Source organism: Giraffa tippelskirchi, chromosome 9, assembly GCF_054371585.1.
Source record: "Giraffa tippelskirchi isolate mGirTip1 chromosome 9, T2T-mGirTip1v1.2.pri, whole genome shotgun sequence".
NCBI classification, from domain to species: domain Eukaryota; kingdom Metazoa; phylum Chordata; class Mammalia; order Artiodactyla; family Giraffidae; genus Giraffa; species Giraffa tippelskirchi.
Window position 1 is genome coordinate 7,500,368 of NC_137283.1, and position 276,336 is coordinate 7,776,703.

Below are 276,336 nucleotides of genomic sequence, written 5' to 3' on the forward strand. Positions count from 1 at the left end.
AACTATGCGTTCTTTACATGCTCTAAGTAACATCAGTGCTATTTATCATCAATACCTCTAGATCAGTGCTTCTCATATATTAACATGCATATGAACCACAAACCATTAACACACCTGTGAGTTACCTGGGAGCTTGTTAAAAAGGATGCAGAATGCAGAATGCAGATTCTGATTCTGTAGGTCTGAGGTGAGGCCTGGGCTTCTGCACTGATGAATTTCTACTACAAATATACTGGAATATTGGGATTGACATATTCACAATAATAAAATGATCCAACAAAACATAGTCCTCTGTCCTAATCTCCCTTCTCATGAGGTTGCCACTTTCCAAAGCACACTTTCAACCTTCAGCAATGTCTCCTGATACATAGTTCTAGACACTATTCACTTGCAAGGGAAGGTGAGGTTTCAATAGTCTATATACCTCCCACCCAATCACAGTTAACGCAGCTTTTTGGTGAAGTTAGCAGTTATCATTACCATCATTATGTGTAGTAGTAGCAGTAGTAGTAGTAGTCGTTGCTCAGTTGTGTCCAACTCTTTGCAACTCGGAGGACTGGAGCCTGTCAGGCTCCTCTGTCCATGGAATTCTCCAGGTAAGAACGCTGGAGCTACCTGGGAAGACCTCATTATGTGTAAATATTCAAAATTAAGGATATAGTATATTATGATACATACTTCACTTTTCATTTGCTTGTCAAATTACCTACATCCACTCCCACACTGTGAGAAAATTTCTTCCCAATATATTCATTCTTTACGTGAATCCCCCCCTTTCTCTTCCCTCTCTCCCTCCTCTTCTTGGAGACATTCCCCTACTACACCTGTAGGAGCCTACTCTACCTGTATTCCAGTCTGGGCTGGCTGTCCCTCCTTAGGGCTACTGTATGGCTTCCTGAGTCATCTCTCACCAGCCAGGCTTGAAGACAGGCAAGCAAAGGGAGGAAGGGCAGGAGGAAAGGATGATGAAATCACAAGTATTAGTCTCAGTGAGATGTTAGGTAGGGCTGGAGCCGGCTGCCCTGCCTAGCCATACTGGCTTACCAAGCATGTCCAAGACAAATGTTTGGGGTGAAATTTTCTTTTTTGGTCGCACCACAGAGCTTGTGGAATCTTAGTTCCCCATCAGGGATCAAACCCAGGCCCTCAGCACTGGAAGCATACAGCCCTAAACACTGGACTGCCAGGGAATTTCCTGTTTGGGTTGAATCATAAGGCCTCATTTTATCGATGCTTCCAGTACGACAGAGGATATGGAAATTGCATCCTCTTCTTTAATGACTATGGGTATTATTTTTTACTTATTTTGAGAACTTCTGTACTTCCATAGGTGAGATGTGTGCATTTTTAGAAACTTTTTATGCACCAGTTATACAAACTATATAAGGAGTACTTTTGAAATGCATAGATGGTTATTGATTTTAAGATCTTAAAGGGCACCAATATTCACAAAATTGGGAGGGGACCTTACAAGTGTTCATGTACAATAACTAGAGTATTTATAGCACAGAGATTAAGTTTTCTATCTCTGGCCTTAGTCTGGGTTTAAAACACAGCTTGAGCTACACAACTTGGGCAAATCAATTAACTTCCCTAAGTCTTAGTCTCTATTCTGTAAATTGGGGATGAAGATGATAATACTGGTTGTATAGGACTGGAACAAAAAGTTAATGCATTTAAAGTACTCAGCATAAAACGTGACACATGTGAAAGAACAATTAGTATTATACATTTTCATGCTAAAATATAGAGCAGCTAGTCAAAATGTGAAAACACATAGAATAATTTTACTGTTTTTATGAGATTTAGATATTCTAAAGACTCATTGAATTAATTTACTTATGTATTCACTTATAAAACAAATATTAAGACTTCCTATGTTCAAGTGTTGTAGACAGTGTTACAAATGGTTTTTTAAATAAAAGGGCCTATGCAGCATTTCAAAAGCCAAGTTTGCACTGATAGATGAATGGATAAAGAAATGTAGATACACACAATGGAATATTATTCAGCCTTAAAAAGAAGGAAATCCTGGTCTATGCCACAACGCTGATGAACCTTGGAGATATTATGCTAAGTGTTTAATAAGTCAGTCCCCAAAGGACAAATACTGTATGATTCCACTCCTATGGAAACACCTAAAGTTGTCAGAATCATAGAAACAAAAAGTAGATGGATGGGTGCCAAGGGCTAGGGGGAAGGGAGTTAGTGTTTACTGGGAACAGAATTTCAGTTTTGCAAGATGAAGTTCTAGAGATCTGTTATACAACAATGTGAATGCACCTAACTCGACTGAACTGTATACTTAAAAATGGCTACAATGGCAAATTTAATGTTACATGCTTTCTTTTTTTTACTACAATTAAACAGAAAACAAAACAAAACTTTTTAAAGCCCTGCAATTAGCAAATGAAATGCTGAGTCTATGAAGGTTCAGGTGGAGAAGCTCAGATCCAAGGAGGGGAAATGACTCAGCATGAAGGAAGACGGCGACAGCCCAGGGTGGCAGCTGGATCACTGTGCCCGCCTGCAGCTGTAAGGGCTCTCGCTTGTGGAGTTTCCGGCTATGTCCAAGAAACAGGCATTATTTCATTTAGTCTCACAGTATCCTTATGCGCTAAGTGTTACTGTTTTTTCTGTTCTGCGGATGAGGAATTGGGGAAGTTCTGAGAGACGCAGTTGTCCGAATGTTGGAAATAGTGACTCTGCACTTTAGCAGCGGCTCCACTGTAAAACGTGTCCTCTGCTACTATCCTCTTTTGGGAAGATGAGGAAATCTGGGACAGATGCCAAGTAGCTAACGCAACAGCAGAAGGTGAGAGTGGTGACGAGAGGCAGAGGGTGGCAGATCTACTTATGGTATGAACTTTAAGGAAGGTAGGACTTAAGACAAAGTGGGTCTGAGTCCATATGCCGAATTTATAAAAACACATCAGCACTGAAGTCAGAATCACTGAAGTCAGTGTGTGAACAGAGTGAGTAGAGAGTGCAAGAGAGGAAGCCATGATTGAATTCTTGCAATCTCTGTGGCAAAACATGTCAATATGCAACTTTTGAAAGAGTTGCTCCATACAACAGGTAACTCATGAGAACCTAGTGTACAGCACAGGAAACTACTCAGTGCTCTGTGGTGACCTACATGGGAAGGAAATTCAAAAAAGAGGGGCTATACGTATATATATATAGCTGATTCACTTTACTGTGCAGCAGAAACTATCACACCACGGTAAAGCAACTATACTCCAATAAAAATTAAAACTAAGTCACTTTAACCTGCTTAGTCTGTTCTTTGATATTACTCCGATACACCACGGGTATCATCTGATGTATTATTTACCTAAACATCTTTACATAGAGTCATTTACGGTAATCAGGTTGTGAATAAAGTTCTTAATCACTTTTGTACTTTGACCCTGTCTTAATGATCATTATTTTTATATGTGGTAAAATGCATATAACATAAAATTTACTATCTTAATAATTTTAAAATGTTTGGTTCAGTGTTATTAAGCATATTCAGTTTTGCAACAATCACCGACATCCATGTCCAGAACTCTTCATCAATGCAACATGTAATCCTGTGCCTTCATTTAACAGTGACTCCCTCATCCCTCCTCCCTGAAACCCCTGACAAACACCACTGTATTAAAATTTTCTGTCTCCAGGTAGCTCATACAGGTGGAGTTATACAATATTTGAATATTGTTTTTAATACGTTTCAACAAACCTCAAGGCCATTCTTCTGAGTCTCCTCGGTTATTGACACTGTTGTACACCTAGAGAAAACCTCACTGTATGGAAATTCTCTGACCTCAAGAGCTAGAAATCAGTTCTTAGAAATAAAAATCACCATTTCTGTTACAAGAACAAAATGCGAAGGACTACCCTAGCACCCAAGCATTAGACTGAGACTTCAGAATGGAGTAGGTGGCAGGAGAAAAGGAACAGAAAATAGTTTGGATAGAGTTGGGGATCAACGATTTGTGTTGAATGTTTGGCATGTGACCTCATATGTATTAAAACGGGAAAATTTATCCTAAAATTCAGCTGGAAATGAGTTCTGGATTCTTCACTTTCTATTCAACATTAGTGTAAAAAATTGATACAGCGTTTTTAAACTGGGCTGTATTGCCAGCACAGCTATCTATGGAAACTCCTTTGGTTTGATGCAAGGTTTCCTGGGCATTACTGACATCTGGGGCTGCATACTTGTTTTGTTGAGGGGGGGATTGCTGGAGGGGGCAGTCCTGTGTACGTAAGAAGCTTAGTAGCATCTTTGACTTGCACCCACTACATGTCAGTAGCACTTCCTTACCAAGTTCTGACAACCAAAAAAGCCTCGACACTGCCAGATGTCTTCCAGTGGGCATAATCATCCCAGAGAACCATGGTTTTAGGAGGATGGAGAAGAAAAAGCACATTTCTTGCTTTGTTGAAGTAACTCAACTGTAAGTCTCTACAGTTTGTAAGTTCAGTTTGACCTGAACTTTGATAAAAATTAAAGTTATAAATCTGGTTATAGACTAAAACCAGCAAGCACTCTCTTTTTGCACTGATTTCCAATAAAACAGTAGCTCAGATGGTAAAGAATTTGCCTGCAATGAGGGAGACCTGGGTTCAATCCCTGGATCAGGAAGATCCCTTGTAGGAGGGAATGGCTACCCACTCAAGTATTCTTGCCTGGAGAATCCCATGGACAGGGGAGCCTGGCGGGCTACAGTGCACGGGGTGGCAGAAAGTCTGACATGACTGAATGAGTTTCAGTCACTCCAAAAATATAAGATTCCCTTTCTTTGTGCATGCTCAGTCATGTCCGACTCTTTGTGACCCCACGGACTGTAGCCCACCAGATTCCTCTGTGCATGGGATTCTCCAGGCAAGAATACTCTAGTGGGTAGCCATTTCCTCTTACAGGGCATCTTTCCATCCCAGGGATCAAATCTGCGTCTCCTGCATTGCAGGCGGATTCTTCACCACCATGCTACCTGGGAAGCCCTCACACATTCTTAAGGAAAAAAATACTGGGAGACTGTGGCTGCACTCAGGCCTAGCTGGTCTGGATGGTTTGCAAAAAGCAGCACGTCTGGGCACTTTCTACCCCGAGTTACAGGCTGACTCCTACTATACCAATCACATTTCTGAAAGCCTATTAATGCATTTCTCCCATTACCAGATCCACAGCTACATATTAACAGCAGATAGATTTTAGGTGTCAGATACACAGCTTCCCTGGTGGCTCAGCTGGTAAAGAATCCACCTACAATGCAGGAGACCTGGATTCAATCCCTGGGTTGGGAAGATCCCCTGGGGAGGGGTAAGGCTACCCACTCCAGTATTCTGGCCTAGAGAATTCCATGGACTCTATAGTCCATGGGGTCGAAAAGAGTTGGACACGACTGAGCGACTTTCACTTTCACTTTCAGATGCACAGCAGGTGTGCTCAAATATTTACTAGGTAAATAAGGATAATCAGAGCCAGATTCATAGAGACCAATCTGGAAAAAAAAATTGTAACCTAAAAACCAACTGACTTCTGAAGTTTCCGGAGTATGTAAAATTGAGGTGTTTGTGATGTTAATTCTATAATCATGCTGGTTTTTAGCTTGTCTTCAGTGAACTCCTTCGTTCAGTGAGATGAGTACTAGTACTCAGTCAGGTGCCCTTCTCCACTGGCATCCCATCCAGCTAAACCAAGCTGTGTAGTGATGGCCAGCTGGGGAGATACAAATGGTATGTTCAGTCTGGAAAGCAGATGCAATATTATAACTCTGTAAGAAAAGGAAAACTTTTGAACTAAAACCACTGAAAGAAAAGTTATATCTAAGTTGTTATTTTATTTTTTTTTGATTGTGAGAATGCACAGATTTTGGGGGAGAAGATCTTTTATGGGACTTTTGAAAATGAATTTTTTTTGTTTTACATTTATGAAACAAACCATGGTTTAAAAAGTTCTAGTGATACACTCTAATGCTACTTACTTCACATATAGCCCTAGCATTGCCTTGCTCTTCGGCTTCCCTCTGCTGTTCCGGTCCTGTAGCCCCAATGAGTCTCAGACCCATTTAGCTCTAGACAAAGTTTAAGCATCACCTCTTCTAGGAAGCCTTCTGTGATTACACCTTATGTGCACCATCACCTCCATTCATTCCCTACCTCCCATCAACATCTTCTGTGTTATTCTCTACAAGAGCACTAACCACACTGCATCGTGGTTATCTGCTCTACTTTGCGTCACTGAAGGCAAATACTCAAATATCTTTTGCATGAATGAATGTAGATAAATCTGAGATACTGAAATTCTTACAAAGATTTCTTGTATTTTCTTGTTCTACTTTTGATTACTATTACAAGAATAATTTAAACCCAGCTAGAATAATTTAGACACAGCTATTTAAGTAACTAGTAAATCTTTAAATAAGCGATGTCTTTCTACATTTGGCAATTTCATAGTAAAGACATCTATAAAGTTACCTAGTATGAAATAATTAAGAGATGTGCCATAGATGTAGCTATTTGTTACAGGAATATTCAGCAAATGTCTACAACCCAGGATTATGCTGCACACATACCAAGGAATATTTCGCTGCCATGAGACGTCATCCTATAGAAAAACAAATAGAGAATATATTCAAAATGTAATGTTAAAATACATGCACAGAACAGATGCATTCAAAACCTTAGTTTTGAATTCTAAACTTTTCATTCTCTGGTTAATAAAACTTAATGTTCCTTTTTGGAGAAGGAAATGGCAACCCACTCCAGTATTGTTGCCTGGAGAATCCCATGGACAGAGGAGCCTGGTGGGTCACAGTCCACGGGGTCACAAAGAGTCGGACACGACTGAGTGACTAACACAACAACAATGTTCCTTCATAGTTTTCAGCATTAAGTCAAACTGATTATCTTAGCACAAAACAGCAACACAGGTCATCTCAAGTGGTGCTATAAAGAGGTAATTTCTTTTACAAATTTTCCAAATATTCCACAATAGCAATGGACAACTTTTTAACTGACAAGGTTTTTTAAAGCTTAACTCTGGACCTTGCATTTGCATGGCTATAAAACTATACTGATTAACTACAATAAAATGAACTAAAACAATACAGGAAGCAAAGATGTTAAAGGTTAAGAAAAAAAAACCCAACCCTTATGGGGGGAGGGATAAATTAGGAGTTTTGGATTAGCAGATAAAAACTATTATTTATAAAATATTATATATATATATATATATACCATATAGCACAGGGAACTATATTCAATATCTTGTAATAACTTATAATGAAACAGAATATGGTAAAGAATATATAACTTAACACTTTGCTGTATACCAGAATCTTACACAACACTGTAAATCATCTATACTTCAATAAAAAAATGTTTCAGAAAAAAAAAACCCTCATATATTATGGAGTAATATTACCAATTCTCGTCTCTATTTACTATTATTCTTCTAATGTTATTCTAAATTAACAATAATAAGAAACACCTGAATTTACAAACAGATCTGGCCTGAAGATTTTAGTTTTTTACTGTTAGACATAACTTAGTGAAAAGTTGTTTTGACCTAAGTTTATAATAAAATATGAAGGAACAGAGTGAATTTACTCCAAATTTGAAATCTCAGATTCAGCCATATCTTACTTGAAAATGTCAGAAGTCTATTAAAGATTTTGAAAACCCACAAGAAACAAACATGTTTTAAAACACGGAATTACATGCTTTTTTAATTGGTTTTCAGCAGCGTGGGTAAATGAATGACACTGATGCTTAGGGGAGAAAAGTAGAAAGAAAAAAAAAAAAATTAACCAGTAGCTTTTTATCACCATTCTTTAATAGCTGACATCTTAATATGTTTCTGAAATGAACAAATTAAAGGTATTGTAAATAGCAATCTGAATAGTCAACAGTAACTTTCTCATAGTCTTATCAACTGAAATAACAGAACTTTAAACATGACTTAGCTTTCACCTTGTCACATTAAACCATAATCTTCTGTTACCCATTCATTTCTTGAGTGCCTGCCTTTACGCGCCAGGTGTTTGATCTAAGTTCTCAAGTAGAGTTACTATTCAGGTTATGTCACTCTATTTAGTTGTCAACAGTAGTTAGAGCAGGACCTTAAAGAGGTCAAAATTAAATTAATATTTCGATCCAAAATGATTATAAGACATACCAAGGTCATAAAACATAAAACATTACTGAGACAAGTTCAACGCTTAAAATACCTTTTCTTTTTAAGGATAAGCTATAATATATACATGCATTTAGAGCTATATACATTGGATTGTGGTTGCTACTCCTGACAAATCTTTTCTCTTCAGATGCACTTACAAATTCATGAGAACACCACTGATATAGGACTTTCTAAAAGTTTTTAAAAACCTAGTTAGGAGATAAGTGACTTGTCACACAGTAAGACAGAAAAACAACTGATATACATTGTTAATTTTTTCAATTAATGTTATGTACAGTTTTATTGCCAGTATATGCACAACAGTAAGCATAGAACTATAAATACACAATGTAATTAACAGTAAGTAGAAAACAAAATTGTTACAGGTAAGGGGGTGGGTGATGTAGAGAAACTATTTTCCTGCTGCTAGAACAAAAACAAAGGAAGGTAAAAGCCTATGACAAATCATCCATTCAGTACTCTTGTCTTAAATTCTTTACATACATTTCTACATTTTTTTTTTCAATTAAACAACGAAAGTACAGATAACTCTGTTAACAATAGCAAATTGCTTCTCTAATAGCCATTTGCCTTTCCAGTCAAATTCACTTTTATGTTAAAATTAAAAAAAAAAAAAAGTCAAGGTAAGAAATAATTAGTATCCTGGTTCCATATGATCTAATCTGCCTTTCACCAAAACCGGTAATTTTTGAAAGTTGGCTGCACATGAAAATAAGAGGTGTAGCAAAAGGTGATTAAAAAATTTGTTAAAAAGTAACAGAAGATCACCTTTTAGTAGTTTTCCAAAAGATGCTATATAGGCAGCAGCTCAGTTAAAAGTATTAGCCCTGAAGAGGTAGAGAATTTGAGCCCATTACATGAAGATAGCAATAGCCTTGGCACCATCTTCTCTCTCATCAGGATCAATGTTTTCAAGTAAGACAACTTCATGGCAAAAGGAAACCAGGTTCCACCACATAAAGAAAAGGTGCTGGTCGACTCCCATGTCACAATATTGGTTTGTTCATTAAGTGAGAAACAGAAGGCGGTCAAGGACACACATGCACTTGCTTTCTTTTTGTCTGTTTCCATTATCAAGTTTATTCATAAGTGAATTTGATATTAATAAATAAAAAAGCATCATTCATAACCAAGATAAACAAACCAAAAAACCCTGCAATGAAACCTTCTACTTGAATAAGTAACAAGAAAAACACAGGCTGATGATTTGGTGCAGCTTTCTTAAGGGATCAGAGAGGGGACATGGTTTTAAATAAACGTGGCAAGATCAATAACCAACGAACGATACCAGCTCTACAGAACTGGCTGATTCTGTAACGTTTCTTTGAGGTCTTGGTTTTAAACTATAGATCACCCCAAAGAAGTTGCAACTAATGACATGTATTACCATCACACCAACAGAGTCCAGCTGGAGTTCGAATCAGTCCTGCTTTGTTTCACATCATTTCAATATTTCTAGCATAGGACATGATACAGAACAAAACTCAAAGTAGCAATAAAAATATTATTCTGCATTTGAATAAAGGCCAAAAAAAAAATGTTTTAGACTGTTAAACTTTAAAGCTTTAAGCATTCCTGTTTAACCAGCATTTAAAAAAAAAAATTTATACAATCGTAACACTGGCAAAGGTTAATGGGAAGACAAAGAAGTACAAACGTGTGAAATGATGAATTAGATTAAAAATTACTTTGTATTGATCAACTGATGTTAATACTGCTTCTTCTTGAATTTGGAATAACTATTGTAAAAGTTACATGCAGACTGAGGATAGTCCTCTGTTACAGAAAATACAAAACAAAACAAAAAACTAAAACTGGGAAACAGTGGTAAGTTTCAAAAGATGTGTTTGAAAATTTCCTTTCATTGATGAGGGTGGTCTGTCTGTCCTTTCTTTGAGAGACCTGGTTCACTTCTGTCAGCTTCACTAACTTTGTCCGGAAACATCAGTAGTGGGGTCAACTCCTCCAGAACCTGTCTGTGCACGTTTGATGTAAAGATTCAGTAGCTTCATCTGCAGATTCAAGCCAAACACATGTCATTTGAGCAAGCTGCTCTAAATTATCCTGAGATGCTCATTAAAAAAATTATACACATATGCGAGCTTCAAAAGGTATTTTAGACTGAGGGGTTATTATAATACACCAGTTATTGTTGATAATTAAGAATTTAAAAAAAATTAAGTCTTAGTTTTGTTCATGACTGAGTATTCTAGCATGCCTTTTCAAAAACTGTTAGAGTGATTAACATATAAAACTTAAAGAAGTCACCATTAGGACAAAAATGCTAAATATTTGAGCATTATGTGCTATACAATATGCTGCCTTACATTGTATCTTTTTATCTTCACAACATTTTAGACATGAGGAAATTGAGATTCAGGATGTACCATCCCTGCCTAAGGTCAAAAGGGTAGAGAGAAGTGGGCCAGGAGACGAAATTAGGCTCTTGAGTTCCAGCACCCAAGATCACAGACAACTATGTCACTACTCTCCTAACAGGAATGTTTTTGATTTCTCTGTCATTTTGCAGTCTGTACTGTATGAGATCATATTTTTATAGTTTGGAATCAAAGCACATACAATTCTGTTTTCTACTTTTTTTTTTAACCTAATGTCATTCTCCAGTATTTTTCCCACCTTCTTATTGTCTTCACATGCAACATTACTACTGGCTGCCTAGTATGCTGATGAAGTGATGAATTTTAATTCTTCTACAGATAACTCTGGCTTATCAGGACCTAACTTTTCACAAAACTCAGAAAACTTTTTCCTCTAAAAACCACGCAGTTGTTCAAAATTTGCTTTTCTTAACATTTACTCTTTGACCAATGGTTTAACCCAGCATCCATGGCATTCAGCGGCTCACTGAACTCTCTGAAACTAGGTGTAAAATTTTCTGTGCAAGTTTATTTTTCTTGAGATGAGATTATACCCGAAGCTCAAAGTGGTCTGTAATACAAAAAAGGTTAGGAATCACTGCTTTAATCTATCTATAACTTGTATAGGTTTTAATGTAAGGTATATATTTGAGTTCTTTTTCCTTTATATGTATTTCTTATTCCCTTTTGATACTTAAAAAATAATTTTGATTATAGTAATGACAATTGTTAGGATTTGTGGAAACTTTTTAAATGAAGGTGAGTGTCCTGCTAACTGGTTCATAAACCATAATTCAACAATCATAGTTTACCCTCACCCTTTAGAGCAAATTTAAGGTTTTGATGATACCAAAGAAGTGAAGAAAACAAGACTGATTTTTTTTCACATCTTAAGGACTAATTGTAAAATTTAAGATATCAAATAAAAATTAAACATTTATGGTGATCATAATAAGAGCAGAAAGAGAATGAGAACAAATGTTTGATTATCATAATTCATAGGGGAGAATTTTTAAAATGTTCTAGTGTTCCCTAATTTGGTACATATAAGTCCATGAATATATAACCACAATTTATTCTTTTTCCCCTTTTTTCGGCTGCACTATGTGGCATGTGGGATCTTAGCCCCCCAGCCAGGGATAGAACCTGTGTCCCCCTACAGTGGAGGCCCAGAACCTTAACCATAGGACAACCAGGGAATTCCCAACTTCTGTTTATTCTTTTCTCTTTTTTCTGTTTATTTTTAAACAGTCATAGGGGTAAGAATTGAGTGTGAGAGTGGGAAAAGTGAGTTGGTGATCATGAACAACCAGAAGCAGTAGACATTTTTTTCACAGCAATCTACCAAGTGTCCTACTAAACCGCTGACTTCACTTGAGTGACAGATGTGAAAGTACAAATAGCTAAACTGCTTAATTCCTGTAAGAGGAATTAAGCTGGACGCTTAAAGCCTAATTAAGTCAAGTAACAAATTACCCTTCGACACACACAAAGCAGTATATTTTGAAGAACGACCCATGGCCACCATCTTCAGGAGAGAGCAGCCCTACTTACTTTACTGCCAGTGAGCTGACTGAGATGTGGTTTTAGTTCATCACCAATTACTGCGTGAACAGCCACCAGGCAGAAGACACAAGCTTTCCGAACACTGCTCTCCGAATTATCATAACCCTGGGAAGAAATCCTTGTTAGTACTCCTGCAGAATCTGAGAAAAGTACCATTGCACAGAAACAGAAGTGGAACTCAGAGAGGAGATGTCAAGTGTGCTGACAAGAGAGAGTTTTACTGACTGGATAAAGTTAATTTCTCACCTTTTCAGGCAGAGACGTCCCTTTCCCTCCTCCCTTTCCCCTTGAGCACCCCCACTCCACTGTCAGCCTTTTTTATCAGGGTCTTTCTTATTTAGCCTGGTAAGCTACAATCTCTGGCTCTGAGGCCACCCCAGTGCCTGTAAAAGTCTCTGAATTAACCTTTCTAAAGCATTCAGCTTTAGGGTATTTAGCAGCTCCTCAAGAATGAATAAAACCTAACCTCCCTGGCCTGGCAGTGAGGGTACTCCTCTAATCCAGGCTGAATTAACATCTGGCCCATCCCTACCATTACTCGAAGTTATTTATCCAATAAACATTTATTCATGTCCACTACTATATGTATGATACACATCTCTTATGTATATTCTGTTCTTAGCACCAAAGCACAGATAAAGAAAGAAGACATTTGGATCTTATCTTCAAGGACCTCACAACTTAGTAGTTGCAGCTTAGAAAAGAGTCACAAAGCTAATACTATAGATGCACAAAGAAATGAATGATGGCATCTTACACACACACTAGTTAATATTAGTCATTAAAATTATGCTATTCCATATTATTTATTAGAATGGAATAGGAAAAGGTTCCATTCTATGGAAAAGGTTCATAGTCTTTGATTAACTTAAGCAAAGCATGTCATAAAATAAGATCCCATTTGTGTTAAAGAGTTTTTTATATGTATAGGTTTGTATGCATAGACAAAACCACATTAAATGCTCAGTTACCCCACTAAACAGAAAGTTTTGTCCTGCGCGCGCGCACACACACACACACACACACACACACACACACACACACACACACACACACACACACACACACACACACACACACACACAGGAAGGCTTGGTCATGACACTGGTGTTGCCTGGCAAGTGCCTAAAATAACTGAATCCCACAGCTTCTTTCTCCAAGTTTACTGCTTACCTGTATTAGGCCTGGCATGATCTCTGGCAAAAGCAGGTTAAGGGTGTCCTTGGACACTCTCTCGATCACTTTTGTCTGCATTTTGATGGCAGCCAGGTTGATGGGGTAGTCTGCGGTCTGGATGATGGGACACAGCACTTTGATGCACTGCTCTGGGCTGATAGAAGTGGCCAACACCGACGCGGCCTCCTCGGCAGATCTCACCACCTAGGACAGAGGGCAGTGCTGAGCGGGGAAATGACTCTGTGTGCGGTGTCCTGGATGTGCACATTTCATGAAATACATAATACAACATGGGATCTGGAGTTTTCTTTGAAAACATGAAAGTAAATAAACGGACACATGGGGCTTTATTATACCTTTCTTCCTTCTTCTGTGTTCTCTCTCTTTTTTAAAAATAATCAGCATGTATTTATTGGGTAACATTTTTGCTCGGTGCTGTAATATAGAATGTTTGGGGATACCAAAAAACAATTTCTGTGCCTGCAATCAAAAGGTTTCTATATATAAAATCTATATGAATTTTGGGACTTTGGGGACTATGTCTTTATTTTTCTGTACTCTCGTAATGCTGGCTTGGTTTAACAATTAAAGCAGTTTGAACACGATACTGTGGTCGAGTTCTGCAGGGGACCGGAGGCTCTGTCCACCTAGACTATCCTGTCACTGGGGTCCTCAGCATCAGCCATGCTGAGACCCTGCTCACTATTAGTACTCTCAACTCCAGCATGGCTTGTGCCCCTTTTATCACATTATTACAAAATAAGATAAAAGTCATTTCATTAATATGTTATCAAGTTAACAATCTATTTCCCCTACTGTTTGTAATGATTTTCTTTCCTTCTATACTGGACTTGGGGAGGTAAGATGCTGATTTTGCAAGAAGAAAAAGTTATCTATATTTTTAGTGGAATCTGTAATTTCTAAAGATGCTCTTGAAAAGATGTAAAAATTACTGCTTCTGTGGCTATTTTTGGTGTCGTCTCACTTATGCTCTCAACCTGAGAGGTTTAGAAAGGAACAGTGGAAAATACACTGGAAATCAGAAGCTGTTGTTGTTTACTTGCTAAGTTGTGTCTGACTCTTGCGACTCCATGGACTGTAGCCCACTAGGTTCTTCTGTCCATGGGATTTCCCAGGCAAGAATACTATAGTGGGTTGCCATTTCCTACTCCAGGGGATCTTCCTAACCCAAGGATCACACCCATGTTTCCTGCATTGGCAGGCAGGTTCTTTACCACTGAGCCACCTGGGAAGCCCCTGGGAAGTCAGAAGACCAAGGGCTAATTTTGGCTGTAATAGCTTAAGGATATCAATTTTATCTTTTGTAAAAACTGGTATGCTGCTGGCCTTATTTGGCTCAGAAGGTGGATTACTAAACTACAAATGTTACATAGTTTTTTTTTTTTTTTTTAAGGCTTCAGTAAGATGCTACAGATGTACCACTCAAACACCAGCTGGATTTTTTAGAACTGGATTCAAAATCCAGGTAGATTTAAAAGTTATGGCTCATAATACCATAAGATTCAGTCATAGCTTCTGAAAGGTGAATAACCCAGATGGTTTTGATTTCTTCATAGCATCACCAAGATTTTCTTACTGTCATGTATGTGAAATGTGGTGTTTCACTGTGGTTTTAGCTGCATTTCCCTAAAGATGAATGAGGCTGAGAATCTTTTCATGTGCTTATTGGCAATTTGTTTGTCTTCTTTTAAGAAGTGTCAACTGATCCTCTGCTCACTTAAAAATTGAGTTATTTATCTTTTGATTGTTGAGGTATAAGAGTTCTTCATATATTATGGTTGTTATCAGACATGATTTGCAAAAATGTTCTCCTATGCTGTGGGCTGTCTTTTCACTTTCTTGAGAGTGTCCTTTGAAGCACAAAGGTTTTTAATTTTGATAAAAGTTCAAGTTACACTTTTTCCCTTATTATCTCTGCTTTTGGCAATATATCTAAGAAACTACTGCCTAATCTAAGGTAACAAAGTTTGATACCTATGCTTTCTTCTGAGAGTTTTACAGTTTTGGTTCTTATACTGAGCTTTAATCTATTCTGTCTCATTGCTGTTTTAACTCTTTTTTTGACTTGTCTTTTGCTTAAGTCTTAGAGACACCTAATGCTTTCTCTTAGAATTGCAGTCCCTATTTGAAACTTGCTTTTCTAATTATTTCTAAGATTTTAATAAACACCCTTATGATTGTCTCATCAATGCCATTGGTTATGGTGAGGATATCCTAACAATGAAGTAATGAGACGGGTTTACAGGACTTTTTCAGGAAAGCTGTCCTGAGTATTTTATTGAATAAACTCTTAACAGATACCTAGCTCTTAAAGGCAATTTACCACTTTAAAATAACAATGATTCTTATTTCCATTAGTTATTAAAACAAAAACAAATCCTATTGGTAAATGGAAAGTGAAGTTATGATTGGTAAACTCTTAAGTGGAAATCTAAAAGTGAATGAAAGGAGAAAATGAAATCAGATAAATTATATCCTGGAGTTGGCCTATTTTGGATAAAATGCCATGATATCAACATAACTAATTTAACAGAAAAGAACATATTTTTGCCTTTCAATCAGATACTACCTTGAACATGAAGTGCTCATTAAGAAAACACTTGCCAAGGGCACTTTCCAAACACATTTATATGCTTCATACAATAATATCAAAAGTACTGAGAAAATAATAATTTAACTGTTAGATAACTCACCTCTTTATGAGGGTCTTTATGTGCTTCCAGTGTTTTCATGACAGTCAATTCTGCATAGTTTTTAAATCTTGCTGGTTGATGCCTTAGGATTTCTCTTAAAACCTTCAATGCCAAAGCCCTGATTGTAGGCTAAAAAGAAACATTTTAATGTTGTAATGCAAGAAAAGTTATGACCAACCTAGACAGCATATTAAAAAGCAGAGACATTACTTTGCCCACAAAGATCCGTCTAGTCAAAGCTATGGTTTTTCCAGTGGTCATGGATGGATGTGAGAGTGGCACTATAAAGAAAGCTGAGTGCCGAAGAATTGATATTTTTGACCTGTGGTGTTGGAGAAGACTCTTGAGAGTCCCTTGGATTTCAAGGAGATCCAACCAGTCCATCCTAAAGGAAATCAGTCCTGAATATTCATTGGAAGGACTGATGCTGAAGCTGAAACTCCAATACTTTGGCCACCTTATGTGAAGAACTGACTCATTGGAAAAGACCCTGATGCTGGGGAAGATTGAAGGTGGGAGAAGAAGGGGATGACAGAGGATGAGATGGTTGAAAGGCATCACCAACTCAACGGACATGAGTTGGAGTGGACTCCGGCAGTTGGTGATGAACAGGGAGGCCTGGCGTGCTGCAGTCCATGGGGTCGCAAAGAGTCGCACATGACTGAGTGACTGAACCGAACTGAACTGAATATAGGTTGAAGGAACTGTAGAGAACTGCATAAAATATGTGGTATATTACATAATCAAGCTTTCACATCTCCAGCTGAAAACTTACACTTCTCAAAGAAACGAAGAACCACTAGTTCTATTAAAAAAAATTTTTTACTTCTGAACAACTGATTCAAATATGCAAAAAAAGTTGCATATTTGAATAAAAATTTATGTCAGCAACATTTTATTTTTCCTCAGGTCAACTGCTTAAAATCACTGACCTACTTGGTTGAGAAGAAAAAGTATTTTATGGTGAAAATTTCATGCAGACTGAAGCAGCAGCAAAGACTCATTTCCCCAAATGCCAAATATGTGTAGTGTTTGATTAATAGGCAATGACAGGCAACCCAAGACACAAAAATAGGCTATTGTTTATATGTTCTGCCACTTACCTCTTTATCCCCAAGGGTTTCAAGCAATAAAAGTAATATTGTTTTGAAGTGTTCATCCCAAACACTGAAAGATTCTTCCTGTGTCAGTTTCATGAGTTCATACAGGGCGATTTTTCTTTCTTCTACGCGTTCATTATGGTTAGACAACTCCTTTAACAACTCTGCAACCAGGTCAGAATGGTCTAGGGAAAGATCTGTCATAAGGACATGATGTTAATTCTGTGACTTTAGAGGTCAACTTTCACAAGGATGGGGATGATAACTTTATAACATCACGAAACACAGAAAGTTGGTTATAAAAAAAAGCAAAGAAAAATGACTAAGATTCTTCTCCATTTGTCATCCCCCGAACCTCAATGCTAGCTTAAAACTGTTTATGATAAAAATTCATGAGAGAGAGAACTGTATAATGAACCTCCATGTGTAATGAAACCCCATCACCCAGACTTAAAAATTAAGATTTTACCATTTTTACATCATCTTTGCCCCCACCCCCACTTATTTTTATCAAATATTTCTAGCAAATCCCAAATGTATCATTCCCTCCTTACTCACTTCACCATGCATTTCTATGTTGTCATGCCAAGAGGCTCACAGGGTCTGGGTACTCCATTTTTAGTGATACCAATAGTAAGCACTGTATTTAACCAGTAACAACTTGATCCCACCACAGTTAAGTTCTCTGTCAATCTCTGAACTAAAGATTCCACTCACTGATGGGGCTGAATTAATTACTTTATTAGGAATTAAAAAAACGTGTTGGAATTTTTCTGAGAGTTTGTCAACTAGTGCTATTTTGATTCCCCTGAAAAGGAGTTTAATATTTCCCCTTAAATTTCAGAGTCAAGAGTTTGGGCCCAGTGGTTATCAAGGAGTTTTCACTTGTTTCTGCTTTGTTTTTTAAAAGTGTAATTATGAACTCATTAATTTTATGAATGTTAAAGGACACGCTGCTTATTTTTCAACAGTCATCAGATTATGCTTTGAGTCATCTTTGTAGGAAAGACGATTCAATCCAAAAGTTCACTTCAGAACATTACAAAACACCAAAGTTCTTCCTAAATTCTTTTGATGATAAAATATATGATAAATTCAGGTTTTAAGGGACTTGGGCAGGCATTTGTGTGAGCAGAGCTTGTGCCATAGATTCCTTTCCCTTCTAACCCCATCTCTGCAATAAAATAACCAGACTGTGGTGCCTGAGCCTAGAAGGTCCACCTGGGGTTCACTGCCTCTCCAGGAAAGACGGCTGACACTGTAGAGCCGTAGGCTCTGCGGCTCTGCTTGGGATGAGCATTCTTGTCTTCTGGAGAGGGTCATAGCCAACAAAAGGAAAGGTTCAAGAGGAAATTGCACGTTTCCCAAAAGCGAACCTGGAGGTTGTAGTTTGCCAGATGGCTCACTACTGGTCCATAAAAATAGACACTACTGTGCACATGTTGCTGGCTGGTTAGCCACGGACCTAGAGATACCAATGACTTGACATTACAGATCTCAGGGAATCTACAACTACGGAAAGAAAAGTTATATTTCACTTAAGAGGATTCAGAAATCTGAAGACAGAAAACCAAGCTGAACCACCAGAACAGATGAATTTTTTCCCCCTTTTGGCTGCACCCCATGGCATGGAAATCTTAGTTCCTCAACCAGGCGTTGAACCCATGGCTCCACCCAGCATTGGAAGCGCTGAGTCTTAACCACTGAACCTCCACAGAAGTTCCCAGATGACTTCTACTGGAATAAAACTAACAATGATAGGGAAGGGAAACTGAACCAAATAAAATGACAACACTCACTGACTATAAAAAAGGAAATGTGTTAGGACAACTTTTGTGAACTATAATAAGAGCACTAAGAACCTCTGATCCCCAAACACTCATACATGACAGCACAAAATGTGACAACTGAAATTAAAAACTTGAGGTAATCTGGAAAGAATGGGCACTGAGGAGAACCAAATTGGGATTCTGGAAAATTAAGAAGAATTTTTAAGAAATGCAGAGCAAAATCATGAAAAATAAGAAATTTCAGTTCAAAGATCTTAATTTGGAGAATAAAAATAAACTTATAATAATTTCATCTGTTATAGACCAACATTAGAACAATGTTGCTGACTTAACAAGAACTACTGCAGCAGGATAAATACATCTCTATAAACTCAAGAATCACTCCTGAGAAGGTACATTATCAGACTTTCAAAGATGTCGGAAAATCATTCTGATTAAGTGTGTTTTATTTCAGCTGAATAAAGGGAAATCTCAAGAAAATGCTTTGTTTCAAAGGAACTCAGTTCTCTTCTTCATGAACATAGGCTTTGTAATTACTCTAGAAGATAATTAGAAATGACTTGTCATATATAATGGTCTGGACAGATGACTGACAGGAAAATAATTTCTGCCAGAGAAGCACAAATTATTTGTTAATAAAGCATAATCAACTGTATTTCCTCTTCTAACACAGACAGGCATTGTGTTTCTGTGAAGAGAACAGAGGCTCAGGAGTCTCACCACGCCTCCATCTCTCAGCCTTTGTGGGACAGGAGCACACTCTTAATTACTGCAGAGGCTGGGTTTTCTTATCAGTAAAACAGGAAAACGGCACCCACCTCCTAGGGTCAGAATGAGAATCTGGGTCTAAAATATGAGTTTCTCTTGAATAACAGCATTATCCTCACCAGAGATAGTATATATTCTGGAATATTATAGTCCCTGGTGAACTTTACAAAGGTCATAATTAGAAGTGGCTATTAGTGTGTTTGACTTGTTATTTTGATAAATTTATCACTAATGTATGTATCTGTCTGTGATATGTACAGAAACATCTGAGTAAGAGAGATACTTAATAAGATTATCTCAGAATTTTAAAACAAATTTTCTTTCGTAGAAACTCCCACTTGAAGAAAATAGTTATCTCCTAAGAAAAACTTTAGATTGTAAAAACAAAAAGAAGAGGAGAAATTTTACTTGGGGCCAGGATATGAAAGAAAAATCAAAACAGCAAAATTGAGGTCAATACATTAAAAAGGATAATGTCAGCAACATTCACAACAATGTCAAACAAAGTCTTCACCTCAGATTTTAGAAAGAAAACAGACAATAAATGAAAATAATTGCTGCACAAAGCCTGGAGCAACTACTATTTTGGTTTAGTAGGAGGCTTATCCATCTTTGAAGAGTGTTTACTTAACATAAAAGGTCTGGCTTATGTTTCAGAAGTCAATCAAGTATTAAGCTGTGAATAATGTTCTCAAGTTCAGAACTATTCAATCCAGTTTAGGTTTCAGCTAATTTCCAAAGATATTTGCCTTTAACAAATAGGAAATAGATGATCTTTAGTAAAGGAGAAGAAAATTAGAGGAGGGGGTGATCTTGCTACGTTGTCACAATTTTGGCTTTGTGATGTGGTATTTGTGATATATCGAGTCTCTTTTAATATGAGAAGTTGGTAAAAACACAATTCCTCAATCTCAAAAAATGAAGATATTTTTTCATTCATCAAAATTACAGGCCTGGGGACACATTCATGGGCAGAGTAAGGAGGGTTTCCACTTGTGAGAATGGGAAAGGTAGGGTTTCAGAGTTCAGCCAGAATAAAAAGTGTGTCCACATGTAGTGGCAACCAGGTGTGATCTGTCAAGAGCCCAAGCAGAAGGGCACTGGGTATCAGTGTCCATGTGGAAGGGGAGAGCCCAAACAGGGTGAGGCATGCATGTGTGCAAGTGAGGAAGTGGTGGTAGAGATGGAGAACTGATTGCACACAGGAGGGTTGATCAAAGAAGTAAATATACTAAAGATAATGGAAGTCAGGTTTCTCACAGGCGTTATCAATATGTAAAGGGAGAAACTAAAATTAATCTCATGGTGCTAGACTGGAATTGGAGTTATTGGTACAAACATACCGCTTTTGACAGATACAGAAATAGATACATATCGATGCATACATACTCCTTAGCTCTAGTCACTTAGAGGAAGTATACCAAGTGCCCAAACTTTAGTCTTAAAAGATCATTTCCTATTAAAAGAAACCAAGGATTGATCCTTGGAGAAATGGTTGGTTCCAGTGTAAGATTATGCTGTGTCAGAATGTAAGGATGGGGACATGTTAAAAGGACACAAAGCCAGCTTAAATGGGATCCTGGTGGTCAAATCAAGGACAACTTGATCAAAATATCAAAATAAATATCAAAATAAATGATGATAATTAAACATTATAACCCATTGAATACAATAGGAAATTATGTGTCTATACATAAATTATATGTCTATACTTATAACTTATAGTTATAAGAAGGTCATGTTGCATTTAGTCTTCATGTTTCCTTCAGTGTTCAGTCTTTTCTTGGGTTTCATGACAGTGGCACTTTTAAAAATTAAAGGCCAGTTATTTTGTAGCATTTCCCTCAATTTAGGTTTGTTTGATGTTTTCTTATGATCGTGTGCTCTTGGCATCAGTATCACAGGGGTGATAGTGCATCTGTTGACTAATACACGATTTCACTTTGCCCCAAGGTTGGTGATATAACTTTGATCACTTATATGGTGCTGCTCCTAGGCTCCTCCACTATGAAGTTACCCATTTGGTAATTAGCAGATTTTTTTTTTTTTGGAAAGGTACTTTAAAACTGTAAACATCCTGTTTCTGATTTGTTGTTGTTCATTCATTCAGTGGTGTCCAACTCTCTGCAACCCCATGGACTGCAGCACACCAGGCTTCCCTGTCCTTCACCATCTCCCAGAGTTTGCTCAAACTCATCTCCATTGAGTCGATGTTGCCATCCAACTCTTTCATCCTCTGCTATACCCTTCTCCTCCTGCCCTCAATCTTTCCCAGCATCAGGATCTTTTCCAGTGAGCTGGCTCTTCACATCAGGTGGCCAAAATACTGGAGCTTCAGCATCAGTCCTTCCAATGAATATTCAGGGTTGATTTTCTTTAGGGTTGACGGGGTTTGATCCTTCTCAAGAAGAAGGAACTGTATTTGCAACTTTTAAGCTTTTGCCTGTTTTGAAATAATACTTAAAAAAAAAAAACAAAAACCTACACATAGACACACACATAGATGGCAGACAAAGCAAGTCATGTCAGTTGTGACCACTGTGCATAAATAATATAACAACAATTAAAGTTGTTAAAGCTAGGTCTCAATCACCAGGCTGTTGGTATGACTCAGGGATCCAAGGACACTTTACTGCTACGTCCAGTTTATTCACACACTCCTGTTATGCTGCTATTGTGACTAAACCTCAACAGCATAGTCAACTACATATAATAGATTAAAACACACCAAAGTGCATAACTGTCACAATTTTATAGATTCTCATGTAATTTAGAGTATTTGGCATATTGTCATAATTTTACCTTTGTGATATTTGTGATATATTAAGTCATTTAATATGACCATGTTGGTAAAAATATGATTCATTGACTGCATTAGTAAAGAAATACAGAAGTGAAGAGATTTTTCTACTCTTCAAAACTCACAAAAATTAAAAAAACAATTGAGAGCTAATTTTTCAGTCTTCCTAACAATTAAAGAAATGCTCATTAGGATAATCTATTTTATACCTATCACAATGACAAAACATAAAAACACTTAAACATTCCGGGTTGCTGAGGAAATGAGTACTACTTAAACTGGGCACGTGTTTTGAGTTGGTAACTGGTAGTAACTCTGAAAACTTAAGACTTACATATCATTTAATTGAGCAATTCTATCTCTAGAACTCTCTTAAAATCATCTGTGTATGTGCACAAAAGTTTATACAAAAATAAGTTCACTGACAACAACACTGAGGGAATAAAGGAATATCAGAAACTATTAATACCTAAGTATGAAATCATGAGGCAGTGTTGAGGGGGAGACTTTCAAGTTTATCTACATGTAGTTATATATTACTAAAGATTACTTAAGCCTTTAGTTCAAAAAAGTAGTAATGAATCACGTAATTTACATAAGAAATATGCAATTCCTTACTATTAAAAACAAAGAAAATACTATTTGCAATGTTTTACACTTTATAATCAGTTTCTATATATCTTATCCAAACCTTACGGCATACTATGATCAGAAGGGCAGGTAAGATGGCATCTCCAACCGTGACAAGTGAAGTTCAGGAAGGTCAACCAACCTCCCAGGTGATGTAGCTTATTTAGTAAGTGTTAGAGCTTAGACCCAGACTTCCCTGGTGGCTCAGATGGTAAAGAATCTGCCTGCAATGCAGGAGACCTGGGTTCAATCCCTGGGTTGGGAAGATCCCCTGGAGAAGGAAATGACAACCCACTCCAGTATTCTTGCCTGGAGAATTCCATGGACAGAGGAGCCTGGTGGGCTATAGTCCACAGGGTCGCAAAGAGTCAGACACGACTTAGCAACTAACACACACACACACACACACACACACACACACACACACACACACACACACACACGGCTTAGACCTAAGCCAACACACACACACACACACACACATGGCTTAGACCTAATCCAATTCCAAACCTTAATTGTAGCACACACGCGCACACACGCGCACACACACACACACACACACGGCTTAGACCTAATCCAACTCCAAACCTTAATTGTAGCTTTTTCCATATTCAATCCTTGAATTAAAGAGTTTATAACTTCACACTAAAGAATGAGTATCCCTTTAAAGGGTTTTGTAACTCTGTATAAAAATTAATAACTAAATGAAAATGTAACTGGTTTCAGTTGTTTCTCGGAAAACTAAAGTTTTCTTGATTTCAAGGATGATCTTAGGATGATTAATCTGTCTTTTATTCTGGAGAAGAAAACTACTAAACCGATAGAAATGAGCTCCTAGAAGATGGCAGAGAACATTCCCACTCTCAAAGATCCTTACATTTAGGGAATTACAAAAAAAGAACATGTATATTCTTTCGCGTCATTGATTACCAGTCCTCCGAACACAGCCAGGACATACCATCAGGAAACTGGTCAGCATCATCATCAAACATGGCTTCCTTGAGGGCAGACTTGTTGAAAGGACTGATGCTATCTGAATAGTTATACGGATTATAGTCTCGGGAGCGTGGGGAGGAGTGAGCAGGCATCGAATGGAGCAGTGAAGCCTTATTATCAAGGGCTGTTTGGCTTGAGTCAGTAGCATCACCTCCTGCTCTTGGGTCAGACATCCCAGGACCACCACACATCTATTAATGGGAAGAGGAAGGCACAGCAAATTAAATCATTTCAAAAATCTGTTTGAAAGTCTAAAAAAGGTATTTCCCTACTGCTTGAAAGGCTATTTTGAAAAGATAACAAAAACCAGCTGAAAAAAATTAAGTAATGGAAATCCACATGATGATGAGCTAAAACTTACATTCAAAATGTCAAAGTTTACTAGAAAAGATGTAAAGAAACCATAGCCGTAAGGGCAAATAAGAATCATGAAAGAATGCTGTCTCTAATGATTCCTACAGTTTCCTTATCAAGGGTGGGATCAAATATATACAATGTGATTAGCAAGTTTCTCTATGCCAGTAAAAGATACAAAACAACTTTCATTAGAAACACACAACTAAAAGCTCCCAGATTTCATTATTAAGGTTGTAAATTCTATAATGACAGTATGTTAATAAACTATAAGAAAACCAAATTTGAAAAGGCCTACTTAAGGAAAAACAGGCCACAAAGGACAGCATGACTTTTAGAAGGCTGCATGATGGAGTTTGGGCACATTAACATAACTTATCAAAATACCAATTACCACCATCAGTATCACTATTACTACCATCTACTGAGCAACCATGTGCTATGCCAGTAGCAAGGTGTTTTACAAATATTCTTTAAATATTTACTGTACACGTATTCCATGCCAGGCATCATTACTGGGCATTAAGGATATATTAGTTAACAAATGAGAGAATGCTGTCTATCCTCATGAAGCTGACATTCTAGTTGAGGGACAGAGACATTAGGAAAATGTAATGAGTGAGTTACGTATGTGGTACAGTAGGAGGTGAATCTCATATGGCAGGCAAGTGCAATATTAAAGGGATCTGAGCGCCAAGGCTGCAGATCAATCAGTGTGGTTAGAGTAAGATTCACTGGGAAGCCACTGCAGCAAAGATTTGGAGGAAACGAGGAAACTGGCCATGGCTATCTGGAGTAAGAATGTTTAAGGCAGAGGGGGCAGCCAAGACAAAGGCACTGAGGCAAAAAGCATGCCCTGTACGTTCAAGGAACAGCGAGGAGGCATGTGGCTAGAGCAGAAGAGAGTAGCAGGGAATGAGGTTGGAGAGGTAACAAGGGAAAAAATTCTACTGTGTAGACTGCGGCTTGTATTTGAAGACAGACTAAACAGATTTCCAGAGGGACTGAGTAGGGAGGATGAGAAACAGAGACAAGATGAGGACAACTGTTCTGTCCAAGGTTTTTGGCTGAGCAACTAGCATTGTATCAACTGAGACAGAAGAGAACAGTTTGGGGGAAAGATCTGGAGTTCAAACAGGAAGCTAGAAGTATGAATCCGGAACTCAGAAGAGAGGTCTGGGCTGGATGGAATCACATGATTTATTATATGCATAATAATTTTTTAAGGTATGTGGTAACATCCCTAGTTTCCTTAGGCAGATATGGAGGTTTACAAATGATAATCTGACTAGTGAGTAAATGGCAAACTCACTCCTGCCAGAACCCACTACTTGACACTGCCCCTGCTGCTCTAGGAGGGAAGTCTCAATCATGCAGTGATGCTTCCTAACCTCTTAATGCTACCACACTCAACTTGTGAGGCAGGGAACCTCAAATACGCCTAGTAAGCAGGGTTCTGGCATCCAGTTTACTAGGCCCATCGGCCATGTAGGCACGGGGAGAAAAACAATAGCAGCAAAGAAGTCAGGAGGCAGAGGAGGGAGCCCTTTAGAGATCTGCTCAAGTAATGCAGGGTTCTACAATTGTGCAAACACTGAGAAACCACAGATTTCACAGGAAATGGTGGGATAGCTTGTTCTTAGAAAAGTCTAAGATGTCAGAGAAGTCGAAGAAAAAGTAGAGTAAAAAAATCAACAGCTCTTTATATAGTGGCAGAAATAACAAACTGAACAATAATATTCACAAATGTTAGAAAGATGGGTCATAACATTCTTAACTGGAACCATATAAACTGATGAAAATACCACCACACTGAACAGGAATTTTAAGAAGTCTGCTGCTGCTGCTGCTGCTGCTGCTGCTGCTGCTAAGTCGCTTCAGTCATGTCTGACTCTGTGCGGCCCCATAGACGGCAGCCCACCAGGCTCCCCCGTCCCTGGGATTCTCCAGGCAAGAACACTGGAGTGGGTTGCCATTTCCTTCTCCAGGGCATGAAAGTGAAAAGTGAAAGTGAAGTCGCTCAGTCGTGTCCGACTCTTCGCGACCCCACGGGCTGCAGCCCAACAGGCTCCTCCGTCCATGGGATTTTCCAGGCAAGAGTACTGGAGTGGGGTGCCAGTGCCTTCTGCATTAAGAAGTCTAAACACTTTATTTTGTCCTACAAGAGCCATGGGATCTGGCTGATGTTCTAGTCCTCCGCTCTTTCATAATGCATATGCTGTCATAACTATACTGGCTTTTGTCCTGGTTCTCAGCTGGACAAAGCCTGCTCCCATCTAAATGTCTCTGTGCCTGCTATTTCCTTAATGGAATTCTCCTCTCCTAGATCTTGTATGGCTCTCTTTGGGTCTCAAAGCAAATGCTATCTTTCCTACAGCACTAATCTCTATCCAAAACTCCATAAGGAACTTGAGGGCAGCATCTATACCTTGTAAATCTAAGACTCAGAACAAAGCCTGAAGTATGGTAGGTACTCAGTAAATACTGAGTAATTGACTCCTGGAAGTTTATATCTGAAAGTGACAGAAAGCAAAGTTTAAAAACAAAATTAAAAACTCTTAATGAAAACGTGTGCTATGTAAGAATATTCAAATACTCACTGAATCACCATCATCTTTTTTAGAATCTCTTTTCAGTGGTTCATTCATATCTTCTTGACTACGGAAGCTGAAATTCTGAATTGCTTCAGTGACACCTCTAAGAGAGCTATAAATATCTTCAGAGTTCATATTTTCTGTGTCATAATCAAAAGCACTATGAAAAAGACAACAATTAATTTTTGTTTATGTGTAGTTTTAAAATACAAATACATCTGAGGAAAGGGCACAAGATATTTATAAAGACAGAGTTAGAGAATGTATATGTTCTAAAGCATAATTAGCAAAACAAAGCCTTACAGATACAAATGGCTAAAGAGCATGTTCCCCTGTTTGCTCATCAAGGGCAGTTTATAGTGACTCTTAGAAGACACAGCCCTTGACAACTGGTTTTTCTTTTCACTTTAAGAACTTTACATTTTTCAATAGCTGAGAAAAAAATCAAAACACATTTCATGACACATGAAAATTATATAAAACTCAAATTGTGTGTGTGTGCGTGCGTGCTCAGTTGTGCCCAACTCTTTGCGATCCCATGGACTGTAGCTCGCCAGGCTCCTCCGTCCATGGAATTTCCCAGGCAAGAATACTGGAGTGGATTGCCATTTCCTCCTCCAGGGGATCTTCCCGAAATTGTTTTGGAACATAGTAATGCTGATTTATTTAGCTTTTGTCTATGGCTATTTCACACTACAACAGCAGAGTTGAATAGACCTGACAATGACTACCCTGCCTGCAAAGCCTCAAATATTTACCATATGACTCTTTACAGAGTTTGCTAACCCCTGTGGGTTAAGTCACAATAATAGTACTGCTGGAAGAGGAGATAAATACATTTTACACAAATATGTACAACGATTGAGAATTTTTAACACAGAGTATAAGTGTCACATCATGAGGCATGCAGGATCTTCCTTCCCTGACCCCAGGGATAGAACCAATGCCCCTTGCAGGGGAAGCACAGAGCCGCAAGCACCTGGCTGCCAGGGAAGTCCCACTGAAATATGAGTTCTATAATCAGATTCTAAAATCAACTCGGTCTGGAATTCAGCCATCATAACTATCACATATGCATAAGCATGGAAAAAATACGATGGTAAGTTTGCAATATAATGAAGCATCTTATGTAATTGTAATGAATATGATGAAGAATATGCTATATGGCTAATAACAAAAGTCAAGCTGATAAGGACAATAATGGCTACTAAGCCATTTTTTTAAAGACCAGGAGAAGGCGAAAAAATGTTAATTCATTAATGAATTAATTAATAACTTCTTCTGAAATACAGCTCACGTGGGAATTGCTCAAGTGTGTGAAAATTTCACATGTCTCATGAAGGATCAATCTCAAGATCACATTTTTTCTTAAGAAGTATACATATTGCCATTTTATATTTAACCCTTCCCTATTTGTTTTTCTTTATTTATATATTTTTTTGTCTATAAACTTAATTTTGTTTTCTATTTTTAAGAGGTGGTTAGCCAATATTAGATCTAAATTTTCATTATAACTTGATCTCATCATTTATATCAACTATTATAACTGAAAGATACAACTGGAAATTAATGGATTTATACAGCTTATCTGAGAAACAGTAACTATGTTATTTAATGTTTAATTACTGCTTGCTTTTTTCCAAAAGCTGTGTCTATAAGTTTTCCTGTTACTTACAAGAAAAAGAATTCCATATCCTATATATTATTATCATCTAAAGGGTTCATTTTGGAATAAACCTAACATTGTTTTAATTTGCTAAGTTCCTATGTGTCCAAGACATTTTAGTTAAGTAGTAATCAATTGGATTTATATTAATGTCAGTTTTTCTAAGAATGGGAATCTGCAAATACAAACCATGATGGAAAACAATCCTTTTCTTACCTTGGAGATAAAGTATTCTGTGATGTATTGGTAGGAGAGGTAAGAGGACTGGACCAGTTGGCTGGTGACCGTGGTGCTGGTCTTGTCAAAGGACTTCCCATGGAACCCTGATGGACCAGAATCAGACAAGCACTAACGTATGACAGGCTCTTAGGGAAGCCATACAGTCAAGATACTGAACACACGAAAGAGCCAGATATATATTAACAGGTCATTATTTTATGTATTTTAAAAAATTAAAAAAAAAATTTGTCTACGTGGTGAGACATGTGGGATCTTAATTCCCCAACCAGGATCAAATCCATGCCCCTGCACTGGAAGCACAAAATTTTAACCAATGGACTACCAGGGGAGTTCCCAGGTCATTATTTTACTGTTCTCTTTCTTTTTTTAAATTTATTATTAAAATTTATTTAGCTGCATTGGGCCTTAATTGTGGCATGCAGACTCAGTTCCTCTATGTCATGTGGGATCCCAGGTTCCCTGACCAGGGATTGAATCCATGTCCCCTGCATTGCAAGGCGCATTATTAACCACTGGACCACCAAGGAAGTCCCCGCTAGGCCGTTATTTTAAAATATTCATGTACTTATCTCTAGTTTCTGTGGGGAAAGACTTTCTTCCCATTCAGCAATCTAGTTCTTTAAGTTTTTTTGTTGTTCTCCTCACCTATTTGCTTCTCCTAAGTCTCACCACAACAATCTTTTTTCCTCAATAATTAAACAAAATTCCAAATTAACAATCTTAAATTAGCTTCCTGCCCTAAGCCAATTCCTTCCTCCAATCATTACAATCACTTAAATTTTGTTCCTCCTTCAGTTTGATTTACAAATGATTTTTACAAAGACATCAAAGAAGTAAAATCTGGTCATGTTAGCAATCTGTCTATCTTCTCTTAAGATAATAAGAAAACAATATCTTCTCCTTTTATTTTTTTAAATTTTAGTTTTTATCCCATGTAGCTTGTAGAATCTTAGTTTCCTGACCAGAGAGTCAACCCACAGCCCTGGCAGTGGAAATGCAGAATCCTAACCACTGCACCACCAGGGAACTCCCCCTTTCCATTTAAAAAAAATTACTGACTTTGGTCCCAAGAAATGGTTCTCACATTGTTTTCCCCTTACACTTTACCCTACTCCTGCCACAAATGCATCCACTTTCTCCTTTATGCATTATCAAAGGTATTGCCCTCTTTGTCTTTTTAAAACCCAAGTTCAATTCTTTGGCACATTATGCAAATAGTTCAATACCATTTAGATATAACACTAACGCTTCATTTACTCAGATCTTACTTCTCCAAAACAAACTCTTGTATTATTCAAGCACCTATAGACTGACAAGCCTGTAATTATTAAATGTGAACACATCCTTTAAAGAACTACCCTCCTTGAGCCTGTTATTCCTGGAATAAGTCATCTTTTCTGGTCCTCCAATAAGGACTGGTTCATCTAAAGAGCACATTCTAATTCTCATGGCTTGCAAGGCTGATGCTCTCATCTAAGTTCTGCTATATTTCCCTTTCCTTGTTCGTACCGTGGTCACCATTCACCACCCCCCAAATGCACACCAAATAATAATAGAAAAATTATAGACCTAAAGACTATTCTTTCCAGGATAGTATTTAATTCTGCTCAGGAAACGCTGCCTAATGCAGATGCAAAAATTACATGTTAGGATCAAAGTGTACTTAACGTAAAAAAGACAGCAATTACTGTTGTTAACCATCCATCACATTAAACAATGGCCAAAAAAAATAAAACAAGGGAATAAAGACCTGGGTTCCATTGCCAGTGTTTCGAAGGTGATTATGAAGAAGTTTGGTAGCACCATCCTGAAAAGTTTTTGGTAAAGCTCCTAATAACATTGTAAACTCTGGGGTATTGAGTTCAAATAAGGAAATCAGGACTGACTGTGCTGCCTAGAAAACAAAGACATACAAGAAGCAGATGAATATATTTTGGTTACTCAAAGGAGACCATTTTCTTCATTCAACATTTTTGTTCAAGAGTGCCAGACCACCTATCCCAGGGAAAAAACGTTTCTATATGCTTTCAAATTTCTTTGCTGAAACAATAAAAACATTTTTTTTTTGACTTACCATTTATTTTTTGAAAGTAAGAAGGGATTATGAAAAGTATAACAAATATGACCTACCAAGGGCAATGGTCTTGGGTGGTTGAAAATCAGTTGGCCATAGACATGGGTTTCCTTCTGGACTCTCAATTCTATTTCACTGGTCTTTATGTCTATCCTTAAGCCAGTACCACACTGCCTTGATTACCATCACTTTGTATTAGGTTTTGAAGTCAGCAAGTGTAAAGTCCTCCTACTTGGTTTTTTTTCCTAAGGCTATTCTGGCTATTATGGGGCCCCAGGAATTCCACTATGAATTTTGGAATCAGCTTCTCATTTCTATAAAGACAGCTAGGATATGGTAGCGATTACATTGAATTCGTAGATTACTTTGGGGAGTACTGACATCTTAACAATAATAAGTCTTCTGATCCAAAAAGTCCTGATCTTCTCATCCAAGAACATGGGATGATTTTCCATCCTAAATTTCTTTCAATATTGTTTTATAGTTTCTACTATAAACTCTGTGCTTCCTTTGTTAAATTTATCACTTTTTAGTTTTCTCAGTGCTATTTTAAATGGAACTGTTATCTTAATTTCATTTTTGGATTGTTCGTTTAGAATACAATTGATCTTCGTATATTAATTTTGCATCCTGCAATCCTGCTGAATGGATTTATTAGTTCTAATAATTTTTTAGTGATTCTAAAGAATTTTCTATACATAAAATTATATCATTTGCAAATAGAAATAGTTTTTCTTTTCTTCTTTCTTTTTTGTCTCTTTCATTTTCTCACCTTTTTTTTGGGGTTTGTTTTTTCCAGCTTAACTGTCCTGGCTAGAACCCTATTACGTGTTGAACAGAAATGGTGAGAACAGACATCTATGTCTTGTTCCTGATTTTACAGAGAAAGCATCCAATCTTTCACCATTAAGTAGCTATAGATATTTGGAGGTGCCCTGTATTGGGCTTGGAAAGCTCCCTTCCCTTGTTAGTTTGCTTGCTATTTAGTCTTAATCATGAAAGATGTCAGATCTTGCCAGATGCCTTTTCTGATGAGATAATTATGTGGCTTTTGTCTTTTTAGTATTCATATGGAGTACTAGAATAGACTTTCAGATGTTAACTCAACCTTGTATTCCTGCGATAAATTCCACTTGGTCTTGGTATGTAAGTCTCTTTTTATGTTACAGAATTTGGTTTGCCAGTATTTTGTTGAGGATTAAAAGTGTCCATATTTGTAAGAATCTGTAGTTTTCTTTTTGTGTGTGATGTCTTGGCCTGGGTTTGTTAACCAAGATAAAACTGCCCTCATAGAATGAGTTGGAAAGTGTTCCTACCTCTTATGGCTTTTAAAGAAGAGTTTGAGAAGAATTGATATTAATGTTTGGTAGAACTCACCAGTTAAACCACCTGAGCCTGGCTTTTCTTTGTGGGTGGTTTTTTGATTACTAAATTAATCTCTTAACTTGTTCTACTGACTTTTCCAGTTAGTTTTGTTAGTTTGTGTCTATCGAGGGATTTGCCCATTTCATCCAAGTTTACTACTTTCTGGCATACAATATTGTAGCATTCCTTTATAATCATCTTTATTTCTGTAAGGTTAGTAATAAAATTCTTTCATTTCTAATTCTAGTAATTTCTGCCTTCTCTTATTTTTTTCTATCAATCTAGCTACAAGTTTGTCAATTTTGTTGATCTTTCCAAAAACCACAACTTTTGGTTTCACTATCACTTTTCTACTCTCTATTTTATTAATTTATGCTTAATCTTTTTTGCTTGCTTGTTTGGCCTGACTTTTAAAATTGAAGTACAGTTGCTATAACAATGTAAGTTACAGGTGTACACTATAGTGACTCAGACATTATAACTCATTTATACTTATTATTTCCCTTGTACAATATATCATTGTGACTGATTTTATACTTAAATGCTTGTACCTCATCATTTTCCACTCCCATATTATCCCTCTCCTGCTGGTAACCACTAGATTGTTCTCTATATCTGTGAATATGGTTCTTTCTTATTTTATTCACTAGTTTGTTAAATTTTTTAGGTTCCACACATAAGTGATATCATACAGTATTTGTCATTGTCTGATTTATTTCACTTAGCATAAAGTTCAACCATGTTGCTGCAAATGGCAAAACTCTGCTCATTTTTACAGCGTAGTAGTATTCCACAGGGTGTGCATGTGTGTTTATCACCTCCTCTTTACTCATTCATCTGTTGATGGACACATGTTGCTACCATCCGTGTCTTGGCAATTGTAAATAATGATGCCATGAACATCACTGGGGTGCGTGTATCTTTTCAAATTAATGTTCTTGCTTTTTTTTTTTAAGATATACACCCAGGAATGGAATTGCTGGGTCATATGGGAGTTCTATTTTTAGTTCTTTGAAACCAAGGACCTGTTTTCACAGTGACTGCACCAATTTACATTTCCAACACCAGCGTATGAGGGTTCCCTTTTCTCCACATCCTTGCCAACACTTGTTATCTGTGTTCTTTTTGATGATAGCCATTCTGATCAGTGCGAGGTAATATCTCTTTGTGGTTTTGATTTGTATTCCCTTGATGATTAGTGATTTTCGGCATCTTTTCATGTGCCTGTTGGCCATCTGCATTTTCTCTTTGAAAAATAGTCTATTCAGTTTTTCTATTTTTCAATTAAGCTGTTTCTTTTTTTGATGTTGTTGCACGAGTTGTTTATATACGCTGGATATTTACCCTTTATCAGTCATTTGCAAATATTTTCTCCCATTCAATAGGCTGTCCTTTTGTTTTGTTTATGGCTTTCTTTGCTCTGCAAAAGCTTTTGAGTTTAATTAGGTCCCATTTGTTCATTTTTGCTTTTATTTCCTTTGCTTTGGGATATGGAACCAAAAAACACTACTGCAAGTTATGTCAGAGAGTGTTCTGCCTATGTTCTCCTCTAGGATACTAACAGTATTCAGTCTTACATTTAAGTCTTCAATCCATTTTGAGTTTATTTTTGTATACGGTGTTAGATAATGTTCTAATTTCATTCTTTTACAGGTAGCTGTCCAGTTTTCCCAGCACCAGTTATTGAAGAGATTAATTTTTCCTCATTGTATATTCCTGGTTACTTTATCATAGGTTAATTGACCATTTGTGCATGGGTTTATTTCTGGGCTCTCAGAATTTTGTTCCATTGATCTGTGTGTCTATTTTTGTGTCCGTACCATATTGTTTTGATTACTCTGGTTCTGTCAGTAGAGCCAGATACAGGATGCAAGAAATGAATGACTAGGGTTGAAGAGGAATCTCAGGAAGATGGTGAAGAGAACAGAGGGTCTAGAAAGGAACACCCCAGAAAAGAAAGAACCAATGTTTTTGAGCATATGGAAAATCTCAGCCATGAGCAAGTGGCAGAGATGTTGAACCTATTAACACTGAAAAAATATGTTGGGGGGAGAAACAGGACAATGAAAAACAAGGCAAATTATTAACACTAGGACAAATAAAGTTTCCATAAGGAGGGAGGCAGTAATTAACCACTTGGTGAAGGAATTAATACTTCCACAGTCAAAATTAAATCTTTTCTACTGATTACCAACAATTGATTCATAAGTATTTTGAAAGTTATGGGAAAAGACATAGGCTAGGATACTGTAAAGTGAAATCTTCATTTACAAAGGCAGACAGAGAGATACCCAATGACTGAATCTATCAACAGGTCAGTAAATAATGCCTAAAATTAATACATCAAGAAACAGTACAAACTCTTATTTGAAATACATAGGTAAATGCAAGGGAAAAAAATTTTGAATGGCTATAAGAGTAGAGGTTAGGAGAACTGTAGCAAAGACAGCTATTTTTTATTCTAAGTTTGAAAATTATAGTCACATTAATTGGATAAAATTTAAAAGAGAGGATTTTTTTTTTTTAAAGGTCTTTATATCACCAGGTAAATAACTCTATGCTAACTGGTAACATCCTGAAAATATTAGCTTCCTTAACTGGCAATCTAAAATGACTGATTTGATTTTCTAGTTTATATTCTGAATCTTAAACTAAAACATACCTTCCGAACATCAGAACTTTTGGGTTCTGTTGTCCAAGTGATGACCCGAGACACTGCCAGGCGAGTTTCACTAGAATTTACAAAATCTCCTGGATCCATCTGTTTGGCCAGAGTTTCTATGTATTTGAGGATAGCAACCTTCACCTACACAGGGATGCACAAAGAGAGAGGACAATCAGCTGGGCATCGTCAGGCAATAAGAATACTTGAGAAACAGGTGATAAACATTTTTTTTTACAAATACAAAATGAAAAAGCATCAATAGCAAAAGAAAAGTTATACATACAACCACCTACCTATCAGAGGTACAAGTATGATAATGTGGCTTTTTTCCCACACATAGCAGAATTTATAAATTTCATTACCCGTCTTTGAACAACTGTTTAAGACTCTCTTGATAAGATTAGACACTTCTCTTTTAGTCTGCCTTCAGAGCTTATAGCTGACTCTTGTCTAGATTTCCCCGGGAACCAGTCTTTATACACTGAAGGATAATTTGCCTCTTGGGGAAATGAACCAAAGAGTTTTGGAAATAAGGTATTATACATCCAGTGGGTAATCAAGTGGATAATCAAAGTGGGCAATACAGGGTTTTGATAAATATACATTAAGGCTCCAATGAGACCAGGTTCCTTAACAGGTCCATCAACTGCTAGAACCACTTCTCAAAATAAATGTTGACAAAAAAGCTTTACAGAAGGACCACTGGGGAAGAGACAACACTGATTTGCATAAAAGAAGTATAATATATGAGGTTTTTTTTTTTTGTCTGATCCTCTGTGACCCCATGAACTGTAGCCCACCAGGCTCCTCCATCCATGGAATTCTCCAGGCAAGAATATTGGAGTGGGTTGCCATTTCCTTCTCCATAATATATGAGTTTTAAAAGTCTTACTATTCTCCTAGAAATTCCTGGTATGTGGGTGGCATGGTAGGTAGGAGTGTGGTAGGATGCAGGCTTCAAAATCAGCAAGAGGTGGGGCAAGGCACACATGCTTCTCTCTTAGATGCAGCCTTCTTTATTCTTAAAGTAAGCCATTATTAAATAATCTCCTCTTTCTTGGTATGGCAGGGTAGAAAAAGTTAGAGAACCACTGTTTTTAAAGTCACGTCTAACATTCTAGATTTCTAAATATTGATTCGCTAAGACTTTATCAGTGCACTTTAGAAATGGCACCTGGCATAGTGCACAGTCTTTGCGTACAGCAGACTCTAAACACATACTAAAGCTGATTTGCAGACTTAGAAAAAGGAAGGTTTAAATGTATGATTAAAATAGCAACTTTGAAAAAATACTGTCAAAGATTAAGGCAATCAGGTATTCTGTACTCCTTCATCCCCTATTATTGATCTTATTGATCCTTTCTCTCACTCAATCCAAATAAGGTCTCTGGGAAGTACTATGTCAAGTTAATATACAGAAGTAATAAGTTAAGCTTCTGACTCTTGAACATTTTCCCCTCTCAGCTTCCAGTTTAAAGAAGACAGAAGGCATCAACTTATTGTCTTCATTTGATAATAAATTATTTTAAGAAGAAACTAAAACTTTAAGAAATGTTTTTTTTTTTTTTTAAAGTTAACCCATCATCATTCTGAGTAAATCATACAGTGAAGAGGTATGGCTAATTTTGAGTAGCAGGCCCAACTAAATATGGCAGCACATAACATTCTGGATTTTTAAGCCACATCACCTTCTATTGGTGAGACCAGCTGAAAGAAAGCTAAAGTAAATCAAAGAATAAACATCAATGCATTTTGTTTTTTGAATATATTTATTTGCACTATGTGAGATTTAATTAGTACCATGTCTTGGCAATTTATAGAGGCATGTAAAGTTTCTAAAGAGTTTCATAGAATAGGTGTGTTTACTATACAAATAAGCAAAACAACCATAATACATATATAATCATTTGAAAATTTATATTTTGGTAGTATATTTCAAAAGGTTATAAACATAGTCTGTATTTTTAATAACATAAACATGCTTTCTTCTTCAGAGAGGGAAAACAATATAGTTGCTAACGTATATATAATTCTAAACATATTTCTGAAACTCAGGGAAAAAAAGTCAAAAAGTCCCAGTTATTTAAAAAATATTACTCAAATAAAATCACTCTGTATGCCATCTTTGTTTATTTTATTGCTTCCTTTTTGACATTTGGCTACATGACAGTCTGTGAGAAATATAAAATCTCATCTGAAAGATCCAGCACTTTTAAATAAACAATTTTGATAAATCTCATACTGAAGTTATTTGTGTTTTTCTATAATCTGTTAAGCTTTTAATTCTTAATCCTGTCAACCATCTGAAAGTTACTTTTATTTTCAGCATAAGGTACAGCTCCAATAGAATTCCTTTTTGCTATCCTAAGACATCAAATTGTGGGTTGAAGAGTGATTTTCCCCTACAGCTTTATGTGTATATGTGTGTATAATATATAAAAGCCATACATATGCCCATATAATAGATTATAATATATACATATATATATATAATACATAGACTGTTCCTCTAAAAGTCTTATACACATACACATACATAGTCCCTCATAAATATGAGGTAATATGAGGTAAATATTCTTTACCTCAGTCAGTAAAGAATCTGCCTGCAATGCAGGAGACCCAGGTTTAATTCCTGGGTTGGGAAAATCCCCCTGGAGAAGGAAACGGCAACTCACTCCAGTATTCTTGCCTGGGAAACCCCATGGACAGAAGAGCCTGGTGGGCTATAGTTCATGGGGTCCCAGAGTCGGACTCAACTTAGCAACTAAACCATCACCACGTACATATGTGTACGTGTATGTATGTATGACTTTCAGAGAAACAGTCTGTGATTCCAGTCTTTAGTATGACATTTCCTAATAGGGAAATTAATTTTATACTTCCCATTGTCTTTCTCTTCAGGCCTTTAGCAACCATTATTTTGAAAACTAATGATTCAGACTTCCATTTCTACTGGCCCATGGAACAACTCTATATATGCTTTCAATAGCATTTGAATACCTACCACCAGTACCTAAATCATAATTCTTTCCACAGTTTACAGTTCATCACATATTATAAATATTGATGACGGAAAATTATAAGGAATACCTAGCACAACGGCTTGGACAAATAACAAGTTTAAACAATATCTATCAATAATATCAAGTAAATTATTCTCCTTCTGCAGGTCACTTTAAAAATCAAAACAGATGGAACCTCTTTCACAAAGCAGCTCTGAGAAAATAACATATGTTGAGTACATGTCAACCCTGGTAAGAAACATAATTGTGACTTTAAGGCAAAATCATATTCAGAAACTTAAAAGGAAAATCAATCCAAGGCAATAATGCTTATAGAAACATTTCGTGCAGAACAGAGCAGAAAATACAAGGCTTGTAAATGTACATATGCTTGTTATTTCCCTGACGTTAATCTCATTTAAGAAAACTTAATAAAACCATTTTTAGTAAAGAATTCAGGGGTACATATTATATTTTCTTCTATGTTAAATAATTATTTTTAACAAAAAATTGGTATCTACCTAGTTTCCACATAAATTATTACAAAATGTGTGCGAATAACAACTGAGAAAGCTAATCCTAAATCTAAAGCTTATGCACACATCAGAAATATCACATTGTAAGAAGAAAAAAAAAAGCTACTGTTTCAATTAAGAAGAACTGGAGAACAGCTCTGAGATTAAACTTAAAATTTTTTGTTAATTGAAATACATAGGCAAAACTGATATTCTGCCCAGAATACCTATTCAAACTCCTAAACTTTGAAGACAAAAAAAAAGGATTGGGAAATCACAAACATAAAATGAGAAAGACTTTATAGAGAGAGTTTGCACAACAGCTTAGGGTTAGACGGCCATACTTGTGCTGCTTTCTAACTATGAGTCCCCAGTAAGCTTCTCCGGAAGATCTGGCACCGAATAACATTTGAAATCAAATCCGTGCATGCTTTAGAGGCTTATAATGGTTAGTAGTTGAACATATAGAAGCATACAAACATTATCGGAAACACTGCAGAGTTTGTAAAGAGAGTTAAGAAAAGAAATAATGCAGATTAAAACAAAACAATAAAACCTTGGAGCTCCAAAAAGAGTGAAGCTGGTCCCGAAGTGCTGGCTTGACTGTCTGAAAGTTTATAAAAACAAAATCCACTGATTGAACAGCTTCTCATGTGACAGAAATACAAATATTAACTTAATGAATAAAATACTTCAATTCCTTACAAAGTCTTCAAAAGACCTCAAATTTTTACCTTTAAGCTTGGTGTTTGGGTCTGATCAACTGTAAATCGCATTAGAATATTGAACTGAAGATCATTTGGAAAAGATTCTCTGAAATAAGGAAAGAACAAAGCAAAAAAAAATCTAAAAATTAAGTCAGCAAGTAAGCTTTTAGCAAACTTAACAGATTATGTTTAATACCAAAACGTAATGTCATTTAGAAAGCATGCATGGAGCAGTATCTATATGTGGTAATAGTCTATGTGGTAAAGAATACAATAAAAGCTACTCCCAGAAGAACCAGAACGTTTGAATTTATACCCTGCAAGTATAAATTTAACCCCCTTTAGGGGGTTAAAAAGCAACACTAGAGCAAATAATGATCTCTTGCCTCAGTTACAGATTTAATCAGAAAATGTATTCAGGGAAAAGTTCAACAGTATCAGAGATGTTTCCATACCTAATATCTGAATTCTAGACTCACCTCAACTTAGTAAATGGATATTTGAAATAAGTCATTTCAACAATCTACACAAGAAAGTAGAAATGTATCATTGGTTCAAAATCTTCTGAAAAAAGAATGCATAATAAAACATTCTTTTTAAATTTAGCAAATATTTTTATCTTTATATTAGATTGAATAAAATCCTTAACTCTACTTTGCAGTTACATCTTAATTACAATAAATTACTACCTTGAATTACTCAACCGATGTTAATGAAATATTTTAGATCAAATGCAATGTTTGACCTAAGAATCTATGTTGCATCAAATTATACCATGTAAATGGACATCGTTAACAATTTTCAAATGGAGCTCATGCAGTCTTGATGGTTTGAAAGGACTCAGAAATCTGAACTTTCAACACAAAAACTAAATATTCTTAATTGCTGCTGCTAAATCGCTTCAGTCGTGTCCGACTCTGTGCGACCCCATAGACGGCAGCCCACCAGGCTCCCCCGTCCCTGGGATTCTCCAGGCAAGAATACTGGAGTGGGTTGCCATTTCCTTCTCCAGTGCATGAAAGGGAAAAGTGAAAGTGAAGTCGCTCAGTCGTGTCCGACTCTTAGCGACCCCATGGACTGTAGCCTACCAGGCTCCTCCATCCATGGGATTTTCCAGGCAAGAGTACTGGAGTGGGGTGCCATTGCCTTCTCCTATTCTTAATTACTACTGGGTAAACTTGAGATATATGAAGAAAAATCTTACCTTGTAACATCGAGGGCTTTCTGAACTTTTGCTTGAACAGACCCAAGCAAATCAGCACCCATTTTTTTAAGTAGTTGTGTCAGCAGTACAAACAACCAATCTTGAAGATCGTCTTTGTGGACTTGTATGAAGTCCACTAGAGTCTCCAAAAACATGCTGAATACCTACAGAGGGTAAATGGGGGAAGGAGAAGAAAAAGGAGGAAATATTGACCTCTATGATCAATTCAAAACTGAAATAGAAAGGAATATAGGAATCAGAGGCACAGCGATTGGCAGCCAAGCGGAAAAAACAATCTCTCTCGCTTTTCATTGGACTCTGTGATACAAGAGTACATTTGAACTGTTATCCAACTTCTGCTGAAGTTCGACAATTAGCTATTCCATGCAGCATCACTTGGTAAAGAAACTTTGGCCATGATGGCTGGCACACCTAAGGTTGTCAATGATGCCATAGCTTAAACTGAAATTCATTTTATCTGAATTTAGGGCAAGAAACTACCTATAGTCTCACCAGCCCCCAGCTCTCTGAAGTGTCAGTGAGTTAATCAGAGGAAGACTATGCTGACAGCTTTAACATAATGGGCTAATTGGAGACTTCTTAGTTCTCACAATGTTAGTGGTCACAAAATTCTTTGGTATAAGAGGTATTATTCATTAAAACTGCCCCAAAAGTAATCTTAAATGACCTCTGTGCTAAGTTGCTCAGTCATGTCTGACTCTGCGACCTTATGGACTGTAGCCCTCCAGGCTCCTCTGTCCATGGGATTCTTTAGGCAAGCATACTGGAATGCGTCGCCATTTCCTTCTCCAGGGGATCGTCCCAACTCAGGGACAGAACCTACGTCTCCTGCATCAGGCAGGCGGGTTCTTTACCACTAGTGCCACCTGGGAAGCCTGTGCCTAAAACAAGTAAAATCAGGACACAAATCTACATCTACATTTTAATGATTTCTACAAAGAACCAGATGGCATGCTATTAGTCTCCATTTCTACTGAGGGGTTTTATACTTGTTTCCAATATTAATCTACTAGTTTTAAACTTCTCATAAGATTCAAGAAAAATTAAAGGGGAGGGAAGCTAAAATTCATAAGTGATTTATCTCATTAAAAATACTTACAACAAGTGACATACAATAAGGTTATATCTCTTCAATAAATTCAATATCATACCGGACAATTTATTTCTACATAAAGAGGGAAAAGCTCTTAAGACAATGTCAGCCATGTTGTGTTATGAGACAATTTATAATCCCAATGGATTATAAAATCTATGGTTTAAAAAAGTTAAGTCCAAAGTAACTTCGCTAATTTAAAATTAAGAGTTTTGCTCTCAATATATATTTTATTTCTTGACTTTGCTTTATGTAGTTATACAGGAATTCCTGTTTTTTCTCTTATGTTAGAAATGAAGGACTTTTTATCTATCAGAATTATAACTAAGCTTTTTTTTAAAATTAGTTTATTTATCTATTTTTTAACTTTACAATATTGTATTTGTTTTGCCAAACACTGACATACAACCACCATGGGTGTACATGTTTTCCCCTTATAACTAAGCTTTTTAACATCTGAATTTTGAGTTAGAAAAAGATGTGCTGGTGTGTATGCACTCAGTCATGTCTGATTCTTTGCAACCTCATGGAATGAATACAGCGCGCCAGGCCTGTATGTCTATGGAATTTTCCAGGTAAGAATACTGGAGTGGGTTGCCATTTCCTACTCAACTGGATCTTTCTGACCCAGGGATCAAACCTGCATCTCTTGTATCTTCTGCACTGGTGGGCAGATTCTTTACCACTGTGCCACCTGGGAAGCCCTAGAAAAAATACACTTTGCTCAAGATGCTATTTGTAAAAGCAGAAAGTATGACTACCTAAAATTTCTGTTACCTCTGATCTCAAGGCAGTAAGTACCTGCGCCTCAACACTGTTCTTAATCACAATGCAGATTCATTAACTCCAGTCCTACCCCCTACCAGAACCACTTGGGACCACAGCTTCGCTGAACTGTCTCTGGCTCCCTTCTCAGGGCCTGAGGAACTTCAATAGACCTATTCAATGGCAAACACATGTATCTAACTTAGTACTCACTCTGACTAGCAAATCTGTCCAGTGACGTCCTGGAGTTAGTCAGTAACCTGCCTAGAAAGTCAAACGTTAAATATTCAGGAATTTTGTGAGATGGTTGGTGGCTTGACATCAGCCATTTGGGACTATTTACACCTCAGGAATTACAACAGACATGACAAATCAGGGCTTCCGGCTACTCCCTTAAACCTGGTGTACCAGCACAACACTCTCCAATTCTCCGGGTCACTTTCACTCTTACTGTTTCAACTACTGCCTATTTCCCTTAAGATTCCAACTTTAAGCTTTCACTATACCAAAAGCCATCTTGAAAATCAAAGGCATCAGAATGCCTAAGTCAACTCTCTCATTTTATCTGATTCTCAGAAAATTGAGAACTAGAAAATTAAGGGACTTACTTGCTCAGGTTTCCACAGCTCATCAATGGCTAAGTCACTTGGCTTTTAGTTGTGTTCCATGCACTCTATTACTGGACAACTTCCTCATCTACTTGACTGCCATTCATGATAAAATTCTCCACTGACTTTCCCCTCATTTTGATTTCTTCTATAGCTATCCTTTTAATAACTCTTTCTCCAAGGAAGAGCCAATTTTATTTCTAAGACTAGTCTTTCTATCTGTATTCCTGATGTCTAAAGTATGGTCTCCTCTATCTTTACTCTTCTATTCTCAACCTGAATTATTTGTTTACTGATGCAGAAGACACTGTCTCAAGAATTTCGCCTTCAATTTCCATCCTATTGCACTCATCAGTTATCTTCCAATTGAGAAATGTCATAGCTTTTTCATGAGCTTAGTACGCCTGGCCATTCCACAGTTTGACACTGTTTTTCCTCATCTCCCTTTTTTCATTGCTACCAGGCATTTTCCTTTTGTATCCTGAATGTGGGGAGATCTCTTAAATCTCCATCTTGATTCTCTTTTCATCGAAATTAAGACTTCCTTAACAGAGCATCTCTGATCTAGCCTTCTAGGCCCTACAACATTCTCTGTAATAGCTCTCACTTTTGGCCTTACTCAAATCTATTGATCACAACATCACTGTAGGCACCAGGCCTTTCTGACCTCAGGTCTGGATTTCTCTAACAGGCCAGAAAGCAAATATTCTAGGCTTTGCAGGCCATATGTGGGTCGCACTCTTCAACTCTGTCATCACGGCATAGCCACAGACACTATGCAGACAAGTGAACACAGTTCTGTTTCAATAAAACTTCATTTACAAAACGGCAGACCAACTCAGACTTCATTCTGTCACACAGTGACATCACTCTTTTGACAGAAACAAAATTCTTTAATGTCCCTTCACTGTCTATAGAATAATGTCTCAAATGCTTAGACGAGGCTCTAACTCTTCAGACTGATATTGGACTATTTGGCAACATAAAGTCTTCATCCCTAAACATATGTCACACACACTCCTGATTTCCTACCACACTCTCTAATCCCTCTGTTTACACAAAGTACATGAATCCCTACAAAGCTTACCACTCAAGTCCCAGCCAAAGAGCTTCTTGGATATCTTTAGATAATAGCCACTGTCCATCCCTGTTTGAAACTGGTACTTGGGCTACCTTTACAGTGCTCTTTAACTTTTTCTTTATTTATGTTATCTTCCTATCTAGAATATATAGCATTCGAGAACAATGGCTCTATCTTATGTCACCAGTTAGAAACAAATCTAAAGTTATCAGAGGTTGAGGATGCAATTAAAAAGTTGTCTGATGAAACTGTAGGAAGAGTTCCCTTAAAAGTAAGAATTTTCTTCTAGTTGAGTAAAATTTACCTTGGTAACCAACCCCTTTTCTCAATGCAAGGGAAGATATGGATGACCTTCCTTTCACTACAGCCAAGGTTTTCTTTACTATAAACTTTCTGACATCTCCCACTTCTCTGGACTCAGGGTAGTCATTTGTAGGAGGCCTTTTCTTCTCATCTTGATATAATGCAAAGTTTATGTTCCTGTCAAGATCTGACCTGCTATTTTCTTCAGGAAGACATGTCTGAGTCTAAGTAGAAATTTCTTTTGATTAGATAAAATGTGAGTATAGCTGAATAAAACTGTAAATGTGTACTTGTAGTACTTTACATATAGAATTATACTATTATTTTTCAAAATGTTTATAGTCTATCAACAGTACTTCCTAAATGATAAACATATGCACATATATACACATACATATACATATATATATATATATATATATATATCTCCATCCAAAATATACATTGGAAGTTTGCATAAAATTTCATGTGATTGCTGTATCACAAAGAGTTCACTGTCAGATAGATGTTGATATTCTCCCATTTCCTGATCTATGATTAAAGGAGAAAGAGAAAAGTGGATATACTAACAAAACATTGGGCTAAAAATCTGATTTCAAGAAGGGAAAGCTGAGATCACTGCTCCTTAAGCTGCTGTTTCCTTTTATGGGATACCATTAACAGAAGAGTAGAAAGTGCATATGAGGAGTAGAACTCAATTCAAAAAAACTGACTGTGAAACTTGGGAATTATTTTTTTTAATAATTCAGTGAAATCAACCTTCAACAGACTCAATGTATAATCCTATATATTTCACAACTGTAGTTCACTGGGAAAAGAACTGAAATATCTGTGTTATTACAATTGAGGCAGCCTTTTCTTCACCTTTTTATATCAGGTGTGTGTCAGTTGCTTAGTCATGTCTACTCTTTGTGACCTCATGGACTGTAACGCTCCAGGCTCCAGGCTCCCCTTTCCATGGGATTCTCCAGGCAAGAATACTGAAGTGGGTTGCCATTCCCTTCTCCAGGGGATCTTCCCAACCCAGGAATCAAATCTGGGTCTCCTGCGTTGTCAGCAGGTTCTTTACCAATGAGCCCCAGGGAAGCCCCCATATCTTAGGTGTGCCAGTCATCAAATATAGAACAGAAGAACATAATCAAATTAGATTAATTAGTAGATTAAAAAGCACATCTCCAAACAGAATGACAGTTTGCGTAACTGCAAATAGCATTTCGTGGATTGCAAAGATTCCAACACTGCATGAACTCTTTGGGAGAGAAAATAGAGAAAAAGGGTTAATTTCACAGTCATGCAGTAAAGTTAGGTTTCCAACAAATATTGAACCAACTTACTCTCTATTGAGAGTTCCAACACAGGGGACAGCATGCAAAAGGAAAAAAAGAAAAAAAAGAAAAACACACAAATTAGTCGCCATCAATGCCAAGTTCCTGTATGGAAGAAAAACACTTAGAAAATAAAAATGACATATGTTTTCCAAAGTTTTATGATAAACTCAAAATAGGTTTTAACACAAGAGTTAAATGAATGGTATGGGAGAAGAGTATGTGGTTTTCCTGTATTTCTCTCTCATTTTCTTGCCAAGAAAATTTACACACACAAAAAAAAAAAACTCCCTTTTTTTCAGACCTTACTATCCTTGAGGTTCAACTTCTGGAAAGAATCTAAGACTAACAGACACCTGCCAACATTTCTGAACAGGGCCAACATTTGCTTCCAAAGCACAGTATCTAAGAATTTTTCATTTATTTTTTCCCCCTCTTGAGAAGCAATGTATTCACAAGTTAAATTATTTCTGTGAAGGACTGGAACAATTACTATTGTATGGAGGTAAAAAGATACTACAACTTTTAACTTTCCCCAGGTAAGAGGCATGTTTTGGTCTCTTGATTCTAAGACCTGTAGGCAGATAGGACTACACAGACCATAATAGGTCAAATCAAAGCATGTTCTTCAGTAAAGGTGGCTCTCCTCAAGTAGTTCTTTCTGAGCTGACTGTCAGAATCACAGGGGGATAAGCTTTCCGACACACCTTACATTTGGAGGAAAAAGTATGTCTAGAGCAATCAAAATAAAAATCTGCCCTGAATTCCTTTTCAAACTTATTTTTTAAAAAAACATATATAGTGCTTATTGTGTTGTAAGGACTTTATATATATTAACTCATTTAATCATCATTGCAATCTTATTAACTCTGTTTTACAGATTAAGAAACCAACGCACACCCTGCTAAAGAGTGATGGAGGTAGGATTTGAACCAAAGCAATCTAGATCCACTACTCATATTTGTTATCACTGTGCTGTACTGTTTCTCTCAGGAAAATATTAAGAGGCTTTAAAGGACACATCTGCAGCTTTATAATCTAAATTACTGTCATACAGATACCACGACTGAATCAGTAGTATCTGAAAGTTAAAAAAGTTTATCAAGTTATGGACATCAAATAATTCCAGCTTGTACACTGTAAATGCCAACCACATTACTCATGTCACAGAAAAAAAATCCAGCATCTATTTCAACTGTACTCAAAAAGAGCTCTTTTACACCCCTTCCTTTCTGGGATGTCTTTACTGTACAGTGGAGTTCACCTGATATTTCAGTTGGACTCAGATACTTACTAACACAAATAAGAGAAACATTCTAGCGGTTGGAGGTGATCCTAGATGAAAGGAGATGGGGCTGCTGCTCACACCCTGGTTCTCTAAGTCTCCTGTTCCTGCTGGGGACAGCAGCTGGTCTACTGCTACTTTTCAGACGCTGTTAAAATAGACTGAAATGTTGACTTCAACTTAAAAGGACACGGGAAAGTCCACCCAACCAACCTCATGATAGGAAGTGTCTCTGAAACCCTAGGGCCCATTCTGGGGGCAAGGCTTCAGATGGTTTCTGCCCTGTGAGCTCTCAGGATGGTTGAGGTTACAGATAAGTGATTCCAATTCAGAGTGGAGAGCATATTTGAGGAAAGAAAGAGAAGTGACTTTGATGATCTGTTTCGAGGCTATGAGGAAAAGTGCAGGGCACATTTGGGGAAATGAACATAGTTTTCAGGCTGGGTTGAGAGTGAAAAGGGAATAACAAGCAAAAATGACAGGCTGTGTTTGAATATTTTCTTGAGGGTAATGAGTAGTCACTGAAGAGTTTTAAGTCAGGAGAGATGATTTACCTTTTAGAAAGATTATTCAAGGATGCAGAGTGAAAGAGAATTTAGGGATAAGAGGTGGGGAAGAGGTACAGTAGGCCAAAGACAATTGTGCCAGGAATGAGTAGTGAGAATGGAAATATTTAGAAGGTTGCATCAATTAGGACTGAGTAAATTTCTAGAATGATGCCCAGTGAGGGGATGGTGGCTTCATCTAATGAGATAACGTGACACAAGAGGAAAAGTAGTTTTAAGGTTTAAGACAAGCCAACGGCATGTAACTAGGTAAGTGAAGGAGAAAAATATGGGCTGGAAGTACCATTTAAGAGTCATCAGGATAAAGTGGTGACAAGCTTCAAATAAGGTACAGAGTGAAAAAGGCGGGCCTAGGGCAATGCTCTAAGCTACAGCAACACTAATAAAACAGGCAGAGACAGGTGTCTGAAAAGAGAGGCTGTCTGCTGTGAGGAAGACTGGATCAGACACAACAGAAAACAACCCTTCTCTTTCTCTCCCACACCATAGTCCTTAGAGTATCAGAAAAGATAAACTGAATACACTTACAACAAAGCTGAAAAATAAAAAGGGATGTCAAAGAGCAAGTTGAAATTTATGAAAAATTCCTGGAAGACCAAGCAGATGAGAGTATATTAGCAAAAAAATAGAGTACATGTTTATGTGGCTGCCAACAGCTTCAACGTAAGACCTCCTGCCATTTCCATAGGAGAAAAGGTAGAAAGAATGGGCTTATGTGCAATTAATTTTGCTGGTTTGGAGGCAGGAAATGGAGTTTCTGTTGGATGGCTTCTATTTTTTTGGTAAGCTAAGAGGCCAGGGCAAATGCTCAGGGCACGAGATGAGAGGTGAACAGGGCTGGAGTTAAATTTAAGGAGAAACTATTTGACACAGTGTCTATGGAGGACAGAAAAGCGAGAGGTACAGGAAAGGCAGGACTGAGCTTTTAGATCCAAATCACAGATCAGAAATGGACAGCATATATAGGAATAAAGGTTGATTTAACCCACCAGGGACCGGTACACTGTTTCCCCTCAACAGTCTTGACCTTCAACCAGTGGCATGACCATGAGCAGAGGTTCTTGAACATGTTTTTATTTTAGTGTCAATGTGTCAATCATTAGAGTTGATTGTACACAACAGGGGCTGGGAAACTACAGTCTGCAAGCTAAGAATGGTTTTACATTTTAAAATAGCTTTTTTTTAAAATCAAAAGAAAGGGCTATTTAGTGACACATGATAATTTTATGAAAATTAATATTTCAATGTTCATAAGTAAAGTTTTATGGACACCTAGCCATGGTCACTTATTTAGTTACTGTTGATAGATGCCTTTGTGCTATAATGGCAGAGTTGTAACAGAGATCATTATGGCCACAAAGCTGAAAACATATACTGTCTGGCCCTTTATAGGGAAGGGGAAAGAAAAAAAACAACTCTTGATAGACAGCAGTTGGGAAACTAAAACTAAAATTTTACTTGGAAGGAAAAGAAAGCACCAAGAACAGCTACTTGATTCAAATGACTGGACTATTAGTACTTTATAAAATTAAAAAGGAGGGATATCTACTACTTGAACAAAATAAAGGTATGCAAAAACTCAAATCAAACCCTGATATTTTTAAATCTCCACTGTATGGTGATACAGCCAGCTTATTCTTAATTAATTACATTACTGGCAGTCTCTGATGAACAATCACCAAATAAAAGCTGAGCAAAACGAGTTAACAAAAATCTTCCCTTTATATCTGTATTCAGTGAAATAACTAAAAAAAAACCCAAAACCAAACAAAGCCAGATGGATCAATAAGAATTGTATGCTGTTATAAAACCCCATAGGAAAAAGAAACAGAACGTCCCCTTCCACACCTCTAGGGAGGATCGTAGCTGGTTCTCCATATTTACTAAGCGAGGCCAAACACCTGTGCTTTCACCAACATCAAACTTGGCTTTCCTATTTGATCTTCAAGAGACTTAAATTTTAAAATTAACTGCATTTAAAATATTTTTTCTTCAAGAAACTTTTTTTAAAAAGTCTCTTTATTACTGTTAAATCCTAGGCTCCAACTAAACTGCATTACTGTCCTAACAAAAAATAAAAAACTATGACTTCAAGAAATAATAAGAGCCTCACTCTCATACCTTCCAGTACAGATGAATTATATTACTTATTGAAGATGTTTTAAAACTCTATTTTTAAAAGTTGTATAGATTATTAACAAAATATTATTTAATAAAACAAGTCCACCCAGATCATAACTGTCTTGTCCTTTGACTCATACTGCTAACAAAAAAAAAAAAAAGTCAACAGTTAATTTGTTTAGGATTTATAGAAATTCTTCCATTATAACAATTCCTACAGTAATTAGTGGTAGTAATATCAGTATAAAACGGTATAGTTATCTACATGCTCAGTTTGAAAATTATAAACTTAGTGTGCTTTCTGTCTTTAATGGGATCTTGCATTCTTGGATAAAATAAATATACCTTCAGATAAAAGGATAATCTTTGGAAATTATTGCTTTAAAGTTAAAACAGTTTATAACCCTTAGCCAGATTTTAGTTTATGTAAAGAGTGGGATTTTAGTATCTTTAAGTAGTGTCACAAGTAATGAAAATACTGAAAATAGAAAAAAATGAGGAGGAATGAAATGTGCAACAATAAAGCGAAGACAATAAAAAAATGAAGCAAAATTCATTAATATTTTTCCTATGATTTCCCTTCCACATCTCCCTCTCACTTAGGTTAGAAATTCTCATGTAGACACCTCGTGTCCTAAAGGAAGATATTGAATAAAATTTCACCACTGTCAAACACACTGCTGAAAATAGAACAAATGAGTACATTTTACGGCAAAACTTTAGATTTTAAAACAAAAATTTCACAGTACACATGCAGCCTATACATAAGTACTTACAATTTTAATCAGCATTAAAAGCTGAACAAAGTTCTGAAGATTTTTATGAATTCTTTCAACATATGAAATGTTTCTCTTTCATTACTCACAAACTATAGGTGAAACCGTATTTTGTGCTTTTTGTTTTTTAATGGCAGTTCTTGTCTACAAAATTGTTCTTTTAAGAATATATTTATGTTAATAGAGAAGAAAACCAAATACAACGAAACTTTTTTCAACTTATCCCAATTATTTCCTTTACAAACAGTAAAATGTTTTTAGTAATACAAATACTCACCCTGACTAATTGCAGAAGAGTTGTGCATGTGATTATATATTCTTCAGTTTATAGCCTTAGATAATCTCTCTTTGGAGAAGCTTAAATAGTTATCAGAGAGCAACTTCTAAATTATGTATGATATCAAATACTCAATTTCAATTATGTTGAAAAGATCATTGCCATTTTAGGGCAATAAATAAATAAAAATGGCTTATAGTTTTTTGTTATTATTTACTTCTTTTTTGGGGCAATATAATAATGACACCTTACAGGAGTAATCTTAAATACTAAAACATACCTTGCCATGAGGATCAGCAAACATTCTTGTGAAAATTTCACATAATCGTTTCAGTTCAACTCGACTGTCAAAATAATAAAGTGGCTAATTAATACACTGCTGTAGGAAGAAGTCATTTAAAAGTGACTTACATATATATTTGGGCTTCTTTTTTTTTTTTAAGCCAAAAAAAACAGCTCTCAAAATTGAGAAATTTGTAGGATTTACTAGTCAGGGCTAAACACAATTTATCAAATGCAACAATAATTCTGTAGTAACACACACAATATTTTAAAGGTTGAAAGTTATATGAAAAGCAATACAACTATACTTTATTAATGTTGCACAGCAGAGTAAACTATACAGATGACATTTCCAGCACATGAATCTTACCCTTTTAAATGCTTTTATGTTTTCTTAAATTTTGCCACCTGAGGGCTAAAATCTTTCTAAACTACGACTACTTCCTTGCCATTTAAAATGATACACTGAACCTAACACTAATGTAATCTTGGTGGGGTTGGAAACAACATTATGATGATTTATTGTAGTGATTCATGAACTGTAATATGTAATATTCATGAACTATAATAATATGTAATATGTAATTAAAATATATTAGGAAGTACATAGACAAACACTTATCGTAAATTATATAGTTCTAACACCTAAAATCAAACCTTAATTTCAGGTATTAAGGCAGGAAGTAGCCCTCTATTTTCCATCATACTGAAACTTACAAATTTTCTGAAACTAGGTTCTTAAAGGGATAGACTGTAGAGATTTAAAACACTACACGGATAAAAACGATAAAGATTTTAGAGGGCAAAAGCAAACAAAAGCCAGTAGGACAGGAAACTGAATCAAACCCAACTAAAAATCAATATAAACTTAAAAAAAAATTTATTTTATTTATTTATTTATTGGTGACATCTCATGACATGCAGGATATTAGTTCCTTAACTAGGGATCAAACCCAGGACCCCTGTAGAGGAAGGATGGAATCTTAACCACTGGACCATCAGGGAAGTCTCTAAACTTCTGTTCTTAGAGAAATTCACTCCAAATCCATTTCATATTATACCAAGATTCAAATATCACATGAACACCAGGAATATACCTTCATTTTCAAGTGAGCACAAATATTCTTTCATCTCACTGGAAAACTTACCAGGAATGAATTTTAATAAATGAGTCAACTTTAATATTATGTGTACTTTATTATTTATTTTCATTTAATTAATAACATTTTAATTTAATAACTATTTATGAATAAAAAGTTTCCTTTAATAATGTTTCTTTAAATAGAGCAAGATAATTATAATTAAAAAAAAATAACAGTAGTATAGATGGTCCTAAAGGATTAAGGCTTGGGATAATATTCTGATGCCACTTTTTGAATTCAGGACACGTATGAGCCCATACTACTATCTTTAAGGTGTTATGAAACAGTCAAGTCAGAAAGTGCTAACCAGGGCCCTCCCTGGTGGCTCAGTGGTAAAGAATCTGCCTGCTCATGCAGGAGAGATGATCCCCAGTCCAGAAAGACCCCACGTGCCATGGAGCAACTAAGCTCCTGCACCACAACTACTGAGCCTGTGTTTGAGAGCCTGGAAACCACAACTCCTGAGCCCACGAACCACCGCCACTGAAGCCTGAGGGCCCTGGAGCCCATGCTCTGCAACAAGAGAAGCCAGTGCAGTGAGAAGCCTGCGCGCTGCAACTAGAGAGCAGCCATGCTCGCCACAACTGGAGAAAAGCCTGTGCAGCAATGAAGACCCAGCACGGTCCCCCCCGCCACCCAAAAAGAAAAAGCGCTAAACAGACAGGATAACTATTTTGAAGACAATATAACTCACCTTAGCGTTCTCTGATTTTTCAATAAGTTCTGCAGACCCAGGAGGCCTTCTTTCCTTTCTGACCAGTTGGAGCTAGCACATCTGTTGAGGACTTCTGCCACATCTTCTGTCTGCCTCATGTATGTAGGAATACTACCATTTCGAGAGCTGTAGGAGCGTTCTGAACAAGCACTGGATGCATCGCTGTTGGCATCATCATCTGAATGCATCCCATATGATTCGTATCTTCTTCGAGCAGGTTTTTTCTGTTATACATAAAGACTCTCATTAGTGGTAGCTAAAATAACATGCCGGTATTTCACGATTTCTACTGACCAGAAAAGGACTGGCTTTTGTTTAAAAATCAGTGTAAAGCATGCTGCTAATCATTGTAATAATAAAATGTCGAATTTTAGTTTTTTTCAGAAAACATGTTTTAGGAGTTAGTAGGAGATGAAATATTCTTTAACTATGGGGCGTGGTAGAAGCAGAATAAGACTACTATATGGAAGTCAGATATGTAAAGTGGGGAGTGTTAAAAACATGAGGTTCTTCTTTTTCTTTTTTCTTTTTGTGGAAAACCAAGAACTACTACTAGAGTGTAAACGAACAGACTCTGTACTAAAACTCTTGAGTTGTTACGAAGAAATTATAACCTTTTTAAAGGATGAGAATGGATCAGAAAAACATGTTTCCTGTGTAAAGTTCTATTTTTTCTGTCTCTCTACCTCCCTTTCCTCTATTCTTCTTTCATTTCCATCAATACTTCTGTGCCACTCTTCCTTCACTTGTACCCACCCCTGATGTTTCTTCGAGAAGAAAATCACAAAGAATGATGACAGCCCATTTAGCTTACTCTTACTTTTAGGAAGCAAGCTCCTGAAGGGTTCTCCATGCTTTCCGCAATGTGTCTAAACTATCTATTTCAATATATATAAGAAAGTATTACTTTGATTTCTTCACATCTGAAGTTATTATTTAATAAATAAAATTGCTAATTTTACCTGGAATATTAAAAGTGAAATGAGACAGAAGAGATTATTTGAGATTTCCCTGAAAGAATTAGAAATAAATCTTTATGTAATCTGATACTTAAATTCAGGCTGATGAGAGGTGAAGATGTTTCTATGAAACAGTGAAGAACAATAATTTTACATAGCTTCAGGTGACTTAAATTGTTCAAGTTTAAAATCTAACAGAAATATAACCTGAACTTAATTAAAAATAGTTTTTCAATGACTTTCCATCACTAAATTGACTTGATTTTGAGGCACAACTTAATTTAGAATGGCAAAAACATGATACTTTTTGTATTAGGCTCCAAGTTTTGTTACAGATATATGTCAATGACATTGTCGCATTTGTACAAAGTAGTCAGGCTAAAAGGATGAGAACCCCCACAGGATACTATTTAAGCACTATCTCCCTAGTGATAATCATATAATCACATGTACAGAAAAGTGATGTATGTCTAAGGGTTTTATTACTTCCACCTGAATTTTTTATAGAAGACTATCATCTGTTAAACTGATGAAGGAAAGAAAAAAACGTTATGGTACCATAAGATGTCAGAAAATAGCAATGTCTATACCTTAGTCCGTATGTCTCCTAAGAGCTGAGAGCAGTAGATTTTTAAAGAGAAAAATTGAAAATAATGAAGAACATTTTGCTAAACAGCACAGTGAAGTAGGCATAAACAATGCCCATAATCAGAACCATTAAGCTTTCAAATATATAGATACATAAGAACTGCTTATTAGCAGGGTATATCTTTAATCTTGTTAATATCCTTTAGTTCAAAGAAAAATATGTAAGTTACAGAAATATTCACATAACCAATTCTCCCAAAGAAACTCAAGTCTTCTTCCTATTTGGATCCTTTTGTCATTCCTAAAGTTAATTTTATTTCTATGATTTTCCCTAGGTCCAACTAGGCTTAATAGTTGGATAATCTTTTCCTAAAAATTGATAGTTATAATTGGAATATGTATGCTATGTAAATAATGGAAGTAGACATAATCAAATTATTGGGATTCAGCTTTTAGCACTGGTGGCTGAATATTCCTCATATAGACCAAATACATCTTATTATAAATATTAGGATAAAGATTATTCAAGAGTAATCCAATCAATTCATAAAATTTGTATTAATAGAATTTAACTAGTAAATCCTTCAAATAAAGGAAACTAGAAAATGTGATTTGAGAAATACACTGATCAGGAAGAATAAATTTAAAACATATCACTAATTTAACACCATCAGAACAAAATGTGATCAATATATCCCAAGCTCAAGAAAACAAAGTTCTTATTCAGTAAGTACATTGATTTATGAAAAAAATCAGATGGCTGAGGTAAAGAGAAAAATTCAGCACACACAGACTGTCAGAGTGGAACTACACATGTGATTACATTTAACATGTTATAGCTATGACCAATGAATATTTTTAAAAACTTGCTTTTCAAATATATGTGGCAAAAAGCGTATCGACAATGATTCAGAGGTGGCATGCAGGTTTAAAAGGCACAGTGTATTTTCTTATTTAAAAACAAACATGACGCCTTAGTAAGTTCTGTGTAGGAAAATGAGTAGATGCTTCTCAAAAATAGGATTAATATCATAATTTGAGAGAAACTGTCATACTGAATTGACGTGGGAAAAAGGCAAAAGCCAATCATAATCACTGTCTCAAATACTTCCTTCATAATTTTAAGGGAGAAAAATTACAGTGATGTCTTTACAGCACTCTTCTGACAAAACCATCACGGATCTGTGGATTTATTTTCAAGCCTCACTCTTTAATGTTTCAGGTTTAAAGAGTTAGAAAGATATCTTAAATATAATTTGTTTTGAAATTGTACTTTCTCTCAGCTCAGAAAATACAAATAAGTAAAAAGACTATACAAACTTTTACTCCAAACTAAAACAACCCCTAAATGCTCGAGGTTAAGCTAGCTTTGAAATTATATACTTGCTGTGTATATATTTATATACTAATCTATCTGCCTTTATTCTCAGTGTACTACAGTGCATAAAAACACCATATTAACAATATCAGTATTTATATTCCTGACATTCCATCATGGGCCTTGGCTTAAAAATCTGACCAATTAATAAAGATCAGCAATAAATTATACTGTTTTGCTTTTTATACTGCCACATTTGATCTTCCTAGATTTAATCCACAAGAATCTTCCATCTCCTTTCCCACACTTGTGGACTGGCTCACTCATACATGAATTTCATTAACTAGAACATCTATAGTGATAAGGAAATGGACAAGAGTACCAAGGCATCTGCCACTGCCTCCTCCACGTCGGAACCTGTGTTCAGGACTCGCATGGCGCTGACCGAGGATGACAGTCGGCCGGATTGGCTGATCCCATACCCCGGACCTAATTCATCAGAAGAAGGAAAACAGCTTTGAGAGAGCCATAAACGTAACACGGTCAGGCTGGAAAGTTTGAGATCCTTGAGGAGGGGGAAAGAAAAAAAACCAATGGGGCAAAGCATTTTAAAAGCAATATTGTATTCTCTGGGTACATTTAGTTTTGGTCAAATAAAATCGTAAAAGCAATTAAAATCACTGACAATGTGCGGCAAGTGAATTTAAGAAATAGTCACTATGATACATTTATCACCAGAAGATAGAAGAAAGTATGGCTGGTCGACTAAGGGCTTGGAAGTCGGTAGCCCTGTAATTAATCCAGTTCTATCAGTCAGGCAAATTTCATCCATGTGGGTGAGCCACAGGGTGGCCTGGAACAAAGGTCAATCCTCAAGCCAGTAATGATTAGGGAGCTCAGTGAAGCCATGCCAAGAATTTACAAGGAAAAACTTCTCCAATGATTCTCTCTTTTCCTTCAAGATAGGCTGATTCATTCCATAACTAAAAGACATATCATTTGATATTTGTTAAGCACCTACTATTGCCTGACACTCTGAGGTATGTAAAGACAAACCATAGTTGGGTTCTTCTCAACTACTTTTTACAATATATCATCATTTACAATTAAAACACTTTATCCAAATATATCATCATTTACAATTAAAACACTTCATCCACCATTTTGGTTTTTTTTTTTTTTTTAACATATATACAAAAGATGAAGTACATAACAGAGAACATAAAACTATTCTATTTTAAAATGACATAACTTAGGTTATACAAAAGAAAAATGTCCATCTCCAGTGAGAAAAATGCTCAAGTAAGATTGCTGAAAGGAAAAAAGTTACTTGGGGGAAAATTAATAACAACAACAACAAAAAAACAGACAAATGACTTATTCTTCAACAAATTAAATAAAAACAAATCAATTTTAAAACATGATTACTCAATGGGAACTGAAAAGGACAAAAAACTGAGATGAACACACAGATGATAGTGAAAATGTACTCATCCTTCACCTGAGACCCCATACACATCGGGGGCGCAGAGGGCACCAGTAGATCTGGAATGGTGTCTGGAGGCTGGAATAACAGGACCATACAAACCTCATCTATTACCACAGAAACAAGGAACAGTGGCAGCACTACAGTCAGGCAAGGAGAGTTAGTTAGCAATGGTATTACACTATTTAATACTTAAGGATCAGAATATTGCCTTAGATAAGGGCAACTGAACACTGCAATATCATCCTTGACACACAACAGATCTTACACCTAAGGGGACAGACATAAGCCCACACGAGACAAAGAAGCAAGTATTCAAATGGAAGGAAATGTCAGAAGTACAAGCATGAAACAGAAAAATGAACACTGTAATTTAAAAAAAAAAAACCACTATGGTAAATAGTAACCAATAATAATCTTATCTCCTCTAATCCTCAACTCAGGGAGGTAGTTGTTACTATTCAATTTGACAAATGGCTAAATTAAAGCACAGAGAAAGGTTCATTAATTTGATCAAGGCCACACTCAGTAACTGTAGTCTTTCAGGGTCTTTGCTCTTGAACAGTACACATACCATCTTCACACTGTTCAAAAGATAACATACCTCATTTATATTAACATAAACATTTTTTATAATGGTTTACACAACCTAAGTTCTGAATTCAGTAGATTTAAATATCAAAGCACATTTGAACACCAAAAGGGGAATATTAATAATTTAATAAAAAGATCGAGAAATATGTGACTTTTCCCTATATTTATGACATCTCTCTAAATCTAAATTTAGTATATTTTAAAATTTTAGATCTTAAAATCCTTATTTTCATACTGTTATAAAGTCAGTCTTATTCTTAAATACATAAATAAGGGAGGAAAAATTCATTTTATTATTTAATGAAACATATTATCCTTATTTTAAAAGTTGCTCTGCTTCAGATATATTAGAACAGTTGAAGTACTTTTATTATATGAATTACTCTTCTCTTTGTCACAGGAATGGATAAGAAAATGACCAAAAGATTGAAAGACAGGATTAAAGACAGAATGTTGCATAAAATGTTTAATCAGACCCTGAAAGGTGATCTGTATCATTAGTAAAACTTACTAATATATAGTTGGTTTTAATTTTACCCAACAGAATAATTAATAAAATGATAAGGAAGAGTTGAACCAATATGGAAATGGTTTAATAGATAAAAAACCTTTTGAAATCAACAGTTATCTGTGGCTGAAGATAACACTCACATGCTTGTAATAACGTAGCCTTTTTTTTTCAATCTTAGCTCCAGAAACAGATGGAAACTAAGAGTGCAAGTTCCAGAGTTATGCCTAGCTCTGATTTATTTCTGGTGTATCAGAGCCCTGACGCTGGCTTTGTGCTACAACTGAATAAATGGCCAACTATGGGGTTCATGTGTTGAATGGCCATATTCAAGTCAGAGGTGACAGAAGGTTTCACCAAATAAAGGAAGACAGCAAAATGCAGGCAAATATACCAGAAAATCCTGATCTCTGGGAATGGTATTTTTATCCCTGTTTAATAAATAGAGTTAATCTCCTATCTTTGCTATGCAACATCCATATGTAAGCAAAAGTCTATAAAATTTAATTTTTCTAAAACTGTATGAAAAAAAGGTCTAACCACCTCTAAACCAAACAGGATAGTTCATCACAATTGAGAAAACTGCCTCCTTTAATGACAACATTTAAATGATCTCAACTGCCAAAGGGAGACTGAGATAAATCTAGAAGATTAATGAGTAAACAATATCTTCCCTCCTGGTTCAGCCTGTAAAGTATCTGCCTGCAATGTGGGAGACCTGGGATCAACCCCCGGGCTGGGGAGATCCCCTGGAGAAGGAATGGCAACCCACTCCAGGATTTTTGCCTGAAGAATCCCATGGACAGAGGAGCCTGGAGGACTACAGTCCATGGGGGACACAACTGAGTGACTAACATTTTCACTTTCTCTTTAAAAATAGGCATATTAACATGTTTATAATTAGAAGTTGGTTATAAATTTCTTCTAATCTCTATTGTACAGGTTTAAAACGGTCTAGAAACATATTTTGTTTCTTCTTGCTATCTCATGCTTTCTACTAATTCTACATTATACAAGGTATTATACCATTAAAAAAAAATCGAAGATCCTTGCCACTAACATATAACACAACTAACTGTAGGTGAGCAAGCACTGTTCAGGGGCAAGAGGAGGAAGAGCGATGGTGGCAGAGATGGCAGTCCTGATAACCACACAGTCACTGTGTGCAAGCACTGCTTGGAGGGATCGTTTCCGTGGAATCTCTGCTTTAAAGTGTCTTCAAATCAATGCTAAGAACTACATGCTGTTATTATCCTCATTTTACAGATAAGGAAGCCCTGGTACACAACAGCTACAGAGCTGGGATACCAACCAGACCATCCGACCCCAGGACAGAGGCTCTTAAACTACCACATGCCCACTGCAACTCTTAAGGTGACATGCTTATTTTATGCAAATAAAGGATTTATTTCATTTTTAAACAGATGTGCATGAGGATTAACCAATATATATGTACATGTATGTGTGTCTGCACGTATACACACACATACACAGACACTCTACAACCTACTGTATTATCATACCTGAACTAAACCTATCTCTGGCAAAGCACAGAAGGAAACTCTTGGGCACGGAACTGGAACACAAACAAGAGTTGAGGATAGCCCTCTCTGGGTTCCTAGCTCACAGGGTCAGTAGAGGATAGTTTAGTAGTGATAGAGTTGAACCAAATGGCCCAAAAGAAACTTAATTTCTGAGAAGTTCTATACCAAAGGGTCTAGTGAAGGAAATGATAACCATGTTCTATTTCAGCGCCACAAAATCTGAAGTGCAACTCTCTTAAGTGTTACAATAAGCTACACTCTATGGGATTAAAAGAAAAAAATATGAAATGACTTAAGGTAAGTGCATAAAAATAAAGTACTAGTTGAAATGCTGAGGACCACACAGAAATTCTAAAGATTTTCAACATAAAAAATTCTGCCTAATTATTCTAAAATACTAAAAGTTTTAAAAGATTATTTAACATTTTATAATTGAGTTAAATATAGTATTACAGTCAAGGTTACAGCACAATCTCTATAATAAGGAACAGACAGGTTGCACAGCAATGACATGATAAAAGCTAATGCATCGGAAATGCTGTTAAACGGTAAAATAAATAAAAATATTAATCCCTTCCATTTTAATAAGTAGTTCATATATTATTTTGCAGCCTTCTTTCCAGCAATCTAAACTTAAATATCTAAGGTGAAGAGTGACTATTTCTGCTGAAAAGCATAAATGTCTTTATTCTTATCAAGCTAAATAGTCCATATTTCACTTGAGTAATTACTTAAATATTATCTTTAAATTTTATAGGGATATTTATTAAGAAAAAATCTTGAATTCAATATTATGTCATCTAAATCTGCATGATATTTACTTGACTGTGAAGGCAACCTGTTTATCTAATGTCTAATTTGCTTATTTAAGACAAGTAAATGTCAAAGGAACTTCCCAAACATGTAACTCCCCTCTGACTGTCCTTAAAAAGACAGAAAAGAGAGGCAAAGACACAGCTGACAAGGCTAACTCCGGGGTCTGCTGAGGTTACCAGATGGTGCGAACACAACAGGGAAGCCCAGACACTCACCGAGGGGCTGGAAAGAGCGCACAGGACTCGTATCCCTGCTGCTCTCCCGGCTCGCTTCCCGGCTGCACCCTTGACTCACGCTTGGCCGAGGAATCCGACTGCTTCGGGCTGGTATGAAGCAACGGCAGCACAGAAGTGGAGTAAACAGGAGAAGGGTTTGTATTTTTGATATTTTGGTTTTATTCCTTTCTTTCTTATAAAGCTAATAAATAACAAGTTCTGCTAAGGATGAGAAGAAATGCTTCTTGATGAAGCACTACCAGGAATACCGTTAAAATTCTTGCTTAAACTCTTCTAGCTTACACGTGATTAGAAGAGCAAACTGTATTTTACTAAAATTAAACTGCTGCAAAGAAAAAAATGGATATAAAATAGAAATAATACTTCTAAGATAAGATATCTAATTTCATTTTTAAACCTATATTTCAATTCTCCTTGACTTTGAAGTTGTTTTCCTCAAACTTAGAAGTACCTAAATGAGGTCATCAATGCTACCAAGGCCTAAAGTACAAAAGAAATACAAGGTCCCAAGTTTGACACAACAATCTTACCCACTGACAGCCGAGATGGACTGGCCTCTCTGCTACAGCCCTGGCTTCGGGGTATCTTGCTTCTCTTCTGTGCAGAGGCTGAATTAACCAGGACTCTCTGAACACCAGAGCTCACAGTTGAGAGGGCTGTTGTGGTCAGAACTCTTCCTGGAGACCCAGACCGGCTGCCAGCTGAACACCAAACACACATATAAATGTTAACCTGTGAACTCCAAGAGATCTTTGTTGAAAGGATAAAAATTCAAGAAGTACATCTGAGAAGCCTGTGATACAATGGCAAGTTCTAAGGTCCAAGGAAATAGATTGAGGAAGCTTTATATATACTGAAAACCTGGAATAAAAAGATATACTATATATATATATATATATATATATATATATACACACACACATATATATATGTATACACACATACTAGGATTGAATGGTAAATCATGTAAATATATTTTCAGTTTTGGGGAATATAAGATGTTATGTTTAATAAGGAAAATACTATTATGATTTTCAGAACATATATAGTAGAAAAGGTTTCCAAAGAAATAACTCATCTAACAATACATTTCATGTAACTAGAGCTATATGTTAAAAAGCTATCTATTAAAGCTATACATTTAAAAGGAAAAAATAATTCGGTTATTGATAACATTCTTGTTAAGAATATAATAATGAAAATTTGCTTCCTGTTACAACAGTTTGCCTGTTGAGATGCCTCGAAATGGGCATAACAAAGTTGTCTATCTTGCTACCTAGATATATTTTAAAATTTTTACAAGATTAAATGTTATTTATTCATTTATTTTGGCCGCCCTGAGTGGCATACAGGATCTTCACTCTCCAACCAGGGGTCAAACTCGTGCCCCCTGCATGGAAGTGTGGAGTCTTAGCCATCAGAAAGCCAGCAAAGTCCCAAGATTAAATTTTAAATGTTTATAAAGTTGGGCCAGCTAAAAAACAAACTTGGGTTTTGCTATTTGGCTTCAAATAAAAATGGGGTCTTGGGTGGCCAAAGTCTGGTATGTAGATGTGTACTGAGGGTAGAACAAGATTAACGGGCAAATAAATATCAAAGAAAGTAGATTGTTTCAAAACTAGTAATTTTAGGTCTTGGAAGAGAAAAGATGTGGTCAGGTAGAGAGAGGGAGCTGGACAAAATCTCAGAGGTGGGGGCAAGACTTTTAAAAAAAGAAACATACTTTAAACTAGAACTGCATAATTAGTTTTTAAAGGGGTAAGCTCCTTGTCAATCAGAGCATTTTGTGTTTGCATTGAAAAGGAAAATAAACTAGGTAAGTCCAAGGTATAATTTAACTCTAGATTCTGGATAGTAGCATTATAAAAGTTAAACCTGCACTTAAATAAAACTTGATGAAAGCACCGTTTCCTCTTTGTTGGGCACTTCCCCACTGCTGCTGCTCACCTTGGATCATCTTACTCGTCACACCTCACTTCCACAGAGCAAAGATTCAAGACTCAAAGTCAATGGGGAGAAGCAGGGAACATCACTGAGGGGGGAGTGCTGAGTCTAAGGGAGGGAGTGGTAACTTTTAGTTCAAGCCAGCCCTGTCTTGAGGTAATACTGGCCACATTTTTGGATTTTTTTTTTTAATGAAAGCTCTGACATTTTCTGGTTTTTATACATGAATAGAGGCAGACTGGATAGGATCCATGGGTTGCTGATCTGTGACCCTTGTTATTGTTTTCTTGGCATGGTGTTCCTGAATACAATTTAAATTCATGCTTAATTCCTAAACTTTACCAGTATACAATATGAAACTCATCTTCCGCTGTTTATAGCAATACTGTAAAACAAAGCAATGTTTACGATGAAATTGACAATTTATTACTTGTGTAGAAAAAACTCTAAATTATTGCAGGGAAATTATACAAGTGTACTTTAAAATGATGGTTCATTTGAACTGTTTCATGACATTTCAGGTGAAGAATCTTTAGATGAGGTTTCTTTCAGTCATAACCTTAGGGATACTCACAAGGCACCTATTTTCTCCATGCAGCATCTAAACTAAACATACACACCAAAAACACCCAAACACCCAACATGCCACAAACTCACAATGCAGGTAAGCTGATGGAATATTTTATGGGAATGTGACAATATAAAAAGTATAATGAACTGACCACATACAACATGTTACTCTGTTAAAACCAATGTAAGTTTAGGAGGTGACGGTGTTGGTAGGAAACTGGAGAATTCCTTGAGATGTGGATCTATTCAGCAGAGAATACACATGCAGCATAGAAGCAGAGTAACCACTCCATCTATTCTCGACTTGTCGAACTTATCAAACTGTGCAAGCTCCCTCTCTATATATTTGAATTCATCCATGCCCTGTCCTAGGAAATGCAATTGGCAATGTTAATCATTTCATGCTCTTCTCCACTACCCGCCATGAACAGCATGATAATCCAGTGCCTACAACCCATTTTGCAATCATTCATACTTAGAAGAAGAAAATATCACAGCTCTTTCCCCAGCAAAAGAACTACTAAGGTTAATTATTTCTTCGAGGAAAACTACAGAAGATAAAAAAGAGTATGATGCACCTAGCAATATCATGTTACTAGAAAATACTCTAATTTGCAAAATTTGAAATTGAGTAACTAATTTCTCTTGTGCTGCCTAAAGTTTTCAAATCACCATTTTGTACTATTTATGAGATACTTTCAAGGCATTACTAAAGCTCCCTTGCTTTGGGATGTTTACACTTGTGGGATCAACATGGATAATTTTTAAAAACCAGGGTTTTGGAAACAAGGACAGGTCACAGGAAAATCATAATTGGGAAATTTTATCCCAATAATGGCTATAAAATGACAGAATATTAAATGTTAAGAACTTCTGCTGAATAGAACCCATTCTTGATAATGAAAATAGATGATCAAACAACTGATGCACATATAAAGTCTATAGATTCTTACCACCAATGGTATTAGCAGATTGTGATCCTGAACAAGTGTAAAGGCAGAATTAGGGTAAGGGTTATAATCCATGAAGAGGGAAGGAGCAGATTTAAAATGCATGGCAGATGGAAACAAGAAAGCTTTAGTCAGTTTTGAAAATTAAAAATCCTAAAGCAAAAAAAGCAAACTTTAACAAAAGCAGAACACTGAGTAGTTTTTACAGCTGGTAACTGAAATCAGACACTAATGTACAAAGCAGATGAAATGATGGTGTAGAAGTGCAGATTTTTCAGCTTTTCTTCTGATAGGCCTATAATCTAAATAATTAAATGTTTAAATTTCTATTATTTAAACATTTAATTTAAAAACTACAGGTAAGGAAGAATTACAGCATCTTCTAGCTGAAGAAAAATTACATGAAAAAGCTACAGATTTTATCTTTCTTAAGACACTGAGGGAAAAAAAACTGAACAGTAGCAGGGTGGGTGGGAAGACAAAATTTCTGACAGGCTGTACAATCATCTGTACATCATCAGTCACTACCGACAACAAAAGACACAATCTTTAAGTAAATAATTAAGTCTGGAAGTCTCTCCATTAGGTCTGCTTTCAATTTATTTTTGGTTAGCCATTAAAACATACCTGTTTTGACTCAAGAGACTTTTTTGCCCCCTAAATGGTGATATAAAAATATGGAAAGACCATGCAAACCCTAGTGAATTACTTCACAACAAAGTGAAGATGGAGATCACAGTAATATTTCTGTGTAAATGTGTGTAAAGAGACTTGCATCAAATTATATAAAGCTGCAATATCTTTTTTCAAAAAAATTTGAAATGAAACAGCCATTCAAATAAATATATAAGCAAGCAAATAAAAACCTCACCAGTATGATTTAAAACCTAAGTGATTTTACTGTGGGAAAGTTATCTGATCTTAAAATCTTACTGGGTCTAAAAGCCTATTATGTTCTCACACTCTAGGAGAGGATTTGAAGTTCTGTGCATAGGGTTTCAATATCAAAAACCAAATATAAAAAAATTATTGTATATTCTCCATAGGATCAGTAGTTATTATACACTTAAAATGGAGGTCCTTAAGTAATACATTAAAAAAATCATACACAAGGCACTCTGAATCTCTGCCATGAGTTCAGTCTTAGTATTACTTTAGAAGAAAACTCAGTAAAATATCTCACATGAAATTGAGTTTTATCCTTAAGATACTAGATACAGTCTCTGGTTGCTATCTTTACTTTCCCTTATGCTTTAAATTTCCTTCACCATTATTTTTGTTTCCTGAAGGCCATTAGACTAACAAGGTATAGAAAAGTGCACAACAGGAGTATAAAATTCAGTTGACATTACATTAAGAAAAACGAGATCAATTTTATCAGCTAAAATATAGAGCATGTACTTTGTGCTCAGGCAAATATACTAATTTAATCCTCACAACAATCCTGTAAGATTATCCTCTTCATTTTACTGGTTATATTAGAAGTACACAGAAATATAACAACTTTAAATAACCTGGAATAGCCATGATCAACTCTGGGAAGTATGGCTCTAGGTACCATGATCTAAATCAATACTTCTCAGACTTGATTCTAACAGAAATCACTTAATGATCTTGTTAAAGACTGAATTCAGTACACCTGTGGTGAATTTCCCAGGTGATGCTGATGCTGGTATGGGCATCACATTCGGAATAGCAAGGCTCTAAACTTCTGTGTTATACTGCTACAGATTAAGTCACTTTAAACAATTACTCTAAAAATACACAAGATGAGGGAAGAATGTGATGTGATCTACTCCTAATTTGGTTGGGAAAAGAGCCCTTACCCAGAGGGCTTTTGCCATTTTTTCCTATTTGTAAATAATCTTCAATTTGAAGACCAATTTTACTGGAGCATTTCTGCTTCTTTTTAGGACTCTTGTTGAGTGCTCCAATCTTTACCCTGCCTGGATTTTTTGACTTTGGAAAGAGGAGAATCTGCTAGGCTGGACTTGTCTAATCATCTCCTGGCACCCTCTAAACCCAGCTCCTTTCTCTAATTCCAAGATTCAAGAATCAAGTTAAAAAACAGACGAACTGGGCATCTGTATCCTGAAATATTATCTAAAGAACAGTGGAAGATTGCTACATTTATTTCTTTCCAAAATAGCCAAGTATTGATACAAAGAAGAACCCCAGAATTACCTCCCTAGAAAAAATTCCTGTTCTAACAGGCATGTACTAAGGAAAATTTCTTGATAAAAAAGGAAAGAGATTTCTTTTAAATTAATTATGCCCTAAGTGTATATATTACTACTCTGGAACATAGAGGAATGGATCATTCATTTTACCTAGAATTCAAAATTGTGCTTTTTAATAACTGCGTTTATGAGAAACTCAACTTCCAATGAAACTGCAAAAATATAAATCTTAAATTTTACAAGGAATATTAACAAAACTGGTCATTTCAATTTGCTTCCTCTTTATGAATCAGTATATACCTGCCCAAAATGCTGACTGTATTCTAATGGATTTTAGGGAAAGTACAAAGATACTGTCCTTGAATAATAATAGCTAAATGCAACCAGATTTGATGCTAACATACAGCAATTATTTTGCCCCTAAAAAGCACAATTTTCCACATTTACAAGTTTCTGAGTAGACTGTGAAAACCTTAATGCTAAAAGATTTGTGTTATATAAAATATCTCCATGCAAAAGTCTGTATAACAGATGAAGTTTCTCTTTCTAAGTGGCAGGTATCAATGATGCAGCCCTAGTAACACATCAAAGACAAGACAACACCCACTCCAAAAGTTCGAAAACATGCACAACAACTGACCCAAAACATTGAAAAAAAAAAATACCTTCATTTTTGTCAGGTGATGATGAACCTAAAGTACAGAACAAGAACTCAGTATGTGGCTTGTCTTTTTGGGAATTAGTTTTGTCTTTTTCCACTGGTCAATCTCCTAATACAGTAACATACAAAGAACACGCTTATCCTAACACAGTAGAAACACGAGACAATTAATAGGTAATACATACGCTGTGACTGAGACACCATCTTTGTTCGACTTCTTCCTCTGGAATCTGTCTTGGCATTTCCCATACTAGCAAGTGGTGCTGAAAGCTTTGCTCTCACCCGGCCTAAAGAATAAAATGATTCATATAATTACAGACATTTTTCGATAATATTTAGTAAAGAGGGGAAAAAAAAAATCTCACTATAATTTTCTAATTGGGTGCGCTACTCAAGTATTGTTAAATTCTGTAACACTGTAAACTTCAAAGATTAGAGTTCCCTTGAAATTTTAAAAATATATCCTGCTTTTTATGTGTTGCACCATAAACTAACTTTCCTTTAAGGGTAAGCGTACAGTCAAGCTAAAAGATCTCCATTCCTAGTTTGATATTATTAGTCCAGTAGAGTTATAATTAAGATAATTATCACAGGCATGCACATATTCAGCTTCCATGAAATTTAATTTATTCTCAAATTCAGCCTATAGTTTAAAATACAAGCCTAAGCTTAGAAACAAAAACCCAGTCTTTTTGACTGAAAATGTACTTCTGAAGGGATTTGCAAGAAGATACAATACTAGCTAAAATATCTTTTTATATACTGTGCTAAACATCAGAGTACTACAGGTGTACATGGACACGTTTACTATTCTCTTCCCCAACCAACCAATTTCCATTCATAAAATTATTTGAGGAAACACCAATCACAGAGGAGTTCACCCTTTTCTTTACACATTTCCTTCTCTACCTCCAGTCAGTATCCCTTCCTTCTCTATTACTCTTTCATCCCCCTCCACGAAACCAAGGAGCAGAAATGTTTCTAGAGCTCTTGAACCAAAGGAGAGAATGCTTATTTATTGAAGTGCTTAAGTAAACTGTCGTTAGAAAAAACAAAAATATATTACTAGTAGGCACTTTGGTGTTCTCAAGCAACAGCCTCAATCACTATCACATTGGAACCAACACCAACATGATCATGAAGAAGGGCTCAGAATCCTTTTCACTTAAAAGGCACAACTTGGAGGGCAATCGCGATCTACGGGCTAGCCTGATATGGCAATATTGCTTAAGAAAACATATCTAAAGGTAAGGAAAATTACAAAATTATGAAATGAGTGAGGGGAGAGAAGAGAATAACTAAGAACAAGGAATAAAGTGAAGCAAAATGAGAAGTACAGGTGGTAGATCCTCTCATTCTATCAACTTCTTCAAGGCCCCTAGAAAGCTCATGATTCAGGACTTTCACCCTTTTACAGAGTCTGCTTAGAACAGGTCATGATGTTCTCCTGACTAAGAAGTAAAATAGAAAGAAAATTCATTATTTTTGAAATGCAAAATTTATCCATCACAATAAAGAAATTAGGATAAATTATTTTGATATTACCACCTAAATTATAATGACACAGTGCCAGAAACCATTTCTATAAACTATTCTAAAACTTAAAATACGAAAATATTTCAAATATGTCAGAGTAAACATGAGACCATCAAAATGTCAAATCTACTTGGTTGTGTTACAAGAAAATGCCACTTGTAAAATTTAGGAAAAAATTGTTTCATATTAGAGGCTTAATTAATAAGATAGCCTTCAAGTAGGATAAATAAAAACACTGAAGTTTTTCCTTTCTCCAAATTGAAAAGTAATAAATATTTTTAAAAAGGTAAATTGGTTCAGTAAAATAAAGTTTTATATCTAGCAAGGTTTTTGTATTTCCAAATTCAAATCATATGCAATTCCCCAGGCACTGATTCAAAATCAAAGATACATTTAAAAGTTGACAAAATAAATGCAATTTAAATGGGATGATATTTAAACTCCAATGATAAAGCAACGGTGCGTGCACTCACAAAGTATAAATGAACTGGCAAAAATTAAAAAACAAAAACACAAAAGAAAAGCATTAATGTCACTACAGAAAAAAATGAAACTATGTAATTTTATACTAGGTATTATTAAATATGTGAAGCAATTATGTCTTTTCCAGCATGAGATAATGCAAGATACACAGCAAAACTCCAGGATGAAGGATTAAAAAAAAAAAAAATCTACATGAATAACTAACACAACCAAACACAAAATGTAGACACTAGCACAGCTGGCAAATTATAGATTTGCAAACAAAGTAGCCTATTTTAGTTTTTAATATTTAATTCCTACTAATGAAAATATTAATGTAGAGGTATTTGTGTTACTAACAAAATGTTTAATTCTTACCATCTTCAGATGCTGTTCCTAAATAAGAGAAATAAAACAATAACGTTTCAACAAAGTCTGCCAACGTTGATATTAAGACTTTCCTTGTGCCTCCCACCCAAGACAAAAACAAAAGGGCAAAAGAAAAAAATATCTTCTAGTTTGATAGCCTTAAATCAGCTTTTAAAAGGTTTTGAGATAAAACAAAATTTGAGGTAACCTAAAGACTCACTGCACAAAAAAGTTAAAACTAGACAACTGAAAATAGCAAAATTCTGTAATAAACCAGTTTGTCTGCTGTATTTCATACTGAGAAGAGAAAAGTAACAAAACTAATTACTCAAGAATGATACGACTCTGTCACTGATGTCTTCCAAACAAATGTTTTAATCTATCTTTCCAGTGTAAGAATACTTTCTGAGCATTTTCAAAAGGGAGTCCAAGAAAGAACTAGAAAACTAACTGACAAACATGGGAATCAAATCCATGACCCAGGCCATATTATTTCCTATTTTCGTATTATTTTCAAAGCATTACCTATGAATCTATCAGCTATTCATTCAAGCTTTTTTGTACTTCCTAAGATGTTGTAAAAGCTAGCAAAAAAATTATCAAGAGGACTTCCTGACAGTCCACTTGTTAGGACTCCACATTTTTACTGCTAAGGTCTGGGGGTTCAATCCCTGGTTGGGGAACTGAGATCCCACAAGTTGCACAGCACGGTCAAAAAATATCAAGGATGAATATCAGAATTCACTACTATTATAGAGCAATAACAGATGTTTCTCTCTGTGTGTGTATACAGATTTTTTTTTTAAACGCAGGACTAAACATCAGTTAGAGTATCACATTATATAACACAGGTGATTTCTCAAATAGGCTGACGTTTCTGACCCAAACAAGAAAAATTTTGATCTAGAAAGTGAGAATAATTTGTTTTCCAAGGATCCAGACTCTCAGTGATAGAAGTGATATCACATGGTCTGAAATACAGAAATTACCTCTTGGTGGGTTTTCTTTCATTTAATAATTTCTTAAATTTATGAAATACATTAAACATAAAGAGAAGCACAGAGACCAATTATAAATAACACTCATGTACCCAAGCCAAGATTAAATAAATCATCAGAGTGGAAAATATACCAGTTTCAGAGTTTATGTAATAATTGATAGAAAAACACACAGTTTTCCATTTTTCTTAGATCTCATACTGTGACTTACAGATTCATGATCTTCTTACAAATTCTTACAAAAAAGCTCAAGTTCCTAGATGACACTGTAGTATCTAATGACGTGAAGGGAAAGTATGGATAACACAGTCTAGTACTAGACAAAAATATCATACAGATAAAAATTATCATACTGGATCAAGCAACTAAAGATGAACTAAATAATGAAATTTAAAAGGTACAGCTCAAAATAAGTTCAATTTTGATTAAATGTTCATTTGAAACACACTCTTAAAAAGACAGCATCTGTACCTAGCATTTCATTTTCATAAATGACCACTGTTATTATTGTTTAATCGCTAAGGTTTGTAACCCCATGGACCATAGTCTGCCAGGCTCCTCTGTCCCATGGAATTTCCCAGGCAAGAATACTGGAATGGGTTGTCATTTCCTTCTCCAGGGGATCTTCCCAACCCAGGGATCAAACCTGAGTCTCATGTGTCTCCTGCACTGGCAACAGATTCTTTACCACTGAGCCACCAGAGGAGACATATGAATCTGTAAAATATGTCATCTGTCTCTCTCTATAGCAGAGTTAGTAAACTAAAGAATTGAATTATGTGACTTATGAGATTCCTTTCTCCTGAATCTGGTATTTCTGAGAAAGACTTGAGAAATAAAGAATATTCTAAGGGCTCAGGTTAAAAAAAGTTAAGAAAATTGATTTAACTTATAACAAACAGTAATCTAGTATTTGAATGAACTGAGAAACCCAAAATGGATATGTCTAGCCCCAAATTCAATCAGAGAATTACAGAACCATTCTCGCATTAAGACTACTGCTAAATAAGCAGCCTATTTTCAGAAATTAAGAGAACAAAGATATTACATAGAATCCAAGAACCATAAAATTTTTTAGTAGAATTAGAAAAGGAAGTTCTTACCATCCATCTTGTCAGAAGTATCCTCTTTGATGAAAGAGCAAGCAAAGAACAGAGGAAAACTTGGTATATTAGAAAAAGATTTTTATAACCCCTGGAAAATATTATTTTTAAGAAAACAGAATTCATAGCACAGACATGAAGCTTTTTTTCAATTACAACATACTAGATTAAATAAGATGAGTTTCCTCTGTGAGACAAAGATACCAAAAAAAAAAAAAAAAGAATGAACTGAATTGATAGTAAGTCTAATTTTTATTTGCCTAGAGAAGTTAGAGAAGCCCATGTGCCAACCTTGGACACCTCCACCATAAGACAAACCTCCTACTTGGGTCTGCTGAGCTTCTCATAATCTAAGTCACTTAGCCTTGCTTTCTTTCTTCCTCTATAGGCTAGAGCACACCCTCAAATTCCACTCTAAATTTAGCTCTTTCGTCATTACTTCCGTCTACTGCCTTGCTGCTTCCTCACCCCATCCTTTGCTAGTACTTTCGGTCCTGTAAGCCCTGAAATACAGATAAATCAAACAACTCTAATTTTCTACCCTGCTACACTGAGGAGCCCCAACAGAGACAATTATAAAACCACAAAGTCATGCATAAAGGCACTGCTAGGAACTAGGGTAATCAATAGGCTTGGCCTTGAGTGACTGTGCAGAAAATGATTAACATACCAGGCCTGATACTCTTCAGAAGAGCCTAGTTCCAGGGCTGGCCCTTAGCAGGCCGTTGGGAAGTTAGTTCTAGGTCCTGATGTTTCAGTGTTGGGGACAAGGTATCGAACTCCTGTTCAAGGAACTTGCCTGAACTGTTTTTGCAGATAATGTGATTTATGGGGAATACCTGCTTTCTTTTTGGGAGAACAGAATGCTGGTAATTGTGGCTGGGTGTATGGCAGTGCCTACCTAACTACTCACCTCTTACCCTCACCCTGGGCTGAGTCTTAAGTGAGTCTCTCTGGGCAGAAACACTATGCACATGTTCTACAGTCATTGCTGGAGGAAGGAGCATATTTCATACAGCCCATCATTTTGCCTCTGGGAAGGATAACTCTGAAAGCCTGTGCCTCAATGCCTCCAGAATACCCAATGGGTTGTTTTCCCTTGCTGATCCTGCTGTGTGTCCTTTTGCTCTAATAAACTTCAGCCATGAGTACAGCTAAGTCATGTGAGTTCTTCCAGCAAGTCTCTTAATTGTGTGGGCAGTTGTAGGAAGGCCAGAAGAGTACCCCACCTCTTGTGACCCCTCAACAAGCTGCTCCACACCTTAAGTCACCTCTCAGACATCCTGCTTTTTATTGTTAGCACAGTGTCCTGACTCTGTTTCCTCAAACATGAAAACAGTCACAACAAGCTCCTGATGACATGGTTCTCAACGCCCAGCTGCCCCAAAGACACGTGAATCTACCTCCTTCTTCCTTTCCTTTCCTCTACCTCAGTGACGCTGATGATCCTTCAACATGCAAGGCTAACTCCCTAGCGCTATACGTCCTATTCTTTATGCCTCTCATAAGGATTCTGGCCATAAGCGATTTCCTCTCATTCTTGCATTTTAACTTTTTCTTCTCTACTGATTCTACCAACTTAGTATACAAACATATGTAACTCCCTCAATTTAAAAAAAAAAACAAAAAGTTCATTAACCTTTAACTATGGATAATTCCTACAAAATTTTCTCATCTCTTCTCAACCATTAAGCATAGGAATAATTTACGCAGATTCTCCTTCCAACTTCTTCCTCAATCAACAGAAGTCTGACTTCTGTCACATGACACCATTGAAACCATTTACTTTCTTTCTCATTTAGGCAATCTCACAAACCTAGCCATTGAGAACATATATTCATAAATTTGGTATATCAAGGTTTCCTTAACAGAAATTCCTGTCTCCCATTCTACCAAACTTCTTCTTCAGGATAAAGTTAAAGGGTAAACTTCAAAACACTCATCATATCCCACTGTCAAAGGATTCAGTACTTTAGTGGTGGAAAAACCCAGTGGCAACTCCTTTAAGTAGTTAACTGAGTTTAATATTGAAAGATTACAATAAGAACAATCTGCAATCATTTCCGAATCTAATCTCAAGCACAGATCTCTCTCCTGAGTTTTCTGCCATTGTATGTAATTCTTTCTCATATACTACTGTGCCTCCAAAACAGTTCCAGGTTGATGTCTCAGCGATGTCAAACTCAAAATGCATAAAACTCAACAAGCTTTTAGCGGCTCATTCTTTGGCAACCTACTGATAGACTGAGAGACTGTTTCAATACAGAAGCATTTTATCTCTGGATCCATAAATGTTCAGCCATAATAAACAAGAATCAAAGTGAAGAAAACAAAGAAAACACAAGTCACATCCGTGTAAGAAAGGTGAGAAAGAGGGGAGGAGGGCATCTAGGGAGGAAGAACAGAGGAAAGGAGGGAGGGAAGGAAGGAAAGAAGACAGTAAGGAGGAGAAAAAGACACAGAAATAGAAAGAATGAGAAAACCTATTCTCTACGCCCTGGAAAGAGCCACAGGCGAGTATCTTATTGTCCCTGAGTGTGAGCCTGGGTCAGAATGAAAAAAACGAGGACAGAGGGCGCCTTTCCCTCCTGTAGGATAGCAAGCATGCCCTTCAAACCTAAGGAACCAAAGAAACAAATTAAGGAATCTCATGGCACTGTTAACAACTTTCTTATGAAAAAAACATTGCAGCAAATGGCTTTCAAATTCACATTAAAGCATTTCAAATCCAGTATTTTTTTCCTACTACTAAAAAATAAAAGCTATTAAATGTTTTTATTGTTAAGACTCACAATGAGTAAATTTTATTATCTGTTTTCCATTTTTCCCCACTTAAAAAGTTAATAATTCATGTACCAGAACATTCACTTTTATTGTACACAATTCAGTGCTTTTAATATACTCACAAGACTGCACAACCCTCATAAATATCCAATTCCAGAACACCTTCATCACCTCAAAAAGAAATCTTACACCCACTGATGTCACCCCCTATTTTTCCCAATTCCCATATCTTAGCAACAACGAATTTATGTTTCTGTGGATTCACCTATTCCAGGCATTTCATGTAAATGGAATCACCCAAAATATGTGCCAGTTTGTACCTAACTTTATAGTGCTTTCAAGTTCCACCCATTTTAGAGGATGCGCTAGTATTTCATTTTATGTAATATGATCCTTTTTATGGCTGAGTAATATTCTGTGTCATTGTATGTACACACCTGCTTAACCATTTACCAGCTGGTGAACATTTGACTTGTTTCCACTTTAGGGCTGTTATAAATAATGTTGCTTGAACATTTATTAATGTATATATTTTAATGAGAACATATGTTTCATATGTCTTGAGTAGACAGCTAGGAGTAGAACTGCTGGGTCACATCATAACTCTATGTTTCACTTTTTGAGAAATGCCCGAGCTGTTCCCAGGGTGGCTCTGCTTACATTCCATGAGCAGTATGTGATGTTTCAGCTTCTCCGTATCTTCACCAGCCATCCTAGTGAGTGTGAAGAGGTGCTTTTCAATTTCATTTCCCTAATGTCTAATGATGCTGAGCATCTTTTTATGTGCTTTCATTGGTAATTTGTATATTGTCTTTAGAGAAATGCATATTCAAATCCTTTGCCTATTTTTTAAACAGAATTGTCTTTTTGTTTCTGAGTTATAAAAATTCTTTATATATTTGAGATCTAAGTCTTTAATCAGATACATGATTTGCACATTTTCACTATTTTGTGTTGTCTCTTCACTTTCTTGATGGTGTCCTTTGAAACAAAATTTTTAATTTTTATGAAGTCCAAGCTTTATCCAGCTTCTCTTCAGTTGTGTGTTTGGTCAAGTATCTAAGAAAACATCGCATCATTTAAGGTCATGAAGATTTATACATGTGTTTCCTTCTGAGAGCTTTATAACCATAGCTCTTACATTTGGGTCTTTAATCTATTTTGAGCTAATATTTTGGATACAGTATGAGGTAGGGGTCCAAATTCATTTCTTGGCATGTGGCTATCCACTTGTTCCAGCACCATTTGTTGAAAACAACTCTTCTCTACTGCATGGTCTTGGCACCCTTGTTTAAGATCAACTGATCATGGATAAATGGGTTTATTTCTGGACTCTCTCAATTCTTTGCATTGGTGTATATGTCTATCTTTATGCCAGTACCACATAGACTGGATTACTGTAGCTTTGAAGTAAGTTCTGAAATTGGAAAGTGTGAGTATACCAAGTTTGCTCTTTTTTCCCCAAGATCATTTCATATATTCTGGATCCTTTGCATTTTCATATGAATTTTAGGAGCAGTTTGTCAATTTCTGTAAAAAGGCAGCTGGACTTTTGAGAGGGATTACATTGAATCCATAGGTCAATTCCCTATCTTAACAATGAATATCTTTCCATTTATTTAGATCTTTAAATTCTCTTAACAATGTGTTGTAGTTTTCAGTGTACAAATGTGAAAGAAAACATATATATGGCCCTAATTCCTGGCACAGAGCTCCTAAATCCCTTTTAATTTCTTACGTGGTAGGATGGAGTACCTTTTGTTCTAGTATTTGCTGATGACCTCGTACCTGACAGAGCTCCTAAATTCCTTGGAATTTCCTGGGTGACAGGAGTGTCTTTTGTTCTAATGAGGCATTTCCTGGTGGGCTCCTGGGTAGCTTCAGGATGCCGGACGGTCCCGGAAAGATGAAACCATGGTTTGAAGCTTGGAATTTTCAGCCCCATCCTCCAACCTCTGGGAAGGGACGTGGAGTTGGAGACCAAGCACATGATCAATTATGACTGTGTGATGAAGCCTCCATAAAGGTACCAAAAGCACAAGATTCAGAGGTTCTGGTTGGTGAACACACCTATATGCTGGGAGAGCGGCACACTCCAACTCCACAGGGAAAGCAGCTCTGGGCTTCAGACTTTTCCAGACCTCGTCCCCTATCTTCATATCCTTTAACACCCTCTGTAAAGGGAGCAAGGGCACCTCTGACTTACAGCCAGTTGGTCAGAGGCACAGGTATAGATAGCATAGGTATAGTTGTGACATATAGATTATGTCACAACTGAACTGCATTGAAAGATACCCAGCTGTTGTCTGAGAATTGCTTGGTGTGAAATACCACACATTGGTGTCAGCAGTCTGAGTGTGAGAGTAAAGGAGAAACACAGGAGTGGTTATTCCTAGAGAAGTCTTACACTTCTTTTGTTACATAGATTCCTAAGTATTTTTTCTTTTTGAGGTTATTGTCACTGGAATTGCTTTCTTACTTTATTTTCAGATTGTTCACTGCTACCATTTAGAAATCCAACTGATTTTTGCATACTGATCTTATCTTCTATAACTTTTGCTAAACTCATTAATAAGCTCTAATAGTTTTTTGTGAATTTCTTAGGATTTTCTATATATAAGATCATGTTTTTTATATGTAAGATCAAGTTTTACTTCTTTTCAATCTCGCTATTTTTTATTTCTTTTTCTAGCCTAACTGACCTGGCTAGAATTTTCACGGCAATGCTCTTGGGAAGGGCAAGAGTGGACATCCTTATCTTGTTCTTGATTTTCAGGGAAGCATCCAGTCTTTCATCACGTCATATAGATAGCTGTACATTTTTCACAGATATCTTTATCAGGCTCAGAAAGTTTCCTTCTATACCAGTTTGTTGAGTATTTTTATCATGAAAGGGTGACAGAATTTGTCAAATGCCTTTTCTGCATCTAGTGATCATGTGATTTTTGTCTTTTGTTCTACTACAAGGTATATTATACTGATTGATTTTCATATACTGAAATAATTATGCGTTTCCAGCAAGGTAATGTTTCAAATACAGAAAAGTTTTATGAAAATTAAAAGCAGTGATCAACCCACTGCTGACATCTTTGTCAACATTTTTGTCCAGTCCTATAAATAAAAATGTTCATAAGTATTATTCATAATAACAAAAAAAACCAGGAAACAACCCAGATGGCCACCAACAGAAAACTAAATTGTGATCTATTCATATAATAGAACATTGTATGTAGAAATCTAAAGGAACTTTAGCTACATGCAATGATATAGATGAATCTTACAAAAAACCGTATTTGCCCAGTCCTTCATCTATGTGTAATTTTATACAAAATGATGAAATTATCATACATTTTTTGGTAGGCTATATCACTTGATCTTTATTAAAAATATGATTTGTCAGTGGCTGCATGGCATATATAAGGGTATACCATAACTTAAACATTTCCCCTTTTAACATATCAAACTTGAATCTAATACATTATTAAAAACCTAATAAATGTTCTTTTTATTTCTTGGCATAGTTATCTGAAAACATTGGACTACAGGCTCAAAACACTGAACATTTAAAAAAGTTTCATTGGTATCATGAAAACGCCACTCAGATAAAAGTGCTCCATGATTATTTCACATCTGTACTTTTAACCGCATTCTTTATGACTAGCAGTTACTAACTTAAACTTTCTTGTTTTATTTATAGGTCAATTTGCATCTGTTTGATTACAACTGAGGTTTAATATCTGTCCTGGTGTTTTGGTGGCAATTCTGAAATATGCTTTTCTTGATATATATAAAATTTTTTTTCTATAAAAATAAGCTCATCTGTTTTCCCGAGATGTATAAAACTTGGAGACATTTTAGCTTTTTATGTAGTATGTGGCAAAACCTTTTTCCCTTTCTGTTTTCAGCCACTTGTTTTATATTTTTACACTTAGATTTCAATCTGAGGGACTTTTCCCTCATGCTTTTTGGCTTTTATGCTTAGAAATGTCTTCTCCAACCTGAGATTAGATGAATAATCAACTATTACGTTTTCATCAAGTTGCTTTATATTTTTGTTCAACTTTTTAGTCACCTGGAATAAACTGTTATACAGTGTAAAACGTGATTCTAACTTAGTTTTGTACCAGATTGCAAGCCATGTGTCTAAACACCATTTAATGAATAATATATGCTTTCCTCACTGGATGCAGCTATGCCACCTTTACCATGTACTACATACACACCAACTCTCTGCACTTCCTGTGGACTGCCAATCGTCTGGCTGCCCAGTGTTCTATCACTACTACTCAAGAGAAAGAAAAATGAAGTACAAGAGTAAGACAAATAATACGGCTAGCCAACCTGAAACTTTTAAGGTTGATGGATATAAAAAACAAACTCTGAATGGCTTTGGGGATGTATGTTTAAGCTTTGATTATGATTAAGCTCTGCAGTTTTCCCGGATTCCCAAAAGCCTTTACCTTCTTGGGAAGGGAAAAGAGATAGGAGAAAGGGAATGGAGAAGCTGGGTACAAGGCCAAACGTCCTCAGTAACCAGCAGCTGGATATGGCAGTAGTGCAGAACTGTGAAAATTCTACAGGCAAATCAAGGAATCAAGAACTGTTCCTTTGATCAAGATAATTAGGAAGAGAAGGAGAAGTAAAGCATTTTAGATATCTCAGAACTATATTCCAAGGACAGAATCATATAAAATGTACAGACTATTCATAATTAGAAAGAATGAAATAGAGATGATAAAGCTATCACCATGATCAGTTACTGAAATTGATGACGGTTCACCAGTTTCCTGAGACCAGGGAGAAAATATAGTACAATTTCCTATAGTGAGCTATCTTACCTAGTGATGCATAGGAACCTGGATTCAGGGCCCCTGCACCTAACCGTCCACTTCGCACAGCCTGTCCAGCAGCGTGATGTGCCTTGGCACCAGCAGCAGCATTCACATCGATGTCACTTCGTGAACGCTGCAGGCTTCCAGGAAGAGAACTGGCTTTGCTGCTGCCTGCTGATACTATGAAAAACAAAGGAAAAGTAACCTGTATTATTTTCATCACTGCAAATGGCATGAAAATTATATAAACTTGAAATCACCACAAGATAATGATGATCCAAAAAGGAAATAGTGGCCAAATGGATACTAGAAAAGGGAAGCCCCACTTTAAAATCAGGATACCTCAGTTTCAATGTTGTTGCAAGTAAATCTTCTTGGACAATTTTCTCAATGTTTCTCTGCGTCATTTCCCCCTTCCAAATAAATGGGAAAAATAACTCTACTTTGTAAAACTTCATAGGATTGTTTTCTAAATGAAAAGATGATATTTACAACTGATTCATGAAACTGAAGTGCTACACAAGATAAACAGATGACAGCAGAGCTACTGTTTGACCATAAAAATAATGCAAGTAGAACCAGTCCGGGGATAAGATAATTCAGAAAATAATTCAGGTTCTGCCACTCGCAGGCAATGCAAATTAAGTCAATAATTTCTGGTGTTTAGTTTTTCAGTTTTAATAAGGAGTTTTATAAACTCTGAGTTATGACCCATTAATAAGGCTGTGAAATTAACTGAGTGAGTCAGGATGGCACTTTAAAGCAATGAAACAAAATAGAAAAACAGAGTGTGTCACAAGTAAAGGTAAGTAGACTTCTTGCAACTTCTGATTATACTATACACATATATAATATACTGTGTTACATGTATTTTGTAGGTATATAATTACACACAATACATCGTATGTAGTATATGTACATGGTATACAAACACAGGTAGTAAAGTGTATATGTGTGGTATTTACTATGTAAAATGATTTTCTCCTTGTAGGTCACATTAAAACAGTTTAAAAGCTATTGTTTTTAACTGTTTAGCTTTTAAACAGTTCTAATGTGCTTCAAAAACTTTTAAGGAAAACTTTATAAATGTTTTAAACTTTTAAATTCTTGATGACACTCTGAGTGAGAAAACCTTTTTACATAGTAACTTTTATTTATAAAGTCACTTTTACTTTATTAAGTAAAATATGCTATGACTCTTAAAATATGCTATGACTCTATAAAAAGGCAATTTACCTCTTCCAGCCACAGCAGATGGGTTTGCTGTAGACCATTTTGCAGAAAAAGGGCGACTGAAAGGTAAAAAGAAATACTTTTAATAATTTATCACTCCTCTGACAACACTTAATGAAATACCACTGAGATTTCTGAAGAGTTGAGAAGCACTTGATTTCAATTTTTCTTTCACAAATCACTTCAGAACAGTTGTTGTCATGTATCAATGGTATCTAAATTGGTTGTTAAGCAAAAATGAAATAACTAGCACTGAATAAAGATTGTAAGCTCTATAGAAACAGGGACCAGGTGGCTGCTATTCACTCTTGTCCTTGGCACACATATAATAACAGGAAACTCAATAATGGCACTCTCCAACACTTTTATTCTGAGATATTTTACTTAGAAGGAGAGAGAGGGAGTATTATTACCAGTACTCAGGGAATTCAGTGAAACCAAAGCCTCCATCACCTAAGTCATAACAGTTGTGGCCACTGGCATGTCAAGCAATTACTCTGTAGACAATAATGCCATCTACAGTGGTGCTGTTAAGTGTTACTCTGTGGGGCAAGAGAAACAAAGCTACAAACTACTGCTGAGGGTAACTTGTATTAATAGGATTAGAAAGCAAAACAGCTAGAATCATTTCAAAAGAATCCACTGCCTCCTTTAATATCTTTTGTGACTACTTACCTTTAACTACAGTGGTACTCTTCTGCCCAAAATAAACATATCTAAGTATGTAGGAGGGTCTGGAAAGTATATCTATGAATTTTACTTTATTATATTATTTGTTTGTTCACTTGCTTGTCATGCTATGTGGCTCGTGGGATTTCTTTAAATTGCATTATTTATCTTTGGCTGCGCTGGATCGTCGTTGCTGTGCAGGCTTCCTCTAGCTGTGGTTCAAGGCATTCTCGCTGCGGAGGCTTCTCTTACAGAGTTCGGGCTCTGGAGCACGCGGCTTCAGGAGCTGTGGCTCTCGGGCTGCAGAGCACAGGCTCGGCAGCTGTGGCCCACGGGCTTAGCTGCCCTGTGGCACGTGCAATCTTCCCAGACTAGGGATTGAATCTGTACTCTCTGCTTTGGCAGGGGGATTCTTAAACCACTGGACCACCAGAGAAGTAGGCTTGTGGGATTTTTAGTTCCCAGACCAGGGACCGAACCTGGGTCCGTGAGAGTGAGAGCATAGAGTCCTAACCACTGGACTGCCAGGGAATTCCCTATCTACAAATTTTAGAGGTGAGGGGAAGAGAGATTAATGTCAGACTACTGAAAATATTCTTAAGTTATTATTGTGTGTAAGGCGCTCAGTCGTGTCTGACTCGGTGACCCCCTGGACTGCAGCCCACAAGGCTCCTCTGTCCATGGAATTCTCCAGGCAAGAATAATGGAGTGGCTTGCCATTCCCTTCTCCAAGGGATTTTCCTGGCCCAGGGATCAAACCCGGGTCTCCCACATTGCAGGCTGATTTTTCACCATCTGAGTCACCAGGGAAGCCCTAAGTTATTATTATTAAATGGTAAATTTGGCATTTGGTTATTAAACCCAATATTATATTATTTTTATAACTGTCTCCTAAAACTATTATGTTGTGGCAGATTGATTCAAGTCCACAGATTTCAAAGTTGTTTATGTTTAAAGATGTTCTACTAGAGTAAGATAAAATATCTTATTTAGATCCTTGCTACTCAAAGAATGGTCCATAGACAAAAAGCAATGACATCACCTAGGAATGTATAAAAAATGCAAAATGTCAGGTCGCATCCCAGATTTACTGAATCAGATTCTGCATTTTAACAATGATCTTCAGCCGACTCATATATAAAGTTTGAGTACAGCAAGTAAAAGTAAAGGGAAAAAAAAGCAACAAAGCTCATTCGAGGTGAAGGATTTATCACAAATTTAAATGGAAGTTTAGGTACAATTATTCCTACAATAATTATCTTTTTAAATCAAATCGTATCTTCTTTTACTCTGAAAACTTGTAAGTCACTGAACTCTTATTTAGTACAGTACTCATAAGACCCTATGAGTGCTTCCTGCAACTGTGCCCCAGATACCTCTCCTGCCCACCCTGGTACCTGTCCTGGACCAGGAAGTTGCCAACGCAACTAGCAGTCTTTGTGGGGGTAAAGACCCTAAAGACACAGCAACTACAGCGAGGGAGACTGATATTCTGTGAGCTGCTCTTCCCTGGAGAAATCTGCAGATATTTGTGGCCACTGCTAGGGATCTTAGCCACCTTATAGGGCTAGAGAAACAGAAAATGGGGTATAACTGCCAAGGCAGCAAGGGTTTGAGGTGGCCAGCATAATGATGAGAGTGGAGTTACAGAGAAGTCAGTCAGACACTAGATAACTGTCCCCTGGAGGGAGTGGCTGAAATCTCAAACTATGCCAGAGGCGAGGAAAGAAAGCAATGCTGTTTTTACCAGTCACACAGTGCTGTGTAAAAGTTCTAAAGACGATTTCTGAATCTTCATTATAATTCCTCCACAACAATGCCCTAGAAATGGGCTACTTACTATATGGACTATTCTGGGTGTATTAAAAAAAGTATACAAATTAGTGCTTTCCAATCTTTCTTAAAGATATGAACATATTCAAACAAAACATGTTCGCACAAACTTTGAATCCCTAAACTCAACCCAATGAGAAGTTATGCAAGCATGTAATCCAACCCCTGAGGCAACAGACCAAAGGAAATAAGCACATTCAGTCATCATTCTTCCAAGGCTTTAAGAAGAAAGCAATCAGATACTCAACCATCCAACTTAAGGAACTCTGGAACTGGAAAGAGGAAGTAATCAGTAATGATCCTTTTTATGACCTTACTTGAGGCTTTCTTGGGAGCTAGATGAGGACCTGTCTGATTGTGGAAGAGATGCTACACTGCCAGAACTCTTTAAGTAAGTCTGAAGACTCTTCTGATAAGACGGCTCGAGGGAATTATACAGTGTTTCAGCTTCACCGGGGAAGTGGTTTCTAAGACCCATATATGTCCTGTAAAACAAACAACAAAATTTAAGGGTTTTTTGTAAGAAAACAAGAACACCTTAAAAAAATAACTTTGCATGATTACACATTAACTGTAAAATGTGTACATTCAAGAAGAGCAAAAGTTTTTAACATCAAAGGTTTTTAATACAGCCACAACGTGCCAAGTGAATACTTTCTAAATTAAATAAGTTTTTGGAGGAAGACAACAGGCTTTTGAGAAAAGGAGATCTCAGTTCAAAACCTGACTGTAATCCTTACAATTTGGGTGGCCTTGTGCAAACTTCCAGATCTCCAAACTTCAGTTGCCAAAGGAGATAGCACCTTCGTTGGATCATTTTAAGGATTAGAAAAGAACATATACTACTGCTCTAGAAAGTATCAGGTACATAACAAATGTTCAGTAAATTAGTTATTTTTATTCACAACAAAAATGAATATGTTATGATGTAATATGAATACTGATGGATATACAAACAACAAGGCTAAGTGAACTGTTAAGACAACCAGTACAGGTTTAATGGAGAAAAATCAGTCTCCATTTGACTAAAGAGCTGATCAAATACAATACTTGGGACACTTTCAATATTTTCATTTTCCCAGTATAATTTCTGTCGAAGAAAAGACAAAAGTATGTTTAAACCACCACAAAAATACCTTATAGACTTACTTTCTTGCCTCCACTCTGGCCTCAGCATCAGCATCATGAATTCCCTTCTTAATAGTTTCAACCAAGACAGCTGCATGTCTATAAAATAAAGTACCTTTAGGTTCGTGTATAAAACTATCTATTTCACCACAAATGATACTGCCTATATACTATGTATTACACATCAATCACAAATGGGCAAGGGAGAGAAAAAAGGTAACTAGTATATAATAATGGATCTAAGATAGCAAGATTTCCTAATAATCCGCCCGACACATTTTGCTCATGTATGAGCAAATACTTTCCTTCTGACAAGTCAAACATTATAAACCTGAACATAATTATTTTTATATGGAGTCCAGATAAAGAGTACTAACATTTTAAATTTTTCATGAATTAAAGAAAATCTTTTGTGGGGTTCCTCACTAACCTTCCAGTGTAGAAATGTGCTAATAGTACAATCAGTTACAATCTAACCAAACTGAATAGCAGCTGCCACAAAAGAACCTAAAGAAAACTTGGAATTATATCATGCCTGGAGTAAACAACATATTCGATTTTTTAAAAATGGGTTGTAAATAGAGTTAAAGCTTTCCATAAGAATGGAAAATCAGCAATGTATTCAACATAAATACATGTATATCCCAAGCTTCAAATGTGAAACAAATGAGAAATACAGCCATACAAATAGCCAGTGACCAACTAGCTGCCCATATTTTCCTTTTTCACTGCAGGGCTTCATCAAACATTGCCCAGTATACACATGGCCAATGACACCTGACAGCTGTTGTGGAGAAACTTGCCAACAAATCGCTCTCACGTTTTTGATCTCCTTCCTCTGAAAAGAAGTGCCTTTCTTCTATCCTAAATCATTCATTACTTGATTAATTGCACCTTGGGAAACCTATCTTACATGACTAGAGATACATTTTAAAATACTTGCCCAATTTAACCTAGAATTTCTTATATAACCTGGAATTTCTTGCCCAATTTAACCTGGAATTTCTTATATAACCTGCAATTTCTTGCCCATTTACCTACGAGACCCTCATTCACCCCACAAAGAAGAAAATCATAGCTGCAATGAGTAAGAGGAGCACCTCAGCTTTAAAGGAAAATCAGTACAAATAACTTTTAAAGGGAAATGAGAAATAATGCAAAACGAATACCATCAATTTCTAAAGAACTGATGACAAAGGGCAGGGGAGAGTGGTGGAAGAGGAAGAGTTGACGCATACCTTTCCAGTGAGTGAGTCTGCCACTCCTGTAACAATAAATCTAAAAATTCAAATGAACGTCTGAAAAAATAAAAATTAACTATTAACTAAATGTTGCAACATTAATACTCAGTTATATAATTTTACAACTAAATGTTAATTAATACTTTCTTCTATAATACCGTATTTTGTCTTCTGAATTAAAGTATAAGACATATTTTTAGATATTTTTACTCAAATACTTAACTTTTTTTAAGACTCCAACTATTCCTAGTTCAAAAATACCTTAATTTTAACTTGAAAATGTTTGTCAGATATAAAATTCAACTTAATTTAAAAGATACTTATCAAACACCTACTATGCACTAGAAACTGAAGACCCAGCATGGTGGCCAAGAAAGCTGTGATGTCAACTCAAACACCACACACAAAACAGCAAGTTAATCCTCACCCTCTCAGTCTACTCGTGGAGTCCACATGGTACAGATCAGGAAATAACATGGAGATTAATAATTTGCCCATAGTGACAGAGCTGCGACTTAAACCTGGACATTTTAACTCTAGCGATCACAGCTTGAAACAGTTGACATCACCTCCCTCATCCACACCCAATAATCACGTCTCAATTCTGTCTGAAATCTCTTGAATTTACTGAATAAAATCTCCTTCAGTCAATTATCAAAATACAGCTTCAGTTTTGCACCCTGTCTCTTACATGAGATGTAAGAAGTCCTACTTAATTAAACCAATGCTTCTCATAGTCCCTTTTTAATTACTGTTCACAGCTGGAATAAAAACTAGGATGGATGACATTACTTCTCACCAAAAACTGCTTATGAAACAATATCGGAATTTCCCTTCCAGTCATTCAAAGCCCTCTATACCCTGACTTCTACCTACCCTCCTCTTCCCCGCAGTCAGCCTCTTTTCCTACTGAAACCTCCCATTTATGACATCTTCTGGCCTCAGTGGCCTGTCCAATGGCTCTGCAGCCTGCAGCACAGCTTTCCATCTCTGCCTACACCCCACTCACTTCCCTTACAGGTATTGAAATGCTCCCCATTTTCAGGATAATTCTATGATGCATTTCCTGACTTCCTCTTCTCTGTCATATTCCTAATTTTCCAATTAGCGTTTTATTCAGTGTAAGACAGTGACTGGTAAATCTTTTCTGTAAAGGGCCTGAGAGTAAATATTCCAGGCAGTAAATATTTTAGGCTTTGAGAACAAGTCTCTATCTCATTTTTTTTTCCACCTTTTTAACCACCTTTCAGAAATGTTAAGATACAGTCTTAGCTTGTGCCTGTACAAAACTAGACTGTTGGACAGATCTGCCTGATGGACTGTTATTTGCTGACCCTGATATAAGAGAGAGGTAATTAAACAACTGTCCCCAAATTCCAAATCACTTACAGGTAACAATGATGTCTTATTTTTCTGAACATTCAAAGTACTCAAATAAACGTATTTATCAAACAAAAAAGGGGAAAGAGATTTTTACAGTTTCCCTAAATATCCAATACACAAATCTTGTTTTTTGTCTTTAATACTAATGGTGCTAGTGGTGATACCAGTGATATCAAAGATTGTAGAAATAATGAGACAGATACTGACAGACTGACATTATGACTGTATACTCTGTGCCAAACACTCTGTTCATGTCTTCTAGTGTTCTCTCATTTAGCCCTCACAACTCTATGGGGTCCACATTATTAGACCCACTAACATACATAGACACTGAAGTTTAGGGCAGTTAAATGACTGCCCAAGGCAGGACAGTCAATCAAAGTTGTAGGATTCTAGGTGAGGGCTGACTCTAGACTCCATAGTCTCTGAAAACCAAAGAAATAGTGGCCCAAATAAACCAAAATGTGGGAGATCTGGATTTGATCCCTGGGTTCGGAAGGTTCCCGGGCGAAGGGAACGGCTACCCACTCCAGTATTCTGGCCTGGAGAATTCCATGGACTGCATAGTCCATGGGGTCGCAAAGAGTCAGACACGACTGAGCGACTTTCACAGACACACTTTTATACAAAAGGCCAAGAAATGTGGATAGTCATAATAAGCACTTTGTTCCTTTTTTCCTTACATAAGATAAAAAACTTTAATAAGGTTTCTAGAAGGCAAGAAATTGATGACAACTAATTTTTGTACCCAACTAAGAATCAGACATAATGCAATATTCAACATAAAGCTATACTAAGTTTTTTTAAAACTTACCTCCTTACAGGAACTGATTTCGATGTGCAATTGCTTGTTATTAAAGGTATAAGTCTGGGTACATGAGTATGCTGAAAAAGACAGTTTAGAAGAGGTTGAGAAATACCATGTGCCTTACATAATCTCTTCCTCTACTTGCTTTGCATTCAAGTATTTAGCTATATTAGAAAAGAACAAAAATAACCATAAGATCAGATTTTGAAAGAAATTAAGACCAGTCAAAAGGTTTTCCCAAATTAAAGTAACAATACAATTTCAGAGGGGCAGATGTGGCTGTAATATTAAATAATAAGGACACGTTAATTGCTAACTACAGAGAACTGTCAGGACAGTGTACTTTGGGGGGAACCAGACACATACTGGTCTTATTTTGTGATGTGCCATGGCTACTGCTGGAGAGCACAGTAACTGCTATGTCATCAAAGCAGGTTATCAGAATGAGTCTGCATAATTATCAGGAATGCACTTTGAAATGGTGATTTTAACTGAACTTTCATCCTGGCTGAACCACAGCTCTCTAGAACTCAAGTATATAATCTTCTGATTTCTATTAGTAATTCTTACTAATAAGAATTAGTGTTTGTGTGTTAGCCGCTCAGTTGTGTCTGACTCTTTGCGACCCCATGGACTGTAGCCCACCAGGCTCCTCTGTTACTGGGATTCTTCAGGCAAGAATACTGGAGTGGGCTGCCATTCCCTTCTCCAGGGGATCTTCCTGACCCAGGGATCGAACCTGGGTCTTCTGTATTACAGGCAGGTTCTTTACCACCTGAGCCACCTCTTCTTCAGTAAAGCAAACATTAAAAAGTTCACAAGAGACATTAAAATAAAACAGTAACCTAAGGATACATATTTGATACTTTAAATCTCCTATTTTTTCTTCTGAGCTGATGGTACAGGCTGGGTTACCTAGGAAGCAGGCTGTGAGATGGAGTTCAGCCTTTTTAATATTAAGCAGTGCTTTTGGGATCAACACTGGTGGAAGTGAGAAGGAAGCAGGAATAGGCAAAGGAAGAAATCAATCTGTGATACAGCCCAAGGACCTCTTTACCCAAAGTCACTGGGGAGCTCTGGAAGATAGTCTCAAAATGGCCTAAGAAAACTCTATACTCTTCCACATCAATCAGTTTACTGGATACGGGTCATAACCAGGAAGGGGCAAGACTTCAGGAAAGGCAGATCTCTGCAAGCTGAGGCAGGCCTTGAAGAGGCTGCAGCTGAAGACTGTCAGCCCACAGTGCTTCCGTACTTGTGAGGAAACAAGTCTTCGAGTGAAGGAAAGAGTGGCCACAACTAACTCAACCAACACAGAGGGAAAACTTTTTTCACCTCTGACAGAGGGAAGCCACCCACAGACCTGAAGTTGTTCAAGATGAGTATAATGCAACACAGTGCTGATCTGCATATTATTCAACTGCTACATCCAGTATGGAAGGGCTCTTATGGACTTGCTCCCCTAGCACCAGGGACGGGTTTTGTGGATGACAATTTTCCCAAGAACAGGTTGGGGGGTGTGGGGGGGAGGGCAAGGGTGGGGTGATGGTTTTAGAATGATTCGAGTGCATTACATTTATCATGTACTTTATTTCTATTAGAGCATCCAGAAGAACTCATCCCCAAACATTACTGAGGAGTTAACGAAAGCCCAAGGGGACTCCCTAGCCACAATATATCACATAGCAGGTCTCACCTACCTTCTTCCTCCTCTCTCTCATGATCTCAAAATCTTACTGCTGCTGATTAACTCTTAAACAACACAGTGGCAGAGATGGGGCTAGAGACTAACCTATTGCTACACCATATTCAGGGGAGCTATTCCAAAGGAAAATAAGTGATCTTCACAATTACAGATGATGCATTCAACCAAATACTAAATCAGAACAACTTAGAAGCAGTCTCCTGGGAAACAAAAAAAACATAGAAAACAGGAAATAATGTAAAACAACAACTTGATTTGTATTTTCTGTGAGACGATGGAACGTGTTATTGTCTCAATAACGAGACAAGCTCATGAAAAACTGGCAATTTGAAAACAAGACATAAAGTATAAACAAACCTAAAAATGGCAAATTGGGTACTGTCAAGTAAGTAGAATTTAAAGGGTTTTTCCTGAGAACATATACAACTGTAAGACAGGAAACAAACAGAAGCAATAAATAAATGATATATGAAAACTAACATAAATTTGAAGAAACTTCATTTTAGTCAGAAATCTTGCTCCTCTGTGTAAAGACAGTACAAATGAAAGATGATCAACTCCTAGACTTGCGGTGAGGGAGGTCACTCCTAACAGAGACTCTACTACAAAGCTTCCTAAGGTGGTGGTGGTGCTGTTTTTAAATAAAAGAATCAAACAATATCTCATTAAAAAACAATAAAGAGTTAAGAAAACAAGTCTTTGTGAAAAGGAGATAATTCTGAGAGAAAAGAAATGTGAACCCGAAGTCCAATTTTTGAATTCTTGTATAATGGCAAAGTAAAGCCATTTAGAAATATGAAAAGATAAATATCTATGAAAACTGAGAATACACTAAGATCAAGCAAATATTTTTAATGGGAAGAGTCCTAATAAAGACTGGGCAGGAATAAAAGCAGAAAAAAAACCCCCACCATAGTCAACTTTAGTTGCTGGAAATTAATTTAGTGGTTAAGGGGAAAAAAATGACACGAATGAGATAAAAATATACTTTTTATTTTTAAAAAAAAATATACTTTTTAAAAGGCTGGGGAAGTAAAAGAGAATTTATTCCTGACATTGACAAAGAACAAGAAACTTCTAAGAAAATAAGACTTAAAAAAAAAAATGAGACCATAAAGAGCTGGAATAATATGAACAAACTAGATTTAGCAATGAATAAAGCACTCTATAAATGAATTCCATATTTCGCAAATACTATAAGACTATCTAAATATATGATGTACTCGGATACTAACAAAATTCAGGTATTCAATGAAGAATAAATTGTACTACCAAATTCTCTGATCAGAATGTCATGAAATTACAAAATGATAAGAACAACAAAAGAATCATCTGAAAATGCAAACAATACCCTTATGTAATTCAATGAGAAAGTTGAAATGGAAATTACAAATGACTGAGAAATATAAAATAGAGTGTGGTAAATCTAAATCGCTGGATGCTGCTAATGCCAAACTCAGAACAAAACATTATGATGAAGTCTTATGCTATTAAACAATAAAAACTATGACAAACTGAGAATATACCACAAAAATCTAGGGGTAAAAAAGAAGCCACAGCAAGTCGAATAAAGGAATTAAGAAGCATAAATATAGAAATTAAACAACTAGAAAAAAATCAAAGAACCCCACTGGTACCAATGTAACAAATTTGAACCTTATAAAAAAATCTCTTAACAATACCTCTAGCAAGTATTTTCTTTTTTTTAAAAAAAAAAGAACATATAATAATATAATACAAAATGGTAATATAACCATGTTAAAAGAAACTTTTCTTAAATTAACAGTATACAACCTCATGGCAAAGAGTCTTCTTAATTAAAGTATTAGCCAACTGCATCTAGCAGTATCATACTGTAAAATGGCCAAGCAGAATTCATTTCATGAATGTACAATGGATAAATGAAGAGAGACAATCATTTCTAAAGGGATATCTGACAAGATTCCACATCTACTACTGACCAAAATTTAGCAAAATATAAATAGGAAATTCTCAGACCTAATACTGAATATCCAAAAACTCATCCCAGAGGTCATATTTAAAGCACTCCTATTAAACTCAGAGGAAAAAAAAAAAATTCAATCATTTCCACTAGTTTTGAACACTGTTATGAAGGTGTCAGATTTAGTGAAGCTTACAAAAATATTAAAACAGAAAGAAAAGGGACATTCTCAGAGATAAGACTCATAGATTTCTTTATAGGCACTAGATTTTACCGCTGAAAAACACCTGGTACAGTAGTATTAGAAAGAAATATCATTTAACAGGAGAGGACAGACTGATCAAAGAAACTGAAAAGGCATTTAAAAAACAGACCCATATATTTATGGAAATTTAGTACAAGAAAACAGTGGTAGTTTAAGAAAAGACTGAACTATAATTTACTACACACCACTGGGTCAACTGGTATTGTATTTGGGGGAAAACGAAGTCAGATATCCATATTTTACACAAAAATAAAATTAACTTAGATCTCAACCTAAGAAACAAAATCATAAAAGGTTTAAAAACTGAGTATTTTTATAACTGAGAAATAGGGAAGGTTGTTTTACCCATAACAAAATCCATAAAATAGCACTGTCTCAAAACAAAAAAAATTCAAATTTCTCTCTCTCTCTATATATATATATCAAATGATAGCTTAAACAATATAAGAAGAAATGACAAACTGGTAGAAAATATTTACAAATAAAATTAACATACAGTTGTCCTTCAGTGTCCACCGGGCTGGTTCTGGGACCTTTTGAGTATACCAAAATTCGGGGATATGCAAATCCCTTACATAAAATGGTACAGTATTTGCATAAAACCTACACTTTTTTTTCCTGTACACTTTGTCATCTCTAGATTACTTAATTAATTAGTTAATATAATGTAAATGATACACACATAGTTGTAATTACTATAAATGTTGTAGAAACAGATGCCAGCAGAAGGCAATTCAAGTTTTGCTTCTTGAAACGCAGAATTCTTTCCCCCCTCCCAAATATTTCTGATTTGAGGTTGGTTGAATTCACAGATGCAGAACCCATGGATAAGGAGGACCAATTGTTCTTATAACATAGAAAAAAGGCCTTAGAAAAAAATCGAGGAAAAAAATGCACAGAATATAAACTGGCAATCCTTAGAAAAACTATTAATGGAAAAAAATACCTAGTGTTTTCTAATAATCCAAGAAATGCAAAGTAGAATACGAAATCATACTTCAATTATTAAATTTTAAAACCTTTAAGATACTAATAATACACAGTGTTGGTAAAGGATGGAGAAAAAGAATTTCATAGACTTCATGGAGAAAAATGGTGAGGACAGCTTAATATCATGCCCTTTAACTAAGAACTGACTTAGACATTAAAAAGAATTAAACAAGGGAAGCTGCCTAACTACATGAAGTTTAAAAAGCAAGAGTAAAAAAACATTATTTTTACATATATATAAAATATAAATGCTATACTTACATTTTGTAGTAAATATAGTTTGTATAGGCACAAAACAGAGGTTTGGAAAAGTATATACTGAATGGCTAGAGTGGTGAGTTGTAGAAGAGCAAAATTTAAAAATTTCAGCGGGGAAGTTTTATGTTTTTAACTCTTCTTCTGGTACCTTCAAGAGGTGGATTATGAGAAATATTAAGAATTTGCTGTCATCTTTTACCACTGCTTGTAACATTTTTACTGTTTAACATTTGCCTGTTACCACCTGGTAACATGATTCACACATACACACTCACACATGCACATGCATATTGTGCCTATTGTATTCTGTATACAAGCATCTTTACTTTGTAATCCTCTTTACTATTTAAATTTCATTAATATCTGTGTATTACTTTTATTATCAGAAAAATTATTCAAAAGTAATTTTTTTTCTTGGGGTTTAAAAAAATTCCAATGATTTATTTAAGTACATTGAAAGAGAGAGACAGAGACAGACAAATGGACAGGCAGACACACAGAGAAAGACAAAAAAAAAAAAAGAAAGGAAAAGAACCTACCCGAATTATGAATCTGATTGCTGCACATCCAGAAGTTGCCATGACTTTTGCACTATTGGGGACGAGATTAAAAAGAGTAGGTACAATGGCTTCAGCGCCATGATCAAACTTGTTTCCCAAAACTGTTGAAAGATGGCTATAAAGGAAGACAAAAAAATGTTGTTTTAGAAAACTAGTTTAACATTAAATATAGGTAGGACCATATAATTTTTAAATATTCCTTTACTGAATTAACTTAAAATCTTTACTTTAACCAGTTCTAAATGGCAGAAAAACAAAAGAGAGAAAGGGAAGTGCAGGTATTACATATTTCTTTCTTTTCCCTGTCTAGCCCAAAGTTGAATGTTGGCATTTTAAGCACCTCTCTGCAATAGAAAAACCATCTGATCTCAGAATTTAAGCATTAACATGACAGGTAAAACACTCAGCTCTGACTGTCCTGATGTTTAGTCTTTATCCATCAGATATTTTCATTCTGATGCCCCAGTATCAATCTTATATTCAACATATTGTACAAACAAGCAACATCTTACCCAATTCAGTATTCCACTATTTGTATTAATGGTACCACTACTATTTCAGTCACAAATACTTCCTCACATCTTTGGTGTAGGATTTCAGAATTCTTGACTGAAAATAGAACTCTACCATACATTGGTTATCAGCTTCCCTGGTAAACAGACGGTAAAGAATGGTGGTTCAGACGGTAAAGAATCTGCCTGCAATGCAGGATACCGGGTTCAGTCCCTGGGTTGGGAAGTTCCTCTGAAGAAGGAAATGGCAACCCATTCCAGTATTCTTGCCTGGGGAAATTCCATGAACAGAGGAGCCTAGTGAGCTACAGTCCAGGGGGTTGCAAAGAGTTGGACACAACTGAGCAACACACAGATGTTGACTGGAGCTTCCCAGGTGGTGCTAGTGGTGAAGAACCTGCCTGCCAATGCAGGAGACATGAGACAGAGGTTTGATCCCTGGGTAGGGAAAGTCCTCTGGAGGAGAGCATGGCAACCCACTCCAGTATTCTTGCCTGAAGAATCCCATAGACAGAGGAGCCTGGCGGGCCACAGTCCACAGGATCGCACAGAGTTAGGTATGACTGAAGCGACTTAGCACACACTTGCACTGGTTAGCTGGGTGACTCTGGACAAATGTGTCTTCTCTTTCCAAATCAGCAGTTAAACAACTAATCCAGCCTAATTAATTTAATATGGCTTAGTATGGTTTTGGGTAAAACACTTAGGAAGAATGCTGTAAATACTCATATTTCTGACAAGGTGCAGAATTGGTTAATTTCTATATAGTTATACCTTATTTAGAATACAGTTAGCTCCAAAATATCAGACTCCTGATTCAAAGCAGTACTCAGACCTACTTACTAGTGTTCAGTTATACATTCAGTTTTCCCTTATGAAACTCAGTGAGAATATCTTGCTTGGCCTAGGTTCTCCCTCCCCCACCGTGGTTCAGAAATGCATCCAGGTCAACACCGTGCTGATGGTGCTGGTTCAGCTGATTTGTTTCAAGAATTACACTCCTGCTCTGCCTGCCATCCATTATCTGTTCACAGTCGTCTTATACATTTTCTCCAGTTTTCTGCAAGAGCGCTAATCCTATACCAGTTATTGCATCATGGCAAGAAGCGGAATTCTCATCATGAAGTATTTTTCAAGGTGACAATTTGCAAATTTTGTTTTGTTTTGCTATCAAGAGATACTCAATTATTTTGGCATATTGACTTATATCTAGCAATCATGCTATATAGTCCCTTAATTATAATCATTTACTAATTCTTGTCATTTTTTGCATGGATAATTGTATCATCTGTTAATAAGGGCAGTTTTGTTCCTTTTTTTGCAATCCTCATAGTTTTTATTTCCTGAGTTTTTTAGTTTATTTTTTTCGGTTCTGACTAGGACATCTAATATGATCCGGACTATAAATACTAATAGTATGTATCTACGTGTTCCCTCTCTCCAAAGGAAGGTTTATACAACAAATTTTTTTTTTGGGTCGGGAGCAGTGGTAAAAGAAGTTCAAGTGTTCTACCATCCTTAAATTGTAGAAAAAGAGAAACATACTGAATAGGTTTAGACTTTGACAAGTTAATGATATATGTTACAATTCAAGGACAATTGCTAAAATGTCAAAAATAAAAAGCTTAATATCCAAATTAGCAAAGAGAACGTTACATAAGAAGAGCCAGTTCTTGGACCCATTCATTTTTTTCTTACACTCACAGAGTTCGTGACCAAAAATTTACCAGTAGACTTTTGACATATAAACACATTTCAAAGTTGGTATAAAGTACTATTAAGAAAGATTTTTTTTTTTCAAATCACACAAATTTAATCCTCATGCATATGCTTTTTGGATCATGCTTTAGGGGGGTTATCCTACTAGTGCTTTACTGAATGAGCAACTCAATCAATGAGCACAAAATTAATTCATTAAAAATACTTATCACAAAAAGAATATACTTACGCTACAGTAATGCAAGCTTCTCTAACCACTTGGGATCTAAGATCCTTAGCTGAAAGTTTAAGCGCTCCATCCAACAAGCGTAAATGCTGGAAAAAGCAATCATATTGTGCAGCTCCAGCAACAAGCAATGATCGAATTTTCTTTAGCTGAAATAAAGAAAATTTTCATTACTGACATTAAAAAGTAAAGCAGTATAAAAAAACAAACAACTGCCTAAACATTATTTGAACAAAATTTTTTAAGTTTTCATTAGATTTTATAACTATAGTCATACATTTTAACAGCATTAAACATAAATAAACATGTTAAGAAACAAACAAAACAGCTTTCTGGAAAAGAACATTACAGATTTAGTTATATGTATAATAGACATATATAATGTTTAAGTATATAAATAAATCTTAAAGTTTTAAGGGAGTCTATTTAAAATTGTGACAAAAGACACACTCAGGTGCACGTCTATGCTCACACACAGAAATTAAGTTTACCTATAATAATGCCCATTATTTTGCAGAATCTCATTTTAATTTCTGAGGTTTTCTAAATTTTTAAAGATATCTTTAAAAGTTAAAAAAGATGAACTAAAGATGGAAAATATAAAAATAAAATATTGTGGATATTAAAAAAATAGTTGAAAGAATATTATATAACCTTAAGTGTATATAAGGAAGGGAAACTTGTAAGCAGAAATCAGGAGGCATCTAAATGAGATTAACGAAAAAAATCACAATATGGTAGGAAAAAATTATCTGCAACACAACAGCACAATACACAAGGAATGGCAATAAAGAACAAGACAACCAAATATTACATTGGCTAAAATAAATACAAGAAAATGTGTTCAACCTTACTAGTGATAAGCAAATGCAAATTACAACAAAGACATACCCCTTTCCTTCATCAGATTGGCAAAAGTTAAGACTCAATAACACCCAGTACCAGACAGAAAACAGATATTCTTACTGTTAAGTAGTTCATGAATGACTAATATCTTTGTTCAAAATGCTTTGGCAATGTCTACTGAAACAAAACTGTATCTATTCTTTACCCGTCAACCTCATTTATAAAAATTTAACCTACAAAAAAAAAACCACCACTGTTATAAATACATGCAAGGATGTTTACTGCAATATTGTTACTATAGCACAAAACAGAACAAGTCCATCCTAGCTGCTAGAAACATATAGCCCACCAAAACCGAATGAAGAATTAATAGGTAATCTGAACAACCTGATCATTGATCATGAAAAATTTACAGAATCTGCAATTAAAAAAAGCTCCCTGCAAATGGAAGTCCGTGACCAGATGGTTTCACTGAGGAATTCTACCAAACATACAAAAAGAACTTACACCAAAACTTCTCAAACTCTTCCAAAAAGAGGGACTTCGCTAGTGGAATGGCTAAGATGCTGCACTCCCAATGCAGGGGGCTTGAGTTCAATCCCTGGTCAGGCAACTAGATCCCACATGCCACAATTAAGACTTGGTGCAGTCAAAGAAATAAATAAAACAAAAAGAAAAATTCTTCCAAAAGACTAAAGTAGAGGGAACCCTCCCAAAGTAATTCTATGACGCCACCATCACCCTAATACCAACACCAAAGATGCTACCAATAAAGAAAATTACAGGCCAATATCTTTGATGAATACAAATGAAAAAATCCTCAACAAAATATTAGCAAACTGAATCCAATCACATATAAAAAGGATCATACACCTTGATCAAACTGGATTCATCCCAGGGTCACAAGGATGGTTCAACATATGCAAATCAGTGTGATATAGCATATCAATGAAAGAAACCACAAGATCATCTCAACAGATGCAGAAAAAAATATGATGAAAGTCAACAACCATTTATGATAAAAACTCTTACCAAAGTGGGTATAAAAGAAACATATCTCAACATATCTCAATAAAAGCTATTTATGACAAACACAGCCAATGGTTTATGACAAACCCAAACCCAACACTCAATGGTAAAAAGCAGAAAACACTGCCATTAAAATCTGAAACAAGACAAGGATGTCCACTCTACCACTTCTATTCAACACAGTATTTATTAGAACTCTTAGTAATAGGAATCAGACAAGAAAAAGAAATAAAGGGTATCCAAATTGGAAGGGAAGAGGTAAAATTGCCATCACATGCAGGTAACATGATTTTATAGAAAACCCTAGAGATGCCACACTAAAACAATTAGAACTACTAAATGGATTCAGCAAAACAGCAGGATACAAGATTGACATACAGAAACCTGTTGCATTTCTTTATACTAACAATGAAATACCAGAAATTAAAAAAAAAAAAAAAAAGATCTTTTAAAATCACATCCATGTAGCTCAGACAGGAAAGGATCTGCCTGTGTTTGATCCCTGGGTCGGGAAGATCCCCTGGAGAAGGAAATGGCAACCCACTCCAGTACTCTTGCCGGAAGAATTTCACGGACAGAGGAACCTTGCAGGCTACAGGCCATGGGGTCACAAAGAATTGGATGCAACTGAGGGACTAACACTTTTATTACACATGTATATATTACACACACACACACCTAGGAATAAACCTGACCAAGGAGGTAAAAGACATTCTCTGAGAACCATAACACACTGATAAAGGAAACTGTAGATGAATCAAAGAAATGAAAAGCTATCCCATGCTCTTGGACTGGAAGAATGAATAATGTTAAATGGCCACACTACAAAAGCAATCTACAGATTTAATGCCATCCCTACCAATTTAGATTCCTACCAACAGTGCCCAAGGGTTCCCTTTACTCTACTACTATGTAACCCAAAGGAAAGCCATGGCACTGGGGCATCAGTGAAGCTCAACAAGTAACACAAGTGGAGACACCAACAAATGGATGAGATAGACTCGACCTGAAGAGCAAAACAGAAAAAAATGCACCCTGAAAAAGGCCTATTATCTCAATTTATTTTCCAGAGTGAAATACTACTTATCAGACTCTATTTCACAAGTAAACATCAGACAGTACTACTACTAAATTTCCAAGTTTTTGAAAAAGAACATCGGGGGGAAAAAAAGAGAGAGAGAAGAAAATAAAAAATAGAACACTTACTGCATTGGCACGCTGATCCCAGTCGTGTTTGTCATCTGACAAAATTTCCCTGATTTTATTTAATGTTTCTTCAAGTTCTCGACTAGAATAGATCTTAAAGAAAAGATGCAAAATGATAACATTAATATTTCTTGCCACAACAAAATGATGCCCTGATGTTTAAAATAATCATTTAAGTAACAGTATTTTTCCCATTTTAGCACCATTTTTAAAATGAAGAATGGAAATACATTACAAACAATAATAAAATAAAATGCTTTGTCTTCCTTACCAGTTACGTAGGCAAGGGTATTTTCTCCACTCATAAGTAACTTCAAATATACTCTTAAAATGCTTTGTCATTTAAAAACAAAATGCAAATATCCTACAGATGAGTAAAAATAGGAATGATTCCTCAAAATGACTTCAGGTATATAACAAATCTATTGCATTCATAGAGAGTGAAAAAGTTGGCTTAAAACTCAATATTCAGAAAACTAAGATCATGGCATCCAGTCCCATCACTTCATGGCAAATAGATGTGGAAACAGTGACAGACTTTATTTTGGGGGACTCCAAAATAACTGTAGATGGTGATTGCAGCCATGAAATTAAAAGACACTTATTCCTTGAAAGAAAAGTTATGACCAACCTAGACAGCATATTAAAAAGCAGAGACATTACTTTGCCAACAAAGGTCCATCTAGTCAAGGCTATGGTTTTTCCAGTAGTCATGGATGGATGTGAGAGCTGGACTATCAAGAAAGCTCAGCGCCAAAAAATTGATGCTTTTGAACTGTGGTGTTGGAGAAGAGTCCCTTGGACTGCAAGGAGATCAAACCAGTCAATCCTAAAGGAGATCAGTCCTGAATATTTATTGGAAGGACTGATGCTGAAGCTCGAATACTTTGGTCACCTGATGCGAACAACTGACTCATTGGAAAAGACTCTGATGCTGGGAAAGATTGAAGGAAGGAGGAGAAGGGGATGACAGAGGATGAAATGGTCAGATGGTATCACCGACTCAATGGACCTGAGTTTGAGTAAACTCCGGGACTTGGTGATGGACAGGGAGGCCTGGCGTGCTGTGGTCCATGGGGTTGCAAAGAGTCAGACATGACTGAGTAATGAACTGAACTAAGTTGCATTCATATATTGATATGTATTTGTTTCAGGTTAATACCTCCTCCACCCCTGTCCATGCTAGACAGCAGCCAGGAGACATGCTCACTTTTCCCCACCCTGGAGCTAACTGCAAAACACCTTTTACTCACTTAACAACTGTTCACATAGCAAGGATGCAATATTCTAGGCATAAAGGACACTATGGTTAGCAAAAAATAGGCATGGTTTGTGCCTCAGGAGCATATAATCTAGTCAAGAGAGAAAAGAATTAACAAAATGATATAAAATATGAAATTACAAATAGAAAGTACCACCAAGGAGAATTACACACTGTCATGAAAGTGTACATATTAGAGGGAAATGAACTAGTGAGGAAAGTCAAACTTGAACTGAGGCAGATATCATCAGACAAAACAGAGATTGGTGAACAGCATGTGCAGAAGCCCTGAAAGAAACTGAAAGAAGGCCAAGTACAGTAGTAAAGAGTGCAAAGGGAACCAGGCAAAGATCCAGTGACCCAGGCCTAAGTCAGCCAGTACACAGGATTTCTCTACACCACAGTCAAGGTTCAGAGGTGGGCATATGACCCAAATCAGTTCAATTAGAGTGAAATACAAGTTTTACATGGTCAACCAAGAAAAGAGACAGAGTGTAGTGAGGGTGTGAGGCTCGAACAGCTGTAGCCATATTGCTGACCACAAGGAAAGACAATGTAGAAGGATCCACCTAACAAAGAACAGGGTTCTGGATACCATTTGAGTGGTATACACGGATACCTCAAAATGGCCCTGCTTATGTTTTTCACTTTTAGCAGCCATTAAATTCCCCTTTTACTTAAAACAAAACAAAAACTTGCCAGAAACAAGAGTACAAAGGGGAGCAAGGCATGAGACAAGGTGGAAGAGATCAGAGGTTGACCAGGTAACATTCTGTTAGAAAGGATCACTGGAATGTCTAAGCCTTTCCTGCCTCCTGCTTTCCCTGCTAAGTTAGGAATCAGTAGGAATAATTTCTAGGTGTCTGACTCTTGTAACTGATTAAGTAATGGTTTCCACATCAAACACTGAAAGAGTACATTTGAAAGGAGAAGATCGTGAATCCAGCTGTGCACAGGTTGAATCTGAGATGCCTCAGAGACATCTAAAAGGAGATGGCAAAGAAACAATAGGTGGAAAAATTACTTTCACAATAGAGAGACCTCTGGCTTAGAGATAAAAACCTAAGCATTATCTATGTAAAGGCAGGAACTAAAGCCATAGATTTGAAGGAAGTGACTTAGTAAGAAAATGGAGAGTTAGAAGAGAGGCCTAAAACTAACCCTTAAGAAATCTCAAATAGTCAACAGTCAAATAACAAAGGATGTAGCTCTAAAGGAGAAACTGATGAAGCAGACAAAAAGATGCGGGGGGGGGGGGGGGGGGCGCAGTGATGCTGTTCACAATCACCTTTAAAAAAAAAGCAGTGGATATACTGAGACACTGTAATGTAATATGACTCAACGATATGGATTTAATTTTATCTCAGCCTCACTGAAAAATCACTTGAACATTCAACTGTACCAATAAATAATAATTTGGTAACAGTAAGTCAAGTATTTTATTTATGCAGTCAATTCAGGAAAAAAAGGACTTAAAAAAAGGGACCAAAACAAGTGATTGTAATAGGGAATGTGCATGGGGAATGCCACATTACTGGTACCCTTACCTGAACAGAAGGGACATCTGTAAAAGCTTTTACAAAATCATCTTCATCAACTGCTCCAGCACCTCCTTCCTTAGAAGCACCTGATAATTAAAAAGAATAAAAAAAGTCCTTAAGTTTACTTTTAAGCATTTTAGCACCATGAACACCATGAAAAAATTCACTCTTTTGATATGAAAAAGGCATGATTTTGAGACATTCCATTTTATAAGAAGACATTAAAAACTCTTCAACTTCTCAGAAAAGAGAAGGTACTCAGTAGTAGTTCATTAAGCCTCTATAACGTACTAGACAAGGCCGGTAATAGAATCCAAACTACATGAACAGAGCCCTCTCACCCTTCATTCAGTGAAACAGCAAAGACACAAGAAATACAGGTAAAAGGATAAGTATTAAAAAGAGGAACAGTTTAAGTGACAATGTCACTATCGATGGCAAATAAGGGGGGGAGGGGATCCATGTGTGCTGCAGTGGTCAGGAAAGCAACTGTGAAAAAAGTGAGGGTCTTCAAAATTAACTTCAAACATACATAGAGATCTCTTATTGTACATACACAATCAAAAAGTAAACTCAATAGCCAGTACTTATTTAAAAGCCACTAATTAACCTAAAAAGAAATGAAAAAAAGCAAAATGGTTGTCTGAGGAGGCCTTACAAATAGCTGAGAAAAGAAGAGAAGCTAAACGCAAAGAAATACCCACTAGGATGCAGAGTTCCAAAGAACGGAAAGGAAAGATAAGAAAGCCTTCCTCAGTTATCAATACAAAGAAATAGAGGAAAACAACAGAATGGGAAAGACTAGAGATCTCTTCAAGTTCAGAGATAACAATGGAACATTTCATGCAAAGATGGACACAATAAGGAACAGAAATGGTATGGACCTAACAGAAGCAGAGATACCAAGAAGAGGTGGCAACAATACACAGAAGAACTGTACAAAAAAGATGTTCAAGACCCAGGTAACCACAATGGTGTGATCACTCACCCATAGTCAGACATCCTGGAATGTGAAGTCAAGTGGGCCTTAGGAAGCATCACTATGAACAAAGCTAGTGGAGGTGAGGGAATTCCAGCTGAACTATTTTGAAACCTAAAAGATGATGCTGTGAAAGTGCTGCACTCAATATGCCAGCAAATTTGGAAAACTCAGCAGTGGCCACAGGACTGGAAAAGGTCAGTTTTCATTCCAACCCCAAAGAAAGGCAATGCCGAAGAATGTTCAAACTACCGCACAATTGCACTCATCTCACAAGCTACTAAAGTAATGCTCCAAGCCAGACTTCAACAGTACATGAACCATGAACTTCCAGATGTTCAGGCTGGATTTAGAAAAGGCAGAGAATCAGAGATCAGATTGCCAACATCCGCTGGATCACAGAAAAAGCAAGAGAATTCCAGAAAAACATAAACTTCTGCTTTATTCACTAGGCCAAAGCCATTGACTGTGTGGATCACAACAAACTGTGGAAAATTCTTCCAGAGATGGGAATACCAGACCACCTTACCTGCCTTCTGAGAAATCTGTATGCAGGTCAAGAAGCAACAGTTAGAACTGGACATGGAACAACAGACTGGTTCCAAACTGGGAAAGGAGTATGTCAAGGCTGTATATTGTCACCCTGCTTATTTAACTTCTATGCAGAGTACATCATGCAAAATGCCGGGCTGCACGTAGCACGAGCTGTAATCAAGATTGCTGGGAGAAGTAGCAATAACCTCAGATATGCAGATGACACCACCCTTATGGCAGAAAGCAAAGAACTAAAGAGCCTCTTGATGAAAGTGAAAGAGGAGAATGAAACAGCTGGCTTAAAACTCAGCATTCAGAAAACTAAGATCATGGCATCCAGTCCCACCACTCCATGGCCAATAGATGGGGAAACAATGGAAACAGTGACAGACTTTATTTTCTTGGGCTCCAAAATCACTGCAGATGGTGATTACAGCCATGAAATTAAAAGATGCTTGGTCCTTGGAAGAAAAGCTATAACCAACCTAGACAGCATGTTAAAAACCATACAGATTACTTTGCCAACAAAAGTCTATCTAGTCAAAGCTATGGTTTTTCCAGTAGTCGTGTATGGATGTGAGAGTTGGACCATAAGGAAAGCTGAGCATCGAAGAATTGATGCGTTTGAATTGTGGTGTTGGAGAAGATTCTTGAGAGTCCCTTGGACTGCAAGGAGATCCAACCAGTCAATCCTAAAGGAAATCAGTCCTGAATATTCATTGGAAGGACTGATGCTGAAGCTGAAACTCCAATCCTTTGGCCACCTGATGCGAAGAACTGACTCATTGGAAAAGACCCTGATGCTGGGAAAGATTGAGGGCAGGACAAGGGGACAACATAGGATGAGATGCTTGGATGGCATCACCCACTCGATAGACATGCATTTAAACAAGCTCCGAGAGTTAGTGATAGACAGGGAAGCCTGGCGTGCTGCAGTCCATGAGGTTGCAAAGATTCGGACACGACTGAGCAAGTGAACGACTGAACTGAACTGAATTAAACTATTGTCTTATAGCTCTTTTATATTCTGTGATACTGGGCCTAGAATCAAGCAAAACACTTTTTTCTGCTAATTCTAATGGTTTAGAATGGTTTCTTGCTAAACTGTGTCAATGCAGGTGTTGAAAGACCAGAAGCTGAAGAGAGAAGGAACACCTAAGTATTTCCTATTCTTGTCAGTAAAACCCTAGCAACCCTGGTGGGACACTCATTTCAGTAGCAGTTACAGACTGCAGTCTGTCTAACGTTCACTGAACCAGTTCATCATGCCTCTCAGAGACACAGGAGGGCTACACCTGCCCCTCAGCAGTCTGAGTCACAGCTCTGCAGTGCCTCTCCTCCAAGCCTCTACAGTTTAATAATTTTTACCTCCTCATTTTATTCTTCCAGCTTCAGGGGTAGGAGCTATTTACTGTGATTAGCTACCTCCATGATACTTTAGTGTTTTCTTTGTGCATTCTTAATTCATCGATATTCATTTAACAAATTATATTAAATTCTCTCTGTAAAAATAACTTGTGGATTCTGTCTTCTGACTGAACCCTGGCTGGCAACTCTATTTATTATTTATTTCTTCATGGTAAAAACTCAACACATGAAATGACTTTCAAATACGTAAGGTATATATTCCAATGGAAAATTATCTAAAAATCTCTCTGATTAAAAAATTAAATAGAAAATATCTCTCCAATGAAGTTTATCATCTACCAAAGGAAATATTAGTATTCCAAAACTGCATTTTAAAAAATAATATCATTAAAATTAAAAAAAACACTCAGGATTTCCAAAGGTATGTAAAAAGTGCCTTATCTTAAAAAAAAACTCTGAAGGTTTTTATGAGTTTTAACAGCAACAAGAGATGGACCACAGAACAGGATAACATAAAGTTTAAGGCAATATAAAACTGCAAATTAAAAGTGATGACAACTGAATAAACTAAAAGAGAAATAAATGCATGCTTACCATTGGAAATTCAATTACAAGAGGAAATAAACTATATAATTTCCTAGATATTAAAAAGTTCAAGAAAATAAAATTCTCAATGCATGCCCATAATTAGTACAATTAACAAACTGATTACCTGAAAATAATCAACAAAAGCAAAGAAACAAAAAGTATGATACCAACCATATTATTTTAATATCTTACAACATGCATTCATTTATAAATCTCTTAATATGGCAGGGTTTATTGTTTCTGACAATGGATCCCTTGATAGTAGTGCACAGACATGAGCTTTTACAAATTGTTCTAAAAAAATTGTTTTGGCCACGCCAAAAGGCATGAAAGATCTTACTTTCCCAAACAGAAACTGAACCCATGTCCTCTGCAGTGGAAGCACAGAGCTCTAACCAAAGAACTGCCAGGGAATTCCCTGCCAATCTAACACAGTTGTCTGTCTAAGTCACTGGACAGAAATTTCTTTAGGGACTTGTCCTTGTTCAGTGATAGATATTCAAGATGGTGGAGTAGAAGGATGTGTAAACAGGAAAGTTTAACCTTAGAGTACAAAATGAAGCAAGGCAAAGGCTAACAGAGTTTTACCAAGAGAATGAGCTGATCATAGGAAACACCCTCTTCCAACAACACAAGAGATGACTCTACACATGGACATCATCAGATGGTCAATACCGAAATCAGATTGATATATTCTTTGCAGCCAAAAATGAAGAATCTATATACAGTGGGCAAAAACAAGACTGGGAGCTGACTGCTGCTCAGATTATGAATTCTTTATTACCAAATTCAGGTTTAAGTTGAAGAAAGTAGGGAAAACCACAAGGCCATTCAGGTATGACCTAAATCAAATCCCTTACAATTATACAGTGGAAGTAAGAAATAGATTCAAGGGATTATGTCTGACAGAGTGCCTGAAGAACTATGGACGGAGGGTTCCTAACATTGTACAGGAGTCAGCGATCAAAACCAATCCCAAGAAAAAGAAATGCAAAAAGGCAAAATGGTTGTCTGAGGAGGCCTAAAAATATCTGAGAAAAGAAGAGAGGCTAAAGGCAAAGGAGAAAAGGAAAGACATATCCATCAGAATGCAGAGTTCCAAAGGGCAGCAAGGAGAGGTAAGAAAGTCTTCCTCAGTGATCAATGCAAAGAAATAGAGGAAAACAACAGAATAGGAAAGCCTACAGATCTCTTCAAGAAAATTAGAGATACTAAGGGAACAAATGGACAAAATAAAGGACAGAAATGGTATGGACCAAACAAAAGCAGAAGATATTAAGAAGAGTTGGCAAGAATACACAGAAGAACCATACAAAAAAGATCTTAATGCCGTGGATAACCAAGGTGGTGTGATAAGTCACATATAGCCAGACATCTTGGAGTGTGAAGTCAAGTGGGCCTTAGGAAGCGTCACAACGACCAAAGCTAGTGGATATTATGGTATTATAGCTGAGCTATTTGAAATCCTAAAAGATGTTGCTGTTAAAGTGCTGTACTCAGTATGCCAGCAAATTTAGAAAACTCAGCAGTGGCCACAGGACTGGAAAAGGTCAGTTTTCACGCCAGTCCCAAAGAAGGGCAGGGCTGAAGAGTGCTCAGACTACCATTCAAATGCACTCGCTTCACACGCAGCAACGTAACGCTCAAAATCCTTCAAGCCAGGCTCCAACAGTATGTGAGCCGAGAACTTCCAGATATCCAAACTGGACTTAGAAAAGACAGAAGAACCAAAGTTCAAATTGTCAGCATCCACTGGATCACAGAAAAAGCAAGAGAACTCCAGAAAAACATCTACTTCTGCTTCCTTGACTATACTAGACAGTGTGGATCACAACAAACTGTGGAAAATTCTTCCAGAGATGGGAATACCAGACCACCTTACCTGCCTCCTGAGAAATCTGTATGCAGGTCAAGAAGCAACAGTTAGAACTGGACATGGAACAACAGACTGGTTCCAAATTGGGAATGGAGTACGTCAAGGCTGTATATTGTAACCCTGCTCATTTAACTTCTATGCAGAGTACATCATGCAAAATGCCAGGCTGGATGAATCACAAGCTGGAATCAAGATTGCTGGGAGAAGTATCAATAACTCCAGATATGGAGATGATACCATCTTAATGGCAGAAAGTGAAGGGGAACTAAAGAGCCTCTTGATGAAGATGAAAGAGGAGAGTGAAAAAGCTGGCTTAAAAGTCAACATTCAAAAAATGAAGATTATAGCATCTAGTCCCATCACTTCACGGAAAATAGATGGGGAAACAATGGAAACAGTGATAGACTTTATTTTCTTGGGCTCCAAAATCACTGCAGACAGTGATTGCAGCCATGAAATTAAAAGATGTTTGTTCCTTGGAAGAAAAGCTATGACAAACCTAAACAGTGTATTAAAAAGCAGACATTAGTTTGCAGACAAAAGTCCATATAGTCAAAGCTATCATTTTTCCAGTAGTCATGAATGGATGTGAGAGGTGGACCATAAAGAAGGCTGAGCACTCAAGAATTGATGCTTTTGAATTGTGGTATTGGAGAAGACTCTTGAGAGTCCCCTGGACTGCAAGGAGATCAAACCAGTCCATCCTAAAGGAAATCAGTCCTGAATATTCATCGGAAGGACTGATGCTGAAGCTGAAACTCCAATCCTTTGGCCACCTGATGCCAACAGCCAACTCATTAGAAAAGACCCTGCTGGGAAAGATAGACGGCAGGAGGAGAAGGGGACGACAGAGGACGAGATGGTTTGATGGTATCACCAACTCAATGGACATGAGTTTCAGCAAACTGCAGGAGATGGTGAAAGAAAGAGAAGCCTGCCGTGCTGCAGTCCACGGGACTGCAAAGAGTCGCAACTGAGCAACCTTATCCAGTAGTTCTTAAACATTCAATACAGTTTTCATAACAACTTTCTTTCCGCAATTATTAATATATTTTGTTTCTTTATATATTAATACCATTTCTTGCAAAATACTTTGTTACAATATTAAAAGCAACCGAGCAACCATTAGGGAAGTCTGAGAACCAACATCTGATTCCTGGAAAGTATACATCTCAACTGGTACAGGAGACCTGCACAGAAATACCACAGCGGAGCCCGTTATCCTTAGTGTGCTCAAGAATAGAAAACAGAAAGCTCTACAGACAAATGGAGATGTGAAGGGGGCGCTCAGTATGAAGAGTGTCACTACGGTGTATATGCAATTTACTCAAGTGTCATATGTACAACAGAATGCTAATGCCCATACATCAGCCCGCCAGCCACAACACAGTGCCAAAGGCCTCTAGGGAATGCAGAGAATCTGACTAAACCCCGGTAAGGCCAGTGCCAACGACTAAAGACATACATAGGAAAGTCTAAGTTTGAAAGTCACAATTTACTCCAATCATAATGTCTTGATTATGCAGTAAAATCTGTCTTATTATGAGTAGGGTCAAATAAGCTAGTGGACAATAGAGGGGGAGCAGAAATTAAATGGCTTTTAGAAGTCCTACAGAAGAGGGACTCCCCTGGTGGTCCAGTGGGTAAGTCTCTGTGCTCCCAAGGCAGGGGGCCCAAGTTCGATACCTGGTCAGGGAACTAGATCCCACATGCTATAAGGAAGAGTTCACATGCTACAGCCAGAAGATCCCATGTGCCACAATTAAGACCCGGTGCAGCCAAATAAATAAATTTTTTAAAAAGAAGCCCTACAGAGATACAGAGACAAATCAGCCTTAGGACTATCTCAGATATGACAGTTAGGTCTCTAAACCTGGACCTGAATATTACCAAATTTGGTAAGGACTTGCATTGTTTGAATAGCTGACCCTAATCTACCTTACTCTTACTTCTGAGAATCACTGTGGTTAAGCAGAAGTGCTCCTAACAGTGCAAAGATAGAGGCCATGCTGATCTCTGCATTCTAACCTGTCTTATACCTCACATGTCCTACAAGGACACCTTTTTATAAACTTAGTTTGCCTAATGTTTTTCCTCACCATCATTTTGACTGTTTGGCCTACAAAGTATTATAGGAAAAGAATCTCTGCATAGGAATAAACTGTTGAATCCATTGTTTCATTTCACATTCATCATTCCATTTTCTGATACAACTTTAAAAAGTTCACCTAAACATACTACAAAATCCCTTTAGCACCAGCAAGGAAATGAACTACACAGAAGAAAGTAAAAAAGGGTAATGGGCTTTTATGTCAAATATTACTGCAAGAAAAGGAGAATGGGCATGCACACCAAGAGGAGACGTATTTAGACAAATGAAGTTTGAAAGCAGGAGCACAGGTAGAGGCTGGGCTGAAGGGACAAGCAAAGCTGGCTTCCAACTTGACTAAAGCTTTTTCAAATATAACTGGGTTAACAATCACACCAGAAGATGTTAATGAGCTGAAACAGAACAGAAGAGCTTTGCCCAGTTGTCTGGTGGTGGTGGTGGTGGTGGTGGTTTGCTCGCTCAGTCGTGTCTGAGCCCGCCTGGCTCCTCTGTCCATGGGGTTCTCCAGGCAAGAATACTGGAGTGGGCTGCCATTTCCTTCTCCAGGGGACCCGGGAATCGAACCCAGGTCTCCTGCATTGTAGGCAGATTCTTTACCAACTGACCTACAAGGTAGCCCGCACAGTTGTCTAACCACTTTAGAGCAGAGGTCAGTAATTTTTTTCTGTAAAGGACCAGGGAGTAAATATTTTAGACTCTGTGGGCCATGTGGTTTCTGTTGCAATTTCTCCACTCTGCCATTATAGCCTAAAAGCAGCCACAGACAATATGCAAATAATGAATAAGGCTGTATTCCAATAAAGCTCTACTGTGGACACTGCTATTTGAATTTGATATAGTTTTCACATGTCATACAATATTCTTCTTCTTTTGAATATTAGTTATTTAAAGATGTAGAAAACATTCTTGGCTCATGGGTGAAATAAAAACAGACAGTTGGCTGGACTTGGCCTGTGTACCCCAGTTTGCTGATCCCTGCTCCAGAGTCCATGCGAAGCTGGCAATCACTCCCACTGGGAGGCAGAGGGAGGGGAGGATTAGGGGCACCGTCACTCAAGGGCAGCACGGCTGCTAGTGTGCCGGACCAGCTAGAGCAGGCGCTCTCAGAAACCCTCAGATACTACTCTTGGAGGTTCAAGGATAAAGAGAAAACTCCATTTTTGCCAGTCGTTAACTACTAAGGATACAAAGGTGAATGAAGCCAAGGGTAAAGTAGTATGTTTTAGATACGGGAGCAAGGAGAGCAAAGTCTTAGAGGTGGAAAGAGGCAGATTCTTCCCATGCTAGAATGAAGCGACTAGCACTGAAGAGAAAGATAAATGTGGGGAAAACAACATGGAAGGAAATATGGCATGAACCTTGATAAAATTCATAAAACAACCATAATTTTTCAAGAGAATTATGCTAATGAAACAACCATTGGTGCTTTTGAAGAGTGCTATGAAAAGACAGAAGAGCTTTCTGGATCCTCAACTTTCTAAGGGAAGCAGGCTGAAAAAGATACTCAGCTGAAAACACAAGACACTTCTAGGCAAAAGAAGAAAAGATTTTGGGGGGCAGACCCTAGGGTCCAGGGCGCAACCAACAAGAGAGGAAAACAATAGTTTAGAGAAGCACACCCAAAGAGAGAATGAAACCTTCTTGACGGAACATTCATGACACCTGAAGTAAGGGAACCTTACTTCAGCAGATTCCTGCAGGATTTCAAAATGCTATACACATCAGTGACTATTACGAAGTTCTTGTTCCTCCCCTTTTTAAATGAGAGTGTCTATTATGGTTTTTCCATGGTACCATATACCATGGTATCACCATTATATGTTGACTATGTGGGGTGTAAGTAGATGTCTTTTTAGTTCAGAGGCCTTAGGATGGAGAGGAGCCATCCAGAGGCTCACATGCATCTGGACCTGATGCAGATCACAAGATGATGGACTTTAAGCCTGATGGTATAATCAGAATGAGACTTTTGGGAAATGTCCATGAGTACATTTTGTATGAGGGAGACATGTGAATTACTGCGGTCAGAGGGCAAGCTGCAGGAGACCGCACAGAGAGTTATAAAAGCTGCTTTCATTGCTGACAACTGCTCACTTTACAATACAATTTTGCAGCTTTTCCTATTGAAAACTGAACTTCCTAGGAAAGAGGTGGAGAGGAGTAACTGAGAATTCTAGTTGAGACAAGACCTGGGATAGGCTGAAGGGGACTGGTGATTCTCTAGTGTGTAGCATAAATAAATTTCCTCTGAGGAAAGCTTCTGGAACCTCCAATTTGGACCTGAAGGACCAATTCAATTGAAGGACCAAGTTCAACCAATGAACTGACAAAGTTCAAATACGCTGAATCCCTGAACAAAACAGAATTGAGCTGCACGGGTCCACTTACATATGGCTTTTTAGAATTTATTTCTTTTTTTAAAAACACTGAATTCTACACTGTTTTATTTACTTATTTTTTTGGCTGCATGGCATCCAGGATCTTAGTTTCCCAACCAGGGATTGAACTTGGACCCCTGGCAGTGAAAGCATAAAGTCCTAACCACTGAACCACGAAGGAATTACTCTAGGATTTTTTAAGATAAATAATGCAGTACTACAAAATGCATGGTTTGCTGAATCCATGGGTGTAGAATTGCAAATAGGGAGGACTGACTAGGGGACCTAAGCATCCGAGGACTTGGGTATTTGCGGTGGGTCCTGGAACCAACGCTCATAGATACTGGGGGATAACTGTACACGAGAGGGGAAACCATTATGAACTAAGTCACAGGGAACAAAGAACAGAATTTTAGAAGTGTAGATATGAGAACTGTCTAGTTACAGACTACAGAATATTAATAGATGGGGATATAATGTTTAAAGAAATAATATGGATAGAATCACAAAGATGCCAATCAACAGAAGATAACAGGAATAAACAGATAATTTGGGGGGAGGAGAATGCAGTAATACAACTATTTAAATTAAAACAAAACAAAACCACCTTTGACTGAAAGATTAAACAAAAGAAATATTTAGAGAACTAGAAGATACACCTGAATAAACTACTCAGAATGTCCCAGAGAGAAATAGGGAAACGGAAGTATAAGAAAAGACATGGAGGACAGCATGAGAAGTTCTAATCTCTATCTAATCGGAGTGCCTCAGAGAGAGAGAGAACGGAAATGTTCACAAAAAGACAATGGCTGTGAACTTTCAAGATTCATGAAAACTAGGAATCTGTAGACTCAGGATGCACAACATAACCCAAACAAGATAATTAAAAAGAAACCCACACCTAGAACTCGGTGGTGTAACTGCATAACAGCAAAGAGTCAGTCACCAGAGAAAGAAGAGATCACCTACAACGGGACAAAAAACTTCTCCAAAGCAACAGTGGGAGCCAGAGAATACATTCATATCCTCAAAGTTTTAAAAGAAAAAACTGTAAATCTAATTGTGTACTTAGGAAAATTAATCTTTAAGAATACAAGTGGAAAAAAGTCAATGCACTGAAAATGAAGACAACAAAACATTACCTAAAGATGGCCTGATTATCTAAATCAGAGGTTGGCAAACATTTTCTGAAAAGGGCCAGATAAAAAATATTTTAGGCCTCAAGGTCTGGTGCAATTACTCAACTCTTCACAAATGAATGAGTGTGGCTACATTTCAATAAACCTTTATTTCTTAAATCAGATAGCAAGGACATACTTGGCTGTTGGCTATAATTTGCCAAACTCTGGGATAGATAAAAAGCTCAAAACAATATATAGCAAAATCATTGAAAAATTAAACTTTACCTAGGTGACCTGTAAAATCAAAATATAATTAATTTAATTTCCATGCTTCAAGCAACAAAGTTAGAAATTTTAAATTAAAAAATACTATGCTGAGGAACCTTGAGGGCAATTACACTGAGTGACCAATACAGTATGATCTCACTATGTGTGAACTAAAGAAAAGAAACAAGAAAAAGGACAGATACAGAGACCAGACTGGTGGTTGCTAGAGGCAAGGGGTAGATGAAATAGGTGAAGGGAGTAAAAAGATACAAACTTCCAATTATAAAGTAAATTAAGTCATGGTATGTAAAGTACAGTATGGTGACTACAGTTAATATTATATTGCATATTTGAAAGTTGTGGGACTTCCCTGGTGGTCTAGTGGCTAAGACTCTGAGCTCCCAAGGCAAGGGGCCCGGGTTCGATCCCTGGTCAGGGAACTAGACCCCACATGCTGCAAATAAGACCCAGTGCAGCAAAATAAATAAATAAAACTAAGTTAAAAAAAAAAAAAAAAGTTGCTGACGGAGTAAATATCAAAAGTTCTTATCACAAGAAAAAAACACTGTGCAATTATGGATGGTAAAGGATGGTAACTCGACTTATTATGGTGATCATTTTGCAATATACACAAATTTTGAATCATTATGTTGTACAACTAAAACTAATCTTATATGTCAATTACACCTCTATTTTAAAAAAAAGAAAATGCATTGACTCTGTAGATAAATCTGGGGAGAACTTAACATCTTTGTAATACTGTTTTCCTATCCAGGAATGTAGCATGTCCATTTATTCATGCCTTTTAAAGTTTCTTTCAATAAAGTTTTATAATTTAACAAAATATTATGTTTTTACCATAAAAGAAAAACATTTTCAGGTATCTAGAAAAAAACCAAACCAAACAAACAAACAAAAAAAATTGAAAAACTTTGAGGGGAAGAAAGATTAAATTTTAATGAGACATTAAAGAATCCTAAAATTAGCGGAGAGATACTCTGTGTTCATGCAGGAAGTCTCAGTATCATAAAGATGTCCAGTCCTCCCAAAGTACTGTCATAATCAAGCCTCAAACAGGATTTTTTGTGGAAATTGTCAAGCTGATTCTAAAATCTATTTGGAAGACCAATGGGCCAAGAACTGTTGAAACAACCCTTATAAGTAAAAGGTAGAAGTACCAACCAGAAATCAAGACTTACAAAACTAAGATGAAGATGACAATTAGGTTTTAGTGCAGGGAAAGACCAACTAATCAAACGAACAAAATACAAACCTCAAAAACAGATCCACAATGTATAAAAAACTGAAAGATGACAAAGAAATGATTCAGATTAACAGGGAAAGCAATTCAATAATAATGTCCTAAAATTCAACAAAAGACTGAGATACTGGATTATCTATTTTAAAAAAGTCATTTCCTTTTGAAGGGAAATTTTAAAACTTTTTAAAAAGCAATCTTAAAACTTAATAGTAGACATTCTGATTTGCATGGTAAAATGGTAGTCATCCAATTTCAAATCAAATGTTCTATGAAGTACTCCAAAATGCAGAGACCAAAAAGAAAAACAAATAAAACTGCCCAGAGCATATAACTCGTTATACACGTTCTCAATTCAAACTTTAATTGTTCCATTATAGATAAATGGGTAATATAAACATCCTAAAACCAGCAATGTCAACTACAGAGCCCTTGCTGGAGAGAAAATTCTGAGGAATTTGTATGGAAGAGGAGGTTCCTGGCAGTGGAGCATGCAGGTATCAAGTACAGTTCCTTGTAGAACCAGGGATAAGTAGGGAGGTAAGACGAGGGAGGTGTCCCTTCAAAGCCTGGTGGATAAAGGAAGAGAAGATAAGGGTTCTCCTGAAACAAGATGGTGTCACAGAATCAGAAGTATAATAGAAACCCCCCTTGTATTAACTAGAAAAGAAGTTGCATTTCACTATACCAACAGAAGAGGGCATTCCTGAACTAAGAAACAGTATATTTTTCTTTCAGGCCCCACAGAATCACTTGTTATTTGAAAATATTCTTAGGATATTTGAAGAAATTTGAGTATAGAATGGAAGTGCTTAAAAGGAGGTGTATAATTTAAAAGAATAAATTTACAGAAAAGAAAAGGGCTTAAAGGAACAAGTTAAACATCACCACAAAGAAATCAGACAAATCCACAACATGGGAAAATCTTAAAAGACAACTGGCTTAGACTTTTTTTTTTTTAAAGTCAGTGTTGTGGAATAAAAATTGGTAACAGAAGTGTTTTATACATAATACTATGAAATATTCTGGCATATGATAATGGTATTATGGTTATAATGAAGACATTTTTAAGAATTAGAAGTTTCATATTAAACACTTATGGCTGAAATGTTGTGATGTCGACAATTTACTTTCCAACTGTTAAGTTTTGGAAAAAGTATGCATGGGGATATATCTATATGGAGATGATTAAAACAAGCATGGCAAAATACTAGTTGTTAGATCTGGGTGATGATTATTTGCTGTATGCCAACTTTGCTATATGCTAAAAATTTTTCATAATAAAAGCTACATAAATTCTAGCTCACTAAAAAGCTACAATAAGTATGGATTAACATCAGGGAAAAAGGAAAGAAATGACAGGAATCAAATTCCACACAGTTAGTAGTTATCGCAATTCAATGGAGTAAAGAATGATTCATCTAATTACAAAGACAATAACTTGTCCATGCTCAAGGAAAAAATTAACATGAATATGCTGTCACCTCATACAAAAGAATTTCAGATATACTGAACAAACTAAATGTAAAATAATTTTGTGTTTTAGAATAAATTAGACTATTTGTATAAACTTTTGGGACTGGTCAAAATAGTCCTTATACAAGATAGGAAATTTGGAAGTAAAAAAAAAGGACAGCTATTTTACCGACCAAAACAAAATTTTAAAATTTTGATATAAAAATGCCATAGACAAAAGAGAGACTGAGGAAATATTTGTGACTTATAATAAGAGCATGAAAGGCCTAATATTTTACAAATTGTAACATTGTTGAGAAGATAAAACAGTCCAATTTTTTAAAATGGGAAAACAATAAATTATAACTCATACAAGAGGATATGCTAATTCCTACTAATAAATTCAAATATTCCCAATTTAACTGGAATATAAACTCTAGGAAAACAGTTCTTGGTTCCGGTCCCTGATATTTCCTAGAGATTACAAACGTAGCAGCACACTGACAAAGCTTTCAGTGAACATTTGCTCATTGCTGCCTGGCTGGACAGGTGGATGCAAATTAAAAGAAAGAGGTACCAAGTGACATTCACCAAATGTCATTCACCAAAATGACAATTAATAAAGCTGTTATATTCAGTGCTGGAGAAGGTAAAATAATGTCTTTATTAAAATGAAAAACAAGCAACCTCATTTAAAGGAGTCTACTCTACAGATTTCCTTCTAGAGAAGGAAATGGTAACCTAGAGTATTGTCTTCATAAGAGACTGGCAGGCTACAGTCCATGGGGTCGCAAAAGGGTTGGACACGACTTAGTGACTAAACAACAACAGAACAATTCTACAGATCAGAAGCACCAGAAGGTCCAAATATATAAGTACATGGAGACTTGCATTCTTAGTAACGGCATTAAGTTGTGAACAACCTGAACGACACTGACACTGAAATGGTTTATTAAATCATGGCACATCAGTAATGTGGGATACTCTACAGTTATTAAAAAATGTGATAGCTCTCATTCTTGATGTTAAAAAAATGGAAACGTGTTTTGTGGGGGGAAAAAAAGCAAGTTGCAAAGTGTTTACCAGCACGTTTAATGTGAGCAAAAATAAAATATAATCTGAATACCTACAGAAATAAACATGGAATAAGATATGGAAAGAATATCATACATAACACTGGCTACTTACGGCAAACAGATTAGAGAGGCAAGATATTATGAATTTTTTTTTCTAAACATTTCTCTAATGTTAGATTTGTTAACAGTCATTATACCTTTCATGGGCATCCTAGGAGGCTAAGCAGTAAAGAATCTGCCTTTAATGCAGGAGATGCAGGTTCAATCCCTGGGTTGGGAAGATCCCCTAGAGAAGGAAATGCAACCCACTCCAGTACTCTTGCCTAGGAAATTCCATGGACAGAGGAGCCTAGCAGGCTACCTTCCATGGGGTGGCAAAGAGTCGGACATGACTTGGCAACCAAACAACAACACCATGACTTTTACGTTAAAAAAAAAAAAAAAAATCAAACTATGCATTGCATTACTAAGAAATTACAAAAACTGATTCTAAAAAGGAAAAATGTCTGTGTACAAAATACAGAACTCATCAGAACCTACTGTATAGCACAGGGAAATTTACTCAATATTCTGTGTGACCTAAATGGGAAGAGAATCCAAAAAAGAGGAGATACACATATACGTATGGCTGAGTCACCTTGCTATAAGTAGAAATCAACACAACATTGTAAAGCAACCATACTCCAATAAAAATTAATTCTAAAAAAAGAAATTTAAAATTTTAATTAAAAAATTAAATGTACAACATGGTCATCATAGAAATAATATCTATCAATTCAATAATATAATGTGATAAATATAAGCTTGGAATTATAAACTATTAATATTAAAAACTTCTACTTTATATGGACCAAGTATAACAAGTCTAATTAATGGAAAAAGTCCCTCCCATGTGTGATCTATGTTAATGATATTTCACTCTTTTCTGAGACAAACTTTGAAATCAATTTGCCTACCTATATGACACTACAGTTTTCTAACACTTAAATCTCAAGTCAAAAAGTATAGGCAAATGAAGCATGGAAAGGCCAAAACACTAACAAGCACTAATACTAGTTGGTGGGATAATGAGCATGGACAGATATTGTCATTTCTGTTCCACTTTTTTTTTTTCTTGAGCATTCTGATGGTCTGCTCAGTGGCTGATGTGAAGCCCTACACATAGTAGGCTCTACACAAAGATGCAGATAAGAGCAATAACTTATCTGTGAAGAGAGTGGGTTTTCAATATGCCTACTAATTTCAATCAAAATAGTCTGGTTGTTTATACTACTTCCTCCTTTCTCTTAAACATTTTGAATGCTTCATAAAATAAACTTTGCACAATGAAATTTTTTTCAAGTTTTGCACGATAGGTAAAACGACACTGAGGTCAAAGAAAATAACTGTAGCAAAACACATATATTTTTAGGCATACCAGGCAATTAGGCAGCTTACTGATTTATATTTAACTACTTACCAGTTAATTATTCAAATCATATTTATCTTAAAACCAAAGTTAAGAGAGATAGCACCAGGGCATCTTATGAATAAATGAGAGGGGATTCACAGTAATGTAAGACAGAACCAATCCCTAAATTCCAAATGTAATAGTGTTTTGCTACATGGGATAAAAATAAGAAATATGTATCTCATGTAGTATGAGGGAGGAGATGACCCAGAGATGATCCAAAAAGCCCTTGACATTGGGCCAAACACTGGGCTCTTGTCTCGTCTCTGCTAATAACTAACTGGTCTTGGATATATCATTTACTTTCTGAGTCTCTTCATCTGAACTGGGGTTGTATCATCTTTTATGATAACTTCAGGGCTAAAATCTTCTGGGTAGTATCATTCCCAGTCATTAGGGGGAGACAAGAGGAAGAAAGCAAGCAAAACAAATACACAAACAGAAAAGTTACTTGGTTTTATATAATTTCAAAAATAAGAAACTAAGGTTTACAAATTAAAAATTCAGATGTCAAGATTAAACAAATACTATGAGATTTGTTTTATTAATTATATACCAATTTTCATAATCTTGATTTTGTTTAAAAGGGAAAACAACTTTGCTGTTTGCAAGACAGGAATAAATGGGAATGATTAGCATAATCTGTGGAAAATAGATATCTGGACATAAATAATAAAACAGGTAAGACAAGTAAGACAGGTAATACTCAGTGACAAATCACTAACCTCAAAATCTGGTATGAATTATAAACAAAATCACTAACTGCAAAATCTGGTATGAATTATAAATAAAAGCAATTATATCATCATCTAACTCAATTTTTATTTTTAAAAAAGAATAGCAGCTAAAATAATTGGTACAGGAATAGGGACATTATAACTCAGAAGATAAGCTTTAAAAAGGTAATTGTAAAGAGGAAAACACTAAAAAAAGCATTTCCATTTATAATGAAAAATTACTAGTTTGCTTATTTCCAAATATTCTACTTTGTTGGGAATCACACTAGTTGAGGCTTAAAATGACTGATTTGTGGATGTTGAAAATAGTGATGATTCTTATAGATTTTAACTTCAGAGCTTTAGGATCTAAAGTTTAGTGAGTTTAGGACTGGTGGCAATATAACAAAATGATTTTTGTGCTTCACCCACTTATTAAAAGCATGACCAGTTCAAGTTGCTTAAATTCTCCAAACTACAGTTTGCTCATCAGTAAAACTGAGATAATAAAGTACCTAACTCACAGTTTTAATAAAACTTGAGTTTTATTAAATTCAAGGTTTAAATGAAAACATACATAAAACAGCCCCTAGTTTTTTTGAAAAAAATTATCGACTAAAATACTATAGAAATGTAAATATTTGAAATAATCAAGTATATTCGCCAATTGTATTGAAGCCATTAAGCCAAAAGAAGAGAAAATGTGTTTATCTAAATTCCTACTATGAAATCACAAATGTTATTCAGAAAATGGGCTGTTAAAGGAATTCAATTTATCCTTATTCTAATTTGCAAAGCATAAAGATACTTATGATATTCACATAATATGGATTTTCATAGCAATGGTATATCAATATGGAGCAACCCATAATCTTTTAAAAAAATTCTCCTTGGTTTAGAGGCCACACCGTACGAGAACAGGTTGGTACATCGAGCCAAAGAACAAAACAAAACAAACACTAAAGATTAAACACGGGTCCTACCAACTTTAATTAACTAGACAGGATACTTTGCTAAAAATAGCATACATCTCTTTAATCTCGACATATGTCTCTGGGAGAAGAAAATTAAACTCCAAAACTTCAAAGTAGATTCAATCAGGGTTCTAAAGAAGCTCACTTTATTTTTATTTTGGAAATCTTATCTGAAAAGAAATTTGTTAAACACAGTGAACTGTGATTAGGCTTGTACCACTATTATATACTTCTACCTACTACACTCTTTCAATTAGGAACTAATCATACCTATTTATTACATATCACAGAGTAGCAAACAAAATGCTTGGATTGAATCACCATTATTCCATATAAAGTTATGAGAAATAAAATGTACAGTCTAGAAAACACAATAGTTATAATAGAGGCAGGACAACCCTCAAGTATCTGAAAGTATTGTGTTAACAAATAATCCACCTTCTCTGCATAAGTTACAAGGAGCAGATTTGTAAGCAATATAAAGCAAGAATTAAATTATCCAGATTTGAAATGGCTTATAATTTTTATGAAGGATACTATGCCAAACGGAAAGAGCATGAGCAATCCATGTACCTTTTGATTCAGTACTTTAAAAAAGTTATTCCAAGAAATGGCTGGAGATGTGCTGAAATGTATACATAGGAGAATGATGGCATATGACAGCAGAAAACATGAAAGCAAACCTAGATATTATTTAGCCATGAATAGTTTTAAATTAATAATTTAAGACAATGAGAAAGTGGTCAGGGTTAAGTATTAATATAAAGAAAAAAGGTATACAAAACTATACAATGAAGGATGCCAATCCTGCCCTCCTAAGAAAATATCTGTATGTGTAAAAATAATTGGAAAAGTAACTATAAAAATAACTGGAACAAAGTACAGTTGATTATGTCTTGTGTAGTGGTACTGCAGATGGTTTTTGTTCCAAATGTAATCCATGAATATATACTTAATCAGATGCTGAATAATCAACCAAGTATCAGGACTACTGTGAAAGGGACTGCTATACCTAAATAGTAAACTTAACTATATGACTCCCAATGTCCCTTCTAACTCAAAGATTCTACAACTCTAAGAAAACTATCTGCGACTGATTTAAAAATCAGTAAGCCTCTGCCAAGGACAAAAAAGTTGAAAGTTGTATTTTCAAAGAAGGACTGACAGCCAAGAATAGCATTAATTTCTGAAGCAATATCAGTATCTTCTGGCTAAGAGCTTTTTTCTTAGATAGAAAAATGGGCAGTGAACCTAAATGAGCTGTGGTAAACAAAAGAAACAAACAAACAAAAAACTGCAGAATGAATATGCTATCGCCAAAATAATGAGGAGGAAGAGAGGAATGAAGAAAAAACGAAGGCATACCTCTTGTTTTTATCAAAAGGGCTGCCACAAAAATAGACAGCATACTATGTATGAGTGAGTAATCACGGCAATCCTGCAAGCCACCTACCTTCTTCTCTCTGGGTAGGATTACAAGTCAGAGAAGGGAGTATGGTGTTTAGAAAATCTCTGCTTCTTTAAAAAGAAATCTGATTTTATCAATTTGATTAACATCAGAATTAAGTGACTTTTAGTAGGTAAACTACAGTCTCAACTTTCAAAAGAAAAGAAAAGAAAATATGAAAATCACAGCTAATTATAAACCAATGGCTCAGAGTCACAAAAATGTTAAATGTTTTCACCATGCATTTTAAATATTAACCCATTTTAAGTCAAGATAATTTCATAAAATAATTATAATAATATCACAGATTGGAAACTTGTAAGTCAAAATAAAGAAAACATATTCCCCTTGTAATTAGCAAAGGTAGCCATTTGTTACAAAAGTAAGCCACCATAGAATGTCATTAACTTTATACCAGAGATAAGAATCCATAATAGACATCATGTAATAGGATATAATGACTACAGAATGAGAATATACTCCTAAAATTGCAAAACAAAAAGAAAATAATCAAAATACTAAAGTATAAATTACTCAAAATATCCAGAGAAATTATTTATATGCATGCAAATATACATGTATATACCATACCATACCATCTTTCTTGCTAGTATTAAAGATATTTAAAAGATAAAATATTTATAATAGTTTTACCATGTTTAGAATATCCTATGACGTAGCAAATAACATTTGGTTGTATAGGAAAGATCAAGAAAACACAACTTATAGAACCTAGTCAAACTACAGTTTATTTTTCTTTCCTTTTTGTTTTTAATAAAAGAACTGTAGACAAAAGAGAAAAAACAAAATCCTGAAGACCATGCCTTTCCCACTAGCTATCATAAACAAGGAAAAATCTGTTTTCCCAAATGATAACACATAAATTTATCAATAGAAAAAGAGAAAGAAACTACTGTCTTTTTAGAATTAAACATATATTCTTTTTCTTATAGAATTCATTTTACTGTAAAACTTGGCAAAACTAGCACCTTAAAAATACAGCTTTGTAATTAGTGGATGAAAAAAATACTCATAAAAAATTCAAAGATAAACAATATGCTAAAAAGTTTAATATGATCAAAGAATATACTATATGTTGTATAACTGCCATAAAACCTGGTTTTTCCTATTTATTATTATCTAATCCAGAAAACATTTTTGAAGTAATTTTACTTGACCACCACCCATTTCCTATTGTGAAAAATTATTCAATACCCAGTATCTTTAACCATTTCTCCAATGTTAGAGTATTTAAGACTCATGCCCTAGATGAATGTATATGAACATTATATGAATCAGTACTTCTTTAACAACTAAAGCACCTGAAAATAGCCAAATTCTGAAAAACCTATTTTCTCCTTGAAAACAAAAAGACCCAAACCCCTAACACTCCCTTAAATATCTTTTTATGGCATCTGAATAATAAATAATCTCAAGAAAACACAAATTCACAGATGTTCTGACAGAAAGTATCAATATGCAATATTGTCAGTGTTTTCGGAAAGGCAGCACATTCTTCTGATGCCGCAACAGATTCTCTAGCTCTGCAATCCTGCTGCAGCCATGAATAAACATATTCCTCTGAAGTTCTAAGTATGTGTGGCCATATCAAGGGCACGAGGCACGAACATCAGATTTGAAATGGATTTACATTACCTCCAACCTTAGGGCCACCTGCTGAACCAGGCTTCCTTGCACTGTTGACAGGATTTCCGGATGTTTTAGGTGCAGGAACCTTGAAGGCCGAAGCAGCTGATGATGGCCTATTTCCATCCACTGATTCTTCATCGTCAAAGCTTTTATCTGCACAAAGTGTTAGAAAAATGTATTTTAAGAGAACCAAGCTTTGCTCAATTTTCCATAAGACTCAAAAATCAAAAAAGGTATGTATAAAATCATTACTTTCTAAGATAGATAATACAAAATAAAGCTCCTCTGAATAAGCATTTATATACCGACTAACACTATATAAAATAACCCAGTGTAATTTAAAATCAGTTTACAATATTATCTTAGTTCTTACCTAGATATATTAAGTCAAAACATAAAACCAAACACATTAACGCTAAGAGTAGTAAGAAGCATTTTTCATTTCTCTGCTACTCTTACAAGCATTTTCTGCCAGCTCCTCCCATAGTGCATCTTCCAGCACACCCTGCCTTATTTCTTATACCCAGATTCTGCAACTTACAATCACAGATCCGTTTGCAAATCAGTCGCCTCATTCCTCTGAAAGCTCTTAATTTCCCTCACCCTAGGATGCGCTGGATAGTTCACATGGCCAAATACAATAGATTTGATACTAATCAAAGATTCTATCAAAAACAGACAGCAACAACCACAGAACCACCACTGAGGTTTGTGCCGGCATTTTTCTTTCTCTTCCCTGCCCTAGGTGCTGTAACAGCCAATCAGCTACAAGGTGACATCATCTTATGGCAGCTACTGCCAGATGAAAGGTAAAAATTCTCCATGTATTTAAAAAAATTCTCCATGGAGCTGCAATCCTTAAGTCTATAACAAAAATTTCAAGGGTGTTCAATACTAAAGGTTTATAAACCTAAATATGTTTCCTTCTCTTTAATCCACATGAAAATTTATACAAAGAGAAAATAACATTTTCTGCAATGCTTGTTCTGCTGGAGTGCTTATTATTGCATCAGTAAAACACAGAGTATCACAGTGCTCATTACTGTGCATAATTAACTCTGTAATCTTACAATTTGCTGTTTCTTTAGGCTACAGAAACCAAACTGAACAATTTGTTCTCATCAATGATTCAAAAATATTCTACAAAGCTCCTTTTGGACTATTTATGAATAACTACACTAGTATAACCTCCTCGCATAAAATGAACCCTCCCACCCCCACTCCAAATCACAAGATGCATGCATTTTACTCCTCTGAGAAGATGGTTTTCTCTAGGACCCTGCACAAACCAACCACGACAAACAAGATGGGCGAGGCACAGAAGCAGCTTTACCACAGGCTTCAGATCAATATGCCAGAATCTCTTCCTTTCAGTCTGCATCCCTTACCTACGCAAACACCCAACTCAGGTAAAACAGAATCATCCCTACAAACCACGGCAAACCAACTACTAAATGTATTTTAAAAAATATCAGACAAGTGTTAAGACCGTTTTATTTACTGGAAAAACAACAACAACAACAACAACACAAATAGATACCCTAATACAAACCACATTACATTTCAGTGTTTTTCTTAAACAGCACAACTTGTAGGAAAACGTATCTTTTAGTTAAAAAATATATACACATTTTAGCAATACGCTACTGGGAGCCAGTTTGGATCAATTAAATCTATGGAGAGTGCTCTGTTAAGAAACATTAATATAATCTCAAATAAACCTTTTTTTATTTTGGACCACACCCTATTTTAAAAAAATGCAGCTAAGAGGGACAGAGTACATACACAAATCTACAGAGCGAGAGGTACTAAAACACTGAGCAGCCAGAAGTTCCCATGGAAACAGTGCTCTCTGTTCCTACACACACACAAGAATTGAAATGAGTAAATACTTCTACCACTTAAAAATAATTAACTCTTAACATTCTAAAACTATTAGGAAATTAATTTTTCCCTTTTTATCAACACAAGGCAGAGAAAAGTATATAAATTAAAGCATGCAGCTCAATTAATTTTCACAAAATGAATATGCTAGTGTAACCAGTCTCCAGACCAGTAGATCATTATCAACATTCTGTAAGCACCCTCACTGAATTGCTCTAAAGTCATTATTTTCTACCAAAGCTAACTAGTCTAGTCAGTTTTGCCCATTTTTGAACTTTTATACAAAAGGAATCAAATGATAGGTACTCTAGTACCTAGTTTCTTTTCACTCAATAAAATGTTTGGAAGACAAATTTTCATTGCTTCAAGTGTTTTAGTGTATGAAATGTGCCACGAGTTATTAATATCCATTCTACTGTTGATAGACATTTGAGTTGTTGCCCAAGGTCAGGGGCGGCGGCCGAGAGCGCCAGGTTGCGACAGCGCAGGAGCACGGCCGAGGGGAGCTACCCCACGTCCGAGGTCAGGGGCAGCGGCTGAGGGGAGCAACCTCGCATCTAAGGAGCAGCAGCTGCCCGGGCGCAGGAGGGCCAAGAGGAGCTCCTCCATGTTAAAGGTCAGGAGGGGCGACCGTGAGGAGATACCCCTCGTCCAAGGTAAGGAGCCGTGGCTACGCGTTGCTGGAGCAGCCATGAAGAGATATCCCACGTCCAAGGTAAGAGAAACCCGAAGGTAGGTGTTGCGAGAGGGCATCAGAAGGCAGACACACTGAAACCATAATCACAGAAAACTAGCCAATCTGATCACATGGACCACAGCCTTCTCTAACTCAGTGAAACTAAGCCATGCCCTGTGGGGCCACCTAAGAGGGACAGGTCATGGTGGAGAGGTCTGACAGAATATGGTCCACTGGAGAAGGGAATGGCAAACCACTTCAGTATTCTTGCCTTAAGAACCCCATGCACAGTATGAAAAGGGAAAAATGATAGGATACTGAAACAGAACTCCCCAGGTCGGTAGGTGCCCAATATGCTACTGGAGATCAGTGGAGAAATAACTCCAGAAAGAATGAAAAGATGGAGCCAAAGCAAAAACAATACCCAGTTGTGGATGTGACTGGTGACAGAAGCAAGGTCCGATGCTGTAAAGAGCAATATTGCATAGGAACCTGGAATGTTAGGTCCATCAATCAAGGCAAATTGGAAGTAGTCAAACAGGAGATGGAAAGAGCGAATGTCCACATTCTAGGAATCAGTGAACTAAAATGGACTGGAATGGGTGAATTTAACTCAAATGACCATCATATCTACTACTGTGGGCAGGAATCCCTTAGAAGAAATGGAGTAGCTCTCATGGTCAACAAAAGAGTTCGAAATGCAGTACTTGGATGCAATCTCAAAAACAACAGAATGATCTCTGTTCATTTCCAAGGCAAACCATTCAACATCACAGTAATCAAAGCTTATGCCCCAACCAGAAATACTGAAGAAGCAGAAGTTGAACGGTTCTATGAGGACCTACAAGACCTTTTAGAACTAACACCCAAAAGAGATAGATTTTTCATTATAGGGGACTGGAATGCAAAAATAGGAAGTCAAGAAACACCTGGAGTAACAGGCAAATTTGCCCTTGGAGTACAGAATGAAGCAGGGCAAAGGCTAATAGAGTTTTTCCAAGAGAATGCACTGGTCATAGCAAACACCCTCTTCCAACAACACAAGAGAAGATTCTACATATGGACATCACCAGATGGTCAACACTGAAATCAGACTGATTATATTCTTTGCAGCCAAAGATGGAGAAGCTCTATACCGTCAGCAAAAACAAGACTGGCAGCGGACTGTGGCTCAGAACATGAACTCCTTATGGCCAAATTCAGACTGAAAATGAAGAAAGTAGGGAAAACCACTAGACCATTCAGGTATGACCTAAATCAAATCCCTTATGACTACACAGTGGAAGTGAGAAATAGATTTAAGGGACTGGATCTGATAGACAGAGTGCCTGATGAACTATGGATGGACGTTTGTGACATTGTACAGGAGACAGGGATCAAGACCATGCCCATGGAAAAGAAATGCAAAAAAAGAAAAATGGCTGTCTGAGGAGTCCTTACAAATAGCTGGGAAAAGAAGAGAAGTGAAAAGCAAAGGAGAAAAGGAAAGACATTCTCATTTGAACGCAGAGTTCCAAAGAATAGCAAGGAGAGATAAGAAAGCCTTCCTCAGCGATCAATGCAAAGAAATAGAAGAAAAAAACAGAATGGGAAAGACTAGACATCTCTTCAAGAAAATTAGAGATACCAAGGGAACATTTCATGCAAAGATGGGCTCAGTAAACGACAGAAATGGTAGGGACCTAACAGAAGCAGAAGATATTAAGAAGAGGTGGCAAGAATATACAGAAGAACTGTACAGAAAAGATCTTCAAGACCCAGAAAACCAGAATAGTGTGACCACTCACCTAGAGCCAGACATCCTGGAACGTGAAGTCAAGTGGGCCTTAGAAAGCATCACTACGAACAAAACTAGTGGAGGTGATGGAATTCCAGTTGAGCTATTTCAAATCCTGAAAGATGATGCTGTGAAAGTGCTGCACTCAATGTGCCAGCAAATTTGGAAAACTCAGCAGTGGCCAAAGGACTGGAAAAGGTCAGTTTTCATTCCAATCCTAAAGAAAGGTAATGCCAAAGAATGCTCAAACTACCACACAATTGCATTCATCTCATGTGCTACTAAAGTAATGCTCAAAATTCTCCAAGCTAGGCTTCAGCAATTGGTGAATCGTGAACTTCCAGATGTTCAAACTGGTTTTAGAAAAGGCAGAGGAACCAGAGATCAAATTGCCAACATCCGCTGGATCATCGAAAAAGCAAGAGAGTTCCAGAAAAACATCTATTTCTGCTTTATTGACTATGCCAAAGCCTTTGAGTGTGTGGATCACAATAAACTGTGGAAAATTCTGAAGGAGGCGGGAATACCAGACCACCTGACCTGCCTCTTGAGAAATCTGTATGCAGGTCAGGAAGCAACAGTTAGAACTGGACATGGAACAAGAGACTGGTTCCAAATAGGAAAAGGAGTACGTCAAGGCTGTATATTGTCACATTGCTTATTTAACTTATATGTAGAGTACATCATGAGAAACGCTGGTCTAGAAGAAGCACTAGCTGGAATCAAGATTGATGGGACAAATATCAGTAACCTCAGATATGCAGATGACAGCACCCTTATGGCAGAAAGTGAAGAGGAATTAAGAGCCTCTTGATGAACGTGAAAGAGGCAAGTGAAAAAGTTGGCTTAAAGCTCAACATTCAGAAAACTAAGATCATGGCATCCAGTCTCATCACTTCACGGGAAATGGATGGGGAAACAGTGGAAACAGTGTCAGACTTTATTTTGGGGGGGCTCCAAAATCACTGCAGATGGTGACTGCAGCCATGAAATTAAAAGACCCTTACTCCTTGGAAGGAAAGTTATGACCAACCTAGACAGCATATTTAAAAGCAGAGACATTACTTTGCCAACAAAGGTCCGTCTAGTCAAGGCTATGGTTTTTCCAGTAGTCATGTATGGATGTGAGAGTTGGACGGTGAAGAAAGCTGAGAGCCAAAGAATTGATGCTTTTGAACTGTGGTGTTGGAGAAGACTCTTAAGAATCCCTTGGACTGCAACAAGATCCAATCAGCCCATCCTAAAGGAGATCAGTCCTGGGTATTCATGGTTAGGACTGATGTTGAAGCTGAAACTCCAATACTTTGGCCACCTGATGCGAAGAGCTGACTCATTGGAAAAGACCCTGATGCTGGGAAGGATTGGGGGCAGGAGGAGAAGGGGACGACAGAGGATGAGATGGCTGGATGGCATCACCGACTCGATGGACATGAGTTTGGGTAAACTCCGGGAGTTGGTGATGGACAGGGAGGCCTGGCGTGCTGCGATTCATGGGGTCACAAAGAGTCGGACACGACTGAGCGACTGAACTGAACTGAACTGAAGATTGTTATAAAATAGTGCTAAGAGGTAAGCAAAGTTAAAGGGTTCTAAAGCTTTCAGTATAAATGTGGAAGTAGTAAACACAGTGATTTATTTTAGGTTGCAGTAAGTCAAAGATGCAACTTTGCAAGAGGTTACAAAGATTGTAACCTCTAAGGCAGTGGTACTCAAAATGTTGTCCCAGGTGAGCAGCTGACCATCATTTGGCAATTTGTTAGAAATGCAAATTATGAGGCCCCAATTGAAATCTAATGAATCAGAAACTCTGGATTGACAAACCCTCCTGGCGATTCTCATACAAGATCAAGGTAAAGAACCACAGCACTATGGTAGAAACAGGCAAACTTTTTCTAAACGGCCATATAGGAAACATTATAGGCTTTGCAAACATTACATATATGTAGTCTCTCTGTGCAACGATTCAGTTATGCCACTGTTAGTGTTAAAGCAATGATAACACGATATGTAAGCAAATGAGTGTGGCTGTGTTTCAATAAAATTTTATGTATAAAAACAGGAGGATGACTGGATTTGGCCCGCAAGCAACAGTTTCCCTACCCTTGCTTGAGGGTAACCACTGAAATAAGAGTAAACACACAAATAAAAAAACAAATCGAAGAAAAAATAAAATAACAAGAAACAGTTAATTAATTGAAAAGAACCAGCAAATGACAAAAGATAAAACAAGACGATAAAAATAGAAATAAAAGAAGAACTGGGAAAAATAAAATCAAATATATCAGTAACAACTTTAAAAGTAAATGAACTAAATAGTCCAAGTAAAAAACCAAGACTGGACCTGTTTTTAAAAACAGGTTGCTTAAATGAGAGATATATTTTACATATAAGGGTCACAAAAAAGTTACAAGTAAAATGAAGAAACAGACCATGATAAACACTAACCAAAAGGTTTGTGTAGCTATACTAATTTCAAACAAAGCAATTTGAAGAAGCATTACTAGAGACTTTTTCATGATGATGAAGAAGCCCAACCCAATAGGGGTAAAAAATCAGAATCCTACATTTTTATGCACTCATATACATTTCTCTTCAAGAAAATTAGAGATAACAAGGGAACACTTCATGCAAAGATGGGCTCAATAAAGGACAGAAATGGTATGGACATGACAGAAGCAGAAGATATTAAGAAGAGGTGGCAAGAATACACAGAAGAACTGTACAAAAAAGATCTTCACTACTCAAACTCATGTCCATTGAGTCGGTGATGCCATCCAACCATCTCCCCCTGTCGTCCCCTTCTCCTCCCGCCTTCCATCTTTTCCAGCATCAGGGTCTTTTCAAATGAGTCAGCTCTTCGCACCAAGTGGCCTAAGTATTGGAGCTTCAGCTTCAGTATCAGTCCTTCCAATGAATATTCAGGACTGATTTTCTTTAGGATGGACTGGTTGATCTCCTTGCAGTCCAAGGGACTCTCAAGAGTCTTCTCCAACACCATAGTTCAAAAGTATCAATTCTTTGGCACTCAGCTTTCTTTATAGTCCAACTCTCACATCCACACATGACTACTGGAAGAACCATAGCCTTGACTAGACGGACCTTTGTTGGCAAAGTAACGTCTATCTGCTTTCTAACATGCTGTCTAGGTTGGTCATAACTTTCCTACCAAGGAGTAAGCGTCTTTTAATTTCATGGCTGCAATTGCCATCTGCAGTGATTTTGGAGCCCCCAAAAGATCAAAGTCTCTCACTGTTTCCATTCTTTCCCCATCTATTTGCCATGAAGTGATGGGACCGGATGCCATGGTCTTAGTTTTCTGAATGTTGAGTTTTACGCCAACTTTTTCACTCTCCTCTTTCACTTTCATCAAGAGGCTCTTTAGTTCTTCTTTGCTTTCTGCCATAAGGGTGCTCTCATCTGCATATTTGAGGTTATTGATATTTCTCCCCACAATCTTGATTCCAGCTTCTGCTTCACCCAGCCTGGCATTTCACATGATGTACTCTGCATATAAGTTAAATAAGCTAGGTGACAATATACAGCCTTGATGTACTCCTTTCCCAATTTGGAACCAGTCTGTTGTTCCACGTCCAGTTCTAACTATTGCTTCTTGACCTGCATACAGATTTCTCAAGAGGCACGTCAGGTGGTCTGGTATTCCCATCTCTTGAAAAATTTTCCACAGTTTGTTGTGATCCACACAGTCGAAGGCTTTGGCATAGTCAATAAAGCAGAAATAGATGTTTCTCTGGAACTCTCTTGCTTTTTCGATGATCCAGCGGATGTTGGCAATTTGATCTCTGGTTCCTCTGCCTTTTCCACATCCAGCTTGAACATCTGGAAGATCATGGTTCATGAACTGTTGAAGCCTGGCTTGGAGAATTTTGAGCATTACCTTGCTAGCGTGTGAGATGAGTGCAACTGTGCGGTAGTTTGAACATTCTTTGGCATTGCCTTTCTTTGGGATTGGAATGAAAACTGAACTTTCCCAGTCCTGTGGCCACTGCTGAGTTTTCCAAATTTGCTGGTATATTGAGTGCAGCACTTTCGCAGCATCATCTTTTAGGAATTCCATCACCTCCACTAGCTCTGTTCATAGTGATGCTTGCTAAGGCCCACTTGACTTCGCATTCTAGGATGTCTGGTTCTAGGTGAGTGATCACACCATTGTGGTTATCTGGGTCATGAAGATCCTTTTTGTATAGTTCTTCTTTGTATTCTTGCCACCTCTTCTTGATATTCTCTGCTTCTGTTAGGTCCATGGCATTTCTGTCCTTTATTGTGCCCATCTTTGCATGAAATGTTCCCTTGGTATCTCTGATTTTCTTGAAAAGATCTCTCGTCTTTCCCATTCTGTTGTTCTCCTCTATTTCTTTGCAATGATTACTGCAAAAGGCTTTCATATCTCTCTTTGCTATTCTTTGGAATTCTTCATTCAAATGGGTGTATCTTTCCTTTTCTCCTTTATCTTTCGCTTCTCTTCTTTTCTCAGGTATTTGTAAGGCCTCCTCAGACTACCATTTTGCCTTTTTGTATTTCTTTTTCTTGGGGAGAGTCTTGATCACTGCATCCTGTACAATGTCACAAACTTCCGCCCATAGTTCTTCAGATAATCTGACGGTTTGAATTAGGATTCAAGCAAGGTTCACCATTGCAGTTATTAATAGATCTCTTAATCCTCTGTTCACATTTTTCTTTTTTTCCACTTGCCATTTATTTGTTGAAGAAAAAACATTTGAGAGTTGCCAGCAAATACAGAAGATTTTTAAAACTATTGAGAATGGAAGAAACTACTCATGAAGTGTATTATCTGGAGAAGAGGATATTCACCCTTTAGAGGCTGAGTGGAGGAGAAAGACACTGAGCTACAGGGAATTGTGAGGTCAGAGGGAAGAGAAGGAGAGTATCTTGTAACAGCTGAGTGGAGAGTGGACAACCAAAATGTTTTGGATTATTGTTTCCTAATCTCAGTTGCTAATGTAGCTATGACCGTGGTCATAACTGGTATGCAAGAGTATAAAACAGTTTAGCAATCCAAAGTCCTTTTACTCCTTGTTTTAATTAGAATAAGGAAGGATATAGCTTCAAGTGAAAAGAGGAACTGTGGTGTAAGAAACTACTTAATTTGCAACAGTGTATTTTGTGCATGAAAATCCGTGATGTGGGTTCTTAACTGAACTGGTTGGTTTACTGAAGAAAATCCACACCCAGTTAATTCCTTTTTTTGAGAAATGGTATAAGTTTTGGCTCGCTCTTTTGTTTGACATGTAAAATAGAGAAGTTTTCAATCATATTTTATATGGATTCAGAAGCAGAAATTTCAGATTTTGGAATATATGTACCCATAAACATGAAGTAGAATGTTTAAATAGCCATATAAAATATATGACTTTCATTGGAAGGAAAAAGGGAAGGGACTTATGGTAATATGAACTTATCAGAAACCTTGTAGACCAGTTGTGTTTTGGAATTCAGAATATGTCAGAGTATAGAAAAATAATATGGTCATACACCATGCATCTCCTGTTCGATCATGCATATTACCACTGCAGCCTACTCACTTTATTAGTTTCTGTCTCCTAGTTCTTTTTAATATTTTCATCCTCTTCAGTTTCTGCACCAAACCACAGTATTGTCATTTTGAAACACTGAAGTGAGAACAGAAGTGTCGACATAATTATGATTTATAGGTTGCTTTTTGTATTTGATCCTTTTTATGTTTATTCAGTAAATATTAAAGTACCTACTATATGTATCCTAGGTGATTTTATTTTCCTAATTTTTCTTTTAGTTCACTAATGATCCCTTGAGCTGTGTCTAGTCTACTATTACGCCTGCCTACTGAATTTAAGTTTCAGTTATTGCATTTTTATTTTTAGAAGTTCTACTTTTTTTAATCTGTGTCCACTGTATAAAATATTTTTCTGACCCCTGAAGTTATTTTCAAGCTTGCCTAGTAAAAACTTCCAAATGTAGATACTTCATAGTCTATGCTTAATAATTCTCAGGGTTGAATTTGGAATGCTAGGTAGGATCTTGATAATTCTGGGATCTATTCCTGTTGTCTCTTTCTTTCTGTTTATTCTTTCTCATGGTGTCTTGTTTCCTGTCATGCCAAGTGACCTGTGGAAATTTATTTGTGCAAATAATATGAGGCCAGAGACTTTTTAAAAATTTTTTATTTATTTTTAATTGGAGAATAATTGCTTTACAATGTTGTGTTGGTTTCTGCGATACATCAGCATGAATCAGCCATTGATATAAATTTGTGGGCCAGAGACTTTCTTCCAGGAAAATTCTGCATTTGCTTTGGGTGTTGCTTGGGAGTACTACTAGTATGAGCCTACTGAGTTTAAGGGCCTTGGGTGTCTTAGCTGTCCAAGCAGTTGACCTTAATGAAGACCTCCTGATTTTTTCTCTATCGCTCTCTTTTGAGAAAAGTTTGAAAAGAATAAAAAACTATGAGAGAGTAACGGTTTATTTTTGGTTCACGTTAACCTTGCAAGTGTAGTCATTTGGTACACCAATTTTTGATGGAAAAAGTCTATTAACATTTTATATCTTATGTGAGTCTTAAATTCTGCTTCCTTTGCCCTATAGACCTTCAAAAGTACAAGTACAAGTTCTGTCTTTATATTTCTTACTGTTTGTCAGGTTATTAAGACTTTTTCATCTAATTTTTTAATAACTATTTATTTTTATTTGCTTTGTTTTTGGTTGTGTTGGTGCTTAGTTGTGGCACATGGGATCTTTCCTAGCAGCTCGAGGACTCTCTAATTCTGGTGCCCAGGCTCAGTAGTTGACCCAAGGGCTTAGCTGCCCCAAGGCACATAGGATCTTTGTTCCCTGACCAGGGATCGAACCCATGTCCCCTGCATTGGAAAGTGGTTCTTAACCACAGGACCATGAGAGAAAGTCCCAAGAAAACTTTTTTAAATGTACATTTTATCCAGTGTTTATAGTTGTTTGCCTTTAGTGTTTCATTTTAGATAACCTAGTAACACTCAGATGACCATTATATCTACTACTATGGGCAAGAATCCCTTAGAAGAAATGGAGTAGCCCTCATGGTCAACAAAAGAGTCTGAAATGAAGTACTTGAGTGCAGTCTCAAAAACAACAGAAGGATCTCTATTCGTTTCCAAGGCAAACCATTCAATATCACAGTAATCCAAGTCTATCCCCCAACCAGTAATGCTGAAGAAACCTAAGTTGAATGCTTCTACAAAGACCTACAAGACCTTCTAGAACTAACACCCCCAAAAGATGTCCTTTTCATTTTAGGGGACTGGAATGCAAAGGTAGGAACTCAAGAGATACCTGGAGTTACAGGCAAATTTGGCCTTGGAGTGCAAAATGAAGCAGGGCAAAGACTAACAGAGTTTTGTCAAGAGAATGCACGGAACATAGCAAACACCCTCTTCCAACAACACAACAGATGATTCTACACATGGATATCACCAGATGGTCAATACCAAAATCAGATTGATTATATTCTTTGCCGCTGAAGATGGAGAAGCTCTATACAGTCAGCAAAAACAAGACCTGGAGCTGACTGTGGCTCAGATCATGAACTCCTTATTGCCAAATTCAGACTTAAATTGAAGAAAGTAGGGAAAACCACTAGACAATTCAGGTATGACCTAAATCAAATCCCTTATGGTTATACAGTGGAAGTGACAAATAGATTCAAGGGATTAGATCTGATAGACTGAGTGCCTGAAAAACTATGGGTGGAGTTTCATGACATCCTATAGGAGGCAGTGATCAAACCATCCCCAAGAAGAAGGAATAAAAAAGGCAAAAGGGCTTTCTGAGGAGGCCTTAAAAATAGCTGTGAAAGGAAGAGAAGGGAAAGGCAAAGGAGAAAAGGAACGATATACCCAGTTGAATGCAGAGTTCCAAAGAATAGCAAGGAGAGATAAGAAAGTCTTTGTCAGCAATCAATGCAAAGATATAGAGGAAAACAATAGAATGGGAAACACTAGAGATCTCTTCAAGAAACTTAGAGATACCAACGGAACATTTCATGCAAAGATGGGCACAATAATCCAAGTCTAGGCCCCAACCAGTAATGCTGAAGAAGCTGAACGTATAGAAATGGTATGGACCTAACAGAAGCAGAAGATATTAAGAAGAGGTAGCAAGAATACACAGAAGAACTATACAAAAAAAAAGATCTTCCTGGCCCAGATAAGCACGATGTGTGATCACTCACCTAGAACCAGACATCCTGGAATGCAAAGTCAAGTGGGCCTTAGAAAGCATCACTACGAACAAAACTAGTGGAGGTGATGGAATTCCAATTGAGCTATTTAGAATCCTAAAAGATGGTGCTGCTAAACTGCTGCACTCAATATGCCAGCAAATTTGGAAAACTCAGCAGTGGCCACAGGACTGGGAAAGTTCAGTTTTCATTCCAATCCCAAAGAAAGGCAATGCCAAAGAATGTTTGAACTACCACACAGCTGCACTCATCTCACTCACTAGCAAAGTAATGTTCAAAATTCTCCAAGCCAGGCTTCAACAGTTCATGAACCGTGATCTTCCAGATGTTCAAGCTGGATGTGGAAAAGGCAGAGGAACCAGAGATCAAATTGCCAACATCCGCTGGATCATCGAAAAAGCAAGAGAGTTCCAGAGAAACATCTATTTCTGCTTTATTGACTATGCCAAAGCCTTCGACTGTGTGGATCACAACAAACTGTGGAAAATTTTTCAAGAGATGGGAATACCAGACCACCTGACCTGCCTCTTGAGAAATCTGTATGCAGGTCAAGAAGCAATAGTTAGAACTGGACACGAAACAACAGACTGGTTCCAAATTGAGAAAGAAGTACATCAAGGCTATATATTGTCACCTAGCTTATTTAACTTATATGCAGAGTACATCATGCGAAATTCCAGGCTGGATGAAGCACAAGCTGGAATCAAAATTTCCAGGAGAAATACCAATAACCTCAGGTATGCAGACCACCCTTATGGCAGAAAGTGAGGAACAACTAAAGAGCCTCTTGATGAAAGTGAAAGAGGAGAGTGAAAAGGTTGGCTTAAAACTCAACATTCAGAAAACTAAGATCATGGCATCCAGTTCCATCACTTCACGGCAAACAGACGGGGAAACAATGGAAACAGTGAGAGACTTGATTTTGGCAGGCTCAAAAATCAATGCAGATGGTAACTGCAACTATGAAATTAAAAGATGCCTGCTCCTTGGAAGAAAAGCTATGATCAACCTAGACAGTATATTAAAAAGCAGAGGCATTACTTTGCCAACAAACATCTGTCTAGTCAAAACCATAGTTTTTCCAGTGGTCATGTATGGTTGTGAGAGTTGGACTATAAAGAAAGCTGAGTGCCGAAGAATTGATGCTTTTGAACTGTGGTGTTGGAGAAGACTCTTGAGAGTTCCGTGGCCTGCAAGGAGATCAAACCAGTCAATCCTAAAGGAAATGAGTCCTGAATATTCATTGGAAGGACTGATGCTGAAGCTGAAGCTCTAATACTTTGGCCACCTGATGTGAAGAACTGACTCACTGGAAAAAACCCTGATGCTGGGAAAGATTGAAGGCAGGAGGAGAAGAGGATTAATAGATGAGATGGTTGGATGGCATCACCGACTGGATGGACATGTGTTTGAGTAAGCTCCAGGAGTTGGTGATGTACAGGGAAGCCTGGCGTGCTGCAGTCCATTGGGTTGCAAAGAATCGGACACGACTGAGTAACTGAACCATCAAAAGGTATGTATGGAACAATCACAGAAACGTGAACACTGAGTATTTGATACTGCGGGTTAATTTTTTTAGATGTGGAAATGGTCTTATAATTGTTGTATAAAAAGATGTTTACTTTATTTTGCATATGTGAAGGAGTGTGTGTGCCTACGTGCAAACAAACACATCCCAGCCCAGCAGGAGAATAAGGCTGCAGCAGACAGGTAGGGATACAGATGAATAAAGATCAGCTATGTATCGATAATTTCTTGAAGCTGGGTAATGGGTGGTAAGGGAGGTTTGTTATAATATATTCTCTATTTCTGGGTATGTTTGAAATTTTTCCTTAAAATAATTGTGGTAATTTGAATCATTTTACTCTCTTGCTCAAGACCCTACAATGGAACCCCAATAAAATGATAAGTAACATCATAAGAGCAAAGAAAATGAAGCAGAGCAGAAAGCATGTGAAATCAGCACCTATAGATAGTAACATTTTCCTGTAAGGTGCAAATAAAAAGGATGGAAGGCTTTTGAAGAATAGTATAACAGAAAAGCTGCAACTCAGAATTGTATGAAACAGCATGAAACAGTAGAGAGAACTGATCTACCTTTCAGAATGACAGAGAAGCAACAATTTCTAAGCTAGCAAGTACAGGGCTGATTAGCAAGGAACAACTGGAAGCCCATGGAATGATTTCATCATTAAGCTCATCCCACCCTCAACTCAGGGAGTTCAACATTTTGCATACAGGTACACAAGTGCATTCTGTAAAAATGGAACCATCAGAAAATGAAAAAGTCAGTTTTTTGGACCATTTAAACTTCTGTTTGCCAAAATTAAAATTTAATAGAAGAACTAGATGAGAAAGTTAAGGAAATCTCCCAGAACAGAGAATAAAAGGAAAAAACATAAAACTTATGACAAAACATAAAAGACACAGTGAATCAATCTAGAAGGTTCAATATCTGACTATAAGCAATTCCACAAAGTGAGACTAAAACTAATGAAGGGGAGAAACTTCTTATTATTAAAAAAATAACAAAACAAAATAAGAAGACTTCCTAGGGCTAAAGAAAACCATGAGCTTACAGAAGTAAAATAATCAAGCAATCACACTCTAATGAAATTTTTAAAAAAATAAGTAAAATAATCCAACAGTAACAATAAAGAATGCCTTCAATTTAAACGAAAATAAAAAATTTTAGTAAAATGATTAGAAATTGAAAATCAAGGTGCTTCAAAATAAAATAATCACCATATTTCAATATTCACAGGAAGATACCATGTTCAACAGCACAGTTAATCTTAAATAGTTAACTCTTAGTTATTAAAAATAAAGTCTATTCCATACAAAGTTTAAGAGAAACCAAGAAACTTGGTAGTCTCTTAAAATTTCTAGGTAGATATTAACTCACTAGAGTTAGCTGCTCAGTTGTGCCCGACTCTTTTTTTGACTCCATGGACTGTAGCCCACCAGGCTCCCCTGTCCATGGAATTCTTCAGGCAAGAATACTGGATTGGGTTGCCATTCCTTTCTCCAGGGGATATTCCCAACCAGGAATTGAGCCCGGGTCTCCTGCATTGCAGGCAGATTCTTTATCATCTAAACCACCAGGGAAGCTCTAGTAAATAACTAGTTACAAGATATTTGAAGACTCTTATCCTCTTCATCAAAGGGATCTTTAAAAATTCAAGACCTTCTACTGACACAAAAACAGAAATATAGACCCAAGGAACCAGACAGAAAGCCCAGAGATAAACCCACACACCTATGGACACCTTATTTTTGACAAAGAAGGCAAGAATATACAATGGAGCAAAGATAGTCTCTTCAATAAGTGTTGTTGGGAAAACTGGACAGCTATATGTAAAAGAATGAAATTAGAACACTTCCTAACACCGTACACAAAGATAAACTCAAAATGGATTAAAGACCTAAATACATGACCAGAAACTATAAAACTCCTAGAGGAAAACACAGGCAAAACACTCTATGACATAAATCACAGCAAAATCCTCTATGACCCACCCCCTAGAGTAAATGGAAGGGAACATGGGTAAACCTATGGCTGATTCATGTTGATATTTGGTAGAAACCAATGCAATACTGTAAAACAATTATCCTTCAATTAAAAATAAAAATAAACAAGTAGGACCTAACTAAACTTAAAAGCTTTTGTACAGCAAATGAAACTATAAACTATTCACATATAAAGGTGAAAAGACAACCAATCCTCAGAATGGGAAAAAATAACAGCAAATGAAACTCACAAAGGATTAATTTCAAAAATATATGAGCAGCTCATACAAGTCAACACCAGAAAAACAACCCAATCAAAAAATAGGCAAAAGACCTAAGCTGACATTTCTCCAAAGAAGACATACAGATGGCTAATAAACACAGGAAAAGATGCTTAACATCACACATTATTAGAGAAATGCAAATAAAAACTACAATGAGATATCATCCCACACCAGTCAGAAAGCTAATCATCAAAAAATCTACAAACAATAAATGCTGGAGAGGTTGTAGAGAAAAGGGAACCCTCTTGCACTGTTGGTGGGAATGCAAGTTGATACAGTCACTGTGGAGAACAGTATGGACAGTCCTTAAAAACTAGGAATAAAGCCAGGAATATGACCCAGCAATTCTACTAATTCTGAGGAAACCAAAACTGCAAAGGACACATGTAACACAATGTTCGTTGCAGTTCTATTTGCAATAGCTAGGACATGGAAGCAACCTAGATGCCCAAAGGCAGATGAATGGATAAAGAAGCTGTGCTACATACATACAATGGACTATTACTCAGCCATAAAAAGGAACGCATTTGAGACAGTCCTAATAAGGTGGATGAACCTAGAGCCTATTATACAGAATGAAGTTAAGTTAGAAAGAGAAGAACAATTATCATATACTAACACATATATATGGAATCTAGGAAGATAGTACTGAAGAACCTATTTGCAAGTGGCAATGGAGACACAGCCATTGAGAACAGACTTACGGACACGGTTCAGCAGGGGGAAGAAGGAGAGGGTGGGAGGTACGGAGAGAGTGACATGGAAACATACATTACCATATGTAAAACAGATAGCCAATAGGAATTTGCTGTATGACTCAGGGAACTCAAACTGAGGCTCAATAAGAACCTAGAGGGGATGGGGAGGGAGATAGGTGGGATGTTCAAATGGGAGGGAACATGGGTAAACCTATGGTTGACTCATGTTGATATTTGGTAGAAATCAATGCAATACTGTAAAACAGTTATCTTTCAATTAAAAATAAACAAATTTAAAAAATTCAAGACCTTCAGTAATTCAGTCAAGTAAAAGGACAAACACAATTTAAATCACTATTTGGTATTAATAAAATTAAATAACAACATATTTCATAATAACCATAACATCAAACTAAACAATACATGAGGCTCATAGTAAGGATTATTTAAAACCTTTAAAATGTCATCATTTTAGGTAGTTATAATTTCACCCCAGTTATGGGTTGGTTACAACAGCTGTCAAGAACATCAACTATACATTCTACATGTACAAAGAAAAGATGCAGACCTTTTCATGAAGATTCAGGTTCATGAGCAACATCACGTTTGTGGATATGTTGCTATTGATGTCCAACACTTTGCACCCAGATGGGTAAATGGGTCTGTTTCAAGAAGATTTTCAATCTTAGCAACTATTACTTTCCTGCCTTTATTGCTGTTGAATGCCCAATTTTTTTTCTCCCTTCTAATTTTCTTCCTCTCCTCATAGGCTTTTTTTCCCCTTATTGCTCCTAGAAGAAAAGTTTGCCCTTTTGGCCAGTAAGTTAAAGGGCTGCTTCTTTCAGTGCCTTAAATTATTGACTCCTAGGGTATCACATACAACAGTCAAGGGTTTGGAAGAAGACAAATCTTCAGCATTAATTTCTTGCTATTGTTCTCGATCCCCCAAACCAGTAGCTACATGTCAGATTAGAATGGTCCCAAAAGGCTAAGGGAAAGCCAAGGTTATACCATCACCTGTTTGTCTTTTTTAAAAGATTCATGTTTGGAAGAATAGACTGTTTTGAATTGTTTAAAGTTTAGAAACAATCTATTTGAAACAAAACCTTATTTCTTTCCAGTCACTCTGTAGCATAACAACAAAAGGCCAAATTCCTCTCGTGAGCTTTTGAGGCAGATTTCAGGGCTTAGCGCCACATAATAATCCTACAGGTTTTTAACTCTATCTGGTTTAACTGCCCAGAGCTACTTCACAATCATCTGACTGCTTTGTTTTATATACTTGGGTGAGGATAAAGACAACTAAACAAAAAGGCATCTGAAAGCCACCCCAACAACTCTTCAATTGATAGTCATTACAGTGCTTCTCAAATCTGAGTTTGCCTAGAAATGAAACTGTTAATGAAATCTTTCATATATCCATGAGGTTAAGCCTACATAACATTTTTAACAGATAACAGACTAATAACCAGAACATAGAAAGAGAAACTATAAATGAAGAAGTCAAAAGCAAAAAGCTGGAGCACAGGGAACTCTATCCAATACTCTGTAACGACCTATATGGGAAAATAATCTTAAAAAAGAGTGGGTATAAGTATATGTATAACTGATTCACTCTGTTGTACAACAGAAACTAACACAACATTGTAAATCAACTCTACTCCAATAAAAATTAATTTAAAAAATAAACTTTAAAAAATTATTCTCAAATATCTCTAAAAGATGCACCCAACCCAGGGATCAAACCCAGGTCTCCCACATTGCAGGCAGCTTCTTTACCAGCTGAGCCACTGGGGAAGCCCAAGAATACTGGAGTGGGTACCCTATCCCTTCTCCAGGGGATCCTCCCAACCCAGGAATTGAACCAGGGTCTCCTGCATTACAGGCAGATTCTTTACCAGCTGAGCTACCAGGGAAGCCCAAAAAATGCACAGGGGAAAAAAAAGTCACCTAAAGATGCCGCAAAGCAATTCACAGTAAAGAAAATATAAATATTCAAACATATGAAAGTGATCAACATCATCAGAAAGAAGACAGGAGATTTTTTTTAAAGGGTGAGTTTTTTTTACCTATCTGATATGCAAATTTTTAGAAGATTAATAATAATGAGAACCAAAATGAATGTAAGATAGAAGGCACTGTTGGTGAGAAGTGGTAAAGCCTTTTTTGGAAGAAATTTGCAAGAACTAAAACAACTTGAAGTGACTAAAAACTTTAATCCAGAAATTCTACTTCTAGATTGTTTTTAAAAATGTGTGTGCAAAAATATATGTGCACATACACACATGATTTGTACAAAGGTGTTCATTTCAGAATCATTTAGAAAAGTTATATGAGATTAAGCAATCTGAAATTCCATAGACAAAGAGATATTTATGACACACATCCATACTACGGAGTACTATGCAACAGTGCAAACAAATGAGAACAGTTATACATGATGACATTTTTAGAAAAATCCACCACTGTGCACTATTAAGCAGACACAGTAAATGGCAAAAATATGTTGAGAATGATACCATTCATGTAAACAAAGTCAAAACAAAACTATTTTGATACTAAATATGAATGTAAGGCAGAGTAAAAGGTATGAAAAAAACAAACTCCATACTAATAAAAGTGTTCCTCTCTGCTTATCTCTAAGCTTAGGGTTTGGAGGTGGTTGAGAGGTGGTTCTTTATTTACATTATTTGATTTTTGAAAAAGAGAAGATACTAGTGTATTAAGGAATAAAAAACAAAATACGTAAGGAATAGCATAATCCAGTGTTGTATGTATTCTCAAGATACTAGTATGATGCATGTATATTACATGTGAGAGAGACTAATATACAGAGGAGTACATATGAAACTCTTAACAACCATAAACCCCAAGATGACCTGTTACTGTTTAGATTTTTAATTTTTTAATAAACATGTATTACTTTATCACTAAAATCCAATAAAAGTATTTTCATTTTAAAGAAGAAGAGAATATGTGGGAAGGTTATTCTCTGAGCTTTATAAGAGGTTGTTACTCTGATTTTTTAAAAAAAATCAACACATTCCTAAACAGTCTGAATGTATTTAGTATTATTGAAAAAAGAAAAAGTAAGTAAATATACACTGATAGCTACTAAACCTACAATGTTTAAGAAAGAAATAAAATCTGGATACAGTCCAAATCAAATGCAACATTTAGAGCTGCTTAGAAAATAAGGTTTAAAAATAACAATCAAATAAATTTGGCAATGCCCTTAAGTATATGAGAACTTAATTCATTAATTTTGATGGCTTTTGCCTTAAAAACTGGAAGTTAAAATTACCTTGTTGTTTATTTCTATAAGGACATATAAAAGTTACATAAATTCTTGAAATACACTATAACAATATGCAAAATCAGATTTACTATCATATTTCCATTAACATATATATAATTATTTAAATGACTGTTTACCAATATGATTTTTGTAAGTTTGCACCCTATTCCTCAGCATCCCAAGGGGACAAACTCCTTAGAGAGAAGTCATTAAACAGTCATAAAAGAAGGCTGAAACTGTTAAAAACTTCCAAATACAGACCAACTTTCCTTAAGAATGTAGCGAAAAATACATGAAACACTTCTGAAGTAACCTCAATTCCCCTTTGTACACATCTCTGGTATTGATGCGATTATAAAGTATATATACCTCTAAGCATCTTAACAAAAGGTTTAATAATGAAGAAAAAAAAAAACTGAAGTACTAAACGTTATGAACGACAACACCAAAGGCACATTTGAGGCTCAAGATTTGATTCTGGTTTGCTCTGTGCCTGAATCTGGGATTTATAATCTCAAGAAGGCTTAGTTTCCTAATCTGTGAAATGGAAATACCAAAATCCTCTGTACACTTCATTTATTTGTACCTTAGGAGTTAATGGACAATAAGTACACTTATGTGCTTTGGAAAACTAGACAGCACTATAAAAATACATTTTAAAAATTATTCTTATCATAATAAAACACTGGCAAAATCAATTTTTTTATCGAACTATACCTGTTTAGAATTTGTAAAGGACTAAATATTTTCTAGAGAACTACTTACTAGAGATACTGACAAATAACAAGCACATCAATTAAAACAGTGTCTATGGCAAGCCATTTTGCCTCTTTATCTACTTAATCACCACAGAATTCTACTTGTTGTCAGATACAACAGGAATTTTGTCAAGCCAGGTAACTCTGTCAAATCTGTCATTCTTCCAAAGCCATGTTCTCTCTTCAAAGCTTCTGCATATTTTCCGTGTTTCTTTCAATATCCCTTTATATCCACCACCGAAGACTGAGGGTTTGGTTGGTAAGATAGATGCAAGGTAAACTGTCATATTTGCCAGATTCCATACAGACATATCAAGTAGAAAAAGATACCAATGACAAGTACACACACACGTGTATATATGAACATACAAGTGGTGTGTACACACACATACACAAAGTGTCCTTCATTCTTTAGGGAGAAATACATTTCTTATACAGCAAATGACCGTCACTTTAAAAGGAAGTGTACAGCACAAGCAAAAGAAGAAAAATAAATCTTACTCACCATCTCCCATAGCCATTCAGATGGTCCAGGGAGCTCTCTCAAACCAAGAGGTCAAACAGCACAACAAATAAATGCAGCTCGGTGCCTGCGCCACTGGGCTCGGCCTGCAGCCTGCAGACACCCTGCAGACACCCGGAGCACTGTGTGACCCAGGCCGCGCTGCAGCTCTGCACCGCAATAGCCAACAGCTGCTACTCCACTTCAAAATAAAAGTCTGGGGTCTTGCTGAAAACCCTCATCTCTTTAGCAGAGCTTCACCGAGCTTGATCAAGATTATTCTTTAACTGCATGTAAGAGGTTAGATACAGGTCGTGGTATTTCTCCTTGTGCTGCCTGCCTGAAATTTAATGTAAGAAAAGCTCTGGGAGCCAATAAATGCCACCCCACTGAGGGACTTTTAATGCAGTCATCAAAACACAAGGCATGTGTTCAACAATCATTTTCTGCTTCCCTAAAGATATCCATGTAATCAGTAGCAATCACATGATCTGATGGATTAACTGATTTGTGCCTTTTTTGGAGGTTTTCATCCTTTTGTCATTACCTTTTAATGTTTACAACGGAAGACTGCTAGAAGCACACAAACAGGAATAGCCCAGTTTCCATGATTAACTGCTCTCATTATGCAGGAAGCATTTCTGGCTGCCGTAAACAAATCACGTCAAAGGCAGCCCATCAAAGGCTGCTCTGTGTGTGGACAGCAGGGCCACACGGAACAAAGCTTGCTTCTGGTGGAGACAGAACCTAGCCAGTGCGCAGCTGCGGGGACCTGGAGCACCCTCCATCCACACTGCACAGCCATCGGCACATTGTCAAGCTCCGAGAAGGCCCTGGGGCTCCTGGTCACAAACAGACACGTTTTTCACTCAACCTAAGGAAAGGGTTGCTTTGCTTTTCACCAAAGGGTATGTTATAAAGTAGACCGCCAGTTACCTTATTGCCTCATATAGCCAAATATCAAGGTAATTTCAAAGCCTCGTTTCTATGCTTTATTTTATTGCCAACCTTCTAAAACAATTCTTTTCCTAGCAACTGTTTTCAAACAGAGAAGCTGGGAGATATTTTACAATGATTACACGTCAAGACTACATTCGGTCCTACACACACACTTGACAAATCAGAATTATGAGGAGTTTTTCCAGTGAAAAAAGAAAAAGACTTGCAGTCACAGCCACCAACACGTCCGTGTTTACACCTCGGTTAGCATCGGAGCCTGTCTAGAAAGCTCCATGATGACACAGACCCAGCCATAATCACAGGGCGCCTGCAAGCTTCAGTCTCTTCCTTCCTTCTTTCAGCCATGATTTGATTAATTTTAAATCCCGTTTCCTTCTAATAGCAGAGTTAATTCCACTGCACTTAAGGATTCTGCCTAACTTACTCTATAATGAGAATTAAGGTCAGACTTGAAATACCCTCAAGGCAAAAAAAAATACCATGCATTTCTCACTATTTCCAAATTATACAACACATTCAAATCTCTGATAATAGAATTTATTTTGTGTTCTTGAGTGTGCTGAACTAATAATCTAGAAAATCAAGTCAAAGAGTTCAAACAAAACTTAAAAGGGTACAGATATGGCAAGCATGAAAGAAATCAGAGCCAAAAGCACGAGATGTACGGTTATGTATTAGGACGTGCATAAGGAGAGAAGAGGTAGATAGAAGAGGAAATAAAAAAAACATGATTTTCCCAAACAATAAACATATACAAGGTAGTTTAGAGGTCATATCACTACCACTTACCACAAGCTCCTCCAGCCTAAAATCCTTCTTATTCCCAGAAGTCTCTCAAGATTCCTCCTAAGGCCTACAAGACCCTCATACGGTGGTTCCTGCTTACATTTCCAGTTAGCTCTCACAGATGCCCTCGCTTCCCACCTAGCCCGCGCCGCACTAGGTTCTCATCAGCCCTGGCCTCCTCCACTCCTTTCTTCATATATATGAAGATCTTTTCTACCTCTCGGCTTTTACAGCCACATTTTCTCTGCCCAAAGCATTTTTTACCACCAGGTATCCAATGACCAATTCATTCTCCTTTATTAGGTCTCAATTCAAATATGTCAATGCTCAGAGAGGCTTGCCGACCCTTCTGTCTAATGTGGCATCACTGAGTTAACATCTCCATATCCTATTTACTTCACTTAATGACTGTGTAGATGACAGAATTTAAACTACAGTGGCTCTTAGACACTTATACCACTTTTACAACAAATCCTCTCGGTTGGTTTTTGTTTGTTTGTATTTAGTAAGATGACTTTTTCATCCCCAAACAATCTAAATCAATATAAGAAGTATGGTATTTCATTATTATAGTTTCAGGCAAAGACACACTAAAAGTTTTTACTTCTCATAACAGTTTTCTAGTCACAGAACATCAGATGAAACAAATCCAAATTAAATACCAGGTTTGGCTGAACTCACAATAATTTGTTTCGCATATGTACACCAAGTGAGAAAGAGAAGAGGTGGTATCTTTAATAGCTCTTCATAAAAAAAAAAAAAAAAAGCTCTTCATTCTGTTGTATGCATGAACTACTTCTACAAGTTTCCATGTTGAGCCTTTATTCTAACCTAAATGTTTTCCTGTCTATACCTTTATTTTCAAGTTTTAGTTTGAGTGAACAGTAACAATGAGCCAACAAAGGACTGAAAATTACGTGGGGAAAAATTGTGCAGAAATAAAAAGTAGAGTCAAATAAACCTTCCTCACATTATTTTCGGTATAATCTTATTTGCTGTTGTTGGTTAGTCACTAAGTCTCGTCTGATTCCTTTGCCACCCCATGGACTGTAGCCTGCCAGGTTCCTCTATCCATTGGATTCTCTGTAGGCAAGAATACTGGAATGGGTTGCCATTTCCTTCTTCAACTTTCTAGTTATAAAAATTGGTTTTCAGTGCTCAATTGACATATTTTTCTACCTGTGAAAATTATTCAAGCATCTTGGGTTGGGGTGAAATATACTATAATGTTAGGAAAAATTAGGAAATTATCCATTTAATGGCTTTTTTACTTAGCAGCAAGGATTTTAAGGAATAATTTAAATTAATTTCAGTAAATTCATTAGACAAGGAGTAGTTGTATTTTCTTTCATTACCAACTGCAATCACTTTGGATATCCATGTGTTGACTTATTTATGATCTCTCTCTCCCTAGAACGTAGTTTGTCTAGGCTGAAACTTTAACTGTCTTCTTCACTCTTGTGACAAAATCCATTTACATTTTAAGAAGACCATTCTCCATTCTGGTAGAAAGCAGATTTCAGGAGTCAAACACAGAACTGAAACCTATTGCAGTTGGTTGCAGGTAAAAGCTAAAGGAGATTTACAGTAGGGTTTCAGCAGTGGAGATGTGAAAAAAAATAAGCAAACTTGACACATATTAGGATTTCAGAGGTAGAAATGACTAGTTAGAATGGGAGATCAATGCTAATTATTAATAATTCTAATCAGGAAAGTTTCTGGCTCGAGTTGATGGTGGTGCCATTGACTGAAATGGGTAAACTGGGGAAAGAACAGATTTGAGGGAAAGGAAGAGAACAGGCTTTAACTTTTGGACCTTTAAGCCTGAGATACCTATCAGGCATCCAAAGGGAAAGGGCACATCAAGGCGACAGGCTCTGAGATGTAGAACACAGAGAGATAAATGAGGGCTAAAACTGCACATTAAGGAGTCATCAGCAAATGGTTACCATGCAAAGCCACTGGGCTGGATTAGATCACTGAGAGAGAATAAAGACAAGGGAAGAGAGAGGCTTGGGCCCTGGGACCTGCCAACATGATAAATGGGCTTTCCTCTTTTAGCCTCTTAATAACAAAGCTGTTACAGTATTTTTCAATGATAGTACAATACTGTCATCAAAATCATCTTGACCAATTTTTACACACCAATATATATATATATTATGGATTTTTAACATTCACATTTGACTATACTTTCAATATTCAGATTATAATCTCCAAAACAAAAGGATTCCTGAAGATTTCTCTCCAAGAGATATAAATGCCAGGTACTAACTCTAAATCTCCCTGTTTATGGAGAGATAATCAAAAGAAAAAGAAATGAGAGCTAAAAGAATAGGAAACAAAAAACCTTCTATCTTTTAAAGGTAAAAAAAATAACCTCACAAAATACAAGAAGGGCAATACTTTCAAAATAAATCACAGTCAAATAATAAATATCTTAAATTTATAGTATGCATTGTATTTTTCTTAAGAGTTGTGACTACATAGTCTGGAATACACAAATGAGAATGCACTGTAAATGGTACAAAAACACAATTCCTGAACTCAAGGAATTCTGACAATTCGTCATCTTTTTGCTCTTTCTGGTTTCTATGGAAATGGACAGAGGTAACTGCTGGAAAAATAAGAACAATTACTTAAAACACCTTCTATTCAGGGAGGAAGAGTGAGAAACAGCTGGCAATCAGGGTGAGGAGTGGTAGTGCTGAAGTCAATTTATGCTCCTGTAACTAAGTTTAGATTGGGGTAGACAATCTTTTTAACACTAAATTCTTACTATATCTGCCTTAATGCAATACAACAAGGCTTAGTCTTGGTTTAATCTGGAGAAAAATAATTAAATTATATTAGTAACTGGTCTTCCTATCACCTGACTATAACAATTCATACAACAAATTTTTTCTCCAACATCATATACATTATTAAGCTAAGTACACTATCTTTATAAAATCTATTTTCCCAGGTGCAAAAACTACCTATACTATCTTTGGAAATAGAATACATTATTCACATATACAGTTAGTTAACACTTAAGGACTGAAGGTAAATGCTACCCAGTAAAGTGAAGTGAAGTTGCTCAGTCGTGTCCGACTCTTTGCGACCCCATGGACTGTAGCCTACCAGGCTCCTCTGTCCATGGGATTTTCCAGGCAAGGGTACCAGAGTGGGTTGCCATTTCCTTCTCCAGGGGATCTTCCCAACCCAGGGATCGAACCTGGGTCTCCTGCATTGCAGGCAGACACTTTACCCTCTGAGCCACCAGGGAAGCTACCCAGTAAGACGAAACACAATTTAGCAACCTCACAAAAAAGAAGAGCAACCACAAAATCAAATAAAAACTAGATACCAACACCAAGCCTCCTTGAATTCCACGGAGGTCTCATTCTAATTAAGAAGCCAAAAATGATTATACTGGTGAAGTTCCTATGTCTGTGTTTCTTCACTGGTATCATCACTGATAGTCTAAACACAGGTTTAACAGAGTAATCAACCCTACAATTTCTACTAAAAGTCAGTAAGTAAAACAACTACTCTGCTATCATAGGCAAAACATTCTCTAACATAAATCATACCAATGTTTTCTTAGGTCAGTCTCTCAAGGCAATAGAAATAAAAACAAAAATAAACAAATGGGACCTATTCAAACTTACAAGCTTTTGCACAGGAAAGGAACCCATTAAAAAAAAAAAAAAAAACCCAAAAGACAACCTGTGGAATGGGAGAAGATATCTGTAAACGATTCAACTGACATGGGATTGATTTCCAAAATATATAAACAGCTCATACAACTCAACAACAACAAAAAAAACCCAACAACCTAATTGAAAAGTGGGCAGAGACCTAATTATATAATACTCCAAAGAAGACACACAGATGGCCAATAGGCACAAGAAAAGGTGTCTAACATCACTAATTATTAGAGAAATGCAAATTGTAACTATAATGAGGTACCACCTCACACCAGTCAGAATGGCAATCATTAAAAAGTCTACAATGGAAACAACCTAAATGTCCACTGACAGACAAATGGATAAAGAAGACGTGGTACAGATATACAATGGAGTATGACTCAGCCATAAAAAGAATGAAAGAATGCCATTTGTGGTAATACGGATAAACTAGAGATGATCATACTAAGTGAAGTTAAGTTAGAAAGAGAAAGACAAATGCCACATGACATCACTTACATGTGGAATCTAAAATATAAAACAAATGAAGCAATCTATGAAACAGAAATGGACCCACAGACAGAGAACAGACTTGTGGTTGCCAAGGGGAAGGGAAAACAGGGGAGAATGAACTGGGAATTTGGGGTTAGTAGCTGAGAACTATTATATATAGAATGGATAAACAACAAGGTCCTACTGTATAGCATAGGGAACTATATTCAATATCCTGAGACAAGCCATAATGGAAAAGAATATAAAGAAGAACGTATATATGTGTATAACTGAGTAACTGCAGAAATCAACACAGCACTGTACATCAACTATACTTCAATTACAAAATAAGTTGAAAAAAAATTACTCGAGTAAAAAACACATTTATGCATAGAAGGACACAGAGGACAAGGGGATCATCATATCTTCAACACAGAGGATACCAAAAATAAGGTTGAAGAATAATATCATTTTACACAATTAACCCATTATTACATTTTCACTTATTCCAAAAGAGTCAGAGGAGAGGTAATGATCAGGAGAATATAAACACTTTGTTACTATATCCTAACCAAGTTTTAACCCACAAAGTCAAATCTGCTCAATCAGTGATATAATAGTTGACTTGAAGGCATATTTTAGTATCTAAAACTCTGCTACCTAATCTCAGAAATGTTTGAGATCCGGATTAACTTAATTATTCTTACCTTTGCAGGCACTCAAAATCATACCGCCTGAATTTTGCACTTCATCAAATTTGGCAAGTATCATTTCTAATCTGGGAATAAAAAATAAATTGTTTATTTTACATACACTTTTAATTAGAAACAATTTCCTTCACCATTTCCCTGAGAAAAAACAACCCCAGGGATTCAGTTAGTTGTATACAACTCTCTTTTATAATGAACTCACTTACTGGAAGCAGACACAAAACCCATCTATTGGGTAGAGAGGAGGAGTCAAATACAGGTGGCACTCTACACATTCACAGGGATATTTGTAAAAAGGTAACTTTCAAAGGAAGGGGATTACAATGTATACAATAAATAAGTTACAGGGATATATCGTACAACACAGGGAATAGAATAAGCATAAATGGAATATAAAAATTAATTGAATATAAAAATTAATTGCTATGTTGTACACCCAGAACTTATATGATATTGTACATCTACTATAATTCCACATTTTAAAAAAAGATAACTTTTACACAGGGCAGTTTCATAGTTTCATCACAAAATTATTTCTCCAAACCCATCAAAAATACTTTAGTTCAAACCTTGCAATGAATCTACTCAGTCACCAAGACATTTTTTTAAAGTACACAAAAATCGTACTAAGGAAACTTAAAGCAAACATAAAAACAATGAAATACAAAATGTCAGAAACTAAAGTAATGCTGATGTGACTGATAATCTCATGTTGAATTTTAATTCAATACCAACTCTATTAACTCTTTTACATTTAGAATAATTACTTTCTACATTTCTGCTATCACTTTTAATTAAAAATGTGTTTTTTATTAGAAAAGCAATATATACTCATTACAAAAGAAAATTAGGAAACATAAATAAAAACAAAGAAAAAACCCACAATCCCACCACCCAGAGAATTTATTCAACTGCCTGCTTTCCAATTCTTTATTATTTATATATAAATTTTCATCAGGTCAAAATGGGATCATACTGACAGCACTATTTTTTAATTTTCCAGTATTATATCATGCTACAATTTATTTGTAAATTTATGACTTAGAGATCTAGGTAAGTCTTTAACTGCCAAATGTTTTTCTCACATCAATGTTTCCTGTCATAATTTCACTTCTAAAACTTTAGTTAAGCCTTAGTCCACATTCTGTCATCTTTTACTTGTAAACTGAGGATGAAGATACTGTTTGGTTTAGAAATTTTTTTTCAATTGAAAACCTTCTAGGAATTTATTATAACAGGATTTCTAAACCTTAAACTCATCTCATAGTCACACATCTGAAACCATTAAATTCAACAAATATTCATACATCTGAAAGTACTTCAGTCAAAAGACACCAAGTCCCTTCAGCCTACAGAGCAGTTATCTTCCAGAGAATTGAGCAGACACTAAACAGGCTGCCCAGACAACATGTGGACAAGATGAGCCACGGGAGGGAAAATTGGAACTGGAAGATAGGAGTTCAGAATGAAGACCAGACAGGCCACAAAGCTCTTTGGGAAAAAGTCAGAACAAGAGGGTAAGAAGCAGGAAATTAGCACTCAACTATTCAGTAGCAAAATGGGAGTCGGAAACTAAAGGCTGAAAGCTCTGAGAGAAAAGATGGTTGGTAAGGAATTGAGGTGGGACAGATAAAACAGCAAGAAGTGAAGATACAGGCAGCTTCAATGGGAAGAGGAGTCAACTTTAATGGGAAGAGGAAATACTAGCAAATATAACAGTAACAGGGAGAAGGACAGGAATCAATAATAAAAGGCTGTTATAAAATAATAATATAGCTATTTAGAAAAACAACCTTATTCAAAATGGAGGCTACATAATCTGATGAAAAATGAGGAAAGAACGTAAGAGTAGAAAGAAGAAACTAAGATCTTTAAAGTAATTCAAGAAGAAAAAAAAATTAGGCAATTTAATGGAAGGCAAATACAATAGAGGCTGGAGTATCCAAAAGCAACTGAGAAGGCCAAAGGATAGAGGTGTGTAAAGCTCTGGAAGGTTCTGATTCAGGGTAAGGATAGAGACCAATAAAGCATTAGGATGGAACTGGAAAAGAAACTCTATCTGAAGTCCATATATAAGTTTAGAGTCGTAACAATAAATCACAAATTCAACAAGAAAGAGAGAATTAGGTATCTCAGAACATAATTTTTTTTGTGTATCAGCCAATTACTGAGAAAATATTCATACCACACAATTCACCCCTTTAAAGTGTACAATTCAATGGCTTTTAATATAAAGCTAAGAGATGTACACAATCAATTTTAGAATGTCATTATTATCCCAAAAATTAACCCAATACTCATTAGCAGTCACTCTCCCCAATTTTCTCAGTACTATGCAACCATTAATCTAACTTCCTTTCTATAGATTTGCCATATCTAGCCATTTCATATAAATGAAATCATCCAATATGGCTGGCTTTTTTCACTAACAATGTTTTCAAGGCTCATCTATGTTATAATACGTATCAGTCATTCCTGTTCATGGCCAAGTAGTAGTTCATTGTTTTGTTTATCCATCAGCTTACTGACATGTGGGGATGTTAGACATTTTGACTTTTTAGCTATTATGAATGTTTGCAATATTGTTATGAACATCTGTGCAGAGGCTTTTGCTTAGATGTATGTTTTCACATCTCTTGGGTATACAGCTGGGGGTAGAACTGCTGGATCACATGGAAATTCTGTTTAACATTTTGAGGAACTACAAACTGTTTTCCGAAGTGGCTATACCATTTTACATTCCCACCAACAATGCCTTCTAATTGCCATACATCCTCAACACTTGTTATTGTCTGTCTTTTAATTGTAGCCATCCTAGTGGTATCCTCTTGTATTTCTCTGATGGCTAATGATGCTGAATCTTTTCACGTGCTCACTGGCCACTTCTGTATTTTCTTTGACAAAATGTCTATTCAAATCCCTTGCCTGTTTTTAAAATTGGGTCATCTGTCCTTTTACTATGGAGCTGCAAGAGTTCTTTATTATGTACTCTTTATATACTTGGGACGTATGTTTTTTATGAGATGTATTGCTTGTAAATATTTCTCCCATTATGGGAGTCTTTTTTTCGATTTCTTGATGATGTCCCTTGAAGCACATATTTAATTTTGACGAAATGCAGCTTGTTTTCCCTTTGGTTGCTTATCCTTTAGGTGTGACATATAAGAGACCATCGCCCAGCACTCTCTGTAAGTTTTATCATTTTACACTTAGTTCTGTGATACATTTTGAGTTAATTTTGGGATGTGGTATGAGGAAGAAGTTAAACTTTATTCTACTACATGTGGAAATCCCAGTTTCACATCACTACTTATTGAAAAGCGAGCTATTTCAAATCCTGAAGGATGCTGCTGCAAAACTGCTGCACTCACTATGTCAGCAAATTTGGAAAACTCAGCAGTGGCCACGGGACTGGAAAAGGTCAGTTTTCATTTCAATCCCTAAGAAAAGCAATGCCAAAGAATGCTCAAACTACAACACAATTGCACTCATCTCACACGCTAGCAAAGTAATGCTCAAAATTCTACAAGCCAGGCTTCAGCAATACGTGAACCATGAGCCTCCAGATGTTCAAGCTGGTTTTAGAAAAGGCAGAGGAACCAGAGATCAAACTGCCAACATCCGTTGGATCATCGAAAAAGCAAGAGAGTTCCAGAAAAACATCTCTCTCTGCTTTATTGACTATGCCAAAGCCTTTGACTGTATGGATCACAATAAACCAGAAAATTCTGAAAGAGATGGGAATACCAGACCACCTGACCGACCTCTTGAGACATCTGTATGCATGTCAGGAAGCAACAGTTAGAACTGGACATGGAACAACAGAAAAGGAGTACAAATTGGAAAAGGAGTACATCAAGGCTGTATATTGTCACCCTGCTTATTTAACTTATATGCAGAGTACATCATGAGAAACGCTGGGCTGGTTGAAGCATAAGCTGGAATCAAGACTGCTGGGAGAAATGCAGATGACTTCACCCTTATGGCAGAAAGTGAAGAACTGAAGAGCCTCTTGATGAAAGTGAAAGAGGAGAGTGAAAAAGTTGGCTTAAAGCTCAACATTCAGAAAACTAAGATCATGGCATCTGGCCCCATCACATCATGGGAAATAGATGGAGAAACAGTGGAAACAGTGGCGGACTTTATCTTTGGGGCTTGAAAATCACTGCAGATGGTGACTGCAGCCATGAAATTAAAAGACGCTTACTCCTTGGAAGGAAAGTTATGACCAACCTAGACAGCATGTTAAAAAGCAGAGACATTACTTTACCAAGAAAGGTCCATATAGTCAAGGCTATGGTTTTTCCAGTAGTCATGTATGGATGTGAGAGTTGGACTATAAAGAAAGCTGAGTGCCGAAGAATTGATGCTTTTGAACTGTGGTGTTGGAGAAGACTCTTAGGAGTCCGTTGGACTGCAAGAAGAGCCAACCAGTCCATTCTAAAGGAGATCAGTCCTGAGTGTTTACTGGAAGAACTGATGTTGAAGCTGAAAGTCCAATACTTTGGCCAACAAAGAGCTGACTCATTTGAAAAGACCCTAATGCTGGAAAAGATTGAAGGCGGGAGGAGAAGGGGATGACAGAGGATGAGATGGTTGGATGGCTTCACCGACTCAATGGACATGAGTTTGGGTAAACTCCGGGAGTTGGTGATGGACAGAAAGGCCTGGTGTGCTGCGGTTCATGGGGTCACAAAGAGTCGGACACGACTGAGGGACTGAACTGAACTGAATAACCTATGTATCTTTTTATATATTTTGAATATGATGACAGTCTAGAAAATTAAACCTATTTTAAATAAGCAAATTAAATTAAAACCTTTAAAACTGGTGACAAAAAAATAAATTTAGTAATACTTACCTAGCAGGGGGAATTCCTCTCTTATAAAGGTCCACTCTCACTTTTTCTCCCACATGTCTATAAATCTCCACCATAGCCAATATTGCAGCATCTCTAACCTGCCAAATAATTCAGAACTTTAAAAAAAAAAATACAAGATACAATAAAATACTTTACCTCAAGATAACATTACATTCATGGACCAACTTGAAGCTCCAAGTTGGTTTTAATGCCTTTAAACCCCTGGGAGATTACTTTAGGTCATTAATAAAAACAAAGAAGACCTACCTAGAAACTTCTAGAGAAACCTTGTAAAAGTTTTACAGAAATCTAAGAAGCATCTGAATAAATATGACTTTTAGAAAAGCTTCTATTTGTAATAAGACTGTGTAAAGAACTGATAATACAAATCATTATTACAGTTAACATATTTTCCTGGAATAAAACTGCCTTTTAGAAATGTGGCCTGAACTCAAACAGATAATTATACACCAATGTTCACAGCATTAATATTGACAATAGCCAAAAGGGGGAAACAACCCAAATATCTATCCATGGATGAACAGATAAACAAGATGTGGTGTATATTATTCAGCCTTAAAAAGCAAAAGAAGGAAATTCTGACACATGCTACAACATGGATGAACCTTGAACACATTATGCTAAGTGAAATATTCCAGATACAAAAGGCTAAATATCATATGGTTCCATATTATGACTGGTCAAATTCACATGGAGAGAAAGTAAAACATGGCTGCCAGGAGCTGAAGGACTGGGGGAAATGAGGAGTCATTGTTTGATGGGTACAGAGTTTCAGCTGGGAAGATGAAAAATCTCTGAAGATGGCTGGTGGTGATGGCTGCACAACAATGTCAGTGTATTTACTGCCAATGAACTAACTCTACACTTGAGAATGGTTGAAATGGTAAATTTTATGTTTTGAATATTCTACCACAAGGAAAAGAAAAAATAAATGCGGCCTAAACACAGGAATGTGGAAGACAGCTTTTAGTTCCTCTGCACAGCTCACTGCTGAAGGGGAAATAAAGAGACAGCAGAATCCTCTACAAAGCTCTGCAGGAAGAGCAAGGGCCTAAACGCAGGGAGACCTAACTCAGGGTCATTCTAAATGCCCCAGCTGTGCTAAAAGAGTTACAGTCAGGATTCAACTCCACCACAAGGGACAGGTTCCAGAGCACATTCCTGTATTATGTCTATAGTGTTTGCAGCTCAGGGGATGAAATCTCCAACAAGTGATATACCACTGGCACAAACAGGGTTACGACTGCTGCAAAAATTACTGTTACGCAGGAATGAAAAGGAAGCTGACAATCTGTCCTCACAATTACCTTGCTGCTAAGTCACTTCAGAGTCATGTCCGACTCTGTGCGACCCCATAGACGGCAGCCCACCAGGCTCCCCCATCCCTGGGATTCTCCAGGCAAGAACACTGGAGTGGGTTGCCATTTCCTTCTCCAATGCATGAAAGCGAAAAGTGAAAGTGAGTCACTCAGTCGTGTCTGACTCTTAGCGACCCCATGGACGGAAAATCCTCCATCCATGGGATTTTCCAGGCAAGAGTACTGGAGTGGGGTGCCATTGCCTTCTCTGCACAATTACCTTACAGGAGGACTACAGAAGGGAATCCAGGTTCTTTGTTACTCAATCTTCCCAACTTAAGAATTATCCTTTAAGTCGCATCTATCCTTAATACTAGCCAAACAGCTAACAAACTTAAGCGACATTGTGAATAAAATGTGTTCTTAAAAACTAAATGTGGTGGATTTTGAAAGAAAAAAAGTAAAAGTGGCATCTTGATTTTACCCCCCCCACCCTCTCTCTTCTTTGTTAAACATGGAATAAGAGCACTAGAAAACAAGAGGTGGCGAAAAACTGAATGTAAATTTAGTGCTTGAATATAAATAAAATTTTACCTGACTGTTGGAATCTCCAAACAGGATACACAAATGTGGTACCAACTTGCTGAGGACTAGTGGCTGAGCCCCAAAACTAAATATAATTTGAAAAAAAAAAGTAAAGAGAATGTGGTTTTAATTAAACAGTACACAAAATCCTGTTATACTTTCTTCTTATCTGTCTCAATAAGACAAATATGGTGGAGAGCATGAGCTTACATCATTAAAACATAAAAGGTATGAGACACAAGCAAAAACGAACTCTAAACAATGTGAGATATGTAAAGCTGAATAATCATGACTGACAATGAAAACTGTCAACGGAGCAAAATGTGCAACCAATGGCACTCTTAAACCTAGCAACCTATCAGTCACTCAGAAAATTTGAACTTTTGTATTGAAATACTGATTTTTTCTTTTTTAGACTCTGGGTTTCACATAAATTTGCATTCCACTGAAATAAGTAAATTAAAAGGTATTTATTTATGCTCACTAATATTTCGATGTGGTCATGGGTTGAAAGCAAACGACAAGGGAGACTGAATGCACTCATAGAGGAGTAACAGGGAATAGAACACAGGAAGTGACACTACAGAGACAATCGAAAGCCCCTATATATTACCTATCTTGCTGCACAGAACTTGAAAAAAATAATCCAGAAAGAGAACAAATGCTTTAGTTTACAGTTTCTTCAGAACAGAGCTCTGTGGCCTCTGTGCTGTCAGATCTCCGCACACTGCTGCCAGCTTCACGGTGTGTAACCACCTGCACTGCTCTGGAAAGCTGGGGAAATGGCTACAACAGCTAAAATACCACGGAGTTAAAGGAAACTCCACACTGGGTCCAGAACAGAAGTGGATTCTAAGTTATACCAGCATATTTGTTACATGGCCATGTATTTTGGGTGGCAACTATTAACATACTAAAGAGAAAAAGAGAAATTTATCAGTGACTAAAAATTTTTAATTAACAATATGAGAGAGAACTTACACACAAAAAAATTAGCAGATAAAGCTATCAAATAAGATAAAAATTCTGATGCCAGAGATCAATTAACAACTATTTAAAATCTGTTATTGCTACAGCTTTCCTTGAGCTTTGTGAAATCGATAGTTTTTTCCAGAAAAATAAAAAACATATTCCAATAATCATAAAACTTACATGTTTAATGTTTCAATAAGACACAGACACACGCCTTCTCGAGATCGAAAATTCTTGTGCTTAAAACCAGAAGCCAACTGTTCCCAAATGTACTATTTGAAAGAAAAGTAAACATGTATAACAAAAAATTAAATTACTCATGTTATAATCTTTTATCTATTCTCGACCTTATTACCAGCCTTACTGATAACTAAACTTTCCCATGGACTGTTCACTTCTCTAAAAGCTTTTCTAAGCCAAATTTGCACTGATGCTGCTCTCACCCATTTTTAATTTTTTTTTCCATTTTTAATATCTTAATCACATTTTTAATTTTGACTTTTTATCTTTCACTTTAGAATTTCAATTATTCTTGGAAAAACTGTGTCTAATACCTAAAAACCTTAGCACTTCCAAGGACACATAAATTCTTCTAAGCTTCAGAAACCTTCAGTAACAATGCTACCATTATAAGCCTCGGAGTACTGTCAGCATTTAAAAGGTCCAATGTTGCCTAGCAACTAGAACAGACTATCACAAGGCACAGGCTTTTTCAACATTTTATAATTCAGGCTGTTTTCCTTTTAACACTGGATCCAAATACAGAAACACATTTGGGCAAATCATTCTATTGTTACCCACCCAGTAATCTTTTTTTTTTTGAAAAAGCATAGATAAACCTTTACAAACAATCTAAAACAATTACATGGGTTTGTTATAAGAAGGAATTGAGCTTTGTTTTTCCAAACATATAGCCAATTGTCCCAATCAGTCTTTTCTCCACATTTAAGAAACACCACCCTTACCATTTACTAATGTGTACATACACACATATACACAAACTCTCACACATAAATACATACAAACGCCTCTTCCTGGACTCTATTCTCCCTGGACTCTGTATTTAATTTTTACTATTATTATTTCTCTCTGCCAAATTTTCTGGAGAGTAACTTACAAGTTTACCAAAAAAAAAAAAAAATCTTAAATGTGAATAACCTGACCTATTAACACCATGTCTGGAACACTTCTCTATACTTACGTTTACGTCCAAAGACATAAGGATGCCCTTTATAGCACTCATTATAACAATAGCATGTCAAAAACAAGTTAAAATTCTCATTGCTAAGCAAGCATCAAAGGATACTCACCAAGTTATAAATAAGGACTTATATACATATTTATATATATATATCTTTATATTCTAGGGTATAAAAAAAACCGAGGAAGTCTACTTTTACAACTCAATACTCCAGATTTTTTAAATAAAATATGCATAATACAATTTTTATACTGTATTTTAAATAATACAATATCATCATGTATTTTGTAAACTGAGTTTTTTCCCACTAAAAGTGAGCTACTCTTTAAATATTTGTTTACATGTCAATTTATTCTTTATTCCTCTTTCAAAATACATCCGTAAGACCAATTTTTTTCTATCATATTCATAAAACACAGGTACTGTCATCTAATATATGCCTTATATAACTAGCAACCACTTGTTACAATAAAAATTTTCTCCCTGTCTCAGTAAGGGTTGCAGAAGCTCATATAACACTCACTGAACACCAATATAATTTGCAGATAGCAAAAACCAGAAAATCCTAACAAATAATATAATCAGTACACTGTCAAATCACTGAAATCTATGAGTTAGCTTTTTGAAAAAGCATTAAAGAATAGAAAATAAGAAAAAGAAAAGCAAAAAATCAAGCAGTTAAATACTGACAACTTTTCTTAAATTTCAATTTCTTTAAAGCATTAGCAATAATTCACTGTTTAAAACTCTAAGTTCACATCCCTGGGGCTTTACTGACTTGCTGTGATTACCACCTATCTTTACTGTTAGTTAATCATCAATTAGCAAACTCTGAACTTTAAAATGTAGGCCTACCATAGGTGGTGCTACTTGATCCATTAACTTCAGTATCAGAGTCTGAGCTTCATCTCGAACCTTGTCTTTGGCATCTCCCATTCTGTCTACTAAAGCTACAATAACTAGAGAAATGAAGAAAGAAAAGAATAAATATTTATAATTCATCTCCATTTATAAACTGTACTTTACAAAATTACAGACATCAATTATTTCCATAATGAAAAGTTATGAAGCAAACTGTTTCAAGTTCTCTATCCATGAGTCCAATCAAAAATAACTGAGAAGCAAAGTTTCATAACAATACATACGTATGATATCCACTTAATAATGTTCAAAATACAGGCAAAACTTACTATTATTCTGTCTAGAGATTCATACAGATGGTTAAGCTCTACAGAGCAGCAAGGGAATGATTATCCCAAGGTCATGACAATAGTCACCACTGGTAGATAGTGGGAGGTGTCAACAGGAAATGCAGAGAGCTCTTATAAGGAACTGGTACAGTTCTAGTTTTTTGACCTGGGCATAGGCAGGTGTTGGTTTTACAATTATTCCTTAAATTGTACATGCTTGATATGCATTCTTATATATGTACAATGTATTACTCAAACGACAAAAACAAAGTCTGGTCCATGAGACTGCTGAGGTCCTTCTCTACTATGTCCAAGCTTCTGGCACTATTCCATGAAAGAAGGCTGCAAAGGCAGGTTAGAGTCCATTCCTGGAGAGTTTTCATGGAACAGGCTTCCATAACCATAAATCAACAAAGCACCGTGAAGAAATCATACCTCTTGCGGGGGGGGGGGGGGGAGCAAATGGGAGGGTGGCTAGAACGGAAGTTATGGGTTGTAAAGTCAGCCCATAGGGTAAAAACACCTCCTAGTTAAAATTATCTTTTTGTAATCCTTTAAGTTACCACTCCCTGGTGGCTCAGAGGTTAAAGCATCTGCCTCCAATGCGGGAGACCCAGGTTTAATCCCTGGGTCGGGAAGATCCCCCAGAGAAGGAAATGGCAGCCCACTCCAGTATTCTTGCCTGGAAAATCCCATGGACGGAGGAGCCTGGGGTCGCCAAGAGTCGGACACGACTGAGCGACTTCATTTTATCACTTCGTGTGGTGATATCAGATGTGTGACCAAACTACTTAATCTTTTTGTCTTTACCTCCTCAACCCATAAATGTCTGTAGCAGTACTCACCTCAGATTAGTGAAATACACCTAAACAACTCAGAAAGTGAAGGACACTGGGTAAACATTAAATGGGTCACCTACTACTCCCATCAGCCTACAGGTTCAAAAGCATAGATACTAACTTCTTTTGTTTTTCCTTTGATCTTACAGCTACAGCCTTCCTTTATCTGAGGCAATAGAGGCTGAGGCCTAATTACTCTAGTTACTTACAGACATACAATTAAATGTGGAGGTAAAGTGATGCCAACATATTCTACAATGTAACACTGTCTACACTGTAACAATCAGAACTGATACAATAATGATCAACATTTAAGGGAAGCAGAAACATATCCTTTTTGAAAGAAAATGAAAAGCCAACCATGAAAAATGGAATGATCATCCAAAAATCTAAGCTTAATCAAGGAAATGATTATTTAAGAAACAAAATCTTTGCCATAAAAAAAATCATAAGCCTTATGAGGCAACTGAAGTATCTGTCAGTTGAAACAATATAAATCCTTCTCATCTTTTGATTTTTTTTATTTACTTATTTGTCTGTGCTGGGTCTTAACTGTGGCATGCAGGATATTTAGTTGCTGCATATAGCATCTAGTTCCCTGACCAGGGATCGAACCTGGGTCCCCTGTATTCGGAGAGCAGAGTCCTAGCCAATGGGCCACTAGCAAAGTCCTAATCCTTCTCATCTTGCTTAGACGTATATTGTTAACACTAGAGAAGTTCCCCCACATGTATAGAATTGGCTATTGTGGGACTCCGGTTCTGACAGCTTCGGACAGACAGAGACAAAACAAAACATTTAAAAAATGTTAGATATTATTATGTACTATAGCAAGGAGAGAGAAGAAAGCCTTCCTCAGCGATCAATGCAAAGAAATAGAGGAAAACAATAGAATGGGAAAGACTAGATATCTCTTCTAGAAAATTGGAGATACCAAGGGAACATTTCATGCAAAGATGGGCTCAATAAAGGACAGAAATGGTATGGACCTAACAGAAGCAGAAGATATTAAGAAGAGGTGGCAAGAATACACAGAAGAATTGTACAAAAGAGATCTTCACGACCCAGATAATCACGATGGTGTGATCACTCACCTAGAGCCAGACATCCTGGAATGTGAAGTCAAGTGGGTCTTAGGAGCATCACTACAAACAAAGCTAGTGGAGGTGATGGAATTTCACTTGAGCTATTTCAAATCCTAAAAGATGATGCTATGAAAGTGCTGCACTCTATATGCCAGCAAATTTGAAAAACTCAGCAGTGGCCACAGGACTGGAAAAGGTCAGTTTTCATTCCAATCTCAAAGAAAGGCAATGCCAAAGAATGCTCAAACTGCCACACAATTGCACTCATCTCACACGCTAGTAAAGTAATGCTCAAAATTCTCCAAGCTAGGCTTCAGCAGCATGTGAACCATGAACTTCCAGATATTCAAGCTGGTTTTAGAAAAGGCAGAGGAAGCAGAGATCAAACTGCCAACATCCGCTGGATCATCAAAAAAGTAAGAGAGTTCCAGAAAAACATCTATTTCTGTTTTATTGACTATGCCAAAGTCTTTGACTGTGTGGATCACAATAAACTGGAAAATTCTTAAAGAGATGGGAATGCCAGACCACCTGACCTGCCTCTTGAGAAATCTGTATGCAGGTCAGGAAGCAACAGTTAGAACTGAACATGGAACAACAGATTGGTTCCAAATAGGAAAAGGAGTACATCAAGGCTGTATATTGTCACCCTGCTTATCTAACTTATATGCAGAGTACATTATGAGAAACGCTGGGCTGGAAGAAGCACAAGCTGGAATCAAGATTGATGGGACAAATATCAGTAACCTCAGATATGCAGATGACACCACCCCTATGGCACTAAGTGAAGAAGAACTAAAGAGTCTCTTGATGAAAGTGAAAGAGGAGAGTGAAAAAGTTGCCTTAAAGTTCAACATTCAGAAAACTAAGATCATGGCATCCAGTCCCATCACTTCATGGCAAATAGATAGAGAAACAGTGGCTGACTTTTATTTTTTGGGGCTCCAAAATCACTGCAGATGGTGACTGCAGCCATGAAATTAAAAGACGCTTACTCCTTGGAAGGAAAGTTATGACCAACCTAGACAGCACAGTAAAAAGCAAAGACATTACTTTGCCAACAAAGTCTGTCTAGTCAAGGCTATGGTTTTTCCAGTAGTCATGTATGGATATGAGAGTTGGACCATAAAGAAAGCTGAGTGCCAAAGAACTGATGCTTTTGAAGTGTGGTATTGGAGAAGACTCTTGAGAGTCCCTTGGACTGCAAGGAGATCCAACCAGTCCATCCTAAAGGAGATCAGTCCTGGGTGTTCATTGGAAGGACTAATGTTGAAGCTGAAACTCCAGTACTTCGGCCACCTGATGGGAAGAGCTAACTCATTCGAAAAGACTCTGATGCTGGGAAAGATTGAGGGCAGGAGGAGGAGACGACAGAGGATGAGATGGTTGGATGGCATCACCGACACAACGGACACGAGTTTGGGTAGACTCTGGGAGATGGTGATGGACAGGGAGGCCTGGTGTGCTGCAGTTCATGGAGTCGCAAAGAGTCTGGCACGACTGAGCACCTGAACTGAACTGAAGCACTGAATTATCTCATTTAATCCCCATAACAACCCTATGAAAAGAGTAGGTCCATTGGATTAATAAGGTCCAGAGGCATTTTAAATACCCGGATCAAGGTCACACAAGTAGCAAGTAGTGAAAACCAGGATTTAAGTAATCTCCTAGGCCATGGTCATAATTAATTCCATTTATTTGCACCTGAGGTGGTGTGTGTGTGTGTATGTGTGTGTATGTGTGTGTGTGTGTATTAACAACCACATAACAATAATGGGAAAATAAAAGTAAACACTTCATTCCTGAGCGGCAGAGTTTAACTCCAAAAAGAAAACAAAGGGACTTTCCTGGTGGTCCAGTGGTTAAGACTACTTGCTTCCACTGCAGGGTTCTATCCTTGGTGGGAGAACTGAGATCTCCTAAACTGCAGTCAAAAAAAAAAAAAAAAAAACTTTTGACCCAAACAGGAGCTCACTTCAATTTAAAAACTAAAATTTATAAAATATACACAACAAAATCAAAAAACTTCACACTACATAAACTTCAGACTTACAGCTATTAACAAAATTTCATCAATTTTTTGCACTAGAATCTCTTTTTAATATATATATATATATACTCTTAGAGTCAAATAGAACAAGATTTATTTCTAGCTCTACTGGTTATTTAATTACATAAGATAGTAAACTCTTAGTTCAAAGATTTTCTTGTCTGTAAAATAAGGAGGGATCCAGGTCTATGCCTTACACAGCAAGTGAGAGCATAAGCAAAACTGGTAAAAAGCACCTGTGCCAAGACCATAATACACATTCAGAAGTGTTAGCACTCTTCCCTACAGATCTCTATACAATGATCACCAAATTATTTATTACCAGCATGATGAGCATGCGATCAATAATCACTGGGAATCCAAAACAGAGCTTTTCACTGTGTAAACTCTCAAAAAGAACTTGTTAAACAAATAAATACATCTATCAGAGACTGGAATTTGGACAGTGAAACATGGAAGGAGTTAGTATATTTTATTAGTTAGTATAAACACGGAAGCATAGCTGTTGGTATATTTTATTCTCTTAGCATTGTATAAGATGCAAACCATTTACAAGATGCAAAGCTGAGGGCCATGTACCCTGACTGTTCTAATACTTTCTACAATAGCATTTTGGATTAAAACTTGTCTATTTAAGATTTGTAAATATCTTTAAATATCTATACCGGATTTTGTTTTCATAAAGTTCCCTGGCAGTCCAGTGGTTAGGACTCCCTGCTTTCACTGCCAAGGAGCCAGGTTCAATCCCTGGTCGGGAAACTAAGATTCTGCAACCTGCATGGCCAAGGGTGGGAGTGGTGGGTAGGGGATAGACAAAAAACAACCAAGGTTGGTGATCAGTGTTAAATTAAATTGTGTTTTGGGGAGGTTTGAACATTTAATTTTTCCATAAAACATCTAGTCACAAAAGAAAATGTAAATATATTAATGAATTACATTAATAGAGTCCATACTCTTTTTGGTACTAAAACTGACCATGGATCCCAATTTTCTTAAAACTTCACTACTAATATAAAAAGATTAAAAATATCTGTAACAACAGTTTATAACCTAAGTGTATCAAAAGAAAAACAGTATCACTCATATCAAGTTACATATACCTAAGGTTACATTATCAAAAAAAACCTCCAGCACATAATTTAATTCAATTTCCTTTCAAGGAAAGGCTTCTAAAATGGTTTGGCTAAGATTTAAGACAGAGTAGAACAAGAAAGTGCTAGTTGCTTAGTCATGTTCGACGTGGAATTCTCCAGGCAAGAACAGTGGAGTGGGTAGCCATTCTCTTCTTGAGGGGCTCTTCCCAACCCGGGGATCAAACCCGGGTCTCCTGCATTGCAGGCAGATTCTTTAAGTCAACTCTGGGATTCTTAGTCTAGTACTATGTCTCTTTAAGAGCACAAAGATACACTGCAGCCTATCTTGTAGAGGTAATTTGTCACACAAATTAGAAATAATTATTTGAGGATAATCTTTCATTTATGTAAAGCAGAGAAGCCCAGTAAATGGATAAAAAGTGGGCATTCAATAAATGGTAGCAAAACGGTGATGAAATATTCCTATTATATCACACTGACTCTCAAGTAATAACAAGCTCAAGTTTCACTAAGAACAATAATGAACACTTAGGGTTTAAAGTGAAAACAACACTAACAGTAAATGCACAGGGGTAAACAAAAAGAATAAGAGATTAACAGATAAAAAGCTACACACACATAAGACCGTGTAGCTATGTAGGAAATATATACAAAACACACTAACCAACAAAAACAACTTAATCTAATTAATTAATTTTTAAGGGTATAGAATCATGAAGTAAAGAAAAATTCAGTACTGGGTGAGATTAATCTGAAAAGCTCTCAGATACTGAAATCAGAAGCAAACCATTAAAAGAGAAAGGAAGGACCCTGGAGAAAAGAAATTTGAAAAAGAAAGAACAGCATAGCAGAGGCATAAACAAGTTAAGCCAGAACCAACAAGAGTGAGCAAGTTTCTGATTAACAAAAGTGGAGAGCATTTACTGACGATCACAAATAAATAAGGCTGCTGAGGTGGAGAAGAGTCATATGGGCTGAGAAGGCTGAAACTCCAAGGACAGCAAAATCAGAAATAGGTTTTGAAAACAGGATAGTCCTGGGAGGCAGCAAATGAGGATTCTGGTCCTAATACTTCCACAGTACCTAAATTCAAGCAGTCAGTACATATATCAAACTCCATCTGGTTATGTGTGAGAAATAAGTGTGATACGGAATACCTAGAATTACTCTGAAGTCTGAAATATTGTCTGCAACAACTGATAGGGCAGGGGTCACAAATTCAGATGCCTACAGTCAAGGAGGTAACAGAGACACCAAAAATGAACCAGATCTGAGAACTGCCATATTCCAACCTCTGTGTATTGTAACCAAAATTCCAGTTCTGAGGAGACAAGAGGAGAAGGGAGGAACTTAAGGATTAGAAAGCTCATGACCCAGACAAAGAGGAAGCTACAGCAGAGCTTCTGCCAATATTCTTATGTGGGAATGGAAAGAAGATCAGGGTTGCCGCACTGGCCAATTTTTCAAGAAAAGCTGCAAATATGAATTATGTAAAATTTCCTAAATGTTAATCAAAATACTTTAAGATAATACATAAGCAAGTAACACATGTTAATATCATCACAGGATTTTAACCAGGAGACTGACAGTTTCAAAAATCATCTTTTCAGAAGCTATTCATACAAAGACTGAATTGGAACCAGGTACTGATTAAAAAGGAAATAATACAGATAGGGGCAGTCACTAAGAAACTTCCACTGAAAGAAGAGGCAATCAAAATAAAGGCATAAATTGGCAGAATTGAGTGGCATACTGAACATGAACCTGACAAAAGATAATTTGAAAATAAGGGTGATGATACACTGTGAGGCATTAACTGAATCCATAAAAGAAATCACCAACATCTGAGGTTACCCTTAGATACATTTCTATATAATAGGACCAAACCCACTCATTGAAGCACTCCAAAAGGCACACAAAGGTCACTTAGGTTGGGAAGGTAAGTCAAAGCCCACTCTGCCATCCAACTACTATACAAAAGCGTGATACCAGCACAGCATTCTGGACTGCAGACACACCAGAAGTGCTGTTCAGAGTATGGCCAGCAGCCCGGGACCAGTCTACAAACATCTTGTGGTCAAGACAGTGAGTTTTTCTAAAACAAGGCTTGGGAACAATGTGACCAAAGTAAATTTTACATTTGTTGATTCTCACAATAAAAAATTGAGCCTTGTATTTTTTTTTTCATTTCGTTTTGCTATAATTTATTTGTATATTTTATAAAATACTGGTCTGCAATAGACTAGCAATGAAAAAACTGACCCTTCACCAAAGATAAGGCTGAAAAGTGGTGCTGCAAATTATGTTATAAATTATTAATGTTACAAAAAAGTAAAAGATACAGTGAAGTAATCTGAAATACGAAGTAAAAATCTATTAGGATATATATTCGGTAATTTTTTTGCTTTTGTTTTTGTCTTAAAGGAAACATGTTTATTTAAATAGGTTTAAAATCTTTCATGTCTCAGCAAACTAAAATGCTAAGTAGTGGATCTCTGAGTTGTATACACTTACATTTGTGTATTTACAGAGAACTAATTCTGTTAAATAAAAACTGTGAAAAAGTCAGTATGCCAAACACTACAATAATTTGTAAATAAAATTAACTTACCCATTGCTACATAGGACTTAAATCGTGTTGACAATCTGTCCACAAAGGCACTTAAAATTTCCAATCCCATTAATGACACCTACAGATAGAAAGAAATTTTAATGAATACAAATTACAGATGCACATTATAATAACAGTATGTAACTGTGACATAAAGATCTTCATCTATTACCAAGTTAAACAAAAAGACACTGAAATATTCAGGGTGAACAGTCATGAGCTTAGGGCACACTATTCTTAAATGGCCAATAACAATAATAATATGCAAATACAGGAAGAGTGATACAGCCTATTTGGCAAAATATTAATAACTGGTGAATTAGGTAAAGGGTACACAGGAGTTCATGGACTATACCTGAAACTTTCCTGTAATGTTGAAATGTTTCTTAAATGAAACATTTAAGCAAAAACAGCACATTTAATTACAGAGGAATTCCAGCTTCTGGAATGAAGAAACCGGAAAAAAATTATCACTCCCACTGTAAACAAGAAAAAGCCAAATAATCAACAAAACCCTAATTATTTTTGAATCCATTTAGAAAGCTATGGTTGTAGAATAATCATCTAGCTTGAAATCTTAAGGAAAGACAGATGCCAAGGAGAGATGAGACATAAGCAGTAGGTCACACGTGGAAGAGGACAGAAGCAAGATGAAGCCACAATACAAGTGGGTAAAAAGAATTCAGGTATATTCAACTCCTTGTTATTACTGGAGTGTGGGTTAGCATGAAAATACAGAAACCTATTAGCTGCGACACAAGGAGAGTTCACATCTGCTTTCAGGTTTTCTCCACAAACCTCCACTAGACACTCATAATTAAGACTGAGAACAGGGGGGGAGATCAGAGAAAATCTCTTGGTAGTTACAGGTCTTGGTAGGAAGGAGTAGCTACCTCTGCAAGCAAATCACAAACCTTTTCCAGTTCCTTGTCCCATAAGAAACAAAAGTCTGAAGCTACAGATGGAAAGAGAAACACTGTTATCCTCCTGGACAGAGGTAAAAACTAACAACTACCAAGTAGAGAGAAAAGGGAAAAAAAAAAAAAAGCCTTCTACTTCAAGGGTAGGAGCAGAAAACCATGCTGGGCTCTCATGATTAAAGCTTTCCAGTTGAGGAGGGGCAGGATTTCTGATAAAGCTTTACCTTAAGGATCAGGGACAGAGGGTTCCTAAGACCAAAGCTGGACCAGGAAAACAGAATAGCCCTACTACTCATAAACGAGTCAGCAAGATAAGAAGAAGCAACCACAATTTACCACTGGGGAAAGGAGAAAACCCCTCTATGAAGTACAAGAGAAAAGAGAAAGCCTCAAGTGTATGGCTAGGTGATTTACAAGCTGGAATCAAGATTGCAGAAGTATCAACAGCCTCAGATATGCAGATGATACCACTCTAACAGCAAAAAAATGAAGAACTAAAAGAGCCTCTTGATGAGGGTGATAGACAAGAACGAAAAATCTGTCTTCAAACTCAACATTCAAAAAACTAAGATCATGGCATCTAGTCCCATCACTTCATGGCAAATAGAAGAGGAAAAAGTGGAAGCAGTGACAGATTTTGTGTTCTTGGGCTCCAAAAATCACTGTGGATAGTGACAGCAGCCCTGAAATTAAAAGATGCTTGCTCCTTGGAAGAAAAGCTATGACAAACCTAGACAGCATATTAAAAAGCAGAGACACCACTTTGCCAACAAAGGTCCATATAGTCAAAGCTATGGTTTTTCCAGTAGTCATGTACAGATGTGAGAGTTGGACCATAAAGAAGGCTGAGTGCTGAAGAATGGAGGCTTTCGAATTGCGGTGCTGGAGGAGACTCTTGAGAGTCCCCTGGACTGCAAGGAGATCAAACCAAGCAATCCTAAAGGAAATCAACCCTGAATATCCACTGGAAGAACAGATGCTGAAGCTGAAGCTCTAGTACTTTGGCCACCTGATGTGAAGAGTCAACTCGTTGGAAAAGACCCTGGTGCTGGGAAAGACTGAAGGCAAAAGAAGGGGGCAGAAGAGGATGAGATGGTTAGATAGCATCATTGACTTAATGTACATGAATGTGAACAAACTCCGGGAGATGGTGGAGGACAGAGAAACCTGGCATGCTGCAGTCTATGGGGTCACAAAGAGTCAAAGATGACTTAGCGACTGAACAACAACAACAAAGTTGGGCAGGGGTGGGGGGGGAGCGGTGCAGAAACAATGAGGACTCACCAGTTCCACTCCTAGGTATGTACCCAAAGGAATTAAAGCAGGACATAGATGCTTGCGTGCCAATGTCAGTACACATCATTCATTACAGACCAAAGGCAGAAAAGCCCAAATGGCCATCAGATGGATAAACAAACAAAATGTGCTCTATGCATGCAATCAAATACAATTTGGCCATAAATAGTAATGACTGATGGGCTTCATGGTGACTCAGACAGTAAAGAATCCGCCTGCAATGCAGGAGATGTGGGCTGGGAAGATCCCCTGGAGGGCATGGCAACCTACTCCAGTATTCTTGCCTGGAGAATCCCTAGGGACAGGGGAGCCTGGCGAGCTACAGTCCATGGAGTTGCAGAGTCGGACATGACTGAGCGACTAAGCACACAGCACGGTAATGACGAATACAAGCTACAACACAGATAAACCTTGAAAACATTCTGACAAGTGAAAAAGCCAGACACAAATGGTTACATGTTGTGTGATTCAATTTATTAGAAATGTCCAGAACAAACAAATCCATACAGAGAGAAAGTAGATTAGTAGTGCTTAGGACTAGTGGATGTAGGGGGATAGGAAGGTAACAGCTAAATGGTACAGGGTTTTTTTTTTGAAGTAATGAAAATGCTCTAAGACTGACTGTGCTGGTGGTCATGCATACCTGCAAATACACTAAAAAACAATGAGGTGTGCACCTGGAATGAGTGAACCATATAACATGTGAATTACATCAGTGAAGCTATTAAAAACTTAACTGGAAGTGCACAGACACACTCATACACAAAATTTAATAGATGATGAAAGCAGTATCTGAAATCAGCAGGAAAAACATGCACTCTTAGTAAGATCTCACTTAGGAATCTATCCTGAAGATATACCAGTGAAATTAAGATAAGACACAAAAAGATTATTGCAAGAGACTGGAAACTACCCAAACATTTATCAGTATGAGACAGATTCAAAATATTATGGTACATCCACACTACTGACTACTCCTGCTGCTGCTGCTAAGTCGTTTCAGTCGTGTCCGACTCTGTGTGACCCCACAGACGGAAGCCCACCAGGCTCCCTGTCCCTGGGATTCTCCAGGCAAGAACACTGGAGTGGGTTGCCACTGCCTTCTCCAATGCATGAAAGTGAAAAGTGAAAGTGAAGTCGCTCAGTCGCATCCGACTCTTCGAGACCCCATGGACTGCAGCCTACCAGGCTCCTCCATCCATGAGATTTTCCAGGCAACAGTACTGGAGTGGGGTGCCATTGCCTTCTCCATACTGACTACTATGACACTTTAAAAATAAAATTGAGGGCTACCCTACTTTTGCTTTGCAATGAACTCCTAGATACATTAAGCAAAAAAAGCAAGTTGGAGAAACGCATATTTAATATATATTTAAAAAGGGGACTACTGGTCGGAGGTGGAAGGGAGGCTCAACAGCAAGGGAATATATGTATACTTATAGCTGATTCACATTGTTATACAGCAGAAAGTAACACAATGTTGTAAAGCAACTTTCCTCCAATTAAAAATTTTTAATTAAAAGAAATTTTTAAAAGAGGGCTACAAATATTAAGGGATATAGTTATGAATGTTTAAAAAATAACAACAATGGAAAGATAATCAGAAAAAAATTTTTACGGCTGGGAATAGGATATAAGTCACAGACAAAGAAATTAGACTATTTTGAATATACCTTCTTTGCAGCAATAACTTATTTCATTGAAAATGAAATAAAATAAGTAAACATAATGCTGGTGTTAGTCACTCAGTTGTGTCCAACTCTCTGAGACCCCATGAACTCTGTAGCCCACCCAGGCTCCTCTGTCCATGGAATTCTCCAGCCAAGAATACTGGAGTGGGTTGCCATTGCCTTCTCTAAGGATCTTCCCAACCCAGGATCAACCCCAGGTCTCCCACACTGCAGGCTGATTCTTAACCATCTGAGCCACCAGGAAAGCCCAAGTAAACTGAAATGTATACTCAATTAACACATAATCACACAGAAGACTATTCCAAGTGACTTTAAAATAAAGCAATTTGACTGTCCCTCTCTAGTGGGATATACCCTAAAGACAAAAACAAAACTCTGCAAAAGAGAAACTGTCAATGTTATTTAGAATTTCTGTTGATAAAAGGAGATATAGATGGAAGATATATAAAAATAGCAAAAACTACAGTCTTGAATCTGAATATCAGTATGAACTCAAGAAATATTATTCTTTAAAATTAAACTAAACCTAGCCCTCTTCATTGAAAAAAAATCTAGAAACAAAGATCAAATGAGTAACAGTAAGTTCTGTCAGCACCCACGTTGTAGTTTCCACATACCATTTCCCACAAGAAGGAATCAAGTAGCTGATTCCAGGGCAGGGGCAGGAATATGATCTCATGATACCAGAGAGCAAAGACTATCAAAGATTCTTAGGGTCATGTGACAGAACAGTTTGGATATTAATAAGAATAATAACTGGGAACTTCCCTGAAGATTCAGTGGTTAAGACTCCACCCTTCCACTGTAGGGGGCATGGGTTCAATCCCTGGTTAAGGAACTTGAAATGTATTAGACATATTTAAATGCAAGACTTCGTATGATAACAAAAACTATCTGGCCAACACTGGAGCATGCTGGTTATTTTTACCTCATTATTCTGACAATTAGTAAATAAAGAATTATACAAACTATGCAAAAGGAATGAAACAAGGGTCAGAATTTACAGTTCCAGAATATCACAATCACTGACAGTAATGCCACTTGTAAAGTCTGAACCACCAGCAACCACACACCTGTAGTGGTCCGAATTGGCAGTGGTAACATTTACAGCAATATGTACTGGGGCAGCCATCTGACTAGCATTATGTCTTCCTGGGTAATCAAGCTGGCACATTTATATACTGAAACATTTTATCTCATTGTAACTATATGTAATTTTCCTCGATAGTACAGTGAGGACTTATTGGGATTTTTTGAAATGATGTGAATTGAGTATTATCTATAAACTTTATTTTAGGATTGTAAGGGGGAGCATGAAAAGAGGGTACTGGCAACTTTCCTGGCAGTCCAGTGGTGAAGACACCATACTTTCTTTGTAGGAGGCATGCGTTTGATCCCCGGCCAGGGAACTAAGATCTCACATGCCATGTGGTGCAGCCAAAAAATAAAAAAAAGCGGGGGGGGGGCACTAAATTGGACAGGGTTCATAATCACCACCCTACAGAACTCCCACGCACACATACAAGGTGACAATCCAAAAGAACAATGTGAGCAGTAGAAAGTTAAAAACCTGGATGTTCTTCCTATGTGGCAGGTAAGAGAAAAAGACAAGATCCATATATACAGACAGACTGCAAACAAAAATAATAGTACACTGTAAGAAATTGATGGTTTATAAGATATACAATCAAGGTTTTGCTAACATTGGAAGGTAGTAGCATCATCCTTCAAGTGGTAAAAGAGCTGTGATTTTGGATTCCAAGAAAAGACTGGAAATCCTAGCATGTTACTAGCCCAGCACTACACAGTTATAAATGCTATTTAGTGTTTTTTCCATTTTGAGAGTCAACTTATTATTACATTTACAGATAGACAAAATAAAAAAGTGAGAGAAGAGATGACAAATGATAGGATGCTGAAGAGGTTTACCAAAGCACAGAAAAGGAAAGGAAAATTCTGACGTCCCTTGGTTCAAGTACTCTACAAATTTACCAGGTCTAGGACTAAGCCAAGATACTTACACCTTTTCTACACAATGAGGAAACAGTACTGGCTTTCTAAGGCCATCTTAAAGATTAAATGAGATAATGGAAATAAAGTGTCTGAGACAATGCCTGGTACTCACTAAGGACTCTTTAAATGGTGGTTATCATATTTAACTGCATTTTACAAGGAACATTTTTATTGCTATAATATCATTTTTAAATTTGAGGACTCCTAAAATCACAGGACTTACCAAAATCAAATGCCAGAACATATATATTTTATATAATATACATACGTATTCACACATTTTTCAACCTTCAATTAATGATTTCTCCACTCAGCTGAAGATCCCAACTGTCTGTTTAACATCTCAACTTGGATGTCAAACAACCTTCTCAAACCTAACTTTTTACTTCCTTCACCTGACTTGTTTTCTCAGTCTTCCCCATTTCAGTAAATAGTACCCTCTAGTAGTGCTTAAGCAATGCAGTGATCCCCAATTCCTCTCTGTCAACCCTCATACTCAATGCTGTTGGCTCTACCACTAAATCACACCCCAATCTCTCACTTCTCAAGTTCTGCCACTGTAACCAAACCAGTCTGAGCCACCAACTCTCCGATTCTTTTGCTGAACTGTCCACTCCTCACAAAGGAGCCAAACCTCCAAGTAAAAACCCTCCAATGATTTAGAATAAAATCCTATACAGCTCTTTCTACCTGCCTCCTCAGTTTCACCTCTTTGAACACCTCAACTCACTTGGAAACTCTAGCCACACCGGCCTACTTTATGTTCCTCAGCAGAACTAAGTTCTCTGCATCTGTGGTTTCCTCTGCCCAAAGGCATTCTTCACTCCAGTATCTTTCCTAAATGTACTCAAATTTCACCTCACTTCCTTTACATCCCAAACAGTCTCATCTTCACCTCATTCTTTCACATCAGTTGATTCATAAGCACTTGTTGCATGGAACTAATCTGTATACCCATCTGCCTTCCTCTTTCTAACAGGATCTCCATGACAGCAGCAATCTCACTCCCCCGCTTTAAATCACTCCGTCAGTGAGGTCTTCAGCGACAATTTAAAATTCACACATCTGCATCCTACCCAATGCTCCTATTCCCTTCACTGTTTTTCTCCAAAGCATTTATCATCATCTAACACAGAAGAGACACCAGTTATTTATCTTGTTTATTCCTCCGCCCCCACGAGAATCCAAGCACACAAAGGCAAGGACTTCTGTCGTTTTTTCACTCTTATATCCCAGTGCCAAGAAGAATGTCCGTACATGATAGGTCCTCATGTAATAATGTTAGTCGCTCAGTTGTGTCCAACTCTGTGATCCCATGAACTATATATACAGCCCACCAGGCTCCTCTGTCCATGGGTCTCCAGGCAAGAATAATGGAATGGGTTGCCATTCCCTTCTGTATCTCAAGTGCCCAGAAGTGTCTGCACATTGTAGGTCCTTAATTAACGCCCAAATGAAGCTGAGTGAATAAGCCTTTCTAGTCTTGTTCATAGGTGGGTCCTCAATATCTGGAATAATACTTAGCATTAAGTATATTCACTCAAATTCACTGAAGCAATGACTGTTATTAAAGACACTCAAATTGTGAAGTACTAACGAATCCGAAGAAAAACTTTATTTTGTTCAGCATAATCTGAAGTTCAAGTACACTTCTATTTGTGTGTATATTCAAAAAACTGTTACACTTTTTTCAAAAGATTTCAATAGTCATTGTACCTTCAGTAAAAAATGATGACTTAGCTTGGTAACTCAGTATATAAATTTCAAATAAACTAATTAGAATGCCTTCTCCCGAACAATGTCAGAAAAGGTCTTATACTATAGAATTCAGTAGAAAGGAGAGGAATAATGATTCAGGCAGGAGAGGTCCAAATTGATGAATTCACGTCCTTAGGAAGAGACAGGAGGGCATGGATACACATGCCTTCAATACCCATGTGGAGGGATTGGTAGAAGTGAGAAAGGCAATTTGTTCACTGTAACAGAAAAGGCAGAGTGACAGGGGCACAAAAGGAAGTCTGTAGGTGAGGTTATGGGAGTTCTCTTCTGATTTCTAAAATTGTCTCAGGCTACAGTATCTACCCAGGAGCATGGAGAGAATGTGCAGTAAAGAGATAAGAACTTGAGTCAGGTCCCTGATGAAGTCTCACTCTGAAGGACCAGTTAAAGGAAAAACAAAGCGATGAGTAGAAGTTCTGCGCAGAGACATCGAAGAAAAAGCAGGATACTGTGGAATCACAGAAGCTAAGAATATGTTTCAAGAGATGGGACCGCTCAACTGCTATTCACTGATGGTACCTCTGAGGAGTGAAATGGCCCAAATGCCAATTCTACTACAGGCAGCATAGGGGTGACACAAGGACCTTCAGGTGGCAATAGGAGTAAGTGTTACCAAAGAGCCAACTTTCTACAACAGCCTAGGCTACAACACAAAATCAACTATCTTAAGTGCGTATGCCCTTCTTAGAGTGCAAGTAAATTTAGGTCGTTTCTTCCAAAGTAATAAGACTAATCCTCTAAACAGTAATGGTGTATTCTTAAACACTAACTTTTCCCAAAGTTTTTAAAAATAATACAGAAGCAGTATATAATGGAACACTGAGGTGGTTAATTCTCAAGCTGCTTATTATCCTTGTAAAAAGTCAAACCCTTCCAAAACTCTTACGTTTCATCATTAAATCTGCACAATAATTTTAGAGTTTCCCTTTCTTCTCTACGATGATGATGCTTTCAAAGTACAGCCTATTCGCTGTTATAAGTATCTGTTACTAAGAAGAATCACTTCAACCACACGATGCTTGGACCAGCATTTTAAACCAACACTGCCACCAGAAGACTAGAAAGCAAAGTTACTGCTAAAAACCACAGTACAGGCTGATTACAGAAAATTTACCTGGTCTCCCAACGTGGCTACATTACAACCTGCCTAATACCGGCTCTTCTGAAACACTCATTCCTTCTCGTACCTCATCTTTTTATTTTTTGCCAGTATCAGCTAACCTGCCACGGCACGGTTTCAAATCCGAGTCAGTCCTCAACTGCGGCAAAACAAAATGACACAGAGCGTTCAATTGTTTTACGTCGACTGTAAACGAAAAGCAAATAAATAATGCCATGAAGTCAGAATCTTTTCACTAGATTTAACGGTAACCTTAATCAGGCACCTTATTACGCTCTAAAGATGCTTTAGACACGAAAAGCACAACCTTTCAGAAACAGAAAAAATTATATAAGAAAAAAGAAACCAGGCGATTAAGTAGGATAAAAATGCTAATTCAAAAGGATTAACTTGACATCTCTTTTGAACTTAAAACCTGAATCTTCCTGTCCTACGTCTCGCCCTGGGTAGTGTTACACAGGTACGAACGAATGTATAATAAAGGGTCTGCTACACTTTTACGTATGTAAATGATCACTGATTTTTTAAAATAGGTGTTGAAACATAATGTCCTAATGCCAAGGAACTCCGCACGGTGTCACGGAATCGCTGAATCTGCCGCTGCTCACAACCGTGGAAAAAGTTGGTCTTGGTGGGAAGGTGGACTCCCGCTCGCTTTCGGAGAGGCAGGCTCGCCGGAGCGGGCAAGTCGGGGGACCCAGGGTCCGCGGGGCGGTTCGGAGGTGCCCGGGGGCCCACCCGGCGGCCCAAGCACGTCCGGGATTAAAGGGCCGGCGGGAGAGGGCGTGCCCCGCCAGGCCGCGCAGCCGCCGCTTACCCGGTAGTTGCTCGAGCCCACCCAGCCGGTGAGCGCGTCGACCGTCTTGCTCAGACGGGCCAGGTCCTCCTCCAGATCCGGGATGGCGCCGGGGGCGCCGAGGTAGAGCAGCAGCTCCTGGCCGGCCTGCAGGCGGCCGCCGACGTCCTTCTGCTGCACCTGGGCGCTGAAGTACTCCATGCCGCGGGGCTCCATGGCCGCGGCCGCCCGCCCGCCCGCTCGTGAGGGGCCAACTTTCGCCGAGCGCCGCCCAGCCGCCAGAGCGGGGCCCCGCGGGAACGGGCGGGACGCGCTCGGTCCGGCCGAGGCGCGGCTCGCGGGGCGCGGCGGGCGGCGGGAGCAGCGCCAGGCGCCCAGCGGCCCCCCAAACTAGTCAAACTCGGCGCCCCCCGCGCCCCAACCCGCTTCAGAGGCCGCGGCCGCCGGCGACGTCAGCGCGCGCGTGACGTCAGCGCGACGCCGGTGAGCGCCCGCCCGCCCGCACACAAGGTTCGCGGAGGCGGCGGCCGCAGCGGGCGCTGCTGGGGGTCGTGGAGCCTCTGGGGAAGTTGCGGTCGGTCTGGGTTGGCACCCACAGTAAGCCGACGATTCTCTGCCATCCGCCACCTCAGCACTCAGCCGTCGCCTTGTAAAATCTTAGACTCTTTCAAGTTCTCCTTCCCTTGAAATCAATTTGGGAAAGTTTCTTTGACTTGGAATTCCCCCTTCCCTAACCCCACACTCCCAGATCTGGGTTGTTTTTTTTTTTTAGGCTTTGGGCGTTTGGGTTTGTTGTTGTTGTTGTTGTTACTATTTTTTTGTTGGTTTGTTTGGGTTTGGGGATTTTTGGTTTTTTGTAGAATACACTTTCTTATATTAAAAAAATATATTAATAAAGACCCCTGCTGCCAGCCACCACCACTTGTTGGGTTGCCATCTGATTATGCTTTAAAAAAAAAAAAAAGTTTAATTTACACAGACTAAAATGCACAGATTTTAAGTGGTCCATGCGTTTTGGCAAAAGTATTCACCAGTGTGAATAACCACCATCCTAGGAACGATAGAGCATATTTCCATCACTCCAGGAAGTTCCAGGAACTTCCAAGTCAATAACCACTGCCTTGCCAGGAAATACTAATCAGATTTCTATCGCTGTAGCATAGGTTTCCGTATTACTTAATTTCACGTGACTTCATACAGTCTGTGCTTTTACTGAGTTGGGCTTTTCCCTTTAGTATGTTTTGGGGTTGATCCAGTGCTGTGGGTGTGTCAGTAGTCCCTTTTTATTGCTGAGTACTAGTCCTTATATGGAAGCACCATAGTTTGTCACCCAGTCACCTGTTATAGACATTTGCACTGTTTCATTTTTCAGTTTTTCGGCTGTGACCAGCCACAACCGCTAGTGTACAAGTCATTGTGGAGACACAAGGTTTCATTTCTCTTCGGTAAATACCAAGTACTGGAATTACTAGGTCTGTGTGATAAGGGTATGTTTAACTTTAGAAGAAACTGCTGAACTGTTTTCCAAAATGTCTGTATCATATTAAACTCCCATCAGCAGTGCTCAGAAGTACCAGTTGCTCCACATCCTCCACAATATTTTGTATGGTTGGGGTGATTGGTTTTATCCCTGATAATGTTGTTCAGTCGCTCGGTTGTATCCAACTATTTTCGACCACATAGAATACAGCTGGGAGAAGGCAATGGCAACCCACTCCAGTACTCTTGCCTGGAAAATCCCATGGACAGAGGAGCCCTGGTAGGCTGCAGTCCATGGGGTCGCTAAGAGTCAGACATGACTGAGCGACTTCACTTCCACTTTTCACTTTCATGCATTGGAGAAGGAAATGGCAACCCACTCCAGTGTTCTTGCCTGGAGAATCCCAGGGATGGAGGAGCCTGGTGGGCTGCTGTCTATGGGGTCGTACAGAGTTGGACACGACTGAAACAACTTAGCAACAGCAGCAGCATGTCCATTGAATTGGTGATGCAATCCAAGCATTTCATCCTCTATTGCCCCTCTTTCTCCTCCTGCCCTGAATCTTTCCCAGGATCAGGGTCTTTTCAAATTAGTCAGCTCTTTGAATCAGGTGGCCAACGTATGGAAGTCATGTTAGTGGGTGTAAACTGGTCTAGAATACATTCTAAATGGACACGGTATTTAGCTTCCTGCTAATTATTTCCAGCCACAATTTAATAATTTTAAATATCTGTCTCTTCTATTACACAAGAACTCCAAGATCATTTGTGTTTTCCCTAGGATGGTGCTGGACAAATAATGGGTGCTCAATCAATTTAAGCTGAATAAATGAATGAATTTAATGAAATGCTTGAAATGTTCACATTAACAAAATAAAAACAAAAACAATAATAATACACTCTCCAAATCTAAAGAAACCTTTTCTGTATTTACTCTGAGTTTTTTTCCCCTATATTACTCTGTTTCTCTTTGTATCATGATGTAAAGTTTCTTCCATTGTTAATTAGCTGTAATTTCCCTGCAATTGGGCCTAAATCAACTACTGTAGTAACTGTTCCTTGCTGTCTATAGGTTCCTTTCCTAAGGGTTGTTGTTGTGTTGTTCAGTCGCTAAGTCGTGTCTGACTGTTTGTGACCGCATGAACTGCACCATGCCAGGCTTCCCTGTCCTTCACTTTCTCCCAGAGTTTGCTCAAATTCATGTCCATTCAGTGATGCTATGTAACCAACCGTCTCACCCTCTGCCGCCCCCTTCTCCTCCTGCCCTCAACCTTTCCCAATATCAGGGGTCTTTTCAACTGAGTCAGCTCTTCACATCAGGTGGCCAAAGGATTATACCTTCAGCTGCAGCATCACGCCTTCCAATGAGTGTTCAGGGTTGATTTCTTTTGAGATTGCCTTGTTTGATCTCCTTGCAGTTCGAAGGACTTTCAAGAGCCTTGTCTAGTACCACAGTTTGAACGCATCAATTCTTTGGCACTCAGCCCTCTTTGTGATTCATTTCTCACATCCACACATGACTACTGGAAAAACCATAGCTTTGACTATACCTACCTCTGTCACCAAAGTGATGTCTCTGCTTTTTGATATACTGTCTAGGTTTGTCATAGCTTTCCTTCCAAGGAGCAAGCATCTTTTAATTTCATGGATGCAATCACTGTCTGCAGGAAATTTTGGAGCCCAGGGAAATGTAATCTGTCACTGCTTCCACTTTTTCCCCTTCTATTTGCCAAGAAGTGATGGGACCAGATGTCATGACCTTAGTTTTTGGAATGTTGAGTTTTAAGCCAGTTTTTTCACTCTCTTCTTTCATCCTCATCAAGAGGCTTTTTAGTTCCTCTTCCCTTTCTGCCATTAGAGTGGTATCATCTGCATATCTGAGGGGCTGATATTTCTCCAAGCAGTCTTGATTCCAGCTTGTGACTCAGCCAGCCCAGCGTTTTGTGTAATATACTCTGCATATAAGTTAGATAAACAGGATGACAATATGTATAGCCTTATCGTACTCCTTTCCCAATTTTGAACCAGTCAGTTCCATGTAAGGTCCTAACTATTGCTTCTTGACCCACATACAGGTTTCTCAGGAGACAGGTAAGGTGGTCTGGGATTCCCGTATCTTTAAGAATTTTCCGCATTTGTTCTGATCTACACAGGCAAAGGCTTTAGCATAGTAAATAAAACAGAAATCAGTGTTTTTCTGGAATTCCCTCACTTGCTTTCAGTTCATTTCAGTTCAGTTGCTGAGTCACGTCCAACTTTTGGATTGCAGCACACCAGGCTTCCCTGTCCATACCAACTCCTGGAGCTTACTCAAACTCGTGTCCATTGAGTTAGTGATGCCATCCAACAATCTCACCCTCTGTCATCCCCTCCTCCTGCCTTCAATCTTTCCCAGCATCAGGGGCTTTCCAGTGAGTCAGTTCTTCGCATCAGGTGACCAAAGTATTGAAGCTTCAGCATTAGACCTTCCAGTGAATATTCAGGACTGATTTCCTTTAGGACTGACTGATTTGATCTTGCAGTCCAAGGGACACTCAAGAGTCTCCTCCAGCACCACAGTTCAAAAGCAATAATTCTTTGGCACTCAGCTTTCATCATGGTCCAACCCTCACATCCATCCATGACTGCTGGAAAAACCATAACTCTAACTAGACGGACCTTTGTCAGTAAAGTAATGTCTATGTTTTTAATATGCTGTCTAGGTTTGTCATAGCTTTTCTTCCAAAGAGCAAGTGTCTTTTAATTTCATGGCTGTAGTCACCATCTGCAGTGATTTTGGAACCCAAAAAATAAAGTCTCTCACTATTTTCATTGTTTCACCATCTATTTGCCATGAAGTGATGGGACCAATGTCTTGATCTTAGTTTGTTGAATGCTGAGTTTAAGCCACCTTTTTCACTCTCCTCTTTCACTTTCATCGAGACTCTTTCGTTCTTCTTCACTTTCTGCCATAAGGGTGGTGTCATCTGCATATCTGAGGTTATTGATATTTCTCCCGGCAATCTTGATTCCAGCTTGTGCTTCATCCAGCTTGGCACTTGTACACATGATGTACTATGCATATAAGTTAAATAAGCAGGGTGACAATATACTGCCTGGATGTACTCCTTTTCCTATTTGGAACCAGTCTGTTGTTCCATGTCCAGTTCTAACTGTTGCTTCCTGACCTGCATACAGGTTTCTCAAGAGACAGGTCAGGTATTCCCATCTCTTTCAGAATTTTCCACAGTTTATTGTGATCCACACAGTCAAAGGCTTTGGCATAGTCAATAAAGCAGAAATAGATGTTTTTCTGGAACTCTCTTGCTTTTTCGATGATCCAGCAGATGTTGACAATTTGATCTCTGGTTCCTCTGCCTTTTCTAAATCCAGCTTGAACATCTGGAAGTTCACGGTTCAAGTATTGCTTAAGCCTGGCTTGGAGAATTTTGAGCATTACTTTACTAGCGTGTGAGATGAGTACAATTGTGCGGTAGTTTGAGCACTCTTTGGCATTACCTTTCTTTGGGATTGGAATGAACACTGACCTTTTCCAGTCCTGTGGCCACTGCTGTTTTCCAAATTTGCTGGCATATTGAGTGCAACACTTTGACAGCATCATCTTTCAGGATTTGAAATAGCTCAACTAAAATTTCATCACCTCCACTAGCTTTGTTCGTAGTGATGCTTCCTAAGGCACACTTGACTTCGCATTCCAGATGTCTGGCTCTAGGTGAGTGATCACACCATTGTGATTATCCAGGTCATGAAGATCTTTTTTGTATAGTTCTTCTGTGTATTTTTGACACCTCTTCTTAATATCTTCTGCTTCTGTTAAGCCCATACCATTTCTGTCCTTGATTGAGCCCATCTTTGCATGAAATGTTCCCTTGGTAGCTCTAATTTTCTTGAAGAGATATCTAGTCTTTCCCATTCTGTTGTTTTTCTCTACTCTTTGCATTGTTCATTTAAGAAGGCCTTCTTATCTCTCCTTGCTATTCTCTAGAACTCTGCATTCAGTTCAGTATATCTTTCCCTTTATCCCTTGCTTTTTGCTTCTCTTCTTTCTTCAGCTATTTGTATAGCCATAAGGGTTACAGAAGAATATAAAAAGAGGGTCCAATCCACAGAAGTTTATGTTCTGTTAATAACTGCCAGTGACCAGGTGCAGTATATTGTATAGAAAACAAAAAAATCTATAGGAGCCGTGGATTCCACGTTCAGCCCTATCTGTCCCTGTGACCAAAAGTGACTGAATTTGTATAGCTCAAGGTCTTTGGGTTATAAGATAACTAAATAGTCTTCATGTTATAAGACAACATGCGTATAGTGTCTGAGTAGGGCTTCCCACATGGCTCAGTAGTAATGAATCTGCCAGCCAGTGCAGGAGATGCAGGAGACCCTGGTTCGATCCCTGGGTTAGGAAGATCCCCTGGAGAAGGCAATGACAAAGCTGTTCCAGTGTTCTTGCCTGGGAAATCCCATTGACAGAGGAGCCTGGTGGGGTACAGTCCATGGTGTCGTAAAAGATTTGGACATGACTAAGTGACTAAAACAACAACAGCAAATATTTGAGTAACTCTGGAAGTACCTACGCAATGTCTAGTTAACACTGGCTACTATTACCTGTGTATAGCCCCTGTATGTTTCATTAATTCATCAACAAATATCTTCTGAGAGCTTGTTATATGCTACACACTGTACCATAGGCTACAGATGCAAAGTTCATTTAGATAATAATTTCTGCCCATAACATACCTATGTAGAGACAAGAAAATCAACATTTCAAGGATGCAAGGATCGGGTAAGCAGAGGGTTTCTGGAAGCCTGGATGAGAGTCTCTCCTTGTCTAGCTGGCATGGAGAATAGGGATGGGAGAGTTGTAAATTGGGAAGGTTTTCTTGAAGAGGTTTATATATAGAAGTTTGAGACTGTATAGGATTTGGCAGAGGTTTGAGAACATATAGGATTTAACTAATTAAAGAAACAGTTCTTTCATAAGATCCAGCAGCCCCACTCCTGGGCATATATAGTAAACAAAATCGTAATTCAAGAAGTCCAAAAAAGAGGGGCTATATGTATATGTATAGCTGATTCATTTTTCTGTACAGTAGAAACTAACACAACATTGTACAGCAACTATATACTCTGATAAAAATTAGTTTAAAATAAACCATAATTAGAACAGATACATGCACCCGCTATGTTCATAGGAGCACTATTTACAATAGCCAAGACATGGAAACAACTTAAATGTCCATCAACAAATGAACAGATAAAGAAGATGTGGTACATATATACAATGGAATATTTCTCAACTATAAAAAGAATGAAGTAATGCCATTTACAGCAATATGGATGGACCTAAACGTGATCATACCAAGTGAAGTAAGTCAGAAAGAGAAAGACAGACACCGTATGATCACTTATATGTAGAATCTAAAATATGACACAGATCAACATATCTACTAAACAAAAACAGACTTACAGAGAACAGACTTGTGTTTGCTCTGGGACAGTAAAGGGTGGAGGAAAGAAGGACTGAGAGTTTGAGATTAGCAAATGCAAACTGTTACATATAGGATGGATAAATAACAAAGTCCTGCTGTATAGCACAGGGAACTATATTTAACATCCTGTGGTAAACCATAGTGGAAAATAATATGAAAAAGAATATGCTTGCATGCTAAGTAAAGAGCAATATTGCATAGGAACCTGGAATGCTAGGTCCATGAATCAAGGCAAATTGGAAGTGGTCAAACAGGAGATGGCAAGAGAAAACAACATTTTAGGAATCAGAAAACTAGAATGGACTGGAATGGGTGAATTTAACTCAGATAACCATTATATCTACTACTGAAGGCAAGAATCCCTTAAAAGCAATGGAGTAGCCATCATAGTCAACAAAAGAGTCCAAAATACTTGAATGTAATCTCAAAAACAACAGAATGATCTCTGTTCGTTTCCAAGGTAAACCATTCAATATCACAGTAATCCAAGTCTATGCCCCGACCAGTAATGCTGAAGAAGGTGAAGTTCAATGGTTCTGTGAAGACCTACAAGACCTTCTAGAACTAACACCCAACAAAGATGTCCTTTTCATTATAGGGAACTGGAATGCAAAAGTAGGAAGTCAAGAAATACCTGGAGTAACAGGCAAATTTGCCCTTGGAGTACAGAATGAAGCAGGGCAAAGGCTAATAGAGTTTTGCCAAGAGAATGCACTGGTCATAGCAAACACCCTCTTCCAACAACACAAGAGAAGACTCTACATGTGGACATTTGCAGCCAAAGATGAAGAAGATCTATACAGTCAGCAAAAACAAGACCGGGAGCTGACTGTGGCTCAGAACATGAACACCTTATTGCCAAATTCAGACTGAAATTGAAAAAAGTAGGGAAAACCACTAGACCATTCAGGTATGACCTACATCAAACCCCTTATGATTATACAGTGAAAGTGAGAAATAGATTTAAGGGACTAGATCTGATAGACAGAGTGCCTGATGAACTATGGACGGAGGTTCATGACATTGTACAGGAGACAGGGATCAAGACCATCCCCAAGAAAAAGAAATGCAAAAAAGCAAAATTGTTGTCTGAGGAGGCCTTACAAATAGCTGTGAAAAGAAGAGAAGCAAAAAGCAAAGGAGAAAAGGAAAGTTATACCCATTTGAATGCAGAGTGCCAAAGAATAGCAAGGAGATATAAGAAAGCCTTCCTCAGCGATCAATACAAAGAAATAGAGGAAAACAACAGAATGGGAAAGACTAGAGATCTCTTCAAGAAAATTAGAGATACCAAGGGAATATTTCATGCAAAGATGGGCTCAGTAAAGGACAGAAATTGTAGAGACCTAACAGAAGCAGAAGATATTAAGAAGAGGTGGCAAGAATATACAGAAGAACTGTACAAAAAAGATCTTCATGACCCGGATAATCACGATGGTGTGATCATTCACCTGGAGCCAGACATCCTGGAATGCGAAGTCAAGTGTGCCTTAGGAAGCATCACTACGAACAAAGCTAGTGGAAGTGATGGAATTCCAGTTGAGCTATTTCAAATCCTGAAAGATAATGTTGTGAAAGTGCTGCACTCAATATGCCAGCGAATTTGGAAAACAGCAGTGGCCACAGGACTGGAAAAGGTCAGTGTTCATTCCAATCCCAAAGAAAGGCAATGCCAAAGAATGTTCAAACTACCGCACAATTGTACTCATCTCACACACTAGTAAAGTAATGCTCAAAATTCTCCAAGCCAGGCTTCCACAGTACACGAATGGTGAACTTCCAGATGTTCAAGCTGGATTTAGAAAAGGCAGAGGAACCAGAGATCAAATTGCCTACATCTGTTGGATCATCAAAAAAGCAAGAAAGTACCAGAAAAACATCTATTTCTGCTTTATTGACTATGCCAAAGCCTTTGACTGTGTGGATCACAACAAACTGAAAATTCTGAAAGAGATGGGAATACCAGACCACCTGACCTGCCTCTTGAGACATCTGTATGCAGGTCAGGAAGCAACAGTTAGAACTGGACATGGAACAACAGACTGGTTCCAAATAGGAAAAGGAGTATGTCCAGGCTGTATATTGTCACCCTGCTTATTTAACTTATGTGCAGAGTACATCATGAGAAATGCTGGACTGGATGAAGCACAGGCTTGAATCAAGATTGCTGGGATAAATATCAATAACCTCAGATATGCACATGATGCCACCCTTATGCCAGAAAGCAAAGAAGACCTAAAAAGCCTCTTGAGGAAAGTGAAAGAGTGAAAAAGTTGGCTTAAAGCTCAACATTCAGAAAACTAAGATCATGGCATCTGGTCCCATCACTTCAAGGGAAATAGATGGAGAAACAGTGGAAACAGTGTCAGGCTTTATTTTGGGGGGGCTCCAAAATCACTGCAGATGGTGATTGCAGCCATGAAAGTAAAAGACCCTTACTCCTTGGAAGGAAAGTTATGACCAACCTAGAGAGCATATTACAAAGCAGAGACATTTCTTTGCCAACAAGTCTATCTAGTCAAGGCTATGGTTTTTCCAGTAGTCATGTATGGATGTGAGAGTTGGACTATAAAGAAAGTTGAGTGCCAAAGAATTGATGCTTTTGAACTGTGGTGTTGGAGAAGACTCTTGAGAGTCCCTTGGACTGCAAGGAGATCCAATCAATCCATCCTAAAGCAGATCAGTCCTGAATATTCATTGGAAGGACTGATGCTGAAGCTGAAACTCCAATACTTCAGCCACCTGATGGGAAGAGCTAACTCATTTGAAAAGACTCTGATGCTAGGAAAGATTGAAGGCGGGAGGACAAGGGGACAACAGAGGAGGAGATGGCTGGATGGCATCACTGACTCAGTGGACATGAGTTTGGGTAAACTCCCAGAGTTGGTGATGGACAGGGAGGCCTGTTGTGCTGCAGTCCATGGGGTCGCAAAGAGTCGGACACGACTGAACAACTGACCTGAACTGAACCAAGTTTCTTCAGTTGTGTCTTATTGTTTTCGACCCTATGGACTGTACCCCTCCAGGCTCCTCTGTCCATGGGATTTTCCAAGCAAGAATACTGGACTGGGTTGCCATGCCCTCCTCCAGGAGATCTTCCCGATCCAGGGATTGAACCTGCGTCTCTTAGGTCTCCTGCATTTTCAGCAGGATATGTATATATATACAGCTAAGACATCTTGTTGTACAGCAGAAATTAAACAACATTGTAAATCAAGTATACTCCAATAAAACTTTTTTTTAAAGAAGTGGGTTTTTTTGAGGAATAACCTGTTTATCTATAAGATGTAGACTTGACTATTTAAATTTAACATTTGTTATTATCATTACATACCTCCTACAAAATCTACTTGTTTCTCTGTATCACTGTTGTCTGTCCTTCGTTAAACATCCTTAGAACAGAAAGTTCTTAAACCTCCTAGTTCAGCACTTCATCTCAGTCATTTTTCACACACACACAGACCAAAAGAAACAGCTAACAATTACCAACTACTGAATACCAAGAGCCAAACAACTTAATGAGTATTCACATCCTAACATCTTGGTAGACATATGAGAAATGATACACATAAACTAGAAAAACTGCATTTTCATTTCTTTCTTAAATAGCACACGAATGAAGTGTCTATACCTGTTGATACACTGCACAACTTCTAAAACCTTGGACTCAGACTGGACATGGCCATCTTCATCCTGTGGTACACTGATTTTCATGTAGTGTTTGCTTTTTATCACACCAACTGCAGAAATCAAAGCCTTGTAAAAATAAGACATCAATGAAAGAAACGTACCACAATCTAATGTTGAAACATTGAACTCCTTGGAGCTGGTAGTTCACTCCATGGCTGACATATGCCAAATATCACTGTTTCCCTTTAAAGTTAAACTATTTTGGAATGCTCTTTCTTTTAATTTTTTTTTTCAGCCACTCTGCACCAGCAGGCAGAAACCTAGTTTCCTGACCTGGGATCCAAGCCATGTCCCCTGCATTGGAAGCACAGGAGTCTTAACCACTAGACCACCAGGAAAGTCCCCTGGAATGCTCTTGGTGAGTTTCTGGCAGCACACTGCTGAACTTGAGCACACAGTTTAGGAATCTTGGCAGACATATCTGATGATGCTCGAGTTATCAGAGAGACAAAGAGAATAAGAAACAAAAATAGCAGCTCATACAGGAAGAAGGTGTGGGTCCACTGAGAAATGGATTTCACGAGGGCCATTGCTCAGCTTGACACTTGTTAGGTCTTTTTTTAAAAAATTATTTATTTTTGGCTGTGCTGGTTCTTCCTTGCTGCGCAGACTTTTCTCTAGTTGCGGCGAGCAGGTGCCAGAATCCAAAATAAAGCAAATTTTACTTCCCTTAAGCACAAAAATGCTTCCCCAGTTGTGGTGCGGGGGCTTCTCATTGAGGTGGCTTCTCTTGTTAAGGGGCAGAGGCTCTAGGGCCCATGGGCTTCAGTACTTGTGGCCCCCAGGCTCTAGAGCACAGGCTCAGAAGTTGTGGAACATGGGCTTAGTTGCTCAGTGGGATCTTGGGATCATGGGATCTTAGTTGCATGTGGGATCTTCCCTGATCAAGGATCAAATCCTGTGTCTGTGTTGCCAGATGGATTCTTTGCCACTGAGCCACCAGGGAAGTCTGACACATTAGGTCTTTTAATCCTCCAGGCAACCCTATGTGGAAGACATTATATCCCCATTTTAAAGACGAGAAAGCTAAGGCTCAAATGATACGTCTCCAGCCTCACTCATGAGTTCAGATTCATGATTTAAACGCAGGATGTCTGGCTTCTCCCCAGCAGATAATTTTAAAGGAAAGAAAACAAATAAGCAAATAACGTTTGTAATTTACTCCCAAAATAATAACACTCCTTATATATAACAGTCTTTCTTTGAATATCTGTTCAATAATTCCACCTAGAATCTGCTTTCCTCTGAATTGCTGTTAAAAAGAAGAGGGCAAGGAGATGAAGAAAATGGGTAGAAAAATTACGGGAAAAAACAGCATAAGAAACAAGTACATTTTTTTCATAACCAGTCACTAAATGTATCTGGGAGTACAAGTTTATTTTTAACTGGCAACAAGACTGAAATAGATCATATAAATACAGGAGACTGACTTCCTGACCTATTTGTTCATTATTTGTGATAATAGTGGAAACTTTGAGTCAACTTTGTTCTGACACTGGACTTTATTTTCCACATGGAGACTGACAGACAAATCACCACACTGCTAGTTTAAAACTATACTTCCAACAAATATCCATCAAGAGGGGCATTGTGTTAGTGATACTAGAGTGTGGGTGTTGGCTGGCTTACCAAAGACAGATCACAGTCTCTCCTCAAAGGTTAAAAGGTGTTCAGAGTGTTAAAATGAGTGTTCAGAGCAGCTTTATTCATGAGTCCAAACTGGAAACACCCCAAACATCCACCAACTGGAAAATTGATGACTGTGGTACATAGCCATAAAATGGAATTCTACAAAGCAATAAAAAAAACAAACTACTGATACACTTGCCAATGAGGATGAATTTCAAAAACACCATGCTGAGCACAAGACATCATATACAAAAGAATATATACTCTATGATTCTACAATTGAAAGTGGGATCTAGCTGCCCACCCCTCAAAAGCCATTAAAGAGGCAGTTCAGGTCAGTTCAGTCGCTCAGTTGTTTCTGACTCTTTGCGACCCCATGAATCGAAGCACGCCAGGCCTCCCTGTCCCTCACCAACTCCCGGAGTCTACACAAACCCATGTCCATCGAGTCGGTGATGCCATCTAGCCATTTCATCCTCTATCGTCCCCTTCTTCTCCTGCCCTCAATCCTTCCCAGCATCAAGGTCTTTTCAAATGAGTCAACTCTTCACATGAGGTGGCCAAAGTATTGGAGTTTCAGCTTCAACATCAGTCCTTCCAATGAACACCCAGGACGGATCTGCTTTAGGATGGACTGGTTGGATCTCCTTGCAGTCCAAGGGACTCTCAAGAGTCTTCTCCAACACCACAGTTCAAAAGCATCAATTCTTCGGTGCTCAGCTTTCTTCACCGTCCAACTCTCACATCCATACATGACTACTGGAAAAACCATAGCCTTGACTAGATGGACCTTTGTTGGCAAAGTAATGTCTCTGCTTTTAAATATGCTATCTATGTTGGTCATAACTTTCCTTCCAAGGAGTAAGCGTCTTTTAATTTCATGGCTGCAATCACCATCTGCAGGGATTTTGGAGCCCCCCAAAATAAAGTCTGACACTGTTTCCACTGTTTCTCCATCTATTTCCCTTGAAGTGATGGGACCAGATGCCATGATCTTAGTTTTCTGAATGTTGAGCTTTAAGCCAACTTTTTCACTCTCCTCTTTCACGTTCATCAAGAGGCTTTTTAGTTCCTCTTCACTTTCTGCCATCAGGGTGGCGTCACCTGCATATATGAGGTTATTGATATTTCTCCCGGCAATCTTGATTCCAGCTTGTGCTTCTTCCAGCCCAGCATTTCTCATGATGTACTCTGCATGTAAGTTAAATAAGCTGGGTGACAATATACAGCCTTGATGTACTCCTTTTTCTATTTGGAACCAGTCTGTTGTTCCATGTCCAGTTCTAACTGTTGCTTCCTGACCTGCATACAGGTTTCTCAAGAGACAAGTCAGGTGGTCTGGTATTCCCATCTCTTTAAGAATTTTCCACGGTTTATTGTGATCCACACAGTCAAAGACTTTGGCATTGTCAATAAAGCAGAAACAGATGTTTTTCTGGAACTCTCTTGCTTTTTCGATGATCCAACAGATGTTGGCAATTTGATCTCTGGTTCCTCTGCCTTTTCTAAAACCAGCTTGAACATCTGGAAGTTCACGGTTCACATATTGCTGAAGCCTGGTTTGGAGAATTCTGAGCATTACTTTGCTAAGTGTGTGAGATGAGTGCAATTGTGTGGTAGTTTGAGCTTTCTTTGGCATTGCCTTCTTTGGGATTGGGATGAAAACTGACCTTTTCCAATCCTGTGGCCACTGCTGACTTTTCCAAATTTGCTGGCATATTGAGTGCAACACTTTCACAGCATCATCTTTTAGGATTTGAAATAGCTCAACTGGAATTCCATCACCTCCACTAGCTTTGTTTGTAGTGATGCTTTCTAAGGCCCACTTGACTTCACATTCCAGGATGTCTGGCTCTAAGTGAGTGAACACACCATGGTGATTATCTGGGTCGTGAGGATCTTTTTTGTACATTCTTCTGTGTATTCTTGCCACCTCTTCTTAATATCTTCTGCTTCTGTTAGGTCCATACCATTTCTGTCCTTTATCGAGCCCATCTTTGCATGAAATGTTCCCTTGGTATCTCTAATTTTCTTGAAGAGATCTCTAGTCTTTCCCATTCTGTTGTTTTCCTCTATTTCTTTGCATTGATCGCTGAGGAAAGGTTGTTAGAAAGGAAAGTTTGCTTTATTTTGGATGCTGGTGACTTGGGGGTCGGGGGGGGGTGGATGGGGGCATTGCAGATGCCTGTCCAAAGGTCGACTCCCCTCAACTGACAGTCAGTTGGCAAGAGCTTTTATAGGCTGAGGGAGAGGGCTGCATGGAAAGAAGTACAGTCAGCACTGAGAGACATCTTGAAATTGGTCATCAGTGGTCTGGTCAGTGTCATCTTGATTGTTTTAGGCAGAGTTAATCTTCAGTCCCAGGACAGGTTTGTTTCCATTTCTCTGAGGCCAGTTCTCAGAATTGTGCAGCTTATGTCATGGCTGCTTCCCAGGGGCTGCAGTGGTAAAGAATCCACCTGCCAACGCAGGAGACGCAGGAGACTCGGGTTTGATCCCTGGATGGGGAAGATCCCTTGGAGAAGGAAATGGCAACCCACTCCAGTATTCCCTCCTGGGAAATCCCATGGAGAGAAGGGCCTGGCAGACCACAGTCCAGGGGGTTGCAAAGAATGGGACACGACTGAGCAAAACTGAGCATGCACACGTGCATGTCATGGCTACAGTCTGGTCATCGTGTAGTTAACTTCTCCACCTGATGGGGGTTTCAGTATCTATAAGGTAACTCAGGATATTCAGAATATTACCTATAGTCCTTGAGGAGGAACTAAAGGTCCTTGACTAGGCTTAATGACTAAACCATTATTATTTGGTCTCCTTTGTTTTCCTTTGTTTCTGCATGTTCTCACTGCTCTTATTAAATTTATTCCTTGGCTCAAGTTTTTCTGCAGACAAAAGGCATGGGGGACAAGAGACTGCTCTGTTTCAATTCTGATTACAGGAAGTTCTAATACAAGGAAAACTTACTGATGGTGATAAAAGTTAGAAGAGTGGTTATCACAAAGAATGGCAGTCAGTGGGTATTGACTAGGAAAGGGTCTGAGAGAACTTTCTGCAGTAATGGACATGTTCTATATCTTGACCTGAGTAGTGATTATTGAAGTGTATGCATAGGCATCAATTCAACGAGTTGTGCACATAAGACTAGTATGTGGTGCATTTACTACATTTATGTTAAAACTAATAAGAAATGGTTAAAAAGTTAAGAATCAATTAAAGGAAAATAAGAGATAAAAGATTTATGGTCTATTGCAGTGCTATCCAGTAGAAATATAAAACTATATAGGCAATTAAATTTTTTCTAGTAGCCACATTCTGAAAAGTAAAAAAAAAAAAAAACAATTAGGTTATACTTAGTAACATATAGATTATATTTCATAATATTTTATTTAATGATATTTTAAAAATAACATTTAATAAAATTATAGGCAATATTTTCACATTTATATTTAATATTTTATCAATATTCAGATGTTATTTAGACCTGTGATCAAAATGAAAATTATTAATAAAGTATTTTATATATTAGACAGTGCATGCAAGTCTATTGAAATTAATAACAATTTAGAATTAGGAAACTCAAGTTATTACATGTATAACTGAACACTTCACTGTATACCTGAAATAACATAACACTGTAAATTAATTATACTCCAACAAAAAATTTTAGGTATTTAAAAAAAGCAAAAAATAAAATTATATCATATTTCTAAAAAAACTGAAGAAAACTTAAGTTCTGAGTTCTTAGTTATGTAAACTTAGTTATGTAAACTATCAGTTTGTCTGAGCATCAGTGTTTCAGTCTAAATAAACGAAATTAATAATGATTGTGGGGAGAGTGACTCTCCTACATGAGTCTCACATACGTTGGGGTGCCAACAAAGAAGACCCTGACTGTTACTGACAATGGTTTTTGGTTTCCTTAATCAATACAAATTGATAAGTGACTTCTGTGGTGATCCGGTGGTTAAGAATCCGCCTGCCAATGCAATGGACATGGGCTCGATCCCTGTTCTGGGAAGATTCTACATGCCACGGTGCAGCTAAGCCCATGTGCCACAACTTCTGAAGCCGGGGCGCCCTAAAGCCCGCGCTCTGCAACAAGAGAAGTCACCACATTGAGAAGCCCATTCACCACAACTAGAGAGTAGCCCCCGCTTGCTGCAACTGGAGAAAGTCGCATGGAAGACCCAGCACAGCCAAAAATTTCAAAATTAAATTAAAAAATAGAAATCGATAAGAGGCCACACGAGAAATTCAGGCAAGGCTTTACTGGGGGCCTCTGTTGCAGCAGGGCAGGGAGTAAAAACAAGTGAGCTTCCTTTGCTTGCTTGCTCACTTCCTGGGCTGCAGCAGGGTGAGCTGGTTTCTTATATGGGGTGAGGAGAGGGGCAGGTCCAGCGGTGGGGCCAGAGGGGTGGTATGGCTGGTTTGCCCCCGCCTCTGGTGGTGGTGTGTGCCTCTTTCACTTCCTAATGTACTGCCTATATGCACAGTACCCTGCTCTTGCTCCTGGCTGTTTGGAAATGGCAGTTGGGGTTTTTGGTCTTTTTGTATCTTGTTGTCCGTAATTTGCCCCAACCATGCATACACGCAGTTATTTTTAGTCCCTCACCGTGCCTTTGAATCTTGCTGCTCAAGGAGACATTAGTCTGGGTAGGAGCACTGAAGTAAGGGTTCCCCGGCCCGGCCCGGGTTCCAGCTTGCCTCAGGGCCACTCTTCCCCTGGTATGTTTGCAGTGAACAACCTGGAGGGGTGAAATAATGCCTCCCTCCAGGACAAAGAACAGGTTACTTAGTGCTTGCTGTAAAGTGGAGGATTTCCCAGCCTCTGTTTCTCTCCTGTAACAGAACCCTGCGAAATTTGGGTGGAGGCAAAGGGGAAGGGTGCAAACATGAGGCTCATGCTGGTTATTTGCCTTGAGTGGAGAAGGCTTTTGTTTCTGACCCAGGAGTCTTGGGTCTTCCGTTAGCATCCATGAAACAGCAAAAGGCTGAGTAATTAGCTTGTAAGTAGGGTAAAATCAAATCCCATTTCCCACAATCAAAGGGTTTTTTTTTTTCTTTTTTGGTAAAAATAAAATGAAATCCATTAGGAAGTGAAAATATTCCATCAAAGAATATGAAAAAGAACATATATATATATGTATAACTGAGTATATAAATATATATAGGTACAACTACTGTACAGAAGAAATTTATACAACACTGTAAATCAACTATACTTCAATAAAATTTTGGAAAAAAGATTTCATCAGTGGAGTAGATATATTTGAAAAACAATACCAGGTGGCATATAATGAACCCCTAGACAAATTAAACACAAGTATTAAGGAAATCTGGCTAAAACAATCAGACAAAACTTCACAGATTGGTCTAGAAATTAATGATGAAATAGACCTATCGGTTGCAGCAATGTTATAAAATTATTTCTGTGAGTAAATATTTTCTCATAAATTTCCAGTATAAGAAAGCCAGGGACTTCCCTGGTGGTCCAGCAGCTAAGGCTCTGCCCTCCCAATGCAGAGGCCATGGTTTTGAATCAGTCAGCGAACTAGAGTCCGCATGCTATGACTAAGACCTGCTGCAGACCAAAAAAAAGTCAAAGGTAGGTTCCCAAAGACTAGAATGCTTTGTTGAAGAATGGGGCTAAGAGTTAAAATGGTGATCAAGTCCAGATGCATTGAGGATTACAGTGTTTAATCACTCTGCCTATTGGGTAGGCTTTACCCAACTCTACTACTAATGGCTTCAAGCCTCCTAACTTCCCACTATGACACTGGGGTACAGGATTTATTTATGTATTTCTTTAACTAGGAAATACCTTTGGGTTTCTTACCATTTTTTAGAGTTTGAGTTACATTCCCAGGGGGTACCCAACCTCTGGGATCTAATGCCTAATGATCTGAAGTGGAGCTGATGTAATAAATCACATCGTAAATATAATGCACGTGAATCATCCCCAAACCACACATCCCAGTCCATGGAAAAACAGTGTTTCAGGAAACCAGTCTCTGGTGCCAGAAAGGCTGGGGACTGCTGCTATGAAGGATCATTCAAAGCCAGAGGGAACTTAACGCTTCTTGGCGAGAAGAATTGAACTCGAAAATTTCAACTTCAAAAACGTTTATGTTATCATGCTAGATGTAGAAATAGTCATAAATGAGTGGTGTCCAAGGTGGGAAAAATGATTCTCACATGGCAGATTTAAGAGATACTTCTATAGGTAGGAGCAAATGAGGCAAGTGGGAGTATGGATGTGACCTCAGCAAGGAGAAGCAGAGAAGGGCTCCCAGTGACAGGAAGGAATCTGGATGCAGAGGCAGGAAATACCAGGCTGAGCTCAGCGATCATGGCCTGGCCATTTCAGTTGGTTCCTGGGACCTATATGGAGGAGTTCTTACCAGAATGTTCAAGCCCTAAAAAGGTTTTGTCACATGCATTCAACAAGGAAGATAAACAATATCCCACTTTTTCATGGCAGCCAATCTTCTTTTCCATAAGAGTCTGGAAAAATAGGAAATCTTATGTGCAATGAATGATAGGAAATTTTGGTGGTTTGATGTTATCAGGGTGTCCAGTGATGGTTTCCCAGCAAACATATCAAAGGTGAGTTAGAATGTGGTAAGAAAGCTATGAAAATATCGCTGGGAGACTTTGCTTTAATGTGAGATTTCTTGCTCAGTCCACAAGGATGTACTCAGCCAATATCTTGAAAAATAAATTTTCCACCTTATAAAACACTTTGTTAATTTTTAAATGTTTTTTGGCCACACCGAGCTGGGCTTGTGGGATCTTAGTTCCCCAACCAGGGGTCAAATCCACACCCCCTGAATTGGAAGGCCAACTTTTAACCACTGGACCACCAGGGATGTGCCCTGTTTTAAATTTTTCCGTGACGAAAAAAAATGATCAACCAACTCTCATTACGGAGAAGGCAATGGCACCCCACTCCAGTACTCTTGCCTGGAAAATCCCATGGACGGAGGAGTCTGGTAGGCTACAGTCCATGGGGTCGCTAAGAGTCGGACATGACTAAGCGACTTCACTTTCACTTTTCCCTTTCATGCACTGGAGAAGGAAATGGCAACCCACTCCAGTATTCTTGCCTGGAGAATCCCAGGGACGGCGGAGCCTGGTGGGCTGCTGTCTATGGGGTCGCACAGAGTCGGACACGACTGAAGTGACTTAGCAGCAACTCTCATTAAATCAACTCCTGCTCAGTTGCTTATGACTGGATATTTTATTCCAAGTGTCGCTTTTTTATTTCATTTAGTGGTGCATTGTCTGATAAGAAAAAAAACACACAAAAGTTTGTGTTTTGAAAGTTTGGTTTCTGTCTGATTGTCTCTCAGTTCAGTTCAGTTCAGTCACTCAGTCATGTCCGACTCTTTGCAACCCCATGGACTGCCTCACGCCAGGCCTCCCTGTCCATCTCCAACTCCAGGAGTTTACTCAAACTCATGTCCACTGAGTCGGTGATGCCATCCAGCCATCTCCTCCTCTGTCGTCCCCTTCTCCTCCTGCCTTCAATCTTTCCCAGCATCAGGGTCTTTTCAAATGAGTTAGTTCTTCCCATCAGGTGGACAAAGTATTGGAATTTCAGCTTCAGCGTCAGTCTTTCCAATGAATATTCAGGACTGATTTCTTTTAGGATGGACTGGTTGGATCTCCCTGAAGTCCAAGGGACTCTCAAGAATCTTCCCCAACACCACAGTTCAAAACTATCAATTCTTCAATTGTCTTTACTCGTTATTTATTGCTGAGTAACAAATTATTTCAATTTAATGGTTTAAAAAAACAGTATAGGATTCCCTGGTGGCGCAGTAGATAAGAATCCAGCTGCCAATGCAGGGGACGGGTTCGAACCCTGATTGGGGAAGAATCCACATGCCACGGAGCAACTGTTGCATGCTGCAACTGCTGAAGCCTGCGCCCCAGAGCCTGTTCTCTGCAACAAGAGAACCTAGCACAATGAGAAGCCTGCACACTGCAACTAGAGAAAGCCCGTGCAAAGCAACAAAGACCCAGCACTGCCAAAAAAATAAATAAATAAAAATGTATATATATATACACACACACACACAGGGGATTTGGTGGTCCAGTGGCTAAGACTGCTCGTTCCTAATGCAGGGGCCTGGGTTCCATCCCTGGTCAAGGAACTAAGATCCCACATGCTGCATGGCCCTGCCTAAAACAAACTAACAAAAAAATCAGTATATATTCATAATCCCACAGATTTGGGTGACCAGGAATTTGAGAGCAACATAGCTGGATGTTTCCTCACATACTCTTTCATGAAGCTGTGTTTAAGACATCAGCCAGGGCCTGCGATTCGGGAGGCCTGGGTTTGATTCCTGGGTTGGGAAGATCCCCTGGAGCAGGGCACAGCAACCCGTGCCAGTCTTCTTGCCTGGAGAATCACATGGACAGAGAGCCTCGCCAGCCCCAGTCCATGGGGTTGCACAGAGATGGACATGACTGAAGCGACAGCGTGCACGTGTGCTGTCCTCTGAAGGCTTGACTGGCTTGGAGAATCTCCCTTCCAGGTGGCTCACTCCAACGGGTGTGGGCAGGAGGCCTCAGCTCCCCACCTCTTTAATTTTTCCAGAGGTCTGCTTGATCTTTGTGACATGGCAGCAGACTTTTCCCCGTGTGAGTGATCCGAGACCAAACAGAAATTGACAATGTCTTCTATAGCCTCATGTCAGAAGTCACACACCATCACTGCTCCAATAGTCATTGTTTACAGGGATCAGGGTGGGAGGGAACAGTACTACTGCGTGAAAACTGGAGGCAAGAATGGGGATTTATTATGAAAGCTGATAACACACTGTCTTTCATTGTGATGTTTGAAAAATGCTGATAATTGCTGATAATTGGGAACAGGAATCAAAAGTTAAAAGGATTAAGTTTTTAATAGTTAGTTTGAAACAGTGAGAAGAAATTCAGAAAAACCTGAAATTATTGAGATTACTGACAGTGAGAACTATCCCAATTTTCCTGTGATTATTTTGACAGTGCTATATTCCAATCATCATTTTAACAAGCTGAAGTCCATTTAAAATGTATACAGGATATAATCAGATGTTTAATACAAATTTCTATTATTGTACAAGTATGAATGAGTCTAAAGATTGGTATCTGGTTTTTGAGAAAACTCAGTAATAGTTGCCTGAAACCATTATATTCGAAGTGACTTAAAATCAAATTTGTGGGGCTTCCCTGGTGGCTCAGCGGTTAAGACTCTGCACTTCCACTGCAGGAGGCACAGGTTCTGTCCCTGATCATGGAATTTCCACGTGCAGTGAGGTGCGGTTGAAGAAAAGAAAATTTGAAAAAAAAATCAGATTTGCAAACTTTAGAAAAACTGTAACCACATTTTAAAATTATAAACAGAGAAGTCCTGACTACAGTATTACAATAAAATTCACAGATCAATTAAAAATTTCATAAAGCTTCAAGATTGTTTTTTTAAATTACCTTGGAAACTGACATTTATTTTTAAAATATGGGAACTTCCCTGGGGATCCAGTGGCTAAGACTCTGCTTCCAGCGCAGTGTGTGCAGGTTCAGTTCCTGGTCAGGGAACTAAGATCCCACATGCTTCTTGGCCAGAAAAGAAAAAGAAAAACTGGCAACAAGCTATGTGATTTGTTGCTGCTGTTGTTTAGTCACTAAGTCGTGTCCGCATCTTGGCGACCCTGTGGACTGCAGCACACCAGGCTTCCCTGTCCTTCACTATCTCCCGGAATAGATATTTCCAAATCTGTTTAGGTCAAAAAGAGGTTGCCAATCTGAAAAATATGTTCTTATAAAAATAGCACAGTTAATAGACACACTTGAGTGATTTTTTTAAAAGTCGTATGTAATCCAGTTCTTTTTCATGTAATTGGATGAATGCCTGGTTGACTAGGAAATTCTTATTATATTTGTAATGCTGATGTCTGTGAGGATGTATGTTGGTAAACTGATGAAAATATTTGCAGCCAAACAGTAAAGGATTTTTGGACACAGCATTTTCTGGAATTAAAAGTATGGGAATAGGCAGAGATGAAACATATTATGGACAGAACTCTAGAAGTGGTAATTCACATCAAGGCCCTGTTTCAATAACACATTTTGCAAATAATCTGTTTTTGTAGGGTTTTTTTTAGAGGGCTAGTAAAGAAGTAAACGTTGCTCTTAAAAGAAATTAGTGGTTTGATCATTTCTTCTTTTGAGTAAAAGTTATATTTAATATGTTGAGTTTGAAAACCTGCTTTACTATGCAGATACATACTGACTTAGTTAGAAAGAGCAGCTGGTCACAGGTTTCTAACTTAATATTGAATTGTTACTTTTCTTTATTTATTAAAAAAAAAGAAAGTAAATGCTATGACAAACAGTAAAATTTGGATTAAATGAATGAATTCTTTATAAGACCATCTTATCAATCACCAAGTTGAATCATTTGCATTTTAAAAGCTAAACTCTCAGCTGACGATTACAAAGTAAAGGTAATATTTTCACTGTATGTGACAAGACTCCTGGAGTGAAAATAAAGTCTGAGTTAGAGGAGAGTTCAGGCTTCCCTGGTGGCTCAGTGGTAAAAAATCTGCCTGCCAATGCAGGAGACATGGTTTCGATGGATCCCTGATCCAGGAAGATCCCCTGGAGAAGGAAATAGCAACCCACTCCAGTATTCTTGCCTGGGAAATCCCATGGACGGAGGAGCCTGGCAGGCTGCAGTCCGTGGGGCCGCAAAAGAGTTAGACATGACTGAGCGACTAAACAGCATCAGAGGAGAGTTCATGGTGGAACTATGGGTTGTTTGAGAATTTTGGTTCATTTGTATTAGATTTCAAACAGTGGAAGTTAACTAAGAATCATCAATAAGCTTTTCCAGTCACTGAAAAAGTCTTTTGACAAGTATCCTGAGAGAATAAGGGAACAAGAATGACCAACCCCCCCCCACCTTTTTTTTTTGGCTGAGACTCAGGGCATGCAGTCCCCAACCAGGGATTGAACCCTCATTCCCTTCTGTGGAAGGAAAGAGTCTTAACCACTGGACCTCCTGGGAAGCCTGGGGAGCAGGAATGGTCAGAAATGAGTTCTGTCTGCCAGTAAACCAAAGCAATTTGATCCTGTGATGCACAGTGGTAGGCAGCTATATATTTTTTCTGCCTAGCACCCTTCCCCATCCATCCTTGGGTTGCAACCAATTTTCCTCTGGGTAACAGTAAGAAACAGATCAACTGCCTCGGTTTTCGCTAATTCAGTTTTAGCACTTAAAGTTCTGTGCGTAGGAAGCTTTACAGTCCTGGGTAAGTAGGAAGCACCGGTCATTCTAGGAGTGTGAGATGTGGAGCGATGACAGGCTCATTTCTTCCCAGATGTAGATGTGGCACTCGATCAAGGTCTGATCACTTACTGCATCCTACCCACGTGGTCACAGTGATTGAATGAGAAATGGATTTGAGCAAAGCTGGTCTGTCTCTGCCAGAGGGAACAGGGAAAATGAGCTCTTTTCAACTTGTACCATTTACCGTGATCGCCATCTTGATTGCCTTGTGGAAAGATCCTTCCTAGAAGTGGAGAGCCAGGGACCTGATCATTTGACCCCTGGAAACAGCCACTGATGAAGCCAGCTGCCACCCTGGACTTTAAATTTACTAAACTATAAATTCCCTTCTCTGCTCTAGCTTGTTTAAGTTGATTTTCTCTTGCTTACAACCCTAAGAATCCAACAACCTGTCAGCATGGAGGCATATTTATTAAAATTTTAATCAACAGGAGTCTGAAAATGTACTTTTCCACCTCTTTGTCAGCATTCAGTGCATCTCTACTTAATCATTATCCCACATAGCACTTAAAGTAGGTAAAAAAAAATTTACATGTATATAAATATCTCCATACATTTAACTGTTTGGATTCTAGAAATATTGTGACACCAACAGCAAAAAGGAATTGCCTAGTCTGAGCTTTCAGGTCTCTGTTACTCAATCTAATCATCCAAAATTGATGCAATAGCTTTCATCAATTAACCAAGGAAACAAATAGGAAAAGTCCTTTGAAAACTTTCCTGATTAGCAAGAAGTGTGAAATGTTTCTGAAGTTAAAATAAGCATGGCCAGGTTATGGATTAGAATGCAAAGTTGACATAAAATTTTGAGAGCCTAGAATTCAAAGACATTTCTTACTTGTGCTTCATTGTTTTAGTTTATATATATCCCAGGGCATATGTTCTTTTTTTTTTTTTTTTTTTTTTAGTACTTAGGAAAGGTATTTCTGTACAAAACTTAGCAAAGTCTCACAGTGGAAATAGAGACCTATTAAAAACTTTGAAAACAAGCAGAGACGTGACCAGAGCTGCTAACAGCAATAGGTAAGATGGTCTGGAAAAAGAGGAAGTTACAGAGGAGACCCCTTAGGAGTTCAGTGCAATTGTCTAGACAAGTAATAATGACAGTCTCAGTAAAGATAAATGATTTCCTGTTCTGGTTTCCACCTGACCCATGCAAGCGCCAACCGTAAAAGAGAAAGGACATACTAAATATTAAACAGTCTGCATATATAAAGTGCTTCATTTAGCAAACACCCAGACAACATGTATCAAGAGCCAGACACTATTCTAAGCACTTTACAAATATTAGCTCATTGAACTCTCATTACAAATTTACAAGGTAGTGGGACTTCCCTGATGGGCCAGTGGCTGAGACTCTGTGCTTCCAATGCAGAGGGTCTGGGTTCAATCCCAGATCTGGAAACTAAGACTCCACATGCTGTGTGATGCAGCCAAAAAATAAATAAACAAGCAGAAATGAGACCTTGGACCTTGCCCACCCCTGGGCAGGTCCCAGGGACCCACCTTCCAGACCCGCCAGTCTACGTGTTCCAGTGTTGCATGGGAGGAGCGGAAAGAACAGTGAGCTATAGAGGTGTCTCGAGGGTAGGAATGAAGGACAACTTAGCAGTGAACTGCTCATGTCTGATAAGCCAAGTATCAGATGCCTAGGTGATGGAGAGGATTAGGGATCCTACCAAATTCTCCAGAAGGCAGGAATTTGGATGGAAACTTAAGGAGAAAAGGGTAGCAGGGACCACACAATTTGACCAAGATTAAATTTCCACCACTCCAAGTGGAACAGAGGCTTACGAGAACAATTATAAGGGAGATTATTCAGGAAAAAAAAAAAAGAATGTAGGGACTTCCCTGGCAGTCCAGTAACTGAAACTCTGCGTTTTCACTGCAGGGGGCCCAGATTCGATCCCTGCCAGGGAAATGAGAACCCACAGGCCATGTAGTATGGCCAAAAAGTAAATAAATAAATAGAATATTAAAAGAATGAATGTAATATCTTTGCATATCCGAACATGTTGCCTAAGATTTGTATCCACAAAGTACAGAATCACAGAGCTTACTGAGCTGCATCCTGTCGTATGCCCATAGGATAGAGTGGCAGAATGAAGGAATGAAGTTACAATGGCAGGGACTCAGTCTTTGAGAAGACAAAGGACCCTCTCAGGGGCTCTCTTAACACCATGGCTCGCTGTACCTTGTCAACCTCACATGCTCAACTTCCCATACTGTTTCTCCCCAGTTAATATGCTCTCTGCTTCCAAGTTTTTGCTTACAAATCTCATGTGTCCTCCAAATCCCAGCATATGAAACCATGAAGTGGCGAGCATTCCTTTCCGATCTCTCTGAGATTCCATCATGTATACATAGAGGATGTGTGTGTGTGTGTGTGTGTGTGTGTGTCCTAAGCCACCTCAGTCATGTCTGACTCTTTGTGACCCCTTGGACTGCAGCCCACCAGGCTCCTTTGTCCATGGGGTTCTCCAGGCAAGAACAGTGGAGTAGGTTGCCATGCCCTCCTCTAGGGGAATCTTCCTAACCTGGGGATTGATTCATGTCTCTTATATCTCCTGCATTGGCAGATAGGTTCTTTACCATTTGCGTCACCTGGGAAGTCCATATATGGAGGATATTTGATATTTTCTGCATGAATAAAAATGCACTTGACCTCATCTTATATTTCTGTCTCTCCACGTCTCACCTCACTAACTAGTTTTTACTTTTTGTGAGGGTCTGGACTGTATTATATACATCATCATAACTGTTTCTTTTAAAAAAAATTATTCTATTTTATTTATTCTTTTTATTCTTTTATTGAAGAATAGTTGATGCACAATATTATATGTTACAGGTGTACAGGTATATAGTGATTCATAATTGTAAAGGTTATACTCCATTTACAGTAATTGTAAAATATTGGCTATATTCCCTGTGTTGTACAATACATCCTTGTATCTTACTTTATACATAGTAGTTTGTACCTCTTAATCCTTCACCCCTATATACCCACCTCTTCCCATTACTAGTTTGTTCTCTATATCTATGAGTCTGCTTTTTTTGCTATATTTACCAGTTTGTAGTATTTTTTTAGATTTAAGATATAAGTGATATCATTCAGTATTTGTCTCTCTCTGTCTGACATCTCACTTTCAGCACTTTTTCATGACAGCATCAAATACATAAAAGGTATTCGCTGTATATATATGAAAGAATGAATTCCCAGGGTGTCTGTGCAATAAAATAGAATACCTAGCATCTTAGATTGGGTTCTTCCAGAAGCCAGCTGAGCCACACGTTCAAGTTGAAGTTCTCCTGGAACAGGTTAATAAGGGAGTAAGGGAAGCAGGACAGTGAAGGGGAGGCAGACAGGAAAAGGGTGTAATTTTTGATGAGTTCTTAGACATGATCTGAGCATGTAGGGAGCTCTGGAGCATAAATTGCGCCTTGAGTTCCTGCAGTCTTGAGGTTAGGGAGCTGGGCTTCGTCCACCCTCACTAGTCAGTGGCTGCCTACCAGCCACCTTGGGGGATGGGCACTCCCAGGCATCTTGAACCTTCCAACCGGAGGTGGCTCCAATAGCCCGGGGCAATTCTTTGAAGAAGGTTGCTGGTATAACCCAAGGAGTTTCTGAGGGGTTCTGAGCAGTGTATCTCTGTGTCCATTGCATCTGGGAACAAACAGGTCATTAAGGGCATCTTTGATTCATTTTGAACATTATGTTCCTGTTCATCATTGTTTTTTTTTTTCTGGTTCATTGATTTATTTTTTCCTGGCCTGTTTGCTAATCTATATCCTACCTCTTTGCATTTGTTTATATAAAACAATAAGAAGAATTTTAACTATTCTTAAACACAAGCAAATACCAGATAGTCCAAAGATTTATATCTAAAAAAGGAAACCATAAAAGTCCTGGAGGAGGGCTCCCAGCTACTTTGGGAAGTAGGGACTTGAGAAGGTCAAATTACTCTACAGAGGAAATGGAAAGAATTTGTTTTTTATGTTTTTTGTTTTGTTTTTTTTTCTTCTGGGAGGGCAAGCATAGAGCAGAGAGGAGTAAGGCAGAAACAACAGATGTAGCCAAAAGACTGCTGGGAACCAGAGTGCCTGATGTGTGGTTTTACGATGCTGTGTGGCTCTGTCCCGCTAAGCGGTCATTGTAGACAGCTCCAAACCTTGGGTAAATAGGAGCTGCTTCTGGTATAGAAACTAAGAGATGGATCGAAGAGGAGAGATGAAAGAACAGTCTGGAACTGCACGATGGAGAACAAGGGCTCAATGTTGGCAGCTCACACCAGCCAGGCCGAGAGACCAGAACTCCACAGGGAATTGCAGCCATCTTGACAGAGGTACTGGATTTCCTTTTCCTGGAGGCATGGAATATGACCAAGCCAATCTTCACTAGATCCTTCTGATAACTGAACTGCACTGAGGAAGCTAAAAGCCCTTCAAAGTATCTTTACAAAGTGCATTTATAAAATACTATCCAATCATAATATGGGAGAAGTTACACAAGTTGTGTGAAAATACGGAATAAGGCAGAATCAGAACCCAAGAAGTTCCCAATCCAGGCTTCTGTTACATATTTTTGTTCCCCGGCAGCAGCTTGCGATGACAGGGCCAAAGCTGCTGATTGCATCTGGTGCTTCTCTGAAAAGCTTCACAGTGAAACAGGGAATCTCAAAAATGGGTTCATTTAAATCCCCTCTGTGTCATACCTGCCTGAAAAGTCGCAGACTTGGGGAATAAGATAAATATATAGTCACCATGACAAATTTCAAGTTTTGGCCAAATCAGTAAAATGAGTGTGTACCCTCCCGAGGAGGGGCTATGGTGACAACCAATTCTTCAGAGTGCATAGATACGCAGAGGTTGGGACTAGGGAGGCGGGGCGGGGAGGGAGTTGGCTGATGCAGAAAGTGATCCCTGGAAGGATGATGGGAGAGTTGAAAGTGAGACTGGGAAGGAAAGAGAGCCAGGAAAGGAGACGTTGATGAGTGAGTTACTACAGTGGGTAATCGGGGCTCTATCCTTGTGCAGAATGCTTAGAATCATCTCACAGAGAGGCAAGGAAGATGGGATATTTATTGACCAATTCCTGAACCTCTTTGGTTGAAGGTTGCTCTTGGGTTTTTTGTTTATTTGTTTGTTTGTTTTTCTTAATTCGGCTGCACCAGATCTTAGTTGGGGAACGCAGGATCTTTGATCTTCGTTGCAGCATGCAGGAATCTTTAGCTGTGGCATGTGGAATCTAGTTCCCTAACCAGAGGTCGAACCCGAGCCCCTGCATTGGGAGTATGGTGTCTTAGCCACTGGACCACCAGAGAAGGCCCCCTCTTAGAGTCTTAATTCCCCAGCAGTCCCTCATTGCCAGGAGAATGATCTGGGAGAGACATGTGTGACTTCAGTGGTCTGCAGGTAGGACAGTGAGAGTTTTGAATGTCCTTTCCCTGGTCTATTAGTTATGTGGCTTTTCTTCTCTGTCCTTCAATTTACTCACCTACAGAAACATGATGATAATAATTGAAACTTATGGGGTTTTCATAAGAGTTAAATGACAAAAGATATGTATGTAAAATGCTTAGAAAATTCTCAGGAGCCAATTTAATAATACAATTACCATGTTAAATCTGCCACATTCATTAAACTAATTTGTTAAGTGAATTATAGCTATTCTCTCTTATTCTTTGGAAAGATAATAACTTATTGGCATTAGTTGCCTTTTTTCTAAGCAATCTAATTTTTTTTTCCTCAACAGATTTTCAACTTCATTCATGCTTATAATTGTGAATTTTATAATGTTCATAATGAACAGTTATAAAGGTGGGTATCCATGAAGCAGATGACAGATAAAGTAATTTCTATACAGCTTGAGCTGCAGATCAAGTTTTATATACACTCAGGTTTTTCTTTTATGTTTTGGTTTATTTTCTAATGTTATCTTTGCTAAAGGAAATGACCTAAGCTTTGCTCCAGATCACTGGGACTGGCACTGTGTTTTGGGTATCACTGTCAGCTCCTGCTAAATATTATGATCAAAGGGGAATCTTGAAATTAAAGCAGTTTTTTCACTCATACCATTTCCAGCATTATGCAAAGTCAATGAACATATACCCAAAACTAGAAAGGAAAATATTTCAGTTTGGCAGACAGAAAAAAAATGGATTCCTGGGAATTGCCTGGCGATCTAGTGGTTAGGACTCACCGCTTTCACTGCTGGGGCCTGGGTTTGATCCCTCCCTGGTGGCTCAGATGGTAAAGAACCTGCTTGCAATGCAAGAGACCCGGGTTCAATCCCTGGGAGACCCGAGTGTGATCCCTGGGTTGGGAAGATCCCCTTGAGAAAGGAATGGCAACCCACTCCAATATTCTTGCCTGGAGAATTTCATGGACAGAGGAGCCTAGTGAGCTACAGTCCATGGGGTCGCAAAGAGTCAGACACAAGCGAGCAACTAACACTGTGGGGAACTAAGATCCCACAAGCCAAACCACGCAGTGTGGCCAAAAAAAAGAAAGAAAGGATTCCTAATCTACTTCTTGGCTGGTTTTTGTCTTGGATTTCTTCATTTTCAGGTACAACGTGTAGATGTTGTTTATAACCACACTATGCCATCTATTTATGTCCATGATGCGCACTGAAAGTCATCCATTGCTGAGAAAGGCTGAAATGCTCAGGGATTGATCTCCTCAGTTTGATCATCTTGAGAAATTGCATCCTCAGTATTAAAGGTTATAATACATCAGCTGTGTGAGAGCTAGTGAAGAGAGTTAATATATCCCTGACGTGTGCTACTCAAGCCAGCCACTTGAAAACTGGCGTTAAAAATGACATACAGGAATGTATTCAGATGATTCCTCCTTAAAAAGACCAGTGAGAACAGGGAAGGTGCTTCTCCCCTCAACAGGAAAGATGTTTTTGTAGGGGAGCTCAGTTACAGTTGTTGCTGTTTTTTTTTTTTTTTGCCTGAGGTGCAGCTTGAGGGATCTCAGTTCCCCAGCCAGGAATTGAACCTGCAGCCTAGCAGTGAGAGCACTGAGTGCTAACCACTGGACCGCTAGAGTATTCCTTTTTTTTCCCTTTTAAATAGACGAGTTTTAGAGCAGTGTTAGGTTCACAGCAAAACTGAGTAGAAGGTACAGAGATTTTCCATGTACCCCTGGCCTCCACATACACATAACCTTCCCTACTAGCAACATCCCCCACCCACCAGAGTTGCATGTTTGTTACCATCTATGAATCTACATCAACATCTCTTATAATCATAGTTTATGCTGGGATTTACTCATGGTGTTGAGTATTCTATGGGTTTGGACGAATGTATATTGGCATGTGGGCTTCCCAGGTGGCCCTAGTGCTAAAGAATCCACCTGCTAATGCAGGAGACATAAGAGACATGGGTTCTATCCCTGGATTGGGAAGACCCTCTGGAGGAGGGCATGGCAACCCACTCCAATATTCTTGCCTGGGAAATCCCATGGACAGAGGAGACTGGTGGGCTATAGTCCATAGGGTCACAAAGAGTCGGACACGACTGAAATGACTTAGTAAGCACACGTGCATAATGACATGTATCTACCATTATAATATGGTACAGAAGATTCACTGCCCTGAAAACCCTGTGTGCTGTATTATCTCTCCCTTGCCCCACCCCCTGGCAACCACTGATATTTTACTGTCTCCATTGTTCTTGCTTTTCCAGAACATTGGAATCATACAGCCTTTTCAAACTGCTTTCTTTCCCTTGGTAACATGAATTTAAGGGTCCTCCATGTCCTTTCATAGCTTGATAGCTCATTTCTTCTCAGTGCTGAGTACTAGCCACTGTCTGGATATACCATAGTTTATTATTCATTCACCCACAGAAGGACATCTTGATTGCTTGCAAATTTTGGCAATTATGAATAAAGTTGCTTTAAAGATCTGTGTGTAGGTTTTTGGGTAGACATAAGTTTTCAACTCATTTGGGTAAATACCAAGCTGGATCATTTGGTAACAGTGTATTTAGTTTCATAAGAAGTCTCCGGGCTGTCTTCAAAAGAGATTGTACCATTTTGCAACCCCACTAGCAATGAATGATAGTTCCTGTTGCCCCACATCCTCACAAGGATTTAGTGTTGTCAGTGTTTGGGGTTTTAGGTGTGCAGTGTTAGCTCACACTTATTTTAATTTGCATTTCCCTAATGACATACAATGTGGAACATCTTTTTGTATGTTTATTCGCCATCTGTGAGGTATCTGGTGAGCTTTCTATTTCAATCTTTGGCTTATTTTAAAATCAGGTTGTTTCCTTATTATTGTGTTTTAAGAAATCTTTGTGTATTTTACATAACAGTCCTCTATCAGACACGTCTTTTGCAAGTATTTTCTCCAAGTCTGTGGCTTGTCTTCTCATTCTCTTGGCAGTTTCTTCCACAGAGCAGAGCAGAGTTTTTAATTTTAATGAGGTCCAATTTATCAATTATTTCTTTCATGGATTGTGTCTTTGGTATTGCTTCTAAAAAAGTCATCACCATGCTTGAGGTCACCCAGATTTTCTCCTCTGTTACCTTCTAACTTTGTCTACATTGTCTACACCCACTATTGTCTACATTAATAGTTTTGCATTTTACATTTCGTTCTACGATCCATTTTTATTTATTATTTTTGTCACAGTTCTAAGTTCTGTGTCTGGAAATTTTTCTTTTTTCGCACATGGAAACCTCGCTGCTTGGCACCATTTGTTGAAAAAGATTATCTTTTCTCCATTGTATTGTCTTTGTTCCTTTGTCAAAGATTAGCTGACTCTATTTATATGGATCTATTTTTGGACTCTCAATTCTATTCCATTGATCTGTCACCTGTTCTTTCATAATGCAGTCCTCTGACTTTGTGCTTTTCCTTTAATATCGTGTTGGTCATTTTGAGTCTTTATATAAACTTAAGAATCACTTAGTTGATAGCCACGAAATAATTTGCTGAGATTTTGATTGAGACTGTGTTGAACCCACAGATCAAATCGGGCTGAACTGACATCTGGCACGCTGCAGTCGATAGGGTCACAAAGAGTCGGACACGACTAAGTGACTGAACAAAAATAAACATCTTGACAATTTGAATCTTCCTATTGATGAACATGAAATATCTCTACATTTATTTAGTTCTTTTTTGATTTCTTTTATCAGAGATTTATAATTTTTCTCATATACATCTTGTTGCTGATCTTTTTAAAGTATGTATTTGAAGACATACATACCAGTTGCACTTTTGTTGTTATTGTTCAGTCACTAAGTTGTATCTGACTCTTTTCAACCCTATGGACTGCAGTATGCCAGGCTTCCCTGTCCTCCACTATCTCGTGGAGTTTGCTCAAATTCATGTCCACTGAGTCAGTGATGGTATCCAACCATCTCATCCTCTGTCGTCCCCTTCTCCTCCTGCCTTCAATCTTTCCCAGTGTCAGGATCTTTTCAAATAAGTCAGTTCTTTGAATCAGGTGTCCAAAGTATTGGAGCTTCAGTTTCAGCATCAGTCCTTCCAATGAATATTCAGGACTGATTTCCTTTAGGATTGACTGGTTTGATCTCCTTGCTGTCCAAGGGACTCTCAAGAGTATTCTCCAGCACCACAGTTCAAAAGCATCAATTCTTCGGCATTCAGCCTTCTTATGGTCCAACTCTCACATCTGTACATGACTACTGGAAAAACCATAGCTTTGACTAAATGGACCTTTGTCGACAAAGTAAAATGTCTCTGCTTTTAAATATGCTGTCTAGGTTGGTCATAACTTTCCTTCCAAGGAGCAAGGGTTTTGTAATTTCATGGAGGCAGTCACTGTCTGCAGGAAATTTTAGAACTCAGGAAAATAAAATCTGTCCCTTTTCCCCTCTTCTATTTGCCATGAAGTGATGGGACTAGATGCCATGATCTTAGTTTTTTGAGTGTTGAATTTTGAACCGATTTTTTCACTCTCTTCTTTAACCCTCATCAAGAGGTTCTTTAGTTCCTCTTCAGTTTTTACCATTAGAATGGTATTATCTGCATATCTGAGGTTATTGATATTTCTTCTGGCAATCTTGATTGCAGCTTGTGATTCATCCAACCTGGCATTGCGCATGATGTACTCTGCATATAACTTAAATGAGCAGGGTGACGATATACAGCCTGGACGTACTCCTTTCTCAATTTTGAGCCAGTGAGTTGTTTCATGTCCAGTTCTATCTGTTGCTTCTTGACTCATATATAGATTTCTCAGGAGAGAGGAAAAGTGGTCTGGTATTCCCATTTCTTAAGAATTTTCCAGTTTGTTGTGATCCAAACAGTCAAAGGTTTTATCACAGTCAATGAACCAGAAGTAGATGTTTTTCTGGAATTCCCTTGCTTTTTCCATGATCCAGTGAATGTTAGCAATTTGATCTCTGGTTCCTCTACCTCTTCTAAATCCAGCTTGTACATCTGGAAGTTCTCCATTCATGTTCTGCTGAAGCCTAGCTTGAAGGATTTTGAGCATTACCTTGTTAGTATGTGAATTAGGCACAATCATGTGGTAGTTTGAACATTCTCATTCCTCAGCATTGCCCTTCTTTGGGAATGGAGCAAAAACTGACCTTTTTCTGTCCTGTGGACACTGCTGAGATTTCCAAATTTGCTGGCATATTTAGTGCAGCACTTTAACAGCATCAACTTTTAGCATTTGAAATAGCTCAGCTGGGATTCTATCACCTCCACTAGTTTTGTTTGTAGTGATGCCTCCCAAGGCCCACCTGACTTCACACTCCAGGATGTCTGGCTCTAGGTGAGTGACCATGCCATGGTTATCCGGGTCATTAAGACACTTTTGGTATAGTTCTATATATTCTTGCCATCACTTCTTAACCTCTTCTGCTTCTGTTAGGTTCATACCGTTTCTGTCCTTTACTGTGGCCATCTTTGCATGAAAAGTTCCCTTGATCTCTCCAGTTTTCTTGAAGAAATCTCTAGTCTTCCCTATTCTGTTGTTTCCCCCTATTTCTTTGCATTGTTCATTTAAGAAAGCCTTCTTATCTTTCCTTGCTATTCTCTGAAACTCTGCATTCATTTATGCATATCTTTCCCTTTCTCCCTTGCCTTTTGCTTTGTCTCTCCTCAGCTATTTGTAAAGCTTCCTCAGACAACCACTTTGCCTCTTGCAGTTTTGTCATATTTAAATTTTTTCCAACTATTACATTATCTTTATTACTATATTTATATTATGTGACCAAAAAAAAAACAAAACCCCAAGCCTATTTCAGAACGTTTCCAATCAACATCACTTAAGTGGCAAAAAATAGCTTCAAATTATAACAACTTTTGATCAATACCAACATGGAAGAAAAAGTTCTTTGGATACAGTTCCATCCCAATAAGAATATAGCACAATGACCAGCACAAATTATAGCCACATTGACACTTAAAGCTGGTCACTATTTTGAATCTCTTTCATGAAGCTAGCACATTAGATAAAATAGTTTTTATAAGACTTTTAAGAAGGGTCATTGATTTGTTCCAAATTAAAGGAGATTGAAGAGATACGACAGTTAAAGGCAGTGCATAATCCTGGATTGGACCCTGGATTAGGGGGAAAACAGCTATAAAGGTCAATACTGGGACTATGTATGAATTTTAATATGGATTAGCTAATAGCATTACATCAATGTTTCACTTCTTGATTTTGATCATTAATATGCCCTTGTACTTTGGAAATATACACTGAAATATTTAGAAATGAAAGGCCTGATATTTTCAGGATTCTTTCCTTTTTTGTTAAACTCTAGCACATGTTGTACATGTATACATGAAAAAGTGTACTTTTTTTCTTTATACAGAGGGAGATAATGAGAAATCTAATGCAGGAAAATGAAAACAAACTGGGTAAAGAGTACATAAACAATCTTTGTACTCATCTTGAAACTTCCCTGTAAGTTAGAAATCATAACAAAATTAAAAGTCACCAAGCCAATAAAAATGCTCTAAAGTTAAGTCTAAAAAGTTTAAAAATCATGTATTTGACATATTATCCTGACTTCACTCTAATATTTCAGACTTTTTTTAAAGCCAATTCAATGCAGTATTTGGCCTAAAGATTTAAACATAAGCGAAAAACAGCTTAAAATACTACATAATATTCTATCAATACATGACTGCTAGACAGAAAATATAAAATTGAAGAGAAACACTTAATCTTAGATTCTTATAATCTTTTGTTTCACTATTTGTGAAGTTAATGCTCATGAAAAGATAATAGTATAAGTAGATTCTTTTTTTCTTCAGTGAAAGAGAACTGAGAGAAGATATATTTCTTTGCCTTCATGAAAAGTGGGAAGTGTTTAGAGGCACAGGGGCATTACATAAACAAATTACTCTCAAATGGTTTGGAAAATAATAATATGAGATGAGACTTCCCTGGTGATCCAGTGTTTAAGCCTCTGAACTTTCAAAGCAGGGGGTGCAAATTTAATCCCTGATCAGGGAACTAGATCCCACATGTCCAAAAAATAAATAATAATAATGATAAGAGAAGCTAAAAAAGTAAAAGTGGCTTAAGGTTAACAAAAGTGGGACTGAGATGAAGCCTGTATGGGAGTCCTTTGTACCCTTTTTTTTTCTCTCTTTGTTTTTCTTTTTGACTGAAACTTTTCTGTAAGTTTGAAACTATTTTGATATAAAAGATTACGGGAAAAAAAATCCCCAAACACATATTATGAGTCATCAGATAGTCCTTCTTATAGCCCTTCTGGTCTGTTCCAGATTGCATGATCTGCTTTCTGAGGCAGCTGTCAGCATGGGCACATGTCTGGATCCATCCCAGTTGGCCTTCTGTCTTTCTGCTGCCTGCATCTCAAGCCCTGGGACTACTTGCCAGTGAGCTTGACTCAGGCTAGGACGTCACTACCCTGAGCAACTTGGCCAAGACTGGTCCAACTGGTTAGGGTCCTCTGACCGTGTATATGGTTAGGCAGGCAAGTAGCACCAACAGCACATACTCAGTCATTAAGTTATGTCTGACTGTTTGCAACCCCCTTCTTTGCAGCCCGCCAGGCTCCTCTGCCTATAGAATTCTCCAGGCAAGAATATTGGAGTGGGTTGCCATTTCCTTCTCCAGGGGATCTTCCCGAACCGAGGATTGAACTCACATCTCCTGCATTGTCAGGCGGATTCTTTCCCATTGAGCCACCTAGGAGGCCCAACGGGCCCATTACAAAATATATGCTGTTTAGCTGAAGCTCTAAAAACAAAACAAAATCAAGTTTGCTTCAGCAACAGGAGACCAGTGTGAGGTTTTCCGTCTGCTGACAGATCCTGAGCAGCTGAGAGCACTGATCCTTGCCGTGGATGCCTGCAGCCTGGCTGGCATGAGGCATTATATCCCCTTCCTCCCTGACTCCAATCTCTGTGATTACAGTTTTTATCTTCATGATTTCCTTCAGTATAAAATCAAGGTCAGGGAGCATATTCTTCCCCACAAAGACAGTGATTAAAGCAGTGTGTGGACTGACATTCAGTCTAACCTTTTTATTTACATATCCTTTCTTGCTTCCTATAGAGCTGGTATGTCATCAGCTGATAGGAAAGTACATTTTCCTGGTATGAAAGTACATTTTCCAGGCTCTCAATATTATTGTAAATATTAGGTAACATTCATTAAAGGGGAATTTACTGTATTGGATTTAGGATATTTAGTATATCACAAATGGGATAGCTATGAAGGATGTAAATTGCAGTTAACAGAGGATTTGAAAGGAAGACATATATTCATATGGTGATGCATGCTTGGTGAAAACTTTTTTGTGAATAACTTAGTGGGGGGAAATAAAGAGTGCATTGAATGAGTAGAATCAGATAAATGCATTTTGATCAGCAAGGACACAGGCACTGATAATGAGGAAGAGGTCGTTCAGTTTCTGCACTTTATTAATTAAAAAGTGAAGTGAGACAGAGCTGAGATTGTACCAAGGGGAACAGAGAGCTTGACTGAGAACAGACTGCATAATTATGAGTGCACACTAAGGGCTGCCCTCTATGCTAATTTCATTATAATGAGCAAAACCACGTAGAAGCATTAATAGCATAAATTGTATGAAAGTGAAAGTGAAGTCACTCAGTCATGTCCAACCCTTTGCAACCCCATGGACTGTAGCCTACCACACTCCTCCGTCCATGGGATTTTCCAGGCAAGAGTACTGGAGTGGGTTGCCATTTCCTTCTCCAGAGGATCTTCCCGACCCAGGGATCAAACCCGGATCTCCCACATTGTAGACAGACGCTTTCCCGTCTGAGCCACCAGGGAAGTCACTATAAGTTGTATACAAGAGCCAATTGGACACTTGGAAGGTCTGTTGGGCATAACATTTAGAAGGAGCTTCAGGAAAAGATAAAAAATTATATCATCTGGGAAGGGCATAGATTTTATTTAATTAATTAATTAATTAATTTGCTTACTGTATTTCATCAGTCTTATCTAAGTCATGTGGAGAAAAAAGGTTCTTTCCAGTGAGCCTGTTTCCCAGAATGCAAAAGAGTGGGTGAGGAGGAGGTACAGGTGTGGTTGACTTTCCCAACTCTCCCTGTTTTCCAGGAGCTCAGGTAAAGTTAAACATTGGCGGTGTCTTTGGATCAATTTCATCCCTTTTCACTTCATCCTCAAATGAGAACATGGAGACTTCTTGGTGAGGAATTCTTTTTTTTTTTTCTTTTTTGGTTGTGCTGGGTCTTTGTTGCTACAAATGGGCTTTTTCTAGATGTGGCAAGTGGGGGCTCCTCTCTAGATGTGTTGTGGGGGCTTCTTATTGCAGTGGCTTCTCTTGTTGAGGAACAAAGGCTCTAAAGCGAGTGGGCTTCAGTAGTTGCGGCATGGGCTCAATAGTTGCGGCACACAGGCTTAGGTGCTCCATGGCATGTGTAATCTTCCTGGACCAGGGATCAAACCCATGTCTTGTGCATTGGCAGGTGGATTCTTATCCACTGTGCTACCAACAAAGTCCTAGATGAGGAATTCTAATGACCCAATTTATTACAGCCTATCCTAGGACACTCAGAAACTCAGAACTGGTTCCGAAGCTCTGGGTCATGGATCAGGTAGGAAACTGGACAATGGAGCAAGAAGCAGGGAAACCAACCAAGGGGAAGGGAATAGCATACCATCAATGTCTCCTGAGTATTCCTTAGCACTCAAATACAGATTGCAGGGTGACAATATTGTCATCCTGCTTATTTAACTCACAAGCAGAGTACATCATGCGAAATGCCAGGCTGAATGAATCACAAGCTGAAATCAAGATTGCCAGGAGAAATGTCAACAACCTCAGATATGCAGATGATACCACTCTAATGGCAGAAAATGTAAAGGAACTAAGGAACCTCTTGATGAGGATGGAAGAGGAGAGTGAAAAAGCTGGTTTGAAACTCTATGTTCAAAAAAAAGAAGATGGCATCCAGTCGCATCACTTCATGGCAAATAGAGGGAAAAAAGTGGAGACAGTGACAGATTTTATTTTTTGGAAGCTCCAAAATCACTGCAGATGGTGACTGCAGCCATGAAATTTAAAAACTTTTGCTCCCTGGAAGGAAAGCTATGACAAACCTAGACAGCGTATTGAAAAGCAGAGACATCACTTTGCCAACAAAGGTCCATATAGTCAAAGCTATGGCTTTTCCAGTAGTCATGTATGTATGGATGTGAGAGTTGGATAATAAAGAAAGCTGAGCACTGAAGAACTGATGATTTTGAATTGTGGTGCTGACAAAGACTCTTGAGAATCCCTTGGACTGCCAGGAGATCAAACCAGTCAATACCAAAGGAAATAAACCTTGAATATTCATTGGAAGGACTGATGCTGAAGCTGAAGCTCCAATCCTTTGGCCACCTGATGCGAAGAGCTGACTCATTGAAAAAGACCCTGATGCTGGGAAAGATTGAGGGCAGGAGGAGAAGAAAGCGGCAGAAGATGAAATGGTTAGACAGCATCATCTACTCAATGGACACGAGTTTGAACAAACTCCAGGAGATGGTGAAGGCCAGCAAAGCCTGATGTGCTGTAGCCCATGGGGTTGCAAAGAGTCGGACATGACTTAGCAACTGAATAACAGCAACAACAGATTGCAGAAACTTTTAGAGACACTTGACCTCCTGGAGAATCAGAAAGCCATCGTATACATGGAGAAAAAGGTTCCTTGGTGAGCATAGATGTTAAATAAAAGGGATACACTGTACCTGTGAGTTCCGAGGTATCATAGACACTGCACACACCTATAATTTCTCCCACTGGTAAAGCAAAAACTTGTGGAAATCAACCAAGGACCAAGGATCTGTGAATCTACACGGCCCTGCCTATCTTGCTTCCCAGGGCTACTGCGTGGAGAACACTTGGAAATGGAGACACCAAACTCGCTCTACTCACAGATTAAAAAAAAATTTTTTCCCTTGGCCATGCCATATGGCAGGTGGGATCTTATTTCCCTGACCAGGGATCAAACCCACGCCCTTTGCATTGGAAACACAGAGTCTTAACCACTGGACCACCAGGGAAGTCCCTCTCTTCTCACAGCTTTTCAGGATTGTTTTTTTTAAATTAAACTTTTAATTTTGTACAGGAGTATAGTTGATTAACAATGCTGTGATAGTTTCAGGGGGATAGCAAAGGGACTCAGCCATACATACACATGTATCCATTCTCCCACAAATTCCCCTCCCATCCAGGCTGCCACACAACATTGAGCAGAGTTCCCTGGGAGAAGGGATAGTTAAGGAGTTTGGGATGGACAGGTACACACTGCTATATTTAAAATGGAAAACCAACAAGGACCTACTGTATCGCAGAGGACTCGTTTTGATATGCATGTGAGAGGAGCCAGTCACTCCTCCCTGCTCCAGAGGAGGTCAGAGATGAAGGTGAGATGCCTCAAACTTAAAACACAGAATGTTCTCTTGGAACATGGGTTTGCAATAATAAACAGAACAAGAAGTCTTTGAGCACTTTTCCCTCATATATGCCAAGAGCACTTTTCCCTCCTGCTCTTTCATAATTTTGACCAACTCAAGAGCCAAATTTCTATGAGAATGCATACATGATGGCAATTTATTTTCTATGTCCGACAGTGTCATTTAATAAAATAAATGTGCCAACAGTTCATTCTGCTAGCTCTCCAAGCCTAATGTTTGACATGAACTTTGTTGTGTGGATATCCTTGCTTCTTGATGATAATTTGATTTACTCCTGTTTTGTTACTCAAACTGCAACTTTGAATGATGTTTTTCTAGGCTTGGTCTCTTCCCCTATGTTTGTAACAAGACCCATTAGCTACATTGCTCTGAAATTAGTTAGTAGTGATGACAACTCTGCAAATATACCCCAAACCACTGAACTGTACACTTTAAATAGGTCACTTTTACAGTATGTAAATTACATCTCATTAAAACTGTTCTTTTTTTCTTAAGTGCTAACTCCCAATGTTCATTGCAACACTGTTTACAATAGCCAAGATATGGAAGCAACCTAAATTTCCATCGACAGAAATGGATAAAGAAGATATAGTACATATACACAATGGAATATTACTCAGCCATTAAAAAAGATAAAATAATGCCATTTACAGCAACACGGATGGACCTAGAGATTGTCATACTAAGTGAAGTAAGTCAGATAAACACAAATATCACATGACATCACTTATATGGGGAATCTAAAAAAAAAAATGATACAAAAGAACTTATTTATGAAATAAACTCATAGACTGAGAGGAATGAACTTACGGTTACCAGGGGAGGGGTGGGGGAGGGGCAGTTAGGGAGTTTGGAATTGACATGTACACACTGCTCTATTTAAAATAAATATCCAGGACTTCCCTGGTAATCCAGTGGTTAAGACTCTGCACTGTCAATGCAGGGGGTCCAGGTTTGATCCCTGGTCTGGTCAAGAAGCTAAGACCCCACATGCCTCGAAGCTAAAAAACCAAAACATAAAAACAGAGGCAATATTGTAACAAATTCAATAAAGACTTAAAAAATGGTCCACATCAAAAAACCTTTTAATAAATAAAATGGACAACCAACAGGGATTAACTATAGAGCACAGGGAACTCTGCTCAATATTGTATAACAATCTAAATGGGAAACAAATTTGAAAAAAGAATAGGTACATGTATAACTGAATTACTTTGCTGTGCACGTGAAACTAACTTTTTGTTTAATATTGCAGTTAAAGAACAGAAAGAGACTTGTTTATAGAACATAGCTCACATGGGTAAAAGAATTATGATTAGATATCCCTGCCCATCTTTATTGTCTTAAAGAGAGGTTTTATATGGGGTTGGAGCAGCCATTTCTTTGAAGCAGGTGACTTGCTGAGAGAGAAAAATCTCCCTTTCCCTAACACCATCTCTAAAAAAAGGTAGAGGATCAAATTTTGCTTGTACATCTTAAAAGCAGAAAGCTGAGATTATTTTAAAAAGACTGAAACCAATGTGGTATTATGTGAATGCTGGACATTATAATTTTTATAGAGCAATGGTTCCCAACCTTGGCAGAGTCTTAACAATACAACAACTGGATCACACTTAAAGAGATTCTGATTTATATGGTTTGAGGTGTGGCTGGGGTTTGGAATTTTAAAAGCTTTGCTAGTGATTCTAATGTGTAGACAAGGTTGAGATACACTGCCATGGAGAAAAAGGAGTAGCAGAATATCCGACTAGTTTATTAGTACCTTGGTGCTCTGAAATTTCCAGTTACTGCTCATTTTAAAAGCTTAAATTTATGCCTAGGTCAGACAAGTGATGTTGGTAAGTGCCTAGAACAGCTAAGTTATTCTTAGTGGTTGTATTTAGGTTACTAATTTTACAGCCTTTATTGAATTTGTTACAATATTGCCTCTGTTTTATTTTCATTACTAACTGTAAGCTTCCAATAACCATCTCTCAGTGACTGATGTAATGACTTAGGGATATGGAACAACACAGCAGAGAGCATCAAAGATAAAACTTAACTTATTTCTTTGAAAAATTTGTCACCTTTATTGCTCTGTTCTTTCTTTCCGGAACTATTTGTTAGATATTAGACTCTCTGGATTAGTTGCACTCACTGATTTTCATATGCTTTTTTCCTTTTATTTCAAATATCTTTTATTTTGATCCTACTTTCTAGGAGAATTTCTCTATTTCATTTTCCAAACTATCTACTGAATTTTAAAATATTGGTTGTTATATTTTTATTTCCAAGAACTCTTTCTAAATCTCTTACTGTACTTTGAAGAAATCTGTTCTTGTGTCATAGATGTAACTTCTGTTATCTCTCTAAAGGTTCTTACAGATTTTTTCCTGTTTCCTGCATATTCTATTTACCTGAACTTCCTTTTTTTCATCTCTGTCTTTCACTATAGAATGTGTCCTTAAATGTTTATTTAGTAGGAAGATAACAAAAATATATATGGATCAGATCACTAGGGGGTGATCAGGCAAGAACAAGGATGTTTGATTCATACTTCACCAAATGCCAGGATCTTTAGCTTTGTTCCTCTTGACTAGGTCAGTTTTCTCAGAGAGTAATCCTTCAACCTCCTACCTAGAATGCAGTTATGGGTTTAATTGTGTTCCCCAAAAAGATATGTTGCGGTCCTTACCTCCAGTACCTCAGAATGTGACCTTATTTGGAAATAGGGTTGTAATTCATTTAAGTTGAGGTCATATTGGTGTAGGGTGAGCCCTTAATCCAATATGATGGTGTCCGTATAAGAAGAGAGAGAGACACGCAGACACACAGGGAAAGAACCACCATGTGAGGATGGAGGCAGAGACTGCAGGGACATATCTGCGTACCAAGGAATACCTCGGGTTATCAGAAGCGAGAAGAGACAAGGAAGAATCCTGGGAGCTTTGGAGAGAGCATGACCCTGCCAACACCTTGATTTCCAACTTCTAGTTCCCTAACGGTTAGACAATAAAGTGAAAGTGAAAGTGTTAGTGACTCAGTCATGTCCGACTCTTTGTGACCCCTTGGACTGTAGTCCACCAGGCTCCTCTGTCCACAGGATTTTCCAGACAAGAATACTGGAGTGGTAGCCATTCCCTTCTCCAGGGGATCTTCCCGACCCAGGGGTCAAACCCAAGTCTCTTACGTTGCAGGCAGATTCTTTACCATCTGAGCCACCAGAGATGTTGTTTTAAACCGGCTAGTTTGCAGTGCTTTGCTACAACAGCCCGAGGAATTAATATAGCTGCATAAGCCTGGTTTTCACAAAACAGCTGGGAAAGGATGCTGCTGATCCCATTCAGTATCTAGACTATAACTAATTCCCCCTCTTCTCACTATGGCACTTTACCCCTGCCCTCAGCTCTGCCTCATATCCTCTTTGGTTCAATTTTTTCACTATCTAAGCCTCCAGTGTTATGCTATTGTGGAGGAAGGATAGCCTTCTGGTGGCACCAGGTGGGGAAAGGAACTTTCTGTTTCTTAACCGTTGTTTTAACTGCTCCTTATTCATATAATCAACCAATCCTCCCACACTCTCATCCTACCTTTGGAAGTACTTGGTCCTTCTTATATACATATATAATTATATTTATTTATTTTTGGCTGTGCTGGGTCTTTGTTGCTGCGTGAGCTTTGCTCTAGATGCAGTGATGATTGGGGGCTATTCTCTAGTTGCGGTGTGTGGACTTCTCATTATGGTGGCATCTCTTGTTGCAGTCCAGGGGCTCTAGGCTCAGTAGTTGTGGTCACAGGCTCTAGAGCACAGGCACAGTAGTTGTGGTGCAGGGGCTTTGTTACTCCATGGCACATGGGATCTTCCTGGATCAGGGGTTGAACCTGCGTCTCCTGCATTGGCAGGCAGATTGTTTATCACTGAGCCACTAGGGAAACCCTGGGTTCTCCTTTTTTTAAAGTCTTCTTTTTATTTATTTTTTGAAAAAATTTTTTAAGTGGACCATTTTTAAAGTCTTTATTAAATTTGTTACATTATTGTTTCTGTTTTTTGTTTAGGTTTTTTGGTTGTGAGGTATGTGGAATCTGAGCTCCCCCACCAAGGAGTGAATCTGCATCCCCTGCATTGGAAGGTGAAGTCTTAACTACTCAACCACCAGGGAAGTCCCAGTACTTATTTCTTACTTATTCTGCTGCTGGTGCTGCTAAGTCACTTCAGTCGTGTCTGACTCTGTGCGACTCCACAGACGGCAGCCCACCAGGCTCCCCCATCCCTGGGATTCTCCAGGCAAGAACACTGGAGTGGGTTGCCATTTCCTTCTCCAATGCATGAAAGTGAAAAGTGAAAGTGAAGTTGCTCAGTCACGTCCGACTCCCCGCAACCCCATGGACTGCAGCCTACCAGGCTCCTCCGTCCATGGGATTTTCCAGGCAAGAGTACTGGAGTGGGTTGCCACCGCCTTCTTATTCTGAGTTCAAGTCTTTTCAGAGGGTTTTGCCCTTCGATTAAGTTTGTTCTAAATTGCTCCCTCCACAACTGAAAAGTAAGTAGGCTTTCAGCTTTTTCAGTGCTGTTAAGTCTGGTTTTTTGGTTGTCAATATTTTGGCTTTTGTTTTTTATTCTTATGAGTCTGTATCTTTTTTAAAAAATCATATATGATAATTTTGGTGAGGATTTGGGAAGGAGCAGATGAATGTATGTACTCAATCTAGCATGGTCAGCTAGAAATCCAACCATATAACTTTTTAGAGGATCTAGTTGTGAGTTAAGTAGAAAGAAAAGAGAACTTGTTCAACTTGATAAAACCTACAGCTAATAAAATATTTAATTATATATAATGTTTAATGGCAAAATTATTGAATGCTTTCTCCCCTGAGATCAGGAACAAAACAAATATTTTTACTGTCACTTTTACTCAGCATATCACTGGAGATGCTAGCCAGTGCAATAAAGTAAGTTTTGCTTTTTGGAACTTTCTGGAGAAGAAAATTTTTTCTGAATACTTTCATGTTGGTTGACTCTGTGGATGTGGAACCCATGGACTCAGAACTTGTGGATACAGAGGGTCAACTGTAGTTAATTGTATGTCAAACGTACCTCAATAAACCTGTTAAAAATTCAACTCAAAGAAGGACAAATGTCATATTAGACATGGAATAAAAAAAAATGATACACATGAACTTATTTACAAAACAAAAAGAGACCCAAAGACATAGAAAACAAACTTATGGCTACCAAAGAGGAAAGGGTGGTGAGGGAGGGATAAATTAGGAGTTGGGATTAGCAGACACAAACTACTACGTATGACATAGTTAAACAACAAAGACATACTGTATAGCACAAGGAGCTATACTCAATGTCTTGTAATAACCTCGCATGGAAAAGGATCTGAAAAAAGAATATATACCACCCTTATGGCAGAAAGCGAAGAAGAACTAAAGAGCCTCTTGATGAAAGTGAAAGAAGAGAGTGAAAAAGTTGGCTTAAAGCTCAACATTCAGAAAACTAAGATCATGGCATCTGGTCCCATCACTTCATGGCAAATAGATGGTGAAACAGTGGAAACAGTGACAGACTTGATCTTTTTGGGCTCCAAAATCACTGCAGATGATGACTGCAGCCATGTAAATAAAAGATGCTTGCTCCTTGGAAGAAAAATTATGACCAGCCTAGATAGCATATTAAAAAGCAGAGACATTACCTTGCTGACAAAAGTCCATCTAGTCAAAGCTATGGTTTTTCCAGTAGTCATGTGTGGATGTGAAAGTTGGACCATAAAGAAAGCTGAGTGCTGAAGAATGGATGCTTTTGAACTGTGGTGTTGGAGAAGACTCTTGAGAGTCCCTTGGACTGCAAGGAGATCCAATCAGTCCATCCTAAAGGAAATCAGTCCTGAATATTCATTGGAAGGACTGATGCTGAAGCTGAAACTTTGGCCACCTTATGCGAAGAACTGACTCGCTTGAATAGACCCTGATGCTGGGAAAGATTGAAGGTGGGAGGAGAAGGGGACAACAGAGAATGAGATGGTTAAATGGCATCACCGACTCAACGGACATGAGTTTCAGTAAACTACGGGAGTTGGTGACGGACAGGGAGGCCTGGCATGCTGCAGTCCATGGGGTCGCAAAGAGTCAGACACGACTGAGCGACTGAACTGATATATATATTTTGGGTTGGCCAAAAAGTTCATGTGGGTTTTATAAGTCCTTACGGAAATATATACACGCATACACACACACATATACACACATACAACTGAGTCACTTTGCTGTACACTTGAAACTAAGACAACATTGTACATTAACTATACTTCACTTTTTTTCAAATGATGCAATAAAAAAGTTGAACTCTAGTCATTTTGGTGTGGTTTCTGGATGGAGCAGAGAAATAGATGTGGTTCATCCATCATGTTTACCTGAAAATCACATCACGTAACTTTTTAAAGAATCCTGTTTTCATTTCAGAAACTTTTTTTTTATACTTTTCTTGGTCTATTTCTCTCTATCACTCATGAATACTCCCATTCGTTTATGCCTCATTTTGTTCCCAGCCCAACCAAGTTCTGGGTTGGGTCCTAGGGATGGGCTTCAATGCAATGAATTACAGAAGGTACCTGGAATGTTACTGCCCGAGGATTAACTTCATAGTTAAATCAGGTACAGATCTGTTCCTGAAGCAAGAGAATAGACCAATCAATGTTTCAGGTTCTTTTCTTTTCAGTACAAGCATTGATTGCTCATGTTATAAATGGAGACTCTTAAAAATGAAGGAGGTAATAAATTAGATAATATGTCTTGGCATTTGCAGTTTTGTATATGCCCTCTCCCTCCTCACCCCTTCATCCAAGTGTAATCCAAGTCTTAATAGTATCTGAAAAAGACCTTGACTCTACAGGTTCCTGAGATGGGTGGAGTGAGCATGAATGATGTACACATGTAAGGTATGCCCATCACATGTGTGGACATGTCAGAGGAACACCCATGTCATGATTGGTGAATCTAGATTGGAATTCTTTTCCTCAGCACTGCTTTAATCATGCATTACTTCTTTTTAATAAAAGGAGTCTCTGGTTTTACCAGTTATATTTTCCTTACAACACATTAGATAAATAATGGTTTTCATTTTAAATGTTTTTGTTCTCACAGTGAATGGAAAGTCCCAGGATGATCAGGAATTTTTCTTTAGTATAAATCTGAAACAGAAACTCCCATATCTCAAAGACCTTTCAGATAGAAATCAGAAGGCTCCAGTCTGAAATAGCACCTAACAAATGAGGTAAAGCCATTTACTAAATTGTTAAAGGAAAGAAAAGGAAGAAAACTGCGGGAAATGAGCCCCTTGAGGGTAGTCTCTGTGTTTTATTACTTCTGTACTCATATTTCCAAGCACAATAGGTAGACAGCTGTTGGGCATCTATCATTTGGGGTGTAATTTGCATTCCTCTCCTCGTACTCTGATACCAGACTGCTTCTTTCCTGTGGGGAAGTCCTATCAAATGGGTCTGGTGAGATTGTCAGGGTCCACTCCCCTATAGGTGACCAAGTCTGGTCATTCATTTCCCTAGGAACGTTAATTGATTTAGACGAACAGTTACCTGAACTAATGTAGACCAAATGCAGTTTTCAATTAAGACTTCTTTTGTCAGCTCGTTGGAGAGATTTCTCTGAGATATAGATACTGCTTTTTTATATAAATTTTTTTGAATTAGCTTTTTATTTGTTTATTTATTTATTTGGCTGTGTCAGGTCTTAGTTGCAGCTCGCAGGATCTTTCATTGCAGCTCTTGGGGTTCTTTAACTGCTGCACGACGACTCCAGAGCACATGGGCTCATTAGTTGTGACACGCGGGCTTAGTTGCTCCATGACATGTGGGATCTAGTTCCCCAATCAGGGATCAAACCTGCATCCGCTGCATTGGAAGGTGGCTTCTGAACCACTGGACCACTGGGGAAGTCTCATGAGATACAGATATAACCTTTGATTGTAGGAGAAAAACATGAGCCCCTGTACACAGTGTTTGAGCCCCTAATCCAGCTACGGCTGAAAGTAGACGCAATCCTTTACTGTTTGAGCTAACTTGAGTTGGGTTTCTGTTACTCACAACCAGAAGAATGCCAACTAATGCGATCATGATTTAATGGCACCCTCTAAAATATTACTTTTTAAAATAAATATGAAGGTCAAGAGTCTTCCAACTCAAATGAAAACAAAATACAGGAAACTAAAATTTAACCCCATATTGGGAGAGAATGGTTTGCAACTAGGATCGATTTTCAAATAGTAAAATCTTTCAGACAATGAATAGAAGTAATGAGGAAGTCTAAGCATTTCTTTTGAGGGACTGCCCTGGTGGTCCAGTGACTAAGACTCCATGCTCCCAGTGCAGGGGGCCTGAGTTTGATCCCTGGTTGGGGAACTAAGATCCCACATCCGCAAGTCTGTGTGCTGCAACCAGAGAAGCCCACACGCTACAATGAAGACCCAGTGCAGCCAAAATAAATAATAGACAATAAAAATAAATAAATAACCATGTCTTTTCAGAATTTTTAGAAATGATCTCTCATCAAAAGTGGTTTAGCTTTCTGGACCTGGAGAATGAGTGACAGCTTAAGATCTCTGAGAATGCAACTATAGCCTATCTGTCAAAGTTACACTGAAGTTAAGAATAAAATGAAGCCATATTTTCTTAAGGATCTTAGTTGTTGTTTAGTCGCAAGTCATGTCCGACTCTTTCGCGACCCCATGGACTGCAGCCCGCCAGGCTCCTCTGTCCGTGGGATTTCCCAGGCAAGGATACTGGAGTGGTTGCCATTTCCTTCTCCAGGGGATCTGGAGATTGAACTCTCCTGCATTGGCAGGCGGATACTTTGCTGCTGAGCCAGTTACAAAGATTTTGAGCCCCTCCCTCCCACTGAGGTACCCAGTCTCTGCTCCTATTTGCCCTGTCTTTTCTCAGAGTTCCCCAGGTATTGTCTCACTGCTGGTGACAAAATGACTCTCCTTTTGCTCCTGTCTGATCAGCTTCCCTGGCTGTCTGGAGTCTTTAAGAAGCATCCAGAGTCAAGGAGCAGTGCTGATCTCCTGGATCCCCTCCTGCACCCCTGAACTTCCAGAGGCTTGTGGTTGTCACGTCAAAGAGGGAAGAATGACTTGTCTGCAAGTGCTCGCTGCGTATTGTCAACCAGGTCCTGAAGTAGCACTAAAGTCTCATAAAGCCGGTCACAAAAACGGGTTGAGGGACTTCCCTGGCGGTGCAGTGGTTAAAACTTTGCCTTCTAATGCAGGGGGTGCAGGTTTGATTCCTGGTGGGAGAACTAAGATCCCATAGGCCTGGTCACCAAAACAGGGAAACATAAAGCAGAAGCAATATTGTAACAAATTCAATAAAGACTTAAAAAAAAAAACAGGTTGAGCCAGAAGTTCGAACATGGACACACATACACACCACACACACATGCTTGTACATATGCATGCTGCTCTTTAGATACAGAACACAGCCATTTTTATAAAGTAAATATATCATCTCTCCACCTACAGCAGCACAGACAAATTTTACCTTCATCATACTGAGCACTCTAGCAAAAGTAGAGGCTTTCACATCTCCATTTAGAAAGGAGCTCTTTGGTTTACATTTTTTTTTTTAATGATGCTATAAAACTGGTGGTGAAATTTATCACTTATTTTTAATTTTCTACATTCTTTTAATTTTAAGGGAGTTTTTGGTGTTGACATTTTACCAGTTTGAGTGAAGCATGGAAACCTTATTCTTCTCCTTATCTCTCCCCATTTATAATTGTCTTAAATGTTTCCTCTCCACATATTGAGGTACATCAGACAATATTATCATTTTTGCTTCAACAAACAAACATAATTTTAAAAACTCAAGAAGAAAAGTCAATTGTTTTTATCAGTATTTTTACTCTATTCATTGTCCTTCCTTCTTCCTTCCTCAAGTTACAAGATTCCTCCTTTTATAAGTTTCATGGACTTCCCGGAGGCCCAGTGGTTAAGGCTCAGCTTCTAACGCAGGGGGCATAGGTTCTATCCCTGGTCTGGGAACTAAAATCCCACACGCCACTCAGTGCAGCCAAAAAACAAAACAAAACAAACAAACAAAAAAAGAACACTTCCTATCTCCTTTTGTAAGTTTCCTCTGTTTAAAGAATTTCCATTAACTATCTTTTCAGGTTTAGTCTGAGGGTGACAAATTCTTTTAGTTTTTCTCCATGAGAATGTCTTGATATCCCCTTCTGCCTGAAGAATGCTTACACTGAATGTAGAATTCTGGATTCACAGTTCTTTTCTTTTAATGCTTCAGAAATGTTGAGTCACTTCCTTTTGGCCTCCATGATTTCTGATGAGAAATCTGACATCACTCAAATTGTTTTTACTCTACTTACTTATAGGCATCACTTCTCTCTCTCTCTCTTTTTTTTTTTTTTCTTCTGTCTTTAGCTTTCAGAAGTTGGTTAGGATCAATCTTGGCATGTATTTCTTTGGGCTTACCCTGTTTGGGATTCAACAGCTTCTTGAATCTATGGGTTAATATCTTCTGCCAAGTTCAGAACACTTTCAGCCACTATTTTGTTGAGCTCTTTTTCATTCTCACACTCCTTCCCATCTCTGGAAAGACTCGTTATGATCTCACATATCCCTGAGGTTCTCTTCAGTTTTTTTTTTCTTTCAGTTTATTTTCTTTCTGTAGTTCAAGTTGGATAAGTCTTAGTGATCTCACTTCAAACTCACTGATTTATTCTCCTGTCTGCTATTGAGCCCTTCCAGAGAGTTTTTATATTTTATGATATTTCTCAGTTCTAAAATTTTCTTTTGGCTCTTCTTTATAGTTTCAATTTCTTTGCTGAAATTTCCCATATTTTCACTTGTCTAAAGCATGTTCAAAATTTTTCATTGCAGCATTTTTTATGATGGACTCTAAAACCCCGGCCGGCTAGTTCCAACATCTGTGTTATCTTGGTCTTGCCATCTGTTTGACCGTCTTTTCTCATTCTAGTGGAGATTTTCCTGATTCCTGGGAGTAGGGTTTCTTTTTCTAAATTAGTTCCAGACATCTTGGTTATTATGTTACGAAACTGTGCATCTTATTGAAAACTTCAGTTTCAGCAGATTTCCTCTGACACCACACCAGTGGAGGGAGTGGGATGCCCTCTTTCACTGCCAAGTGAGAGTGGAAGCCAAGTTCTCCGCATAAAACTACGGAGGATGGAGGTCTTTTGAACAAGATGGTTAGTATGCAAGTCCTGGCTCCTCACTTGACCTTCTCTGATATCACTCCTGTGTGGTGAGAGCCAGGCAGGAAGGTGCCTCATTCCAGCGAGATGAGGATGGAAGTCTAGGCTCTCCACTCAACCTCTGTTGACAAGGGTGGGGATGGGGCCTGTTATTCCTGAGGCATTTGACTGCAGTAGGGTCATTATTGTCTACAAGTTTTCAGTTTTTCTAGACTGCTCCTTTCCTGTCCTTTGACTAGAAAGAATGAATTTTTCTTAGACTTTTTTTTTTGGTCGACAAGGCATTTCTAGTTTGGTAGCTTCTCCAGGACCCAGTTGAGAATATGAGAAAAACAAAACCTAGAGAATTAATACACAGCAATCCTTGAGTCCCGAGGTCCCTAACCATTCTGTTTTCTTTGCTCCATCTTTCAAAGCTGTCTTTATTTGCTTTAAATGTAATATCCAAAGTTTTTAAGGAGATCAAGTCACTCAATCCTAAAGGAAATCAGCCCTGAATATTCACTGGAAGGACTGAGGCAGAAGTTAAAGTTCCAATACTTTGGCCACCTGATACAAAGAGCCAACACTGGAAAAGACCCAGCTGCTGGGAAAGATTGAGGGCAGGAGGAGAAGGAGGCAGCCGAGGATGAGATGATTGGATGGCATCTCATCTCATCTCAATGGACATAAGTTTGAACAAACTCTGGGAGATAGTGAAGGACAGGAAAGCCTGGTGTGCTTCAGTCCATAGAGTTGCAAAGAATCAGACACAACTTAGCGACTGAACCACAACAATTCATTTAATGTGTATATTTATCAGCCCAGTGCCAGTGGATGGCAAATAGCAAGTACTCAATAAAGCAATGCGCTTTTATTATTTACAATGACATGAAATAAATATCTGCTGGATAGATTGTTCCAACCCATGGGTTAGCAGGCTGTAGCTTCTCTTTTCAATGTTTTGTGTTATCCAGTATACTCCAGGAGAAGGTATGTCAAGTCCATTCCTGAATTAACCTACACTTGAACCCAATTTCTCTATTGCATGGCACCTTAAGGTCTCAACCCTCATTACCAAAGTCAGGTCTTTTTCTGCTGGTCACCACTGCTTGTATTGTAATTGTTCCTGGGAGTTGCAGCTCTCCGCTACCTCAAGTGTTCACAAAGGTCTCCTTTTTTACCTCCAAACACTCCATATAGCAGGTTTACCAAAAGTGTTAACATAAGTGAATGTTAGTATAGAGAACATGGAACTTTGAAACTGTATATCAGGGGACTTCCCTGCTGGTCCAGTGGTTAAGAATCTGCCTTCCAATGCAGGCGACATGGGTTCGATCCCTGGTCAGGGAACTAAGGTTCCACATTCTGTGGAGCAACCAAGCCTGGGTGCTACAACTAGAGAAAGACCAGGTGTTGCAATGAAGACCAAGCACGGCCAAAAACAGAAAAAAACCTCTATGTCAATCTTTACTACTCCTAAATCAGCCATGCTGCAAAATCTTATTTTTTTGTATCAGCTAACAGCTCTTAAAAGACTCTTTACAGCTTTTACAACCTACAAAGCAAAAGACAAAAATTACAGCTATAACTTTTAAAACAATATTTTCTCTTTCCCTAAGACCCTAGGAACAGTGTTCCCACAATACTCTCTACAATGAAGGAGTATTAAAACCACCTTTTAAAATGATATTTTTTTCCTGTGTCTTTCCACCAAGGATTCCAATATATTAAGGCTCTAATTTATATAAAATAACCCTGTGTGTGCATGCATGCTCACTCAGTTGTGTCCGACTCTTTGCAACCCCATGACCGTAGCTTGCCAGGCTCCTCTGTCCATAGCATTTCCCAGGCGAGAATATTGGAGTGGGTTGCCATTTTCTCCTCCAGGGAATCTAGGGATTGAACCCCCAACTCCTATATTGGCAAGAGGATTCTTTACTACTGAGCCACCTCGGAAGCCCTATATAACTCCATACTCTCCATATTAAGATACATCTTTTTTAAAAAAAAAAAAAGATACATCTTTTTATGTGACCAAGAATATTCACAAAATATGATTTTTTAGAAGTTAATAAATTTCAAAAAATAGAAATGATATAGGCAACATTAGTTTTTGAAAATTATTTTTACCTAATGTAATTAAATTAGAAATTAATATGACTATACCAGTAAATCATAAACATTTTAAACATGTTTTGGATTAAAGAGGAAATTGAAAGTGAAATTGTAACTGAATTTCATATAGGAAAACCTCTGAGATACATACAAAAGTACTAAGTTCTAATACATTAATTTTTTAAAAAGCAAGACTAACAGTAAAATAATTAAATGTTCAAATCAAGAAATTAGAAAAACACAAGAAAATAATCTCAGCATTATAAAAATTAATGAATTAAATATAAAAGTAAAATTAACAATTTTTTAAAGTGGTAGATCTGAGAAATAAATCCCAAACACAATTTTTGAAAAAAAATAAAGCAAGATTAATAAACTGTTTTTTAAACTTAATTGAAGTTAAGAGTAAAATCATAAATATATAAAATAAGAATTTATATGAAAGTTAAATATAGATACAGGAGAATTTAATAGATTAAGGTGAGACTATCTTGTATATCACTAGAAAAGAAATTTGAGAACCTGGTTCAAACGAGGGATTGCCAAAACTGACCTTAGAATGGGTAGAAAATATAAACAGATTGAGTGCCGTAGAAAAATGGGGGGAAATATTAAAGAGCTACTCCCCCAAACCACCATGGCACAAACATTTTCACTGAAAAGTTCTACCAAACCTTAAGAAATAATGACTCTGTGCTTCTGTGTTCTAAAGCATGTAATGAAAAGACTTCGTAATGTTTAACAAAGTGAATATAACCACAAAGATATTACCAAAACCTAAAACTATAGCTTAATATAACTTACAAATATTTATATAAAAATCAGAGACTTCACTTTGCCAACAAAGGTCCATATAGTCAAGCTATGATTTTTCTAGTAGTCATGTATGGATGTGAGAGTTGGAAAGAAGGCTGAGCACCAAAGAATTCAAACTTTCGAACTGTGGTGCTGGGGAAGACTCTTGAGAATCCCTTGGACAACAAGAAAATCAAAGAAGTCAATCCTAAAGGAAATCAACCCTGAATATTCATTGGAAGGACTAATGCTGAAGCTGAAGCTCCAATACTTTGGTCACCAGATGCAAAGAACTGACTCATTTGAAAAGACTCTGATGCTGGGAAAGATAGAAGGCAGGAGGAGAAGGGGACGACAGAGGATGAGATGGTGAGATGGCATCACTGACTCACTGGACATGAGTTTGAGTAAACTCAGGGAGATAGTGAAGGACAGGGAAGCCTGGTGTGATGCAGTTCATGGGGTTGCAAAGAGTCGGACATGACAGGGTTGAAGAATAACAACAAAACAGAATTAATGCATGCATGCATGCTAAGTCACTTCAGTCGTGTCCAACTCTTTGCAACCCCATGGACTATAGCCCGCCATGGGATATAATCCTCTGTCCGTGGGATTTTCCAGGCAAGAATACTTGAGTGGGTTGCCGTTTCCTTCTCCAAACAGAATTAAGGAGTACATTAAAAGAATAATACAGGAACTTCCCTGGGGGTCCAGTGGTTAAGACTCTGCACTCCCAATGCAGGGGGCATGGGTCCAATCCCTGGTTGGGAAATTAAGATCCTGCATGCTGCATAGCACAGCCTATTATTATTTAATTAAAAATAATAATAAATGAAAATAGAAAAAATGATACAGCTTCATTAAGTGGTATTTACTCCAGGAATGCAAGGATTGTTCAATAATTCACCACTAACTAGAGGAAAAGCAAAATCAAATTATCTCCACAAGTCCTGAAAAACATTAATGAAGTCTAACATTTATTTTTTATAGTATTTAGACAGGAATAATGAGATAGGTTTTTTAAAATAAATTATATTGAGATAACTGGCTATTCATCTGAAAAAAAAAAGAACTGCATTATTTCTTTTCAATTTGTACCCAAATTTCAAATGTATTAGATTAAATGTTAAAAAAAAAAAAAAAGGAAAACTTTTAAAAGTATCAGAAGAAAATGTGGGAGAATTTTCAAAACAATTTGAACCAGGGAAGAACTTGCCCAGTAACACATAAAAATCAAGAACAATAAAGCAACACATTTATATATTGAACTATCTAAAAAAACAAGAGAGAATTCTGCATAGCACTGAAACCTCATAAAGAAAGGAAAAGGATAACTAATAAACTTGGAAATAATATTTACATCATAGAGTGTTAATTTTCCTGATATATAGTGCCTACAAATTAATAATAAATAGCAAAATCCAATATAAAAGTGGAAAAGAACATAAAGAGTGCCCAGAAAAGGAAATACCAATGGCTCTTAAATATATAAATACATGCATAATGCCATTCACTGTAAAAGATACCATTTTTTACATGTCAGATTGGCAAATATAAAACAAATAGCTACACATCATGTTGGGGAGGGTTAGACAAACAGCCATTTCCACATATTTTCAGTGGCAGTGAAAACTGATTTAACTTCTGTGGAAAGCACTTCAGCAATAACTGGCAAAATACATGTACTTTTTGACCCAGAAATTCCTCTAATGAGAACTTTTCCTATAACAATATTCATAATTAATGATGTTTCACACAAAACAGGATTCACTATAGCATTCCCCTATGTACTTATTTAGTACTTAGACTTTGGAAACAATCTCAGCATGTGCCTTGTCCTCAGTCGTTGTCAACTCTTTGTGACCCCATGGACTACAACCTCCCAGGCTCCTCTGTCGATGGGATTTTCCAGACAAGACTACTGGAGTGGGTTGCCATTTCCTTCTCCAAGGGATCTTCCCCACCCAGGGATCGAACCTGCATCTCCTGTGTCTCCTGCATTGCAGATGGATTCTTTACCCACTTAGCCATTAGGGAAGCCCTGCATGGAAACAATCTACATGTTCATAATTAGAGGACCAATTTCCTAATTACAACGGAATACTGAACAGCTTCCACAAATGAAACAGCATTGTTTACTGGTTAGGCACCATCTTCAACATATATTTTCAAATAAATATGCAAAACAGTGACAATGATACCATTTGTTTGTATTAAACAAAAATAAACCCATCAACATGCATATTTCATACATCTAATTTATATGTACATATGATATATATGGGCTTCCCTGGTGGCTCAGACGGTAAAGAATTCATCTCAATGTAGGAGACACAGGTATATTTTTATTTTATATTTCTGTTAGTTTATCCAAAACACTGGCAACCCTGGTTACCTCTTATGAGTGAACTGGATCCCTGGAGGAGAGATGCAGGAAGGAACCTTACTTTTCACTTTATCCTCTTGACTTATGTTCCCTAGATGCGGAAATAGGAATTCTTGAGTATGTGCTTTCAAGGAAAGGGCAGGGATCAAAAGCTAAGCAAGAGGGCTTTCCCTGGTGGTCCAGTGGTTAAGAATCTCCCTTGCAGGCCTTCCTCCGTGATCCAGTGGCTAAGATTCCACGCTCCCAGTGCAGAGGGCCTGGGTTTGATCCCTGGTCTGGGAACTAAGTCCCATATGCCGCAACTAAAGATTCTACACACAGCAGCTAAGACCTGACACAGCCAAATAAATAAATAAAAATATATATTAAAAAAAAAAAAAAAAAAGAATTTGCCTTGCAATGCCAGGCACACAGAAAGATCCCACATACCATGGGGCAATTAAGCCCCCGTGCCACAACTACTGAGACCATGTTCTAGAGGCTGAAAGCTGCAACTACTGAAGCCCATGAATCCTAGAGCCGGTGCTCCACAACAGGAGAAGCCACTGCAATGAGAAGCCTGTGTACCACAGCTAGAGAGTAGCCCCGGCTTGCCGCAGTTAGAGAAAGTCCACTCATAGCAACGAGGATCCAACACAGCCAAAAATAAAATAAATAAGTAAACACTTTTTGAAAAAGTAACAGAAAAAAAAATAAGCAAGAATGTGTCTTACCTGGAGTCTAGCTTCTGCCTGACTCCTTGAGGAGCTCTGAAGTGTGAGCTGTACCTTGAGATAGAAAGTCCAGGCTTTTGTATCCTTATCAGTCAGTCTCTGGCTATAAGCTGACTTCAGGAGGAGGGAGTATCCTCTCAGGAGAAGGGGCTTCCATTGGCTAAAGGTAAATCAGCCCTGAACACTCATTGGAAGGACTGATGCTGAAGCTCAAGCTCCAGTATTTTGGCCACTTGATGTGAAGAGTCGCCTCATCGAGAACGACCCTAATGCTGGGAAATATTGAGGGCAGAAGGAGAAGGGGGCGACAGAGGATGAAATGGTTGGATTGCATCACCAACTCAATGGACATGAGTTTGAGCAAACTTCAGGAGATAGTGAAGGACAGGGAAGCCTGTCTTGCTTCAGTCCGTAGGGTGGTAGAGTCAGACATGACTTAGCAACCAAACAACAACAACAGCAAATCTCCAGGAAAGGGGCCACTCTGAGGAATTAGCAATCAATTTTTCAAGCAGCCAAGGAACTATATTAGAAAAAGGGATGTATACTCTATAGGTGTCTACCACAAACTCACTGTACTGCCTGAAATCTATATGTCAGTATTTAAAAAAAAAAAAAAAAACAGTTAAAAAATCAATATTACAGAATGGTCTCTTTTTGTTATTTGTCAAGATTCTAAATCCAGCACAGATGCCAAAATTTAAACAGTAAAAGTTAGCCTTCAAAATACTTAACAAGATTCCGGTGTTGGACAATGTTAGTCAATTTTTCCTCCAGTATTGGAACAGATTGGGTTTTTTTGGACAAGTACCACATGAAATAGTTGGCTTGCATTTAGGTGACCTCCTGTTTGAAAAATCCACAACTTTAAACATTGGACTCGTTCATTGACCACAGTCCCCAGGACACAAAGAGGAACTGAGGGAAGAGTAGATGTTTATCTCCTTTCCCAGGCTCATCCCAGGACGAAGGGTAAGGGGACCAAGCTTATCATTTGTCTCTATCCTTTATTTGTCCATACCAAATATAGTTATAAACGTTGTGTATGGTGGTGTACAGGAAAAATTTTCCAGAAATTGGACAGAGGGCAAAAACATGATTAGGGAAACCTTTTTTCCTGGCTGCCGGGCATGTGGGATCTTAGGTTCCCAGCCAGGGACCAAACCTGCATATCCTGCAGTGGAAGTGAAGAGTCCCAACCACTGGACCACCAAGGAAGTCCCCATGTTCGAGCACTTTCTCATAAACTCTCCTGAGATCATGTCTCTCAGAAAGTGTAACTTCGTTCGGCTAGCAACTGATTAGGGCCTAGATATCTCGCAACACTGTAAAGTTAGATGTTAACTTGCAAAAACTGGTAAAGTATGATATTTTCCCCCTATCTGACAGAGAATCCAAAGGCTTTGATTTTATTGCCTTGTAGGAGATAAACCGGTTTCATATCTAACTTAGCACTTTGATCTCAGCATTCCTTTCCCACTGACATTTATACCCCAGGTTTTCATGTGTGCATGGCAAGTGTTGGTTGCTAAGTCATGTCCAACTCTTTGTGATCACATGGACTGTAGCCTACCAGGCTCCTCTGTCCATGGGATTCTCCAGGCAAGAATACTGGAGTGGGTTGCCTTTCCCTTCTGCAGGGGATCTTCCCGACCCAAGGGATGGAACCCATGTCTCTTGCGTCTCCTGCATGGCAGGTGGGTTCTTTACCACTAGTGCCACCTGGGAAGCCCCCCAGGTTCTCATATTTTCATTCAACTATTTATTCTGTTTTCTGGTTCCTTCATTAATGAGTTAAATAAAACTTTGACATGTGCTATTTATATGAGGATCATGCTTTGTAAATAATTTGAGAAAACATGTTTTTTTTCAGTGTAAATTAACCTAGTGTAAAATTATATGGTTAAATACACATACAATGTAGCTTGTTGTGAAAAAATGCATTGAGTGACAGTGGAATAATACATTGAATCCCAGTGGAATAAAATGCTACCAGATTCATTATACACTATCTTCTCTCTTGAGGGCAGGGTTGTATATGTGTTTAAATCTGGGTTTTTGACTATTAGCCTGGCTGCTGAAGGACTTGACATACTGACATAGGTGATGCTTTGAAAAATGGCTTCACCAGGAAAGAGATTAAAAATAAAAAATATTCATGTATTTTTCCTGGTGCATTTTCTCTTGAAATGTCCTTGGGAGAGCTCTGGGACTAGGGTTGCCATATTTAGCAAATAAAAATACAAGACATCTAGTTAAATTTGAACTTCAGATAAACAAGTAATAATTTTTAAATATATCCCAAATATTGCAAGCATTTTATCTGAAGAGCAGAGCCTAGAGCATCTCAAAGTTCAGGGGATACAAGAAGCACATGGCGCACACCTCAAGGAAACCAGAATTGAAAGAGACACATGTGCCCCAACGTCCATTGCAGCACTACTTACAATAGCTAGGACAGGGAAGCAACCTAGATGTCCATCGGTGGATGAATGGATAAGGAAGTTGTAGTGCATATACACAATGGAACGTTATTCAGCTATAAAAACGCTGAGTCAGTTCTAATGAGTTGTTTGAAACTGGAGCCTATTATACAGAGTGAAGTCAGTCAGAAAGAGAAACACCACAAATACTGTATATTAATGCATATGTATGGAATTTAGAATGACAGTAATGACGATTCTACATGCAGGGCAGCAAAGGAGACACAGACGTAAAGAACAGACTTTGGACTCAGTGGGAGAAGGCAAGGGTGGGATGATTTGAGAGAAGAGCATCAAAACACATACATTACCATATGTACGATAGATGGTCAGTGCAAGTTCCATGCATGAAGCAGGGCCCCCAAAGCCGGTGCTCTGGGACAACCCAGAGGGAGAGAGTGGGGAGGGAAGGGGCAGGGGGGGTTCAGGACAGGGGGGGACACATGTATACCTGTGGCAAATTCATGTTGATGTATGGCAAAAATCCTCACAACATTGTAACTATCCTCCAATCAAAATATATCAATTAATTGAAAAAAGAAGAAGCACAAGGGGGAAGCAAGTGGTTGCCAGTACTGTCTGGAATGCAAAGGATCGTGGGTAGCGTTTGAGTCCTCTGCTGGGGAATCCCAAAGGCCAGTCCCAGCAAGTAGAATCCTGTTGTCAATTCCAAGGAGTGAAAGTTGAATCCTTGGGTCAGGCGCTTGGTGGCCCTGTAGTAGGGCAAGCAGCTAGAGTCAGGAATGGGGCCAATCAGGAGAACTGACAAAGCTGCTCTGAAGAGTAATGTGTTACAGAGGGGTTTGATCGCCCAAGGACTCTCGAGAGTGATCCAGATGAGTGAGTTGACTAGCCATATTTTAAAATTCAGACTCAAAGAGAACATTTAAAAAAAAATTATTTATTTGGTTGTGCTGAGTCTTAGCTGCCTCATAAGGGATTTTTAGTTGCAGCTTGTGAACTCTCTCAGCTGTGACGTGTGGAATCTAGTTCCCTGACCAGGGATCAAACCTGGGCCTCCTGCATTGGGAGCTCAGAATCTTACACATCAGACCACCAGGAAAGTCCCCATAAATTTTTTTAAACATATATTTATTTGATTGCATTGGTTCTTAGTTGCCGCAGGCAGGATCTTCATTGCATCATGTGGGATCTTTCATTGCAGTGCGCAAACTCTCTAGCTGTGGCTCTCGAACTCAGTCGTTATGGGACACAGGCTTAGCTGCCCTGTGGCAACTAATTCCCCAGCCAGGGATAGAACCCATGTCCCCTGTATTACAAGGCGGATTCCTAACTACTGGTCCACCAGAGAAGTCCCATATTTTAAAAATTGTTGTATAATGTATATAACATAAAATTTATATGATGCCAACCATTTTTAAGCATACAACTCAGTAGCAATAAGTACATTCACAGTGTTGTACAACCACCACGAGTATCTATTTCCAGAACTTTTTCACCTTTACAAATAGAAACTCTCTCTCAAAAACAAAAATTCCCCAGTCTCTGGTAACCTCTATTATACTTTCTGTCTCTATGAATGTGCTTATTCTAGGTATCTCATATAAGAGGAAGAGTACAATGTTTGTTCTTTTGTATCTGGCTTATCTCACTAAGCATAATGTTTTCAAGTTTTATCCGTGTTGTAGCATATATTAGAATTTCATTTCTTTTTAAGGCTGAAGACATTCCATTGTATATATACATACAGACCACATTTTGTTTATCCATAAAGAGGACATATATGTGTGGACATTTCATTTTTTTCAATTTGCCTAGAAACAGTTATTCATTGCTACATAAAAAAAATCACACCATAGTAAGGTGTATTAAAATAACAACTTGAGGGACTTCCCCGGTGGTCAAGACTCCATGGCAAGGAACATGGGTTTCATCTTTAGTCAAGAAACTGAGATCCTGCATGCAATGTGGCCAAAAAAAAGAACAAATAGTATTTTAAAATTGTGTTTTGTACTCCTCAAATCTACAGAGTCAATGCAATCTGTATCAAAATTATAACTGTTTCTCTCTCTCTTTTTTGTTTTTTTTGCAGAAATGGACAAGCTGATTCTAAAATCCATACAAAATTTCAAGGAACTGAGAACAGACAGAAGAATCTTAGAAAAGAAGAGTAAAGTTGGAGAACTCACACTTCCCAATTTAAAAACTTACTGCAAAACAATAGTAGCCAAGACAGTATGGTATTGGCATAAGGACAGACATAGAGAGCAAGAGAATAGAAATGAGAATCCAGAAATGAATATATAAATTACTGGTCGATTGAAATTTGACAAGAATGCCAAAACCATTCAAGGGAAGAAACAATAGCATTTTCAACAGTTGGTGCTGAGACATCTGGACACCCACATGCAAAAGATTAAAGTTGGATCCCTGTCTCACATAACATACAAAATTAATTCAAAATGGGTCAAAGACCTAATGTAAGAGCTATAACTATAGTACTCTTAGAAGAAAACAGTAGTAAATTTTCATGACCTCAGATTTAGCAATAAATTCTTAGATATGACACGAAAAGCATGAACAACAATGGAAAAAAAAAAGATTTCACTGAAATTAAAAAATTCTAGTGTCACGTTTCGAATGACATTACCGAGAAAGTGAAAAGACAACTCACAGGATGGGAGAATGTATTTGCAGATCCTATGTCTAATTAGGGATTTATATCTAGAATTTATAAAGAGCTCTTAAAACTCAATAATAAAGACATATAACCCAATTTTTAAAACACCAATGAATCTAAATAGACATTTCTCCAAAGAATATATATAAATGGCCAATAAGCACACATATTGATGACAATATAATTAGTCATCAGTGAAATGCAAATCAAAACCACAAAATACCACGTCACACCCAGTAGGATGGATATAATAAAAAAGTCAGAAAATAATATGTTGGTGACAGAAACTAGTCACAAAATATTACGTATTTATGATGCCACTTATATGAAATGTCCAGAATTTGGTAAATCTACAGAGACAGAAGATAGATTATTGATTGTTTGGTCTAGGAAGAAAGGCTGGATGGGAGATCATAGCTAAAAGGTACAGAATTTCTTTTAGGGGTGATGAAAATGTTCTAAGATTAACCTTTATGATGGTTACAAATATCTGTAAATATACTAAAAACCATTGAATTGTACACTTTAAATATGCAAATGTTATGGTATTTCAATTATGTATTCATAAAGCTGTTACTTTTAAAAAGTCATATGTTATATAACTCCATGTATATGAAATGTCAAGATAGGTAAATCTATAGAGATGGAAAGTAGATTAATGTTTGCCAGAAATCAAGGGAAGAGGGAACCAGGAATAATTGTTAAAAAATAGGGAGTTTCTTTTTGAGGTGATTTAAGTAATTAGGAATTAAGGAGTGGGGATGGTTATACAACTTGTGAATATGTTCAAGACCACTGAGTTGTATATTTTTTTTAAGACTTTTTTTTGATGTGGACCATTTTTAAAGTGTTTATTGAATTCGTTACAATAAAGAAGTTTCTGTTCTATGTTTTGGCTTTTTGGCTATAATGCATGAGGATCTTAGCTCCTGGACCAGGGATCAAATCCTTATCCTCTGCATCGGAAGCAAAGTCTTAACCACTGGACCACCAGGGAAGTCCCTAACCTTTAAAATAGTGAATTTTATGTCACAGGAATTTTATCTCAATACAAAAATTGTAGCTTGTTTGGTTTGTCTGCTTTAGACACAGAAAGACTAGTGATTGCATGCACTTCTATTTAAAGAGCTAGTGGTACAGAACCCACCTGCCAGTGCAGGAGATGCAAGAGACACAGGTTTGATTCCTGGGTCGGGAAGATCCCGTGGAGGAGGGCATGGCAATCCACTCCTGTATTCTTGCCTGGAGAATACCATGGACAGAGGAGCCTGGTGGGCTACACACCATAGGGTCACACAGAGTCTGACATGATTGAAGTGACTTAGCACACACACTATTTAAGATAAGCTCATTGAGTAATTGATCCATTCACTAAGTTGAGACATATTATCTGGGAAACTTTAAGTAAATCACTCTAGTTTTCTAACTTTCCACCGCTCTGACTTACAATGACTATAATTTGTATTACTATGTGTTCTTTTGGGCAGGAATCCCTTAGAAGAAATGGAGTAGCCATCATAGTCAACAAAAGAGTCTGAAATGCAGTTGCTAAGTCACCTCAGTTGTGTCCGACTCTGTGCGACCCTATAGACGGCAGCCCACCAGGCTCCCCCGTCCCCAGGATTCTCCAGGCAAGAACATTGGAGTGGGTCGCCACTTCCTTCTCCAATGCATGAAAGTGAAAAGTGAAAGTGAAGTCGTTCAGTCATGTCTGACTCTTCGCGACCCCAAGGACTGCAGTCTACCACGCTCCTCCATCCATGGGATTTTCCAGGCAAGACTACTAGAGTGGTGTGCCATTGCCTTCTCCCCAAAAAGCAATACTTGGATGCAATCTCAAAAACGACAGGATGATCTCTGTTCGTTTCCAAGGCAAACCATTCAATATCATGGTAATTCAAGTCTATGCCCCGACCAGTAACGCCGAAGAAGGTGAAGTTGAGCAGTTCTATGAAGACCTACAAGACCTTCTAGAACTAACACCCAAAAAAGATGTCCTTTTCATTATAGGGGACTGGAATGCAAAAGTAGGAAGTCAAGAAACACCTGGAGTAACAGGCAAATTTGGCCTTGGAGTACAGAATGAAGCAGGGTAAAGGCTAATAGAGTTCTGCCAAGAGAATGCACTGGTCATAGCAAACACCCTCTTCCAACAACACGAGAAGACTCTACACATGGACATCACCAGATGGTTGACACCGAAATCAGATTGATTATATTCTTTGCAGCCAAAGATGGAGAAGCTCTATACAGTCAGCAAAAAGAAGACCGGGAGCTGACTGTGGCTTGGATCATGAACTCCTTATTGCCAAATTCAGACTGAAATTGAAGAAAGTGGAGAAAACCACTAGACCATTCAGGTATGACCTAAATCAAATCCCTTATGACTACACAGTGGAAGTGAGAAATAGATTTAAGGGACTAGAGTGCCTGATGAACTATGGATGGAGGTTTGTGACATTGTACAGAAGACAGGAATCAAGACCATTCCCAAGAAAAAGAAATGCAAAAAAGCAAAATGGCTGTCTGAGGAGGCCTTACAAATAGCTGTGAAAAGACAGGAAGCAAAAAGCAAAGGAGAAAAAGAAAGACATACCCATTTGAACACAGAGTTCCAAAGAATAGCAAGGAGAGATAAGAAACCCTTCCTCAGCAATCAGTGCAAAGAAATAGAGGAAAACAATAGAATGGGAAAGACTAGAGATCTCTTCAAGAAAATTAGAGATATCAAGGGAACATTTCATGCAAAGATGGGCTCAATAAAGGACAGAAGTGGTAGGGACCTAACAGAAGCAGAAGACATTAAGAAGAGGTGGCAAGAATACACAGAAGAACTATACAAAAAACATCTTCACAACCCAGATAATCACGATGGTGTGCTCACCCACCTAGAGCCAGACATCCTGGAATGTGAAGTCAAGTGGGCCTTAGGAAGTTTCACTATGAACAAAGCTAGTGGAGGTGATGGAATTCCAGTTGAGCTATTTCAAATCCTGAAAGATGATGCTGTGAAAGTGCTGCACTCAATATGCCAGGAAATATGGAAAACTCAGCAGTGGCCACAGGATTGGAAAAGGTCAGTTTTCATCCCAACCCCAAAGAAAGGCAATGCCAAAGAATGCTCAAACTACTACACAATTGCACTCATCTCACACGCTAGTAAAGTAATGCTCAAAATTCTCCAAGCCAGGCTTCAGCAATACATGAACTGTGAACTTCCAAATGTTCAAGCTGGATGTGGAAAAGGCAGAGGAACCAAAGATCAAATTGCCAACATCCACTGGATCATCGAAAAAGCAAGAGAGTTCCAGAAAAACATATACCTCTGCTTTATTGACTATGCCAAAGCCTTTGACTGTGTGGATCACAATAAACTGTGGAAAATTCTGAAAGAGATGGGAATACCAGACCACCTGACCTGCCTCTTGAGAAACCTGTATGCAGGTCAGGAAGCAACAGTTAGAACTGGACATGGAACAATAGACTGATTCCAAATAGGAAAAGGAGTATGTCCAGGCTGTATATTGTCACCCTGCTTATTTAACTTATATGCAGAGTACATCATGAGAAACGCTGGCCTGAAGGAAGCACAAGCTGGAATCAAGATTGCTGGGAGAAATAGCAATAACCTCAGATATGCAGATGACACCACCCTTATGGCAGAGAGTGAAGAGGAACTAAGGAGCCTCTTGATGAAAGTGAAGGAGGAGAGTGAAAAAGTTGGCTTAAAGCTCAATATTCAGAAAACTAAGATCATGGCATCCAGTCCCAACACTTCACGCTAGATAGATGGGCAAACAGTGGAAACAGTGTCAGACTTTATTTTTCTGGGCTCCAAAATCACTGCAGATGGTGATTGCAGCCATGAAAGTAAAAGACACTTACTACTTGGAAGGAAAATTATGACCAACCTAGACAGCATGTTAAAAAGCAGAGACATTACTTTACCAACAAAGGTTCGCCTAGTCAAGGCTATGGTTTTTCCAGTGGTCATGTACGGATGTGAGAGTTGGACTATAAAGAAAGCTGAGCGCCAAAGAATTGATGCTTTTGAACTGTGGTGTTGGAGAAGACTCTTGGGAGTCCTTTGGACTGCAAAGAGTTCCAACCAGTCCATCCTAGAGGAAATCAGTCCTGGGTGTTCACTGGAAGGACTGATGTTGAAGCTGAAGCTACAATACTTTGGCCACGTGATACAAAGAGCTGACTCATTTGAAAAGACCCTGATGCTGGGAAAGATTGAGGGCAGGAGGGGAAGGGGACGACAGAGGATGAGATGGTTGGATGGCATCACCGACTAGATGGACATGGGTTTGGGTGGATTCCAGGAGTTGGTGATGGACAGGGAGGCCTGGCGTGCTGTGGTTCATGGGGTTGCAGAGAGTCGGACACGACTGAGCGACTGAACTAAACTGATGCGTCTTTAAATGACTGTGCTTACTTATGGGAAGAATAAGAAACCCAAGAACTATTCTAGGTTCATGGCTTTAATTACTGTAATTACAAGAGTCTGAGACAGTTTTTTGGCAGCTCAGAAGGTAAAAAAAAAAAATCCACCTGCAGTGCAGGAGACCCGGGTTCAATCCCTGGGTTGGGAAGATCCCTGGAGAAAGGAAGGGCAACCCACTCCAGTACTCTTGCCTGGAGAATCCCAAAGACAGAGGAGCCAGGTGGGCTACTGTCCATGGGGTCGCAAAGAGTCGGACACGACTGAGGGACTAATTTTGGAAAAAAGCATTTACTGAATATTAAAGTGGGCTTTAATTTTAGCCCACTTATAACTTTAGCTACGGTTTTCAGATTTAATATTTGGCCTAGTCGGACACGACTGAGTGACTTCCCTTTCACTTTTCTGTTTCGTGCATTGGAGAAGGAAATGGCAACCCACTCCAGTGTTCTTGCCTGGAGAATCCCAAGGATGGGGGAGCCTGGTGGGCTGCCATCTGTGGGGTCACACAGAGTCGGACACGACTGAATCAACTTAGCAGCAGCAGCAGCAGCAGCAGATATCTAGTTACTTTTCTACACATGTGTGGTTACAAAAAAGAAAGAACAAATTATAGCCACTTCTGTTTTTTGAGTTCTTCCTGGGTCCACATAATGACAAAGTTCTTTATTTAGTCCAAAGAAGATCAACATGGAGTGATTCAATACCAAATTGATCTTGTATTACAAGTATTGTCATAGTTACATTATAGCTAACATTATAGAGTAACAGCATACCCTGGTTTTGTATGAGATGTCATGAAAATAACTTTTTAATTTGTTACTTTTTCCTTAACTAAACCTTATTGCTTCAGAAGTATGTCTATTGAAACTTACATTACCAAATGTTTGATCAACTATTACTATTTTATACATTTTTAGGTCTTTTTCTAGAAATGAAATACAGTTGATTTACAAAGTTGTGTTAGCTTCAGGTGTTCAGCAAAGTGATTCACATCCATATCTATATCTATCCACAAGAGGTTATGGAAAAATTTGAACAAACTTTTTGACCAACCTAATATTTACATCTATATACATATGTTTTTCTGGCTGTGCTGTGTGGCTTGCAGGATTTTAGTTTCTCAACCAAGACCAAGTCTGGGCCCATGGCAGTGAAAGAGCCAGAGTCTTAACCGCTGGACCACCCGGGAAGTTCCCTTACATTTACATTTAAAAAATAATTTATGTATTTATTTTTTGGTTGTGGTTGGTCTTCACTGCTGTGTGTGGGCTTCCTCTAGTTATAGCAGGTGGGGCTACTCTTCGTTGCAATGTCCCTCTTGTGGAGCACAGGCTCTAGGTACCCGAACTTAGTTGCCTTGAAGCATATAGGATCTTCTCAGACCAGGGATTGAACCCCTGTCCCCCGCATTGGCAGGTGGATTCTTTCCCACTGTACCACCAGGGAAGTCTCCTATATATTTTTTAAAAAGTATCACTGGTATCTGGGGCTGGGATGATTCTTAACATTTTGAGTAAGAAATGAATTTGTTAATTTAAAAAATGATAATGCCCACTGTATCGCTATTTTATGTGAAAAGTCACTGTATGCAATCTACATTTCTATCAATAGGTATTATGTTTGACTTATTTATACAAGGATATACTCTGGCCATAGATTTATATTCATTATCATGAACAGATGTCCAAAATATATTACTGATGAAAAAAGTGACAGTGAGTGAAAGTCACTCAGTCGTGTCCAACTCTTTGCGACCCCATGGAGTGTACAGTTGATGGAATTCTCCAGGCCAGAATACTGGAGTGGGTAGCTGTTCCCTTTTCCAGGGGATCTTCCAAACCCAGGGATCAAACCCACGACTCCTGCATTGCGGGTGGATTCTTTACCAGCTGAGCCACAGGGGAAGCCAATGAGAAAAGCAAGTCATCAGTCAGTATTTGTCAACTAATCCCATTAAAATTCTACAGAATTTATACTTTCCAATATTTTCTGAATTTTTGCAATGAGCAGTAAACTACTTTCTATCTGAAAAACAGATGCCTTTCTTTGTCTTATCCTCTTTAGCTAGTAGATGGCATTCATGTTCTGGGACTCCTCTGAGCTTACCCACTATGCTTTTCTGCGAGGAAGCTGAGGTAGTATCTCCTTCCTCCATGGCAGCTTTAGAGATGCCAAGGTCGGACTTCCCTGGTGGTCCAGCACTTAAGAGTCTGCGCTTCCACCGGTTCGATTCCTGGTAGGAGGACTAAGGTCCTGCGTGAGGTGGCCAAAAAAAAAAAAAAAGAGTCAGGCCCACGGTCACACCAGAGAAGGGCAATGATGGTCAATTCCAGGGTCAGTTAGCCTGTTGCTAATTGATTAATTCTTACTAGTTCTTACTAATTAACTCTTAATTAGCCCATTCAGGGTTCTTAGGTAGAGGATTGCTAACCATGTTTCAGAATTAAGTTTGGCTGACACCCTCTCAGGAGCTTTAAACAGCTAAACACAGGTCACCCCACTGACCTCACGGAACCCTACGCCCCCCTCAGCCTTAGGGACTCTCTTCATCCCCCAACATCACTCTCTGCTAAACCAACCCATCCCACCCCTCCTGTTCTCCCTCCAGGAGAATCCTGCATAGGCTTCCTTCAAGGAGGCTTTAGTAACAGTATGCGGAGGCGGGGGGTGGGGGAGGTAAGAGCAGACGACTCTGTTTTGATCACAGTACATATCAGGGATACCGGAACCATGTATTAAATGCATTTGGTCACCTGGATAAAAAGTACTTTTCACCTGGCTCTTCTCAAGAGGAGAAAGTCCCATCCCTATGATGGTGGTCTGTAAACTTAAGGATGATGGAGGTCAAGGGTAAGGGGATAGGACATGGTTGAGCTTGACATAGCTGAATTAGTCATAACTGTCCTCCTCCCAGGGTGGGGATGCAGAAACAGAAAAGAAAAGAAAAAAAAAAAAAAGAGGACAGTAGGGAGCAGATCAGATTCAGAAATGCCATTTGTCCAAGAATTGTGTGCAAGTCATCTTATCACTGTTCTTATCCATTGGGGTACCCCCTGCTGCTCATTTTCAATAAATGTCTATTAAATGTAAATGGAGGTGGGACTGCCCTGGTGATCCACTGGTTAAGACTCCTTGCTCTCAATATAGGGGGCACAGGTTCCAGCCCTGGTCAGGGAGCTAAGATCTGGCATTTCACATCGAGCAGTCAAAAAATAAAAATAAATGGAGGTAACATTGACAGGGACTTAACATGTGTTTCACATACTTGCTTGTGTACTACAGTTAGATCTTGATATACTGAATGTTTGCAAAAAGGGCTCTACTGTAACCAAGTCAGATCCAAATCTGTAAACAGATTGGCCAAATTCCTACTTATTAATAGTAAGAGGAAAATTGCATCCTACAGAGAACACCAAAGTCCATAATTCTGTAATGGAAATCAGTATTTATAAAAGGGAAAAAAATGTTTAGTGATCAGAAGACATGAGAAAAGCGTTAAGTTTTTTTGTCTCAAAATAGCCCAGCCTGCGTATATTTCACAAAGCTTTGTTACAAAGTGGAATTTGGGTTACAAAGCTGAAAATTAATGCAACTGAGTCCTAGATTATAAAAATGAGGCAAATCTCAAATGATCTATTTGTAAGCAGTGTGTGAGTGTGATTTTTCACACTCACTCTGAGGCAGGCTGAAATGAGCAGTGTCTCACTTCAGCTCCTCTGGTGGGCCCACCCAGGTATCTTCCCAGGACTGTACCTGCCATGGGACCGATCATACACTCCTTTCCTATTGCCTTTCCTGGCTGACCTGATATACAGTTTCAGGATAACGCAGAGCAGACTCCTTTCAATTTACTAAGTGCATTTGAAGTTTTTGTTCCTTTGTTTGTTTCTGGACATGGGCTCCCTCTTGTGGTTCATAGGGTAGGCCGCCTATGCTATACAAGATCTAAGAAATTTTATTTTCATTTTTGCAGCTGCAACATTACTTGGGCCCTGGTAGAAAAAACGATTATAGCTGAATGGATCGATAATTTTTAAGGAAAGATTGCAAAGACCCAAGTTAACTTATTTCTTCCAGAATGGTACATGTATAAAAGACCCAGTGTGGGGCTTCCCTGGTGGCTCAGCAGTAAAGAATCCACCTGCCAACTGGGAGACACAGGTTCCATCACTGGTCTGGGAAGATTTCACAGGAAACCAGGCCCATGCCCCAGGACTGCTGAGCCCACGTGCTGCAGCTACTGAGGCCAGCACACATAGATCCCATGCTCCACAACAAGGAGTAGCCCTCGCTTGTGGCAACTAAGAGAAAGCCCGCACAGTAATGAAGACCCAGCACAGCCATAAATAAATAAAATACCCAGCATGTAAAAAATTATACCAATTGAATACAGAAAAAGCTAACTTATTTATTCTCCCAAAAATAATAACCAGCATTTTTTGAGTGCTTAGGCTTCCCGGTGGCTCTGTGGTAAAGAATCTACCTGCAGTCCAGGAGCTGCAGGAGACGTGGGTGTGATCTCTGGGTCAGAAAGATCCCCTGGAGGAGAGCATAGCAACCCAATCCAGTTTTTTGCCTGGGAAATCCCATGGACAGAGGAGCCTGGTGGGTTACAGTCCATAGAGTCACAAAGAGTCAGACACGACTGAAGTGACTGTTCACTAAGTTTCGGCTACTGCTATAAACATTTTATGTAGAGAATTATGTAACCTTTTATTATGGGAAATTTTAAGTTTAAGAAATAAAGAGCATGAGAAAAACTCTATGTATGCTTTGCACACTTTTTTTATTGTTCTTTTTCTAACTGGAGCATAGTTGAGTTACAATGCTGTGTTAATCTTTGCTGTATGGCAAAGGGACTCAATTATACATACATTCTTTTTAAAAATATTCTTTTTCATTATGATTTAATCCTAGGATACTGAATATAGTTTCCTGTGCTATATAGTAAGACCTTGTTGTGTATCCATTCTAAATGTAAATAGTTTGCATCTACCAACCCCAAACTCCCAATGCATCATTCTCGCTCCCCCGACTCTTGGCAACCACAGGGCTGTTCTCTCTGTGACTCTCTCTGTTTCTGTTTTGTAGATAGGTTCGTTTGATGCAGCACCCATTTTAAATTATCATCATCAACATTTTAACATTTTGCCCTATATGTTTTATCTACCACCACTGTTCTCCTCCCTCAAATTTTTTTCTGAAGTATTTAAAGCCAATGCCAGATGTCCTATAACTCACTCATAACTATCTTAAATACATTATTAATTTTAAAAATATATTAGCTATTTTAGTTGTTAAAAGCAGATAATCTTATTATTCTCATTTTCCGTATGTATAAACTGAGGCAAATGTGATTGGATGGTTTAAACCCTGGAGTCTGACTGCCAGCCTCCTGGGGGCCCTGTGCCCTGCCTCCTGATATCGATCCTCTGTGTAAGTTCCCCCACACATTACACCAGGGTGGATCTGTGAGACTCATGGCGTACAGCGGAAAAGATGCTATGTCACTTGTGAGATTGGATTGTGCCTTCTGTCCTGGGTGACTCTCCCTTTGTTGGATTACCTGCCTCTAGGGGAAGCCAGCTGTCATGTCCAGCAGTTCCGTGAAGGGTCCCACATGGTGAGGAATGCAGGCCTCCAGCCAGCAGCCAGCCCAGGGCTCAGGTTTGCCAACAATGGCATGAGATAACTCGAAGGCAGACTCTCCAGCCCTATTTGAGCCTTGAAATGATCACAGTCAGAGAGCTAACAGTGTGACTGCAACCTCAGGAGGGACCCTGAGCCAGGATCATCCAGCTAAGCCACTGTCAGATTTCTGACCCACAGAAATTATGAGAAAATAAATATTTATTGTTGAAGCTGTTGTGTTTTGAGTAACTTGTTATATAGTGCTAGATTATTAACACAGTCTGAGTTCTCAATCACTGTTGTATTCTGACCCCAAATACAAGTCTGTGATAGCTTTTGCTTTGCCACTACTGTGATACTTAAATGACAATGCTGAGGCAATGAACTGAAAGGATATATTTAGGGGGCTTAATATCATGCACACATTTCACTGTTACTCTAATCTGTGAGTGGTGAATATAATAATAAAAGAACTAGTTAATTAAACCAAATACTGCAACCATAAAATTAGAAGATGATTGCTTCTTGGAAAGAAAGCTATGACAAACCTAGACAGTGTATTAAAAAGCAAAGACATCACTTTGCTGACAAAGGTCCATATAGTCAAGGCTATGATCTTTCCAGTAGTCAGGTACAGATGTGAGAGTTGGACCATAAAGAAGGCAGAACGCCTTTTGAATTGTGGTGGTGGAGAAGACTATGGAGAGTCCCTTGGACAGCAAGGAGATCAAACCAGTCAACCCTAAAGGAAATCAACCTTGAATGCTCACTGGAATGACTGATGCTGAAGCTAAAGTTCCAATACTTTGGCCACCTGATGCAAACAGCCAGCTCATTGGAAAAGACTTTGATGCTGGGAAAGCTTGAAAGGCAGAAGAAGAAGAGGGCGATGGAGGATGAGATGGTTGGATGGCATCACCAATTCAATGAACACGAACTTGGGCAGACTCTCAGAGATGGTGAGGTACAGGGAGGCCTGGCATGCTGCAGTCCAGGGGGTCACAAAGAGCCGGACATGACTTGGCGACTGAACAACAACAATCCCAGTGTTCATATCATTTTCAATTTACTTCATACTTTTTAAAAAAATGACTACAAAGGAAATCCCCTGATGGTCCAGTGGTTAGGGCTCCATGCTTCCACTGCAAGGGGCCCAGGCTCAGGGAACTGAGGTCTTGCAAGCTGTGTGGCAAAAAAAAAAAAAAAAGACTGCAGAGTATTTTCTATTAGTTATTACACCAATATCCTATTCATATCCTATTAATTGCAATTTGACTATTTCCAGGTTGTCCTTTTTTTTTTTTTGCAACTATAAATGATGCTTCATTAAACACCTGTATACATCCTATCTTGATGAACTTTGGCAGGTATGACCTTATGGAATATTTCTAGCAGTGAGCTTGACTGACCAAGCAATATGTGCATTCTCCACTGACAGCGACCCTAAATCATGTACACAAAAGTCCAACTAGTTATAATATCACCAATCCTATGTGAACATCCCTGCCTTCCTACAATTTTGTTAGAACTAGATACCATTAAACTTATCAATTTTGCCAATCCAAAAGGTGTTAAATATCTTCCATTGTTTAGATTTGCATTTCTTTAACTGTGGCTGAAGTTAAGCCTTTCTTTATGAGTTTATTGATCATTAGTATTTCCTTTTCTCTGAACTATCTGCCGTATAAGAACTCTTTGCAGTTTGGACATTGGCTTGTCAAATATGTTGCTAATATTTTCCCCAATCATTTGACCTTTGACTTTGTTTATGATTTATGGTTTTTGGACTTTAGGTACTACCTAGTAAGGCTTTCTTTATTCTACAATAGCAAATATATGTTCCCATGCTTTCTTCTAGAAGTTTCTGTTTTTCATTGGTTGCATAACATTTTTGCTCCCTCTGGAACTTATTTTGGGTTAAAGAATGTAATAAGGATTCAGTATTTCTCCCCCCAATATATATAGTAATCTAGTTGTTTTGATACAATATATATAATTTCTCATTCCTCATCAATTTGACATGATACCTTTATCACAAACTAACTCTCCATGTGTATTTGGATCTATTTTGCATCCTTTATTCTGTTCCATGGATCTGCCTATTTCTTTGCAAGTTCTTAAGTGCTTTCATTATTATAGTTTCAATTTGTGATTGGACCAGTTCCCATCCATACTTTGTTTTGAACGTTCCTGGTTACCATGAATTATAGAATTATTTTTCAAGATTAAAAAAATCCATTGTATTTTAATTGGGATCAGATTGAATTTATATGACAATTTAGGAAGAATTTCTATATTTAACATACTTAGTCCCTTGATTCAAAAAACATTATGTCCTTCAATTTAGTTATCTTCTTTTATGTCCCCAAATAAAATTTTGAAGTTTTCTTCATTTAAGTTTATATATTTTTTATTTGTGAATGCTAAGACAGTTGATCAGCTTATAGTTTTTAAAATAAAACAGTTTCTTCCACTAAATTTTCTCAGAGTTATTGATTAGGGATATGTTGCTGATTTTTATATACAAACTGTATAACTTTTCATTTTCATGAATTCTACAGTTGCTTCTAATAGTTTTTAGTAATTCTCTAGGGTTTTTTTCCTTCTAGATATATATTGTAAACACTGTTTTTTAAAATATTTATTCATTTTGCTGCACTGGCTCTTAGTTTTGGCATTCAGGATGTAGTTCTCTGACCAGGGGTTGAATCTGCCCCCTTCTCACCCCCAACCTCCCCCTGCCCTGCACAGGGAGCATGAAGTCTTAACCACTGGACCATCAGGGAAGTCTCCATCAATACTATCGGTGTCCCAATCAGGTTCCCTTTACAAGCCCAGCATACCCATTCCCCAGGAGCTGTGAATGTTGATTACTAACTACTGACAGTTGGCCCCTTCTGTAGCGAACTGGGGATTCCCAGGCGGCTTAATGGGTAAATAATCTGTCTGCCAATGCAGGAAACACAGGTTTGATCCCTGAGTCAGGAAGATCCCCTAGAGGAGGGCTTGGCAACCCACTCCAGTACTCTTGCTTGGAAAATTCCATGGACAGAGGAGCCTGACAAGCTACAGTACATAGGGTCACATAGGGTTGGACACAACCAAAGTGACTTAGCACGGTTGCTGGAGAATTGCCTTTGGATGGATGGGAATTGAGTTGCCTGGGAGATAACATTCCCCTCCACTTCAACCAAGCAGCTCATAGTCAATAACTAATGACTTTAATTTGGGTGAAAAATATAAGCTCACTCCCTTGTTTCAAAATGGTACCAACTCTGTGGAGCCATTCATGTTCCAGAGCTCTCCAGGGCAGGCCGAGTCTAGACTTCAGCTGAGACCACATTCCTCCTGAGTTCCTCTCCCTGCCTTACCCTGCTCCCCACATTACCTTTCTCCAAAGAGCATGCTGTCAATAAATAACATGCTTGTGCACCCCTGTCTCAGGCTTTTCTTCTAGAAAACTTTATTGAAGACCATATACAATTCTATGGATTAAGCAAATATTTATTAAACCAATATTAATGGGCATTTGTAATGTGCTAGAACATCTAGACAGGCACCTGAACAGACCAAGTTCCCTGTCTCATGGAGCTTATATTTTAGTGGGAGATATTGACAGTGAACAAGTAAACAAAGATACAAATATATAACAAGGAGGATCAGGGTGGCTGGGATAGGGTAGGAGCACTATTTTTAAAAGAACAATGAGAGAAGGTATATCAGTTATTTTACTTTTGGTACAAGTAAACAGAAAACCCAACTCAATGTGGTTGAAGCAAAAAAGGAAATTTATTGTAACGCATAACAAAAATTCTAGAGGCATGAGGGCTCCAAAGTTAGTAAAATAAAGACATCACCAAGGAACCAGGTTCTTTCTGTCTTCTTGCTATGCCATCCTTAGTGTATCACTTTTGACCTGCCCACCAAAGAAACAAGCAGGGACTTCCCTGGTGGTCCAGTGGTTAAGACTTAGCCTTCCAGTGCAGAGGGTAGGGGTTCAATCCCTAGTTGGGGAGCTAAGATGCCACATGCTTAGTGGCAAAAAAAAAAAAAAAATACTGTAACAGATTCAATAAAGACTTTTAAAAAATTGTTTTAAAAACTGAAACACAGATCCGGAGGCAGAGTGAAGTGTTCATACTCCAAAAATACTTTGGAGACAAATTTAGCATGAAGTCTTCAGGACTTACTCATTTAACAGGCATAAAAGAGAGAAAACAGCCTTCTGAAGACAGGGTCCCTTGTCTCTCAAGGGCAAGGGCAGGACCTATAAAGGCAGAAGTCACAAGTTTTCACAGAGAATAATGATTTCTTGGTTTCAACAACTCCTTTGCAAGTTCTAAGGTGGTTAGTTACAATAGAGCTTGGCACAGCTGATTGTTATGCCCCAAGTCAGTTTGTTGAGTCTAGATAGTATAGTCACGAATTCCTCACAAGGTAGCTTTTCTACTGATTGACTAGTTTTCTGAAAAACAGTTGCTCTGGTTCCTTCTTCTGGGGAAGCAGTTGCTCTGATTCCTTGCTAATATTACAGGCTCAGAGTCATGCAGTGAGCAAGTCTGAATACATATATTCAAGATTCAGCAAAAAAAATTTTTTTAAATCCCTTTCCTCATGGTCACAAGATGGCTGCAGCAGTTCCAGAGGTCAGATCCAGGCATACAATATTAAAAGACTGTCTTAGTCATGCTGCAGCATAGCAATTTATCAAGCCTTCAATAACTTGTTTTAGTAGTATACTAGATAAAATGTGCTAGATTCACAATGCAATACTCATTTACTTCCAAGCAATGAAGCAGAAAAATATTGGTCAGAATGAGAATCATGGTGACTCAGAGTTTTAAAAAGGGCAGTTGAATCATGAAAGAACCAAAGATGCTAAATAAGTTGCTCAAAGAAATACCCAATTCTGTTTGCATCGGATTACCTTCTTGACTAAGCAAATGTTTTTTGGAGCTGTTGATTACATATTGAAAAATCCCTGAACTCAAAGACTTCTTGTACCCCTGATCATTTTAAAGAGCTATACTTCTCTGTGCTGCCTCCCTTAACCAATCCATGTCAAGTTCTGACTACACTACCCAAGAAGGAGGCTGGGCTTTCAACAAGCAAACTTCTGAAAAAAAGAGTAGGAAATAAAGGCCGGAAACCCCAGCTCTTCTAGGAAAAATACTGGATTTTATTTCAAATCATTGGTGATGCATTCACTGTTTATAGCCTGGGAAATCTGTCCTGAGGTCACTGCAATACAGGAATTGCGGATATTTGGGGAGCTAATTTCAACCTACCATCACTGTATTTTCCTTGAAATGTAAAAAAAAAAAAAAAAGTGGGGGAGGGGAAGGAAGTGGAGAAAACTTGAGGGGATTGTCAGCCTGGAAAAGGGCTGAAGGAAAGAGCGGAGGTCTAGGGATCACACAGACAGACCAAGCCAGTTTCACAATCTTACCTGGGGCCAGGTTGAAATGGTTTACTTCAAAGCTCCTGTAACTGGTTGAACTACCTCTTCTCTGTCTTAACTCCATAATTTCCTTGGCTTTAAACTTCATTCATAATTACCACGTGGCTTGTCATTAACTAATTCAATTCTTAAACTTCTTAAAAGTTTCTTACCACCTCTACCTTCCTAGTTTGGTTCATGTTTTTGTCTCCTTTTCACATATACAACATTATTTTTTCAAAAGATATAAGAGCTTTCCAGTCCGGTTCCAATTCTGGTTAACTAGTTATGGAGACTTCCCTGGTGGCTCAGACACTAAAGAATCCCCCTGCAGTGCAGGAGACCTGGGTTCGATCCCTGGGTTGGGAAGATCCCTTGGAGACTCCAGTATTCTTGCCTGGAGAATCCACATGGACAGAGCAGCCTGGCGGGCTACAGTCTATAGGGTCTCAAAGAGTCGGACGCTGCTGAGTGACTAAGCACAGCACAGTAATGGAGACTGTACTGGCAGAGGGGAAGAAATAGCTGGCCTAACATTTATTCATTCAGGAAATGTTTGCTGAGTGCCTGCTGTGTGCCAGCAGGGAATCAGATGAAGAAGACAGCGTTTTCCTTGGAGAGTTTAGTGATTATTCTTTATTGCTACCGGCTTCCCAGGTGGTGCTAGTGGTAAAGAACCTGCCTGCCAATGCAGGGGATTTAAGAGACGTGGGTTTGATCCCTGGGTGGGGAAGATCCCCTGGAGTTGGCCATGGCAACCCACTCCAGTATTCTTTCCTGGAGAATCCCACAGTCAGAGGAGTCTGGCAGGCTGTAGTCTACAGGGCTGCAAAGAGTCGGACATGACTGAGCTATTTAGCACACCTGGGAATTTATAGATACTAAATCATTTAGGTGACACCATTTCACTGTCAGTATCCATCTATTAATAAGCTTCATTGTTTGGGGGCTAAAATTCAAAAGAAGAGACATCATGCCAGCTCTTCAGCTTTCCAGGAGAACATGATACTTTCTCCCAAGGTATTCATCATCATACAGATGGGGCACAGCAGCAGGAAGCTTGGGTCTGAATGGAAAGCCATCAGGCTGATACCCTGAAGAAGTCCCTATACATATCCTTGCTTGACTCAGTCTCCCACCAAATAATTTAAAAACTTCAGCTCATATGTGGGCACTTTCATTCATTATTTTATTTATTCATCTAAAAATATCTATTAAGCACCATTTGTAGATGGATGAGAACTATCAGGATTGTTCCCAAGATAGAGGCTTTTGGGAAACTGATAATTTCATTTCTGGTTCCTCCACAGGCTGACTGGCTTTAGCTTCAGAGGCTCTTTGCAATAAATGTCATCTCTGCAGGTCAGAGATTTGAGATGGGTCCCCTCAGCTTCCTGCAAATGAGGACTATGGTTGTAGAGAGGAAAATAGGGTGTTTCTGATCAAATCTTGAAAATAGGAGGACAATATATCTATCACAACTAGAAAGACATTCATAAGGAAGAAATGATATGCTGGTGGTTGTGTATTTTCAGGTATTGTCCCTTTTTAAAAATATTTATTTACTTGGCTACACCAGGTCTCAGTTGCGGCAGTTGGGATTTTCAGTCTTCATTGTGGCATGTGGGATCTAGTTCTCTGAAACGCCGTAACACAAGTGAAGAGTGCCTCTGATGGGCTCATTAGTGGACTGGACAGGGCTGAGGAAAGACTCTGAGCTTGAAAGAAAGTGAAAGTGAAAGTCGCTCAGTCATGTCCGACTCTGCCACCCCAAGGCCTAGTGAAAGTGAAAGTCGCTCAGTCATGTCCGACTCTGCCACCCCAAGGCCTATACAGTCCATAGAATTCTCCAGGCCAGAATATTGGAGTTGGTAGCCTTTCCCTTCTCTAGGGGATCTTCCTAACCCAGGGATCGAACTCAGGTCTCCTGCATTGTAGGTGGATTCTTTACCAGCTGAGCCACAAGGGAAGCCCAGGACCTAGTTCCCTGACCAAGGATCAAATCTAGGCCCCCCTCCATTGGGAGCATGGCGTCTTGGCCACTGGACCACCAGGGAAGTCCCTCAGGCATTACCTCTTGACTGTGATGTCCCTGGTGTCCTCCAAAGACCATTTTCCTTGATTACCACACCCCAAGACCGAAGCTACCAGGTGCTGTGGAGACTTTCTGCCATATGTTCCTTCTATCTCTCCTTAGTGTAAAAACCTTTGACGATCAACCATCATCCTCACTCCTGCTGACCACCATCAGGAAGACACAGATGGCCAAACTGTGCATGGTAACCAATCAGCATCCAAGCTCAGACAAAAAAAAAACAACACGGATTTATTCACTTAACTGTTTTCTTTTTAGGTTGTAAGAGTGAATCTTGATCTATTCAATTAATTATCGAGCATCTTGATGTATATGGCAAAACGCTCTGCCTTTAGAAGCAGTTTCACTGTTAAAAGCATCCCTTCACAACATTTACTCCTGTACGTGTGGGAGGGTAGCAAGCATCGAAGATAGCCTTCCGGTAATGTTCACCTCCAGCTAGTCCCACCTTTGTGTGCCCCCTCCCATAGTATATCAGGATTGGTCTGAACATGGCAGAAGTGATGGTATGTGACTCCCAAGGCTCAGTCATTAAAAAAACACATGGTGACTCTGCCTGGCCACCCATAGGAACTGTAAGATAATCAATTTAATTGTTTCAAGACATTAAATTTGGGGGTAATTTGTTATGCAGTAATAGTTACATCAATACGGTATATGAGGCCAGGATTAATCCATCTGAAGCTTTAAAACAGGGTTTAATGGACTGACATGATTTGTCATAATAGAATAACAAGTTGATAATTGCTTATCACAAAATTACTCTAGCAAACTATAGCTTTGAAAAGGTAATTTACCTCTTAATGCTAAAGATATCATGAAAAAATGATTTTTTTTCTCATAATCAATATACAGGAAGTACATAATGAAATTATATATGCCAATTTTATAGGAAAAATTACCTGAAGATTTTAGAAATTGTAATTAATGCATCCTGCTTTAATGGATTTTAAAAATATTTTTAAAGCAGTTCATAGTAAATATGAAAGACCATCAAAAAAGAAAATTTAAGAAAATTGATTTTCAATTTTTCAAGATTTAAGAATCTATTTTCTTCTCTTAATAATAGCTGTCATTAAATTAAATCCTTAAAATAGTCTTGTGGGGAAAGTATTTCTATGCTCAAATTTTAGCTGAGGAAACTGAGGCTTGGACAACTTAAATAAAATCTGTTTAAAGTCACCCAGATAGTAGGTAATTGAGTTAGTATTTGAACACAGTGTTGCCTGTCTCCTAATCCTATACTTTTTCCATTATAATGGACATTTTTCTATGATTAGGTTTAAGGTTCAATATGTGTTGAATATCATCTAGGCTACCACTACATATGGAAAATGAGTTGACTTAATTTCTTATATTGAGGTTTTTAGGAAAGTCTTTACTCTTAAATGAAAAGAAAGGGGTTGGTCTTTTCAATTATTCAAAATGTCTCCATTTTTTATCCATTCCTTCCACTGGTTAATTGCTTATTTTCTTGTTCACTATGGACAACTGCAAAATTGATAAGAACTTGTTACATAGAGAGGAATTATCCCCTAATTAACATTTAGTTGATAAACAGTCTCTTATATAACATATATAACAAATGACCTATAATATAACTTGCACGTAACAAGAAATTATTTCCCAGCTAACATTTAGTTGGTACAGTCATGTTATCTGCTTTTTTTTCATAGCAGATGTGATCTTTTGATGCTTGATAATCCATGTACAAGGAAACCTCAGAAGTGGCCACCTTAACCATGACATAATCATGTAAAGTAACAAACTTTCTCTTGCTTTTTTAGTTTTTCTACTCTGAATATAATAAAACAATGTCCATTCTGTTAGTATTTTTGTGAGTAAAATTGTCTAATAAATATAGCAAGACCATAGTATATATTTTGTGATTCAATTTCTATAGAGATCTTCTCTTTTGATATGATGAAAACACCCAGAAGATGATGTGCTTTGCCGAAGTGTTTCAGTTTGTGCTCACGAATTAGCCTTTACTTTCTCTCAGTGTGTGGCACAGTCTTCGTATATCTTCCCCACACCACTTTTTCTAGGAAAAGCACATATTTTTGGGTTTTTTTACATCAATCACAAGTAAGTACTTTGAAGTACAATATTATAACATAATGTTACTATAGTTTAGAGAAATAAATGCATTTTCACAGTGTTTGAGACCATAAAATGTAGTTTAAAGGTTTTGTGTTGAACAGTTAGAATGTTCATTTAACATGAAATTCTTTTTTTCTTCCTTCCTGCACACTTGATACCTTCTACACTAATCCATCCCTTTCTGCCAGCCTCAGTAGAGGTGCGTTTTTGCTCAACACATGGATCTTTGTGCTTGGCTTCCCATCTTCCTGTAGACTTTGGTTTATCAATTACTCCTTTCATTCCTTTGGCCTCCTCTCTCTCTCTCTCTGCTAACTTTTGGTCTGCTGCTTATAGTTGAGCTCAAAATTCCCAGGCTGATATCAAAACCAAAGCCCTCTCCAAAAATTAACCCAAGAAGATGCAAAAAAACATTAACAGGTCAATAACTAACAGATGGCAACCCACTCCAGTACTGTTGCCTGGAAAATCCCATGGACAGGGGAGCCTAGTAGGCTGCAGTCCATGGGGTCACTAAGAGTCGGACACGACTGAGCGACTTCACTTTCACTTTTCACTTTCATGCATTGGAGAAGGAAATGGCAACCCACTCCAGTGTTCTTGCCTGGAGAATCCCAGGGACGGGGGAGCCTGGTGGGCTGCCGTCTGTGGGGTCGCACAGAGTCGGACATGACTGAAGCGACTTAGCAGCAGCAGCAGCAACTAACAGAAGAAATGGAAAAAACCATTAAAGGAAAAAAAAATCATTAATTGATCATTAATGACAGTAACTATATTTAACGGCCTTGCTAAACATTTACTATATTTAAGTGCCATGCTGAACAGTTAATATAAATTATCTTATTTAATCCTCAACAACAATTAGAAGCTTGTGACAAGCTGTTTGAAGGCTGGTTTACTGTCAATTTACTCTGACCTCCAGGGTGCAATCTTTTGAGGTCTTAATCCAAAGCAGGAGATTGTTTACCAGGGTACCTCACCCTCGATGGGTGGCCTCTAGCTCTGGGAAGCTTTCAAAAATGCAAAAACTTAGCCACTCCTTTAGACGAGCAAATGCCCACGATGTAAGTGACATGAATACTAGGCTCACCTTCCAGGTTCCATTCTCTCCTGCGTCTACCTTGGCATCTTGTTGGCTCATTAGTGCCTTAAGAAGGGTTGATCAGTATTCTAAGAAGCTGTTTTATTTGTCTTTGGTGGTAGGGTTGGTCTGAATAAGCCAGTTTCACTACTATTACACAGTGAAGTCCTCATCTGGTTTCACTTCTTGGATTTTTGTTTGTTTTGGCTGTGCCACGTGACTTTCAGGAACTTGAAATCCCAGAATACTAACCACTAGACTGCCAGGGAATTCCCTCTAGGTTTTTTTCTCGGATATGTTAATTGCTTTGAAATGTATTAGTTTCAATCTTTCGGGAAATGTTCCCTCAAAACTTCCTTTTCTTGTTTCTGTTGGTTGCTCTCTAGATGTTCTATACAACCATTATCCTAGGACTTTCTTCTGATGTCAGGCTTGGAATTCTCTTTGTTTTTCTTCTGGGTTAGATTCCCTTGATCTGTATTTCTATATTTAGATTTATTCTCTGTCTAGTGAAGTAGATCCTCTAGAAATTTCATCAATTTAAAAGTTACATTGGCAGAACCGTGGTGACGACCACCATTGATCCACCTGTCTCTCCCGTCATTGTGGTGACAGGTCTCTTGTGCCCTTATCTGGACATTGTGGCTTCATCATCATCATCATGGAGACTCCTTTCCTTTGCCCTCCTCTGTTGAATCTCTTACTTCCTGTATTCCATGTCTCCCTCTTTCCCAGATTACTTCCTCATTTTGGTGGAAACAAGGTGATTGGCATAGTAGACAGAATAATGCCCCTCCCCCCAGATGACCACATTCTTATTATATATAAATGGAATGTTACTCAGACATATAAAAGAAGGAAATCTTGCCACTTGTGACAACATGGATGGACCTTGAGGACGTTATCCTAAGTGAGGCAACTCAGACTGAAAAGGACAAATACTGCATGTAGAATCTAATCCTGCTCTTCTCATCATGTCCTTTTGGTACGAGGAGTTTGAAGGCTGAAAAGAAAGGGTGAGCAAATTTCCCCAAAGACTAAGGATTCTTCTCGGGAGGAAGTTATTGAGATCCTAACACTGATTCTTTGGGAGAATCAGTTTTACTAGTTCACCTTCGATGGCCTGAAGCATCCCCGACCTGGGATGGCAGCAAAAGACACCAGCGCCTACCCAGAAGAAATTCACCACGAAGGATGGGGAACCTGGGCCACTCACCTGTGCTTAACGTTGCGGGCTAGGAGGACAGGTTCTAGCTCAGCCCTTATGAATTTCCCTGAAGCATCAGAGCTGTGTCCTAGGAAAAAGAGCCCTTTGAGTTTGCCACCTCAAACTATTGGAGCAAGTCAGGTTTTAGGAACTCCATCTTGTGACCAGGAGTGATAGAGTGGACCGTCTGTGTTTCAATAGTGACACCGTGTGGGGCAGAGGTAGGAGACTGGGGTCTGTGCGCACTGCAGCAGTTTTCTTTTATTCTGTCCTTTAACAAACTTAAAAAAAAAAAAATTATTTATTTTTGGCTGTGCTGAGTCTTTGCTGCTGCACAGGCTTTTCTCCAGTTGCAGGGTGTGGGCTTCTCCTGTTGTTGAGCCCGGGCTCTAGGGTGCCTGGGCTTCTGTAGTTGCAGCACACGGGCTCGGGGATGGCCCCTGGGCTCCAGAGCACAGGCTCAACAGCTGTGGTGCACGGGGCTTAGTTGATCTGTGGCATGTGGGATCTTCAAGGACCAGGGATCAAACCCATGTCTCCTGCACTGGCAGGCAGATACTTTACCACGGAGCCACCAGGGAAGCCCAATTCTGTCCTTTTTTATCTCTTATTTTTCAGTGTTTCCAGCATTATTGAAAAATAATGACAAAATTGTAGTATGTTTAAAGTGTACAATTTGATATACATATACACTGTGAGAAGTTTTTCACCATCTAGTTAATGAACAGTCATCATTTTTTTCAGGGGGTGGGGTGGCATGAACACCTTAAGTTTTACTCTCTTGACAGATTTCAATCATACAATACCATACAATTAACCATAGTCACCATGCTGCACATTAGACCCTCAGGCCTTACTTCATGACTGAAATTTGCACCCTTTACCAACCTGTTCCTACTGTTCCCTTCTCTCTTAGCAACCACCATGCTATTTTACGAGCCCAAATCTTGTTAAATTTTTAAAATTTACATTTCACATAGAAGTGGTACCATTGAAGTATTTGTGTTTGTCTGGCTTATTTCACCCTGCTTGGCTATTCAGGGTCTTTTGTGGTTCCAAATTTTAGGATTTTCTATTTCTGTGAAAAATGCCACTGGAATTTTGATAGGAATTGCACTGAATCTATATCTCACTTTGGGCAGTATGGGCATTTAGCAATATTAATTTTCCAACCTATAAACACCAAATATCTTTCCATTTTTTTGTTTCTTCCTAAGCTTCTTTTATCAATGTTTAGTAGTTTTTAGTGTACAGATTGTTCATCTTCATTAAATTTATTTCCTAAGTGTTTGTCTTTATGATAATCATAAAATGAGTTTCTTAACCCACAGTTCATTGTTAGTGTACAGAAATGCAACTGATTTTTATATACTGATTTTGTATATTGCAACTTTACTGAATTTATCCCTCTTTCATTATTAAAGCCGGTGATAAGCAAGATGAAACCTTTGGACTCTCTTCCTGAGCCTACCATGAAAGTGAAAGTGAAAGTTAAAGTCGCTCGGTGGTGTCCGACTCTTTGCGACCCCATGGACTGTAGACTGCCAGGCTCCTCTGTCCATGGAATTTTCCAGGCAAGAATACTGGAATGGGTTGTCATTTCCTTCTCCAGGGGATCTTCCCAACCCAGGGATCAAACCCAGGTCTCCTGCATTGCAGGAGATTCTTTACCATGTGACACCACTATACATAATTACTGTGTACATCTGCTTTATATGTATATTGTTAAAGACCACAGTACCAGGCCTCCCTCGTGGCTGATAAGTAAAGAATCCTCCTGTCAATGCAGGAGACACAGGTTCAATCCCTGGTCTGGGAAGATCCTGAGGAGCAACTAAGCCCGTGTGCCACATCTACTGAGCCTGTGCTTTAGAGCCTGGGAGTCGAAACTCCTGAGCGCACGTGCTGCATCTGAAGCCCACACGCTCTGGAGCCCGCGCTCTGCAACAAGAGAAGCCACCGCAATGAGAAGCCCACCCAGGGAAACTAGAGAGCAGCCCTTGCTCACCGCAACTCGAGAGAAGCCCGTGACGCAACGAAGACCCAGCACAGCCAATAAAAAAAAATACAAGTATTAAAAAAAAATCTATAATACCAGACATTCCCACACAGGAAGTGACCAGGCCCGACCCTGCTTAGCTTCTGAGATCAGGTGCATTCAGGGTGGTGTGGCCAAAGACACACCAGTTTAATTTGAATATTAAAAACAGATAAACATACCAAAAGACAAAATGATAATGCAAAACATACAACAAAAGAATGATTTTCTTAATAAACAAAGAATCATTATAAGTCAATAAAGGAACAGATTTTCCATAGAAAAATGGTCAAAGAATAAAAATTAGTATCTAACTTAGTTTTAATTTTACTTATTAAACATAAAGACTAAAAGTGTAATGAATGAAAGCTACTTTTCATTTAACAGGTTAATAAATATTTAAAAGGAGGATAAATGGAGAAGGAAATGGCAACCCACTCCAGTATTCTTGCCCGGAAAAGTCCATGGACAGAGGAGCCTGGTGGGCTGCAGTCCATGGCGTTACATGACTGAGCACGTGTGCATGTGGGTGGAGGGAGATGGGTTGGTAGCAATAAACTGGTAGAACTTAAAAAAAAAAAAAAGGAGGATAAAGTTTAGTGTTAGTGATGGTGTGAAAAAAATTCTCATAAACTGTAAGTGGAAATAAACATTAATGTAAAATTTTGCAAGGTACTTTATTAACATACATCCAAATGTAAAATGCACATACCCTGTAATCTAGTAATTCCACTGTTAAGAATTTAGGGATATTTTCCAATTGTTTTTGTTTATACATCATTTTGGATGTATTTCTTTGTAAGTAACATGAAATTCAGTTTAAAGAATCCTGGGAGTTTACTAGGCCATGGACCTAGATCTCAAGACACAGGGTGGGCTAAGCTCTGGTTTGATCTAACATCTCAGTGATATCATTGTTGACCCAGTTTCCCTCTAGCTCTCCTTTCTGACTTCTGGCATGTCAGTTTCATCTGAAGGTTGATTCTCTATCAAGGCCATAAGATGGTTGCCAACAGCTTCTAAGGTATAGTGGACATATACATTCTTATTGGCTACAAGGCACCTTTGAACCCTTTCCTGAGGTTGGGAGGAATTTCTCCATCTCTTGATTCCTGCTTCACCAACGCAGAATTCAGAAATTCTGTTTCCCAGCCTTTCTTGTAGCTCCGCCAATATATTCAAATGGTTCTTGGTGACATGAAGATGCAAAACCATGCACAGACTCTTCTGGCAGAAGTGACAATACTACGTTCAGAGGCAGCAGTTGGGGGGGTTCAGGTGGAATCTCTAACGGTCCCACATTCTCTACCAGCAGGATTGTGCACAGTGGGGAAGCAGTAGTGTTTTCTCTGGAGCAATAGGACATGCTCTGCCTTGTGTCCTGTGATTCTTTGGCTTTCCCAGAGATTCCATGAAGGTCCTGATATTCTTTTTTTTTTTTTTTACTTATGTATTTGTATGCACTGGGTCTTAGTTGCAGCATGTTCAGTCCTGACCAGGGACTGCATTGGCCCCCTGCATTGGGAACTTGGAGTGTTAGCCAGTGGATATATCCTTCAATATATCCAGTTTAAAACTAAATATTAAAAAAAAACTAAGATCATGGCATCCAGCTCCATTATTTCATGGCAAATAGAGGGGGAAAAGTGGAAGTAGTGATAGATTTCCTCTTCTTGGTCTCTAAAATCACTTTGGATGGTGACTGCAGCCATGAAATCACAAGACGTTTGCTTCTTGGCAGGAAAGCTATGACAAACCTAGACAGGGTGTTGAAAAGCAGAGACATTACTCTGCTGACAAAAGTCCGTATAATCAAGGTTATGGTCCTCCCAGTGGTCATGTATGGTTGTGAGAGCTGGATCATAAAGAAGACGGAGCGCCAAAGAATTGATGCCTTCAAACTTTAGTGCTAGAGAAGATTTCTGAGAGTTCCTTGGACAGCAAGGAGATCAAACCAGTCAATCTTAAAGGAAATCAACCCTGAATACTCGCTGAAAGGACTGATGGTGAAGTTGAAACTCCAGTAGTTTGGTCATTTGATGCTAACAGTAGACTAATTGGAAAAGTCTCTGATGCTGGGAAAGATTGAGGGCAGAAGGAGAAGAGGGCATCAGAAGATGAGATGGCTGGATGGCATCACCGATGCAATGGACATGAACTTGGGCAAACTTCAGGAGATCGGGAGGGACAGAGAGGCCTGGCGTGCTGCAGTCAAGGGGGTCACAAAGAGTTGGACACAACTAGGTGGCGGAACAACAACATATCCTTTAATACATTCTTTTCTGCTTAAACTATACACAGTTCATTTCTGTTGCACACAAGGAAGAACCTTGACGTACAGAAACATGCTCCCTCATCCACATCTAGGGAAAGAAAGGTCACGTTCAGAAATTCTCTCAAAATGGCAAAGAAATTTCCTTCTCTGAGACCTCTGACAAACCTCTTTATATCTCAGCAGCCAGAATTGGGTCAATGTTTTTTTTTTTTTTTCCTGAATTACTGGGGCTTGAGGATGGGATTGCACTAATGAGCTAAGGCCTGAGCCACATCCTTATCCATTAAGGCTTAAGACAAAGGACAAAAGAAAAAAAGGACATAGAGAGAAGTGAGAATACCCAGGTGAGGACTAGGATACTTAGAGAAGGGAATGGGTGAAGGTATATGAGAAGTAGGATGACCTCAAAGTCCACCAGATTACAGTGGTCTCTCAGTACCCATGGAGAACTGGTTCCAGGACCCCCATGTATATCAAAATCCAGAGATGATCAAGTACCTCATCTAAAATGATGTAGATTTACATATATCCTATGCACATCGTACCATATACTTTATTTTTTAAAATATTTATTTAATAATTATTTTAAAAATTAAAAATTTATTTATTTGGCATCAAGTCTTAGTTGCGGCATGTGGGATCTTCTTTGGGGCACACAGGACCTTTTCAGTTTTGGCATGCCAACTCTTAGTTAATGGCATGTGGACTCTAATTCCCTCCTAGGAACCAAACCTGGATGCTCTGCACTGGAGCACAGAGTCTTAGCCACTGGGCCACCAGGGAAGTCCCCTACCATATACTTTAAATCATCTCTGGATTATTTATAACACCTAGTACAATGTAAACACTATGCAAACAGTGGCCATCGTGGTAAGTCCCAGTTTTGCCTTTTGGAACTTTCTGGAAAATTTTTTCCAAATATTTTCGATCTACTATTGGTTTAATCCATAGATGAGGAACGCATGGATACAGAGGGTTGACTGCATGACCACACGCTTCTCAAGAGTGACTCTCACCCTGGGTGCAACTGATGTTTTGGGCAAGATACCTCTTTGTTGTGTGGGGCTGTCTTGTGTGTTGGAGGTAACATCCCAGGCCTCTACCCACTATACAACAGTAGCACTCCCCTACCCCAAAAGTTGTGACAACCAAAAATGTGTCCAGACATTGCTAAACGTCTCCTGGGTGCAAAATTACCTGAAGTTGAGAATCACAGGGCTAGAGGAAGACCCTGGGAGGGAATGTGGTGGGTGAGGACAGTGAAGTCCTCTCATACTCCAAGTCAGGGTGGGGAACCTGGACTGTTCAGATCCTACAAAGTACAAGGTAGGGGAATTAACTCGAGGTTACTCTGAGTTGTGGATGAAATTCTTTTTGTTTCTATGAAAGGTGCTACAGGTGACTGTTGAATCACCATCTCCCAAAGGCAAATATTACTTTTTATAGAGAATACAGCCTAACCACAAAGTGGAAAATGTATGCTTTTTCATCTGCCCTATAATTTTCCAGGCAACATCTCTCATAATGAGGTTACTTTACGTTACACAGTATTACATATTATTCAGAGTGGATTTAACCCACCTACCTTGCTTCCAAATGTATCGTTTTTGAATCATCCCTGAGTGATATTCCTTTCAATTCTCTTAGCTACTCAAGCATTTGACCAAAAGATTTAAATTTATTAATTCGATACATAGATATTTTGGGCTACCTGATACATAGGTATTAAAAAGCTACATTGTAGTTTTAGGTACATTTTTTTTTTCTGGACAATTTTATCCTTTAGCATTATGAAGTGTCCTTAATCATATTTAAATCTTTTTTTTTTGGCTTGAATTGTCTGATACCAAGATAAGAACTTTTGCATTCTTATTGTTTCCATGTGGCTGGTGTATCTTTGTCTATTTCTATTTATCCTTTCTGAACCAGTTTGTTTTAGGTGTACTGCTTGTATGTGGCATGTTGGTGTATCAGTTAGCTTTTGCTGCACAACAAACTGTAACGAAACTAGGTGGCTTAAAACAAGAGTCATTTGTTTAGCTCATGGTTCTGTGGGTTGGGCATTTGCCATCTAGGCTGGCTCAGCAAAACTGATGAGCTTGGTCATGTAAGTAACGTCACCTGGGGGTTGGCTGGTGGTCAAATGATCTAAAATACCCTAATTCACCAGGTGGCGCTAATTGTAAAGAACCCGACTACCAATGCAGGAGATGTAAGAGACTTGGGTTAGATCCCCGGGTCGGGAGGATCCCCTGGAGGAGGAAAGGGCAACCTACTTCAGTATTGTTGCCTGGAGAATCCTATGGTTTGATCTCTGGGTCGGGAAGATCCCCTGGAGGGGAAAAGGGTAACTCACTTCAGTATTCTTGCCTGGTGAATCCCATGGACAGAGGAGTTTGGCAGGTTACAGTCCATGGGGCAGTACAGTCAGACACAACTGAAGTGACTTAGCGCACCACACCTGATGATTAGCACACCACTGGTGAGGGCTAAGGGGATGACTGGGCCAATCTTGCATAATCCAGCAGGTTAGCCTACAGTTAGGGAGGACACAGTGTTTCTAGTGCAGTCAGAAAGGACAAGCTCTGAGGGCTGAAGTGTCTGTTTGCATCACAATTACTAATGCTCTATTGGCTGAAGCAATTTACATCAAAAACGCAGACTTAAGGATAGAGAAGTGAAGTGAAGTGAAAGTCGCTCAGTCGTGTCCGACTCTTTGCAACCCCATGGACTAGACAGTCCATGGAATTCTCCAGGCCAGAATACTTGAGTGGATAGCCTTTTCCTTCTCCAGAAGGATGGAGAAACAGACTCTAGTTCTTGATGAGATGATCTATAACATCATGCTGCAAAGTCATACCGAAGGGAGAAGTTGTAGCCAGTTTTTACAATCTATCACATTTGGGTTTTCCTTTTGATTCAACCTGCAAGTTTTTTCTTTGAATGTTGATTTAAACCCAATTACATTTATTACATGACCTGTTAGGTTTGATCTCAATTTGCCATATCATTCTGTGCTATATTTATTCTGTTGTTATTTTTACTATGTTTCTGCCTGTGTGGTCGGTTTGCTCTTTTAAGTTATTTTTTTGGTTTTAGGAAAAAAAAATATTTTTTGGTCATGCCATGGGGCTTGTGAGATCTTAGTTCCCTGACCAGGGATCGAACTCATGCCCCCTGAAGTGGAAATGGTGAGTCTTTACCTCCGGACTGCCAGGGAAGTTCCCTCCATCCTTAATGTTACTGATTTCAGCAAGTCTATTTGAACATTTCTACTCCATGCCTCCTTCCCTCTAAGTCACCTCCTGTGACTCCCCGCAACACTTTTAAGTTTACCCTGAGAGTGTTGAGTAAGGAAGTGAGGACACCTCATTTACCTTCTGTCCTTCACTTTCTTAGACTCTTCCTCTCAGCAACAAAAAGGGCTTTCTCTTTCTTGCATTGCATAGACTTTCCTTACATCAAATGCTTGTCCTGTTTACTCTCTCATTTACTATAAAAGCTCTTTCTTGCAGACTTCTGGGCTTAGTTTTTATAAGCTTCTTTTCTCCTCCACAAGGCTTCCATTTCTTCCAAAAACCACAGGCACTTACTTTCAGGCTATTGTTTCAACATGGACTTGAAAGACTCTATTTTGAAACTCAAAAGCTTTTTTCAGCAGGATTCTGTCTATCCAAAGAGGATGATTTCCATTAGTTCAGCAGTGGGGGTAATGATGGGCCAGACCAGAACCAGGGATTATCAGGGAGGAAAAATTTATTGATTTAATATTCCCCAAAATGTTACACTGTGGATACACTGTAAGAAATTTTATGGAGTTTCATTACACAGAGGGCTTCCCAGGTGGCACTAATGGTAAAGAACCTGCCTGCCAATGCAGGCAACATTCGAGACAATGGGTTCGATCTCTGGGTTGGGAAGATCCGCTGGAGGAGGGCATGGCAACCCACTCCAGTATTCTTACCTGGAGAATCCCATGGACAGAGGAGCCTGGTGGGCTACAGTCCAGTGGGTTGCCAAGCCGGACATGACTGAAGCGACCTAGCATTACACAGATGGAAAATCAATGTTATCATAAGTGAGTTTGCAAGCAGTGAAACATCTTTGGAACGCGTCACTAGGGCTCCCTAACATCCAGTTCTCTGGTCCCTCGTGGGCATACAAAAGACCACCACTCCTGCTGTGATGGAGTCATGTGAGGAGTCAATGAAAGATAATGGGAAATGAAAGGGCTGAGGCAGTGAACAGCTGCTGATATGACAGATTCCCTCTGCCCCTTTGAAGCTGGAGTTTCATGATGAGATGGATGAGCTGCAAGATCAAACTAGTCTGAACTATAGAGACACTGCTTAGAGGACAGCTACCTACCCTGGAGAGTTGCTGGTCCCACAGAAGACTCCTCATGAGCAAGAAACAAATATTTATTATGTTAAGATGCTGAGATTTTTGAAAGTGTTTATTATCAGACCGTGAGCTGGCCTATCCTTATATACCCTCCTTCCTTGGCCACTGGCTTAATGCCTAACAAATGAGAGTACGAGCTATTGAGGGGAAAGTGTGTGTGTGTGTATGTGTTTAATATGGGCCATTTTCTAAGTCTTTATTGAATTTGTTAAAATATTGTTTCTGTTTTATGTTCTGGTTCTTTGGCCAAGAAGCATGTGAGAATCTTAGTTCCCAGATCAGGGATCAAACTTGCATTCCCTGCATTGGAAGATGAAGTCCCAATCACTGAAGGGAAGTCCATAGAAAGTGTGTTATTTTGATAGTTGACTGTTTCTTTTTTTTTTTGCAAGCAGTGAAACTCGTTCACTCATTCAAAAATATTCACTGAGTTGCCTACCAAGTGCTAAGAGCTGGAGATTAATAGTACACAAACAAACACAAAAATGTTTTGCCCTTAAAGATCTTATATAATAGTCGGAAAAAATTATATCAAGTAACAAAATACTTGCTATGAGGTAAGTGTTATGAAGTAAATAAACAATGGCTGAGTTGGACCTTAACAAGGGGTGGAGGTTCTACGCCAGATGGTGTGCTGGAGAGGAGACATTTCTTGCAACATATGAAGAAAGGGGTCAAGTATCCCAGGTCATATGAGGAAAGAAAGATCTTAGAGTTTGAGGAACTAAGACCAATGTGACTAGGCAGGAATAAATGAGGAACAAGATGCAAACATTAAGTTGGAGAGATATACGGAGATAGATTAGGTTCTATCAGATAAGATCCCCTTAATCTTCGTGGGATGAACGCCACACTTAACCGCACCAATGTTCATTTCCTTTTTCCCTCCATCTGCCTCAACAAAGGACACATCCCTCATCTTTCTGACAGTTAATCCCTCTTCTTAGAGCCTCCCTGCTCTGGTCACACTTTCCTCTCCTCTTTTCATGCACTTGGCTCCTCTGGTCATTCTCAGCTCTCTTGAATCTTCATCCTCTCCCCAGTGCATCAGTCCTGTCAGCCAGCGTACAAAATACTCTATTTCTGTCTTAAGAAAAACATAATCTGGTATTATATTTCCTGAGAGCTTCTCATCTATTTTGTTTTCTTTTGTGTTCCTTCCTGGGCTTGCCTGGTGGCTCAGACAGTAAAGAATCCGCCTGCAAAGCAGGAGACCTGGGTTCAGTCCCTGGGTTGGAGAGATCCCCTGGAGGAGGGCATAGCAACCCACTCCAGTATTCATGGCTGCAGAATTTCCATGGACAGAGGAGCCTATCAAGCTACAGTCCATGGGCTCGCAAAGAGCCGAACATGACTGAGCGACTAAGCACAGCCCAGTACAGCTTCCCATCTATTTCGATTTCTTTGTGTTCTGTTCTAGTCCCAGAGGTTCACAATTAATTTGTATGCTCACTGTTGATTCCCAAATAAGATGTCTTCTTGGAGCTCGAATCTCATATACCCAATTGTCAGTTTAGAGACTCCATTTGAAGGCTTGGTATAAACACCTCCCATCTTCTGAGCCCCTCAGTGGATTATCCATCAGGTTTTTGTTTGTTTTTCTTTTTGGTCACTGGGCTTCTGGGATCTTCCTTCCCCGACCAGGGAATGAACTGGGACCTAGGCAGTGAGAGCAGCGTCCTAACCACGGGACTGCCAAGAAATTTCTCATTTGTTTTTTGTTTTTTAATATATCAGGGAATGATCCCGCTGACAGCTCAGAGGTTCAGGCCCCAAATCTGGGAGCCTGGCTCACTATTGCTAATGCTAGTTTTCATGATCTCTTGCCTGAATTTCTGAAATAGTCTTATGATTTGGCTCCTTGCTTCTACCATGTCTTCCTCTAATGCATTCTCTACATGGCTATTTTATTTATTTTAACCTGGAACATTTTAACTGAAATAAATGTTAAAAAATTAAAGAAATTGTGGCCAAACAAACTTCTATAACAAAAGCAGTATATATGCTATAAAACTTACACGAAAAGGGACTTCCCCAGTGGTACAGTGACTGGAACTCTGTGCTTCAGTGCATGGCGCATGGGTTTGATCCCTGGCCAGGGAACTAGATCCCACATGTCACAACTAAAACTATGCATGCCACAACTAAAGATCCCCAAACTAAGACCCAGCACGGTCAGATAAATCAATGAATTTAAAAATATTACACAAAAAGATAAGCAAAAATAAAGAAAATAAAAAATAAACAAAAATATATATACATTTTCACTTTCAAAGAGTGCAGCTGCTAATGAAATCGTGTACAAGCCCCTGCATTGTTTTCTTTTGAAGAAAAAGGCTGACTCAAGAGTTAATGATTGGGAAACGTGATGATGCAGACACAAAGAATAGCTATTGGGCTGGGGAACTGGTAGCAATTGAGACTATAATTCAGCCACATGGCAGAATCACCCAACTCACAGTTTCCTGAAAGATACAGATAAAGGCCTGACACATATTCCTAAATTTTGTAACAGGAAGCAGACTCCCTCCAGATGAAAACTGCTGACCACAAGAACATGGGCTCTAGACTGAACTGATGATGCTTGAAATTTCACCTTGATGTCAACTAGTTCAAAAACTGTCCATGAGCTAGCTGATCACACCCTGCTCCTTGACCACTATAAAACTCCTCACTAGTCCCTCCACAGTGGGTCACACAGTCTTGATGGCAGAAACCCACTGTGGCTCCCTTTGCCTGGCAAAGCAATAAGAGCTACTCTTTGTACTTCACCCAAAACTCTGTCTCCCTGGCTCTGTGAAGAGAGGGCCAAGTTTTGGCAACACTAACAACTTAGGTAAAATCCTTCTAGATCTTTTTTCACACTACATAAATATACATATGTGCATTTTGTAATCGGAATGAGATACTGTAACATACATACTGTTTTGTGACTTGCCCTTTTCAGTTACCGAACTCCACCTTTCCCTGGCACTGTTTCCATCTCATATTCAGTCCATCTATATTCAAATTTCTTCAGTTGTCCTGAAAAGGCATTTCATAGGAAGTCTGTTCAAATCAGGATTCAATCCGGACTCTATGTCCCTCAAATTTCTTTTTATAGAGCAGGGGCTTTTTCCCCTTAACTCTAAATTTTTAAAGAGATGGGACCAGTTTTTCTGCACAATGTTCCACCTTCTGGATTTCCTTGGTTACTTCGTATGGTATCATTTAGTTTGCTCTTTTAGCCCCTGCATTTCTCATAAATTGTGTTAGATGCAAAGAATTGACAGGGTCAAGTTAAACATTTTTGACTGGACTAGATCACAGATTGTTTATGTCATACGACACCCCACAAGGTTGATGCACAGGGTGGTCTTTTAAACATTAACGGTATCATCTCACCATTGCTTAAATGCCATTTATAGCTTCCTTTCCATTTATTCTACATTACCAACTCTTCAACTTGGCTTACAGTGTTCTGAAAGATTTGATGCCTTACTCTTCCAATTTAATTTCATCCAGTCTCTTCTTGCTTTTTAAACTTTTTGCCACACTGTTTCCACTCCCTGAACATGGGAAATGGAAGTGCTTGCCTTCTAGGGCGTTTGCCGCTTGGTCTGGGAGACTCTCCCCAGCCACTACTTTCTCCGCTTCTCTTCCTTTCTCCTAATGTCAAGCATCTTATCAAACTGCAGGCCTTTTATTCTTTAAAATATACTTTATATAACTATTATTAACTTTTTTTGCCACTTGGCTTGGCATCTTCCATCCAACCTGAGCCCCCTGCAGTGGAAGCATGCAGTCTTAACCACTGGACCACCAGGGAAGTCCCTCAAACTGCAGATCTTTTCAAGTTCACTTCCTCAGAAAAGCTGTCTCTAATTACTTAATAACTGTAACTATTTCAACTAGCTTCGTTGGAGGGACCCTCATACCCTACATCCCAAGCACCCTGCTTTTTGTACCAAGATACTTTTTTCGCATTGGCAGGTGATTCTTTCCCACTAGCGCCACCTGGGAAGACCCCCAAGATACTTTTTCGGTCCACCTTAGTATGTGTCCATACCTTACAGTATGCGGCACAAGAGCAAGGGCCTTGCCTGTTCGACTCGCTGTGAACACAGCATCTGTGCACAGCACCCCGCCGAATGAATTACCATAGGTCACAATAAGC

The 276,336-nt window shown here is 38.1% G+C and overlaps 1 protein-coding gene, 1 long non-coding RNA gene and 1 other non-coding gene across 52 annotated transcripts; 1 reads left to right on the forward strand and 2 right to left on the reverse strand.

Annotated features, from left to right (window-relative positions):
• Positions 1-8,446: 8,446 nt before the first annotated feature.
• Positions 8,447-179,004, reverse strand: CLASP2 (cytoplasmic linker associated protein 2). Of its 50 annotated transcripts, none has more exons than XM_081527154.1 (41): positions 178,575-179,004; positions 168,939-169,017; positions 160,925-161,028; positions 159,049-159,140; positions 157,906-157,981; positions 155,993-156,090; positions 151,129-151,199; positions 122,905-123,051; positions 110,192-110,194; positions 101,658-101,737; positions 98,850-98,942; positions 95,772-95,917; positions 93,291-93,426; positions 87,598-87,668; positions 85,398-85,457; positions 84,181-84,258; positions 83,349-83,516; positions 80,533-80,588; positions 79,303-79,476; positions 71,681-71,704; positions 69,589-69,606; positions 67,398-67,499; positions 61,438-61,608; positions 60,887-60,994; positions 56,106-56,212; positions 54,408-54,431; positions 52,838-53,082; positions 51,000-51,063; positions 45,704-45,706; positions 40,499-40,662; positions 39,322-39,400; positions 35,068-35,211; positions 30,717-30,860; positions 28,943-29,049; positions 27,067-27,220; positions 24,075-24,303; positions 17,132-17,325; positions 16,029-16,157; positions 13,312-13,518; positions 12,127-12,243; positions 8,447-10,206 (listed from the first exon to the last, which is right to left on the reverse strand). In XM_081527154.1, the coding sequence occupies exons 1-41, from the start codon at positions 178,767-178,769 to the stop codon at positions 10,120-10,122; spliced, it is 4,548 nt and encodes a 1,515-aa protein (XP_081383280.1). In that variant the 5' UTR covers positions 178,770-179,004; the 3' UTR covers positions 8,447-10,119. The 50 variants fall into 50 exon arrangements, with proteins under 50 accessions (XP_081383280.1, XP_081383264.1, XP_081383274.1 ...); XM_081527138.1 differs by lacking the exon at positions 45,704-45,706 and adding an exon at positions 57,225-57,287; XM_081527148.1 differs by lacking the exon at positions 110,192-110,194.
• TRNAC-GCA (transfer RNA cysteine (anticodon GCA)) lies at positions 149,455-149,526 on the reverse strand. Its single transcript has one exon. It is a non-coding gene; the product is annotated as a tRNA-Cys (tRNA).
• Positions 177,992-241,216, forward strand: LOC145520560 (uncharacterized). The gene is made up of 9 exons (XR_014064583.1): positions 177,992-178,217; positions 189,447-189,569; positions 207,937-208,001; positions 216,749-216,839; positions 219,608-219,803; positions 223,148-223,252; positions 226,238-226,367; positions 228,114-228,277; positions 240,869-241,216. It is a non-coding gene; the product is annotated as an uncharacterized LOC145520560 (long non-coding RNA).
• The last annotated feature ends 35,120 nt before the right edge of the window (positions 241,217-276,336 follow it).

What these genes read in the sequence shown, in the direction of transcription:
- CLASP2 (XM_081527134.1), bottom strand. Translation starts at nt 178,769, where the DNA reads ATGGAGCCCCGCGGCATGGAGTACTTCAGCGCCCAGGTGCAGCAGAAG. An exon ending in AGGTGGCCCTAAGGTTGGAG is followed by an intron (nt 101,738 to 122,904) that starts GTAATGTAAATC and finishes TTTAATTATCAG; the next exon opens with GTGCTTCTAAGGAAGGAGGT. An exon ending in CCCAAACACCAAGCTTAAAG is followed by an intron (nt 39,195 to 39,321) that starts GTAAAAATTTGA and finishes ATAAACTTTCAG; the next exon opens with ACAGTCAAGCCAGCACTTCG.